This window comes from Lampris incognitus, chromosome 20 (genome assembly GCF_029633865.1).
Source record: "Lampris incognitus isolate fLamInc1 chromosome 20, fLamInc1.hap2, whole genome shotgun sequence".
Lineage (NCBI taxonomy): Eukaryota > Metazoa > Chordata > Actinopteri > Lampriformes > Lampridae > Lampris > Lampris incognitus.
In genome coordinates, this window is record NC_079230.1 from 27,743,025 (window position 1) to 28,031,382 (window position 288,358).

At 45.8% G+C, this 288,358-nt stretch overlaps 9 protein-coding genes and 1 long non-coding RNA gene across 13 annotated transcripts in view; 5 read left to right on the forward strand and 5 right to left on the reverse strand.

The window, feature by feature from the left end:
- Positions 1-5,646, forward strand: part of svep1 (sushi, von Willebrand factor type A, EGF and pentraxin domain containing 1) — a 164,898-nt gene extending 159,252 nt beyond the window's left edge. Inside the window, 2 exon segments of the mRNA XM_056300497.1 lie at positions 679-772; positions 4,773-5,646. Of these exon segments, the coding sequence (XP_056156472.1) occupies positions 679-772; positions 4,773-4,803 (125 nt within the window). The 3' untranslated portion in view covers positions 4,804-5,646.
- On the reverse strand, positions 5,499-10,729 carry txn (thioredoxin). The gene is made up of 5 exons (XM_056300498.1): positions 10,572-10,729; positions 8,851-8,955; positions 7,896-7,961; positions 6,014-6,079; positions 5,499-5,898 (listed from the first exon to the last, which is right to left on the reverse strand). Exons 1-5 carry the CDS (start codon positions 10,593-10,595, stop codon positions 5,833-5,835), a joined length of 327 nt encoding a protein of 108 aa, XP_056156473.1. The 5' UTR covers positions 10,596-10,729; the 3' UTR covers positions 5,499-5,832.
- Positions 10,730-12,654: 1,925 nt separating this feature from the next.
- LOC130130652 (prostaglandin reductase 1-like) lies at positions 12,655-19,346 on the reverse strand. Its single transcript, XM_056300411.1, has 9 exons — positions 19,273-19,346; positions 18,457-18,581; positions 18,243-18,288; positions 18,018-18,077; positions 16,696-16,863; positions 15,744-16,017; positions 14,856-14,961; positions 14,384-14,502; positions 12,655-13,202 (listed from the first exon to the last, which is right to left on the reverse strand). Exons 1-9 carry the CDS (start codon positions 19,287-19,289, stop codon positions 13,092-13,094), a joined length of 1,026 nt encoding a protein of 341 aa, XP_056156386.1. The 5' UTR covers positions 19,290-19,346; the 3' UTR covers positions 12,655-13,091.
- A 746-nt stretch (positions 19,347-20,092) lies between these two features.
- On the forward strand, positions 20,093-40,565 carry haus3 (HAUS augmin-like complex, subunit 3). Of its 2 annotated transcripts, none has more exons than XM_056300410.1 (5): positions 20,093-21,149; positions 21,676-21,883; positions 28,753-28,985; positions 29,975-30,269; positions 39,823-40,565. In XM_056300410.1, exons 1-5 carry the CDS (start codon positions 20,131-20,133, stop codon positions 40,036-40,038), a joined length of 1,971 nt encoding a protein of 656 aa, XP_056156385.1. In that variant the 5' UTR covers positions 20,093-20,130; the 3' UTR covers positions 40,039-40,565. The 2 variants fall into 2 exon arrangements, with proteins under 2 accessions (XP_056156385.1, XP_056156384.1); XM_056300409.1 differs by having other exon boundaries at positions 20,130-21,165; positions 21,674-21,883.
- Positions 40,566-49,797: 9,232 nt separating this feature from the next.
- On the forward strand, positions 49,798-200,553 carry poln (polymerase (DNA directed) nu; the record flags this gene model as incomplete). Its single annotated transcript, XM_056300215.1, has 22 exons — positions 49,798-50,523; positions 51,055-51,224; positions 51,486-51,598; positions 58,799-58,935; positions 61,436-61,504; positions 61,593-61,653; positions 62,258-62,322; positions 71,922-72,005; positions 72,247-72,342; positions 72,873-72,929; positions 74,359-74,415; positions 79,198-79,263; positions 124,450-124,507; positions 141,166-141,243; positions 166,970-167,081; positions 171,177-171,259; positions 183,175-183,306; positions 193,254-193,364; positions 194,079-194,157; positions 198,384-198,451; positions 198,594-198,655; positions 200,467-200,553. Coding segments are annotated over 22 exons (2,571 nt in total), but the record flags the coding sequence as incomplete, so codon positions are not given.
- Positions 200,554-213,020: 12,467 nt separating this feature from the next.
- On the reverse strand, positions 213,021-234,395 carry nat8l (N-acetyltransferase 8-like). The gene is made up of 3 exons (XM_056300772.1): positions 234,071-234,395; positions 232,433-232,597; positions 213,021-213,388 (listed from the first exon to the last, which is right to left on the reverse strand). The coding sequence occupies exons 1-3, from the start codon at positions 234,393-234,395 to the stop codon at positions 213,021-213,023; spliced, it is 858 nt and encodes a 285-aa protein (XP_056156747.1).
- A 570-nt stretch (positions 234,396-234,965) lies between these two features.
- LOC130131025 (uncharacterized) lies at positions 234,966-239,871 on the forward strand. The gene is made up of 3 exons (XR_008812198.1): positions 234,966-235,008; positions 235,799-236,026; positions 239,762-239,871. It is a non-coding gene; the product is annotated as an uncharacterized LOC130131025 (long non-coding RNA).
- A 9,996-nt stretch (positions 239,872-249,867) lies between these two features.
- c20h4orf48 (chromosome 20 C4orf48 homolog) lies at positions 249,868-254,577 on the reverse strand. 3 transcript variants are annotated; one of them, XM_056300704.1, is made up of 4 exons: positions 254,438-254,577; positions 253,272-253,451; positions 252,952-253,040; positions 249,868-250,936 (listed from the first exon to the last, which is right to left on the reverse strand). In XM_056300704.1, exons 2-4 carry the CDS (start codon positions 253,384-253,386, stop codon positions 250,865-250,867), a joined length of 276 nt encoding a protein of 91 aa, XP_056156679.1. In that variant the 5' UTR covers positions 253,387-253,451; positions 254,438-254,577; the 3' UTR covers positions 249,868-250,864. The 3 variants fall into 3 exon arrangements, with proteins under 3 accessions (XP_056156679.1, XP_056156681.1, XP_056156680.1); XM_056300706.1 differs by lacking the exon at positions 254,438-254,577 and adding an exon at positions 254,325-254,330; XM_056300705.1 differs by lacking the exon at positions 254,438-254,577 and adding an exon at positions 253,626-253,684.
- A 54-nt stretch (positions 254,578-254,631) lies between these two features.
- nelfa (negative elongation factor complex member A) lies at positions 254,632-270,481 on the forward strand. The gene is made up of 11 exons (XM_056300412.1): positions 254,632-254,861; positions 256,229-256,400; positions 259,201-259,362; positions 264,110-264,199; positions 264,738-264,865; positions 265,125-265,194; positions 265,659-265,747; positions 265,886-265,997; positions 266,623-266,951; positions 267,241-267,340; positions 268,844-270,481. Exons 1-11 carry the CDS (start codon positions 254,652-254,654, stop codon positions 269,026-269,028), a joined length of 1,647 nt encoding a protein of 548 aa, XP_056156387.1. The 5' UTR covers positions 254,632-254,651; the 3' UTR covers positions 269,029-270,481.
- On the reverse strand, positions 270,480-286,242 carry faah2b (fatty acid amide hydrolase 2b). Its single transcript, XM_056300413.1, has 11 exons — positions 286,048-286,242; positions 284,668-284,750; positions 281,269-281,405; positions 280,904-281,113; positions 279,819-279,938; positions 275,301-275,436; positions 274,637-274,754; positions 274,114-274,233; positions 272,204-272,315; positions 271,742-271,930; positions 270,480-271,052 (listed from the first exon to the last, which is right to left on the reverse strand). Exons 1-11 carry the CDS (start codon positions 286,240-286,242, stop codon positions 270,868-270,870), a joined length of 1,605 nt encoding a protein of 534 aa, XP_056156388.1. The 3' UTR covers positions 270,480-270,867.
- Positions 286,243-288,358: the final 2,116 nt, after the last annotated feature.

Consider the following 288,358-nt stretch of genomic DNA (forward strand, 5'->3'; position numbering starts at 1 on the left):
CCCTGTCATCAAAAGGTCCCCAACCTATGGAAACAACCTACAGTAGGTTACAGTACAGTAGATCACTGCTACACAGCAGTTGCCCCTCTGGGGACAAATAAAACCTACTTGACTTGACAGTGTTTGGCTTGGACACATGTTGGACAAGTCAGGCCCGTGAGGAACCAAAGGATCTGGCCATCCTTGTGTCTGTGAGCAGATAACCTGTGTGAGACCCGTCCGCCCGTCTGTCGTAATGGTCCGTGCCTCCGTTTGTGTCCTCGTGTTGTAGTGAAGCTCGTTGTTTGATCACTCAGGACCCGCCCAGACCTACTGAACAGGCCGTAGAGCGGTCGGGATGCTCATGACAGAGCTGCAGAGGAATGCCTCACGAAGGAATCTCCCCAAACCAGAACACCAGCTTCCTGTGTCACAAAGTACACATTACGCTCGAGCTTGTGCGAGGGCTTTTACATACGTGTTCCCAGGACCGAGAAAGTCACACTGCTCACACACTTCCTGTTAGCGTTGTTCTGTCACGGTGTTTACGGTGTTTAGGTGAACTTAGAAAAAGGATCGGTGCCCACATGAACGGCATTATAAGCAATGGTGATTGTGATATACGTGTGTGTGTGTGTGTGTGTGTGTGTGTGTGTGTGTGTGTGTGTGTGTGTGTGTGTGTGTGTGGGGTGTCAACAGCGGTGTGTTCATCACCATGTCTGAATGGAGGAAGATGCATCAGGCCGAACAGGTGTCATTGCAGCCCAGGCTGGAGTGGGTACGACTGTTCAAGGTAACACACACACAAACACACACACACACACACACACACACACACACACACACACACGCTGAACCAAATATTTGCATTGACACACTCAGTTGTCACACTATCATTACACCTGTTGGACTAGAAACCCCACAGTTTTGCTCACATGGCTGTCATAACCACAAAAAACAGGTAGGAAAGGGATCAGACTAACCCTACTATGTACTATAGTACCAATTTTAGTATACTACATTGAAATGTAGCATAAATGTATATACTTAGGCATCCAGGTGACGTGGCGGTCTATTCCGTTACCTTCCAACAGAGGGATCGCCGGTTTGAATCCCCGTGTTACCTCCGGCTTGGTCGGGGTGTCCTTACAGACACAGTCGGCCGTGTCTGCGGGCGGGAAGCCGGATGTGGGTATGTGTCCTGGTTGCCGCACTAGCGCCTCCTCTGGTCGGTCGGGGTGTATTTGGAGGCGGTGGAACTGGGGGGAATAGCGTGATCCTCCCACGCGCTGCATCCCCCTGGTGAAACTCCTCACCGTCAGGTGAAAAGAAGCGGCTGGTGACTCCACATGTATGGGAGGAGGCATGTGGTAGTCTGCAGCCCTCCCCGGATCGGCAGAGGGGGTGGAGCGGCGACCGGGATGGCTGGGAAGAGTGGGGTAATTGGCCGGATACCATTGGGGAGAAAAGGGGGGGGCCTAAAAATAAAATAAATAAATGCACATACTTGAAAGGTATACTAAAAATGCTAGGGTGTGCACAGTTTTCGTTTAAAAAATCTATTGTGAATCAAATGTACACTAATCTGGAAGAAAATGGTGTCGTTGCATGGTTACCATGGAGATATAGGATGCATGAGCCATAGCCTCTTGCCATAATAGATTTATAATAGATAGTAATGTATTGTAGCTCTTATATTAGAATGACACTGTGTATTGACTGTGTTTTAATGGGTAGTGGATGGGTAGCGTGTTCTGCTAGCACGTGGAACGTAGCAGAGTCCTCCAACACAGCCAGCGAGTCTGTAAAAACTAAAAATACTGTCCAAAGTGAGGGAACTTAAAGGGACAGTAAACCTGTTGATTTGCTTTTTTTTTTGGTGTTGACAACATGTTGAAATAGGCCTGGGATGGTAGAGCTGTATTTTTCCTCATGATAAATTCAACAAAAAACGAATCGCAGCGTCCTCCCATCACTGTCCTCTACACCTACACCCCTTTATATCCTTTATACATGCACGGGTTCATAGCCACATGTTGCCAAATGGGTGTTGAAACATTTAAATGTGTGTATCTGTCTCAGACAGGGGTTCCCAACAAGGTCCCCCAGGTACCACCAGTACTGCAGGTTTTCTATTCTGGCAGGTAGTTCATCACATCCACCTGTTGTTGCAGTTATTCAGCCTCCAATTAGGGAGGTTTTACCCCTGGAACAACAGGTGGATCTGATAAACCACCTGCCAGCATAGAAAACCAGTAAGGACTGGTGGTACCCGAGGACCTGAAGGAGAATCACTGGTCTCACACATGGTACAAACAGTCCGGATAGTGTGGCGGTCTCTTCCGCTGCGATCGCCGGGTCGAATCCCCGCGTTACCTCCGGCTTAGTCGGGCGTCCCTACAGACACAATTGGCCGTGACTGCGGATTGGAAGTCAGATTCGGGTATTTGTCCTGGTCGCCGCACTAGCGGTTGCCCCCCTCCCCGGATCGGCAGAGACGGGGTGGTGCAGTGACCGGGACGGCTCAAAAAGAGTGGGGTAATTGGCCAGATAAAATTGGGTAGGAAAATTGGAGAGAAAAAAAAAAGGACAAACCTGGCAAGCTTGGCTACGAGTTGCTTTAACAGCCATGGCTGTATGGACGGACTCGATAAGGACGGCTGTGCATGTTACTCCCCTTATCATGATGGGACTGGTCTCCAGGCTGAGACGAGTGGCCACCTCAGTCTCAGTTCTGAGAATGTCCCACCATAAAACACTCACAGTAAAGAAGAAAAACACACCGACTATCCCCGAATAATGTCTACATGACCCAGACCACACTGACATCCTGGAAGTTACCAGTCACCTGATTTTGAAATGTTGATCAAAGAATTTAATTTTTCCAAAATATAGCATCTTGTGGAGTGAAACCTCCATCACGCTGAAAAATAACGTTTGCTTGTTGCCTCTTTAACAAGACACTTGATGGTAGTTTGTCGTCCATAATAAAAACCCGCGCTGCTCAAGAAGTGTGCATGGAAAGACTTGTAGGGGGGTGTTGATTTCAATAACACCATCCGCAAATCAAAAAAAAAAGAAAAGGGGAAATTTGCATTCTTGAAGACGTAGCTGGATTTATTTGAGACTAGCAGAGGTACTCGGCATTGCCCGGGGAAAATGTTCTCACCAAAACAATCGTATTACTTTTCTACTCTTTCGCTGATTTCTCTTTCTTTCCCTTCTTGGTTGAGCCAGTCGTGATTGACGATATGATGATGTTTAGAACGCTAGCATGTACCGAAGGTTATGAGGAAAAACATTTCAGTTTGATTGATATGACGTGATAAAAGGCAGCAGGAAAAAGTTGTCACGTGCTTTGTGATGAGTAAGTTAAGAGTGCTCACCACTCTCACTCTTGCAACCTCCAATCCAATTTTGTTGCCACAAAATAAACTCAATTTCGCAAGTAAATCAAAATTTTTTTACTTGGGTTTGAAACATTTTTCGAACTGTGCAATCCTTGGAAAGTGCTGATTCTCAAGATACCTTACCCGGCGTTGCCCGGGGAAAATGTTCTCACCAACACAACCAACACGATCTGATCTTTACTATATAAGCGATGATGAAATATAGGGTAATTTGAGATATGATACATGTGATAAACGAATGTCGAATAAACGAATCTTATTAATGAAAATTATCAAATGTCATAATTTTAAATCTATTCATCAAGCTTCTTTGCCAGTGTGTATATTAATCGCCACAAAATAAACTCATTTTCGCAAATAAATCAAATTTTTTTACTTGTTTTTTGAAATATTTTTCGAACTGTGCAATTCTTGGAAATTGCTGATTCTAAAGATACCTTTCTTTTTGTTGTACAATGAGTATTTCTGGAGTTTTAAGTGAACATACAAGCATACACTCACATATATATATATATATATATATATATATACATACACACACATAGATGTTTTAAATGGACAATATACAGGTTGGCAAGGACTGAATTTTAGTTTTTATCAGGTTTGGCCTTCACCTGATTAGCCTTTTATTGGCTAACCCGTTCTGTCTACTTTATTTCGCCACGTTTTTATTCTATTTATTATCTTAATTTTATTTAAGTTCATTTTATTTTATCCAGTATGGATCTAACGTGTTTTATGCCTTACGCACTTTGAATTCCTTTTTGTATGAAATGTTCTACGCATGCTAACTTAGCTCGCCTTCCCCCCTGAGCGTCCTCAGTCTGACCAGTCAGATATACTATTTATGACACAAGAAACTGTCATCAAATTAGTTTAAATTTGGGGTTGTCCGTTGCCTACCAACACGGGGATCGCCGGTTCGACTCCCCGTGTTACCTCCGGCTTGGTTGGGCGTCCCGACAGAGACAATTGGCCGTGTCTGTGGGTGGGAAGCCGGATGTGGGTATGTGTCCTGGTCGCTGCAGTAGCGCCTCCTCTGGTCAGTTGGGGCGGGGGCAACTGGGGGAAATAGCGTGATCCTCCCACGTGCTACGTCCCCCTGGTGAAACTCCTCACTGTCGGGTGAAAGGAAGCGGCTGGTGACGCCACATGTATGGGAGGAGGCATGTGGTAGTCTGCAGCCCTCCCCGGATCAGCAGAGGGGGTGGAGCAAGGACCGGGACAGCTTGGAAGAGTGGGGTAATTGGCCAGGTATGATTGGGGAGAAAAAAAGGGGGGGAGGGGGACTGGTCAGATGAACTGGGGCCAACAGAGATGACGTCAGCCTGCTGACCAGCCCTGAGCTGCCAGGCATAATGTTTGTTTTCTGTCTCTTCACAGGAAGAGGAAATCGGGATACTATCATTTCTAAAGGTGTCACTCCGCTCCACGTGAATCATCTGATGAAGGGATTTTCTTTGTATAATTATTGTCACAATTGTAAACCATTCATTCTCGTCTCTTGGGGAAGCAAAGCAAGAACCATTTTGTAAGATAAAGCTGTATTTTTTCATATAGAAAGTCAACAGTATTAAACATATGCTGCTATATACTTGTACGATGTGTAAAAACGATTGATGTGATTGTCCAATGTATATGTGTAAACTATTCTCACATTTTTATTAAAGCATAAAATACAATTTAAGAAAAAGATGTTCCTGACGTTTATCTTGCGCTTCACTTATCTCACCGTGCTTTATAAAGGCATCAAGTCTCTTTCGTGGGCGGTAAACATTTTAATCCAGTTTATCAGGGTAGTTGACACCTTTTATGTAAATTTCAAGTGCACGTCTGATTTTACGGTGCCTTCTCCTTACATGCATTTTTCTACGTCATTGCCATTATCATTCAGATGTACTTCAACATCACATGCCGTCTGTGCAGGGACAAGTTTGTTATTGGTGCACCCGGTATGCAGAGTTTGGCTCGGCCCACTTTGCGTTCATATTAGAAGTATTGACTTCCTTTCTCCCAGACAACCAAAATAACATTTGGTAAATCCTTACTGTTGCTGATGAACTGGAAGCCACATGCCAGCCATCCCAACATTAAAAACAGCACCAAGTCTTTGTTACCCATCTCCATCTCATTTATTAAACCACCTAGTCTGAAACAATATACAGGAAAAAAAAAACTTTGTGAGATATATAAAACATTAAAATGCTTATTTTGTCGAGTTTCTGAGCATATCCTAGCTAAGTGCCGACATGGGACATAAACACTGAGTTGCGTTTAGTATTTCGGGTCTACACGGTGACAAATGAGGGAACGTGACTGTAGTTGTAATGGAATAGAAAAACAGTTTATTTTCAGCAAAAAAATTGGATTCGTTTAAGAAACGGCAGTGGTGGTCCTTGCTGCCTTCATACCGGCGAGGTGTGCTGGACTCTGACGCTGGGGCTCATGTCCTCAGCATGACCACTTTCTGCTCAAGCTTTTCACTGTTGCTTCCGGAGAACTCGTCCACCTGAAGCCAATTACAAACGCCGGCGGTGAGTCAACACACAGCGCCACGAGAAAACACATTCAAAACTGTGGCGGTTTAACCAACTGATGGATCATCGATTGTGCAAAGAGCTCACCTTCTCTCCTTTCTTGTAGAAGAAGAATGTGGGCATGCATTTGATTCCACAATGTGACGCCACGTCCTGAAGAGAAGGCGAGACGGGACAGAGAGACATGGGTTAAGAAAGAGACCGGTGTGCACAAACCAAAAGGATATGCATGTGACAAAGACACTGTCATAAAAAGTTTGTGCAACCTAAGATATCACACAACACCCTCTGGAAAGGGATAAAGGAGCTCTGAATGTGTAGGTTTGCATTACAGGTGTCCATCATGGGATTAGAACTACATCCTTCTCTCAGAGCCGGTCTCTGTGCCGGCGACTTGGATGCTTTTCATAACGAGTCTGTCAAAGCGAAACCAAAAGCTCGTACCTTGAACACCAACATTCCTTTCAGAGAACAGATCAAGCCTCGTCACTCCATAAAAATACCCTACATGATTAAAACTATTTGGCCGTATTAGCCATTAACCAACGTTTCCAGTTACAAAAAAAAAAAAAGAAAAGTTTTCTGAAGTGAAAGTTTCAGCCAATATGATATTATTGTATTAGCTGAAACTTTCACTTCAAAATTTACAGAATCTATTTTTCCAGGGTGTCTTCCAAGCTAAATCAGATTTAAAACTCTAGCACAATGTAAGACAAGTTTTTCAACCGCAATTAAAGTGACAGAACAAATGTCGATCAAACTCCAGGTCTGTCTGACTCGGCGGATTTCTCACGGGAAAAGCGGTGCAACAGGAAATTAAACCACCTCAAAGATGCCTAAACCAATCGAGATGTACAGGTTTCTTTACCTGGACTGCTGTAGCCAAGTATGTTTAGACCCCTTTAGGACCTGCAACCAGCATTTCACTGAAGCGTTAGGAGCACCGTGGCAGCAGTTATGTCAGAAAACCTGTTTTGTCACATGAGCCGGTTGTGGCGTTACTGCTTCCACATGGTCTGGTGTACTGGATTACTCTGCATTGCAATGGGTATTAGTGGCATGAACGTACCAGACCCTATCCGCTGTGGCAAAAGCTGAAGAGCAGCTGGTTAACTTAATACAATCCTTACAGGTTTGCCAATAAACATCCATTTCCACCGATTAAAATACAAGTAAACATCCTCTAGAGTTCTTATCTCTTTTCTCCCAAGTGGAGCACTGCCACATCGTTCGTCCCCATTTTTTTTCCCTGAGATTACCCCTTAAATGACCTCTTACTCCTGTAGTAATTTGTGGTTTCCTTACTTCTGCTCATCTTTTGTATCTCAGAAATTCTCATGTTGAGTTAGTGACGGTCTCTACCAGTATTGTGTGTTCTCTGTTCACTTCGCATGTTCGAACTAAGAAAAATACGGGCGGCGAAATATGTAGAAAAAAACTGAATCATTTCATACAGCGGTCTCATAATTTGTTGGAAATGAGCTGTAGAAAACAGCCACCAAGAGCTGTTTGGAATATAAAAAGGTGGCCGATATTATTGCATTGGCTGAGAATGATACACTAATGATTTGGAAATAGCTGGCAAGAAGCAGTCAATCGTGTACCATGAAACCACTCTGAGATCTTAGCTGAGGATCCAGTAGATATCAAACATAGAAGCTAATCGCTCACGGACTAACTCAGCCAGAAAAATGTGCGTGGTGCCGTTAAGTAGCCCAGTGGACTGCTGTCCAGAGTAGCCATTGTGTTTATGTGTCAGTGTATTTGTTGGGACGGGGGCTCATTGTGTTGGAAACTCCCTTGTTTTGTGTCGGTCAGCAGGTATAGCTTTGTAACCGAGAGGCTGGGGAACCAGTTGTCAGCAACATCTCGGCAGCGCCAGTAAACCCTGCCCGGGAAAACAAAAAAACAACAACAAAAAATACCGAAAGTCATTCTGGGGAGAAGTGTTGCATGCATTAACATGTACCTGCGCCTCGTCCACATCCACCTTTAGGAAAATAACGTTCTTGTTTTCTGGTTTCTTTGACATGGCCTGTGAAGGGAATGGAGAAGAGTCAGTGAGAAGAAATTGGTGAGGGTAAATTGAACCACATCTGATCTGACTGGTGTTAAGAAAGGATGTCCTGTCTATTCCATGAATCACTGCCTCAGTTATGGAAATAAGTAGATAACAGATGTAGTAGTAATCTTAGATATGGAAATAATTAGATAATGTAGTAATCGTAGATATGTAAATAAGCACATAATGGATATAGTAGTAATTGTAGATAGAATGAGGGGGGAGACGTACATCTTTTCCAAAATTAATTGAAAAGAAATTAAATGAGGAGGAAAACATTCCTCACTGCTGACAAGGGCAAATTCAACTCCGTTTCAACCAGGTCAACAACAAAGCCAGTGTTCACTAAAGGGCTTCTCCATTCATGAAGGTATCCAAGTGTTTGTGATCTGAGGTGAGATCCGTTTGCTAAAAGGTTGCCTGGGAACAACGTTCTCTAGAGAGCTGCATCAGCGCTCTCTCCTTTCCACCCCTCCCTCTACGGGGATGCCTTTATAGAACGGACCGTCATTAGCCTAAAAGAGGCAGAATGTATCTTCCAAACTTATTAAAATCATACCCCTTACATCCATGGCTGCCATAGTAAGCCAAGGCAGTCTTCTGAGACGCATGTCCAAATTTAAAAATCAAACCAAAAAGGTCAAATATGCCACACACTTTTTCATTGCACCACTTTTGAGTTTGCATTAGAGGGATGGGTCCATCCAGCAGTTGCAGCTTAGGTCAAAACTTCAGTCATACTGACACATGGCACCGTGAATGAAAATACACGCAAGCCCAAATCTGCAAGTCCCCAAGGAGTAAAAACAAAGTGCAACCAGTCTGGAAAACGTCTGCCAAGCCTTACAAAACATCAGCTTACAAGGAATATAGGGCCGATCTGTTGACAGGGCCCACACCACGCGGCTGTGAAGTCCACCACCACCAGTTTGTCTCCAGCCTCTTCCAGGGCTGCATTGAAGGACTCCTACAATGAAAACACAGGTTGCAAGTAGTGTTATAGCACCGTTATAATCTATGACGTGTGAAGGATTGTTAAACCTCACTTTGACAAACTGTAAACACGTCAAGTTGTTTTTCTACCTTTTTGCACGAACCTTCATAATAAAAAGTGTCGAAATCATAGCAGGAAGTTTCATTTGAAGGGAGTTGGACATTTCAAGTCTTTTTGGGGGAAATTAAAAGGCGCTATTCTGGATATGCATTTGTATTTTGGTGTGGTGATCCTATGCGGTTCTTCTTTCTCCCTCGTTGTATTAAACCAGGGGTCCCCAATTACTTTTCATAGCGGGCAACTTTTAGGGCCACTCAACCTCCAGCAGCATGTTGTTCGTTAGTTTGTTTTGGTGTCGATACGTTGCAGGCATTATAATTTAAAAAGAGATTTTTCACGTATTTTTCTATGTATTACTAGTCTTACTTTAACCAAGAAATTAAATTTTTATTTTTTTTGGTAGGGAAATACAAAAAAAATTCTTCCTTCTGGCATTTCTCCGAAAAATTCTCGCGGACCATAAATCAACCCGTCACGGGCCGGACGTGGCCCGCGGGCCGCCTATTGGGGACCCCTGTTAATTAAACGCTCGATCGCGGAGAAGCTTCGAGTGCTTTGGATCACTTGGCGCAGGCGCCCGAGAGAGCAGTGCCGCGCATGCTCAGTAGGTCGAATGGAACCTGCGAAATGCGCGACTAGGCCGCAACATTGTTAAGAGTAACGTCAATCACACACGCAAGACGTAAACAAAAGGACGCGCCCGCCACCATGTACTATAGAGCTCGCGCTCAGCTACGCAAAAATTTGATAAAAAAAAAAGAAAAATAAGAAGCCAGCAGCCTCTCACGTTTCAGAAAATGGATGACGTGTGCACCGGCGGCTATGAACGGAGGCCTGCGTCCGAGCCACTCATCACCATCATCGCGAAACATGTTTCTGAGGCTGAATGTAGTTCCGGCTACACCGCCCGTCAGTAGCGTTGGTATACGTCATTCCATTGACTCTATTGGGATCCAACTGGGCAGCACTCGCCCGACCGCAGTCGCGCCCGTCTCAACGTCCCACCGCCGTCCAAGTGATCAATGGGAACAATTAGCGCATGCGCACCAACACTGTAGGCCCGATCGATCGGTAGGATGACATGCTGGAACCGCCATGTCATATGTTCTTATTCAATTAAAGTGTATGGCTAGTTAGGAGGCCTAACTCACTGGCAGTGCACTCTGGCCGGGGCTGGGGAGGGGGGGGAGACAGTCCACGATTCCTCGTCTATCGATGTTGACGGGCCTACCTACCCGAACTGTTTTAAGTTACTACATTTTAATTGCTGGCCATCCCCGGAGCGACGGGTCCTGGTCCGAGCCCGGCACTGCGCCGTGTATCTGAGCGCGTCATCATGCGTCACAGCCGCCGCTGCGGTTCGTTACCGACTTCCCGCACGAGGAAAGACTGCCGGGAGAGAGGGGGGGGGGCGCGTGGTTGCCCAAGTCCACAAAAGCGTCGCGGACGGCAGCATTAAAAGCCGTCGAAAAAACAAAACAAACACACACACACACGCGTCAGTGTATCGTAACAAAACGGACACTCACCAAATCTTCGATTTCGGGGATCATGGCGATTTCAGTGCTAGACGACGAGGCCTCTCCCGGTTTAGCGCGCGGACTGAAGCGGACTCGGCCGGGCGGCGCGCGCCGCCCCGGTTTTATCCCGCGCCGCGGGAAATCCCTCCCCTTACGGAAACCGGAGGATCGGCTTCATTGTGTCCATTTAAACCCCGGGGTTCCGACAACAAGTCGCAGTGTGAGCGGATGTAGCCGCCACACAGGCAACACGACGAACGAGATGCATTACCAACACACCCATCAATCAAATTTAGATAATTGACACTTTTTTTGCTTTTTCTCAAACCAAGCACAGCTGACACAAATTCACCCCTGGCATGAAAATCCCAAAGGGTTTGTGTCTCTTTTGTGTTGTGTGAACTGATTCGGCTTTCTGGAATGAGATTTATGTTAGGTTGACCAGAACAGTGTGCGAATTCGTATCAAAAGCAAGGCATCGAAATCGGCCAAAAAGTAAAACCTGTTACTAAGCAGGGAAAACGTTGCCAGCCCGCATGACACCTACTGACGTACGTGATTTCCCGTCAGGTACGCCGATCCTTCCCCCTGACGAGGGTTTCCCCCCGTTCTGCTCAACAAAACCCTGGGGCGGAATATAAGGTGGCGACAGATCATACGTTTACCAAACCAAGCATGGGGCACGAATGGCAAAGATAGGACTGATGACGGTTTCACGGATGCACGTCTCGTTCATATCTACCTGCGATTTGTGCGGACGTTCTTCAAGTCAGGATGACTTGACAAATTCCCGGTGCATTGTCGAATTCTGTATCCCCGTCGAGATCTGTCCCCCCTATGGAAACACGTTAGCTATCGGTTACGATTAGGTGAAGGTCAGCGTTAGGTTAAGGTTAGGGCTGGGTTGAGGTTGAGGTTAAATTGCGGTTGGGGTTAGGTTAAGGTTAATCAAGCGTACCGCCAGTGTTGTATTGAACGATGGCTAGGGGGGGAAACATCTCGACGGGGAAACAGAGTTCGGTACAACACCGCCTGCTGACCGGAGTGGGGGGGGGGGGCTGCACTGTTTTGTTAGGGCGTAACTTACTTCCGGGTGCTTGTTTTTTGGACTTTTTTTTTTTAGGGCTTTACCCATAATACATCCATGGGTCACCTTACAGCTGTGTTTAACCTTTTGTCCAATAGAACACCATATGTAAATAGTGTTTGATTAAATTGTCAGTAATCCCAAAACCCTTACCAACTTTTATTACTGCTGTTAACCTCTTGTACTCCCAAACTTCTGTTGTCTATTGTCTTCTAATGTTGATCCATGGGAGCTGTGATTCTTCAAGCTACTACAGTTGGAAGTCATCATCAGATAAGGTGATCAGTTAGCTTTTTATACATAATTATTATAAAACCATTGCCTAAATAGTTTTGTGAGACATCACGGATACTGATGGCTGTAAATTGAACTTTGGATAGGGGTTGGGACTAGTAAAGTTCTCAACTTCTTCTTACCTCTTTTGAACATGATCGGTATTATTTGAGTTGCTTATTGTCGCTTATATGTTGCCAATGTTTGATTTTATCGCTCATGTTTTCTTCAATACGATCAATACAATTGGTCAATCGATTGATTGAAGCTGTGAAATAACACTGAAATCTCCAATAGGAACCAACAGACCTTTGACAGCAAACATTATACGTCACTCGTCTTTGTGATTTCATCAGTTCTGTCACAAAGTGAGATGACAGGCGATCGATCAGGGTTGTGGTTAAGAATGAACCGGTTGCCCGGTCTTGTGAATCCACCAGACACTACCGGGACTCAATCTGCCTCCATCTTTCCTTACCATGCAAATGAGGCTCTCAGCATCATGACCACTGCAGCCTCATGAAATGTAAATCAGGGTCTAAAGAGACCCCCTCTTCATTCCCCATCAAACAAAAAGCTGGAATAGGCAGTTGGACGCAGACGGTGTCTGTTGGGTTTGCTCTCGGTGAAGAGGGACGGGGATCTTCAAAGGGCTCCTCTCTTTTCCGCAGCTGTGATGTGCACGATGCCTATGAATGAAGACCACGCCGACCTCTGTCGTGTTGGACGCTCACAGCCTTCAAAGTGAAATTCACCATTTATTCTTTTACTATGCTCAGGAATGGTAGGTGGAAGAAAACAAAACCATAAATATTCTCAGTAAACGTTTGGTTTTTTTTAAAGACACAGATGAAGAAATGAATAATGGATCTGCAGTAAACAATACATGAGTGAAATATGCAATAGAACTGTTAAAGGCCACCAAATGTAAAGTCCCGGCAGGGCACAGCTAACGTGCACATGGGCAAACTTATCAATACTTACTATATTTCAAGTCTATTGACTAAAGAGGTATAGTAACATAACATAACAGTATCTTGTTCGCAAGTTATGACTAACAATACAAAATAGTTCATATGAGTTATGGACAATCCGAACATATCTGGGTACTTGAAGCTGCATAGCCACATGCTCCCGTTTCTGATAAGTCCGTCTTCTTATTTTCCACCTCATACTTTGACGACGGCCTTGCCAATGTTCTCTCCCTGCAGCATCCCCATGAAAGCAGCTGGCATGTTCTCAAAGCCGCTTGTGACGTGCTCCCGGCACTGCAGTTTACCCTGAGGATGCAGACAAGAAATATCAAAATCACAACTTTGCAGATGTACTCAAATTGTACCAAAGCGGGCTCAGCTCACTACTGGAGAGAGCCTCCTGCAAAACAAAAGTGCAGACAGATTTGTCTTAACTTTAAATGGCCATTAAGAATCGTGTAAACACGGTACTGACACTCATCTGGGGTCTCATTTATAAAACAGTGTGTAGGATCCTTACTAAATGTGTACGTGCGCACAAAAGCTGAAAATGGCATGTGCCAAAAGAAAAAAAAAATCAGACTTAAATGTGTGAGAGGCATCATTATACAGTCTGGCTTCAGTTCACCACCTCACCATCTGCAATGAAGTACAGCTGCACACATTCTCCAGTCAAGTTTGTTTTTACAGATCACACATTTTGCGCGGGAAGTGGCGTACGCCTCTTTCAGGCTCCGTTTTGTGCGACGCTGCGTTCGCCCTGGTCTTTTCTCAGCAGTTTTCAGACTAAGAAATTGGGTCTCAGCCGGGGGGCCAGGTGGGTCGCAAGATGCCCACCATAAACACATTTGGTTTGGAGAGAATAATAATAATAATAATAAAAAACTGAGGTTTTAAGGCGCTTCTCATCTGGGGAGACGGATCTCGAAGTGCTTCACAGATAAACCACTACAGTAAGACATAAAGAAAATATATGCAGCGCCCCCATGCCGCGGTGATGGGCATGAAACCTTAAATTAACTAAACTCTCTCTTGGGGGCGCCCTGAGTTCTTTTTAACTTATGTATATGCAAATAATAATTTACAATGTTTTGAAGAAAAAGGTAATACTTTCATACTTTTTGAGTCAGTGTAAACGACGTATTAATGTATTTCCAAATATCGCTGAAGTAACGCATCTCGTGAAAGAAGACTGAAAAGGGGAATACTGTAACTGAACAATACAGAGAGAGTTGATAGCTCTCTCTCTTTTTGACAGGTAATGACAATTCATTTATTATTTTACTGCAAAAAATACTTGGTGAGTCCCGGGCAAAAAAGTATCTCCAGATGTGGGTCAGAGTATGAAAAAGTTTGGGAACCCCTCTTTCATATTGCAGGGGGATAACTGGACATCCAAATGAGACAATCAGTAAAGTAAAAACAGTTCAGGCGTCTGAACCGAGTGGGGAAACAGAAGAAATGCGTTTGTTCTCCCCAACGCTGACCTCTCTCATCCACGCCATCAGTCTCTTGAGGGACTCGGGGTGTTTGTGCTCCCATCTACTCTGCATGAAGCCCTCCATCTTCAGCTGTTTGAAGATCATGGTCAGATGGGGGTACGGACCTGGAGGAGAGTGAACGGTCGGGGGGAAAACAACACATCAGCCCCTAGTGAACTATGGAGATCTGTGACACAGTCATGGTCTGCTTTTGTGTCCATTTGAATAATTTAGACAGTAGAATGAGTAGGTCCAGTTGAATCCCAGCATATCAGTAACACTGGACAATGGCGCCCTCTAGTGAACAGAAACGACATTTTAAGGCGACTGCATTGTTAATGCCTGTCACTAGAGGGCGACATTGCATTACAGGGCAACAACGCCATCTCTGCATGTCTCGTTAATAAACAAAACCAAACTGATTGATTTAAAGCAGTGAGCAAAACAAATCATGAGCTTCATGAAGGACAACACACACCTGTCTGTGGTGTGGTGTCGTTGTACACAGAGATGCTTCCACATACGGCTATTCTCCCAAAGTCCTTCATCTGCTGCAAGGCCATGCTGGAGAAAGGGCCTCCAACCTGCCAGAAACAGACAAACGTTCACGTATGAGTGGAAAATATCAAAGAATTCGAAGCCATTTGATTATTTCACACTTTGGCCATTTATGCTGCAGACACTGAGGATAAGAAGGAGTGCACCGGTGGAATAAAGCCTCCAATTTCATTCATCAACATTGCAGTAACCATGAAAAAACAAATCAGTGCAACGCTCGGGGGGAAAGATACCCTGTTAATATTTAGTGACAGAGCAACCATTCAGAGAAAAAAAAACCTCTCGGGATAATGAAAAGCAGTCGTCCAAGGGGAGAGGCTGAAATGTTCGTTTAGTTGAAGTAAGGTGGATATGAAAAGGTAATTCAACTCGAATCCTGACCTTCATCAAAGCAAGCAAGACAAGCAAGCTCACATAGAGAGGAATCTGATAAACGGTGTGTTTGCTGACATCTGCCATTTCTAGAGCTCCTGAGAAGTTATCATTTACTGTGATCACTGGCATAGTAGGATCCAAAGTCTCTTTGGAGTTGGCAGGTCATTTAATGATGCACTTTTACTGATAACACAGCCTGAACATCAAGAACTAGGTTGAGTCTTGTTTCAGTCCTTAAATTAGGGACACCTTCAAATCCCCTTACTATAGACTGCAGGGTGGGCAAACACTCACGCTCATAGATATAGATGGAGGAGGATGCCTCGCGCCCACTGCCCCCAAATATCCTCCCTGGTGTTTTTCATAGCTGAGAAAGCAGACAGTTGACACTGGGGGTAAATGGGAGTCTTTAAATGCCAGGGACAATGCTTACATTCTCAAAGTAGCAGTCGTAGCCCTCCACGGAGGCCTTCTTCAGAGCCTCCTCCAGTGAGCCAACGCTTTTATAGTTGAAGGCTTCGTCAAAGCCCAGCTCCTTGAGGAAGGCAACCTTGGCGTCGGACCCGGCGGAGCCCACCACTTTGCAGCCCTTGATCTTGGCAATCTGGCCCACCACTGAGCCAACCGCGCCAGCTGCTGCATTAACCAACAGCGTCTCTCCCGCCTGGAGCCTCAACACCTCCTCTATACCATACAGAGCAGTCAACCTGGGGACAGGGAGGGAGGGAGGAGGAGAGAGGGGCGGGGGGGTAAGGTGGAGATTTATTTCAAAGACCGACTTTCAACCAGGCCAAATAGAGCAATCTCTTTCAGCTATTCTAAATAAACTTTTTTTGTGATGGTTTCCATCATGAGTCAAAGGCTGCTTTTGAGATAAACGGATAACATATCTGCTGGACAAAACATCTGGAGGCCCAATCGTTTATTTTGTCAGAGGACGATAAAACCCAGTTGTTTGTTTTTTTTGCTCCCAGGCTTAGCATCTCAGGAAAAAAGGTTTCGATAAGATTACAACTTACCAGAACTACATTTGAAGTTTTTCTGACTAATTTACAATTTAAACTACTGACCTCGGTCCATTCATCTTAAGATATTCATTCATATGGAGAGGGTTCATTACCCATTAAGGCTCTATATCAGCAAAGTCCTGCTTCACATTCAACACAGATTACACATCACACACAGCCCATCACATCTACAGTCTTCTGCTACTGGCCACCGGCAAGGACTGCTTTACTTAAAAGTACCTGGACAGTCACTGGTGAGAGTGGGATTAGTATTATGCATGCATGCATGCAACTTATGTATGCACCAAAGCCAGCTTTACAGAACAACTTGTGGCGATGGTGTCATCCAAAGCTCAAAGTCGGCGGAGTCCATCTTACCCCGGCATGCCGATGGCACCTAGAGCCAGGGACATGGGGACGTCTTGAGGCCAGTCAGCCATGATGGGGGTCAGGCCGGTGCCATCGCAGACAGTATGGGTCCTCCAGCCACAACGACCAACAACATGGCTGCCCACTGGAAATGCTGGGTTATTACTTTGGATCACCCTGTAGGAAACAAACAGTACAAACAAACGAGGTTATTAGTAAATTCAAGTGTTGTCTAGTGAACCCAGTGCTTACTGACATGCATCATATTGTGACAGATGTCAATAAGCACCACTCATGTTTGTATTGATGGGCAATTGCAGTTGTGGTCCGTGATGTGTATTTTAATGTTTTTCCTCATACAACAGACACTGTGGTGTCCAAGACAAATTTCCAACTGTTTTTTTTTTACCTCCCCTCCCCCTCCCCTTTTCTCCCAATTGTACTTGGTCAATTACCCCACTCTTCCGAGCTGTCCCGGTATCTGTTCCACCCCCTCTGCCAATCTGGGGAGGGCTGCAGACTACCATGTCTCCTCTGATACATGTGGAGTCGCCAGCCGCTTCTTTTCACCTAACAGTGAGGAGTTTCACCAGGGGGGCGTAGCGCGTGGGAGGATCACGCTATTCCCCCTAGTTCCCCCTCCCCCCTGAACAGGTGCCCCAACCGATCAGAGGAGGCGCTAGTGTAGCAACCATGACACATACCCATATCTGGCTTCCCACCCGCAGACACGGCAAATTATGTCTGTAGGGATGCCCGACCAAGCCGGAGGTAACACGGGGATTCGAACCGGTGATCCCTGTGTTGGTAGGCAACGGAATAGACCACTGCGCTACCCGGATGCCCCAAGACAAATTTCCTTTGGGAAATTAAAGTCTGTCCTGTCTTAAAACACCCAAAATGAAAAAAGGGAGGACAATGCCATGCCTCAAACAAGCAGCAGATGAGCGTTATATATATGTTCAGTGTCTATGCACAGAAAACACATGGCATGATGCAACTGTGTAAATCAACTCATTTACTGGCCCTTGGGAAAGTTTAGTCAAAGAATGATTTGTTTAGCTCTGATGATATAAAAGACTCTTTGGTCATGAAAACAGATTGAAATACTTGCGGCTTGAACGTTCAGAACGCCCTGCCAAGAACACTGGAATTGCTTGCTTTCATTCTGAGTCACTGAGAATCAAAGACCCACTAATTACCAGCAGGTGCATGGCCTTTTCTGTTCTGGTAAACACCGGGCATGCTCGTCACAGCACCACACATGACAGCATTTCTGTGCGTACACATGTGTTTGTGTGCATGTACGTGTGCGTATGTGTGTTTCTTACTTGGCCACTTGTGCTCCAATCATCACTTCCCCTTCATTCATGCGAACTCGACTGAATGGTCTGAGGTGGGGAAACACCAGAGACCCAAATCAATAGTCATGACATAACACTGAAGACATAAAAATGTAATATAACGAGACTGCTCTTATCAACCATCAATAAATAGTTTACCGGTCGCACATTAGATGGCTCAAAACATGTTATTCAAATATCTTCCTAAAGTACCTCATGTATGGGTCCACACTGAGAAACACTGCTTCCAAAAGCACCTCTGCAAAAAAAAAAAAATCATAACAATGGAAAAAGGAGAAAAAACAGACGATGCATGTTCATCATATGAGGGTATCTTTCTTTGTGTCTAAGGCATCCTTAAAACACACGCTAACATATGCTGTTGACAAGACTTGTTGAATATGCAAACTGGTAAAAAGTGGTTTACCTCCATCTCTTGGCTCAGGTAGCTGCTCCAGTCTGAGCTCAAAGTCGCTCTCCTTGGGGAAGCCTTCAAAGTGCTTGGTCAGAATCCATGTCTTGGCTTGCACCATGGTTCTTTGCTTTGGACAGCTATGAGAGAGAGCAGCTGTTCAATATTACCCAGAGGGACAGTAACATTATGACGTCACCATGTCTTGGTAAGTACTGTGCAATATCTTAGCAATGCTTCATTTATCTTTGGTGTTGACCAGGCAAGTGAAAGACATTATCCATATAAACCCTGCTGATACATGAAGGGAAGATGCAGACAAAGAAGCGGGGAAAAGTTTTTTTTTTAAACACTGATCGTCTAAACTTACGTTTGACCCTACAGCTGTTAACAGTGGGAGACGGTACTGCAAAATGTGCTAGTTGCTAACTTGCGTTAAACTATAATAAAAAAAACCGTCCACGTGATTTTTTGTGCAACGCTGTATAAAAAATTTAAAAAATCAGGCAGCCAATAAAAGACACCAAGGACATGTAATCGCATTACTAATACACAAAACAGGCCCATATAATGACGCATGCACACATCCGAATAAAGAATGAAACAAGTCCAAATTCAGAGACCCCACTCGTAGCGGAACGGCAAGCACGCATCTGAAGCTGAGAAAGTGTGCAGTGATTCGCACAACACCCATAGGGGGTCTTGACAGCAAAACCACCGTTACAGACAAGCCATCCGTTTTTTTGCATCCGTCTTCTATTAACAGCCGATCATTTACCAAAGTTAGCGTGTGATTCTATGGACGGCATTACCGCTAGCTGACTGACTTACCCGTTACTATTTTCCATAAAGGACCGAGGCGAAATAACCCGAAGGGAAAGTGGGAACTGGGGCGACACTGTCCCCCCCCCCCTGCTGAAACGTGGGCGGGGAGGCGGGAGATGCGGCGTGAATAAGACATTTGATTGGCTCGGAAAGTTTGGCGCCCGCCCCTTCTTGTCCGACGCAGACGTAACGTCAACGTAACGTATCTGCGTCATCTGGTTCGGATACGGGGCGCGAACGGCGAGGGAGGTGTCCATATCTACTTTGTGCGTTTTTTTCCCGGGTGAAGTGACGTTTAACAGATAAGAGTCCGACAAAACATCCCGGCTAACGGGAGTCTCGGTAGTTCACCTTTAAATTACAAACGTAAACCTTTAAAACTTAAGTTTTATCGAAGTTGAGTTACTCGGTAGTTTTAATTCGCTGCTAATATCTGCGTTGACGTTCTTTAGCTTCAATGCTAATGCTGACTACACGGTGAAGGACTCCGGGCGTCGAGTCAAGCTAGTTTTGGTAACGTTGACATGGTTCTGGTAACGTTGACATGGTTCCGGTAACGTTGACATGGTTCTGGTCCAATTTATTTCCTTTTAAGCGCCGTTTGTTATAAAAAGAACTTAACACCCTGAGAATTGCTTGTCGTATCCATAGCTAATAGTTACTCTCAAAAAAAGATATCCCTTTCACAGATTGGAGCTGACGTTAATATAATTTCTGTTCCGTCTGGGGAGGTCAAAGTTGAGCTTATTTTGAGTCTGCTGTCACCGTCGTCTTGTACTGCCCTCCACATAATCATCCAACGTTCACGTTCTGTTGCTACGTGGCTGTCTGGCACTGTAGCCGGGGTGACACGGTGCCGGTGCTATGCCGAACGGAGGCCAGTTTGTGGAAGCGCTCAGTCGCCTTGGTTATCCTGGTGCCTCGTCACTGAAGGGCTCGGAGTTTGATTGGCTGTTTGACTGCGCTCCAGAGAACCTTAACTTCTTAAACTTCGTTTGCCGAACCCTCAATCCAAGCAATGTCCTAACACCAGAGGATGCACGTGCCTTTCGAGAACTGCAGAAGTCTGGTAAACCCATCTTGTATGAAGCTGCCCTGGACGAGGTCCTCAAGACAGTTGGACCCGCAGATGGGAGCAGTGCAAACATCTTAAGGCCCTCCTCTTCATCTTCTTCCTCCTTGTTTGGAGGAGAGGGAGATGTGGACATTGAAGACTTGGAGGCAGAGCTGCAGGCGCTGCGTAAAGAGAAAGAGCTGAAGCAACGTCGCTACAAAAAGCTTCAGGTTGTGGCCACTGCCCGTGCTGAAGTTGGTCTTCGAATCACCACAGAGCTGGAGAGCACCGCTGGCAAGCTGAAGGATGCAAATGCTGCCGTCGGGTTTGAAAATGCTGACACAAATTCTTTGTTACAAAGTCTATCTGATGAGGTGGGAAAACTAGCTTCTCACCTTCCAGTTGACCCAGAAGCCAAGAGCAAGGAGGGGGGAAAGGAAGAAACTGTGGCCCCAGTTTCCAAAAGAACCCCACTCCTTCTCTCCCAGTTGTCCCTGCAGCCCTACTTGCACCAGGAGGAGCTCAGCACCAAAACACTGACTACCTTTACCCAAAAGCAGTTCTTCCAGGGGATCTCTGACATTGTACAGACCTCCTTCTCTAATCACCTTCAGCCCCTGGACCTCAGCTCTTGTGAAATGGGGGATGAGAGAGAGAAGGAGCAGGAGGATAAAGAGAAGAAGATGGAGGGAGAGGTGCATGTGGTGGAAAAACGAAGGATCGAGATGGCCAGGCTGCAGCGGGCTTATATTGTGGCACAGCATCAGTTGCTGTCGGCCATGGCACAGGAGAAGAGCATCATGGCTGGACTGAACTGGCTCTCTGAAAAGTGCTCTTATGCCAAGGTAAAGCACTCGACTGTGGATGATGTTATTCACTTGAATGTACACCTGCATTATTTAGTGAATTATTACTGTACCAATTATAACTATACTGATTTGGAACAAAAATTCAGACCCCCCCCCCCCATTCCTAGCTCTATGATATCTGTATTATTCATCCAGTGTATATGTGTGTGTGTGTGTGTGTGTGTGTGTATAAATGCATGTGTGTACATATATATAGTAGCTTTATTGACAGTTGAGGATTGCTTATGGCATGAAAGAGGCTTGTATTGTCTCAAAGAATTTACTTGACTCACTGGATTATACGTATATATATGTATGTATATACACATACGTGTATATATGTATGTATGTATATGTGTGTATGTTTGTGTGTGTGTGTGTGTGTGTGTGTGTATATATATATATATATGTGTGTGTGTGTATATATACAACCCCGAGAGACGTACTCATGGCTTCTTGGGATTATTTCTGTATTAACATTCTTTTATTGCATCAACCTTTTTAGAGTATTTCCACTTCTACTTCACTGAACACGCGTGAGGCAATGTCCAGAAGGGAGCTCCAGGCTGTAGAGGCTGAGCTGGAAGCCTTGCTTCATGGCCCGTTTCTGGCTGCCCTCAGGGAGGCAGCCAGGCTGCTCAATGTGCCTGTGGTGAGGGGAGACCTGGCGCTACAGCTGGCCAGACAGAACTACTGCACTTCCAAACAGGACCAGGTTGGTTGGTGACATCACATACCCCCCTTTCATATGAGCTCTAAAATGTACAAATGTGATTCTTCATTGATCATTAAAGGGAAATTCTCTTTTCACGTCCCCTTTCTACTGGGAAGTCAAAGCGCAGGGTTAACTACAAGCAGTATGTCTTGATCTGGTAGCGATTCACTGTCCCCAAGAATATCTTACAAATAGGGCTCAGCGATATGGCCTAAAAATAATATCGCTATATTTTTAGGCTATATCACGATACACAATATATATCTCAATATTTTGAAATCTCTAAAGCATTTCATTTCAAAGCTTGATTTTAACTGTTTGATGCATACAATCACACCAGTATGATGACTCTAGTAGTCTCTGCAACATTTGTGAGCATAAAACATTCTCGTTTATATCCATAAGTGTTTTCTATTGGAACAATTTTTAACTTATAAACTCAAACAAAAAGGAGGAAACACAAACAAGTTAAATGTAACATAAAGTGTATTTATTTAAACCAGTCATTTAACAGTTGTTAAATGAAAATAAATAATGGCATAATGTAGGCCTAGCCTACATACTGTACCCTTGTTCTATAGAGCTCAAGCTCAACAAAGATCCTTTACAAAAACAGTTAAAAGCAACAAAAAAATGCGTTCAACAAGAAACCCTGGGAAAGGCATTTCAAAACAACATAAAGTGCACTTTTAATGCATGTTTATGACAACAGGTTATCTAAAAAGAAATACAAATAGCATAGTGCCTGAACCACAGAGGCAGAGTTCGGGGCTGTCACTGTGGGAAACCACTGTGCAGAATAACGGTAACATCACAGAGGTGTGTGTGTGTGTGTGTGTGTGTGTGTGTGTGTGTGTGTGTGTGTGTGTGTGTGTGTTGTGATAAGTCACTGTGCATATCAATGAGGGAAAAATTGAATGTGAGGGATGTGTGGGAATGTATGTGCATGTGTACAGCTTGTCGGTACCAAAAGGTTGTCTGGAGGTTTTGTGCCAAAAACACAAGCCTATCAACGGCTTCTGGCTTGAGCGATGCCCACTGGCAAGTAACTATATACACTCACTGGCCACTTTATTAGGTACACCTTGCTAGTACCGGGTTGGACCCCCTTTTGCCTTCAGAACTGCCTTAATCCTTCGTGGCATAGATTCAACAAGGTACTGGAAACATTCCTCAGAGAGTTTGGCCCATATTGACATGATAGCATCACGCAGTTGCTGCAGATTTGTCGGCTGCACATCCATGATGCGAATCTCCCGGTCCACCACATCCCAAAGGTGCTCTATTGGATTGAGATCTGGTGACTGTGGAGGCCATTTGAGTACAGTGAACTCATTGTCATGTTCAAGAAACCAGTCTGAGATGATTCGAGCTTTATGACATGGCGCGTTATCCTGCTGGAAGTAGCCATCAGAAGATGGGAACGCTGTGGTCATAAAGGGATGGACATGGTCAGCAACAATACTCAGGTAGGCTGTGGCGTTGACACGATGCTCAACTGGTACTAAGGGGCCCAAAGTGTGCCAAGAAAATATCCCCCACACCATTACACCACCACCACAAACCTGAACCGTTGATACAAGGCAGGATGGATCCATGCTTTCATGTTGTTGACGCCAAATTCGGACCCTACCATCCGAATGTCGCAGCAGAAATCGAGACTCATCAGACCAGGCAACGTTTTTCCAATCTTCTATTGTCCAATTTTGGTGAGCCTGTGCGAATTGTAGCCTCAGTTTCCTGTTCTTAGCTGACAGGAGTGGCACCCGGTGTGGTCTTCTGCTGCTGTAGCCCATCTGCCTCAAGGTTCGACGTGTTGTGCGTTCAGAGATGCTCTTCTGCATACCTCGGTTGTAATGAGTGGTTATTTGAGTTACTGTTGCCTTTCTATCAGCTTGAACCAGTCTGGCCATTCTCCTCTGACCTCCGGCATCAACAAGGCATTTTCGCCCACAGAACTGCCGCTCACTGGATATTTTCTCTTTTTCGGACCATTCTCTGTAAACCCTAGAGATGGTTGTGCGTGAAAATCTCAGTAGATCAGCAGTTTCTGAAATACTCAGACCAGCCCGTCTGGCACCAACAACCATGCCACGTTCAAGGTCACTTAAATCACCTTTCTTCCCCATTCTGATGCTCGGTTTGAACTGCAGCAGATCGTCTTGACCATGTCTACATGCCTAACTGCATTGAGTTGCTGTCATGTGATTGGCTGATTAGAAATTTGCGTTAACGAGCAGTTGGACAGGTGTGCCTAATAAAGTGGCCGGTGAGTGTATTCTCACTGGTACTAAATATCCTTTCTGATGGGGAACTGGTGGCAGGCACATACAGATATTTCTGAACCAAATTTTTCAGGTTTGGGAACATTTCCTCCTGGTCCTTTCACCGGCACAGGGGATCTGATTCATAGTCCACGCCAACAGACTGCAAGTAGGAAGACAAAACATGCTCTCTGTGCGAGGGTGCAGCAGAAGATGTTGTTGCCCTTTTGAAGAAGGTGGTGGCAGGGTCAGCAAATTTCTCTTTCAGGTAATCCAGGATGGAGACTTTGATGGGCTGGGTCAGTGCAGAGTCATCCTCCTGAATTGCCAAGATGCTGGAGCGGAAGAGATGAAGCACAGGCTTGATATAGGACACAGTGACGTAATCCTCACCTGATAAAGCATCTGAATTCCACCAGGGGTTTTAGAGCCTTGTGCACTGACTCGAGGACTTCCAGGTCTTTTCAGGTCAGAACGAGGTGCCTGGTTTTTTTGTCCAAGGCCAAGACTTGAGAAATTGTTTGCTCCTGCTCCAGCACCCGCTCAATCATCTTCTGCCTGGATCCCAACCTGGTAGGGGACTCTGTGATCAGCTGGTGCGCAGGGATATTAAAGCTCTTTCTGTGCTGTAGCCAGGTCTCGCCTCCACTTCCAACTGAATGAGAAGGTGCTCACAACCTTCTTGCAAACCACAACAGCACGGTCAATACGGGAGTCTTTTCATGCTTCCCTCGGAGAATAAAAACAAAAATTTAGAAATGATATCGTAATTGTAAAGAAGTCCAACAATTTAGTCACTCAACCTAACACCAAAATCATTTTGCAATTATTGATTTACTACAGATCTCCAACCAAATTGTTTTCTGGCGGCAATATGACAGTTATGCTCCCCATCTTTTTGATAAATACATAACCACACACACACACACACTTTTTAATTCCATGAAACAATTATGTGCTCTCTGTGTTATGTTTATCATTTGGCTGTTATAACATTGCTGATCCCACTAGGGGCAGACAAATACTCACCATTTGCAAGGTGCAGCTAATGGCCAAAACACTGCAGTCTTGTCCACTTGTTGAGGCTCACAGCTTTGATTATGTTAGCCCCGTTATCGGTGATGATGCGCATTTGGCGAGCTTCCGTTAAGTTCCATGACATGAGCGCATCTTGCAAGCCGTGTGCGATTTAGCTCGCCTGTACGGTCCTCTGGGAAAAGAACTCATTTGAAGGCACAAGTGCTTCAACTCCCAATTGGCGATGTAGTGTACAGTGAAACTCTGATATGGCTCACACGTTCTGCTGGACCACAAGTCGGTAGTTGTGGAGAAGTGGATCACATTTGTTAGCTGGTGGTCCAGCCTTTCTCTGAAATGTACAACTCTGGTAGAGCTTTCTTAGCAAAGAATTTGCGACTAGGCAGTACATACTTTGGATCAAGTGTATTAATGAGTTTTTTTAATCTGGGCTTCTCAACTGCACTAACTGGGGCCATGTCTTTGGCGATGGAATGTGTAACTGCGGCCGTGATTTCTTTCCATTTTGGACTCTTTCTTGACGAGTCGTTCCAGTTGGCGGGAAGTCTGTTTCATTGTGCGGAGCTCAGGTGTGAACCAGGGTGCAGAGGTGTTGAAGGAGACTGTTTTCGTTTTGAGAGGGGCCAGTGTGTTGAGGAAGGCAGACAGAGTGGCATTGAGGTGATTGGTGAGATCATCAGGTAAGGTAGAGGCTGGTTCCAGAGGGAGAGCAGTGGAGAGCAGATCAGAGAGTTGGAGGGGGTCGTTAGATTTAGTATTGCGGAATGTTATTTCTCTGAGAAGGTGTGGCTGAGGGATTGGGGACGGAATAGTGAACTGGATGAGATTATGGTCGGACAGAGGAAATGGGGATCAATGGATGTTGTGTACCAGTAGATTGACAGAGCAGACCAGGTCAAGGATATGGCCTTTGACATGGATGGGGAAAGTGACGTGCTGGGTGAGGTTGAAATTGTCCAGGGGAGTGATGAATTCTGATGCAAACTTACAGGTGGGTAAATCAGTATGATGTGACATCCAAAAGCTCCTGGGAGTCAGGGTTGCTATATTTGTCATTGAAATATGCCAGCACCTTGGTTTTAATCGACCTAGACAGGTCAGTGTCCTCATCATCTTCAACCACGACTGATGTGGCCAGAAGATGGAGAACTGGTTTGACGTAGGAGATGTTGGCATCCTCCTCTCCAGAAAGAGCATCAGTAAATTCCTGGAGAGGATGTAGCGCCTTGTGAATTTACTCTAACACATCAATATCATGCCAGGTCAGGACGAGGGGGCATGCATTTCAATCGCCTGACAATACTTGGGATATGGCCTTGGTCTGTTCCAGCACTTTTGGAATCATAATTTCTTTGGATCCCTATCTTGTTGGGCACTCAGTTATGAGGGTGTGCTCAGGAAGAGCTCCCTCTGTGCCTCAGTGATTGCTGCCTTCTTCTTCCAACTGTGGGAGCTTCTTGCACATCCCTGTTGCTCTTGACACACTCATCTTTGATTGTGTTTTCTGAAAGAAAATGGGAAAAAAATTAGTGTACTTTATACAATTTAAGTTGTTACTAGGCTGTCACAGGCACATGCACGCATGCACACACACAGCTACATTATTAAACAAACTTCATCTTTCATTCAGCCATTCTGTTCTTAATCTCTCACATTCTCTTTATCTCTCTCTCTGTCACACACACACACACACACACACACACACACACACACACACACACACACACACAAATACTGAAAACAACTTACCAATGGCAAGATGTAATCAGTAGTTGAAACACTGGAGCCTGGTCCATTCGTTAAGCTGTGCTGCCTTCACCATGTTTGATGCGTTGTTTGTCGTGAGGCAGACGGTTTTCTTCATCGAGGGCCCAGCTGGCTAGCCCTTCTCTCAGGCTGACTGCAATGTTCTCCCCAGTGTGGTCTCCTGGCAATTAAGCAGTCTGATGACAGCGAGCTTTGAGGTCGAATTCTTCATTGATGAAATGCACGGTCAGATTCTGATAGGGTTCTGCTGTATGGCTTGACCACATGTCTGTGGTAGTAACGAAAAGCTCTGCTGTTCTTAGCTCTGCTGCAACTCTGCCTGCCTGTTTTATGTAGCCCTGGTATGCAACCTGACTAAAATATGTGCGGGATGGCTTGCTATATTTTTTATCAAGTGTCTTTGCCAAGCTGTAAACTTGGCCTTGGTGACTGTTGAGGAGCATTATATTGTAATGACCATGAATGACAAGACTTGCTAGCCCTTGGCTAACGCGTCGGACCCTTTAGTCGACTGGTTAACATAGTTGCCCGTGGTGTGGGAGACCCAGGTTTGTGTCCCGGCTGCAGCGGTTCCCGGCTTCCCCCTGAATTCGTTACATTGGTGTCAGAAGTGGGATGGTGAGACCATGAGGCCATCGGAAGCGCATGCACCCAGAGGCATGAGGGAGCTGGTATGCTGAAGCGTAGGGATGCGCTTCCCAAAGGAAGGGGGTAGTGTAATGACCGTGGATAATTAGACTTGCTAGCCCTTGGCTAGCGGATCTGACCCTTTAGTTGCCTGGTTAACGTAGTCGCCTGTGGTGCGGGAGACCCGGGTTCGCATCCTGGCTGTCCCCCGAATTCGCTACAGTATCTTTCCCTATGAACTCTGCTATTGCCTGAGTAATTTCACGGTGCTGTTTTGAATCTCGTTCATGTAGAGATATACTCTCGAACATTTCGGTCAGTGATCCCTGCCGGAATGTATTCAGCGTACTTTTTAAGCCATGCAATTGTCATACATAGCCTTGTGATGCCTTCTTGAATGGGTTTGTAGTGTTGTAGCTACAGTAGCAAGACACATTCTGCAAAATACCTGACTTTGTGTAGCATTTTCTTTCCTAAATCCAGAATAGGTTCAGACAACTGATGTGCTGCTCCTCTTTGAAACTAAAGTCACCTTTTCAGTGGTCAGTTGTGCCAAGGCCATTTTCACAAGATAGTAATGTTACTGCTAGAATCAAAGCGTAGTGTGGCAAGTTGTTTTCTTCATTTACTGCTCTTACTTGCATGTCACGTGAGCATAGGGCAGCGTGTGTGTATGTGAACCCCACGTGGCCAGGTGTTTCCGGCCCTCTGATTGGTTAGATTATGTAACATAAAAGAACACTTTTATTTTACTCGCAGCCTTTGTGATTTGAAAATTGGGTTCTATTACATCGCGATTTCGGTTTGAATTCGATTAATTGTTCAGCCCTACTTTGCATCCACTTATTTTTTCCACTGAGCAAGACAACCTATAATTGGAAACAAAAAGCTCCAAGAACACCTAAGAGAGATTTACAGATCATCTTTTTGAACCTGAAAGGACCATGGTTTCTACCTTTCCTGCTATTTCTTGACATTGACTTCTGTAATATCGTCTCCTTTAGTCTGAAGACAGATTTGAAACAAAAAATTAACAGTATCTGGGACTGATCCAAGCATTGTAGGCCCGTTGAAGTCACGGTGTCCCTAAAGAAGGCGCTGTACTTCCACTTGCGAGTGTACATCGCTAAATGAGAGTGCATGCTTAAATGAAAATGGTTAATCTCCCTCCAGGTGCGTGACTACTTACTCCGTCAGAAAGCTTCTTTTGACCTGCTGCTCTTGGCCCTCGAAATGGAGCTGAGGAGGTGGAAGACAGTGATGAAGCAGCTGGACGAGATGGGCCACAGGCTGGTGGAGGGAGGTGAGGAGGCAGCCCGCAGGATCAAGGCCCTAGCCCAGCCTGACCTGTCCATCTACCCTAAACCCAATCCCATTATCAGTTGCAAGGATGCAGCCTTCAGCAGGTAAGTGACCAGAGTTTAATGTGCCAGGTGAACCTCTAATTGATGAGGCTTGCTTTGTCCTGTGCTGATTATGTGTGGGATAAGGGGTCCCTGGAAAATAAGAAATGTCTATGAAAGGTTTTATTGTGAAAATTTGAGTAAGATCAAAAATATTTTTCAGTCCTATGTTTGTTAAACGTAATAATGAAACATTTCCCATTACTAAAATTAGTTTTTTGTTTACAGATATCAATTTAAAATGTCACTTTTTTAACAGTGTATCTCATTTTGTGATGACACTTGTTTACACTGATGTTAATCATTAGTAAACAACCATTAAATGTTCCCAACTTCTAACAAAGATAGCATGATGAAAGCTACTTTGAGATACATTTATCCACCATTGAATGTGGTGCTACATAATGTTAAGTCATATCACAAAATAGAATTGCAAAACTATGCATCGTGTATAGAATATCCAACTATGAGCCATTTTTCAACTGCACAAACTAATAAAAGAAAGTTGAATCAGTTCACCTAGATACGTTTATTGACAGATATGTTTCATCACTCATCTAAGTGACCTCTTCAGTCTAAACTGAATGGCAGGTAACCCCACCCTTATAAACAATTCTTATCTGAAATGTTGAGCATGCATAAAATAATAAAATTGCACATACAAATTAAACCTGCACTGTGAACTTAAATTACCCAAATTACTACTACCTGCAATATATATAAAAACATTGAAGTAAACACTATATTTCCAAAACAATATATATGCTTTTTATTAAGAGCTTCACTGTTTCTTAAATATGGAGGATTCTGGCTGCAATAGTGTTATCATTTTGTTAACCAAGCACATAAGATAGCTATGATGCTTTCTAAAAGACTAATTTTTGTGTTGACAGTCTGTAGGATTTTGTGTCGCATCTTTTAAAAGATGGAGTGTTATTTATTTTGTAACAAAGCTTTTCAATTTTTGAAACCAAAACTATTTTCTTTGTCAGACTGCTGCAGATCCTGGAGACATCCAGAGACAGTTCAGATCACAGTCGAACAGAGCCCTTCCAGACCTACAAGGCATTGGACCAGGCTGCCCGTGACCTGGCAGGCAACCTGCAGTCGACTCGAGAGGCACTGGCTGGGGCGGCTTGCCAGCAGGGCTACATGGGGGCTCGCCTTCATGGCGACTGTGAGACCCTACATCAGGCCATTTACATAGAGCTCCAACAGCTAGTTTTAGAGCCGCAGGTATGTCCTACAGCTGCCACAGACCAGGAGCTGCTCTGCCCCAGTGCACAGGTGGGTCTCGTTTCTTTGAGTGTGTGTTCACACTATTTAGCTTTTTTGAGAAGCGAGTGTATTTTTTTATTTATTTTTGACCATGAAAAAGAGCAAACTGCCTGCACCAGAGGGGTCACAGTCGACCAGTGAGCTGCCCAAGTAGTGCGAACCTCCCACCCCAATATGATTGGCAGGCACTCAAACAAGGCGGTCCATGTTTTGTGTTCTAATGAAAAGTTAGCCTATTCTTGGCCTTAAAGCCTAAAAAATAAATAAGGTGCAGAACTTGATAAATTGAAATAGGAAATTATTTTATAAAAGATGAGAAATTTAAGAACAAAATGGAATAGTGTGAACCCACTGGGAGTATAAACACACCTTTCTTTATAATCATCACAGCTGGGAATGCAACGGGGGTGCATTTGAAATGTGTAAGTTCTTTGATTTTGAAATGTTGATGCACTACTGGTGATGGAAACGGGTAGCACTTTTATCTAGCTTTGTGTAGCAGTTTTTCACATGGCATCTTTGTACCACAACCACCTCTTCTTAACAGAGAGACACAAGTGAAGTGCATGAGTATGAAAAAACTGGTTAGTGGGTTTTCAGAATTGTCTCTGTGAAGGTATTTTAGGAGCAAAACACCTGGGAGCTTGCATACTGGAATTTGCATTCTCAAAAAATATTCATACACCACCAGGGATATCATTTTATTTTCAATTTATTAGAAGTTATTAGAATTTTGTCAGGCTGGCTAACTAGCTAATACCAGAAAGCTGACATTACCATGTGTTAGAAAATATTCTACAGATTTGCAACTCCTTCTGATTTTGTTCACATACTGACTTGGTCATTTGTAAATCTCCGTAATTTCACATTTATTGATAAGTGAGTAAGCAAGTACGTTTATGTGTGTGTATATATATATATATATATATATATATATATATATATATATATATATATATATATATATATAAAACACCTTTTAAACCGTTACAAAGTGTGCACAAGATAGATACAGAAAAATAAACAACATACATATACAGTTATATACAGAAAAGCATAAATTACAGCCTGTTTACAGAGAAGGCAAGTCAGTAGAGATGGGTTTTTTAAAGCTGTTTACAGACTCAGCTGATCTAAGAGAAGGGAGGAAACTGTCCCAGAGGGACAGAGCCCTGACAGCAAAAGCACACTTACCCTTGGATTTGCGGATGGAGCAGGGTATAAATAAGAGACCCTGGTCAGAAGATCTGAGTGGCCTAGAGGTGGAGTAAGGATGCAAACGTTCAGAAATGTATAAAGTGGTAAGACCATGTAGGGCCTTGTATGTGATAAGCAGTATCATGAAATCTATTCTGTACTTTACGGGGAGCCAATGAAGGGATGCAAGGATGGTTGGTGATGTGGGCTCTACGATTGGTATTGGTTAGCAGCCTGGCTGCAGCGTTTTGCATGAGTTGCAGGCAGGACAGGACTGCTTGGCTGAGACAGGAGAAAAGAACATTGCAGTAGTCAAGGCATGAAAAAATTAGTGCATGGATTAGCAATTCTAATTCTAGATTGGATTAGCAATTCTAGATCTCCGGTTATAGCATGATTTGAATTTTGCGATGTTCAGGTTTGCACAAGTTTGTTTATGTGTGGGTCAAAATTCAGATTTTGATCAAAGAGTACACCCAGATTTCTTGAGGGGGTTTTAACGTTGGTGGCAAGAGGGTTTCACTTCTGAGACAAACTTATGAGGACCAATAAGGTGAACCTTGGTTTTATCTGAATTGAGCTGAAGGAAATTATGTTACATCCATTCCTTAATAGCAGCCAGGCAGTCATGAAGGGTACCAGTACTACCCATATCGTTTGGCTTAGCTGAAAAATACAGCTGCATGTCATCAGCGTAGCAGTGGTGAGAGATGCAATCGAACTGGCTAACCAGATTGCCTAGAGGTAACATGTAAAGTGAGAAAGGATGGGACCAAGGATTGAATCCATAGGGGCAGTTGAGGACACAAAGTTGTCTTATGAAAACCGGAAAGTTCCTGGTAGATAGATGGGACAAGAGCCCGAAATACCAACCCACTTATTTAAACATTCAACCAAGAAGGAGTGATCAACAGTATCAAAAGCAGCAGTTAAGGTAAGTAGGATCTGGATAGAATGTTCGCTATTTTAATTTTTAGCTCGCACTAGGATGTAATTTGTCACTCTTAGTAGTGCTGTTTCTGTACTATGTTGGTGGTGAAAGCCGGATTGGAATTTATTTAGAATATTGTGTCCTTCAATGACCTCAAGGAACTGCTGTGCACTGATTTTTTTCAAGAATTTTGGAGATGAATGGTAGTTTCGAAATAGGTCTGTAGTTTGGTTGGGTTGGATCAAGTGCAGGTTTTTTTTTTTTTTTTTTTTTTAATAGGTTTGGAGAACGCTCACCATCTTAAAACCATCAGGAACACAGCAACGATTAATAATAGAGAGCAGGCTAGGGCCCAGGGTAGGCAGGACCTCTGTGAGGAATTTTTTTTTGGGGGGGGGGGGGTTATATATAAAAGACAAGAGGATGGGCATATATTTGATACAGTGTCAGTGAGATTGTGCAGAGATCGGGGAGAAATCAGACAAGAGAGTAGGACAGTAGACTGAAGAATCAGGAAATATTAGCATTGTTAAAGTTAGATTGAATGTTATTGATTTTGTCAACTAAAGAAGACAAAAAAATTTCAGTCTACTGGGGAGGAGGTAGATACAGCAAGATGGGCAGGGTTTACAAGCCGGTCATTGGCTTTAAACAGGAATCTTGGATTGTGTTTATTGTCACTAATTGGGCCTGCAAAGTAGGCAACTCTTGCCTTTTGATGTTTTGGTAGAGCATGGATAGCAGTTCTTTCAGACGGAGAAGATGGCCCCGAGTTTGGATTTTGTCCATCTACACTCCACTCATCTGACTTCCCTTTTCAGATGATGAATGAATGTTGTCATTAATTGTCATTTATCCAGGGGTAAGAGTTAGCTAAAGAAAATGACCTGGTAGTGTAGGGAGCTGTGGTATCTAGTGCATAACCAAGTTACAAGATAAGGTCGTGAGAACATTTCCTGTGGGTGTAAAATTGAGTTTTTACTCCACATTCACTGCAATGATGGAAACAAAAATAAGATATTGTGGATGTCACTATTTTTAATAAGCAAAGTGGCAGTCTTCAATGAGGACTTTGAAAAGGACTAATTATGATATGTTTGAACAAAAGAAAAATAAATTGATAATGTTAATATATATCAATATATATCGTTATAATATCAATGACTAATGACTAATATCATTAGTCTAGATGACTTCTGCAAATGAAAATTCCATGGTTCAAACTCTGGTGTTTGTTGATAAAACTCCTTCATATGTTACATGCACCTATGCACACTCACAATGCTGAACTTCCTCTCGACTGTAAGTGTGAAATAATTTCTGTCATTACTGTTGTGATTTGGCTGTTGCTCAGATGCAACCTGGTGCTCGTGGTTGCTTTATATTTTTTAATTCAATGTTTTTATTTTGGTATTCTTTGTTCTATTTGCTATTCTCTATTCTATTCACTTTGAAGCTGCAACTGGCAACCTGGAAGAACTAACTGACACTGTGACATTTTACATCAGCTTTTGTGAAGAAATGTGTCCGTACCAAGACCTTCTGCACATACAACAATTAACAAGCCATGGTTCACAGCCAAACTAAGACAACTTCAGCAAGCCAAGATGGATGCCTACAACAGTGGGGATAGAGTCCTGTAAAAGCGGGACAGAAATTCACTGACAGAAGAGATCAGAGTGGCTAAAAGAAGCTACACTGAAAAATTGAAAAACAGTTTTTCAGCCAACGACCCTGTGTCAGTGTGGAGGAGGCTGCAAGACATCACAAACTATAAAAGACCATCCCCCCCATGCTGAGGCAAAGACCTGGCTGATGACCTGAGTATCTTCTATTTCAGGTTCCCCCCCCTTTTTTTTTTCTTCCAATTGTACTTGGCCAATTACCCTATTTTTCCCGAGCTGTCCCGGTCGCTGCTCCACCCCCTCTGCCGATCCGGGGAGGGCTGCAGACTACCACATGCTTCCTCCGATACATGTGGAGTCACCAGCCGCTTCTTTTCACCTGACAGTGAGGAGTTTCACCAGGGGGACGTAGCGTGTGGGAGAATCACGCTTTTCCCCTCAGTTCCCCCTCCCCCCCGAACAGGCGCCCTGACCGACCAGAGGAGGCGCTAGTGCAGCGACCAGGACACATACCCATATCCGGTTTCCCACCCACAGACATGGCCAATTGTGGCTGTAGGGATGCCTGACCTCGCCGGAGGTAACACGGGGATTCGAACTGGCAATCCCTGTGTTGTTAGGCAATGGAATAGACCACTACGCTACATGGACACCCTTCTATTGCAGGTTTGAGAGGGAGAAATTCACACACCCCGCCCGCTCCAGCCCAATGACAACAGCTCCCATCAGACCTCTGCCAACCAACCCCCCTACTCTCCCCCCCGATACTCAGGCTGCACTCAAGATACATGTAGAGGATGTTAGCCGGCTTTTCCAGAGACCGAAGACCAGGAAACCACCAGGTCCAGATGGTGTTGCCCCATCCTGTCTTAAAGCCTGTGCTGACCAACTGGCTCCAATCCTCAACAGATCCCTGGAGCTGTGTGAAGTCCCCTGCTGCTTCGAATGCTCCACCGTCATCCCTGTCCCAAAAAAATCCTCCATCATAGGACTGTATGATGACAGGCATGTCACTCTGATGTCTGTTGTCATGAAGACCTTTGAATGACTGGTGTTGGCCCACCTGCAGAACACCACAGGACACTTGCTGGACCCTCTGCAGTTTTCCTACTGAGTAAACAGGTCAGTGGATAATGCAGTCAACATGGGACGGCACTACATCCTGCAACACCTTGACTGCCCGGCAACGTATCCAAGGATTCTGTTTGTGGACTTCAGCTCGGCGTTCAACGCCATCATTCCAGAAATCCTCTCCTCCAAACTCTCCCAGCTCACCATATCCCCCGCCATCTGTCACTGGATCACCAGCTTCCTGACAGGCAGGAAATAGCAGTAGAGGCTGGGGGAAGTCACTTCTGGTATACGGACAGTCAACACTGATGCTCCCTTTTTCCCTCAACACTAATGACTGCACCTCCAAGGACCCAGCTGTTAAACTACTGAAGTTTGCAGATGACACTATGGTCATTGGACTCATCCAGGATGGCGACGAGTCTGCATACCGGTGGCAGGTTGAGTGGCTGGTGCTCTGGTGTAGTCAGAACAACCTCGAGATGAACATGCTCAAGACTGGAAATGATAGTGGACTTTAGGAGACACCTCTCACCATTGCTCCCCCTCACAATATCCAACAGCCCTGTGTCAACCCTGGAGACCTTCAAGTGTTTGGGAAATAACATTTCCAAAGACCTGAAGTGGGAGACCAACACCAACTCCATTCTTAGAAAGGCCGAACAGTGGATGTTCTTTCTGCAGCAATTGAGGAAATTTGGTCTGCCACAGGAGCTGTTGAACCAGTTCTTCACTGCAGTCATTGAATCTGCCCTGTGCACATCCATCACGGTCTGGTTCAGAGCAGCAACAAAACAGGATAGGAACAGACGGCAGTGAACAGTAAGGATAGCAGAAGAAAAAAAATCATTGGCACTCCCCTGCCCACCCTGCAGGAGTTGCACACCTCTAGAGCCCGGAAACAGACAGGCAGGATCAGCACAGACCCCCCACATCCAGGTCACAGTTGTTTGAAGTCCTACCCTCTGGCAAGCGCTACAGAGCAATGTGCACCAAAACCACCAGATATAGGAACAGTTTTTTCCCACGGGTCATCCCTCTCATGAATCTTAACAGCATGGTGCAATAATGGACACTTATCACGTAAACATGGCACTTTGTAAACAGCCCCTTCTGATCAAGATGTCTCACCTACATGTCTACGATGTGCACTACCTCTTTAAACCAAATGTGCAATAAAATGTTTGTGTAATACAAATGTACAATTGTAAGTACATATTCAACTTCTGTATACTGGTTACAGTTATCACTTGTTGTTGTGGTTGTAACATAGGTATATAATATAGTATGTAATTGTGATGTCTGTTGTAGGTGAACATATAGTGTGTACTTCTGGTACATAAGATAATATGTCATATAGCGGGAGTATAAAGCATTGTTTATGGGCATGATGGGTTGTGGAGCTGTGGTGTGGTATATAGTATAGTGTATGGGCAATATAGTATATAAGCAATATGGTATAATAACAATAATAAATTATTTTATTTTATTTTTATTATTTAAAATAGGATTTTATTTAAAGGTACCTTTAATGACACTCAAGGTCAGCTTACATCAAATACAATAAAACACAACAGTAAAAAACATTAGTCCAATCAACAATCTAACACAATAAGCAATAGAGCATACATCAGCGAGAGTTTAAAAAAAAAAGAAGATGAATTTGATGCTGTTAATGTTGTTGAAGTGAGTATGCTAGCTTAATTAAGTGGGTTTTAAGAGTGGTTTTGAATTCTGTAATGGAGTCCAGCATGCAAATATGACAGGGAATGGAGTTCCAGAGTTTGGGTGCAGCATAAGAGAAAGCCCTGGCACCCGTAGTGCTGAGGTTGATGGATGGTAGTGCCAATAGACCTGCTGGTGAAGACTGCAGGGAGCGAGATGGAGTGTAAATCTGAAGGAGGTCTGTGAGATAAGCAGTGGATAAATCATGAAGAGCTTTGAATGTTAATGGGTTTTTTTTTTACCACTGGGGAGTTGCACTTAATTTCATTGTACAGCTGTGCAATGACAAATAAAGGCATTCATTCATTCATTAATAAAATTGTAAAGTTAATCCGCTGTGACAAAGGAAGCCAGTGTAATTTAACCGGTAGGGGAGAGACATGTTTAGTGGACTTGGAATGTGTTAAAATTCATGCTGCAGAATTCTGGATGAGTTGAAGTCGGTGAATAAGTTCGTTGGGGATGCCTGCCAGGATCACATTGCAGTAGTCAATGCGTGATGTGACCAAAGCATTGACTAAGACTTCCGTGGAGTGTTGTGTTAAGTCTGGAGATGTTTCCCAAATGGAAAAGGGCAACCCAGGAGATATTGTTTATGACTGGAAAAGGAAAGGGTACTATCTAGGATAACACGAAGGCTCATAGCCTGAGAGGAGACAGGTATGGTGGCCCCAGCAATGGGGAGTGAGCAAATGTTAGTTTTTGAGAGTGTAGATTTAGTGCCAATGAGGCGTAGCTCAGTTTTACCACTGTTGAATTTCAGATAATTGTTAGTCATATATGTATGTCATGGAGAAAGACAGTGAGGGAACTGGAAGGAGGAATGGAAGTGGGCTTAGTGGATACATAACTCTGTGTATCATCAGCCTAACAGTGGAAATGGCTACTGTAGCACTGGAAGATGTTGCCAAGAGGGAAGAGGTAAATAATAAACAGGAGTGGCTCCAACACTGAATCCTGTGGAACTCCATAAGGAACTATCAAACTGTCTCGCCGGTAATTCTGAATTTGTACGAAATGTGTCCTGTCTGTAAGTTAGGAAGCAAACCACTGATACAGTTACCCCAACTCAAATGCTAGCCAGATGATTCATGAGGAGTTGATGAAATATAGTATCAATGGCTGTGGTGAGGTCAAGGAGGATGGGGATAGAAAGTAGACCGGAGTCAGCTGCACAAAGGGGGTCATCGGTGATCTTAACCAGGGCTGTTTCTGTGCTGTGTTTGGGGCAAAAGCCAGATTGGACTTGTTCAAAGCGATTATTGTTATCAAGGTAGATCTGGAGTTGAGGTCACGGTAGATCTGGAGTTAAGATACAACTACCCTCTCAAGGATTTTTGGAGATGACGGGTAAATTGGGAAAAGGCCGGTAGTGGTTTTTGTTATTAGAACCTAAATTCGGGTTTTTCAGAGTTGTGCTAATTGTGGCAACATTCAGTGAAAGGGGAACTACTCCAGTGGACAGTGAGGATGGAGGTTATCAGGGAGATGATAGAGGGCAGGCATGTTTTAACTACGATTGTGGGAATTGGATCCAGGTGACATGTGGAGGTGCTAGACTTAGTAATAAGTTTAAAATTTTGATTTTCAGTTGGAAGGACAGTGGATGGGGACAGTTTCATGGTGCTTGATGATGGTAAGTCAGTCTGCATGATGTTAGCAGAGGCTAGCTGCTCATGAATGGTACTAATTTTGGAGTTGAAAAACTGCAAAAAAGCAGAGCATTGTTCATTAGAAAGGTTACTGTTCATATTGGTTTCAGGTGGGTTTAGTAACCTTTTCACTGTGGAGAAGAGAGTTCTAGTATTACCTTCAACTGTACTGATGATATTTGCATAGTAGGAGGTTTTAGCTGTTGAAAGAGCATTTTTGTAATGGAGTGTATGATCTGAATACATTTGTTTATGAACAGCAAGTCCAGTCTTGGTGCAAAGCCTCTCAAGGGGCTGACCTATAGCCCTGAACTGACATAATTCAGATGTGTACCAGGGAGCAGGATGGGCAAATGAGACAACACATGTTTTCGGGGGGCTAAAGAATCAAGTGCAGAAGATAAACTATCATTGTAGTAGTCCATAAGATCAGGGAGTGAAAAAGTGGGAGCAGGAATGGGGTTCGAGGTAATTAAACTGCTGAGATCATCTGGATTAACATGGTTGCGGTATGATATGGTATGATGCACCCTTGATTTACCGAGCAGTAGGTTGGTGTTGAATAACACAGCTTTATGGTCAGATATGGGTAGTTCAGCAGAGGTGATGTTATAATGGTGCAATGCCGGAACAGCAAACTTAGTCAAGGATATGACCCTTGGTATAGGTTGTAAAGTTGACATGTTGTGTTAGCTCAGAGCAATCTAGCATTGCTTTAAAATGTTTAGTGAACATATTGTCAGTGTTATCAAAATGAACATTTAAATCCCCTATTAGGATTATATTCAGAGACATTGCACTAAGGGTGGTGAAAACTGTTGAGAGTTGGACATAGGTTGTTGATTATTCAACCATACTCATACTCAACCATAACAGAACTCTGTATTGTATAGTAGCGACATACCTGTTGTACATACATGTTTGCTTCCAATGTCCCGTTGTTCCATTTATTTCTTCTGTTGTTTTTTTCCTTCGTTTTTGTTTGCTCTCTTTTTTTGTATGAGTCTGCAAGTGCTGGATCTGCTGTGAACTGGAGTGAAATTCCTCGTGTGCATAGGCACATTTGTCCAATAAAGCTGATTCTGATTCACACTTCAAGCTTCTCTGCCCTGTAGTTGTGGCACAGGGTCAGTAGCTCGATATCAATTCAACCCTGGATGTAGGGTATAACTATCTTGTGTCGGGACAGTTGCACAAGTATGGCCGAATTTGCCCTCTGGTTGGAGTGAAATGGGAGGGAATGTTGCACACTAACCACTTGACTAGTTTGAATATTCTTTACCCCCATAAGCTTATATAAGTTATTTCTCCTTTTCTTTCTCCCTCTTCTCCCTCTCTTTGACTATCTCCTTCCTCTGTAGGAGCTAACAGTGAAGCTGGCAGAAGCAGAGACCCAGCTGCAGAGTCTGCAGAATCTCATGAAGGACATCATGGAGGAGGTCAAAGCCAAGCGCTCCCAATTGGAGCGCAACTCCCTCATCAGGCGAGAGAGAGAGCTATATGTCTACTTCCACCTGGACCCCCTACTCCTTAAGAAAGCGGTGGAGGACCTTGAGGGCAAAATGAACATCAAATGAGAGCAGTAGTAATGAAATCTGCCAGAACAAACAAGGAGCTCTCTTTATCTGCATGCATCACAACATCACGTCCTGTTCCTGTCCAAAGGGAGGCTGTGCTTGATAAAATGCACTTAAGATAAATATGAATCACAATTTAATACTTATTCAGCCCCGTTTCAACCTGCTGACCAACCTGCCATAGAGCAAAGTGTGAACTGACTTAAACTCTGCGCCTGCCCTTGTTTTCCATTGGGAAGGATGGGTCTATTCACGTATTCTTAGCGGCTTATCCATAACGAGATCAATTCTGGGATATGAGACTTTGGAAGATGATAGATTGTATCGGATCCGTGGTGCTCACTTGATGGAATCTACTGTCACCTAGGCTTAACGAAATGTGTTGTGGCATGGTTTGGTTTGCCGTGGGAGTTTTTTCTTTTGTCAATTTCATCAACTAATCCAAGAATAATTTGGAAGAGTTATAGAAATTTTTTCCCCTTTTGTCTGAAATTCCTCTAAATCTTGTCTTTTATTAATAAAGTAGCAGTGCTGTTTTATGTGCTTTTTATTTCAGTAGTTCTATTTTATTTTGTTTTACAATTTATGAATGATTGTCTTGTCTTTCTGGAAACATCAAACATGCTAAGTATGGTCTATCAAAGGTCCTGGTAAACAGATGTTTGGAATTTATTGTCATTTGTTCTAAGTTACTTAGCGCTGTAGTTGGTAGTTGTTACGATGTTAAATAGGATATTTTGCTATGGCTAACAAACCTGAATACAATGGAGGCTCATTGATTTAAAAGTAAGCATTTATGTTTGTAATGGTAATTTGAAGTTCTTATTTAACTAGGGTCTGCTCGGTATTGGAGCAAAGTAATGTAACTTAAAACAGGTGTCTCCTGTGTCCTGTCCAGAGCCACTGACAGACATACTGATAGAGAAAAAAAGGAGAAGAGATGGACAGGTCCAGCAGTAGGCTGTACTCTGGCCCTCTGTCCCAGTCTGCTCAGAGAGTTCTGGCGGTACTTCGGGCCCAGAGTGGACACTCAACCAGAAACCACCACAACAACAGTGAGTCAGAACACGAGCTGTGTTGTGGAGAAACAACAAATTCTATTCCAGTAGGTAGTATTTTGCAACATCAATTAAAGTGTGATTTCAAACAACGGTCAGCTGAAAAAGAATATTATTGGAGTTGGCCTGTTTCAATGGGTGAATGTAAAGCCCTTTGAGATTGTAATTTTGATTTAGGGCTGTACAAATAGATGAGAACTGACTTAATGGGCATAAATCAATTCACAGGGAGTTGAATCAGTTCATCTGGACACATCATTTATTGAGAGAAATGTTTCATCGCTCATCTAAGTGACCTTTTCAGTCTCAACTGACTGCAGGTATCCCCACCCTTAAAAACTACAGTGGCATAATGACTGAAAACAACAATCAGTTTCATATGCAAATGGCTTTGACTATTACCTGGAGTTTCAGTGGCCATGTGTACTATTCAGAGGATTGGAGAATAGTTGCAATTACACCGTTGTAAGATGGTGAAAGATGTACTCTTAGCTCCACACACACACACACACACGCACACCTCGGTTCCACATCGATGGCCTCTTTGACTCCCAGTTCAAATCATCGTTCCTCCCTATCAAGGATGTGCACATTCTCATCCTTGAAAGAGTGGCCACTGGCCTGTAGATGGTGTAGACTGCGGAGTCCTGGCCTGATGCATTAGCTCTTCGGTGTTGTGCCATTCTCTTGGCCAGTGTCTGTTTGGTTTCCCCAATGTACAAGTCACGGTAATCCTCCTGTCACTTAACAGCGTACACTATATTGCTCTGATTGTGCCAGGGGACCAGATCCTTGGGGCAGACCAATTTTTGGCACAGCGTGTTTTGGGGTTTGAAATCAACTGAGATGCAATGTTTGGAAAATGCGCATCTCAACTGTTTCGGCATTCCCACCACATATGGAATCACCACCGGTTTACGCTTAGACAGCTGTTGTCCTCTCTTGATCGGCTGGTGCACTGTTTGAACATTTCCTGGCTTTGCACAGAGTTTATGTGGGCGGTGAAATGTAAGTCCTGAGATTTATGCCTTTATGCATGCTCAATAATCCAGGAAAGCTGTACCACATTTCACCAACCACAGGTTGGCCTTCTTAGACTGAAATTGCAATTGGTGAGGGGGGACATTTGATTGTTGATGTTTACTGTAAACCAACACATACTGATCAGTACTTAAGGTTTGACTCTCATCATCCACTGGAGCACAAACTAGGAGTCATCAGGATGCTGTACCACCTAGCTGACAACATCCCCACCGACACAGCGGCCGGGGAAGGGGAGAAATCCCACATTAAACAGGCCCTGGTTAAGTGTGGTTATCCTAACTGGGCATTTGTCAAAGCCAGGAAGATGCCCAAACAGTGCACCAGCCGATCGAAGAGAGGAGAAGGACAACAGCTGTCTAAGCGTAAACCAGTGGTAATTCTGTATGTGGCTGTAGTTTCGGAACAGTTGAGACGCGTCTTTTCCAAACACTGCATCTCAGTTGATTTCAAACCCCAAAACTGCACCAGAAATTGGTCCACCCCAAGGACCGGGTCCCCCGGCATAAACAGAGCAATATAGTGTACGCTGTTAAGTGCCGGGAAGATTGTTGTGACTTGTACATCGGGGAAACCAAACAGACGCTGGCCAAGAGCATGGCACAACACAGGAGAGCTAACACGTCAGGCCAGGACTCCACAGTCTACACCATCTGCAGACCAGTGGCCACTCTTTCAGGGATGAGGATGTGCACATCCTTGATAGGGAGGAACGATGGTTTGAACGGGGAGTCCAAGAGGCCATCGATGTGAAGAGGGAACGACCATCCCTGAACCAAAGTGTGTGTGTGTGGGGGGGGGGGGCTAAGAGTACATCTGTCACCATCTTACAATGGTGTAATTGTAACCATTCCCCAATCCTCTGAATAGTACATATGGCCATTGTAACTCTAATTAATGCTCATGGCAAGTTGCATATGAAATCGATCGTTGTTTTTGGTCGTTATGCCACTGTATTGTTTATAAGGGTAGGGATACCTGCAGTCCGCTAAGACTGAAGAGGTCACTTAGATGAGTGATGAAATGTTTCTCAATAAACGTGTCCAGATGAACTGATTCAACTTCCTGTAATTTCCTTTCCTGAATATGCATGAAGACATATTTCAATTTAAAGTAATTGATGAGGGGTGCTAATTATGATATATTCACTCTCGCCCAATTGTCAAGTTCCACTTGGTTGCTAATTTAAACAGACGCCAAGAGATAACAGACCCTGTGTAAGTGCACTCTTGCCATGTTACAGCTTGGCCTGTTTAAGTACAGCTGCTTAGATTAGCAGTGGTGATCTTAATTCAGTGAACTTTCTTATTCATTAAAAAAATGTTATTCGCTCCTAGGAGATGTGGTTAATCTCCTTTATTGTATTTGCATTAGTGGAGAGTTATTACAGCAGCTGGAGGCAGTACCAGGTTCAGGGCAGTCAGAGTGGCATTCTGGACGAGAGGAGGAATACAGAGCGGTGAGTCAGATAAGGTAGATGCTATGTGTAGATAAAAGGAACACTGCATACTTGATTTCACTTAACAGTGTTCATGTTTATATTTTCATCTCAAGTGTTACTGATTTCACTGTGTCTTAGCACATAAGTTATGCACATGTCAGTGTGATAAATCAACGTGTGTTTAAAATATTTCTTTCGCTGCGAGACAGTCCCCTGTCTTGGTCCCATTCCTCCACCTCCTCCTCCCACTGGGGTTCCTTTTCCCAGAGGCAGAGCTCTCAAACCCAAGCCTACAACCAGTCATCCCAATCCAGCTCTGGCTATGAGAGATGGCAGTCTGACACTCCAGGCTACTTTCAGTCCTCCCAGACCTACTTCCAGAGAGAGTTCTTCCAACCCCCTGTCTACCAGGCCAGCCAAGCCCTGCAGTTCACCCAGCGTGGTGTTTACCGAAGTTCTGCTGTCTCTCAGGAGCCATTCCCCTCCGACCCCAGAGAGGGATGCACTCCGTCCCTTCAGACGCCTCACACACTCGCTCAGCACCCAGGCAACGTGTGGAGAAAGTGAGGAAGAGGGGGAAAAGTGATGTGTGCAAGGAATGTGTGTGTGTGTGTGTGTGTGTGTGTGTGTGTGTGTGTGGAGGGGGGGATTTATTGTTATCTTAATTAGCATATAGGAATATTACTTTTAATATTAGTTTGAGATACCTTACCGTTTGGGGTGGGCAATAATTCAGTGTTGTTTACCATATTTCAATGGTGTTGTATCAGGATGAAATTAGGATATTGTCATATTGTGATGAGTTTTTGTTGTTGTTTTTTTAATGATAACAAGACTATTACCTAAAAATTCTTACAAAATTAGGCTTGATATATTTAAGGCAGTATTATTTGGAAATTAGTTTTGGTTGGATCTTATACTTAACATTGTCAAACAATTCAATATGGTAAACCTCAGTTGGATTCTTGAATATGGTATTTTTGCATATGTGAGCAGATACTATGATATATATTGATATTGTGTAAAATTCCTGTGATTATTTTGCTAATATTTTCCATATCACCAAGCACTATAATGTTAACTTGAAGATAACTTGGGGAAGTGTCCGTGTGCCCCCCCCCCCCGTGTTGAATCCGCTCAAATCAGCTTGCACATGTATTTTATATGCACCCTTGATAGTCTCTTTTTGATGAATTTGTGTGAAGAAGAGGACTTTGATGAGTTTATGAGAGATAGTGTTGTAAAGTTTGGACAGATTTTGAATTTTGCATACTTGCTGTCTGCTCTCTCACAGCTCCCCTGAAGAAACTAGGGCAGCTTTCACCCTCAGCTTTTCTCTTGAGGACCAGGGTCTGGATAAGACATTGTTCCACAAAACACAGCATCCTGAGCCTAACAGAGAAGAGCCTTCTTTGGTCTCCGTTCCAGCCCGATCCTGTAATAAAATAGGTCAGATAACAGATAACCACACATCAGATGCACATCAGAAAAACAGTAGGTCTGGTATAATAGGTGCAGAAGACTCAAGTACTCCCCGGAATAAACAAGAGAACATTATTGCTCCAGAAAACCAAAAAGAGGGGCTGCTTTTGTTGAATCCCAGTGAGGTAGCTTCTACTTGTGGAGAGGACAGCAGTATATATCAGATCTCTGGGTCTGGAACAGCCAGTTTTGAAAAGCCCCATATACCTCCTGAGGCTCTTCTAACAAGAAAGGAAACAGGCTATGACAAACAGGTACCTGAGAAAATGGGTGGTCTTGATGGAGGAGGAGAAGTGGAGCAGACAGAAGACATTATTGAAGGGATGGGGGAAGACAGAGGTCATGGCATGCAGAATAGACCAAACGGATTTTCATGGACAGAGATACAGGAAGGGGATGAAAATAGATCAACGAATAGCATGGAAGGGGATCTACTCATGAAAGGCAATGGAGTCACATGTTCAGAGAAAGAGCAGCATCCATTCTCTATGCCAGATAAAGGGGATATCTCATTTGATTGTGATACAGAGGATACAGAGCTTAGGCAGGAAGGAGAGGATGATTTTGGCCTCAGAGTTGATGCATCCAGAACACAAGGACAACAGATTTTCAGTGAGAGTAAAACGATATCAAGTGGGTCCTTTCCTCATATTGGTCTAAAAAAGGTCCCAGCATTGGTGGAGAGGAGAGACCAGATGATGACCCCCTGCCAGACCGTAAACCTGCACCCAGACTGTGAAGAAACTGGGACAGAACCAGGAGATAACCATCTTTTGGAAAGACCATTGACACAGAGAGAGCCCACCAAGAGGAAGCTTGTCCTGAATGACAACACTGCTGGGAACCTCGGGAGAACCACAGAGGAAATAACAGATGTTACAGAGGATGAGGTTGGAAGAGAGGGAGGGATGGAGAAGAGAATGGAGGCAGACAATGAGATGGGTGCAGAGGGGAAGACTAAGAAGGAGAGGTGGAGTTCAGAGGTCAAGCAGCAGGAGGTACAGGGAGAGACAAAGGATGGTGAAGTTTGTAATAAGTTGCCAGAGAAGCCCTTAGATCCAGAGCAGAACTGGGCAGACAGAGATGAGCCAGCGTTGATGACAACACCAGAGAAGGTTGAACGTACACCTACAGGTATGTGCAGAGTTTGTACCGTTTTTATAAACTGGGCCTAATGTTACTTGAAACAAGGCTTTGAAGATTTCATCTTATGCAAGTGGATGGCCTAATGTTTGGAAAAACAGTCCCATCAACTTGCTGGGTTTTTTTTTTTTTTTTTTTTAGCTCACAAGTTGTTTTGCATTCTTCAAGTGACCTTGAGCGACTGACTGTAACGTACTCTGGGTTGGTAGCCCACTCTGCTTTGACTTTCTCTGACGGAGACAGAGAAAATCAATATGTCTTATGTGGACATTATAAAGTACTGCATTGTTGTGAGATAAAGTAATATAAGCTATTCAATGGTTCACCATTAAATAGGGAAATAAATATTTTATTCTACTTAAACCCCCACAAAGTACATAAGTAGATGTGCTTGAGTGGCGCAAACAAAACATTTTAGTGGGACAACTATACCATACTATAACAACATTGTTTGGAGAGGGACTAAAGAAATCAGCTGTTCTAAAACATTTACTCGATGGCATAAGTTTAGCGTAATAGCTGTCTCGCTTCTGGCTTCGGGAGAGAGTTATTTACCTTCAAAATGCAGGCCTGTCCTATAGCATAGAATTGAAAATAAAATAAGAAAAAAAACTTACTCCATCAATGCAAGAAACAGATGGTATTGTTAATGACTTCAGCTGTATTTGTAAGTGCTAATAAACCATCAAGGCACACTCTTCAATTTGTTTTTAGCCTAGGAATTGCAGAAATTTTGGTGCTTCCTTGAACCCAAGATAACATGAGCACCTTTTTTGGGGTCCCAATTGAAGCACCACACTAGAGGGCGCTCAAGTCCTTCAGGCAGCCCTTGGGTCCAGTGGCTTACAGCCAGACTTCTATCTTCAGAGTGGCAGAGATGAAAGCATCAGCGACGGGGGCTCAGAACTGACAGGGGAAGTGTTAGTTCGCTCACGTTACAGCACACAGGAAGAAGACTGGGCCTCAGCTGCTGAGACAATGCTGAGTCAAGGCACACACACTGATACAGCCGCATACCAGCTTGCACAGACACACAATTTGCAAATTGCTAACTCTAATTGAGTTCAGCTAGAGTTTACAGATGTCTTGCATTTTGACTCACACCCTCATTCAGAACAACAGACCATGTGGGAGCAGCAGGACTTCTGTGCCTTCCTCAAGGACACTTGGAAAGGACACGTGTTTATTTCTCTCTCTCTCTCAAACATGCTCAACCCATTCTTTCTCCTAGTCATCACAAGCAAGCAGTGCAGTTTCATTGATTGGTATTGTGTAGAAGTGATGATCAGAGAGAATACCCTGTGACCTCTTTTTCCTCAGAGGGCTCGGGTACAAGATGTCCTCCCATACTGAGGTCATCGCAACGAGGAGGGGCAAGAGAGCCGGGGTTCAGGATCCCCCATCGTTGTGACGACCCCCACCCAGAGGTACCTCCCCGTCACCACCACAACCAACAGGGAAATTTCTAGAGTAGGATTTAAAGGGATGTATTTACTTATAATATTAGATCAATATACACGACATCCTTAATCCGGAGCTCAGAGAGAATAGCAGGTGTGAGGACACGAGGGGAAAAAAGTTATAGCCAAACTCAAAGTAAAGTACATCTTGTATGCCTGAGAGTTAGATCCTGAGTCACATCCTATTGGATGGAAGAAACAGCCATGGACTTGGGAAAATTTATATTTTTTCATTTATTTATCTTTTTGCATGTTGTCCTCTTTTACAATACATGAAATGCGCCTTAATTTCACAATTTCCCTCAGATCATATGGCTCTCTCCATGTCTTCCTCAGCAATGTCTGTATCAAGGGAACGCAAACGTATGCAGTGCGATACACCTAAAACCCAGTGATGAGAATAGTTGCCTAGAACAGGATTAGGCCTCTATCTGGCTATTTCCCCAGACGCATATAGAAACCAATCCGGTCTGTGTGAAAAGGCAGAAATGTCGGCAGTATTGCAGCACGGTGAGAAGTGATAGTTCCCCGCATGGTGATTAACTGAGAAAAAAAAAACCCTGACAAAGTACTCCTTGAGGCAGTGCACAAGGGAGAGGGGGAGAGAGTGGGTGGGGTGGGGGGGATGTAGAGAGATGGATGGATGGATGGATGAATAAAACAAGGGAAATAAAGACAGAGAAAGAGAGAAAGGTCCAGAATATACCATATTGCTACAGTCAGCACCTCTGCAATAGCTCACATGGCTGCAATATGGATATCTGCTGTTAGTCGATGCTCCCCAATCCATTCTCTCTCTCTCTCTCTCTCTCTCTCTCTCTCTCTCTCTCTCTCTCTCTCTCTCTCTCTCTCTCTCTCTCTCTCTCTCGCTCTCTCTCTCACTCTTTCTCCAGTCTCCCACACAGACATAGATGCACCCCATACGGAGCTATGGGCTTTAGCTTGACTTTCTTTCTATTTATATTCTTCAACAGTGAACTTCTTTTTTGTTTGGGGGAAGGGGGGGTGTCTCGGGATTTGGTTAAAAGGGAAAGGGTTCTCCTCACAGCACAAGGAAAGGCTTTCCTCACAGGGGTACCTATTGGCTGAGCTCTGCTGACTTTATACACAGCCCTGCCTGTGCATGTGCGCAAACATATGCACACACAACCTCATTTGACTTGCTGTTGCAAAATACTCAACCTCGCACTTCTTCCTGTCCTTTGACTGAAATACAAAGCACACGCTTGCACGTCATGTGTGCACACAGTACTTTTAAATAAAGAGAGCTGGGAATTCTTGGCATGAATAAAAATGCTGTTGTTACGCTGCTGGGAAGGTTACAGAGAGGTGACGGTGTGCTTTTGGAGATAAGTCTCAGACTACGTGTCCCTCTGTTTGTCTCTCTACCAAATCTCTGTCTCAAAGGAGATGTGACTACATGCTTGCCTATGTCTCTGACAATGTGTATGTATCCATGTGCGAATGTCTTCTTGTGTGTGTGTGTGTGTGTGTGTGTGTGTGTGTGTGTGTGTGTGTGTGTGTGTGTGTGTGTGTGTGTGTGTGTGTGTGTGTGTGTGTGTGTGTGTCTTCGTATCACATCGTGGGAGGTTGTCTGTCAGACAGTGTGACTGTCTATTTGACTGTCTGGGACTGCTGAAAGCTGGATAGGCACTGGTGCACCTTATAAAGCAATAAGACTGGACAACTAATAGGGTCACTACAGTGACTTAAATAGATGTTTTCACAATCCTCCCTCCTTTTACAAGTCGCATGGGTTCCAGTTCACATGTTCGATTCTTGTTTTGCTATCACCACTCTGCCATTCTCTATGCCTCTTTTGCATATACTGTGGTAAGCTGACTTTCTAAAATTAGCTGTACTATAAGTAGGAATAATGCTGAATGTGGTGATAGGGTTGTTGATTCTTTTTGGTGTTGCCTTCTAAGCTGAGCCAATTTTCCTTGTGAATGTGTTCTTGCCTTTTTCTGTTTCATTTGTCCTTTTCTCAGAGACCACTTTCCTCCTCTCTCTCCTGCCTATGTAGACATATATTGGAGGCTCCAGAGTGAGGGGCTCAGGTGTAAATCCTACCTCAGCTGACCCCTCTGGCTATGGGCAGAGCTTTTCCTCAAAGCTGGACCTGACCCCCAGACAACCGGGTGGAGTATCACGGAGGGACAACCTGCAGCCTTCCCAAATCCGTCCAGTATCAAATCAGCCTCCACTAATCCCTACCTGTCCCTTGAAGAGGAAGCTCGAGCGATCTGATGCCAGCCCTCCCACCAAAATCTCCCTTCCCAGGCGTCTTGTCAAATGGGAGCCACCCCATTCCTCTCAAGAGAAGGTAGAGAGAGAAGGAGGAGTTGCAGGGCTGGAGGGAGCCAGGCCAGAAATCTCCATCCCTAAACATCGAGACATCTTTCTAGTAACTGCCAAGGAACTCCAAGCTAACGCCAGGCTTGTGCAAACATCAGCAGGAGTAGTACGGGTGCACACAGCCACACATATTGCCAAACCTTCAACTGTACCTCTTCACAGGCAGAGTGAGAGGGGGCAAGAATTAACCAGAGAAAGCTCTACAAAGAACAGCTCCTCCATAGCACCCAAACTCCCCAAGGTGACGCTGACTAAGTGTTGCCCAGACAAGACCTCAAATGAGCCAAAAACAGCCCAAGAGGGAGCTAACAGCGGTGTGTCACAGAACCAGTTCAAAGGTTCCCGTCTGACCACAGCCCTTACCTCTGACCCTAGAGTGAAGGATGCTGGGAAGTTGAATGCTGATGAGAGGGTGTGGGTGCTGGAGGAGGCAAAACAGGCCAAAGCGCTGGTGCTGGTTATGGTTTACAAAGATGGAACCACACAGTTAGACCCAGAACATGTAAGCAGGGTTTTGGGACAAACAGGCTCAATAGACACATGTTCTCTTAAAGCGAAAAGTTTGTGAGGGTAAAACACAAAAAAGGGAATACCACATGTAATCTGGATGGCGTGATATTTTTACATGTATGATGCTTCAAAACAAGTAGCACAATGGGAAATATTCTAACCAATGGTTTAGGATCTGTTATTTATCATACACCATGTTACTTATCTCATATCACTTATGTAACTTTGCAGAACAATTTCAAACATTAAAAGTAACAACAGAAACATGTATAAGTGACATATACTTTTGGATTTAGTGTGTGTATCATGCTATAAAGTTTTCATTGGTTAAATTAACTCTTACTTCTCTCTTAGTGAGAAATTTGATTCTTTCATCGAGCTGACACAACAGCAAGGGGGTTCAGAAAACAGACTTCTAGAAAATAGGTGTCCACATAATTAGAGTTAGCTGCCACTGTAAGAATTAGTATTTAGCTGGTGGCTGGTGTTAGGTATCACCCTGGTCCTTTTATGTGTGATGCAGAAGCTGACGCCTTCAGTGTGTGGTCTGCTGGTTCTGATAAAGAGGGATCTGGACCGCAATGTACCAGAGGACTCGCTGGGACCTAGTGACAGCCTGGTCTACTTAAGACTAGAACACGCACCTGCATGGGCCCAGCAACACACACACCAGAACCATGAATGCTTTACTAGGTATGTGTGTGTGTTTGTGTCAGTGTGTGTAAATGAAAGGGAGTTTTTATTCAGAGTAGAAAAAGCAGGTTTTCTTATTTGTGCTTGTGTTGATATGCTCTGCCTTTTACCCTGAATTAAAGAGTGGCTTATAGTATGTGTTGTGCGTGGAAGTACGTGTGTATGTGTGTGTGTGTGTGTGTGTGTGTGTGTGTGTGTGTGTGTGTGTGTGCGCATGCGCGCACTTGTATATCTGTGTGTCTTCATCGGTGTTTCTTCCAGAGAGATGCTGCAGCAGGTCTTATCAGGGTCTCAGCTCGTGGTGTGCTATAAAGCCAAAGACCTGCTCCGCACAGCTCTGCAGCACTATAGACAGCACCTCCACTGGAAACAAGGCAAGAGCTGGCCGCCATATGCTAACACACACGAGTTCCAACTGTTGAGTTCTTAAAGTTCCTCTTTCACTCACTGGAAAACACTCAGTATAACTCATCATAGTTTCCATGTTTGACAACCAGTGACTAAAGTTACTTGCAGTACTTTAATTTATTCAGGACAACCAATTGTCTGAACTGATAGACGAGTGATATTGATCTTTTTGTAGATGCCCCTTTTTCAAATTGGATACTTAATTTCAGAAACAAAGCTAACAGGGATGTGAACAACAACATTTTCGCCATTTTGTATCCAAAATAGGTTGCCAGCGTGATTCCTGTGTACCCAATAAGAATATTTTTTTATTGGTGCTGGTGGTAGTGGTGGTGTTGGTGGTGGGGGGGTGTGTGTGTCAAACTGAGCCTGTGGTTTTGCTCAGTGTGTACACTACCATATGGCACACAACTGGATATATAGGCTAGTAGGACTGCACGATACTGGAAAAACTCACATTGCGATTTGTTTTCCCACGGTATGAAAAAATACAGGACTTTTCGCCAGATGACTATAATAACTCTATTTGGAAAGAATTAATCACATTAGAAAGATTGGGGCGATTTTGTAGGGGAGTGCATCTGCATAGGAAATAAAAATAATGATAAAGAAAAAAAGCTGAATTGTAGAGATTTTAATTTTTGTTAAAGAGTAGTGTGTAAATATGTGGCCATCCTACCATGAGAGCTGAAAATTTCTGTGCATGCCCAGCGCACAGCAGGCAGACACACAACAGTACCACTGCACTCTGAAACCCATTATAGTTTCCAGTCTGGTTTTAGAGCACTTCATTGTACCAAGACAGCTCTAGGTCACTAATTAGTAGGTCACTAATGACCTACTGCTCACTGCAGACAAGGATGACTGCTCGATTTTAGTTCTTTTAGACTTAAGTGCTGCCTTTGACACAGTCAATCACAGCATCCTCTTACATCGCTTAGAGACCTGGGTTGGCATCAAGGGCTTGGCTCTTAGCTTATTATGCTCTTACCTCACCTACAGAACTTTTTTTGTTGTTCTGGGTAACTCTACTTCCTGGATGGCTCAGTTGAGTTGTGATGTCCCTCAAGGCTCAGTTCTTGGCCCCCTTCTCTTTTCTATATACATGCGTCCCCTTGGCCAGGTCATTCAAAATCACGATGTGCTTTACCATTTTGTATGCTGACGACACTGTTATACATGCCATTAAAACTCACAGATCCTAGTGCCCTAGCAAGTCTCACAACTTACCTCTCTGACATTAAATGCTGGATGTCTGAAAATTTTCTCAAATTTAATGATGATAAGTCTGAGGTCATTCTGTTCGGTCCCAAAAATTCCATCAGTCCTTTTGTTACTAATCTTGGTGGTCTGTCAGGTAGTCTTAAGCAGGTTGCTAGTGGGGAGATTGTTGTTTACTATCTTGCTACCAGAAGTTACCAACTTGAACATTTTAACGAGAAAATAACTTAAAAAATGACTGCTGATGTAGCTAGGTAACGTTAACTAAGTTAGTAGTTATGGTTGGCACTGTTTTATGTGATATGAATCTCATTCAAACACTCCATTATCTAGCCGATGAAATTTTGAGCAACTGTCTTAAGTGATCAAATGAATTAATCGGCAAACAAAGTTGACTGCTAATTACAGTAACAGAGGAGCTAACTTAAGGAACCAAGGAGTCGGATTAATTTTGAAATGTTAGGAATGGGTTAAGCTCATGTTGAAGTCAGTATCCCCGCTGTGGAGCCGTTGCTGGACCAGAATACCTGCCCATTAAAATTCTCTGAGGCAGAAGTGCACAAATCCCAAAAAAAAAATTCATGTATGAAAAGACCCTGGCCCTGATGGCATCCCCGACCAAGCCCTCAAGGTATGTGCAGACCAGCTGGCTAATGTCTTCACAGATATCTTTAATGTCTCATGTGTCAAGAGGACCACCATCGTCCCAGACCCCAGTCTCCGGCCTGAACAACTACCGCCCTGTAGCACTTACTCCTATCATTATGAAGTGCTTTGAGTGGCTAGTCAAAAACATAATAATACTATCTCTACCTGACAATCTGAACCTGCTGTAGTTCACCTACTGACCAAACAGGTCAACTGACAATGCCATTGCCCTCACCCACCACAGTGCCCTGTCCCGTCTGTGCCAGAGGAACACGTATAAGTGAGACTGTTGTTAATTGATTTCAGCTCAGCATTCAACATTATCATGCCCCCTAAACTGGTCATGAAACTCAGGAATCAGGGTCTCAACCCCACCCTGTGTAGCTGGATCTTGGACCTCCTGACAAGCAGACCCCAGGTGGTGCGGAAGGGCACAACCACCTCCTCCACCCTGAGTCTCAGCACCGGAGCCCCCCAGGGTTGCATGCTCAGCCCTCTCCTGTACTCCTTCTTTACACACGACCTTGTGGCCTCACACAGCTCCAACACCATCGTCAAATTTCCTGGTGATATGACCATCATATGTCTGATCACCAATGACGATGAGTCGGCCTATCAGGACAACAACCTCCACCTCAACATCGGTAAGACCAAGGAGCAGATGGTGGTCTACAGGAAGCAGCAGGGAGAGGACACGCCCCTATCCACACCCCTATCCACATTGATGGGGCTTCAGTGGAGAGAGCCAGTAGCTTCCTCAGTGTGAACATTAGTGAGGACCTCACCTGGACTACCCACACCAGCGCCATCATCAAGATGGCAAGACAGTGGCTGTTCTTCCTCCTCTGGCTGAGTAGGTTCAGCATGGACAGGAGGATACTCTGCAACTTGTACAGATGTACTCCAATCAGTGCAGTCAAGGCAGGCCTGGAGCTCCAGTTTTGACTCATTGGTCAATTTCTTCACAGCTTTAACCACAGGCTTTGCAGATTTTAGTTCCTGCCTGTAGGTTGGAAGAAGATGAATGAGACAGTGATCAGAGACTCCTAGGGCTGCATGGGGGGCAGAGTGAAAGGCGTCCTTTGATATTGTGTAGCAATGATCCAGAGTGTTTTTGTCCTTTGTGGGGCATTTAACATGCTGTCCATGTTTTGGCAGTTCGTGGTTGAGGTTTGCTCTGTTAAAATCCCCAAGGATAATGTCTGGCTATTTATGCTCCATGTTTTTAATTTGGTCAGCCAGGTGTTTTAACGCCTCTTTAAGACAGGCCTGGGGTGGGATATAGACACCGACCAGCATAAATGATGAAAATTCCCGCGGTGAATAAAATAGTTTACAGTCAATGAAAAAGGTCTCTGAGGGCTACATGATTTCTTCAACACTGTGACATCTGTACACCAACTCTCATTTATGTAGAAGTATATGCCCCCCCCCCTTTTCCCCAATGGCTCCATTTTTTGGTCCGCTCAGAGGAGTTGAAGCTGTGGCAGATGAAGTTTACTGTTCGGTATTTGCTCGCTAAGCCAGGTTTCAGTGAGGCACAGGGCGGCAGATCTGGAAAAGGCCTAATTTTTTCTGTTTATAAATAGAAATTCATCCATTTTGCTGGCCAGAGAGCAGACATTTGTCATGTGGATTGACGGGAGCACAGTTCGAAATTTCTGCCGTTGCAGTTTAACGAGCACGCCAGCTTACTTTCCCCATTAGCATCTCCGCCGGAGCCCTCACAGCGCTGCCCCAGCCCAAAGCTCGGCAAGACTTTCGTTAAAATGTTCAGTTAAAGTTGGTAAAAAAGTCTTCTCAATTTGTCCAGTAGACAGTTGGAGACTTAAAAGTTCTTCCCTGCTGTATGTGATCAGTGAGTGGGCGCTGAAAACTAAACAAATAAACAAAAACAGAAAAAGTACAAGAGAGCGCAGAACTGAGGCTACCATCCGTGGTGCCATCTTGTTGAAACTCTGAAACACTGTCTATTACCTGAAGCAATTCCTGCAGAGGAACACGGGTAAAAGCATCCCACTACTCTTAAACACTATTTGGTGTATTGCCTGTGGCAGCTCCTGCATAGGAACACTGAGGTAAAGCTATCCCACTACTCTTAAACACTGTCTAGTTCATTACCTGCAGGAGTTCCTGCAGAGGAACACTAGGGATAAAGCCATCCTACCACTCTTGGTTTATTGCCTGCGGTAGTTCCTGTGGAGGAACACCAGGGTAAAGCTACCCCACTACTCTTAATTACTTTGTTTCATTACCTGTAGCAGTTCCTGCGGAGGAACAAAGCTATCCCAATACTCATAAAATACTGTATGGCTCATTACCTACAGCAGTTCCTTTTGAGGAAGACTGGGATAAAGTCACCTTACTGCTCATATTCCCTGACACACTGTTTGGTTCATTACTTGTGGCAGTTCCTTTGGAGGAAAACTGGGGTAAAACCATCCCACTACTCTTAAACACTGCCTGATTCATGACCTGCAGCAGTTCCTGTGGAGGAATGTCAGGGTAAAGCCGTCCCTCTACTCTTAAACACTGTCTTGTTCATTACCTGTGGAGGAACAAAAGAAAGTAAAGCTGTTGTACTACACTAAAATATTGAAACACTGTTTGGCTTACTGCCCATGGGTTAGGGTTACACGCCTGAGGATTGAGTCTTGGGGAACCCTTCAAGTCATTTTCTTGAGATCAGATACATAGCAGTTTCGTCTTTGTTAATCGCATTTTCTCCACTGCCAGTACATGCCAGTACATCAAAACACATGGCTTGATTTTTAATGTGCCATCAGTGGTTACAGTCGAAATTGCTCAAGGCATCGCTGTGGTCAAGGTTTCAGTTGCAGCACAAGGTGCATGTTGCTTTACTTTAGTTATTTTTGAACGTTTTTATCAGCCATCTTTGGTCAAAGTGTGTGACAAGACCAGTAGCCATTTCACTGTATATGACAACCAATCTCGTGTAGTCAGACCTCAGTTTAGTTTCATATGGGAGTCTGCCCATGCAGTATTATGTGACGAATGGCCCACTTATGTTTCCTATTGGCTTAGCTAACTTTGCCTGCTCAGTAGTGCTGAATGAACACCAACAGCGACTTGAAAATGAATAAAAATGCTAATGATGTTAAAATAAGCCTCCCCAGTCTATTGCTTACCTACTACTACTACTTTCGGCTGCTCCCGTTAGGGGTCGCCACAGCGGATCATCCATTTCCATTTCTTCCTGTCGTCTGTCTTCCTCTGTCACACCAGCCACCTGCATGTCCTCTCTCACCACATCCATAAACCTCCTCTTTGGCCTTCCTCTTTTCCTCTTTCCTGGCAGCTCCATATTCAGTATCCTTCTCCCAATATACCCAGCATCTCTCCTCCACACATGTCCAAACCATCTCAATCTTGCCTCTATTACTTTGTCTCCAAACCGTCCAACCTGAGCGGTCCCTCTGATATACTCGTTCCTAATCCTGTCCTTCTTCATTACTCCCAGTGAAAATCTTGGCATCTTCAACTCTGCCACCTCCAGCTCTGCCTTTCACCAGTGCCACTGTCTCCAAACCATACAACATACCTGGTCTCACAACCATCTTATAAACCTTCCCTTTTACTCTTGCTGGTACCCTCCTGACACTCTTCACCCACTCCACCCTGCCTGCACTCTCTTCTTCATCTCTCTTCTGCACTCCTAGTTACTTTGGACAGTTGACCCCAAGTATTTAAACTCATATGCGTTCGTCACCTCCACTCCTTGCATCATCACCATTCCACTGTCCTCCCTCTCATTCACGCATATGTAATCCGTCTTGCTCGTACTGACTTCCATTCCTCTTCTCTCCAGTGCATACCTCCACCTCTCCAGGCTCCCCTCAACCTGCACCCTACTCTTGCTACAGATCACAATGTCATCCGCGAACATCATCGTCCATGGAGACTCCTGCCTGACTCCAGTCTATTGCTTACCTACCATAAGCAATTAGGAGTAAACTGGGAAGTTCTTTGTCTCAGTGTTCTTATTCATCCACATAGTCGTAGTCTCGCTCGCTATCCATTTAAGGTGATAACAGAATGCAGGTTTTTGGGGCATATCGGCTGTAGTCTTCCTTCACTGTTTTTTATTTGTGTAGTAATGCCTTAGACTCAGGTGCTTTTTGACTGTGCCATTTGCTTACATCATGTTACTTGCTTTATCCAGCTTTGATGAAATCATGATGACAGATGAGTCCAAATAAAATTTGGCAGTAGAATGAAAAACACATTTTGGGGGGTGTCTGGGTAGCGTAGTGGTCTATTCCGTTGCCTACCAACATAGGGATCCCGGTTTGAATCCCCGTGTTACCTCCGGCTTGGTCAGGCGTCCCTACAGACACAATTGGCCATGTCTGCAGGTGGGACACCGGATGTGGGTATGTGTCCTGGTCACTGCACTAGCGCCTCCTCTGGTCAGTTGGGGTGCCTGTTTGGGGGGGAGGGGGGAACTGGGGGGAATAACGGGGTCCTCCCACGCGCTACGTCCTCCTGGCGAAACTCCTCACTGTCAGGTGAAAAGAAGCGGCTGATGACTCCACGTGTATCGGAGGAGGCATGTGGTCGTCTGCCGCTTTCCCCGGAGTGGCAGAGGGGGTAGAGCAGCAACCGGCATGACTCGGAAGAGTGGGGTAATTGGCCAGACACAATTGGGGAGAAAAAGGGGGGGAAACACATTTCGGGGAATCTGTCAAGACATGACAATTCTTGGTGAGGTAGCCCACCTTAACTATAAAGCGCTGGGGAAACGCAACATGTACACTCCTGTTTGCCATCTTCGTTCCACCTCTGGTAGGTTACTATTTGTGCCCTGTATTAGAGTATCAAGCCAGGTTCAAAATGGCAGAATGAAGAGCCAGTCTCCATCCAAGCTACTGACTCGCTCACTTCTTTCAAGAGATGCCTAACAATGTCCCTTTTTTCCATCCTTAAGTGGTCTTTGGTGGCACTTTGCAAATAATATTAACTGGCATCAGCTTTACTATTATGCCGTTACTTATTTCAACTTCAGCTTTTCAATTTATCTGCTAATTGTTGATTCTCTTGTAAGTCACTTTGGATAGAAGTGTCTGCAAAATGATTAAACATACATTTAACACCAGCCAAAAATCTGGAAATGTCATCAAGGAAAAATGAAAACCTTGAATTAGTAAACAGAAAAAAATGGAAAGGAGACTTATAGAATAGCTTACAACAGTTATATTGAGCTAACCTGAAAAAAACAAACAAACAGCATACCAGTCCCAACCTTGGACACAGCCTCTGCCTGTCCTCTCATCCAGTTGCAGGTTGTCGTATCCAAGACCCTCAGGTGTCAGCATGGCTGCTAGACCCTGCAGACCCAGCGTCCTGTTACCGAGACCTGCTGAAGAAGTACTGTAGAAGACTCTCTGCAACACCTGCCCTGGGATTTAAAATGGTTAGTTATAATGTGATGTTATATGGATATGTGTTTCTGGCTCAAGGAAACTGTGGCAGGCTGTTGTGGCAATCAAACCAGGACCCTACATTTGTTTTTAGGTTGTTTTTTTTTTCCTTTTGGATTTTTCCCCCCTTTTCTCCCCAATTGTATCCAGCCAATTACCCCACTTTTCTGAGCCGTCCTGGTCGCTGCTCCACCCCCTCTGCCGATCTGGGGAGGGCTGCAGGCTACCACGTCTCCTCCGACACATGTGGAGTCACCAGCTGCTTCTTTTCACCTGACAGTGAGGAGTTTTGCCAGGGGGACGTAGTGTGTGGGAGGATCACGCTATTCCACCCAGTTCCCCCACACTGAACGGCACCCCAACCGACCAGAGGAGGCGCTAGTGCAGCAACCAGGACACATACCCACATCTGGCCTCCCATCCGCAGACACGGCCAATTGTGTCTGTAGGGATGCCTGACCAAGCCAGAGGTAACACGGGGATTCGAACTAGCGATCCTCGTGTTGGTAGGCAATGGAATAGACCGCTACACTACCCGGATGCCTCGACCGTACATTTGTAAGACAACATTACACTGCTGTGGAAAAGTTCTGGTTTTGCTCACCCTCCTTTGCACTTAGGGCATGATTGTAGAGAGGGAAATAATTTGATGTGAAGCAGAGAGCCAGATATGGAAGCCAGGAAGTTTGAGCCCCTAGGACATGTTCACTAAACCCTGGATCAGAGACCCTGGACCACCTGTATCCTCCTTGTGCACCAAGAAGTCTAGGTCTTATAAATATAACATACTCTAAGTTGGGATGTTGTGTAAAACGTGAATAAAAACAGAATACAATGATTTGCAAATCCTTTTCGGCCTATATTCAATTGAATACACTACAAAGACAAGACATTTAATGTTCAGACTGATAAACTTTATTGTTTTTTGCAAATATTCACTCATTTTGAATTTGATGCCTGCAACACGTTCCAAAGAAGCTGGGACAGGGGCAACAAAAGACTGGGAAAGTTGAGGAATGCTCAAAAAACACCTGTTTGGAACATTCCACAGGTGAACAGGTTAATTGAAAACAGGTGAGTGTCATGATTGGGTATAAAAGGACTATCCTCGAAAGGCTCAGTCGTTCACAAGCAAGGATGGGGTGAGGTTCACCACTTTGTGAACAACTGCGTGAGCAAATAGTCCAACAGTTTAAGAACAACGTTTCTCAACGTACAATTGTAAGGAATTTAGGGATTTCATCATCTACAGTCCATAATATCATCAAAAGATTCAGAGAATCCGGAGAAATCTCTGCACGTAAGCGGTAAGGCCGAAAACCTACATTGAATGCTCGTGACCTTCGATCCCTCAGGCGGCACTGCATTAAAAACTGACATCATTCTGTAAAGGATATTACCACGTGGGCTCAGGAACACTTGGGAAAACCATTGTCAGTTAACACAGTTCATCGCTACATCTACAAGTGCAAGTTAAAACTCTACCATGCAAAGCGAAAGCCAGATAACAACAACACCCAGAAACGCTGCCGGCTTCTCTGGGCCCGAGCTCATCTGAGATGGACTGACACAAAGTGGAAAAGTGTGCTGTGGTCTGACGAGTCCACATTTCAAATCGTTTTTGGAAATCATGGACGTCATGTCCTCCGGGCTAGAGAGGAAAAGGACCATCCAGATTGTTATCAGCGCAAAGTTCAAAAGCCAGAATCTGTGATGGTATGGGGGTGTGTTAGTGCCCATGGCATGGGTAACTTGCACATCTGTGAAGGCACCATTAATGCTGAAAGGTACATACAGGTTTTGGGTCAACATATGCTGCCATCCAAGCGACGTCTTTTTCAGGGACGTCCCTGCTTATTTCAGCAAGACAATGCCAAGCCACATTCTGCACGTGTTCCAACAGCGTGGCTTCGTAGTAAAAGAGTGCGGGTACTAGACTGGCCTGCCTGCAGTCCAGACCTGTCACCCACTGAAAATGTGTGGCGCATTATGAAGCGCAAAATACGACAACGGAGACCCCGGACTGTTGAGCAACTGAAGTCGTACATCAAGCAAGAATGGGGAAGAATTCCACCCACAGAGCTTCAACAATTAGTGTCCTCAGTTCCCAAACGCTTATTGAGTGTTGTTTAAAGCAAAGACGATGTAACACAGTGGTGAACATGCCCCAGTCCCAGCTTTTTTGGAACGTGTTGCAAGCATCAAATTCAAAATGAGTGAATATATGCAAAAAAACAATAAAGTTTATCAGTTTGAACATTAAATATCTTGTCTTTGTAGTGTATTCAATTGAATATAGGTCGAAAAGGATTTGCAAATCATTGCATTCTGTTTTTATGTATGTTTTACACAATGTCCCAACTTCATTGGAATTGGGGTTTGTACAACACCACACTTGAGATCCTGGTTCAGAACAGCTTCTACATATCGTTCTATTCATGTATCTAAAATTCTGTCCATCTTTCCCGCTCTTTCTCTCTGTCTCTCTCTCAGGTGTCTCATGTTATCTCAGATCTCTCTATGCTTTACTGGCTTAACTTGGAGCTCTGCTCTAAACTACAGGTTTGTACACCCCCCTCCCACCCCACCCCCATACACATACATACACACACACATATAGGTTGACTGACTATGTCACTGTATTGTACAGAGCCAGAAGCTGTGGGACCTCTATTCTAACATGGAGCTGAGAATGATCCCGGTTTTGGCAGGTAAGAAAACTTTCCTTCCCTGTAACAAATCATGTCAAATTCAGTTCACCTGAGCTCATACTTTTATAAGAAACAGTATGACATTTCTTAACCTGTTATTGTCTAGCTGCACCCTTTAGTTTCAATAACAAATTGTTTGAACTATAACAAGCCAGAAATGGTTAGTAATTGTTAAACAATAGAATATTTATTTTTTCATCCCTAAGCAAACAAAGTATCTAGTGAATAAAATAATAACCAGAAATGGATAACTCAAGGAACATGTCAAGGTGTTCCCTTAAGATCAACAAGTGAGGTTATTTTGAAATTGGATTTTTGTTTTATTCAACTTGGATTGTTTTTGTCGGCTGTGGCCCAGAATACTGTGCACAGCCCTGGTTTTTTTTCTTTTTCTTTTTTCTTTTGCATGGATATGATTTAGTTGAGTCTTCTAGAAGATCTGTGGGCCCAAGTCAATAAGACTTCCATAATGGGATGTGTTCCTTTCCTTCCGCATCAAAGCCAGGTTTAAACTCAGGCACTCCCCCTAGGGGTAGCCTCTACAGGACAGAGATGTAACCATCACAGCCTGTGTAGTGGTAATTGTACTGTCTTGTTTTTACAGCTATGGAGAGCCACAGAATCATTGTGGATAAGGAAGCACTGAAGAAAACATCAGACATGCTGGCGGTGAGTTAGTGTGATGACTTCACACAAGACAGAATACCAAACCTTGTTGTCTGTTGCCAGGGTGGATGGTTGAATCCAAAGAGGTTTGTTGAACACTAGTGTTTCACCAGGCTAGCTGACATTTGGACTAGAAAAGATCCTAGTTTACAAAGGGTTGGTCTCCTGACAAACAGAATATACAAATTTAACCAGCTACAACCGTTGTTAATTATTATTTCTCAGCATCTTCTTGGTGGATGTGAATAATTTTCCACCCTGAACACAATAACTGAAGCGGACAAGAAAATACAAATATTAATTCTGCAAAGCACACTTACAGTTTAATTCTATAATCTAATTTCATTGGAATATTGTGCCTCCATTTCACTTCATTCTATCAAGAAAAATTATGACCAGACTCATTTTCTTCATGACACCTGCTACAAGGCATGATAAAAATGAACGCAGGATTTTACATGTTTTTTCTTCAGCAGTGGACTGCATGTGTTTTACTGCAACCTCTAACACCAACAAGCCATGCTGAAGAAATTCTTAGTAGTATCGTGTTCAGAGATCTCGCTGCTTGTAACAGCAAAAAAGTGAAAATCCAAATCAGAAAGTCAGCCAACTAACATTTTAAACAATGACAGAACACGCAAAAAAAATAAGGTTTTAACCATCCACAACAGAATACAACATCTGTCATGTATTACCAATGCCCTTTCTCCCTACTCACCGATGCTATATCTGTGTTCTTTAACAAAGTAGTTTATATATATATATATATATATATATATATATATATATATCAACATGGATACAGGAAAAAAGATTTTAATACCTGTATCCGTGTTGATATTCCGCTCCTCATTAGTCGAGCACTCACAACACCATTGACGGTTTCGGGAAAAAACGCTAAATATATATATATATATATATACACATACATACATACATACATACATACATACATACATATATCTGCTGCCTCTAGAGTTTTGAAAGGTCTTGAAACAACTTTGTAGTGATTTTAACATAATTTGCAATTTTACTCTCACATGAACCATAGTCTTAAATCCAGAGATTTTATGAAAGCCCTGTAGCATCACTTAAAAAAGTCTGATTTTAGGCAGACATGCAGCAGAAGGGAAAAGGGCAGGATGAGGATTATAACTAGGGTTCCTCCATTGATCAGGAGTGTCTGGAAAAGCATGGAAAATCAGTCATTTCTAGTAGAATAATCGGGAATTAAACTAAATCGTATGATAAAGAGTTTTTGCCCATATATAGAAATGGCTGCATGTAGAGCTGGGCAATGCAAAAAAAGAAAGATACGATGCGATAAGATACAAAAAAAAATTATATCATGATACGAGACTTGATATTATCTGGGATTTTAATTAATTGAATATCATAATATAAAAAATATTGTCATTCCCTGGTCTTAAAAGTTGCATTACAGTAAAGTAATGCAACTTATTGACTATTTTAGGTAGTGAAATAAATGATGAATGTCTTTAACTGCTGGGTCATCATATCCACATTACCAATGATCATTTATCAACATTTTCCTGTGTGGAAATATCTTATGAAAACATCAGTAGTCATCCACAAAATATTGTCACACTTTTGATATCAAGGTATCCAGTCAAAAAATTGATCAGAAATATTTCATTTTGTCAATATCGCCCAGATCTGTCCATAAGTGAAGTTGTGGGCCAAATGTTATTTCTCACTGAGGAATTTATTGGACAATCTCTTCTATAACCACAGGGGCTGGTGATGTTGAGAAAGTCGCAGGTGATTTTGGTGTGTAGTTGAAGTTGATATAGTTGTATTGGTAAGGAATGATCATCATATATCATTATCAATACTACTACTACTTTCGACTGCTCCCTTTTGGGGTCGCCACAGCGGATCATCTGTTTCCATTCCTTTTTGTCCTCTGCATCTTCCTCTGTCACACCAGCCACCTGTGTGTCCTCTCTCACCACATCCATACACCTCCTCTTTGGCCTTCCTCTTTTCCTCTTCCCTGGCAGCTCCATATTCAGCATCCTTCTCCCAATATACCCAGCATCTCTCCTCCACACATGTCCAAACCATCTCAATCTTGCCTCTCTTGCTTTGTCTCCAAACTGTCCAACCTGAGATGTCCCTCTAATATAATTGTTCTTAATCATGTCCTTCTTCGTCACTCCCAATGAAAATCTTAGCATCTTCAACTCTGCCACCTCCAGCTCCGCCTTTCATCAGTGCCACTGTCTCCAAACCATACAACATACCTGGTCTCACAACCATCTTGTAAACCTTCCCTTTTACTCTTGCTGGTACCCTCCTGACACTCTTCACCCACTCCACCCTGCCTGCACTCTCTTCTTCATCTCTCTTCTGCACTCCTAGTTACTTTGGACAGTTGACCCCAGGTATTTAAACTCATATGCCTTCGTCACCTCCACTCCTTGCATCATCACCATTCCACTGTCCTCCCTCTCATTCACGCATATGTAATCCGTCTTGCTCATACTGACTTCCATTCCTCTTCTCTCCAGTGCATACCTCCACCTCTCCAGGCTCCCCTCAACTTGCACCCTACTCTTGCTACAGATCACAATGTCATCCGCGAACATCATCGTCCACGTAGACTCCTGCCTGATGGACAGGTTGATGGACGAGATCATCATCAATACTGACCCCCCCCCCCAAATCCAGTAAACAAACAAATCTAGAAAAACTGAATGGAGGAAAATAACATGTAGGAGCCTCATTGTTATTAGCCCCTTTATTTCGTCCTCTCGTGCCAGCGGAGTAGACCAATGGGAAGCCCTCTCCTCAGGAGGCTCAGTTTATGCAGGCTGGCATAGGTTTGATGTTCAGTCTGTTCAGACTTGTACCGCATCAGCGTAGTTTGATCTGGCTATTGAAACCCAGTGCAATAAAAAAGCTATTATCGCAACTGAGCAAAACAAGGGCAGGAAATGAGAAGTAGAGAGGAGACATCCATAAAAAGCTAAGGGGAGGAAATAGGTGCAAAATCCGGCAAAGGAAAGAGAGGGAAAAAAGGAGAGAAACAGACCAACTAGAGAATGGGGAACAGGATTTTTTTTTTCTGGGATGGGTTAGTGTTGTGGTAGTCGGACCCTCCAGGGGCCTGTTCTTATTTACAAGCAGATATGAACTCATTCTAGAGGCTGGAGCTCAAAACAAGGTCTCTCTTTTCGCAGCACCAGCAGGGGTCTTGTCATGGAGTGTCCTGTATGTTTATGAATAGTCTGGAGAGTCGGCCCGTTTGCTTCGAGAGGCTGAGCTGTAGGATGGGGCATCGCTGTTTGCCTCTGTCAACCTACACACAAGTATTTTTGTCAGCTGCAGTGTTGTGTGTGTGTGTGTGTGTGTTGGGTGGGGGGTATGTAAATGTGCCTATGTGTGGCGCCGTCGCACGTGTCCCTGCTCTGTCGCATTTGGTCTCTCTTCACCCGTCTGAACAACAAACAGAGGATTCCTCTGGGCTGTCAGGCTGCTGCGCCATACAGAGTTTATCCTCTTCCTCATACCCTTTCATCTCCTGATCTGATGTTACTCTCCTCTGCAAACACACACACACACACACACACACACACACACACACACACACACACACACACACACACACACACACACACACACACACACATTTCTTATTGAAACACATGTTACTTCCTATGTATTTGAGATGTCAGCACCCAGATTATTTTGGACACTTGTCTCTTGGTAAATCTTTCCGAGACTGTCGATACTCATTACCTTGTAGAGTTAAAACCTTCACTAAAACTGTGCTGTCTGTGTATTCCACCTGCTGTAGATGAACATCACCGGATGGACAGAGTCTGTAGATGAGGATGATTAATATGGCAGACATGATCCAGTTTGGCATCCAGGTGGCATGGCAGTCTATTCTGTTGCCTACCAACACGGGGATCGCCGGTTCGAATCCCCGTGTTACCTCTGGCTTGGTTGGGTGTCCCTACGGACACACACAATTGGCCGTGTCTGCGGGTGGAAAGCAGGATGTGGGTATGTGTCCTGGTCGCTGCACTAGCGCCTCCTCTGGTCAGTCGGGCGCATGTTTGGGGGGGAGGAGGAACTGGGGGTAATAGCGGGGATCCTCCCACGCACCATGTCACCCTGGTGAAACGCCTCACTGTCAGGTGAAAAGAAGTGGCTGGCGACTCATGTCTCGGAGGAGACCTGGTAGTCTGCGGGGGGGGGGGGGGGGAGGCAGTGACCAGAACGACTCGGAAGAGTGGGGTAATTGGCCAGTGGCCAAGTACAATTGGGGGAGAAAAACGGGGGGAAATCCAAAAATAAGAAAAGAAAAAAAAGAAATGATCTAATTTCACCGACAATATGAGATCTCTCCTGTGCCCTCCTTGTGTGTGTGTGTGTGTGTGTGTGTGTGTGTGTGTGTGTGTGTGTGTGTGTGTTACTGAAGGCCAGCATCTAATATTCATGTCGCAGTCTGGAGCCTGCTTTGGGCGGAGGAAGAGAGAGGCGGGGGGATGCAACATGGAATTTGGGCATATTTCTGGCTGCTCCCTATTTCTGTCTTTCAAACTCTCTCATTGTCTTTCTCTTATTGTCTCTCTTTTCTTTCCCGAGCCCCTTCCCTCCACTTCTCTTTCTCCCCATCTTCTCTTTTGTCTTCCTGTGCCCCCTTTCTTCTTTCTGCAAAAGGACCGAGGGTCAACGCTCTTTGTATCAGTGTCAAATTCTGCCCATCTACCTGTCCGTCCCTGCTCACACTGATGTCTGTTGGTGTTGTCCATCCCTGCTCACACTGATGTCTGTTGGTGTTGTCTATCCCTGCTCACACTGATGTCTGTTGGTGTTGTCCATCCCTGCTCACACTGATGTCTGTTGGTGTTGTCCATCCCTGCTCACACTGATGTCTGTTGGTGTTGTCTATCCCTGCTCACACTGATGTCTGTTGGTGTTGTCCATCCCTGCTCACACTGTTGGTGTTGGATGCCGTTCTTTTTCAGGGTTCAACCTGAGCTTGACCTTCCTCATCCTCACCTACCCCAGTCTATCTGATTATTTGTCTCTCTTTATCACAGTCCCTCCTACTTCATTATTTCATTTCTGTTTCAACTTCCTGTAAAGCCAGTCATTCCTGAAGTCTCTCCCCTTCCCACATTCCCCACTCATTCTGTCTCACCCTCCTATAACTGTCTCTCTCTCTGTTGCTCTCTGACCTTCCTCTCTCCCACTCTCTGTCTTTCCATCATTTGTCTTTCTGTACAATCAAACATGTGTGGCAGAACAACTTTGTGGATTTGTGTCTCATCACACACTCATTCTGTCAAGTTATTCTTCCAATATTGAGCATCCTTTTTATTCCCCAACTTGTATTGGATTGTCTGGGCAGTGTCCAGATTTGTGGGATTTTAGTTATGATTGCAGTAATTACACCTGGATAGGAAACACAGCTGTTTGTCCACCACTCCCTGACTCCACCCTCCTTTCTCTCTGTCTCTCTCTCTCTGTCTGTCTCAAGTTTTCAATGTCATAGTATTTTATTGGCATGACAAAATTGATATTTCTATTGCCAAATCATTCACAAATGCACTTGCCTGAGAACAAAAACCCTATATGCGCTATTTCTTACTTCCTGCAGTGGGCGAAGCAGAACATCAAGGAGGATGTGACACGTCTTTTTTTTGTAGAGATTAATTTACATTTTTGTATATCAGACACCCAGTCACAGTCTCAGTCACTCATAAAAAAACATGTGCACACAAATACATACACACACAAACACACAGAAAAGCATATTCTTGTCTCACACAGAGGCACAGATGTACACACACACTCATTTGCTATCTGACTCTCTCGCTCTCTCTGTCTCTCTCGGTCTCGGTCTCTCTGTCTCTCTGTCTCTCTCTCTCTTGGTCTCTCTCTCAATTCAATTCAATTCAATATTTGCTTTATTGGCATCTCGGTCTGTCTCATTCTTGGTCTTGGTTTTGGTCTTGGTCTCGGTCTCTCGCTCCCTTTCTCTCGGTCTCTTTCTCTCTCTCTCGGTCTCTCTCTCTCTCTCTCGGTCTCTCTCGGTCTCTGTCTAACTTCCCCCTCCATTCCCCGGCCTCTGGCTCCTTCTCTTGACTCACTCACCTGTCAGGTTGTTTGGAAGCCTGGTCTCCTCCTGGCAGACTGGTAATTAGCTACAGATGTGTGGGTGTTGCCCCAGCGTGAAAATTCTCACTGGGGGCTTTGTGCCAGTCTGAATGAATGAGGTGTATGAGTGTCTGCTCAGGGTGGTGGAGACAGAAAAATGGAGCTGAAATAAAAGGAAGGTTGGTGTGTGTGCCAACAGTGTTTACAATGAATATGTAATTGCAGATATTAGTAGTAGTAGACGTAATTGAAAGATGAAGTGCTTAGTCTGTCCTCCTCCCAGGTCTCCATGGTGATGGTAGTCACCACCTGGACACTGCTTGATATCCCCCTCATCACATTTTCTTTTTATATATCTTACAAATCCATATAATTTTGTTATCCTGTTCTAATGTTATATCCTTCTCTCACTAAGATGTGTGACTTTTTGTTGTCTACATGGTGATGGTGGTCACATGGCTCAGGTCCTGGGCTGTTCCGGTGGCATCCGGACACTGCTTGGCATCCTCCTCATCATATTCTTCATATATTTGATAATTCCATTATAATTCTGTTTGGGCGGCATGGCAGCACAGTGGTTAGCGCGGTCGCCTCACAGCAAGAAGGTCCTGGGTTTGAGCCCCAGGATAGTCCAACCTTGGGGGTTTGCCCTCAGTGTGGAGTTTGCATGTTGTCCCTGTGTCTGCGTGGGTTTCCTCCGGGTGCTCCGGTTTCCTCCCACAGTCCAAAGACATGCAGGTCAGGTGAATCGGCCGTACTAAATTGTCCCTAGGTATAAATGTGTGTGTGTGTGTGTGTGTGTGTGTGTGTGTGTGTGTGTGTGTGTGTGTGTGTGTGTGTGTGTGTGTGTGTGTGTGGGCCCTGTGATGAGCTGGCGGCCTGTCCAGGGTGTCTCCCCACCTGCCACCCAATGACTGCTGGGACAGGCTCCAGCATCCCCGCGAGCAGGATAAGCGGTTTGGATAATGGATGGATGGATGGATGAATGTAATTGTGTTATCCTCTTTCAATGTTGTTTTGTGTAAATTATGTAAACACAACATCCATCGTATGTTGTCTGTCTTGGGAGAGAGATCCCTCCTCAGTTGTTCTCCCTGAGGTTTCTTCCTATATTTTTCTCCCTGTTAAAGGGTGTTTTTAGGGAGTTTGTTCCTTATCCGATGAGAGGGTCTCAGGACAGGATGTTGTGTTGCTGTAAATCCCCCTGAGGCAAATTTGTAATTTGTAATATTGGGCTATACAAATAAAATCGACTTGACTTGACTCTCTGCTGTCGATGCTGAATATTATGAGGAGGACTTCACCTCTCCCCTTCCTGGCTTCCTCTGTCCTCCCTTACTTTCTCTGTTAACCTCCTCATCCCTCACTCTCTTGCTGTCACCCTCTCTGACGAGTCTAATTCCCTACTCCCTCACCCCTCGCTCATTGTGTGTGACTGTGCAAGTGTCATGAGTTTGCATGTGTGTATGTGTGAGTGATTGTCTAATGTGTGTGTAAATTGGTGAATATATTTGTTTGAGTGTGTACTTACTGTTGTACTGCCCTTGCTGGGGCTGCTGTGTGTAGTAGACAGACTAACAGTCGCTTGCCTCAGGCGGAGACAAGATGACGTGCTGTGTCTAAAACATTTTAACAGGCGTCTTGGTGAATTATCTTCATGACGTTATCAAATTGCTCTCATGTGGATTCGAAACACTGTGGCGTAGTAATCTGGTAATTTTCAAGTCTGGGCATGCAAATGGGTTAACGTAACGGAGAAAGCTGTCACATCAAGTCTACTTATTTGTGTTACAGAATCGCTGATGTCGACTGACTGATCAGAGAAAACAGTTACAACTAAAAAAAGTCTCAGAGTTTGAGTACATACTTGTGTTTGGGCTCGGTGCACTTAGAAATACACATCTTACATAGCTGTGATCCACTGTTAGCTAAGTAGCTGTTAGCTATTGTTCTGATCAGGAATCAGGAACACTTTGTCATTTCACTTCATGCACTTGTGTACATGAAATGAAACGACGTATCGTTTCCCCCAGCCCACAGCAGTGCAACACAAAGACAAAAACACATCCCAACTACAAGAACACACATATCCAAACTACAAAACAACTACAAACTGTCCAAGAGAGTGAACGCCAGGATGACTGTCGGAACTGCCGGTCTGCATGGGCTAGCGGTTAGCTTAGCCTGCCCCGCTTCCACGTCCTGTCAGACCACCCTCGGTGTTTCCTCTTCGGGCGCAGCTCCAGGCAGGGCCGTGGTCTCTGGACCCACCGGACGCAGCAGACCAGGCTCCCACGGCCGATCCCATGCCAGCTCTCCCAGCCAGACACCCTCGACACATCTCCCTGCACTCCACACGACAGAACCAAAAACACAGTCAACGCTAGGCGAGGCCGCCGCCAGACCGCCCTCGGTGTTATTGGAACTGCCTGTCTGCATGGGCTAGCAGTTAGCTTAGCCTGCCCCGCTTCCGTGTCCTGTCAGAACACCCTCGGTGTTTCCTCTTCAGGTGTAGCTCCAAGGCAGGGCCGTGGTCCCTGGGCCCACAGGATAATAATAACAACAACAACAACAATAATAATGATACTTGTGTTATTAAAGAATGAAGAATGTCCTTTAGCTACGAGTGGTCTTAAAATCCTGTCAACATGGTCAATATAGTATGTCCTGAGCTAGTAATTGTTTAAAGCTGAAAACTTGAAGGAGCCCTGTTTAATCCAGTTGGAATGTTGCATAAACACACGCTGACAGTAACGGACGTCTGGGAAGTTCCATTCCATCGCTGCAGTCAAAGTCAAACTAAATACTGTGATGGAATAGTGACATTTTAGAGGTTACAATTATCTTCTATTTTTTAAATATTGAGATATAAGGTATCAACAGTTAACTTTATTATAAGTGGCTGTAATATTACTATATTGAGAACTCTGCATACACACAACACATCTGTATCTTTTGCAGCACTTTGTAACTTCGTTTTAAAAGGTGCTATGTAAATAAAATGTTACTTAGACTCTTACAAAAGCAACTTCTGGAACCAAATGTGGCTGGTCTCAGCTGCACAGTGCAAAGCCTCGTGTTAGAATTTGTTCTGTTATTTTAAAGTTGAAGCATTTCCTTATTGCAGAACGTGTTTCTTTCATACTCTTCCTCAACCACTAAGACTACCCAACACGACAATAAAATATTGATTAAGTGAGATGGCTGTATGAATCAATCTTCTCCATTCTATATTCGACATCACCTGTACAGTTAATATTGCAGTTAATTATTATTGAATTTTATGACGTTTTAGTCAAACCAGACCTCGGTCAGACGAAGTGAATTTGTTCACCTGTACAGGGTAGTACACACTAAGTGAGTTTGTTCACCTGTACAAGATAGTACACACGTTGAGTTTAATGCATCAGGACAGTTAATGTTGACTGACCCCCCCTCCCCCGCCCTTCCTTTCTCTCTCTTAGACGACGCTAAAGCAGCTGGAGCAGGAAGCCCATCAGGCAGCTGGACAGGTGTTCCTGGTCTCCAGCAGCACTCAGCTACGAACAGTCTGTACCGCTGTGTGTGTGTGTGTGTGTGTGTGTGTGTGTGTGTGTGTGTGTGTGTGTGTGTGTGTGCGTGCGCACACACTTTACAATGTGTGTGTAGTTGTGCATTTGTCCGTCTCTAATGTTTGCATGTGTATGGAGTTGTGTTTTTTGTGTAAGCCTTAGGTGCTTTCTTTCTGATTTTTTTTTGTTTTGTGGATTTGTATACTTGTGTGTGTGTGTGTGTATACTGTGTCTAAAGGTTTTGTTTGAGAAGCTGCGCCTCCATGAACACTGTGAGAACAAGAAGCTCCCCAAGACTATCAACAAACAGCAGCAGTCGACGTCAGAGGCTGCTGTGAGGAGTGCACAAATACACACACACACACACATACACAGAGTAGAAAATATACTTTTTCAAACCTTTGTCATCTGATCCAGTAGTTTCCATCAGGACAAGACCAGCTGAGTCTATGCTGTCACTTTGCCTGTGCTGACACAGAAATGCAGACACGTGCATGCAAACCTGTACATACTGACACAAATACACGCACACACACACTATTGAGTACTACTTGTATGTAGTATTTCCTCGTGAGTCCACGCCACTTCTTCTTGGACTTTGATTTAAACAACTGCCAGCTTGAAGAGGTGTCTCACCGAGGTGTACCACTGGGACACAGACAACAACAGCTTGCATACAGTGCAAGTACACAGTGCAGACATACCGCAAGCAAAAACTCGGCTGCAGCCTGCAACACCATTTGAACACCACTGAACACAAAAACTTCTTATACTGCAACTGCAAGGCCAGACTGCAGCTGAACTTTATAACAAACATGATAAAAAACTCTGCTCCGTCTGTTTCCCTCTTGTCTTAATATGTAGCTGTTGCAGCTTCAGGAGCTCCACCCTCTGCCAAAGATTATTCTGGAGCACAGACAGGTCAGTTGTCACAGTGTGTTTATCGATTCTTTATGCATTACTGTCCACCAACACATTCCCAAAACTCAAGGGTTTCTTCTGAAATGTATTAAAGTCCTCTGCAGAGATGTGTCCCAGACCACCCCGGGGGAAATGTTAGTTGCCTTCTGTGTTTTGTGCATTTCCTCAGACATGGATACACACATGCAAACCGCATCATTGTTCTCTGTGTTTGCATGTGAAGCCAGCAAAATGTGACGACAGCTCGATGGTGTTTTATGCCCCCAGCGTACTCTTCAAGGCAGCGCTGCATGGAAGGCACTCCCCACCCCCTACAGTTTCAGCCAATCACAGCACTGGCGCTAGATTTCAACCTTTTCCCTCCTTCTGCAGTGAAGGAGTTCGACTCAACGTTGGTAAGGTAATGGTAATGTGTAGGGACCCTGATAATACTACGAGCAAAGTGTCGTGTTGTGTCGAGCCTTCTTAGTATTTTAATAATAGCAATTTTGATGTGTATTAGCAGTAGTGCTAGTAGTGCCCCTCGTAGTGCTAGTAGTGCCCCTAGCGCATCCATTCAAAAAGCCATTTCTCCGGAAAACAAAACAAACGTCAATCTTAAAAGTGCAGCGTTTGACATAAATATCCTTTTAAACGAAAGTTTGACTCGTGTACATTCACAAAAAGACCCTAGATTGCATGTTGGCGACAGTTTTGCTTTAACTTACTTAGCTGCTATGTCTAGATGTCTTACAACTTATCTAGCAACAACTGGATGCCTAAAGGAGTTTTGGAAAGACACCCACTCAACCATGCCTTTGTGCAGCTCACTTAAAACTAGGTTGTCTCGTAGTTGTTTAAATAAGCAGACTGGGAGACATAGGCTAATGCCTAACTACATAGCAATAGCACTACTCAGTCGCTCTCATAACCACCCCAAAAAAGTTAAAGCAAAACTGTCGCCAAAATGCAATCTAGGGTCTTTTTGTGAATGTACACGAGTCAATCTTTTGTTTAAAAGGATATTTACGTCAAACGCTGCACTTTTAAGATTGACGTTTGTTTTGTTTTCAGGAGAAATGGCTTTTTGAATGGATGTGCTAGGGGCACTACTAGCACTACTGCTAATACACATGAAAATCGCTATTATTAAAATACTAAGAAGGCTCGACACAACACGACACTTTGCTCGTATTATTATCAGGGTCCCTACACATTACCATTACCTTGCCAACGTTGAGTCGAACTCCTTCACTGCAGAAGGAGGGAAAAAGTTGAAATCTAGCGCCAGTGCTGTGATTGGCTGAAGCTGTAGGGGGCGGAGAGTGCCTTCCATGCAGCGCTGCCTTGAAGAGTATGTTGGGGGTTTAAAACACCATCGAGCGTGACGACAGGTGTCTTTCGTTGTCTCAAAGCTCTGCCACTCATGTGCGTGCGTTGATGCCCTCAGGTGCACAAGATCAAGTCCACCTTCGTAGATGGGATTCTGTCATGCATGATGAGCAAGGTGAGGTTATATGGCTTGTCAGGGCACTGTAACGCCAAGAAGTCTGACTTTTTACTGTTGTAGTCTGGCCTGGTTTCACTGGGTGCCTGTCCAGTGTTCCCATGAAAAGCCAAAGGGTGTTGATACTGTACATGACGTGCTGGAGAGTTGGGTTCAGTCTCAACCTCTCTGTGTGGAGTTAGCATATTCCTTCCCCGATTGTTTGGATTTCCCTCAGGAAATCCAAACAATCCAGATGTGCGTGTAGGTGCAGCGGGGACTCTAAATTGCCCTTAATCAAGAATGGTGTGCGTATGTTTGTGTAGTTGTATGTGTATTTCTGTGTGTGTGTGTGTGGGGGGGGGACTGGCAACCTGTCTTCTTCAATTTCAAGTTTCATTTTATTGGTATATACATATAAAAAGTACCACGTACCTTGAAATGCATATGCCCTGGCTCTCTCAGCTTTTAAAATATATATATGAGGGAATAATAACAAAAACAATAAATAAGAAATCAGGAATCCCACAAAATAATAAATCACTGAAGTTATGTAAGGCGCCTACTGTTCATTATACTGACCGCCTGGGGGTAAAAACTGTCTTTGAGGCGGCTAGTCGGCGCTCTGACACTCTAAATGTTATCCTGAGGGAAGGAGTGGGAACAGACCATGTACCGGGTGGCTGGTGTCCTCCATGATACTTAAGGCCTTCCTTCTGCAACGGGTGGTGTAAATGTCCTGAAAGTGTGGAAGTGCTGTTCCTATGATTTTTGAAGCCTTTTTTTTTCTCTCCCTTTTTGCTCCCCAATTATATCGGGCCAATTACCCCACTCTTCTGAGCCGTCCTGGTCACTGCTCCACCCCTTCTGCCAATCCAGGAAGGGCTGCAGACGACCACATACCTCCTCCGATACATGTGAAGTCGCCAGCCGCTTCTTTCTACTTGACAGTAAGGAGTTTTGCCAGGGGGATGTAGCGCGTGGAAGGATCACGCTATTCCCCCCAGTTCCCCCCTCTCCGAACAGGCGCCCCGACCAACCAGAGGAGGTGCTAGTGCAGTGACCAGGACACATACCGTCATCCGGCTTCCCACCCGCAGACACGGTCAATTGTGACTGTAGGGACGCCCAACCAAGCCAAGCCGGAGGTAACACGGGGATTCGACCCAACGATCCCCGTGTTGATAGGCAATGGAATAGACCGCCACGCCACCTGGACGCCCTTTGAAGCCGTTTTTACTGTCCTCCTCAGTTGTTTGTGGTCCTGTTCAGTCAGATTGTCAAACCTCAACAGTATGCTTCCAGTAAGGATGCTCTCTATAATAGTCTGACAGAAGTTGACCAGGGTTTTTGTGGGCATTCTGAATTTTTCAAGCTATGAAGTATAGTCTCTGTTGTGCAATTTTAATGACACAACTGGTGTTTAGACACTAGGAGAGGGGGTCTGAGATCTGAATGCCTAAAAATCTGTAGCTCCTCACAATTTCAAATGGGACATCATTGATGTAAACTGGTGTTTGCACCATTTTCGGCTTCCTAAAATCAACAATTATCTCCTTTGTTTTCCCAGCATTTAGGGAGAGGTTATTATCTTGACACCATACGGATAGGTCCCTCACCTCCTTCCTATAGGCAACTACATTGTTGTCATTTATCAGTCCAATTCCTGTGTTGTCATCTGCAAATTTCACTATGCTGTTATGATATTTGTCGACACAGTCTTGTGCGAACAGACTGTAGAATAAGGGATGAAGGCAACAAGTCTGTGGTGCTCCTGTGTTGACAACTATGGTAGATGACTAGCTGGTACCTGCTCTCACTGTTTGAGGTCTGCCTGTCAGAAATTCATGCAACCACTTAAAGATGGAATTACAAAGACAATGGTCCCTAAGCTTTAACACCAATTTAGATGGTACAGTGGTATAAAATGCAGATTTATAGTCAATAAAGAACATTATGACATAGGTGTTTTTTCCTTCAAGGTGTTTTAACACAGTATGCAGAGCCAATGACACAAAATCTTCCACAGATCTATAAGCAAACTGTAAGCGGATCAAGGTTGGCAGGAATGTTAAGATTTATGTATGTCTTAACTATTTTTTCAAAGCATTTCATTATCACTGACTGAGGTCAAAGCAACAGGTCTGTCATCATTAAGAGAGGATACAGGGGATTTTTTTTGGGTACAGGCACAATAAGGGTCCTCTTAAAGCATGTGGGAACCACACGTAGTAACAATGACAGGTTAAAAATGTCTGTAAAAACATTCAATAGGTGATTAGAGCAGGTGTTAAAGACACGAGATGGAAATATGTATCTGTTCAGGTTCAGAGGGTTCCCAAAAACCCGACCACTCTGTTGAATCAAAACAACCCTGAAGTTTGAGCTCATTTTCTGCTGACCAGGACTATATTGTCCTCAAGGTGGGTTTCTTGCTCTTAACATTTTGCTTGTAAACAGGTAGCAAGGATAAATGGTCCAATTTCCAAAAATGAGGCTGTGGTATAGACCTGTACGCCCCTTTGATAGTGGAGTAGCAGTGATCCAAGATCGTGTCACCCCTGGTTGGACAGCTGACATGCTGGAAGTATTTAGGTAGCACTGATTTGAGGCTGCAGTGATTGAAGTCCCCTGCCACAATGGAAATAGCCAGTGGATACTGTTTCTCATAGCCACTGATTGCACCACAGAGCTCTTTCAGAGCTACTGTAGTGTTGGCTTGTGGTGGAATGTAAATAACAGTTAACAGCACTGAAGGGAATTTCCTTGGTAGATAAATTGGTTGACACTTGAGTCTAAGATGTTCTAACACTGGTGAACAGGACTGGTAGATTACTCCCACATTGGTGCACCATGAGTTATTAACCAGAAAACATACTCATCCACCTTTTACCTTGCCGGTTGTTTCACACAAGCAGTCCAGTTGGTGTGCGGAGAAGCAGTCAGGCTGTATGACCCTGTCTGGGATATTTGAGGTCAGCCAGGTCTCAGTAGAACAACACGCTGCAATCCCTCATGTCCCGTTGAGTGCTAATATGGCAGTGGAGTTCATCTAGTTTACTGCCAACAGATTGTACATTGGCTGGCAAAATGCTAGGGATGGAAGGTCGAGTAGGGCGACGCCGTAGCCTAGCCAGGACCCTGCCTTGTCTTCTGCATCTCAGCCTGTATTGGTATTGGTTGCTGGTGCTCCAAGATACTGTAGGGTTGTAAACAATGTCTTTTGGTATCTCCTGAGGTGCGCACAAGTCTGGAACATTTAGTCTTAAGTCCAGTAAAGTCTGACAATCATAAATGATTGTTGTAGATGTAGTATGTGCGAGAAAGCTAACAATCCAAAAACTAATTCAAGGGAGAGAGAAGCTCGAAGCATGTCGCCATCGGTTGGCGCCATCTTGTTTTGACTACTATGCTGTTATGCTACTAGGGTGTCTCCCTACCTACTACAATAGACTCTAGTCCCCTGTAGCCCCTGTAAATGAAGACAGGAAGAGTACAGCTACATCACAATTCATAATGCATGTCTGTGAATGTTCTCATTCATCCAGGTCCAGTTGCACTTGATTCAACTCCTTTGGATAATACATAATGCAGTGAAAATACCATTCTATTGCCCTTAAACCATAGACTCATAGTAGTCAAAGGCCTAGATGAGCTTTATTATACTTTAAGAGTTAAGAGTACTAGCATCTCATCACATCTGAAGCTGCTGTCTGTTGCTACTACTTTGTGGAACTGGCAGTGCAAAGATGTAGTTAAATTCCTAACCTTTTCCATATGGCAAGAGCCTCTTTGGCTTCTTTGTGGTTGTGACTCACTTGGAAATTGTTTTTTGGGCAACACACAGCAAAGTGAAATGCAGGGTACAAATCTAAATGTTTCCTTCCAACAACCTGACAAGACAGTCCTGGTCTATGTGAATAAAGACCTGCCCTATGTATCAACAGGTGTATTTCAAGTACGTTTAGACTATAGCTATCTTGATGACTTAAACTTGATATGAACCACTGGGCCAAAAACATGGCTGATGATATAGAAGGCACTAAGTACGAAAAATATTGACTTTGAAGTATACCATTTGTCATACTTTGTAAAATTGTCTGTTGCTTTACCTTTTACTAATTTCTATCATGGCCTGTATGTTGTTCAGTGTGAATATTTAGTATTTTGTAGTTGATTGATCTCTTTTTTTCACCCCTCCTGTTCACCTTTCTCCCTCTATTTCTGGATAAGGTTGCTCACCCCTGTAGAGAGTGAGTTAATAAGAGTGGTTGAGAGTGTATTGTATGTTTTGGGAGTGTTATTGTAGCAAGAATTCAGGGAGCAGGTGGGAATTGAACCTGGGTTCCCCGCACCACAGGTGACTATGCTAACCAATCAACTAAAGGGTCCGACCCGTTAGCCAACGGGCTAGCAAGTCTACACATCCGTGGTTGTACACTACCCCCCCCCCTTCGGGAAGCTTATCCCCACGCTGCATCCAACTGCTGCCACCAAATGTAGCGAGAATTCAGGGAGCAGGCGGGAATCGAATCTAAGTTCCCCACACCACAGGTGACTGCGTTAACCAGTCGACTAAAGGGTCCGACCCGTTAGCCAATGGGCTAGCAAGTCTACACATCCATTGTCGTACATTATTATGGAACAAAATTTGAAAGCATTTGAGCTGTGTTTTCTTTTTTGAGGGGAAGATGTTTCAGAGATTTCAAACATTTCTTAGAGGTTTAGGGGGTGTTATAAAGAATAGACCAGTGTTTGTTACTCATCCTCTCTCTCTTTCTGTCTGTCCGTACCTCATATCAGCATTACATCTCTTCCACATGGCACCAGACCAGCGCAGTGACAGGCAGAATCTCAGCTAAACACCCGGTGAGTTCAATTCCCTCCCTCGTTCCCACCACACCTCTCTCTCTCCATCTCTTTCTTTTCCTCCATTTTTATTTCAATCGCTGTCTCTATCTCTGTCTCTACTTACCTGTCATCCCATTAAACCAGTAGTTGTTCAGTGTTCACGATCAAAGTTTTATCTGAAATAAATCTGGCTGGCATGCTGCTCAGCACTATTTCAAGTCACAAACCACAAGTCACAAAAGTAACTGACTGGGGGGGGGGGGCAAGATGGGAGCCCTCTACAGGGGAAGTGGAGGTGGGTGACAAGGCCACGCTCAGACTTAAAATGACCTTGATGTTATAATCAGACAATAGCCAGAAAAAATAGAGGTTTGAAGCAATTAAAAAGTATAATAAATGTGAAATTATACTATATTGGGATTTTAGTTTGTGCATTTTTTGAGCAGAATATTGTTGCAACTCTGTGTATTTTCCCTGAAATCACAGAGAGGAATACTGTGAGGACTTTTGATCACAGGCTCTCAGGAGAGAGTTTACTCCACCTCTCCTTTGCCATCTAACGGCTGCCCATGTCCGTTTGTTTAAGGCCATCACACACCACCACAAAAACAGAGCAGCAAGTCAAATGACTCAAGTTAAATGCTTTATGTCGCACACACCAGAAAGGCCAGCTGACATCTTTCAAATATGAACGGCTATGAACCAGCTTAAAGCTCATCGAAAATAGGAGTCTGTAGGAGCTTCTACACCTTGGAATAGAACAGTGTCCTGAGAATTTGCTTATCAGGTAGACATGCAACAACTCAAAGCTAGACACTGCTGGTGTGGGATTCGTTTTAAAATGAACAGGAGTGTTTTTGACTAGCATCAGACGGTGTGCAATGTACGGTGGCTTTTAAGAGGGCCCAGTAATGGCTGGTCCTTAATACTTGGTGGTTCAGCTGAACAGCAGGCTAAAGTTATTGGGGCTAGCCATGGTGTTGAAGCTCAGGCTAAGAAGGTTGGAAGCTTTCTCTCCAGGTATCATATTGAGACCTGAGTGTGTTTTTGTGAGAGAGGGAGTGTATGTGTGTGTGTGTATGTGTGTGTGGGTGTGGGTGTGGGTGTGTGTGTGGGTGATGAAGTGGGTGCAGCGGCAGTCTTAAATCACAGATAGGCTTTGTAAAGTCAGGGAAACAGCTCTGCTGAAATATTCATAGCCCTGTGCAGCGACAAACATAGACACACAATCAGAGTGGTTTAGCTCCTTGGAGAAATGCTCTCACCTCACAAATTTCTCCTTTCTCTCTTTTCCCTCCCTCTCTGTCTCTCACTGTACTGTCTTCCCAGTTACTTTTTCGCACTTTGTGTCTCTTTTCTTCTGTTTCTTTAAGTCTTTGAATTTGATGATATTATGTTCTGTTCTAGAATACAATGTCTCACACAACATGCTGTCTGACTGGCATTGTCTCTTTAGGAGATGTTATCTAAAGACCTTGTTGTATATTCTGTAGACCCACGTGGCACCTTTCTGTGCACTCTGACCCAGCTGTGTATACCAAACTGGAGAAGTTACGAAGATAGAGTGAAACAGGGGACGGTTTTGGAGATATATTGCGTATTTGAACTGTGTCATGTCCAGTGGTCCTTCACTGGTCCTCTCCACCTTCATAAGAAATACTTACATTCTTGTAGACTTGATAATGTGCAACTCTTCTCAGTTGAGGAGTCCTAGGGTCAAAGAGCCACCAAGTAATTTTCCATTAATCCCAAGTGGGTGTACTCTACGAAACACTGCTGCAGTCAACCAAACATTATTTTCCAGTTCTATTCTAGTTCTCATACTCTACTACTAGTTTTGGCTGCTCCCGTTAGGGGTCACCACAGTGGGTCATCTCTTTCCATCTCTTCCTAAACTGCTGCACATCCTTCCCAGCTCGGTCCCTCTGTCTAGCCAATCAGTACAAGTCATTTTCTCCTTCCTTAGTGTCCAACCTCTCATACAACTCCCCATTTTCCTTTCCCTTTGCCTTCGCCCCCGCTCTCTTCACTTTACGCTGCATCTCCTTGTACTCCTGTCTACTTTCTTCATCTCTCTGACAATCCCACTTCTTCTTTGCCAACTTATTCCTCTGTATACTTTGCTGTACTTCCTCATTCCACCACCAAGTCTCCTTGTCTTCCTTCCTCTGTCCTGATGACACACCAAGTACCTTCCCAGCTGTCTCCCTCACTATTTCTGCAGTAGTTGCCCAGCCATCTGGCAACTCTTCACCACCACCCAGTGGCTGTCTTAACTCTTCCCTGGACTCCAAGATTCAAGAGTTTTATTTGTCATGTACACACAAGTACAAGTCCCAAGTGCAGTGAAATGAAAGAAGATATGAACTCCGAGATGTGCAAACAACAAAGTACAACAGGTACACACTCATTCCAATTTGCAATGTACAATTTACAGTCAACAGTTAAGAACTCTGTAAAAAGAAAACAGACCGCACAATATATACAATAAAAGCATTTAAAAATAGAAATCTGAAGTATATGTACTGAAATATGAGGTATGTATGTGCATAATATGAGTTATGTGTAGTCGGTTACCTTACTGTGTGTGCGTGTGTGTGTGTGTGTGTGTGTGTGTGTGTGTGTGTGTGCGCGTGTGTGTGTGTGTGTGTGTGTGTGTGCATGTGCGTGCTTGAGCATGAGGGGGGCAGTATGGGTCAGCGAGGGGGCCCCGGTAAGGTCAGAGTTCACAGTCCTGATGGCCTGAGGAAAGAAACTCCGTCTCAGTCTCTCTGTATTTGCAGCATGACTGCGGAGGCGCTTGCCTGACCGCAGCAGCTGGAACAGTCCACTGTTGGGGTGGTGAGGGTCCTTCATAATCCTGTAGGCTCTGGTTCGGCACCTCTTGGTGTATAAGTCCTGCAGGGTGGGGAGTGAGTTATCAATAGTGCGCTCAGCCGAATGCACTACCCTATGCAGAGCCTTCCTATCCTGGTGGAGCTGTTGCCAAACCAGGCAGAGATGCATCCTGTCAGGATGCTCTCCACTGCCCCAGAGTAGAAGGACTGGAGGATCTTCCAGGAGACTCCACACAACAGTCTTCCTTCTTCAGCTTCCACCATTTGATCCATGGCTCTGCCTACACTCTCTTCCTCTTCTTGGTCTCCAAAGTCTTCCTACAGACCACCATCTGATGCTGCCTAGCTACATTCTCCCCTGTCACCACCTTGCAGTCTCCAATCCCTTTCAGATCGCGCCTTTCAGATATTCTAGTTCTCATAATCCACCCTTCCATCCATTATCCAAGCCGCTTATCCCAATCGGGGTCACGGGATGCTGGAGCCTATCCCAGAAGTCACTGGGCAGCAGGCGGGGAGACACCCTGGACAGGCCGCCAGGCCATCACAGTTCTCATAATGACCTGGCAACCTCGTGAAAAGCAAGGTGTATTACAGGTGGAACCAGCTATTGTGGATGGACAAATCATATCAAAAGAAAATAAACCACCGTATCTAAAGGGGAGGAAAACTACAGCTAAACCCCGTTTTTGTGTGTGTACCTGTCACTCATGAGTTATGATGTTTGAGAAACTACTGATGTATCTCTTTTGCTCTCCATCTCTCATTCTATCAAATATTGAATACTTTGATTAGATGACAGAGAGCTACAGACAAACATATGCAGTGTCATTTTCCACACTTGGCAGCTGGGCTCATCCCCCCCCCCCACATCTTCCCTTCCCACTCTCCTGTCGCACAGCATGGAGCGGTCGATAGCTCATCTCTGGTACACGAAGCTGTCAGGGTCCAGCAGTCTTGTCGCAGAGTGCTGATCTTAAACACACATACACAGAACTTTTCTAATCTCACTTAGTGATTTGTGAATGGTGTGAGCCAAACTCTGAATTGATCATTCTGTCTGCTGGTTGATGTATATGGCTGCTGGACAGTGATTTAACAAGGCTCTATTCCCCCGGTCTCTGCCCAGATCTGAGATTTGATTGAGCCTCACCACTGTGTCTGAATACTTGTGTGTGCTTGGGCACATGTATGTGTCCTTGTGTAACATCCCTCAGTTGTAATGTGTGTAACTAGATATTTATCATGAAATTAAAAAAAAAATTATTCAAACACTCTTTTTACCTCTTGAGAAATACTAATGTCAAAAAACTTAGAAATGACTAAATACAATTGATATTTATTTTCATTGCCATGGTAATGTTGCAAAGTTTGTCAAACGATGCAGACAGCCTATATTAATGTTGAACTAAACCAGACTGAAACATCAGAATGTGTTCGTCACTTGTGAGCCAAACACTGATCTCTTCCACATGTATCTGTGTGTGTGTGTGTGTGTGTGTGTGGTTGTGTGTGTGTGTGTGTGTTTGTGTGTGTGTGTGTGAGCACGCACATGCAAAGTGATTCATGTTTGAGATAGCCTTGGCTGACTTGACTTGTACAACCAGTAATGGCTCTTATCAATCACATTCTCAGTGTGAGATGCGAGTTAGAGATCTCACTGAGGAAAAGCTGACTGCTGGAAAATTTTAAAAAAAGAGTGAGAGAGAGCAACATTCAGATAAGGTATCTGCACATTGGAACTGTGATTTATTCAGGGCTGCACCATAACACTTTTGTTTTACATTAACGCTAAAGAGGAGAAGCTAAGAAGCACAGGGAGGGAAAGTAGGAGTGCGACAGGTGAAGGTAATTATGTAATTCATACAGACCACGCTTACCTTCAATTTCAAGTTTCACATACACACTAGCTTCATGTGAATTGGATTTTGGATTTTTTTTCCATCCTTCTATTCATTTTACCTTTACATTTCTCAATGAGAGTACAAAATTAATGCAGCAACAGCTAAACTTCAGTCCCTACATCACATCTGTTAAAAGTCTAAACAACACTAAACCTACTTATTTTCACTGAATACTGATGTACTTGGAAACACCCCAGTCAGAGACATCGATCCCGGTGCTTATCTTGACATTCCATTGTGGAGAGGAGTATTTGAGTGAGAGCCATAATGAAAGAGAGAGAGAAAGAGAGAGAGCGGATACAGTTATCGAGCAAGACAGACCAAAGTTATATCTTTTTGTAATTTTCTGTAGTTCTAGTTTGGTAGTAATTTTTACATAGTTTTTATTTGATTTTACATGGTTTTACATATAGTTTATGTATAGTTTAGTTTATAGAATTAGCACTCTCACTTCCCTCTGTCGTTGCTGTTGACGCGAGCGTTTTTCCAGAGTAGACTGAGCGTTTCCCAAAGGTAAAACAAAACTGCAGGCATGGTGTGATACCTGTAACCCAGCCCAACATTTTACCCAGATTCTGGCATTTTTTTCAATCTCAGATGGGGCACAGTCTATCTAAACAGGGCTGTTTGGTTGACCTTTAAAATAACAGGTTGTGAATAGAACCAGCCGAAGACCCCAGATAAACGAGAGGCACCTGATCTACTACTACTGTTATTCGTCTGTCGCAGCGACGAGGACCATCTAGTCATCCTGTGATGGATGACTGATGACTTGCGCAATGATTAAAGTGAGGAAGAGTTGCGCATCATCAACCCCACTCCCTCGTCCGACACCACCTACTACCAGTGGCAAGACTAGCGAGACAACTGGCAATGGAGACGGATGCAGATTTGTCCTCAGGGTTTCTTCCCGAAGCCTTTCCTGTATACGAGTATACCCGCAAGACACCGGAGGTTTTGAATCAGAGTTTTCCTTCTCCTAGATCAGGGATAAGCAACATGGTTCAGAAAGGTCTGGTGTAGGTGCAGGTCTTTGTTCCAACCAAGGAGTTACACACCTGAGTCTACAAATCAAGGTCTAAAGCAAAGACTATTGGTTGACTAATAGAATCAGGTGTGTAACTGCTTGGTTGGAATAAGACTATTGGTTGATCTATAGAATCAGGTGTGTAACTGCTTGGTTGGAACAAAGACCTGCACCCACACAGCATCTTTCTGGACCATGTTGCCTATCCATGTCCTAGATGAACTGCCTGTCAAGGCTAATGAGCTTCATCTACCTGGGTTTGAAATCAGAGTTGTCCTTCTCCTAGATTGGCTGCCAACCAAGGTTAATGAGTCCAATCAACCCACCCTGTTATATGCCGGGAACCTAGTTGCCCCCACAGCAGACTTTGTAAAAAACAGGAGGTACTACGAGAAGGTGCTGCTGCAGACACATTTGCGTAAGAGCAGCCACATGCTAAGGTCCTGATGGACCCACAGAGATCACTACACCAGGAAGCGAGAGGCCACCGCACCGCTTCACATTCCTTTTGGCAAGTCGGACATCTGGCCCAATACTCGCCACCTCCCACTACTACTACTTTCAGTTGCTCCTGTTAGGGGTCGCCACGGCGGCTCATCTGTTTCCATCTCTTCCTGTACTCTGCGTCTTCCTCTGTCGCACAAGCCAACTGCATGTCCTCCCTCACCACATCCATAAACCTCCTCTTTGGCCTTCCTCTTTTCCTCTTCCCTGGCAGCTCCATATTCAGCATCCTTCTCCCAATATATCCAGCATCTCTCCTCCACACATGTCCAAACCATCTCAATCTTGCTTTTTCTCCAAACCATCCAACCTGAGTTGTCCCTCTAATATACTCGTTCCTAATCCTGTCCTTCTTCGTCACTCACAATGAAAATCTTAGCATCTTCAACTCTGCCACCTCCAGCTCCGCCTCCTGTCCTTTGGTCAGTGCCACTGTCTCCAACCCATGCAACATAGCTGGACTCACTACCGTCTTGTCTTTTCCTTTAACTCTTGCTGGTACGCTTCTGTCGCAGATAACCCTGTGACAGTCTTCTCCATCCACTCCACCCTGTCTGCACTCTCTTCTTCACCTCTCTTCCGCACGCCCCGTTACTTTGAACAGTTGACTCCAGGTATTTAAGCTCATACGCCTTCATCACCTCTACTCCTTGCATCCTCACCATTCCACTGTCCTCCCTCTCATTCACGCATACAGTTAAGGTCAAAATTATTAGCCCCCAAGGAATTATGGAACATTTCCCTAAAATTCTGCCCATTGTTTGCATTAATCATAAAACTTAACATAGTAAAACATTCATCAATGTTAAGGCCCATATTTGGTACATTTTGGAATGTAAAATAAATCTTCAGGTTTGCCTTATACCAAATGTAGTGAAAATTGAGGTGGTCAAAATTATTAACCCCCATGTGATTGTTTGCTTTCAAACCACACCTGACTAATAAATCGGCTTTCAAATCACACCTGAGCAATCAATCAGCATTGAACTTTACTTAAGGGACTCCAATGAACAGGGCTAGTGGCACTTGAACACTTGATTGAGAAGGACTACTCTTAAATTCTTGGTAAAAAATAATTTCATCATGCCAAAAAGTAAAGAAATCAGTCTGGAACTCCGAAAGAAGATAGTGGATGCTCATCTTAAGGAGGAAGGCTATACTGCCATTTCCACGTGTTTCACAGTGTCTAGAAGAGCTGAACGTTGCATCATTGCAAAGCACAAGGAGACAAATTCTGTTAGAAACAAACCTGGGGGTGGTCGAAAGTGCAAGATTTCAAAAACTTTGGAGAGGAAAATAGTCAGAGATGCCAACAACAATCCCCAGATCTCTGCCAAGATGATTGTTGCCGAACTGGCCTCTTCTGGACTTGATGTTTCAAGGAAGACTGTTGTGAGGGCTCTTCATCGTGGTTGGCTTCGAGGTCATCGTCCAAGAAAAACTCCATTGCTCACACAGCAGCACATCAAAGCCAGACTGAAGTTTGCCTGTGAACATTTGAAACACGGGCATGAGTTTTGGAAGTCTTTCCTTTCGTCTGATAAGACTAAACTTGAGCTGTTTGGGCACATGGATGTTGCTTTTGTTTGGCGAAGGAAGGGAGAGGCCTTCAACCCTAAAAACACAGTTGCCACAGTTAAACATGGTGGTGGTAACATAATGCGGTGGGGCTGTTTTGCTGCTTCAGGCACAAGGAACCTTGTTCGGGTGCATGGGATCATGAAGAAAGATTACGTTGACATTTTGAAGGATAATGTAAAGAAATGTGCTGCCAGTGTAGCTTTAGGTCGCTGCTGGGTCTTCCAGCAAGACAATGACCTGAAGCATACATCCAAGTTGCTCCAAAACATTTTGAAGGACACCAAAATAAGGGTCCTGGAGTGGCCCTCTCAGAGCCCAGATCTCAATCCTATTGAGAATCTGTGGGGGGAGCTCAAGGTTAATGTCCATGCTTGAAAACCACGTGATTTGGATGAGCTGAAACAATTTGCCATGGAAGAATGGGCTAAGAGCCCTCAAGAGACATGTGCCAACCTAGTTAGGAACTGCCATAAGAGGTTGTTGTCAGTTGTGAGTCAGAAAGGTTACACTATTGATTATTAGTTGTCAGAGGGCTAATAATTTTGGCCTTGTCATTTTTGTTTTTTCTTGTTTCAATTCAGCACATCAGTAAAATATCTTAATCAAGCTTAGTGGAGATTTTGTCTTTGTTCTTTTGGAAGCAATTAAACTATAAACACTTTTGGTTATGGTCAAAAGTTAAGGGTTTTGTTTGATTTCATAAAGGGGGCTAATAATTTTGACCTTAATTGTATGTATTCCGTCTTGCTCCCACTGACTTTCATTCTTGTTCTCTCCAATGCATACCTCCACCTCTCCAGGCTCCCCTCAACCTGCTCCCTACTCTCGCTACAGATCACAATGTCATCCGCAAATGTCATAGTCCAGAGACTTGTGCCTGAGCTCGTCCATCAACCTGTCCATCACCATTGCGAACAAGAAAGGGCTCAGAGCTGATCCTTGACGTAATCCCACTTCCACCTTGAACCCATCTGTCATTCCTACCGCACACCTCACCACTGTCATACTGCCCTGGTACATGTCCTGCACCACTTTTACATACTTACATATATGCCACTCCCGACTTCCTCGTACAATATCACACCTCCTCTCTCGGGACCCTGTCATATATACTTTCTCTAAATCACAAAGACACAATGTAACTCCTTCTGGCCTTCTCTATACTTCTCCATCAACATTCTCAAAGCAAACATTGCATCTGTAGTGCTCTTTCATGGCATGAAACCATACTGCTGCTTGCTAATCATCACCTCTCCTCTTACCCTAGCTTTCACTACTCTTTCCCATATCTTCGTGCTGTGGCTGATCAACTTTATAACTCTGTAGTTGCCACAGCTCCGCACATCTTCCTTATTCTTGAAAATCGGTACCAGTATGCTTTTTCTCCACTCCTCAGGCATCCTCCCCCTTCCCCAGACTGTGTTAAACAATCTAGTAAAAAACTCCACTGCCATCTCTCCTAAACACTTCCATGCCTCCACAGGTATGTTATCAGGACCAGCCGCCTTTCCACTCTTCATTCTCTTCATAGCTGCCCTCACTTCTTCCTTGCTAATCCACCGCACTACCTGATTCACTATCCCCACATTATCCAACCTTCTCTCTGTCTTATTTTCTTCATTCATCAACCCCTCAAAGTACTCCTTCCACCTTCCCAACACACTCTCCTCGCTTGTCAGCACATTTCCATCTCTATCCTTCATTGCTGTAACCTACTGCACACCCTTCCCAGCTCAGTCCCTCTGTCTAGCCGATTGGTATAAGTCCTTTTCTCCTTCCTTAGTTTCCAACCTGTCATACAACTCACCATATGCCTTTTTCTTTGCCTTTGCCACCTCTCTCTTCGCTTTATGTCGCATCTCCTTGTACACCCGTCTACTTTCTTCATCTCTCTGACTATCTTACTTCTTCTTTGCCAACCTCTCCCTCTGTATACTTTCTTGTACTCCCTCATTCCACCATCAAGTCTCCTTGTCTTCCTTCCTCTGTCCAGATGACACATGAAATACCTTCCTAGCTGTCTCCCTCACTATTTCTGCAATGGTTGCCCAGCCATCCAGCAACTCTTCACTGCACCCAGTGTCTGTCTTAACTCCTGCCTGAACTACGCACAACAGTCTTCCTCCTTCAACTTCCACCATTTGATCCTTGGCTCTGCCTTCACTGTCTTCCTCTTTTTGGTTTCCAAAGTCATCCTACAGACCACCATCCGATGTTGCATAACTACATTCTCCCCTGTCACCACCTTGCAGTCTCCAGTCCCTTTCAGATCACCCCTCCTACATAAGATATAGTCCACCTGTGTGCACTTTCCTCCACTCTTACACGTCACCCTGTGTTCCTCCCTCTTCTTGAAATATGTATTCACCACAGCCATTTCCATCCTTTTCACAAAATCCACCACCATCTGTCCCTCCACATTTCTCTCCTTGGCACCATACCTTCCCATCAGCGAGGCGCATGATAAATGAATGCAAACAACATTGTGGAAAGAGAGTGATGTGTATCACTTCATGAGGGGAGAAATTATACACTCCCCTCCTTCCAGCTCTCTTAAGTGACTCTGGGATGGAAGGAGCAGTTCACCATTGGGCAGCCAAGGGGGAGAAGAGTTTTTTTTAAAGTTTGTTATTCTGACATGAACATAAAGCTAACTTATTACTGGTTATAGTAGGATGATTTATTATATCCCTATAGGGAGATACTCCTCTCACTGAGGCCTCTCCACAGTACAGGCGGAGTGCATGGTCAGCTACAGAACAATGATGCACGATGGTAGGGGTTTACTGTCTTGCTCAAAGACACTTCAGCAAGGTGGATACTTGCAAACACAGAAGGCTCTAACCCAGGGCTATGGTCGAAGGGTCTGCTGTTACTTCATCCTTCCCCTTTGAATTGTGTTATGTTCTGGTAATTATCAAGAGATTTGCTGAATTACTGTTAGCGTGTTGCTGTGCGTCCTGCTCTTTTGAGAGAAAAGGAGAAGGGTGGGATTTGAAAGGGGATTATATAGTTGCTCTCCAAGTGTTTTAGTGTGAGCTCACGTGTTAGCAGATGCACACACAAACTGTGCACACACACACGCACATATTCAAATGAGGAGTGTTGCAGAGGGGCTTTGCTTTCATCTGCTGCAAGTTCATTTGGTGTGAGGCCAGACTGCAGTGACAAAGAGCTGCATGGCTTAAGGCGGGACAGCTGTAAACTGGTGCTGACTTTCAAACCCGGTGAGATGCAAGTCTGTCATCGGTAAGCAGCAAATAGAGAAAGAGCCCCCCCCCCACACACACACACACAAAAAGGTAAATAATAACTTCATAGCCTGTATACATGGCCTCCTCATTTCTGTCTCTGTAGGTCTCTCTCTCTCTCTCTCTCTCTCTCTCTCTCTCTCTCTGCTGCTCTTTGTGTCTGGCTCTGTCACCCTGTCCCACTTCTTCCTGTTTCTCTCTGTCTCTCTCTCCCTCTCTCTTTTCTGCTCTTTCCCTTCTTGCAGTCTGTTTTTTCAGGCTCTGTTGCTCAGTCATCTTTCACCACTCCTCTCTTTTCTATTCCTCTGCTCTCTGTCCCTTCTCTCTTTAATTCAATCTTCCTCCCCCTGTCCCATCCCTTAACATCCAAGGCACACTTTCTCCTTCTTCTCTCTCCCCTTGCTTTCTCTTTCCTAACTCCTCTCTGTTTTCTTTCCAGCTCTCTCTGTACCTTTCATGCCAAAGGGGTCCTCTAACGCCCTATATGCTCAACTCTCTCTCTCTCTTTCTCTCTCTCTCTCTCTCTCTCTCTCTCTCTCTCTCTCTCTCTCTCTCTCTCTCTCTCTCTCTCTCTCTCTCTCTCTCTCTCTCTCTCTCTCTCTCTCTCCCACTCCCTCCCTCTCTCTCTTGCTCTCTCTCATACACACTCACACATGCAAATATGGACAAATTCTCTCATGCAATGTCCTTGACTGTGAGGTTGTGAAATAGAAGAAGGCAAATGAGACAGAACTTCCTTTAACTAGTCTGTCCTTTCCCCTATTGGTTGGACCAGAAATTTATTAAACTGCCCTGTCTTCATCCTGATTGGCTGACTCAGCACTTACTCTAGCTACCCTGTCTTTATCCTGATTGGTTAGATTTGATGCTACCCTCCAGACCATGACCTATGCGCTTTTCTTTCCTGTCAGTATATATATTTATATCTATCTGGCTTATGGCCTAGTTAACAGTAATATTGTCTTTCCATTTTCAGCATGTCACAGTGAACAACAAACAGAATATTTAAATCCAGTTCCCAAACAAAGGTCTAGAAAAATTATAGAATGTTGACCTTTGTAAATTAACCTGTTTAGAAGACTGCTGTTGTCATAGAGGGAAACACATTTTTTTTGTTTTTTGTTTTTTTGTTTTTTTTTTAATTCTGGAGCACAACTTAAAGACCTTCAAGGATGCTCTTGATTATTGCTAGTTGAAATGCCTGCAGGGATTGTCTTGCAGTGTACTGTCAGCTACAGAGTGCTCTCAGATCAGTGACATTGGTTGCATTAAGGCTTTAAAGCTGGGTTAGGCTTTTTTTATTTTTTGTGGCGTCATTGGGCAAAAACGCCATACTAACCTTTTAGCATGTTGTAATTCAAGTGGTCTGAGAGAAAACTAGACTGCGGCACCTCCTCTTGGGTCTGTATTCAGGCTTAAAAAAAAAACAAAAACCTAGCCTGGGATGGAAGATTTTAGCTAATCAGGGGTCATTTCAGAGAGAGGGCATTCCTATTGGCTGTTCTACAAATGAAGATGCGTGTGTATGTGATTAATTTGTGTCCACCTTGCCCTGCTGTTCGCTTGTGGTTTTAAGCCTAACCCCAAAAGTCAACAATACTAACTCAAAATGGCTGCTTCACATGAACAATATTAGTGCAACAAAGATTTTGCTGAAAAATATATTTTTTTACATTGACGGTTTCAAAAGTCTTGCTTTGACATTTCCTGGTTGTACACAAGAGTAAGGGGCTTAAGAGCGATGCAGAGGTCATTTGGTGGGAGGGGCTTAGGCGGAGTGATACAAGGTAGCAGCGAGAGAGGTGGAATGATTTGCATTGGAATGTTCATGTTACCTACTACAGCTTTAAGTGAGTTGAATTTAAAGTCACCCCTGGGCTGATCTGAGTGCAGCACTGCAACTTGAATTACACTCTATGTTAACTTTCTACCTGCCATAATTTACCATAATTTAGATTTAGATTTTTATCTATTTACACATATGCAAAAGATACAAATCGATATACACATGAACAGAAAATGTGATGGAGAGGTGCAAAAAACCCTCAGAGGGTCTTAATCAGGGGACTTTCGGGTCTTAATCAGGGGACTGTCCTGTGCATAAATTTGATAAATTTCAATCCAGCGTTCGTCACAAGCATAGTACTGAGACTGCATTACTAAGAGTGCCCAATGACATTCTTATGCATGCTGATAAAGGTGAATACACTATTCTTATTCTCTTAGATTTAACTGCTGCCTTTGATACCATCGATCATGCCATTTTACTTGATAGGTTGGAGAACTGGGTTGGCATTTCTGGTAGAGTTAAATTGGTTTCGCTCTTATCTGACAAATAGATATTTTAATGTTTGTATTAACAATCTTGTATTCTCGTCAGCTCCCCTGCTGTGTGGAGTCCCTCAGGGGTCTGTCCTTGGGCCAATCCTTTCTCTTTATACATGCTTCCTCTGGGTCATTTGTTTAGTCACTTTCAAGACATGTCATACCACTGTTATACTGATGATACTCAGATCTATTTCTCTGCCAAACCCAATAACCTGACTCAACTGTCCTCTCTCCATCATTGTTTAGCTGCCACCAAAGACTGGATGTCCCCTAGTTTTCTCCATCTAAACCCCGACAAAACTGAAGTTCTCTTAATTGGTCCTGAGAACATTGCCACTGCAGTTGATCAGTTTATTGGTCCACTTCATTCAAACATCAAACCTACCGCTAAAAATCTTGGTATCATCTTTGACCAGAATATGTTTTTCGATCACCATGTTACTAAGCTTGTCCAATTCTGTTTTCTTCAGCTACAAAATATTGCAAAAAATCAGAAATATTTTTTCTTTTAAGGATATCAAAAAGTGAATTCACACTTTAATTTTATCCCGTCTAGATTACTATAACTTAATCTACTCTGACCTCAACCAAGCTACTTTAAATCATCTACAGTTGGTTCAGAATGCAGCTACTAGACTACTATTTAGAACTAGCCATAGGTCCCATATTACCCCTATTATTACATCCCTCCATTGGCTCCCCGTAAAATTCACAATAATCTGTAAGATCTTATGATTACATTTAAAGCACTGCATGATCTTGCCCCCAGTAATATTTCTGAGCTTTTCATTCCTCATTCCACTTCCCGACCACTCCGATCCTCAAACCTTGGTCTTTTACCCATTCCTCACTTCAACTGCAATACAAAAGGTGACCGTGCCTTTGCAGTTTTAGCCCCAAGCCTCTGGAATAATCTCCCCCAATCCATTAGATTCACTGAATTTTTGGACTGTTTTAAGCAGCTTCTAAAAACCCATCTTTTCAGGCAAGCCTTTTTATAGATTCCCACCCCTGACGTCTGTTTTGTTTCATTTTTAGCTTGGTCTGTTACTCCTAATGCCATGTTTTTATATTGATTCTTCTACTACTACTACTTTTGGCTGCTCCCGTTAGGGGTCGCCACAGCGGATCATCCGTTTCCATTTCTTCCTGTCTTCTGCATCTTCCTCTGTCACACCAGCCATCTGCACGTCTTCCCTCACCACATCCATAAACCTCCTCTTTGGCCTTCCTCTTCTCCTCTTTCCTGGTAGCTCCATATTCAGTATCCTTCTCCCAATATACCCAACATCTCTCCTCCACACATGTCCAAATAAATTCATTCAATTTATTTTATGTATTTATTCGTATTTTGTGGATGGAGTGTAAAGCACTTTGTAACTGTATGTTTTTAAAAGTGCTATATCAAGTCCGTTTGAAAAGGAGAAAACATATTGAAAGAATGAAAAAAGAGAAACATTAAAAAAAGACCAGAAATAAAATTGCACCCAGTAGTAACTTGTTGTATAAGGTCAGTTACACCTGAAATAGCTGGCCTCGAAGTCAAGACAGCCAATAGAAATTGAGTCCGCTGCTACTTTTGCTTATGTGTCTTTTTTTGGGGGGGGGGGGGGGGGCGTTTCCGCTCTTTTTCTCCCCAATTGTATCCGACCAGTTACCCCACTCTTCCGAGCCATCCCGGTTGCTGCTCCACCCCTTCTACCGATCCGAGGAGGGCTGCAGACTACCACATGCCTCCTCTGATACATGTGAAGTCTTCAGCCGCTTCTTTTCACCTGACAGTGAGGAGTTTTGCCAGGGGAACATAGCATGTGGGGGTGATCATGCTATTCCCCCCAGTTCCTCCTCCCCCCCAAACAGGCACCCCGACCAACCGCAGGAGGCGCTAGTGCAGCGACCAGGACACAAACCCACATCCGGCTTCCCACCCGCAGACATGGCCAATTATGTCTGTAGGGACGTCTGACCAAGCCAGAGGTAACATGGGGATTCAAACTGGCGACCCCCGTGTTGGTAGGCAACAGAATAGACCGCCACACTACCCGGATGCCCTTAAGTGTCTTTTTTTTAATCACAATACATGAATACCTGTTTATATATAGAAATCTAAGTAATGATCTTTTCTGTGGTTTGGCAATTTAAACTTGTGCAGTGCCAGTAAAGTTCATGTGAACTGAGCTGAAGTGTTACTGGTTTGTGGCATTGTCCAGCTGATTTGTCATTTGAATCCCTTATTGCTTGCTTTACTCTTGGTGATCTACCTGTTGCCCATTTACACTGATTGCACTTGACATGACATGCACTCTTGGCTATGGTATTACTATTCATTGCTCTAAGATGCCCGTAGGTTGATCCATGAATATATCTGCTAAGTGCTGACTCTCTTGTAAGTCACTTTGGATAAAAAAAACATCTTCTGAATGAGAAAGTATAAATGTAAAATGAACTGAAGCGAGCGAGAGAGATAAGGAATCAACAGAGGGGATTAGTGCCAGTGAGAATATCAGCAGGGAGCACAGCTATCATTTTCTAATGAAGACAGGAAAGGTCTTCATCTTTGCTATCTGGAGCTGGAGAGAGCTTCACTGGACAGGGATGTTCTTTTCCTGGATATTGTGTATGTATATGTGCAGGACTTTTTCCCCCCAACCCAACACTACACTGGCTGATGAGGTGAACAAGTCCTCCTGTCTGCTTGAAAGTGCGTTAATCAGTGAAATCAGCTGGTGGATTGGAATGAGAACCTGCATACACACGGTCCTCCATGGCATATGGTCCCAGTGCACAGTTATCTTGATGCATGCTCGATAGTCCAGGTAGGGAAATCCCAGAAGGTTGAATCAGTTCATCTGGACATAAAGTTTAATGGGAGAAATGTTTCATCACTCAGCTAGGTGACTTCGCCAGTCTCAGCTGACTGCAGGTATCCCCACCCTTGTAAAACGTACAGTTGCATAACAACCAAAACTGTACTCTACACCCACCTACAGGCCAGCGGCCACTCTTTCAAGAAGGAGGATGTGCACATCCTATACGGAGGAACGCTGGTTTAAATCCAGAGTCAGAGAAGCCATCTATGTGAAGAGGGGACGACCATCCCTGAACCGAGGAGGGGGGCTAAGAGTACATTTTGCACCATCTTACAATGCTGTGATGGCAACTGTTCTCCAGTCCTCTGTGAATAGTACACATGGCCATTGAAACTCTAGTTAATGCTCACGGCATTTGCATATGAAACCGACCACCAGTTTTGGTCGTTATGCAGCTGTGCTGTTTATAAGGGTGGGGATACCTGCAGTCAGCTGAGACCGAGGAGGTCACTTAGACGAGTGATGAAACGTTTTTCCAACTCAACTTTGTGTCCAGATGAACCGATTCGACTTTCCGGCATTTGGATAGTTTCACAAAATGTTTGGTTTGGAGGGAGTGTGTTTGTGGTAGCGAGGCAAGTACAGCTGTGTGTGTGTGTGTGTGTGTGTGTGTGTGTGTGTGTGTGTGTGTGTGTGTGTGTGTGTGTGTGTGTGTGTTCGTTCAGTGATGAGTCATTAAACTGGTGCAATGTGATTAAATTACCACACACCAGCATAGAAATATAGCAGTCCCCTCCTGTTTAACATAACAGTCCTTTAGGATTACTGCTACCTCTTTGTCTGTCTGTCTGTCTGTCTCTCTGTCCTCTTATTCCCTTATATTCTCACTTCTTGTATAAGCGTGTCTGTGTGTGTCTCTCGATCTTGCATATGCAGGCATATATATAAAATATGCCCATCTGTCTTTTCCTCTCTCTGTCTCTCTCCCTGCCTGTCTCTATTTGTCTTTCTCCCTGCATCTCACTTCCTCTTTTCCAGTCCCAGTGTTCCTCTCCCTCTTTGCTCCTCCTCTCTGCCTCTCCTGCTCCCTCCTCTCCAAAATCCTGTCATAGTGCAGCAGGTTCCCGCCTCTCTCCTCTGATGGTGCTCTGAGCAGTGTTTAAACAGCTCAAACGCTGACATAACATGTCTCAGCTCCTGTCCGTGTGTGTGTGTGTGTGTGTGTGTGTGTGTGTGTGTGTGTGTGTGTGTGTGTGTGTGAGTGAGAGAGAGAGACAGAGAGAGAGACAGAGAGAGAGAGAGAGAGCAGCAGTGAAAGGTTTCTTTGTGTAATAGCAGGTCTCTGTCTTATCTTATTGTGTGAATGTGTATGTTTGTGTTCATGGAGGAGGCAATCATATACTTGTGTGTAGATGTGAAAATGTGTGTGCATGTGGTTCTGTTTGTCCTTGAATAAATGTCGGTTTGTTTGTATGTCTGTTTATGTGTTGTTGTTTTTTATGTGTCGATGTGTATATTTGTGTGTTGGTGTGTATTTGTGTATGACCCTTCATAAGCATCTGCCCTTTTGTGTGTTTTTTTGTGTAGGGGTTTGTGCATTTCTGTGTGTGTCTATAGGTGTTTGTGTCAGTGCCTGTGCATGTGTGTTTTTATGAATGTGAATGTGTGTGTACATGTACATGCACGATTTTGTGTATATCTGTGTGCATCTCTGCCTCTGATTGCATGTATCTGTGTGCGACTGTGTGTATCAATGTGGGTAAGTTATTGTGAGGCAGTAGTAGGAGGCTTAAGTGTGTAATTGCCGGTGCTGGGGTGGATAGCTGTGCCAACCTGTGTCTCTGTCTCCAGCAGCCTATCAGTAGAGAGAGAAAGAGCAGCATGACTCAGGGCTGCATCAAGTCGTACATCCACTCAAAATGCAATCTGCATGAAACAGTGTCCAGCAAGCTGAATATTTCACTTTGCCAAATGGTTTCAAATTAAAATTATTCGAAGATAATACAACTTATACTTCTTTTTTTTACATACAGCATAATGCAGGACAGACCTGAGTTGTTCCCAATATTTTTCTCAGATGCTGTGTGAGATGTTGAGAATCAGTGTCTGGCTGAGCCAATTTAACTTGTTGATGGCTGTGGTGATATTTGTGTAAAAAAAAAAAACTGAGTACACACAGCCAAAGGGGCTTTTGGTGCGTGCCAAAGTTTAGCAGTCAGGCAAATATACGCATGTACAATCAATCAGGATGGCCGAGTAGTCTGAAGTTCTAAAGTGCTTTGTTTCAGGCCGTAGTCTCCCCTGGAGGCATGGGTTCAAATCCCATTTCTGACAGGAATGTTTGCTATTTGCATAAGTTTGCTGCTTACCTGTTTCATTATGGATGCCGTCACCAACTGCGGCATCTGCTATTTGTATTTTTTACTGTTACAATACCGTCATTATGGTCACTATTACTGACTGCACAATCTGTCATGTGCACAAACTTACTGTTTACAATACCACTGCATATGCCACCTTACTATTGTACAGACATTCTCTACTGTAGCACACTGTCCAGCAAAGTACACCCAAAGTCTGCACTGACTGTTTTTGCATGTCTATCCTGTTCTTGCACTTCGATTTCTCAAAGTATTTCTTCTTTTTTTTTAACTTATATTTTATCAAGATTTTCTTTTTGCAGTTACAGTATCAGGGTATAACATTTATTTTACAATTCTCATTGTATTAGTGTCCTTGTAGTCCAGTGTTGTTGGTGATGTTTCTCAAAGTATTTCTATAACTACTTTTATTTCCCACTTGTGTGTTGAGCAAAAAAAGCATTTCATTATGAGACTAAGTGTAAAGTTGCTTTTCATACATGAAAAATAAGCTGGAACAATTGAAATAATCTAACACTTTTTCGCCAGCATGTTGTACCTCAGTAAATACACTGGCATCATTCCTGCTTTTCTATTGTGTGTGATTTACATGCACATTAATAATAATAATGCACAAGCCAGTGCATTCTTAGTGCCAGTCCCAAGCCTGAATAAATGGGGAGGGTTGCGTCAGGAAGGGCATCTGGCATAAAATCTTTGCCAAATCAAATATGTGGATCATAAGCCATACAGGATCGGTCAAGGCCCGGGTTACCAACGACCACCACCGGTACTGTTAGCCAGCAGGGTGCCAGTGGAAACTATACTACTGTTGGGCGAAGGAGAGGGGGAAGGCATTTCCAGAGGCAGCAGGAGAGGAGGAAGGGTATGAGTGTGGAAGTGAGAGTCAGAACCTTGAATGTTGGCACTATGACTGGTAAAGGGAGAGAGCTGGCTTGATATGATGGATAGAAGAAAGGTGGGTACTGTATGTGCAAGAGACCAGGTGGAAGGGGAGTAAGGCCAGGAGCATCGGAAGTGAGTTCAAACTCTTCTACCATGGTGCGAATGGGAGGAGAAATGGGGTAGGTGTAATTCTGGAGGAAGAGTATGTCAAGAGTGTGCTGGAGGTGAAGAGTGTCAGACAGAGTGATGAGTATGAAGCTGAAAATTGAAGGTGTATTGCTGAATGTTATCAGCACATATCCCCCGCAAGTTGGGTGTGAGATGGAAGAGAAAAAGAATTCTGGAGTGAGTTGGATGAAGTGGTGGAGAGTATACCCAAGGGGGAGAGAGTGGTTATTGGAGTGGACTTCAGTGGGCATGTTGGTGAAAGAAACAAAGGTGATGATGAGGTGATGGGAAGGTATGGTATCAAGGAGAGAAATGAGGAAGGACAGATGGTGGTGGATTTTGCAAAAAGGATGGAAATGACTGTGGTGAATACATACTATGTCAAGAAGAGAGAGGAACACAGGGTGACATACAAGAGTGGAGGAAAGTGCACACAGGTGGACTATATCTTATGTATAGAAGGTGCGATCTGAAAGGAATGGAGACTACAAGATGGTGACGGGAGAATGTAGCTAGGCAGATGGTGGTATGTAGGATGACTTTGGAGACCAAGAAGAGGAAGAGAATGAAGGCAGAGCCAAGGATCAAATGGTGGAAGTTGAAGGAGGAAAACTGTTGTGTGGAGTTCAGGGAGCAGTTAAAACAGGCACTGGGTGGTAGTGAAGAGTTACCAGATGGCTGGGGAACCACTGCAGAAATAGTGAGGGAGACAGCTAGGAAGTACTTGGAGGTACTTGGTGTGTCATCAGGACAGAGGAAGGAAGACAATGAGACTTGGTGGTGGAACAAGGAAGTACTACAAAGTATATAAAGAGGAAGAGGTTTGCAAAGAAGAAGTGGGATAGTCAGAGAGATGAAGAAATTAGACAGGAGTACAAGGAGATACTGCTTAAAAAAAGTGAGAGGTCGCAAAGGCAACGGAAAAGGCATATGGTGAGTTGTATGAAAGGTTAGACGCTAAGGAAGAAGAAAAGGACTTGTACCGATTGGCAAGACCAAGCTTGGAAGGATGTGTAGCAGGTTAGGGTGATCAAGGATAGAGATGGAAATGTTCTGACAAGCGAGGAGAGAGTGCTGAGAAGGTGGAAGGAGTACTTTGAGGGGCTGATGAATGAAGAAAATGAGAGAGAGAGAAGGTTGGATGATGTGGAGATAGTGAATCAGGAAGTGCGGTGGATAAGCGAGGAGGAAGTGAGGACAGCTATGAAGAGGATGAAGAGTGGAAAGGCAGTTGGTCCTGATGACATACCTGTGGAGGCATGGGGATGTTTAGGAGAGATGGCAGTGGGTTTTTTAACTAGATTGTTTAACACAATCTTGGTAAGCGAGAGGATGCCTGAGGAGTGGAGAAGAAGCATACTGGTACCGATTTTCAAGAATAAGGGCGATGTGCAGAACTGCAGCAACTACAGTTATAAAGTTGATCAGCCACAGCATGAAGATCTGGGAAAGAGTAATAGAAGCAAGGTTAAGAGGAGAGGTGATGATCAGCGAGCAGCAGTATAGTTTCATGCCACGAAAGAGCACTATAGATGTGATGTTTGCTTTGAGAATGTTGATGGAGAAGTATAGAGAAGGTCAGAAGGAGTTATATTGTGTCTTTGTGGATTTAGAGAAAGCATATGACAGGGTGCCAAGAGAGGAGGTGTGGTATTGTATGAGGAAGTCAGGAGTTGCAGAGAAGTATGTAGGAGTGGTGCAGGATATGTATGAGGGAAGTGTGACAATGGTGAGGTGTGTGGTAGGAATGACAGATGGGTTCAAGGCAGAGGTGGAATTACATTAAGGACTGGCTCTGAGCCCTTTCTTGTTTGACAGTTTGACAGGTTGACGGACGAGATCAGGCAGGAGGCTCCGTGGACTATGATGTTTGTGGATGACATTGTGATCTGTAGCGAGAGTAGGGTGCAGATTGAGGAGAGCATGGGGAGGTGGAGGTATGTACTGGAGAGAAGTGGAATGAAAGTCAGTAGAAGCTAAATGGAATATCTATGCGTGAATGAGAGGAAGGACAGTGGAATAGTGAGGATGCAAGTAGAGGTGAAGAACGCATATGAGTTTAAATATTTGGGGTCAACTGTCCAAAGTAACGGGGAGTGCAGAACAGAGGTGAAGAAGATAGTGCAGGCAGAGTGGAGAGGGTGGAGAAAAATGTCAGGAGGGATTTGCGACAGAAAGAGTTAAAGGGAAGGTTTACAAGATGGTTGTGAGACCAGCTATGTTATGTGGTTTGGAGACCATGGCACTGATGAAAACACAGGGGGCAGAGCTGGAGGTGGCAGAGTTGAAGATGCTAAGATTTTCATTGGGAGTGACGAAGAGGGACCGGATTAGGAACAGTTAAATTAGAGGGACATCTCAGGTTGGACGGTTTGGAGACAAACCAAGAGAGGCAAGATTGAAGTGGCTTGGACATGTGTGGTGAAGAGATGCTGGGTATATTGGGAGAAGAATGCTAAATATGGAGCTGCCAGGGAGGAGGGAAAGAGGAAGGCCAAAGAGGAGGTTTATGGATGTGGTGAGGGAGGACATGTAGGTGGCTGCGTGGTGTGACAGAGGAAGATGCAGAGGACAGGAAGAAATGGAAACAGATGAGCTGCTGTGGCGACCCGTAACGGGAGCAGCTGAAAGTAGTAGTAGTAGTAGTAGTAGTAGTAGTAATTAGATAAAAACAGTCTTTGGGTTAGCAATGCTAACAGATGCTTTGGCTGAGAGCCTGATTTTATGGTCATTGTGTGTGCTCCTGTATGCAGGCTCATTGGAGGACCAATGAAAGCCCACTGTCGATTCATATCCGGCCATTATGAGGCTGCAGTACACCATGAAAGGGCAGTAAAGAGCACAAACATTGCGTTCTTATAGAGAATGCAAAATAACACTGTTCTCTGTATTGGAAAGACAGCAAAGAAACCAAGCACATCTGCATGTTTAAGTGGCCCTTTCAGAGTTGAGCCCATGTGTGTGTTTGTGTGTGTGTGTCTGTGTGTGCGTTTGACTGAGACAGAGGGAAAGCTTGTGTGTTTACCATCAGCAGCACAGGAGTATTTATATTATTTTGTCATTGGTATTTGTGAGATTAAGTCTTTGTGGTTGAGTTGAGTTTTTCCAAACACTAATATCTCACCAGAGGTTTGGCTGTAGAACAGGTATATTGTTTTGGATGAGCTGCCTGTGAGTGAGTACAACAGTAATGCCACAGCTAGCATGAGCACTGCTAGCTCAGTAGCTAACACCGAGACCCATGCAGCCACGGCCTCTGATAGTGCTAAGCCCATGAGGAGCGTCTCTCGGCAGCACCTGGAGGTAAACAACAGATCAGTAGCCGCTAAAGCTAATGTTGCATCATCAAAAAAGACAGCATCACATTTGAACATGTACTGGACATTCGAAAAAGAAGTTAACCAAGCCAGACAAGACATCAGACCAAAGACACTGCTGGTAGGTGTCCATATAATAGAGATGTTAAAAGCAAAGTTTTGAAAACTGTCTGTCTACCCAATGCTACGGTAAGCAACATGGTCCAAACACTGCTACAAGTGTTAGTTATTCAGCCATCCGGGTACAGACACATTTATTGTGCATGTGGGAACAAATGACACACATGCTCAGAACTGTTAAAAAGGGACTTCATACATGGACATTCTACATCAAGTCCCAGCTTAGATATTTGTGTCAGGTCCAATCCCAATTTAGGGAAAGAAAATTAACTTTTAAACTGCTTGCTGGCATTAGATACCTGGCTTTCCTCCAGATGCACTGCTAAAAAACTGAGCTTCATTGACAACGTCAACCTTTTTTGGGAGCAACAAAACCATTTCAGAATGGACGGGGTTCATTTAAACAGAGTGGGGGTCCACATTGCTTACTGCCAAGTTAACCTATGGCCTCCAGCACCTCACTGCTGGTATTTGGAAAGGGTCAGGAAAATCTTGGAAAAGTAGAACAATCTTTTCTACCTAGGACAACAAGGACAACGCCATAGATCATTCCAAGCCCCCCCCCCCCGCCTCTCAGAGATATCTACCACAAGCTAAGGATGCAGATAAATGGAATTGATGAGATATTACTATTAAGCACCAAGTTCCCGCCTATCCAAACAAATCAAGGGCAGTCTCCCTGCAGTCAGCATTACAGGGCATGCTGACTACTAGGACTGACTGCGTCCTTACCCCAACCCGCCTTTTAGCTCATGTCTCCATCTGCTTACTGGGTATGGACCCACTGCTGCTGATACAGCCCACCCCAGCAGCTCCAAGGTCTGCAATTCCTGTTTTGACCAACTTCATGAAGAACAAAATGTACTCAAAGCACACTGGTACTTCATCAAATCTGACTCCACTTGTATGCCAGCAGCCACAGCCGTTCACAAAAAATTGGGCATTTAGCATTACTAAATATCAGGTCTTTAAAAAGCCACGTTATTCTGTTATTTTACTGGTTGCAATGACATTTGTTCTCTGCACTTAACCCATCCTATTGTATAGGAGCAGTAGGCAGCTGCAGAGCCCGGGGACCAACTCCAGTTCTTTTCCCTATTGTCTTGGTCAGGGGCACAGACAAGAGTATTAACCCTAATATGCATGTCTTTTTGATGGTGGGAGGAAACTCACACAGACATGGGAAGAACATGCAAACTCCACACAGAGAGGACCTGGGATGGCCTGGGGTTCAAACCCAGGACCTTCTTGCTGTGAGGCAACAGTGCTAACCACTGGGCCACCGTGCCGCCCACTCTTTGGCAGGAAAAACATTTTTAATCTGTGATTTTATCATCAAGCAAAATTTCAATTTTCATATTTTTAACTGAAAATTGGTGTCGTGGCAATTATTTAATTCCACTCTGTCATTAAATGAGGAGTGAGACAAAAATCTCTTACAGTATTGTCACGTGATTTTAATTTTCAATGAACATGATGCACAAGCCCAGACGCTTGAATGCTTGCCCTGATCTCGCAGCACACTGTCTTTATACCATGCAGCAGAACAATGCCCATTGTTTCGATCACAATGATGCCTACCCAGAGTCTCTCCCTCCTGCTTATGAGCAGCTAGGTTGATGGACTGTCATCCTAGTGGGTAACAGAACTTGCACATTGTTAAAAGAGTTCATAGGTCAGATTTCCCCTCATCTTTATCTTCTGTCGCGATTCTCGGCTGGCACCCATTTTGGTCCGATGTTATAGTTGTGTGCCAGTACACTGTCACCTGGGAAGAAAATCCTTTCTTTTGCTTTATGTTGGCGTTGTTGAACCTGAGTTTTTTTTGTTTCAGGTGAACAGTCTCTTTGGCCATTGGTGGTTTTAGGAGGTTGAGGTTGGTGCGGATCTGTCTCTTCATGAGCAGTACCGCAGGAGCAGCTCTTGTGGTTGCTTGGGGCACATTTCTGTAAGACAGCAGGAAGCTGTTCAGCCTCTGGTGGAGAAAGCCTTGGCCTTGAGAAGCCTTCAAAGCGTGTTTCATGCTCTGAACAAATCTCTCTGCTAATCCATTAGTAGATGGGTGATAGGGAGCAGAGCGGATGTGTTGCACTCCATTTACCTCGAGGAATTGCTCGAACTCTTGTGAGACAAATCGGGGCCCGTTATCACTCACCAGTTGTTCCGGGAAGCCAAACCGACTGAACATTTCCCCAAGTTTCTCAATGGTTTTCTCAGCTGTTGTCAATCTAATTATGGCCACTTCCGGCCACTTGCTGTGAGCATCAACTGCCACCAGAAACATCCTCTCCTAGAATGGGCCAGCAAAATCAATGTGGATGCACTGCCAGGGTCTCTTTGGCCATTCCCCTGTGTGGAGGGGGAATGGCTGTGGCATGCCATGCACATGCTGACAAGATGGACATGTTCTTGCAGTCTCTTCTATTTGTCCATCCAGCCCAGGCCACCAGAAGTTGCTCCTGGCGAGTTCTTTCATGCGGACCATTCCGCTGTGGCCTGCATGTAGCTGCTGTAGTAGCCTTTTTCGCAGCGTGGGTGGAATAATCACTCTGCGTCCCCATAGGAGACATCCTGCCTGCACAGAGACCTCATTCCTTCTTGCTAGGTACAGTTTTAGCTCTGGAAGGTTCCCACTCCTGCTGATCACAACATCTATCAGTTTGGAGAGCACAGGTTCATTTCGGGTGTGTCGTTTCACTTGAGTAGAAGTGATGGGAGCCTCATCCACTTGCCTGAAGTAGAAAATACCAGCCTGCTGTGGCTCACCATGGTCAAACGACAGGGGCAGCCTAGAACGGCTGTCGGCATTTGCATGCAGCTCCAACTTGCGGTATTTGATGTCGTAGTCGTGGGCGGACAACAATAAGGCCCATCTTTGCATCCGACTGGCTGCCAAGGAAGGAATACCAGTATGGGGCCCGAAAATTGTTGTCAGGGGACGGTGGTCTGTCAGAAGGACAAATTTCCTCCCAAAGAGATATTGGTGAAATTTTCTGACCCCAAACACAATTTTCCAGCGCTTCTTGTTCAATTTGCGCATAGTTGCATTCGGCTTGGTTGAGTGTGCGTGAAGCGAACGCAACCGGCCGCTCTTCACAACTGGGCATGATGTGAGAAATGACTGCCCCCACACCGTAAGGGGAAGCATCACATGCGAGTTGTAAGGGCAATGTGGGATCAAAGTGTGTCAGCTTGTCAGACTCAAGCAGCGCCTTTTTTGTTTGCGCAAAGGCAGCCTCACACTGTTCAGTCCATTTCCATGCCTTGCCATGGCACAGCAGCTGGTGAAGCGGTCGCAGCAGAGAAGAGAGGCTCGATATGAATTTCCCATAGTAGTTTAGGAGCCCGAGATAAGCGCATAGTTGACTCACATTTTGAGGCGTCGGTGCTTCCACGATCGCTTTGATTTTGGATGGAGCTTTGTGTTAGCCCTCTGAGTCTTTTACGTGACCCAAATACTCTACTGCAGACTGGAAAAACTCACACTTTGATCTGCGGACCTTGAGTCCATATTCTTCCAGCCGCTGCAGTGTGGCATCCAGATTTTCCAGGTGCTCTTCCTCTGTCTTCCCGGTGACCAGTATGTCGTCCAAGTAGCAATTGGACGCCAGTCAAGCTGCTCAGTATCTGGTCCATCGAAGGCTGGAAGAGAGCCGGGGCCGATGTTATTCCAAAGTATAGCCTGCAGTATTGGTAGAGGCCCTTGTGAGTGACTATTGTGAGCAGCTCTCTCGACTTCTCATCGACTTGCATCTGGGGGTAGGCTTGTGTGAGGTCAATTTTGCGGAATTTATGTCCTCCAGCCAATCCAGTGAAAAGCTCCTCAATGTGGGGTGGTGGATATTGTTCAGCCTCAAGCACTGGGTTTATGGTGACTTTGAAGTCGCTGCAGATTCTTACCGAATTATCTTTTTTTATAACTGCCACAATTGGAGTAGCCCAGTCACTCCAGCGTAGGGAACTGGTCTGGCTTTCATGAACCTTGGTTTGCTATCCGGCTGAATGTTCAGTTTAACTGTTATGTCTTTCATCCTTCCCAGTTCCTCCTTGAACACATCTGCACGTTTGTTCAGAACCATTGTCAGACGTTTTTCACCTTTGCACACCATACAAATTGCAGGCCAGTCCAGTGTTAGCTCCTCCAGCCACGACCGACCCAGCAGAGATGGAAAGTTCCCTTTGACTACATACAATGGTAGTTTAGCTGTCTGGCCATTCACCCGGACTGTGACACTGACAACCCTTTTGCTCGCACTGACTCGCCGGTGTATGTTTTCAGTTTGAGGCTGGTTGGTTGTAATGGAAGGTGTTGCAAGGTTTCCTTGTAAACAGCATACGACATGATGGATACAGCTGCACCGGTGTAAATTTCCACGTGCATTGGTTTCCCCTCCAGCAATGGAGTTTCCCAATATCCATCTGGACCTCCCTGCACTGACAGTACATACACTGATGCCTCATCTGATGAGCTGTTGGGCTCAGCGGTGGTGTGGCTTGGTTCCACACTGTGTACAGACTGTCTCTTTTTGAATTTGGGCATTAACTTTTTGGTTACTTGCCTTGGGTTTCTGTCAGCTCCCTTACTTCTGCAAGCGCATTCCAGGTGCCCCTTTTTACCACATTTCCTGCAATCCACGTCCTTACTCCAACAATCAGCTGCAAAATGTCCTGTTTTGTCGCATCGGTAACATTTTTCACGAGCCCCCTTGTCCTCGGTGGAGACCCGGTGTAGTTTACCACTTGCACTGAAGTGTTGAGCCTCCCTGACAGCTAGCTCCAATGTCACAGCAATCTCGACAGCTTTATCCAATGTGAGTGAACCTTCACTTAGCAGACGTTTCTGAGTAGCCTCACTCCTCAGCCTGCGCACGAGTCTGTCTCTTTTGGTGTCATTCAGCACATCATTGAATTCACAATGCTCTGCTAGCCTCCTTAGTGCAGCCATAAACACTGTTACACTCTCCCCTTCCTCTTGGTTTCTTTTACGGAAACGAAAACGTTCTGCAATTACCAGTGGCTTGGGTGAGAAATGGGCCGTCAACGTAGCCACTATGCTAGCGTAGCTTTTAGTCTCGGTCTGCTGTGTTGCCTGATCCAGCCAGCCAAGCCTAAGTTTTCAGTCCCATTACACTCAAGAACGTTGGCACAATCTTCTCATCTGCAATCCCATTTGCTTGAACAAAGTATTCAAAACGTTCTGTGTAGGAGCTCCACTGCTCAGTATTTTCATCAAAGGGGCCAATGCTCCCAATCAACCCCACCGATGCTCCCAATCAACCCCGCCATTTTCGCCTCGTTAGCTGATTTTTCACAAGTATCTTACCTCTGCCGACACTGCAGCCTCTGATGGTGAAGCTAACTTGCTAACCTGTTAGCTTCCAGCTTTCACAGTAACAGTCAGGCTCAGAATCTTCAAAACGAGCGGAGAAACACACGCGGATGTCGAATAAGAACCTCGTCGCCACTTTGTTGTATCTTCCTTAGAGTATTGCCCAACTTATACTGCTAGGTTTACAACATAAATCAGTCAGGAGACGGATTCGAAATTTGCCGTCATGACAGCCGGTGGTTTTATGATACAACAACTGTCACATGACACGCCGAGTCACCCGTAATATCAATACCCTGGCCCACCTATAGGTGCAGCAACGGACCAAGTATAATCACAATATATAACAGTTTCATTTTTTCCTCATATCCTTTTTTAAAATGTATGTTAGAAAGAAAGGTATTGACCAGTATTTTATTTTGTTTTGATCAGTTTAGGGCCGTTATATTGGGGGTGAAACCAAGAAGAGAAATGTTAAATATTGGTTCTGCTTTGACAAATTGATTAATTAAAAAAAAAGGTTGCTTTTAAGCCCTGCCACAAACATACAACTCTGTTTCTCATATCTGCACACGGAGTTTGTGATAGTCACCACAGACCTCCCAAAGAGGAAGAGCTTCCCCTGTCATGTACCGTACAGTTACTTCTAGTGATTCAACCACAGGAGCTGATGGATGGGATTCATCAATCATCACAATGAACACACACACAGAAACCTACCCACCCACCCCCCCCCCCCCCACACACACATACAAAGCCATAGCCTAGATACTCACTCAGAAATTAGGAGCAGAATGGCCATCGCAACAAGTGCAATGACAAAGCTCAACAGGATCTGGAAAGATAAAAACCTCGGAATGAAGTAAAAAATGCAACTGCTCCGCACCATCATAACAGCAACTCTTCTATACGGTGCAGAATCCTGGACCCTAACAAAAGCAATGGAGAAAAAAATGCAAGCCTTTGAACTTGGAGCATATAGAAGAATGCTGCAAATCCTATACACAGCACACGTCACCAATACTGAAGTGCTGGACATAGTTAAGGAAGCTATTGATCACCATAATAGTTTACTGACAGTGGTAAAAAAAAAGGAAAATGAACTGGTTTGGGCACGTTGCCGAATGGAAACGACACTTGCAAAGGACATCCTGCAAGACCTGGTAGAAGGGACCAGGAAGAGAGGGAGACCGAGAAAAATCTGGGTAAACGACATCGGAGAATGGCTACAGATGCACATAGTGGAGGCGGAGAGAGCTGCGATAGATAGGGAACGGGGTAAGAGAGTTGTTGAGGCATCAGCTGTGCTCCTATGACCTCCATAGGTTACAGATCTGATGATGATGATGATGAGACACTCACCAGGCTGTGTGTCTGTCTCAGACGGACCCCCCATAGTGACCTTTAACGAACTTGTCCTCCACACAGTAAGGGTGCTAATTAACCAAGACCCCAAACAGACCAACAAACGGTATGTGTCAGTGAGTGTGTTCCTGCATGTGTAGTTATAGACGTTAAAGAAGGTTGCAGGTGTATATATATATATATATATATATATATATATATATATATATATATATATATATACACACACACACACACACACACACACAGCAGATATATGTACCTGCAAACTTTCCCTCGAATATGTGTGTTTGTTTGTGTTTGTGTGTGTGTTTGCATGTGTGTGAAAAAAATATATATATATGACGTAACAGCTGATTAGCTCAGTAGGTAAGAACACCGGCTTTCTTGCTGGAGACTGGGGGCTCAAACTCCAGTTGGGACGACTCACCAGTAAGAATCTGCATTTTAGACTCCTAATGCTATACAACCCAACTACCTCAGACATGAGTGAGAGTAACACGAATAGAGACCAGCTCGGACATCATCCGGGTAACAAATTCCATGTCAGGTGTTGAGGAACCAGGACAACTTGATGAGAAATGGGCTCCTGGAACAAGAACATTCATGGAAAAGGGCCAAGAACCTGGAAATGGTGGGAAGCTACTATAACACCAGATCCCAGGAGAGGGGCTATATGAAGCATATGTGGGAACTGTGGACCAGTAGGTGACCTACTTCCACACTGACTCAGAAGCAGCTTGTGGCTCAATGCTCGAACATCAATAAAATGAAGCTACTGTCACAACTTGAGATGGCGAGGCTCCAACAGGATGACCATACAATTCAACGCCCTGAAGGCCTCTCAGTAGGTAGGAGATACTACATGAGGACAGACTCTAACCAGCTGAAACAGTCCTACCAGCCATGACAGCTGAAGCTATTGAGTTGCAAATGAGAATCATGGCCAGACTAAAGACAATGAACCCCTGGGCTTTGCTTCCATGACTCGAAGACAAAGTACCATCACAAAGCCTGCTTGCAGATGTGGACACCTTACACACTATCTCGACTGCCACCATAACAGAGGCCAACGAGCTTGTATATGTCACTGCAACCGTAATCCCGGAGATGCCTGGGTACAGGATTAAGATAACAGGTCACCAACAATACCGTGCATGGAAGAGAAGGCTGGAAGCTAAGATCAAATCAGCATGGAGAGATAGTAGCCAGTTAACAGAGGTGCAGAAAGGTGTGATGAAAGACAGGCCCTGGTTGAAGAAGTACAGCAAGATGTCCATAAGTGAGGCCCTGGAAACTGCCAAACAAAGGCGCACCGCTCTGGCCGTCAGGATGAAGAGATACACCAGAGAAGCAGAGGCCAAAAAGAGTAAATGGTCTGTTCCTCAAAGAACCATTCAAAGTGTACTCCCAGCTGCAGAGTAACAAGGTAACAACATCAGACCCACCCAGAGCAGAGACCAGTGATTCTAGCAGGGTATATGAATGAAGGAGGCATCACACAACACCAATGCCCAGTGGCTTGTGGACCTAAGAGCAAATCACGGCAATATGAACAAGAACCACTTACTATCACGCTGGTCAACATCCAACGATGAGTATCAAGCATGAAGAGCTGTACTACACCAGGTCCTGACTGAAGATGCTAAAAGCACTTCATGAATGCAACACAGATGCAACACAGATGAACCATCTTTTAACATCAGGGTCTCACCCTGACTGGCTAACACAGGGGAGAACAACACTGATCATGAAGGATCCCCACAAGAGTACAACACCTTCAAACTACTGGTCGATAAACCTGCCTCTCCACAACATGAAAGATCCTGTCAGGCATCATAGTAGCTAAGCTGAATGGGCACACGAGTCAATCAATACATGAGCGAAACTCAGAAGGGAATTGGGAAAAATACCAGAGGGTCAAAGAATCAGCTACTGGTTGATAGAGCAGTCACCCAAGACTCTAAGGCTAGACACCAACCTAAGCACAGCCTGGATTGACTAGAAGAAAGCTTATGAATCAATGTCCCACACATGGTTACTGGGGTGCTTGGCATTATACAAAGCCAACAGGACACTAAAGGCCTTCATCAAGAACTCAGTGTGGCAGTATAAAACAGCATTAGAGGCCAAGTCAAAGACAGTCACACGGGTAACCATCAAATGTGGCATATGCCAAGGTGATGCACTGTCCCAAGTCAAGTCAAGTCAAGTAGGTTTTATTTGTCCCCAGAGGGGCAATTGTTGTATGCAGCGACAACATTTAAACACAAACACTCCACAGAACACATAAGGCAAATAAATACAACATGTAGTTAGAAGAAGTAGTGTGCCGCTTCTGGTGTGGAAAGATGGCGGGGCAAATTCACATTTGCTGTGTCCTCACCCAGTACCAGTGTGGGAAGATGGCGGCACAAATTCATGTTTGCGGTGGCCTCATCCAGTACCATCCATGTAGTGTCTTTGTCCATGTCTGCGTCTAAGTTTGTTTTCGTTTGATGGCTGGGAGAGCTGGTGCTATATCAGCTGGAGAGCTTGGTCTGCTGCGTCCTGTGGTCCCTGGGCCCACTGGACGAAATAGACCAAGCTCGCCGACCTGATCCAGCAGCAGCTCTCCCAGCCAGACACCCTTAACATACCTCCACACGACAACATCAAAACACCACAGTCAACGCTAGGCGAGGCCGCTGCCAGACCGCCCTCGGTGTTATCAGAACTGCCTGTCTGCATGGCTAGCAGTTAGCTTAGCCTGCCCTGCTCATCCAGTCGATCCAGCACCAGCTCTCCCAGCCATCAAATGAAGATGTTTTCACACTCATCAAACCATTCAGTAAGTCCTTATGCCCTGTGGATGGGCATTGAAATCCTGGAAGAGACCACTCCCATCAGGATAGGGATGTTTCATCACAGGATAAAGGGGATCACTCAGAATAACTTGGTATTGATTTGCAGTGACCCTTCCCTCTAAGGGGACAAGTGGACCCAAGGAAAATGCCCCCCATAGCATAACAGTGTGCATGCTTGAGTGCATGTATGGGTAAAGGGGGTATTGATCATGTTCCGCTGTATGTTTGTGTGTGTGTGAGTGTATGAGTGTGTGGAGTGCAAAGTCAGCAAAGAGCACAACAAGCTGGCTGCTATTACCCTCTCTACCTGGCTCTTTTTTTCCATAGCTCTGTCTCTGCCGTTGTTCTCTCTCTCTCTACATTCCCGCTCTCTTTCTTTGACACTGTATGCTCAGCTGCCCACTCTTTCCCTCTTTCTGTCTCTACTTTTCTCTTTCTCTTCACGTTTTAAAGCTCGCCTGTGTTTGTGGGTGTTTGTGTGTCAGAATGTGTATGCTTACTCATGTTTGTTTTTATGCATGTTTATCATGCATGTGTGAGCATGCACATGACATGTTACTGAGTCGGGCCTTTTAAGAGGGTGTGTCTCAACATTGTTGGTCAGTCAGATGACTCACTTCTCTCTGCGTGTGTGTGTGTGTGTGTGTGTGGGTCTTTACGTGCACATGGTAGTGTGCGCCCTTTTCTGATTTTTTGCTGTGCTCACTGCAACGTGGTGCATGATGGGAAAGCTGAGCTGGCACATCTGACACAGTGAATCAATCACCTGTCATGGCATAGTACAAATACACATGCATACTCCTGCCCCCCTACACATACACACACTCATGTTTGCACACACAGCCTGCTAACCTTGGTTAAACTGAATGTCAACATCATTAAACTGAATGTCAACATCATTACCGAGACACACTATTTTCACTTATTCACTAACACACAAATACACACACAAATCCTTGCACATCATTCAAACGTAGCCTCGACTGTCATGCACCTGCAGTTATTGTGTAGTCAGTTATTGTGTTCCCGTGTGTGTGTTTGTGTGTGTGTGTGTGTGTGTGTGTGTATGTGTTTGTGCATGGTTCACTGTCCACACCCTGCCACTGCAGTCCTGTCTCCTGACTTCTGGTATCTTCTCCTCCTCCTCCTCCTGTCTCCCTCCACCCTCCACCTTTCCCCCGCTCTCTCTTCTTCCCGTCACACCGCCCCCCATCGATCCTCTCTTACTCTTCTTTCTCTCACTCATTTTTTTCTTTTTTCCCTGTAGTCTCCCCCTCCTCCTTTTGCATCACTATCACCTCTTCCTTTATCCTGCGCATGCGCTCTCTGTGTGTGGGTCTTTTTCTCCATCCCCACAAAGCCTCTTTCTCTCTTCCTGTTTTTCTCTCTCTATGCCTCAATCTCTCGCACGTTCTCATCTCTCTCTCTCTCTCTCTCTCTCTCTCTCTCTCTCTCTCTCTCTCTCTCTCTCTCTCTCTCTCTCTCTCTCTCTCTCTCTGTCTGTCTGTCTGTCTGTCTGTCTGTCTGTCTGTCTGTCTGTCTGTCTGTCTGTCTGTCTGTCTGTCTGTCTGTCTGTCTGTCTGTCTGTCTGTCTGTCTGTCTGTCTGTCTGTCTGTCTGTCTGTCTCTCTCTGCCTGTCTCTCTCTGTCTCTCTCTCTCTGTCTCTCTCTCTCTCCCTAGTGAATAATGGATGAGAAGTACTCTCTCTCACACTCAACTATTCAGACCTAGGGTCAAAATGTCTACACACATCTCTTGCTAAGATGGTAAAAACCTTTATGTGTGTTTGTGAATGAGTGTATGTAACTTTTAATTGGAGTCAATTAATTTACCCATCCATCCCTGTGTCACTGATGCCCCACCTCCACGACAATTGGTTGTTCATGCTGTGTGTACTTCAGCAGTTTGTTTCTGTGCATTTGTGTGTTTCTATTTGAGTTTACGGATTCGTCACCCATACCGGGCAATAACCCTTCATCAGCACATCTGACTTGATCCTGGACTCTCCAACATCCACACAGACACACACACACACACACACACACACTGGTGTAAACATTTAGATTCTAGTGTGTTTGTGTGGATTTTGGGGGATTAGAGAGACCACATCCAATCGAGCCTCTACCATGACTTCACTGATCTTGGTGTGCGAGAATGCATGTGTACTGAATGTTGAAGGGCCCCTGCACACAGGTGTTGATGTGTGTGTGACTATACCTTTGCTCTGTTTTCCCTCTTTTAAGCATGTAGAGGTTTGTGTGTGTGTGTGTGCCCATTTGTGCATGCATGTGATAGTGAGTCTCTTCAACTTTTCTTTGTTTTTCTGCCTTGATGCACAGAACAGAACAGAACATGGGTATGATTGTGTGTGCAAGTGTGGGTACGTTTGTGTTTATGTGTCTATATTTCTTTAAGCACAGCACAAAACTGCCCATTTTTTATGTGTGTTTGCATGTAAGTGGACATGTATGCATGTGCACTAACATGTTGGTGTCTGTTAGGCGGTGAGGTTTAAGATTCCATAATAATAATAATAATAATAATAATAGTAATCATGGCATTTATATAGCACTTTTCTAGATGCCCAAAGCGCTTCATATTGAAGGGGGTAACTCACCTCAACCACCACCAATATGTAGCACGGCAGCCATTTTGCACCAGAACGCTCACCACACATCAGCTTGAGGTGGAGAGGGATGAATCATTGAGCCAGTTACATGGGGGATGATGAGGTGGCCAGATGGAGAGAGACAAGTTGGGAATTTTGCCAGGACACCGGGGAACCCCCTGCTCTTTGCGATAAGTGCCGTGGGATCTTTAATGACCACAGTGAGTCAGGACCTTGGTTTAACGTCTCATCCGAAGGACGGCATCTCCTACAGCACAGTGTCCCTGTCATTCACCAAAGAAAATCCCTGTCAATGCTGAAGATGAGGGAGAGCTGAATGCTAAGCCTGAGGCTCCTAGCATGGATGCTATGCCATGGCAGGTCGATGCAGGGTGGGCTGTGGGGCATCGAGTGGCTCCTATTTTGTTTCGTGTCTGACAACTCATCATTAAGTTTGCCTAGGCTCTCTATACCGCCGTTCCTTTGATGAGAGTCAAAGCTTTGGATAAGAGCCATGCTTGTTGCTCAGCCCAATGTAAATGCTGCCCAAGTAAACCCCATTAATCTGAAGGAGGCAAGATGGCGTCATAGAGTAAACACTATTGAGTGTGCTCTGGTGGCATTTTTCACTTTATGTTTTTATTTTCCTTGTCTCTACGGTGAAAGTCTGGAATTTTGAATGGGAGTTGCTTTAACATGAGTCTGGACGGTTATTTTTTGGAGACTTAAGACAACATGCCCAGAAACAAGAAAAACTCACCAAAGAAAATCCCTGTCAAAGCGAAAGATGAGGGAGAGCTGAGTGCTAAGCCCGAGGCACCTAGCATGGATTATTCAAGTATTATTCAAGCCCTGGACAGAATAACTGATAACCTCACTAAAGTGAACACCAAGGTTGCCACTGTTCTAGAAGCCATTAAAGAACAGACTTCACAACTGCAAGTGATCACCATCTGATTGGGTGAAGTGGAGAAACGAATTACTGATGCGGAGGCAGTGGCTACATCCTCGGAAGCTAGGATAGCATTTCTTGAAAAACAAGTGCATGACATGCTAGAGCACATCGACGAGCTCGACAACCGAGGTCACAGGTGCAACATACATGTAGTTGGCTTACCCGAGGGCTCAGAAGCTTCTGATCTGGGAACATTTTTTGAAAAGGGGATCCCGGATTATTTCCAAATGAATACAAAGGCAGGGTGGCTGAAGCTGGACTGGGCTCACCAATCCTTAGCACCAATACCTGGCTCCAATCATCATCCAAGTCAGGGGATATCGAAGTTCCATATTTTCACAGACAAGAAGCACGTAATGGAAGCAACTTGTCAGTTCAGGTCTCCCCGATCTAACTGGGATGACCACCCACATAAGGAGCCAAGGATCTCCTTCTTTAACGACTATTTGGCTGAGGTGGTGCAGAGGTGCAAGGCTTTTGATGACATAAAGCCACGGCTGAGGAAACTGAAAATAGATTATTCACTATTGTATCAGGCAGCATTATGGGTGATGGTGGATAGAACGCAGAGAAGATTCGGCACGCCGAAAGAAGCTGTTTCTTTTGTCCGTTCAGTGGAACAGGACGTAGAGGCAATGCTTCTCAGTGACATTGATGACTTGATTGGAAGAAGATGATTTAATTGATACACATGATGTTTGAGGACACCTGTTTATGTTCTGATTGCGAGTTGGTATGTACGTATATGTGTATCGAAAAGACCTGCATGTTAGGGTTAATACTCCTGTCTGTCCCCCTGACTGATGCATGGCAAGACGAACTGGAGTTGGTCCCTGGGCGCTGCATGGCGGCTGCCCACTGCTACTAGCTACACAGCTATGATGGGTTAAATGCAGAGGAAGAATTGCCCCACGGGGATTAATAAAGTAGTAAAAAAATTTAATAAAATTGTCCATGCAGTGAGTTATGGCCACCAAGAGCAAGCTAGAGTTTCTGTTAATTCTATTTGAGTGTTAGAGAGCAGAGGATAGCCTCATTAATTTTTTTTTCTGACTTTGTTGTTTTGTTTTTGAAATAATGCTTGTGTGGAGAGTTCTGCAATGCTTATAGCCTGAGTGTGAACTGAGGCTATAAGTGACAACCCCTTTAACTTTTTTGCTTCCATGATTTCTTTTTGTATAATATACTGCTCAAAAAAATAAAGGGAACACCTAAAAACACAATATAGACCTCGATGAATGAAATATTTCAGCTGAAAATCTTTATTTATTAGACAGAGGAATGTGTTTAGAGCAAAATAACCTAAGAATGATCAATGGAAATCAAAATCATTAGCCCATTAAGGTCTGGATTCAGAATCATACTCAAAATCAAAGTGGAAAATGAGAACATAGGCTGATCCAACTTCTGTGGAAATTCTTCAAGACGATTCAAAATGAGGCTCAGTAGTGTGTGTGGCCTCCACCTGCCTGTATGCACTCCCTACAACGTCTGGGCATGCTCCTGATGAGACGACGGATGGTCTCCTGAGGGATCTCCTCCCAGACCTGGATCAGGGCATCAGTCAACTCCTGGACAGTCTGTGGTGCGACATCGCGTTGGCGGATGGTACGAGACATGATGTCCCAGAGGTGCTCGATTGGATTCAGGTCTGGGGAACGTGCAGGCCAGTCCATAGCATCAATGCCCTCGACATACAGGAACTGCTGACACACTCTGGCCACATGAGGACGAGCATTGTCATGCATGAGCAGGAACCCAGGGCCCACTGCACCAGCATATGGTCTGACAATGGGTCTGAGGATCTCATCCCGGTACCTAATGGCAGTCATGGTACCTCTGGCTAGCACGTAGAGGTCTGTGCGGCCCTCCAAGGATATGCCTCCCCAGACCATCACTGACCCACCGCCAAACCGGTCATGCTGGAGGATGTTGCAGGCAGCAGAACGTTCTCCACAGCGTCTCCAGACTCTCTCACGTCTGTCACATGTGTTCAGTGTGAACCTGCTCTCATCTGTGAAGAGCACAGGGCGCCAATGGCGAATCTGCCAACCAAGATGTTCTCTGGCAAAGGTCAATCGGGCTGCACGGTGTTGGGCTGTGAGCACAGGCCCCAATTGTGGACGTCGGGCCCTCATACCATCCTCATGCATTCTGTTTCTCACTGTTTGAGCAGAAACCTGCACATTAGTGGCCTGTTGAAGGTCGTTTTGTAGGGCTCCGGCAGTGCTCCTCCTGTTCCTCCTTGCACAAAGGACCAGATAGCGGTCCTGCTGCGGGGTTGTTGTCCTCCTGCGGCCCCCTCCACGTCTCCTGGTGTACTGGCCTGTCTCCTGGTACCTCCTCCATGCTCTGGACACTGTGCTGGGAGACACATCAAATCTTCTTGCCACAGCACGCATTGATGTGCCATCCTGGATGAGCTGCACTACCTGAGCAACTTCTGTAGGTTGCAGATACCGCCTCATGCCACCTCTAGTGGTGAGGGCACTAGCAAAATGAAAAACTAACCAAAGATCGGCCAGAAAAGATGAGGACAGGCAAATGGTCTGTGGCCACCACCTGCAAATCCATTCCTTTTATAGGGGTTGTCTTGCAAATTGTCTAATTTCCACCTGGTGGAAATTAGACAATTTACCAACAGGTGAAATTGATTCACAAATCAGTGTTGCTTCCTAACTGCACAGGTTGATATCTCAAAAGTGTGACTGACTTGGAGCTACATTGCATTGCTTATGTGTTCCCTTTATTTTTTTGAGCAGTGTAGTTCTTGTGCACACTTGTTGTTTTACCGGCTGTGACTCTATATATATATATATATATATATATATATATATATATATATATATATATATATAGTCATGCGGTTCAGGATTTATTTTCTCAGTAAGATATGTATCTACATAGAGGGTTGAGTTAGACGGTATGGCAAGTAATAAGCTATGTTTATGTACATGGAATGTAAGAGTGGTCCATAGTCATATAAAAATACTTGTTTTTCTGAAAAAAAAGACCATATTGATATTGCACTTTTGCAAGAAACACATCTGGATGATGGAGGCATCTGAAATTACAACGGGGGGTTTGAACACGTGTTGTTCTCCTCATATACCTCTAGAAGTAGAGGGGTGGCTATTCTTGTGAAAAGGAATCTTCCTTTTTTTATGATTGAATATGTCAAGACAAAAATGGCTGATATATTATTGTTAAGGGTGTTTTACAAGGTACAATTATCTCTATACTGAATGTTTATTACCCTCCTGTCAGTCCCTCACACTTCACAGCTAAGGTGTTCTTAGTTCTCAGAAATCTACTCAGACATTGGCATAATGGGTGGAGACTTTAATTGTATGCTGAACCCCCTCATGGGCAGACTCCCTCACAAAGCTACACCTCTTTCTCCACAAGTTAAGTCACTCAACCCTGTATGTGAAGAAATGGGATTTGTTGATATATGGTGGACAATTCATCCTTTAGACAAAGAATACCCTTTTTTCTGCAGCTCATATGTGTCACACTAGAATTGATTACTTTTCTTTACCTGGGTTCTTTTTATATTGTTTTATCTTGTTTAATAGGCAGCATTCTTATTTCGGACCAAGTCAGTGTGGTGTTGGATATTTCTCTTAAGGGTATAGGCAACAGAGTGAAACATTGAAGACCGAACATGACTGTTTGGAATGAACATACTTTTGTATCCTATTTTAATACTGAATTTAGATACTTTCTTTCTATTTAACTCTCAGTCAACAGATAACCCCGCCCTACTATGGGAAACTAGTAAGGCGTATGCTAGAGGTTTGATTATTTCATTTTCAGTCAGTAAGAGACAGCGAAAACTGAGGAAGCAAAATTTGTTAATGGCTGAGCTCAAAATTAAAGAAAGAGCATATGTTGAGTCTCCATCTCCTACCCTATTACGAGAAATATCTCCGTTCAGATCAAACTTAGATAGCCTTTTTATGCAACATGAGGAGACCAAACTTAGATTTATCAGGCAAAGATTTTAGGAACATGAGGATAAACCCAGAAAATATTTGTCAAACCTTACCAAAAAAAGGGCAGAATCACAATTAATTGTGGCCATTTGTGATGTTCAGAGTAATCGCATATATGACAACAAGCTCTTGAATGACACCTTTAAGACATTCTACTCCAAGCTCTATACAGCTGAACAGACAATTGATGCATGTGACTTAATGGAAGATTCTTTCCTCAGTTCCTCCTGCCTATTGTATCAGTAGAGCAGCAATCTGATCTTAATGCCCCCATTTCCAGAGAGGAGGTATTGGATGCTATACGAACTTTACAGAATTGAAAAGCCCCTGGACCTGATGGGTTTGGTAGTGAATTCTATAAAGAATTTTGTGATTTATTAGCAGATCCATTTCTTGACGTGTTTAACTATTAATTTTTACATAATATTGTAAAATTTATTTTGAATATTTGCTTATTCTGAATAAAGGAAAATGCCCAGAGTCATGTTTTTGTATGTTTTTGTTGGTGCCGTTTTTGGAAATTTGGATATGTTTTTATCATTTGTGTTGCACTGCTGTGGGCTAGGTGAAACAAAATTTAATTTCTTTTGTGTACTCAAACACATGATAGAAATGAAAATAAGTTGTTCTTGATTCTTGATGTTTGTCTTACAGATCGATAGCTCTTCTTAATGTAGACCAGAAGATGCTTTTGAAAATTATAGCCACTTGACTTGAAGACCTTTTGCCTGAAATTAAAAAACAAGATCAGAGGTTTCATAAAAGGGCAAAATTTCTGTAACAATGTCAGGAGCTTTTTCAATGTCATTCAAGCTTTCCAGCAAAGAGATTTTGATGGTCCAGTGCTTTCTTTAGATGCTGAGAAAGCCTTTGACCGGCTAGAATGGGCTTATTTGTTTTTTTCTTTAAACAAATTTGGTCTTGATTACAATTTCATTAGATGGGTCAAGGTTCTGTATGACAGTTCCCAGGCAGCTATTTTGACTAATGGACTCAGATCGGATAGTTTTGTAGCATAGAGGGGAGGAAGGAAAGGTTGCCCCTTGTCACCCCTCTTGTTTGCCATGGCCATTGAGCTGTTGGTGGAGGCCATTAGGATGACTTGACACCCTCTATATAGGGTTTGGAAGTTGATAGTGTGCATCATAAGAGAAGCCTATACGCAGATAATGTTTTGGGTGTTTATTTCTAATCCAGAGATGTCAATACCAGCTCTACTTAACATTATTGATCTGTTTAGCAAGTTTTCTGGGTCCTAGTTAATTTGACCAAGTCTGAAGCCATGCCACTTAATTCAATACCTGCTGCTTTGCCTTCTATTCCCTTTGAGTGATGTCCGTCAGGTTTTGTGTATCTATGTGTATTTATAACCCCCACATTTAAGCAACTGTACAAAGCAAGCTTTGTTTCCTTGTTCAAGAAGGTGAGGCAGGATTTGGAGTGATGGAATTCTTTATCTATGTCTTGGCTGGGACATATATCCCTGGTTAAGAGGAATATTATGTCTGTTATTGTACCCTGTTCAAATTATTCCTGTTGTATTCTCAAATTGGATGATGAAAGACCTAAATAGATGGCCAAGTTCCTTTGTACGGAATAAACCCAGACTAAGGCTTAAGATGGCTGCATTACAGCTACCAGGCTCTGTGGGGGGTCTAGACTTCCCAAATATCAGAACATAGCTGTGTACTCATATGAGGTATATTTACAACTGGGTCATAAATAATCCAAATTCTATCTGGCTGAGTGTTGAAGCTTACCTTTCAAAGTATCCACTTAGAGACTTACCGTTTTTTTAAGAAATTTAAAACTATTAGGCCGAGTTGTGCCAACCCTGTTACACTTAATACACTTAAGGCATGATGATTAGTGTGTCGACTCGAGGGAAGGTCAAAACTGACATCTGTTTTCACCCCTTTGTTAACAATCCTGATTTCCAGCCTGGGTTGTTTGATGCTGGTTTTAGACTGTGGGGTAATAATGGCATTAGGAGACTGACTTAATTTCTGTTAATACGGTAATGACATTTTAACAAATGATTGAAAAATATGATATCCCCAGGTAGGACTTCTTTCATTATTTGCAGATAAGGCATTACATATTACACAGCACATTTTTAATTGATAACCCCAAGAGGTCTCCTGTTGAATAATTATTATTTCTAACAGCTGGAAAGATTACTGTCAGTCATCTTTCCAGCGTCTTTCCAAACCAAGACCATGAGGCTATGCCTTTTGCACCCCCTGCCAGTTTACAGGATCATAGGGGCGCACGGGAGAAGGAGCCATCCATCATGATCAATTATGAGTGGAAAGATATCTGGAGACATGCAAAATCAGTTTCAGTTTACAATCATCACAAAGCAATGCAGTTTAAGATTATACACATAATGCATATACCCCCAATCGTAGACATCATTTCAACCCTACTCTTTCACCCATATGCCTTAAATGCAAGCCAGGTACTGGTCCAATACTGAGTTTGGAACTGGAGATGAACCCAGTGTTCCTCATCCTAGGCCTCCCAAGCAGACATGTAACATCAAAAAACAACAAGAGATTGCATTGTATTCTTACTTATGCTGCGAGAAAGAAGATGTTATCGCAGTGGATTAATGAAAAAGTACCAACTGTTAAAGGCTGGCAGAGAGTACTGTTTGATTTGGTGCCACTAGAGTAATTGTATGTATATCACATTAAAAAACAAACCAATTTTATAAAACTTGGGAACCCTATCTGAACTACGTAGAGCCTGAGGTCTCTACCGTCATGCTGCAGGGATTTTCTTGATTGTCCTTATTGCACATTTTTATTGTAACAGCTGGGGTTGTGTGTATGAAACTGAGCTGGTGTTCTGTGTGTCTGAGCTGTTTGTTTTTATTGGTTAGTGTTCTGTACTTTTTTTTTCTTATGGATTTCATAATGTATCCATCTTCTACTTGTTGCAAAAATGAAAACTAATAGATAAAGTCTTAAAAAAACAAAAACACTAGTCCATCATAAGTCAGAACTCTGCTTTAGGGGCATCCGGGTGGCATGGCGGTCTATTCTGTTGCCTACCAACACGGGCATTGGCAGTTCGAATCTCCGTTTTACCTCTGGCTTGGTCTGGCATCCCTACAGGTACAATTGGCCGTGTCTGCAGGTGGGAAGCCGGCTGTGGGTAAGTGTCCTGGTCGCTGCACTAGCGCCTCCTCTGGTCGGTCGGGGTGCCTGTTCACGGGGGAGGGGGAACTGAGGGGAATAACGTGATTCTCCCACGCGCTACATCCCCCTGGTGAAACTCCTCACTGTGAGGTGAAAAGAAGCAGCTGGCGACTCCACATGTATCGGAGGAGGCATGTGGTAGTCTGCAGCCCTGCCCGGATCGCCAGAAGGGGTGGAGCAGCGACCAGGATGGCCTTGGAAGAGGGGTAATTGGACAGGAAACCACAGGAGTGGGGCAATGGTGTTCTAATGAGGGGTGACTTACTACAATTTTGGTGCTAGGAAGAGGCTATCTGTATAGGTCCTATTTATAGATACCATAAATGATGCTGCCTGATCAACCTTTGAACAAGGCTCAGCCTCCGCCTTGTGGTGTGTGTGTGTTTGTGTGTGTGTGTGAGAGTGAGAGAGAGAGAGAGAAAGGTCAGCCTTGAAGCGGAGAAAATCTGTGGCCTCCTTTGACGCTCTAATGAAAGAGGTAGAAAAATTCTCTGAAGGTGACTTTCTCTTGTGTGTGTGTGTGTGTGTGTGTGTGTGTGTGTGTGTGTGTGTGTGTGTGTGTGTGTGTGTGTGTGTGAGAAAGAGTGAGAATGTTAACTGGTTGTTGAGCTTTTGCGCATGCCTATGCATGCACCTTTTTTGTGATTTTTGTGTTTGTGTGTCAAGACCTCATCGACTGTTGTTCATCTCTGTCTGACAAGCTACTGTATCATTATTTCAAGTTCTGGTCCACACACATGCACACAGTGTTTATTTACATCATGCTTGGGTGGCTAAAACCTTTGATAAACATGGCCTGACACAAGTTATTCATTTTGAAAGAAAATCCATTCCGTTCATTCCATTATTCAAACTGCTTATCCTGCTCAGGGTCGCAGGGATGTTGGAGCCTATCCCAGAAGTCATTGGGCGGCAGGCGGGGAGACACCCTGGACAGGCTGCCAGTCCATCTCAGGGCTGACACACACACACACACAATCACACCTAGGGACAATTTAGTACAGCCGATTCAGCTGACCTACATGTGTTTGGACTGTGGGAGGAAACCGGAGCACCCGGAGGAAACCCACACAGACACGGGGAGAACACACAAACTCCACACAGAGGACGACCCAGGACAACCCCAAGGTTGGATTACCCCAGGGCTCAAACCCAGGACCTTTTTGCTGTGAGGCAACCGTGCTAACCACTGCGCCACCGTGCCACCCCCAAGTGTTAGCTTTTACAAGCAAATTCTATCCAAAGGACGGAACTGTTGAGTGCTCATGACTTATGAGCATTTGAAAGAAAATGTCATTGATCATTCCATCACTGTCATGTACTTCAAGAATGTTTTTTATGTTGCTGATGCGATCAGAGATTGTTTTGCACTCTGCCTGGATAGTCTAATTTGGAATGCAATATCATTGTCATGTTGGATAACATCTTGTCACCACTGAGATGACAAAAAACCCCTCAAGAAGCATAAAGGCTAGATTTCTCCGGATGCTTTCATTTCGTCTGAGTGCCAGTTGTCTGGTGTGTTTAACAGCAAGGTATATTTGACATTCAAGGGGGCTAAGAACACTCATGCACGAATAGAAGTTGAAAAATGAAAAAAAAAAGCTAATTTGAAACAGCACAGGGAGACGTGTTAAGGATGCTAAAGGAAAGGAAAATGAAATTGTGTTGAGATGAATATGTTGCAAAGCATTATAAACAGGACTTTTTGTGTAGCTACAAGAGTGTGTATCTAAGGTGCAGTGCCCACCACTACCATAGATGACTGTCTTTTCCAATTCCAGAACTTCCAGGCCCTCCCGAGGCAGCCCGTCAGCATCACCAAGAAGCAGTACATCCAAGGTACACCACAAGCACACCTATAGAGGCATTGCAAACATATCTGTACACAAACATATGCACACGCACACGTGCACACACACACGTGCACACACACACACACACACACAGTGGATATAAAAAGTCTACACACCCCTGTTAAAATGGCAGGTTTTTGTGATGTCAAAAAAATTAAACCAATATAAATCATGTCAGAACTTTTTCCACCTTTAACGTGAAATTGCAACATATAAAGTGAAAAGCAATAATTTTAGGTAAATTAAAATAAAAAAACTTACAATAACCTAGTTGCATAAATGGGCACACCCGTAAATTAATACTTTGTTGGAGCACCTTTGATTTTATTGCAGCACTCAGTCTTTTTGGGTAAGAGTCTTTTTGGGTAAGAGTCTATCTTCCTTGCAAAAAAGTTCCAGATCCATCAGCCTTTTTCGGTCACCTCATGGATTTTTCCATTGGATTCCGGTCCGTGCTCTGGCTGGGTCATTCCAAAACATTTGGTGAAGCCATTCATTTGATGATTTGGAAGTATGCTTTGGGTCGTTGTCGTGCTGAAAGGTGAAATTCCACTTCATCTTCAGCTTTCTAGCAGACACCTGAAGATTTTGCACCAAAAATCAACTGGTATTTGGAGCTATTCATGCTTCCCTTGCCACCTTGACTAAAGCCCCAGTTCCGGCTGAAGAAAAGCAGCCCCAAAGCATGATGCTACCACCACCATGCTTCACCGTGGGTATGGTGTTGTTTTGGTGATGTGCTATGTTGTTTTTGCTCCAAACATACCTTTTAGAATTATGGCAAAAAAAGTTCAACCTTGATCTCATCAGACTGTAACACATTTTTCCACATGGTTTTGGTTCTTGTTTTTGTTTTTGTAAAATTTAGCCAGGTTTAGATGGGTTTTTTTTTCTCCTTCATGTGAAAAGGTCTTGCCACCCTACCCCGTAGCCCAGACATATGAAGAATATGGGAGATTGTTGTCACATGTAGGGAGCAACCACTACTTGATAGAAATTCATGCAGCACCTGTAATGTTGCTGTAGGCCTCTTGGCAGCCTCCCCGACCAGTTTTCTCATTGTCTTTCCATCAATTTCGCATCAATCTCATCAACCTGGTTCAGCATCTGGCGCCATTGAAGGTGGCTACCATGCATCTAGCTCAACCTCAAATTAGCTTCTTTTCTTTTTTTTAATGTCTATTTACTGGTTTTGTTGAGTGTTTTTGTTAAATCTGTGTTGGCTCTCATTAGGTATGACACACAAACACTACTAGACATTAGTAGCACGAGAGTCAGATTTTACATCAAGAACAACAATAACAGTGATCACAGACTATCCGTTGTTCGGGTTCCCTGAAATAACACATGGGAAACGCTGTTGGCGAAGAAAACAGGCAGGAGTCCTGGTCAGGCTGAAGCTACTTGGAAACCAGCTTCCTTTCCCAAGCATTTCTCTTGCGAATGTCCAGCCTCTGGACAAGACGCTGGATGAACTTAGGAGCAGGATGCCTTTCCAACCGTGTATTAAGAACTGTAACATTGTGGTTCTCACGGAGATTTGGCTGAACCCATCGATACCTGACTCCACCATTGTCCCTGCGGGAGCTTCTATTCATGAACTGGATCGAACAAAGGAGTCAGGGAAAAGCAGAGGGGGAGGTGTCTGCTTCATGATCAACAACATGTGTTGCTTGAATGTGGAGACTATTTCAAGCGGATGTTCCCCTAATTTAGAGCATTTCATGATCAGATGCCGACCTTACTACCTCCCAAGAGAGTTTACATTGGTTGTACTAACAGTGGTTTACATGGAACTACACGCTGACACCATGCGAGCCATGGATGAGCTGTATGGAGTTATCAGCCGACACGAGTAGGGTTGGGTATCATTTAAAAATTCCCAATACTGATACCAATACCTCCAATTTGATACGATACCTAAACAATACTTTTTCCGATACTATATATTATGAAAACCTTATGGATTATCAGCAAACTACTTTTCTATACAGCGAGCACCATAATTCATCGCTTTGCAGCGGTTGCATTTTACTGTCAGGTTTGCTGTCTATTTTTACAAAGTGTAGCCACGCTTTGGAACGCATAGTAGCTCACTGAATCTTGCCCACCAGTTTTCAACTCCAACGCAGTCACAAGACGCACACGCATACCAAACAGCTTCATGCTGATTTGTCGGTCTGTCACCTGTGTACAACAACGCTGGTAGTGATTGGCTGGCTGCGATAGCGTTCACGTTGTCTACCATAAAGTATCGAAATTTGGCACCGTTTTTTCCCAAGTTGAGCTGAGATGCGCAATCTTCTTGAGTACTAAGGATAAGCAAAGCTTGACTCGGTTTTCTCTTTAGCCTTTAACGTTGGGCATATTTATTTAGGCAAATATAGCAGGTCTCTTGGCTCTCTACTACTGAGTACCGACTCTTACAACAAGCTTACAACACACTTGCACACAGAGAACGTGGCGATGTCACATCTGAATGTACCGTAAAGCCTTAGACAGAACAATAATACGGCTGGTACCGTAATACAATGAGTAAGGGTGCCATCAAATAACAACACTTAACAACTAGACTTGTATTTGATGATCGCTTTGCAGCGGATGCATTTTACTGTGTCAGGTTTGCTGTCTATTTTTACAAAGTATGGCCACGCTTTGGAACGCATAGCAGCTCACTGAATCTTGCCCACCAGTTTTCAACTCCAACCCAGTCACGAGACACACACGCATACCAAATAGCTTCATGCTGATTTGTCGGTCAGTCGCCTGTGTACAACAACACTGGTAGTGATTGGTTGGCTGCGATAGCGTTCACGTCGTCTAACCGTAAAGTATCGAAATTTGGCCCCGTTTTTACCAAAGAGTTTGATACTCGGTAGGACCGAGATATTTCGGTCGTTTTCGATACCCAACCCTAGACACGAAACTGCATACCCAGAAGCTGCTTTTATTGTGGCTGGTGATTTCAACAGCGACAGTCCTGCCGAGATTCCTCCAAAATATCAGCTTCCCTATGCGTGGTAGTAACATGCTCGTCCGTGTTTACACTCCATTCTGGGAAGGATATAAGGCCCTCCCTCTACCTCCCTTCATTAAATCAGATCATGCCTTGATCCTCCTGCTCCCCGCTTACAGGCAGAAACTCAAACAAGAAAGGCCTGTGACACTATGCATTCAGCATTGGTCTGACCAACCGGACTCCATTTTGCATCATTGCTTCTGCACTACAGACTGGAAAGTTATCTGGGATGCAGAAAATCTGGGATGCGGAAAATATCAATAACACTGACGAATACACAGATGCCATCGTCGGATATATCGCCAAATGCATCAGTGATGTTGTACTGAGTATTACTGTATAAACATTCTCAAAAACAGCAAAATCCATATCATGCTTAAAGTGTGGACTGCTTTCAACTTGGGGGATTTGGACGAATACAGGAAAAGTCGGTACGAACTCCATAAAATGATCAACACTGCTTAGGGACAATATAGGGACAAGGTGGAGTCACACTACCATAGCTCCACCTCCAGAGACATGTGGAAAGGACTGAGAATTATCACGGATTGTAAAGGGAATACCAAAAGTGTTGTAGAAGTGTCTGCATCTCTCCCAGATGAACTGAACACTTTTTATGGATGCTTTGAGGACAACACATTTGTCTCTGTTACGGATATGCAAATGGCCCAGGACTCCTGCCCACTGGAAATAACTAGGGCAGACGTGTGCAAATCCTTCAAAAGGATTAATCCGCACAAGGCTTCTTGTCCAGAGGGTATCCCAGGGCAGGTTCTCAAGGCCTGTGCAGAGAAGCAGGTGGATGTGTTCACAGACATCTTCAACCTCTCCCTGCTCCAGTCTACAGTCCCCACGTGCCTCAAAAAGACTACCATCGTCCCTGTCCCGAAGAAGCCAAAGGTGCTCTGTCTAAATTACTACCTCCCAATAGCACTCATACCAGTCATCATGAAGTGCTTTGAGAGGCTAGTCAAAACCCACATCACCTCACCGCTGCCTGACACTCTGGACCCACAACAGTTTGCCTACAGGGCCAACAGATGATGCCATTGCCCTCACCCTCCACATTGCCGTCTCCCACCTGGAACAGAGGAACACATACATGAGAATGCTGTTCATCGAATACAGTTCAGCATTCAACACTATTGTGCCCTCTAAGCTTGTCACTAAGCTCAGAGACGTAGGACTCAACACAGCTCTGTGCAGCTGGATCCTGGACATCCTGACAGGCAGACCACAGGTAGAGAGGATGGGCCCCACCATTTCCTCCACACTGACTCTTAGCAGTGGTGCATCTCAGGGCAGTGTGCTTAGCGCCCTCCTGTACTCTGTTCACGCATGACTGCATGGTTACATGCAGCTCCAACACCATTGACAAGTTTGCTGATGACATCACCATCATTGATTTGATCACAGACAACGATGAGACAGCCGAGAGAGATGAGGTGAGAGCCTCGACAACATGGTGCCAGGACAACAACCTCTGTCTCATTTGCTGGACCTCTACACTCAGAGTTGCAGGAAGAAAGCCCAGTGGATAGTTGGGGACCGCAGCCACCCTAGCCAAGAACTGTTCATGCCGTAAGACTCTTGAACACATCGATTCTGGACACTTAAGCATACACACACACACACACACACACACACCCTTCTCTCGCCACTCTCCCACAAAATGCACACACTTCACTTTATTCTGCACTGTTCACTTTTTTTGCCCTACCACTCTTGCACAGATACATTTAACATATTCATTACAGTAACATACCTCTGTTTATACTGTTACATTTCCATTGGCAATTGTTCAATTTTAGATTTTAATTTGTGATTTTAGTTTAATTTTAAGTTTTGTTTTTTCTGGCCTGTCAACAGTGGGGATTTTTAGTTTATTTTTCGATGATTACTACTACTACTACATCCATTTCCATCTCTTCCTGTCCTCTGCATCTTCCTCTGTCACACCAGGCACATCCATAAACCTCCTCTTTGGCCTTCCTCTTTTGCTCTCCCCTGGCAGCTCCATATTCAGTATCCATCTCCCAATATACCCAGCATCTCTCCTCCACACATGTCCAAACCATCTCAATCTTGCCACCCTGAGCTGTCCCTCTAATATACTCGTTCCTAATCCTATCCTTCTTCATCACTCCCAAAGTAAAATTTAGCATCTTCAACTCTGCCACGAGCAGCCGAAAGCTGTAGTCGTTTATTTTTAGATTATATTGAGTTATTTTTAGTTTTTAATTTCTCATGCTGGACTGTAGATCCTGTAATTGTATCATTTTATACTGTCAATTTTTAGATTTTTCTTATTTGTTATGTCATATACTTTAACTTTTTTTTAGGTTGAACCGACGCCTCAGCATTTCATTGCCAGCAATGCCTGCCAGGCTGTATTGTTGAGCAGCTGACAAATAGAAGAACTTGAACTTGATTTTGGATGGACGTCCTGTTCTTGCTAATGTCATTGTGCTGTATTTTCTCCTCTTGTTGATGATCGTCTTCACTGTGTGCCATGGTCTCTCTAATGCCTTGGAAATTCTTTTGTACCCCCCTCCTGGTCGATACCTGTCAACACTGAGATCCCGTTCATGCTTTGTAAGCTCACTGTGGGCCATGGCTTCTGCAGTTGGAATTGTTTTTTTTGGAGTTTCCCCCCCTTTTTTCTACCCAGTTGCACCCTGCCAGTTACCCCACTCTTCCAAGCCGTCCCGGTCGCTGATCCACCCCCTCTACCGATCCGGGCAGGGCTGCAGACTACCACATACCTCCTCCGATACATGTGGACTCACCAGCCGCTTCATACAGTGAGGAGTTTCCCCAGGGGGACGTAGCGTGAGGGAGGATCACGCTATTCCCCCAGTTCCCCCTACCCTTGAACAGGCGCCCCGACTGGCCAGAGGAGGTGCTAGTTCAGCGACCAGGACACATACCCACATCCAGCTTCCCAACCGCAGACATGGCCAATTGTGTCTGTAGGAATGCCTGACCAAGCCGGAGATAACACAGGGATTCGAGCCGGCGATCATGCCCCTTTGCAGTTTAAGAAGATGCCAGGAAAATCCTATAGTGACAACTGAGCTTTATTTGAGGTTAATCACAGTCAATGTAATTGTTGGCAGGTGTAGAAAAATATTTAACATGGGTTTGAATGTGACCAGTTAATTCTGAACACAGCCACATCCCCAATTATAAAAGGTTGTGCACACTTATGCAACCCGATTATTGTAAGTTTCGTATTTTTCTTTTTTCCCCTAAAATGTTCCTGATTGTTTTTCACTTTATTTTTATTGATTGCAATTTCCAAAAAAGTGGAAAAAGTTCTAATATGATTTATGTTGATTTTATCTTGATTTCATCACAAAAACCTGCCATTTTAACAGGGTGTGTAGACTTTTTATACACTCACATGCACATACATAAAAATACAATACAGCAAATCTTACACACACACACCCTCCTGCCAAACACAGACACACTCCCCCTTTCCAAGCCAACACAACCAGGAGGATGAAACATTCATTCATAAATGTTGAGTTGTGTGTGTGTGTGTGTGTGTGTGTGAGAGAGAGAGAGAGAAAGAGAGATGTACGTATACATGTGTGTGTGCTTGAGCGTGTGTGATGGAGCCATCTCCTGAGGCATATAACCGCTGATAAGGCGGAGATAATAAAGAAGGTTTATGATGATGACAAACTTTAATAGCGGACATGTGACAGCAAAGAACTGCCCACTAAACAGGGCCCCTTCCTCCCCTACTGTGTGTATGAGTATGTACCATGTTTAACTATCGTAATCAGGACCAAATGTCCCCATTAGTATAGAAAAACCAGAAACCACCTAACTTGTGGGGCCACAAGTAAAAGGGTCTATTTTAAGGTTAGGGCTTGGTTTTAGGGTTAAGGTTAGAATGCGGGTTAGGTTCAGGTTAGGGTTAGGCATGTAGTTTGCATGGTTAAGGTTAGGGTTAAGGGCAAGGAAATGAATCTAGTCAATGAGGGGGACCCACAAGTATAGTTTTGTGAGTATATGTGTGTGTGTGTGTGTGTTTATATTTGTCTCTGTCTCCACCCTAGTTACGCTGCATACCTGATTAGCGTTGACATATTTTTTTCAGTTATTGGCAATAATTACTTCAGCACAGCTAACCATGTATAATCGAGTGTCGACACAGTAGACCGGTTAAGTTTTACACACTTGACCTGCTTCAATCACCCTTCGGTGCTACGTTACCCTGAGGTCGCCACTTGTGTACGTCATGAGTACTCGCCTGTAATTTAAAGTGACCACACCATAACTCTACATTCCCCTTCTTCTAGATGTAACACAAAATACATTACAGCAACACAACATAACTTGAGTGGCACAGATCCCTGAACACAACAGCATCAGTGGAGTACAACACTTAACAGGAACCTGACAAACTCACCTGCTAGAAAAAGATAAGATGTTAAGTGTAACTAACAAGGTACAGAATAAGTAACAAGGAAACTCAGTAATCAATCACTGTAAGGACAATATTTCTCAGAGTGCACACATTAGTTTTATCAGTCACTGGGGCTAAGTGGTGATGTAATCCCCATAACGCTGGTTGGGGTGGCTGACTCTTCCTTAGTGAGTCACCACAGGTTGTCTACCACTTGAATCACTTGAGGTGATTTCTGGTGTGGCAATGGACAGTATGAGTGGTGCAGTGTCAGCGCGGCCAGCTTCTCTATCAGGTGCTGCTGAAGTGGGAATTTGTGGCAGGTCATCCTCAGAGATGGCCGGTGGGAGTTCATCAACTCGGAGATGGTGTCGCCGATTTCTGATGTAGTTGGTTCCTTGGGATGTTATGATGTAACTGTTAGGCTGAGGGGCTGGGCCCTCTACTCTTGCTAACCTGTCAAAGCCACATGCAGTCTGTACCCTGACGGTTTGACGTGGACTTAATGCAGGGAGGTGCCGGGCATTACGGTCATGATATGCTTTCCCCCTCATCCTCTTTTTTTTTGTGATAGTGGCTTTCACATTAGTGTGGACGGCTGGCTGGAGCATGGCTTTGGTCACTGGTATGAATGTCCTGGTCCGCCTGGACAGAAGGCACTGAGCAGGAGAGGGGAGTCCATCATGGGGAATGTTGTGAGCGTAGAGAAGAGCAGCTTGGATGTCCGTACCATCATGGTAGCACTTTTCCAGGAGGTGCTTAGCGGATCGTACGGCATGCTCAGCAAGGCCATTTGATTGCAGGAAAAGAGGACTACTCCGCATGTGTCTGAAGTCCAACGTCTGTGCAAAGTCTGAGAAGTCCTTACCAGTGAATTGGGTCACATTGTCAGTCATGAGGAACACCATGTGATGCGAAGTGCTGCTTCAGCTTTGCAATGACTGTGGTGCTTTTCATATCAGGGAGGTAGTCCAGCTCCAACCACCCTGAGTAAGAGTCCACAACCACTAAATACATTTTGGCATGCCATTAGAATATATCTGCTGCAGTGAATGACCATGGTAGGTCTGGGATTTCATGAAGGTGCAGTGGCTCCTTTGTGTGGTGAGATGTGACAGCATTGCAGGCTGCACAGCGAGACACCTCCCCCTCAATGTCTGTGTACATTGAGGGCCAGTACATGGTCTCCTGAGCTCTGCGTTTGGTGGTGTCGATACCAGGATGGCCTTGGTGCAGCTGTCCAACATAGAACTTTTGCAGTGCAGGGGTTATTATTAGTCTTTGTCCACGGCGCAGAAGTCCATCTTCGATAGTCAACTCTTCCTTCATTGAAAGAAGGGATGCAGAGCGTGGGGTAATTCCTTTGAGGTGTTAGGCCAGCCATACAGGATAACATCAGAGAGCTGTTGACACATTACATCTCTCTACACAGCATTTCTCAGTTCATCTGTGCGACGTGAGGACAGCATTTGGACTGTCATGACATCCACCAGGTCATCGGTAAGTGCAGGCTCAGTCATCGGTAGGTGTGCACGTGATAAAGCATCAGCAACAAAAAGTTCCTTACCACATTTATAAATCACATCCAGGTTGTAGCGATGTAATTTCAACGTCATGCCCTGGAGGCGAAGCGATGCGATGTTAAGCTGTTTCCTCAGAATTGTTATTAAAGGCTGGTGGCCGGTTTCAACTGTGACAGGACGTCCACAGATGAAATAATGGAACTTCTCGGTTGCAAAGACGAGAGCCAACATTTCTTTTTCGATCTGTGCATACCTTGACTCAGTGGGTGTGAGGGCATGTGATGTGAATGCCACAGGCCTCCCTTGCTGGAGACACACCGCACCCAGACCATGTTGTGATGCATCAGCTGATATGACCACTGACTTTGATATGTCAAAGAACTGTAGAATTGGTGGGTTTGTCACTGCTTGTTTGAGCTTGTTGAATGCCACATCGTGGGCTTCATGCCAAGTCCACTCCACATCTTGGTGTATCAGCTGTCTCAGGAGACCAGTAACCTCACTGTATTGAGGGATAAACTTTGACAGATAGTTTGTCATGCCTAAGAGCTGCTGCAGGGCTTTTTCGTCCTGCGGTTTTGCCATGTCGCACACTGCTTTATTTTTTTCAGGGTCTGGCTTGACACCATCAGCGGTTAGCAGGTGGCCAACGTAGTGGACACAGTGGACTGAATTTGAATTTGAGCTTCAAGTTGATGGCCAGAATTCTGTTCAATACCCGTCTCAGATGATCATCATGTTCTTGCATTGTACTTCCCCAGAGGAAAATATTGTCTACTACAATCTCACAGGGTTGTCCAGCGAACAGTTGCTCCATCACATTTTGGAACACCTCGCTGCCTGTGCAGATGCCATATGGCATTCTCAGGAACCTATACTGGCCATAGGGTGACATGAAAGTTGTAAACTTTGAGGAAGTTTCATCAAGAGGGATCTGCCAAAAACCGCATTTAGCCTCCAGAATACCGAAAACTTTAGCATTAGGCATGTCTGCAGTGATTTGTTGGATAGATTTCAGGGGGTGATGTGGTCTGAGAAGGGCCTTGTTCAGGTGCACTGGATCGATACAAATTCTCACAGTTCCATCTTTTTTTCTTGGCTGCAGCCATGGTGGACACCCATTATGTGATATATGACTGGCAATTTACCCATAGTGTTGCTATCAAACAGGTCTTTGTATTCTGGTGCCTCTGGTGCTTCTTGTTGTAGGGTGTGGATGTCAGGTCCAAGGTGTATGAGTCCCATGGCAACACTGTCTTGTAGTCCTAGCAATGGTCTCACATCCCTATTGATCACATGAAATTTGAACAACCCTTGCAGACAGTGTAGTATTGCTGTGCCCTCTGTGTTAATGGTCTCACCCGCATAGGCCACGAGATTGACTCTTTCATCTGCATTCACAGGGATTGTGCAGTAAACTGCATGCAACATGCGTTTGGACATCACATTGCATTTGGAACCAGTGTCCACTTTTACCTTCAATTGCCCCTTTCCACTTTTCAATTTCAGCGTTGTGAAGATTTCTCCTTTCTTAGTGGGTGAATCAACTGGGTCACAATAAAAAGCATCATCCAAAGCACTGTCTGGTTGCGTGGTCAGTTTGTTCACTCTATCTGGCTGTCTTTTTCTATATCGACTGGGAGCTTTGGCGCCAACTATGGGCCATGCTGGTGTGGCTCTGTAGCATTTAGCAAAATGATTGAATTTGCCCACAATTATTGCATTGTCTATTGAATGCATAACATTTACTACAGTCGGGAGCGTGTTGTCCATTGCAATCGCCACAGCGAGTTTTCTGAATAGCGCACACATCCGTTTCTTTCTTTAGCTCCTTGGAGCTCCTTTCTGACTGTTCATGGAGCATACAGGTACTTATCGCTAATTCCAGGATGAGATTCTTTTCACGGAGTAGCTGCTTGGATGCGGACAGTCACTTTCTATGCTACACACCATGCGATCCCTCATCAATTCGTCGCGGAGCGCGCCAAAATCACATTTCTTAGCCAGTATTTTCAAAGTGGAGATTTGTAAAGCCTGAACCGACTCACCAGGCTTTTGACTAGCGGGGTTGAAAGCACGCCTGTCCATAATGAGGTTTTTTTTTTTTTGCAGGCAAGCAGAATTCAGCAAACTTTTCCAGTGGAACCTCTGGATCTTCGTGACTTTCTCCCTCTTCGCAAATGAATGATTCCGATTTTTCAGCAGCCTCCAGGACCGCCGAGGTTTAGGAGTGTCTAGGCTCGCACTTTTCTTTTGGTTCATCCGACAGCCCCGCGTTGCAATAAATTCTCCATTCCTTGTCACATTTCCGCCACTTATTGGCAGCGTTGTCATCGAAAATTAAGGGATCAATGCGACGAAGCCCTTGAGCCATTATCCCACTTCTGACACCATGTAACGTGCCTATAAACTCCACAGTAAACCGGTTAAGTTTTACACGCTCCAACTGCTTCAAGCACCCTTCCGTGCTACGTCACCCTGAGGTCGCCATTTGTGTACGTCATAAGTACGCGCCTGTAATTTAAAGTGACCGCACCATAACTCGACAGGCCGTGGTCCCTGTGGGCAATCGGACGAAGCAGACCAAGCCCCCCCCCCCCCAGCCGATCCAGCGCCACACCTCCCCGCACTCCACATGACGACATCAAAAACGCCACAGTCAACGCCAGGTAAGGCTGCCGCCGGACCGCCCTCTGGTATCGGAAGTGCCGGTCTGCTGCCTGCATGACCTAGCGGTTTGCTTAGCCCGCCTCACTTCCGCGTCCTGTCAGACCGCCCTCGGTGTTACCTCCTCGGGTGCAGCTCCAGGCAAGGCCGCGGTCCCTGGGCCCACGGCGCAGCAGACCAAGCCGGCCCACCCGATCCAGCGCCAGCTCTCCCAGCCGTCAAACGAAGACGTGGACAAGGACACTGCATCAACGGTACTAAGTGAGGCCGCTGCGAACGCGAATTCGAGCCGCCATCTTCCCACACCGGTACGAGGTGAGGCCGCTGCGAACGCGAATTCACGCCGCCATCTTCCCACACCGGAAACAGGCGTGGATATTAGCCCCTGATGATAAAAACCTTGATATAACAGGACATTATATGCTGCTGTGAACACCCTGTTGTACACCTTTTCCTAATAATTTGTTTTATTCTGTTCAAGAACTCTTCTTTCCACTGCTCTCCTCTACTTCATTCCACTGTTCTCTGCTTTAATCTCCTCTCTTCGACTTTATTCTGCTCCACCGTGATGTAAGGTTGAGCAGATAATTTGCCAGACAGCCCTCGGTTATTTCGAGTCCCCTTGTAATCATTTTTTAACACCACTGGTATGACTCTGGTTCTGTATGCATGGCGGTGTAGCAGTTGAAGCGCACTCACTGGTTGTGGGTTTGAATCTCATTTTCGTGAAATTCAAACCCACGTTTTCTCCCGTGTTTCCTCTGTTCTGGGTCCTTCTCAGCCTTCATTCCTGATGAATAAGATATATATATATATATATATAGCTGTTAGAAAAAACAAGAAAAAGGTGACTGGCTCCACTGCTAATGTTGAAGTGAAATTAAAACACTAACATTTTCTTACACCACTTATTGCTTTAATCATTTTGCATCTTGTACTGTTTGTACTGGGAAAAACATACAAGTATAAAAGGTAGAATTCAAAAATTTTCTACTTTTCTGTTCTTAAAAGATAATAATAAAGATGTTTTACTTATAGTTACAAAGGAGATATTTTTTTCGGTGTCTACAACTGGCGGCCAATTTGTTTCTATTATTCAAGGTGGACATATCAGGTCTGCAAATAATGAAATATTTTTCTGCCAAGCACAGGTTACATCTTTTACCCCTGACTACTCTTTGCAAGGATTTTCCATGAGACAGAATAACTGATACTCTTGTCTACCAGTGACCAAATGTGGCGGCTTAAGGCCGTTGCATTTTTCGCAAGCTCTTTTCTGAAGCTACTCATATGGGCGTTAAACCTAATTTCAAAAGGGCCCTCTGTTAATCCCACGTAAGCGTCTACATTGTAGTTATCTTTTCTTGTCACCGATGCCTGGTAGATGACTCCCTCTATCTGGCATTTTCCTTCTAGAGGACACGATGTCTTAATACGGCATTTGCAGTTGGAGGTGTTTGGTTGTGGTGAGGGGGTCTGTGCCTTGGCCATGATGCTTGTGTTGTGGGATGAAATAACCTGTTGGACATTGGCATGCAGCTGTAGCTCATTTTGACAGTGTTTCTGTTGAATATTTTCAATGGGATGAAATAACCTGTCTAACCTGTCCCATCTGTGTTGATATATATATATAATAAAAAAGTCCCAGTCTAAAAAACCCAATATTACTCATTTGAAAATAAAAGTTTGTTCCTGAACCCCCCCCCCCTCCCGTTTTTCTGCCCAATTGTATCCGGCCAATTACCCCACTCTTCCGAGCCGTCCCAGTTGCTGCTCCACCCCCTCTGCCAATCCAGGGAGGGCTGCAGACTACCACATGCCTCCTCCGATACATGTGGAGCCGCCAGCTGCTTCTTTACACCCAACAGTGAGGAGTTTCACCAGGGGGACGTAGTGCGAGGGAGGATCACGCTATTCCCCCCAGTTCCCCCTCCACCCCAAACAGGCACCCTGACCGACCAGAGGAGGCGCTAGTACAGTGACCGGGACACATACCCACATCCGACTTCCCACCCAAAGACACGTCCAATGTGTCTGCAGGGACGCCCGACAAGTCGGAGGCAACACGGGGATTCGAACCGGCAAACCCCGTGTTGGTAGGCAACGGAATAGACCGCTACGCCACCCAGATGCCCCATGAAAAGTTAAATCTTGATTTCTGATTTTGGTCTGACTTTGAAAAAAAAATCTGACCCTGGATACACATAGTCATCATTTAATAAAATCTGCCACAGTAACACTTTTGAGTACATGGCCTTTCTCTCTAGATTCTGCAAGGGTCACTTGGCAGCTTCTCTGACGGTTACATAACAGAGGCTGCCTGGCAAAAAGCCCCCAAAATAATAAGCTCTGTCTGCACGGCTTGTTAACCCATCAGCCCCTTCACCTCACCTTGCCCTCCACTGTCTCTCCTGTCATGGCTCGGTCACTGTTCCAGGTTTTAATACCAGTGCTGGCCCCATTATTTCAGCCTGTCTATAAATGGATTTCTAAATTCCACAAAAAGAAATTCGAATTCAAAGTGTGTTTTTCTTATTGATCTACAATGACCTACTGCTTCAATCATGTGATTTTCATTATATAAATGCGATCAATTATTCTCTGTGAAAGTCATGCATGCTTTTGCTTAACTAGACAGAATAAGGCAGTGACCATTTGAGTTTCTCATTGGAAATGCTATGAACTAATGGTAACCCTGGGAGACTGGGGATCTACATGCGGTGCGGATTATGGGTCAAAGCAGTGCTGTGACTATTGGACTTAGTCTATTTAAGGAAGATGTACGAACCCCTAATGCCATTTATCACACAGACACCTTTTCATGTCCCTAGTAACCAGCAAACAGTTGTGATTACACTGCATTGCACTAGATGTAGAGTGATTTATTTCTCCAACCAGAACTCTGTTGGATGAGTTTTGGAGATGATCTCATCCTCAAGGAGGTCAGAGCACATGGTCAGCAGCAGGATGGTGAAATATCACATGCTGATAGCGTTTGAGGAAACATCACAATGACATCTGCACCCACGTCATCCCTGACTGTCCCGCCCATCCAACCATCACTCATCCATACATCAGTCCATTCATCTAGTTATCACCCATCCATCTGTATCCACCAGTTCATACTACAGTCCATCAGTCTAGTGATCATTTGTCTGTGTAGCCATCTATCCATCCAACCATTCCTCTATCGTCCATCACTATCCTCACCCCTCTGCCTCTGACTCATGGCCAGGCAACATTTACTCAGCTGTCTGTCAGCTGGAAGACACTGCCAGCCGAGATGTGCCGCACTCTCAATTTTAAATTTCTATTTCAGTCCCCCCACTCTTTCGCTCTCTCTCTGTCTCTCTTCTCTTTCTCTCTCTCACTCTATAGCTCTCTCTCTCTCAGTGATTTATAGGTGCTGGTATCAGCACCTCTGTTCTTTACGTACTTTCTCACTCGATGTCCCAGAGCTCCTTCTCATCAAATCCTCCTCTTTCTCTTTCCTTCTCTATATCCCCTTGTCCACCCCTCCGTCATCCCTCCATCAATTCATTCCTCGCCTCTGACTTTCAGAGGTCGTGATTCTAATCACAGCTGACCAGTACAGTCCTGTGTGTGTGTGTGTGTGTGTGTGTGTGTGTGTGTGTGTGTGTGTGTGTGTGTGTGTGTGTGTGTGTGTGTGTGTAAATGTGTGCACGAGAGAGCAAGCGAGAGGTCATGATTACTGCATCATCATGCATGTGTGTCCAGGCCGACCCTCACTGGAGTCTGGGTTGTGTGTAAATGAGGCATCCCTGCCTCATAACTTAACTCCTAATGAAGTCAGATGTTAGCTTGCTCGCTCCCTCTCTCTCTCTCTCTCTCTCTCTCTCTCTCTCTCTCTCTCTCTCTCTCTCTCCCACAAAATGCACACACTTCACTTTATTCTGCACTGTTTGCTTTCTGCCCTACCACTCCTGCGCTATGTACAGATGCATTTAACATATTCATACTCTCTCCCTCTCTCTCTCTCTCCCTCTTTCCCTCTCTCTCTCGCCCTCCCTCTCTCTGCCTCTCTCCTCCTCTCTCTTGTTCTCTCCCTCCCTCTCCCTCGCTCTCCCTCCTTTCTCTCCCTCTCTCTCCCTCCCTCTCCCTCTGTCTCTCCATCCCCCCCCTCTCTCCCCTCTCTCTCTCTCTCTCTCTCTCTCTCTCTCTCTCTCTCTCTCTCTCTCTCTCTCTCTCTCTCTCTCTCTCCTTCTCCCCCTGTCCCAATCTGTCCCTAACATCACAGACTAATACATGCAAACCTTTTCTATCACTTTCTGCTTCCAATCACAAAACCAAACACACACAAACACACATTGTGTCTTTCAATGTCACTTGCACCCACACAGGAAAATAGAGGTAAATCATGTTCAGCTGTATATATCTGTATATATCTGATGTGTCATTCTGATTCAGGGTGCCCCCCCCCCCATGTGGACTGTTTAGACAGTCATCTTTTATAGAGGGTCCAAAGTTTAATCGAAATTGAGTCACCTGAAGAAGTAACAAGACAGAACATGTTTTCTCATGACAGCGTTAATACAGCCCGTTTGGTTCGTGATGTGGAGCATCGTGTCTCGCACCTTCATCAAACCAAAAGGCAAATAAGTCATCCATATTTTTGAAAAATGTATATTTTCTGAATGGCTGGTTATAATTTTGAGTTTACTGAAGTTGGGTCATGAATATGAGCTTGTAGCTCTTCGTCATGACACACCATCAATTTTGGTCCATAATTCTCAAGGTACTATTGTGGATGGTTATCACAAATGTTGCTGATTCAACGCTAAATACTGTTGCTTGAATTTAAACTCATGTTGGAGGTGAATCTTCGTTGATAATTTTTGTCCATGTGATGGTATGCTCTGAAGTCAAGTGTGAAGGTGATGAGAAGGCATTGTCTTTGTGTGCAGTAAGCACGCTGTAACATGGTACAGTTGTGGATCTCTCTGTGAGTTGTGCTGCGGTGTTCCTCACTGCTGTGTGTTTGCTCCCCTCAGGGAAGGAGGCAGAGGTGGTGATGGTCCATCCCCGAGCCATGTTCCTCCCTCAAGAAGGTTGGACCTTCCTGGCTGCAGGTAGGTCATTGAGTAGAATTGAATAAGTTCACTTTTTTTAAACCTAGACCCAATTAAAATGTTGTCAGTGGGCGTCCGGGTAGTGTCGCGGTCTATTCCATTGCCTACCAATACGTGGGTCGCTGGTTTGAATCCCCATGTTACCTCCGGCTTGGTCGGGTGTCCCTACAGACACAATTGGCCGTGTCTGCGGGTGGGAAGCTGGATGTGAATATGTACCCTGGTCGTTGCACTAGCGCCTCCTCTGGTCGGTCTGGGCGCCTGTTCGGGGATGAGGAGGAACTGGGGGGAATAGCATGATCCTCCCACGAGAGGGGATGGAGCAGTGACCAGGACGGCTCGGAAGAGTGGGGTAACTGTCCAGATACAATTAAGGTGAAAAAGGGAAAAAAATAAAATGTTGTTAGTTTTCATTTAGAATCGCACAAATATAAACTTCACTGATCATTTCACTAGTGAGAAACTTCAATGAAATTCCAGGTTTGTGTGTGTGTGTGTGGGGGGGGGGGGGGTTTACAGCTTGGCTCTTATTTGTGTGGTTTTTGCCAATTGTGCGTATTATATGTGATATCATTTTATTCATCAGCTTCATTATGGAGATTTTGGTTAGGGGACAACTGCTGGATACAGCTTTACAACAGCATCTTATGGGGCAACCACAAACACGATCCTTAAATCTTTCAACAACAACAAAACTTACTGACTCAGTTAGACCGTGTCTGTGATTTCCCATCATCTATCTAGTTTACTGATGGTCACTAGTTAACTTGCACTTTTGTTTTCACATCCAAATATGTGTTTTGTTTTTTTTGGGGGGGGTCCCCCCTTCTTTTTTCTTTCTCCCCAACTGTATCTGGCCAATTACCCCACTCTTCTTAGCTGTCCCGCTTGCTGCTCCACCCCCTCTGCCGATCCGAGGAGGGCTGCAGACTACCACATGCCTCCTCCGATACATGTGGAGTCGCCAGCCGCTTCTTTTCACCTGACAGTGAGGAGTTTCGCCAGGGGGACGTAGCGCGTGGGAGGATCACGCTGTTCCCCCCCATCCCCCCCCCCCAAACAGGCACCCCAACCGACCAGAGGAGGCACTAGTGCGGAGACCAGGAAACATACCCACATCTGGCTTCCCACCTACAGACACGGCCAGTTGTGTCTGTAGGCTTGGTCGGGTCAATTGTGCCCGACCAAGCCGGAGGTAACACGGGGATTCGAACCGGCGATCCACGTGTTGTTAGACCGCTATCCAGATGCTCCAAATATGCGGTTTAGATAATTGGGTTAAATTGGACCTGTTGAAACATGTCTCATGCTCGTGTTCAGTTACCTCAGAGGACGCTGTTGTGTAGCTGAGTCTAGCGGTGGTCCCATATACAAAACCTCCACAATGAAGCTAGTGAGTAAAATTATATCATAACCCATCTAGTTCTTTTTTATTTTTAATTTTAACAACTTGCTAAAATGTATTTACACAAAGGTAACAGGTGAAATAGTGGGCCGTCAACACCGTATTACATAACGTGTCCTTCTTGTTGTTGTTATTGTTGATGTTGTTGATGTTGTTTAATCTGCTCACAAATCAGCGTTGTAGCCCCGAGTGGTTTCTGTCTATCTAAGTTTAGAAATGGTTTGTGGCTGTTAACTTCAATAAGGCTCTGACGTCGTGAAGGCTGCAGCCGGCCTCAGAAGGTCACTGTGGGGTGAAACTCTGCTCCATGTTGTTGAAGCTGACTCCCTTTGAAAGGAGAGCTGTGAAGCTGTCACGAGGAGGGAGGAGCTGGGGCGAGGTGGGCAGAGAGTCAGACTTTACATAACAAAACAGATAACCAGGAGTTAGTGTGGCGACACCAGGGGGATAAAAGAGATGCTCCATCACAGACACACACACACACGCACGTATACATGCAGGGACTCACAAACAGACACACTTGTCAGCGTGCCTGTCCATGTCCTCATGTACGAGCGCCAGTAAACAAACACACATACACTCACAGGTTCACATACACACATACTACCATGGAAACAGCCCCTTCCGGCAAGTCCACATCCTACCCTCTACCCCAGATATCCTCTGATGTCCTTTCCAAACGGGATCTACTGCTGTGTGTGTGTGTGTGTGTGTGTCCAGTTGGATGATTCCAATGTCTCTCTCTGATTAAAGTTCAAAAGCTGTAGCCTGTTAAGAGTTACTATGCTTCTGACTGTATTGCACATGTTTTCCTTTGTGTGAGTTCATTTTGTGTGTGTGTGTGTGTGTGTGTGTGTGTGTGTGTGTGTGTGTGTGTGTGTGTGTGTGTGTGTTTGCATCCACACGTGCCTGAATATACTGTTTGTATTTATATTTGTCGGTGCAGTGTGCCCATTTTTTTCCCGGATCCCCCCCCCTTTTCTCCCCAATTGTACTTGGCCAATTACCCCACTCTTCCAAGCCATCCCGGTCGCTGCTCCACCCCCTCTGCTGATCCGGGGAGGGCTGCAGACTACCACATGCTTCCTCCGATACATATGGAGTTGCCAGCCACTTCTTTTCACCTGACAGTGAGGAGTATAACCAGAGTGATGTGGCGTGTGGGAGGATCACGCTATTCCCCCCAGTTCATCCTCCCCCTCGAACAGGCGTCCCGACCAACCAGGGGAGGCGCCAGTGCAGTGACCGGGACACACACCCACATTCGGCTTCCCGCCTGCAGACACGGCCAATTGTGTCTGTAGGGACGCCCAACCAAGCCGAAGGCAACACGGGGATTCAAACCAGCGATCCCCATGTTGGTAGGCAACAGACTAGACCGCCACGCCACCCAGACACCCCTTTTATAGTTGTCATTTTAAGTTTGGCTCCGTTTAGCGACTGATAGATAAGCATTTCCTGGAAGTTGCCATTGAACAACCACATCCCACAAGGGAAATTTCATGCTCAAAGTGCTAGTGTGGGTTCCGCTTCTTCCATTACCTTCATAGTCTACTGTAAGGCATCACTCAAGGCTTTCCACTGTACTGCAGATGAGGACATTAGAAATGTATGAAGGGATGGCATAGTGCCCTCAATATGCCTGTCCTCATTTGATGGCAAGTACAGTCAGAGTATCCGTGTGGGTCATTTGTAGTTGTTCCTATCAAGATGAAACTAATGTCAAAGATATTTTCACAAAATATATTTGTCTTCCCTCATGCACCTATAGGCAAGGGAAATTCATTAATATAGCACATTTCATACACAAAGGGAATTCAAAGAGATACAGAATAAGGTAAAAAAGAAATTTAAGAATAGATTAAAAGACAAAAAATGTAATAAGTGGAGGGATGTTTTGAAAAAGAAATTAAAAGATAATGTGGTTAGAATATAAAGGGTGCAAGTGCAGGATCAAAGTTCAAAGAAAAATGGTCAAAGTGCAACTGTCATATGGCTTAAGATTCAGTTCAAGGCAATGGTGAACATGAGAGTTTTTAGCCTAGTTTTAAAAGTGGTTATGGCAAGTCTTAGATGCTCTGGAAACTTGTTCCAGCGATGTGTAGCATAATAACTAAATGCTGTTATATCATGTTTAGTTTTGACTCTGGGGTTTTTTAGCAGACCGGTCTCAGGTGATCTGAGAGGTTGTATATGGGGCTCGTATGGTAAAAGCAAGTCAAAGATTTATTTTGGTCCTCAACCACTGAGAAACTTGTAAATGAGTAGCAGTGTTTTAAAATATGTTCTATGACTCACTGGAATCCAGTGCATAGACTTGAGAATTGGTGTAACATGTTCAGCTTTTTTCCTCTTTGTTAGAAATATAGATTTAAAACAGCAGCAGCATTCTGAATGAGTTGAACTTACTTGAGAGATTTAAAAAAAAGCTATTATAATAATCTAGCCTACTGAGTATAATTGCATGGATAAGTGTTTCTTAGTCTGGTGTTGACATTAGTCCTCTAATTCTTGCTATATTTTTAAAATGGTAATAGGCTGATTTTGTTATTGACTTGATGTGGATATGAGTCCATAATTATGCCAAGATTTCTAGCTTGGCTTTTAGTCTTCAAAGACAGGGAGTCAAGAATAGCTCCTACGTAGGGTTAATAATAACCATTAGAGTTAATACTCCTGCCTTCACCCCTGAGCGACGCAATGGAAAGAAGAACTGGAGTTGGTCCCCGGGTGCTGCGGCTGCCCACTGCTCCTATACAATAGGATGGGTTAAATGCAGAAAACAAATTTGTTGTAAGAATGCAATTCGTTGTCAGAATACAATGACAAAATAAAGTGGCTTTCTTTCTTCTTCTTTCTTCTACTTTTACCTTTTCTTCTTTTGCACCTCTCTCAGTTTTCTTTATGTAGTGGAAGGAAATTCAGGTGCATCCAGTCATTGATTTGTTCAGTGAACTGACGTATTGTATCATTTGGTGAAAGAGCGAGGTAAATTTGGATGTTATCTGCACAGTTATAGTAGGTGATTTCATTATTTTGCATAATTTGAGCTAATGGGACCATGTAAAAGTTAAATAAAAGAGGCCAACGATTGAACCTTGGGGAACTCCATAAGCCATGTTAGTTTGCTTGGATAAGCAGTTGCCATCTAAAACAAATTAGTCCGTTTTGTAGATAGGACTTGAACCAATTTAAGACTGTGCTAGAAAGTCCAACCAAGTTTTCCAGTATGACCAGTCATATTGCATGGCCAACAGTTTTAAAAACAGCACCAAGATCCAGCAGAACTAGGGTTGAAATTTTGCTGGAATCAATGTGCAAACAATTTAGAGCCTTAACAAGAGCAGTCACAGTAATGTGTTGAGGCTGAAATTCAGACTGGAAGTTGTCAAAGTAACCATTAGATGTTAAGAAATTGCTAAGTTGCTGATAGACCACTTATTTAGCATTTTACTCATGAAGGGTAGATTTGATATAGATCTGTAGTTGCAAATTACACACACATCTAGGGTATGCTTTTTTTTCTTTTTCTTTTTTCTTTTTTTTTTGTAGAAACTTAATAACAGCAATTTTCCAAGCCTTGGGAAAACTGCCTGGCAGGAGAGAGCTGTTAACTATTCAGTAAAGCTTAAGATGTTGCACAGGTTCTTCAACAGTTTTGTATTAAATAGCATTTACCTTTGTCATGTGTACCATATTTTAGATGATTGAGGAAAGACTTTTTTTTTAAATGGAGTTTTTGATTGCTTGTCTAATGCTAAGGTAGCAAACTCATTATATTTATCAGTGGAGAGGAGTTCAGGGGCTATTGGTGCTAAGGAGTTAGGCAACTTATTAACAGTAGCAAACAAAATATGTGTATTATTAATATTATTGTTAACAGTAGTGACCGGGACTCTTAAATGTTGGCCCTCTGACCCACCTTCCCTCGATGGGAAAAAAAGTAAACTACCAGCCCAGTTTACTGTGCCCTCTCCTATAGTACTGCAAAAGTTACCTATGACCTTTTAAATTGGGAGATATGGAATGAAAGAAAAAAAATCCAGCTATGACTTAAGGAGAACCATTAAAGCCACTACAAGACAATATAGGGGCAAACTGGAAAATGACTACATGGCTGTGACTTGCGGCGCATGTGGAGGGGGCTGCAGGTAATTACAGACTATAAATCTAAACCCAGTGTGGCTTTCAACTCCTCTGCCTCTCTCCTGGATTATTTTAACAACTTTTATGTCCGCTTTGAAGCTCACAACGTGGCCTCACTGACAGCAACACAATGCCGACCCGATGAAGTTGATCTCCAGGTGACAGAGGCTGATGTGAGTAAAACTTTTAAACGGGTTAAGGTTCATAAAGCTTCTGGCCCAGAAGGCATCCCTTCCCATGTCCTCAAGACATGTTACAGTCAGCTATCTCAGGTTTTTAGTGTCATCGGTAACCTGTCACTGTCATTGTGTGTGGTTCCACTGTGTTTCAAGAAGACCACCATTGTGCCCATACCTAAGAAAACACCTGTTTGTAGAGCTATCTCCAGGTCTTGGTTAGCTCACTCTGACTGGGTATTGGTCTGCGAGTGGAACCCCGAGGATAAACTGGCAGAGGCCCCCAGGAGATAACAGAAGGCCCCTGCAGAATTGTAAAGAAAATCGTGGTCTTCAGGCAGAGACAGTATCAACAAGGTAGACCATGAATGCGGAAGACATGCTGTATCATGAGGACTGCTGTCTCCTTAGCAGAGGGTAGTTTATGTAGGGGAACGAAGTTGGCCAACTTGGACAACCAGTCCACCACAGTGAGAACAGTGGTATTATCATCTGAGGGGGGCAAGCCAGTGACAAGAGAGGTGAGGCCAAGGGTATTGTGGAACAGGTAGGGGGTGTTGGAGACCAGAGGGAGCCTGGGGCAACAACTTACTCTGGGCACAGTTGGAGCAGACAGCAATGTAGGAACTGGTATCTTCCCTCATGCTAGGCTTTGTCCTCCACTAGGGTCCACATGAACACTGCAAAGTGGGAGGTGAGTACCTGAAGGGGGGCCGCCAGGGTGCTAAAGTTCCTGACGAAACAGTGGTAAAAGTTGGCAAACCTCAGGAAGTGTTGCAGTTGTTTCTGGGTAGCCAGCTAGGGCCAACCCATCACTGCCTGAACCTTTGAAGGATTCATCTGCACCCACCCTTCCGAAATGATGTAACCCAGGAAGGAGACAGATTGCACATGGAACTCGCACTTCTCCACTTTAACAAAGAGGTGGTTCTCCAGCAGCATCTGAAGTACCTGGCGAATGTGGTCTACATATTCCTGGAGAGACTGGGAGAAAATCAAAATATACAAACTGTTTAAGCATGTCTCTGAGCACATCAACAAAGACTTGAAAATTGGCAGGGGCATTGGTAAGACCAAATGGCATAACCAAGTGCTCATAGTGACCAGTGGGGGTGTGGAATCCTGTTTTCACCTCATCTCCTTCTCTTATGCGCAAGTGGTAGACATTGCGAATGCCGTGTTCAGTGAAGAAGACAGCCCCCTGCAGTCACTCATGGCAGAGGAGATTAGCGGTAGGGGGTACCGGTTCTTGCCCATGATGCTGTCCATGCCCCAATAGTCTATGCAAGGACACAGTGTCTTAATATTAATAATACATTTTATTTGTAGAGCACTTTTCAACATACTCAAAGATGCTTTACATAAGTTAAAATAAACATAAAAGCAACACACCAAATATATAACACAACATTAATCACACATTAAAATAAATTCTGAAAAAGTGAGTTTTGTTTAATGATTTGAACGTGGACAAATTGGTGCAGCCTCTGATGTGTTTGGGGGAGGGAGTTCTAGATGGAGGGGGCAGCTATGGAGAAGGCTTTGTCACCTCAGGTCCGGTGCATGGGTCCTGTGTGATGGAGACAGGAGGTTGGCATCAGAGGAGTGAAGACTGCGGGAAGGAGTATGATAGTGGAGCCGGTCAGTGAGGTAGGAGGGGACCTGGTTATGGAGGGGTTTGTGAGTGAGGAGAAGGACTTTGAATTGGATCCGTTGTGGGACAGGGAGCCAGTGGAGGTTTCTGGAGGATAGGAGTGATGTGGTCACAGGAGCAGAAGTGAGTGAGCAGGCAAGCGGCAGAGTTCTGGATGTACTGGAGTTTGTTTAGGACTTTGGATGATGAGCTGTAGAGAATGCTCTTGCAGTAGTCAATTTTGGATGTGATGAAGGCATGGATCAAAGTTTCAGCAGCAGAGAAGGAGAGTGATGGGCAGAAATTAGCTATTTTTTTTTAGGTGGAAAAGATAGTTCCGGTAATTTAATTGACATGGTGTTCAAAGGACAAGTTGCTGTCGAAAATTATTCGGGGGCTGCAGATGTGTTGGGAGGGAGGGGAGACAAAGTGGAATAAGTTGTAGTGGTGACAGATTTAGTGGCGATGTGTAGGCGCAGCTGTGGAAGTGGAGGTCATGACAACGTATGATGTTACCACGGGGGAGCATGTAAAGGATGAGCAGGAGAGGACCAACCACCAAACACTGGGGAACGCCTTGGGACAGAGGAACAGTGAAGGAGGTGCAGTTGTTGATGCTGATGAACTGTTGTCTGTTTGTGAGATGTGACTTTGGCCAAGATGAGGCAGTGATTTTGAGGGAAGATTCAATGCAGGAGAGAAGAATGGTGTGGTTGATGGTGTTGAAAGCTGCAGTGAGGTCGAGGAGGATGAGAATGCTGAGGTGGCCAGAGTCTGAGGACCTCAAATTAAATTGTGATGGATCACGATGAACTTGGCCGTTTCTGCAGGTGGGAAGCCGGATGTGGGTATGTGTCCCTGTCGCTACACTAGCGCCTCCCCTGGTCGGTCGGGGCGCCTGTTCAGGGGGGGAGGCGGAATAGCGTGATCCTCCCATGTGGTAGTCTGCAGCCCTCCCGGGATCAGCAGAGGGGGTGGAGCAGAGACCGGGACGGCTTGGAGGAGTGGGGTAATTGGCCAAGTACAATTGGGGAGAAAATGGGGGGGGATAACGATGAACAATCCTAAATCAGCTGTCCTTCTAGATGTTTAATAAATCCATTCTGATTTGTTTTTTACCTTATGTGACTCAGCTCTAATAACACAAACAATAGTTCCACTTTGAACATTAGAGTCTATAAAGCAGAAAGATGTTTCTCTCCAAGTCGACTTAAACACTGAATTACAATGAGGCAAAAAAAAAGAAGTATATATATATATTGCTAACACGTGAGATTTTGCAGAGATTTTCCCAGAGAAATCTGGGATTATGTTTATTAATATTAATTAAGAGAGATAACGCTGCTTTTGCAGCAGATAAAGCATGGTTTTATTTCACTAAACACTCATGCCAAGATAGGTAAAAAAAACGTCCAATTTTGATTTTCACCATTTACATTCCAGTCTCCTGGAGGCCCGCTTAACAGCACATGTATCGTCATTAAACAAGGGTGTCCATTTCAATACCATTTGAAATATTAAATATAAACATGCTTAGGAATAACCAAATCCAAGGTCTGCCCTTGACTATGGGTGGGCCATATAAACCTTTTTAACATTTCCTTGATATATGCTTCTTAAAATCCAAAAAAAGACAAAGAAGGAATTGATTTTTTTGATGGTGATATACTTTCCAAATATTTGTATTGCTCATGCTTCTGTATAAACTGAACTTTTCAGTTGGCTCATGTATTTACTACGCAGCAGATGCACACACATTGCACTGAGTACTTAGACCTTGTAAACACAGTTTTAACTTCTCCTACTATGAACAGGCCATGTTGAGCTTCTACAGCCTGACAGGGGACTAGTTATTTCACATTTCCCAATTTTCCAAACGCTTAATGCATTTTAGGGCTATTTTTATTTTCATTTATTATTATTATTATTTTATTTTTTGAATTTCCCCCCTTTATCTCCCCAATTGTATCTGGCCAATTACCCCACTCTTCTTAGCCATCCCGCTTGCTGCTCCACCCCCTCTACCGAGCCGGGGAGGGCTGCAGACTACCACATGCCCCCTCCGTTACATGTGGAGTCGCCAGCCGCTTCTTTTCACCTGGCAGTGAGGAGTTTCACCAGGGGGATGTAGCGCGTGGGAGGATCACACTATTCCCCCCCGAACAGGCACCCCGTCCAACCAGAGGAGGTGCTAGTGCAGGACACACACCCACATCCGGCTTCCCACCGGCAGACACAGCCAATTGTGTATGTGCGGATGCCCGACCAAGCCGGAGGTAACACGGGGATTTGAACTAGAGACCCCCGTGTTGGTTGGCAACGGAATAGACCGCTATGCTACCCGGATACCCAGGGCTATTTTTTTAAATTGAACTTTAAGAACCCCTTGATAATGATAAAAATGACATTCCAGTTGAATACAAATCAAAATGAAATTTAGGATTGGTCCCGTGTGTGCCGTATACCCAGCTGTATGACTGGAACCTGAGGTTAAAGTACAGTAATTTCTTAAAGGTGACCTTCTCTTTCTTTTGAGACGGAAGGGGAGACCGGCCCCTTGGTGTTTCTAAGTCATTTGTGTATTGGCTGAGGAAGGCACATAAAACAAATTGATTAAGAGAATCTTTACATGGAGCAGCTGAGAACAGTGTTGTTATTTTTGAATGGATCAATACAAGGATTCTTGGTTGTTTTTTTATCAACGAGGCAGTCTCTATGGAGCAGACCTTTAAGGAGACACGCACATTTTTTATTCGCACACACACACACACACACACACACACACACACACACACACACACACACACACATATATCATATCCTCTCTCAATTACACACTGCACACAGCTTTTTCCTTTCTTATATCCATTATGACTGTCTCGCTCTCTGTCACACACACACACACACACACACACACACACACACACACACACACACACACACACACAGCCTCGGTCAGCAATATGTTTCCGAGGCTTCCAGCCATGCTGGGAGGAAACATGATCTGCCCCATTAAACATTGATTCGAGGATATCTTTAGAAACTCACTCTCTCACCCTATTGCCACCAAAAACAGCCACTCCTTTCACTCTCTTCCTCCATCTCTCCCCTGCACCGCTTGCTCTCCCTTTCATCATTTCTTTGCTGAACTCTCTCTCCCTCGCTAAAGCAACAGTAGAAGACTATAGTAGTTACTCCAGCCTCTCCCAGGTGTGATTATACTGCAGCCCCAATTCTTGAACGTGTGAAACTCTGTTCTACAGGGTATGAGGGGCCGTAAAAGTCATAATTCATTCTGGTCCTCTCATATACAAACATTCTCCTTTCACATACATATGTTTTCACTCTCACACACATGCGTATAGGTATGATACATGTATGTGAAAGGAGAATGTATGTATGCGAGAGGGCCAGAATGAATTATGGCTTGTACGGCCCCTGATACAGGGTGCTACCTCTGGGCTGTCTGTTTTTGTTTTTTATAGGCCTTGGTGACAATCTTTTTTTTCTTTCATTCAAATGCATATTTACAAACTTCACTTGAGTCAGTTATCAGTTTACTGCCAACCGCCCCCTCTAACGTTATCCCTCCATCCTCGATTGTTTTGTCTTTTTACACAGTTCCAGAAACCGTTCACTGCTGGCTGTCTTATATGGATTCAGTGAAAATCTCACTATTTCCTCCTCTGTCCCATCTTGAGTCACTCTCCCCTGTATTTGGTTTGGTTTAATTTGATTTGGGAGGGCAGCCGAGCAGAGGATGAAAGAGGGCTGGGTGTGATAGCAGTAATGGAATGTGCTGGAATTGCTGTGTGTGTGTGTGTGTGTGTGTGTGTGTGTGTGTGTGTGTGTGTGTGTGTGTGTGTGCGCGCGCGCGCGCGCGCGCGTGCACGCACACGCATGTGTATCTTTTTAAAAAAATGTGACAGTTTAGTTTGAGATTTATCGGGATGCCGTAAGACCTGCAGGCCTGTCAGCACAGGACTCATCTCCCCCAACCCATTGTGATCTGTCTGTCGGTCTGTTTACCTATTTTTTCTGTCTTTCCTTCCATTCGCCTGACAGTCATTCTGTTTGTCTGTACCACTGAGCTTTTGCATGGGCATTTGTTCGTCCATGCATCTTCCTTTCATTCAGGTTTATTCCTGCTCTTGGACTTGTACCAGGAATCAGGAATATCAGGAATCAGGAGCATTTATTTATTTCATGTCATTTCATGCACTTACGTACATGATATGACATGAAATATCGTTTCCCCCAGCCCACAGCAGTGCAACACAAAGACAAAAACACATCCAAACTACAAGAACACATATATCCAAACTACAAAAAAAACGGAAACTGCAAAAACACATTTATGCAACATAAAATTTTTTAAAAAAAAATCACTGCCCAAGACAGCGAATGCCCGAATGACTGTCAGAACTGCCAGTCTGCATAGGCTAGCAGTTAGCCTAGCCTGCCCTGCTTCCGCATTCTGTCAGACTGCCTTCTGTGTTTCCTCCTCGGGCACTGCTTCAGGCAGGGCCGTGGTCCCTAGGCCCACCGGACATAGCAGACCAGGCTCCCCTGGCTGATCCAATGCCAGCTCTCCCAGCCAGACACCCTCGACACACCTCCTCGCACTCCACATGATGACAACAAAAACATAGACAACGCTAGGCAAGGATGCCGCCAGACCGCCCTCAGTGTTATCGGAACTGCCGGTCTGCATGGGCTAACTTTTAGCTTAGCCTGCCCCGCTTCCGCATCCTGTTAGACCGCCCTCGGTGTTTCCTCTTCGGGTGCAGCTCCAGGCAGGGCCGTGGTCCCTGGGCCCACAGGATGCAGCAGACCAAGCTCTCCCAGCCGATCCAGCACCAGCTCTCCCAGCCATCAAACGAAGACACAACCTTAGATGCAGACATGGACAAAGACACTGCATGGACAGTACTGAGTGAGGCCACTGCAAACATGAATTCGCGCCACCATCTTCCCACACCAGACGCGGTGGTTATGTGTGATTAGGTCAAACTGAGAGTGAGGTTTTTTTTTTGTCTATGTTTTAGATGGTTTTGTCTAGCTGTCTGTCTGTTGGCCTCTCTCACCTAAATCCTCCGGTTATCATTCTGCTTACATAAGCAGCCCTGGCGAGTTGGAAAGGATTTGATCTCCCCAAGCCTTTTTAGACCAGTGGTTTTTAGGGGCTTTTAACTATCTTCAGTCATCCATGTCTGTCTTATCTCTTCTCCCCCATTAATCTCAGTTGGGGTCCAAAACTTTATCAACCCAGGCTCATTTAACGTTACAAAATAACTTTTTCAGGTCAGAAATCATTTGATCAAAGTTCACTCATTTCAGTCATTCAGACAGAATAATTCATGGATCTCTATTATGTGTTAAACTGTTTGAAAGCCTGGCGTGTGCAGATTTATAATGTTGTAAATTAAGCAGAATACAAATATCGCCATTTGCATGTTGTGTGCTGGGTCACTGTTTGATTAATAAGATTTCTCTCAATAGGCATAATAGCTGAAGGCAAATTTTGATGGCAGGCATAAAATCATTTATTTAAAATGACACAAAAGGGTAAACACCTGGCAGCTGTCTACATAGAAACATAACCAGCTCACTAGTACCAGTAACCTTATCTTCCCACTAAAGATTCAGGCCGTCAGAAAGAATATGTGCTGGCACCAATATGCTCGAGCAGTGCATGTGCTGAGCTGGCATTATTATTAAGTACTATAGCCCTTACATGTAGAGCTTGCAAAATAATGTGCACATCCATGGTACTCAAAGTCATTTTATGTCAGATAGGAATTCACATTGCTTTCAGTAGAAGAGGAGCTTAGTTTGATTTTCTTGAACCTTGAAGGCTGTAAGACCTGGCTGGCAGTGAGTACCTTTCCATGTTCACAATATTCCCGACATCATTAAGGCGATACTTTAATTTGAACATTTACATGCTTCAGAATGAAGGTTTCTGTAATGTAACTAAATAAGCTTCATAGGTCTTTGAGAATTAAGTTAGTTTACTCAAAAAAGTATGTGATGTACAGAACTGTGCAAAATTCCATGAAGACAAGACGCTTTCTCCCTTTTTCTCCCCAATTGTATCTGGCCAATTACCCCGAGCTGTCCCTGTCACTGCTCCACCCCCTCTCTGCTGATCCGGGGAACAGCCCGACCGACCAGAGGAGGTGCTAGTGCAGCGACCAGGACAAATAGCCACATCCGACTTCCCGCCCGCAGACACGGCCAATTGTGTCTAGGGACGCCCGACCAAGCCGGAGGTAACACGAGGATTCAACCTGGCAATCCTGTGTTGGTAGGCAACAGAATAGACCGCTACGCTACCCGGATGCCCTGACAGGTTTTGTGTTTAGTCCTACTGGATGTCCACACACCCTCCTCACAACAACCCAAGGGGTTGAAGTGGGGGTGCTGGTTTAGTCACCGACAACCTGACGGTGGCAGTTTAACGTCATACCCAGGACTATACTGCATTACCGCAGCACAAAACAAACGGCACAAACAAAACCTGATGGGGTAAAGTTGAAGGGCCAGTACAATAACCATTAACTCCAAGTGTCTGACACTCTGAAGGAGGAGTTGTAAAGTTTGATGGCCACAGGCAGGAATGACCTCCTGTGGTGCTCTGTAGTGCATTTTGACAGAATGAGTCTATTACTAAAAGTACTCCTGTGCCCAACCAGCACGTCATGGAGTGGGTGGGAGACATTGTCCATGATGGCACATAATTTCAACAGCGTCCTCTTCTCAGAAACCGCCGCCAGAGAATCCAGTTCCACCCCCACAATGTCACCGGCCTTGCGAAGCAGTTTATTTAGCCTGTTTGCATCCACTTCCCTCAATCGGCTGCCCCAACACACAATAGCAAACAGGAAAGCACTGGCCACCACAGGCTCATACCACATCCTGAGCATTGTCTGGCAGATTTTGAAGGACCTCAGCATCCTCAAAGTAGAGACGGCTCTGTCCCTTCTTGTAGAGGTCATCAGTGTTCTTAGCCCAGTCCAGTTTATTGTCTATATACACCCCCAGGTTCTTGTAGTATTCCACAGTATCCACACTGACCCCCTGGATGGAGACAGGGGTCACTGGTGTCATGTCCCTGCTTAGATCAACATCCAGCTCCTTTGTCTTAGTCACGTTGAGCTGCAGATGGTTCCACTCCCACCATGTGACAAAGTTTCCCACCACAGCCCTGTACTCAGCCTCCTTGCCCTTACTGGTGCATCAGACTATAGCAGAGTCATCAGAGAACTTCTGAGGAGGGCAGGATTCTGTATGGTAGTTGAAGTCCGTGGTGTAGAGGGTGAAAAGGACAGAACCCCAGTGTTGCTGACCACTCTCTTGACACATAGTGTTGCAAGCGCACATACTGTGGTCTACCAGTAAGGTAGTCAACGATCCAGGACACAAGGGGGGCATCTACCTGCATTTCTGTTAGCTTCTCACCCAGTAGAGCCGGCTGAATGGTGTTGAAGGCACTAGAGAAGTCAAAGAACATGACCTTCACAATGCTTGTTGGCTTATCCAGGTGGGCATAGGCACGGTTAAGAAAGAAAATTATGGCATCCTTAACTCCCAGCCAGGGCTGGTAGGCGAACTGGAGAGGGTCTAAGTGTGGCTTCACCGTGGGCTGAAGCTGCTCCAGGATGAGTCTTTCCAGGGTCTTCATAATGTGTGAAGTCAATGCTACTTGTCTGTAGTCCTTGGAGTCCCTGGGATTGAGGCAGGACGTCTTCCACAGCATGGGGACCCTTTGAAGACGTGACGAAGCACTCCACATAACTGGGGGGCACAGGCTTTGAGCACCCTGGGGCTAACACCATCCGGGCCTGCCGTCTTCTTGCGTGAAGTCTCATTAACTGTCTTCTGACATGGTCAACCGTGAAGCACACTGTAGGTGTTACAGGGATGGGGGAGGTGTCATCAGGTTGGAGAGGGCCATAGTCTGGGAACCCAGGGAGGGGATGACAGCAGGGCCCCCACTGTAGGCTGTGGGGATGTAAGGAGAAGGAGGGGGAAGGGGAAGGGGGGCAGTGAAGTTGACGGTTGATGAAGGCAGGCAACAGATGAGATCGGGGGGGGCGAGGAGGGGTCATTGTGTCAAATCTGTTAAAGAACGCATTAAGTTCATTGGCCCTGTCCAAGCTGCCCTTCACTCCTCTGCTGCCATTCAGCCTGAAACCAGTGATGGTCTTCATACCACTCCAGACCCCTCTCATGTTGTTCTGTTGGAGTTTCTGCTCCAACTTCCTCCTGTAATTCTCTTTAGCCTCCCCGATTCTCACTTTAAGGTCCTGTCGGATTTTTCTCACCTCCCCCTTATTGCCAGCTCTAAAGGTCCTCTTCTTTTCATTCAGGATGGCTTTGATGTCCTATGTTACCCATAACTTATTATTTGAATAACAATGGACAGTCTTTTCAGGGACAATGCAGTCCACACAGTAGTTTATATTGTCTGTGATACACCCTGTGACCCATCCAGGTCATCCCCGTGCAGCTCACAGAGAACCTGCCAGTCTGTTACCTCAAAACAGCCCTGGAGTTTCACACAGACTTCCGCTGACCGTTTCCTCGCTGTTTTTGTGGTCACAGGCTGCCGTTTCACAAGAGGCCCATAGCAGGGGTTTGGATATACTAGGTTGTGATCTCCTCCCAGGGGAAGGAGGGGAGAAGAGCTGTAAGCCTCTTTCACGTTATCATACATCAAGTCTAGTGTCCTCTCCTCTCTGGTTGTACAGCTCACATACTGGGCGAAGTTGGGCAGGGTTTTCACCATGGAGACATGGTTGAAGTCACCCGAGATTATGATGAGGGCATTCGGGTGTTGTGTCTGTAGATGAGCTATGGCGGTGTGAATGACGTCACATGCCGCCGTCAGGTTGGCAGAGGGGGGAATGTAAACAGCTACCACAATAAGCATGTGAGATTTCCCTGGACAAATAATATGGCCTGAGTCCCATGGCTAACAGTTCAATGTGCGGGCAACAAATACATTCCTTGATGGTAACGTGACCAGGATTACACCATCTGTTGTTAACAAGAATAACAACTGCTCCACCCCCTCCTCCACCTCCTTGAAAAATAATAACATGTTTCTAAATATCGAAAAATTGTATAAAATGCAGTAAAGAGTTAAAAAAATAAATAAATCAAATCAATATATGGTGTTACCAACCTTTGCCTTTAAAACTGCATCAATTCTCTTAGCTCAGGGGTCTGCAACCTTTACCATATAAAGAGACATTTTTTGGCTGGAAGGGGGGAGGGGTTCTGTCTGGAGCCGCAAAAAATATTTGAGTCCCAAAGCACCAGCAGTAGGCTACTAATGTTTAGATGAACATTAGGTTAATGCTGTAGCCTACCACAAGGTGGCTGGATAGGCTGTTTATTAGGCCTATATTTTGGTTACTTTAAGTTTAACCTAAAATTGTTATTAATCAAATTTTTTGTGAATTCATTAAATGATATACCCAGCTACATACCTGCAACTATTGTAATAAAGAAACAGTTGACAGTTTTGTTTTTGTGAGGGATGCCTTTTCCAACAAAACACAAGAGAGAACAATGGTACAATAGTGGAGAAAACCATCCACTTGCATATGTGGACTTACTAGCTAGCTTTGTGAAAGACCAAATGAGATGAAAAGCCCAAAGTAATTAAATTTAAGGCATAAACAAAACGTAGCTAGCTTTAAATTGCAAAAGTAGAAAAAATAGACCAGTTTCAAACAATGAGCTGCATTTTGAATAAAGATATGCTATAATTCAGAGAGATTGTACCGATGAAGCATATCGTTCTCACCAGTTGATGGGACTTCTGGTTCTGGATATCACTGCAGAACTTCTCAATATCAGGGCTGTAAGATGTAACTTTCACCTTCACGCAAGACTGCAGGCTCTCGTCTATAAGTCAGGAGTGATATTTGGACTGTATGTAGTAGTTCAAGCTTGAGAAAATTTGCCACACAAATATGTTGATCCGAAGATGGACAGGACTCCAAACGCATACTTCTTCATGTTGGCAAAATTGTCAGGAATCGCGTTCCATGTTTCAAACACAAGTTTGTCGGGTCTGGGGAGTTTTTCAATTTCACTGCAATTGTGGATTAGAGTGAGAGCAGCTTTCTGACAGGTGACGTCTTCGAGTGCAGCTTTCAGGCTTTTGAACTTAGATACCCACATATCTTTGTCGGCTATGTCGGCCAGTTCAATTTCAAGATCAGATGGGCTTACTCCTGAGAATGCGGACGTGTTTAACAGGGATGAATCAATGTCTAGGGGTGTGACAGGGAAGGCTAGTGTGTTTTTTTTTCATATCGGAACCTCCGAATCGTTCCCCAAATGCTGATTGCATTCCTGTGATCGCACGTTGTAAATAATCACCGCTTATCATATGATTATGTTTTCTTAACTCTTTCAGTGAAGGGAAGTGGCACAGCGTGCCTCTGTATATCTTTCACAAACACTGTCAACTTGCGCTCAAATGCTAAAATCTCCTCTAGCAGTTGCTGTGCCGGGCTCCCCTTTCCCTGAAGACTTTTGTTCAGATTGTTCAGGTGACATGTCATGTCCACCATAAAGTGTAACTTCTCCAGCCAATCTGGATCTTCCAGTTGCGGACAGATCTGGCCTTTGCTTTGCAGGAAGGGTTTCATGTGCTCTACACAAGCGGCAAACCGTTTCAGGACCTCCCCTCTGGACAGCCACCGGACTCTGTTGTGGAGCAGAAGATCCGAATATGCGCTGTCAACCTCATCAAGCATTGCACAACATTGATGGTGGTTTAAGCCTTCTGCAATAATTTTGTTCACAATCTGGACGACTAGGTTCATCACTTCTATACAATCAGGGGGGAATGTTTGAGCGCACAGAGCTTCTTGGTGCAAAATGCAGTGAAACGTTAGAAGCTTTCGCTCTAACGACTTTTGAAGTAAAGTCACAAACCCCTTCTGCTTCCCTCTCATACTAGGTACCCCATCTCTACCCACTGATGCCATGTGACTTGTGTTTATTTTTTTATCTTTTAAACAGTTCAAGACAGCCTCACAAATGTCTTCCCCCCGTGTTTGGCCTTTCATCGGTATCAGATCAATGATTTCTTCCTGGGGTCCATCAGAGTTCACATACCTACATAGCAACACCGTCTGCTCAATGTCATTCATGTCGCATGTCTCATCGCAGGCAATAGAATAAGCAGGAGCTGAGTTAATGTCATTAATTTGCTGACAGGTGATGTCTGCTGCCATTCTTAGGGCTCTGTCTTTGACTGTCTTAGCAGAGAGGGGCATATCTCTAATTTTCTGAACGATCTCTGATTTGTTTTTGAAGTCTGAAAAGAGCTGCTCTGATATTTTACTAAAGGTTGTTTTCATTTATTCACCATCTGTGAACGGCTTTCCATGTTGTACAATCTCCTGAGCTGCAATGCAACTAGCAACAGTAGTGGACTTTGGAGATGTTATCCATTTCTTGAAAATACCTTTGCTTTGCTGTGCTTTCCACAGCAGTTCCCGAAACCGCTTTCTTTCTGTGTTCCCCAGCCGGATATTTTTCAGCAAATGCCGTGTGCTTCTGGAAATGTCTTTCAACGTTACATTTTTTGTTGTTTGCTAACTTTTTGCCACAGATCAAGCATTCCGGCAAACCAGCAGTAGAGGCGGTGAAGGCAAACAAACGTATCTGTCCACGCACTATTAAATCCTTGGTTTTCTTCCGATATCTTTCTTTTTTTGGAGTTTGAATCCATAAATAGGTGAATACATAGGCTACTCAAGCCACCTCTCTTCACTTCGGCTAAAAGGCGCCAGGATGTATACAAATTTCAGCTCAAATGCACCAGGATGTAGATGTAACAAATAGCCCATTTAAATATTTTCTTTATTCGATCTGCATTTTTTTTTTTACTAATGGCTAGTGTCAGTATAACTTTAATTACCTTAAGGTCAACAACGTTGATAGAAAGAAAAAAAATAGGCCTATATTTTTTGTATTTTTTGACAACGTTAGGGAGCCACAAGGGAGGCGTGTAAGAGCTGCAGGTTGCCGACCCCCGTACACTGTCATGCAGTTTTATAAGAAAATTGGCTGGTAGGTTGTGCCTAGCATCTTGAAGAAGTTACCACAGTTCTTCATCAGACTTTGGCTGTCTTGCTTGCTCTCTCTCTCCAGGTAATCCCAGACAGCCTTCATGATGTTGAGAACAGGGCTCTGTGGAGGCCACTATCTGTTGCAGAACTCCTTTTTCTTTCCTTTTGCTGAAGGTAGTTCTTATGACCTTGGCCAGTCATTGTCCTGCAGAATGAAGTTGAGGCTGATCTGATGGTATTGCATGATGGATTAGAACCTGCTTATGTGCGCGACCAAGCCGGAGGTAACACGGGGATTCGAACCGGCGATCCCTATGTTGGTAGGCAATGGAATAGACCGCCACACTACCTGGACGCTCATCCTTGTGTTTTTATGTGAGTCTCTTGGCTTTGTTTCCACTTCAGAGGAATGGATTTTTGGCAGCAACTCTTCCGTGAAGATCACTTCTGACAAGACTTCTCCGAATTGTAGAGGGGTGTAGTTGTGTTCCAGTGGTTTCTATGAGTTCAGAGCTGATAGCACTGCTGGACTTCTGCTGGACCGATTTCGAAGGGATGTCAGTTTGAATTATCTCATGCCTGCTGCACTCAGTTTCTGTGGCCGACCACTATGTTTCTGGTCCTCATCCTTGCTGTTTCTTTGTGCTTCCTCAGAGGAGCTTGGACAGCACATCTTGAAACTCTTGTCTGCCGCAAAATGTCTGCTTGGGAAAGACCTTGCTGATGCAGGATGACCACCTTGTGTCTTGTTGTTGTGCTCACTCTTACCATTGTGTAAGAATTGATGATTTGAAGGTTCACCGTCTGCCACACCCTCGCCTTTCAGCTCTGTTGTCCTGAGCCCAGTTTGATTCCTTCTACGCCAATTTCTGTCTCCGTTAATCAGTTTGGTTCAGTCAACTCATTACCTGTTTATTATCTTTGTTTAATTATGCACTGGGCTCTGGGTTCAGATTATGGGGGAGCTAAGGGGAGCTCGCCTCCCCTTGAAAGGACATGAGCGCCCCTGAAAGCCAACTTTGAGAAATTTAGGGGGCTTTATGAAACATCGTCCACGTTTGTGTCACAGATTATAGATTTGTATTTTTCTTTATATTAAGGTTCCTGAAATGTCTATAGTAAAAATCGGACAATGTTGTGTTTATTCACTAATTATATTTCAATTTCCGAATATTTTTCTCCACTATAATAAACATAATGCCGTGTCTATTCCTGCTGTGGCCATCCATGCGTGGCAGCACAGTCAAATTACTACATTTACGACACCACTTGAACTTCTGTTCACCAAGTTGGCTAGCTAACAAGTTGCCTTGTGGTCGCTTCTGGTTTAAGGTAAGAATCAGGGAATTACTTGCTTGAGCTGTGCGTTTGTGAGGACTGGCCCTAGTCCTATTTACTACTGATGTTTTTTGTTATGATTATGTGATCATGCAATGCAACTGGTGTATTCTGTTGTTATCAGATTGACTTGCATGATGTAGGATAGGCTAGCCTATAATATAGGTAATGTGTGGCATGTGTGCTATATGTACCTGCAGCCTGTATGCTGTATCTTGTGTGGTATTGATTGTCATTTTACTTAGGCCTGTGGTGTTTCAATTCTATTTTTGCAAGGTATTGAACAAAAGTGTGATGGGTACTGTATTATGGTGTACTATCATAGTGACGTTGCTCCAGGATGTTTTACTATGCAGTAGGCATTAAAGTGTTGTGTTTAAGTCAAGTCAAGAGTGTGTTTAGAGTGTGGTTGTTGTCTTGCCAGCCTATGTTTTGTGTAAGACCAACAGTTGAGGCTGTGGACATGTTCCAATGTTGTCACGCGATGTAACCTAGGTCTGGTCTGTTCAGAACTGTAGCACAAACTACCGCTGATTCACTGTGTTGATTATTTTGTTCTTCTTGTTGTTCGATTGATATAAAAACATTGTACCGTGGTGTCCGGGTAGTGTGGCGGTCCATTCCATTGCCTACCAACACGGGGATCGCAGGTTCGAATCGCTGTGTTACCTTGGTCAGGTGTCCCTACAGACACAATTGGCCGTGTCTGCGGGTGGGAAGCCGGATGTGGGTGTGTGTCCTGGTCGCTGCACTAGCACCTCCTCTGGTCGGTCGGGGATGCCTGTTCAGGGGGAGGGGGAACTGGGGGGAATAGTGTGATTCTCCCATGCCCTATGTCCCCCTGGTGAAACTGCTCACTGTCAGGTGAAAAGAAGTGGCTGGTGAATCCACATGTATCGGAGGAGGCATGTGGTAGTCTGCAGCCCTCCCTGGATCAGCAGAGGGATGGAGCAGCTCGCAAGAGTTGGATAATTGGCCAAATACAATCGGGGAGAAAAAGGGGGAAAACCCCTCAAAAAAAAAAAACACGACTGCAACAGTGAATTGTTTTTCTGTCACTTTGTGTTACCTGCATGGCTAGATTTTATCGGTAGGAAGTGACATGTTATTGACAGTATTAACTATATGTCATAACAGTAAAATGGTTTTCGCAGGATTGTGCGTGTCCATGTATGCGTGTGCATGTGACATGTGTAGTAGCGATAGGGCTCACCTGAAAGTCACAGTGTATTTCGAACCCTGACTGGGCTATATACCTACAAAGTAATCAAGTTTTTTTTTTTCTTGTTTTTTTTGGGGGGGTGGATTTTTTTTCCATTTTCTCCCCTTTGGGGAGGGCTGCAGACTACCACATGCCTCCTCCGATACATGTGGCGTCACCGGCTGCTTCTTTTCACCTGACAGTGAGGAGTTTCACCGGGGGGATGTAGCACAGGGGAGGATCACACTATTCCCCCCAGTTCCCCCTCCCCCCCGAACAGGCGCCTCGACCAACCAGAGGAGGCGCTAGTACAGCGACCAGGACACACACCCACATCCGGCTTCCCACCCGCAGACATGGCCGTAGTCTGTAGGGAAGCCCGACCAAGCTGGAGGTAACACAGGGATTCGAACCGGCGATCCCCGTGTTGGTAGGCAAGAGAATAGACTGCCACGCTACCCAGACACCCAGTAAATCAAGTTTTTATCTGAAAAATGATCTGCTACTTAACATGTTACTTTATTCAAAGAAATAAAAAAATGTCTCTGCAACATGTAATTTTTGGGAAAATGAATGTTTGGCAATCTAGAATTTGCTCTTTTCTACTGACACATTATGCAGACATCTACTGACACACATACAGAAAACAAACAAATAAACATGTAAGAAAAAATGAGATGAGAACATTCTTGGGTGCTTTTGCACAGGACTGTAGGTCTCAAACTGGTATCGAGCCTGTGCTCGTCTCAATGTGATGTGGAAAGTGCTGGAAACGTACACTGGATGACGTCCATCTTCAGTCTGTTCTTTTAAAGGAGAGTATTACTCACATGGCCAGTCAGAAGACAACTTTAATGTGTTTGTGACATCGGAGTCCCGCTGTGTTGTCATAGTGACCAACACACTGCCGCTTCATCTGAGTCAGCTGACCCGTTTGACACGTTCGTGTTTAGAAAACAAAAAAAAAGGAGTGGAACCAGTGTTTTCATGGCCAAACAAAACAAAATATTGAGCCCAAACTGTTTATTTGGAAATGCCTACATACTTTGATCGAGGTGATCCTGCTGATCTGTGTGACATTTGCAGCAGGGGCGGTATTGGCATAATGATGGATGCTGGTTTGGATGTACGGGTTCTTACGGTCATTGGATGAAGAGTGTTAATTTAAGTGTATCGTCTGGGTCGATGTGTTGGTCAAGGCCAGCGACCCTCTCATTACATCCCTCTTGCATGACTTGATCCTCTAATCAGCTGATTAGAGAATCAAGTCATGCTGAATTCAACCTTTCCCAAATAAACCATCTCGTTTTTTTCTCTTTACATATGTTTTGCTTTTGGAAATGAATCAGCAATCAGGAACATTTATTTGTCATTTCATTTCATGCACCTGCGCGCCTGCAATGAAATGAAATATCGTTTCCCCCAGCCCACAACACTGCAACACAAAGACAAAAACACACATCCAAGAACACATACACTATATATACAAAAGTATTGGGACACACCTCTTAATCACTGAATTCAGGTGTTTCATTCAGACCCATTGTCACAAGTGTATAAAATTCAGCAGCTAGTCATGCAGTCTGCATTTACAAACATTTGTGAAAGAATGGGTCGTTCTGAAGAGTTCAGTGAATTCAAGTGTGGAATTGTCATAGGATGCCACCTTTGCAATAAGTCAGTTCATGAAATTTCGTCCCTGCTGAATATTCCACGGTCAACTGTAAGCGGTATTATTGAAAAGTGGAAGTGTTTAGGAAAAACAGCAACTCAGCCACGAAGGGTAGACCACGTAAAGTCACACAGCGGGGTCAACGAGTGCTGAGGCGCATAGTGTGTGAAAGTCGCCAACGCTTTGTTGACTCAATAACTGCAGAGCTCCAAACTTCCTCTGGCATTAACATCAGCACAAAAACTGTGTGCCGGGAGCTTCATGGAATGGGTTTCCATGGTCGAGCAGCTGCATGCGAGCCTTACATCACCAAGCACAATGCCAAGCGTCGGTGGAGTGGTGTAAAGCACGCTGCCACTGGACTCTGGAGCAGTGGAAACGTGTTCTGTGGAGTGACGAATCACGCTTCCCTGTCTGGCAGTTCGATGGATGAGTATGGGTTTGGTGGATACCAGGAGAACGTTACCTGCCTGACTGAATTGTGCTAACTGTAAAGTTTGGTGGAGGAGGGATAATGGTATGGGGTTGTTTTTCAAGGGTTGGGTTGGCCCCTTAGTTCCAGTGAAGGGAAATCTTAATTCTTCAGCATACCAAGACATTTTGGACAATTCTATGCTTCCAACTTTGTGGAAACAGTTTGGGGGGGGGGGCTTTTCTGTTTTAGCATGACTGTGCCCCAGTGCACAAGGCAAGGTCCCTTAAGACATAGTTGGGTGAGTTTGGTGTGGAAGAACTTGACTGGCCTGCACAGAGCCCTGGCCTCAACCCCATCGAACACCTTTGGGATGAACTAGAACGGAGATTGCGAGCCAGGTCTTATTCAACATCAGTGCCTGACCTCACAAATGCTCTTCTGGATGAATGGGCAAAAATTCCCACAGACACACTCCAAAATCTTGTGGAAAGCCTTCCCAGAAGAGTGGAAGCTGTTGTAGCTACAAAGGGAGTACCAACTCCATATTGATGCCTATGGATTTAGAATAGGATGTCATAAAAGCTCCAGTAGGTGTAATGGCCAGGTGTCCCAATGCTTTTGTCCATATAGTGTATATATATAGTATATCCAAACTACAAAAACACATACTATATCCAACATATCCAAAAAATTAAAATTCACTGTCCAAGACAGCGAATGCCAGGATGACTGTCGGAACTGCCGGTCTGCATGGGCTAGCAGTTAGCTTAGCCTGGCCCGCTTCCACGTCCTGTCAGACTGCCCTCAGTGTTTCCTCCTCAGGCTCAGCTCCAGGCAGGGCCGTGGTCTCTGGGCCCACTGGACGCAGTAGATCAGGCTCCCCCAGCCAATCTAACACCAGCTCTCCCAGCCAGACACCCTTGACACACCTCCCCGCACTCCACATGATAACACCAAAAACACAGTCAACGCCAGGCGAGGCCGCCACCAGACCACCCTCAGTGTTATCGGAACTGCCCGTCTGCATGGGCTAACAGTTAGCTTAGCCTGCCCCACTTCCGCATCCTGTCAGACCGCCCTTGGTGTTTCCTCCTCCGGTGCAGCTCCAGGAAGGGCTGTGGTCCCTGGGCCCACAGGATGCAGCAGCCCAAGCTGTCCTAACCGATCCAGCGCCAGCTCTCCAACCATCAAACGAAGACACAAACTTAGACACAGACATGGACAAAGACACTGCATGGATGGTACTGGTGAGGCACGTTCGTGCCGCCATCTTCCCACACCGGTACTGGGTGAGGCTGCTGAATTCGCAGCCTCACCTGAAACAGCCTGAAACATGAATTCGCGCAGCCATCTTCCCACACCGGAAGAGGGGAAAAGAATTATGAGTATGACGATGAAAATCATAAAAATGTTTAAAATCTCAGTAATGATGATTATGACAGTGATGAAGATGACGGTATTAACAGTGAGGATGATCGCAATTTAGGTGGGCTATGGAGCTATGGTAGGAATATCAATGCAATATCTGCACAATGGGATGCTTATCTGTGTCTATGTGTATCTGTAAACGTGTGTGTGTGTGTGTGTGTGTGTGTGTGTGTGTGTGTGTGTGTGTGTGTGTGTGTGTGTGTGTCAGATTTTTGCCAAGTGGAGCTGCGTCTGCTGGCCCACCTCTCCTCTGACCCTGAGCTGCTCCGTATCTTCTCCGACCCCCAAGCTGATGTCTTCACCATGCTAGCCTCTCAGTGGTGGGTGGCACAGGCACGAATGCCAATTTACACACACACACACACACACACACACACACTCACACTCACACTCACACTTATGTTGGCTCGCTTCCTGCGTGACCTCAAATCTCCTTGCTGACATGACTCTTGTTTCATGGGGGGTTTTTTTCTGTCCTGCGTTCTCTCTCTCTCCCCACATATCTATCTCCACATCCATGTGTCCCTCTAATTCTCTTCTGTCTCTTCCTGCTCTGTCTGTTGTCTAGTCCACACGTCCACAGGTACTTTTTGAAAACGGGGTTTTTCCTCCTTCGTTCTTCAAAGAAAAACAAAATCCTGGCCACACAACCACTGTTTATAAAAAATCTCAGTGCAAATGAAAATGCAGAAACACATGCTACTCAACATCATGAATGCGCTGTCAAGCGCATGCCGAGCCAACAGGTGGCGATATAACGCTGAGGCAATGTCGGCCAATCAGAAGCCTGAAAAAAAGCCAACGACAAGCAGAAAACTCTGTTCTCCCCGTCTACACGTCAACACTGAAAACACTGTAAACAGTCACTCTGGAAGGACTTTTCCAAACGGTTCGTTTTCAGTGACCCAGAACATACGACACATGTGGACAAAAGAACACAACACATGTCACATGTGGACAAAAGAACACAGCACACAGAAACAACCTGCGTTTTCAAAACCCCCGCGAGTGTGTGGACCAGGCGTTTCTCTCTCTCACTGTTCCAGTCTTTCTCCTTCGTTTTCTCTCCAGACTACCAGCAGCAGCCCTTCAAATGCTGGAAGCCTTGTTGCCATGACTACCATGCCAACTGCCCCCCCCCCCTCTCTCTCCTCCCCTCTCCCTTTATTTTTTTGTCAGGACACCCTCGGGCCGCTCGTTCTGGTGATTGCGTTGCTGCCTGTTTGTGTACGTCTGCACTCGCCTCACTCTCGTTCCGTGTTTGTCTGCTTGTCTCTCTTTCTCGGTGTGTGCGTGTGTGTGTGTGTGTGTGTTAACACTGTCATAGCAGCCCATTATTCCAACCATCCATCTAAATCTGGCACGTGGCTCAGGTGGCTGGTTAAACATATTACCTGCTCCCATAAACCATATTAACTGTTGCCACACTGTTTGTTCCCTCTCTCTCATTCTCTCTTGTTTCTCCTTTCCTCCATTAAACGCATTAGCTGTTGGCCCATCCCATAGCAGCAGTTCTGCAGGGATTACGCAGTGTAGCTCTATATCTCTGTGACATCTGCCTTCTCCCCTGCAGCACTTCCTCTTTCTCCTTCCCTCTAAACACCCCATCTGGTCATACACCCCCATACTATCACCTCTGCACGGGTTACTCGTTTTCTTTTACCCATTTCCCTCCTTTTCCCTCCGTTTCTCTCGCCTCCATGTTTGCATTCGGCTTCCGCTTGCGCTCTCGTCTTTCTTTTCCTCGGCCGTTCAGTGGTTCCCTCTCGTCTGTCTCATTGTCCCGTCTTTCTCCCTTCTCTGTCCTTTTTCACCCTCCCATTCTTTCCTCCCTTCCCGCCTCACTCCTCAGCCATCTCCCTCTTGTGCGCTCCTTCACCGGTACAGACTCATCTCACACTCTCGGTCGGCGCTCTTGACCCTCACTGACACACGCCGCCACGGAGAGAGGTCAGCGGACAACAGATGGGAGACTGAAAAACGTGTTGAGCTGTCTTAGCCCAGTGGAGTACAGCGCGTTGGTGTACTTACCCTGCGCTGTCAAGCAGTCAGACTGCTGTAAGGTTTAAAAGCCTGCAGTGCAATATTCCCCATTGGATTTATGCCTGCCCAGCAGGGGGAGCTAAGCACTCTCAATATGACAAATACCCTCTGCCAAGGAGGAGCTGAGCCGGCAAGCTCAAGTTCTGCTGTTCTTTATTTTCTGTTAATTCACTGTTTCAGTGATACATAGATCATGTTATTATTCTGACAGATTTTCTACCATAAAGTAAAGTATGATTTAATATCACCATACACTTGACAAATTATTATTGTTGTTTACAATGATGGAGTTTGCATTGAGCCATCACCAGTTGATGTCCATCAGATTACTGCTACAAGACCACTCCACCCCTTTATGTGTGGGAGTATGTGTGTGTGTGTGTGTGTGAGAGAGAGAGAGAAGAGGTAAGGAAGCTGAGTAACGGCAAATATATTCATGTCCATATTTTTTGAGATTGCACCCAGGCAACTGCCAGCATCTCTGTACCTCCCCTAAACTAGGGGTGGCTAACTGTGTGCCATGGAGAGCCACGTGTGTGCAGGTTTTCATTCCAGCCGGACTCCACACCGGGTGATTTCACTGACTGGCAACCCTTCAACCAAAGAGGAAGAATGTATCAGTGAAATCACCTGGTGTGGAAGTCTCCATGGCACATGGTTAGCCACCGCTAGCCTAAACCAACACAAACATGGCACACACTCCCCAGGTTCCTTCTTTCTACCCATCAACACTTCTCAGTCCCTTCTCATTTTCCTACTCCCACAGCCAACTTCACCACCACTGATATTACTCCACCCTCCACTGCTGGCACCCAGCACCCACTACCATTACTCATTAGTCAGTTGTGGTCTGTGTTTTTATCCAGCCCCACACCAGCTGTACAGACATGTACAAATGCATGTCGATACTATCCCCTCCCCATCGCTTTGGTTGTGTAAACTTGCCAGGCTACTTTCAAAATGCTTCATAGATATTTGAAGAGATTGAATATAAGTCAAGTTTATTTGATTAGCCCAGAATCACAAGGTAGTCCTGAAGGGCTTTATGATCAGTATAATATACAACAACATACAACAATATACGGCATACAACACCCTCTGTCCTTGGACACTAGACCCGAATGAGGAAAACCTCCACAAGAAAAACCTTATGTATGAAGGCTAGACTTTTCTTTTTACATACAGAGAACTCACAAGTTATCTTTCTAGATGTCTATATAGGCTTCATAATCTTTTTCTATTGTATATTATATTTTATTTATATATTATATTGTGGTGATACATAATTGAGGGTAGATTCACCAGGGGCTGCTGTTCCTTTAAGGCAGACATTCAGAGTGCTGACGTAGGCACTCTGGGTGGAGCCATGTTTACAGCACCCTAGCGGTTAGCTGGTTGTCAGGAGAGATTGTGCTGTATCGGTGTCGTTTTGTGTGACGAGTAAACGGAATTGACTCGATTCTATCTCTCCGTCTCCTCATTCCTGCACTCCCACAATATATATATTTATTATATATAATATATATATATATATTTATTATGTATTATTGTGTTATTTAATTATTTATTTATTATATATTTTGTCACTTCAATCATTTATTAATATTGATATCATATAAATTATATATATTTATATACATATAATTTATAATTATAGTACATATTATATTTTTACTTCTCATTTTATTTATTTTTAATTTTGTGTTAGGTTTACGTGTCCCATGTGCACAAACCAATGATTCAGATTCTTCTTATGGAAAATTTTAGATTCAAAAAGTGATGTTTCTAATTCTGTTTCTAGAGCCATAAGATTTTGGACATTTTAAAATGCTGAAGGGATTAAACTTGGAATAAAAATTTGTGTGAGTGATTATGTGCTTATGTTTGTCTGTGTGTGTGGCTGTCTGTCCGTGTGCCAGTCCATGTGTCTGTGTGTGTCCGTCTGTGTGTGCATCAGGCTGGCTGGACACTGATGTGCGGTGGCAGTGCCCGCTCAGCCCCTGCAGGAGTGCCACTTTGCAGACTTGTCATCCTGTCTGGTGCTCAGACACTACGGCCGTCTCAGACATGTTACATAACTGGACTATCTGTCTCTCTCTTTCTGTCTCTGTCTCTGTGTCTCCCTCTCACTCTGTCTCTCTTTCTTGCTGTCCTTTTCCTGACTCCTTCTCCATCTACCCTCATCTTTTGGTTCCCTTATCTGCCCACCTCCAGTCTCGTTTCATTGCTATTCTCTCTCTCTGTCTCTCTCTGTCTCTCTCTCTCTCTCTCTCTCTCTCTCTCTCTCTCTCTCTCTCTCTCTCTCTCTCTCTCTCTCTCTCTCTCCGTCTGTCTGTCTCTCTCTCATTCTCATGTTCTCTCCATCTCTCCAGGAAGGGGATAAATGAAGGAGAAGTGACTCCAGAAGACAGGGAACATGCCAAACGCGTTGTTTACTCTGTTGTGTATGGGGCAGGTCAGTAAACTCACAGAGTCTCACACACGTACACACAAAGACATGAACAGGATAGCCCATTCACTGGACATCGTCAGTGGGGGACACCTGGGACGAAACACAGACCAGATGGTCATGATTGATAGATGACAGGGAGGGAGAGAAACCCATCAGGGCAGCAGGGCAGGCTGAAGGTTAGATACAACCATCCTGTAACCCACTTGGCCACAGGCTTGAACCCTCTTACACTCAGCTTGTTTTCCGTGACCAGGACGCTCCCTTGGACACGCACGATCCCTTGCATGTCCCAATTTCTTCAGGTGACAGCTGTCCTCCGATCAAAATTTGACATGTTTACCTTGGACTGACCCCGTCCCTAGCTCTGTTCCTAACATGAATCTTATGATTAGAGCGTCCTGTCACTGGCAGAAATCAGGGGAGTCCGGATCCCTCCCATAATCACTCCTTCTTCCCCCGAGATGAAAACATCCCCTAGCAGTCTAAAAGCAATCACACACCATTCATCAGTCAGTAAACTGTGCTGACTGACATCACTTAGCCTGCAATAATGGGTCAGCGCAGTCACAAAATGATGACTTGGTGGGTCTTAATATTGTTTAGCGATCCATGTTGTGAAGACGGTAAAACACACTAGCAGCAGTGATGGAACTTAGAGGGAGGAAAACGAGGACGCAAACACAGAGCATGCAGGGTTGTCATTTTTCTGGGGTAGTTTTTTCTTTTTATATTAGAATAAACGGTGGAGAGTGATGGGTAAGAGCAAGGAGGGGCAGAGGGGGCTTAAGGTGCACTCCAGCCCAGATTGTTGCCGTCACCCTGTTGTGCTCTCATTCACTAGTTTGCCATTTTGCTCATTTTTGTGCGCTGCTGATCAAGTCCTCTTTGAAAGGAGACTGTAGCAGTCGACCAATGAAGGCCCGGTAATGGGAACAATTCATTGTCATTTCTTTTGTGTACGCAAGTGCACAAAAGAAACAAAATTCTGTTTCCCCCAGCCCACAGCAGTGCGACACAAAAGACAAAAACAGACATCCAAAATTTCCCAAAAACAACACCACCAATACCACACAAAAACAGAGAGAACAAAGCAACAAAAAAAAACACACACAAACAGTTAACAACAGTCAACTCAGTGCAACACAATCCAAAAATTCCACTGTCCAGAGAGTGAACTCCCGCCAGATGACTGTTGGAACTGCCGGTCTGCATGGGCTAGCAGGTAGCTTAGCCTGCCCCACTGCCGCGTCCCATCAGACCGCCCTCGGTGTTTCCTCCTTGGGTGCAGCTCCGGCAGGGCCGTGGTCCCTGGGCCCACCAGACACAGCAGACCAAGCTCCCCAGCTGATCCAACGCCAGCCCTCCCAGCCAGACACCCTCGACACACCTCCCCGAACTCCACACGACGACACCAAAAACGCCAGGCAAGGCCACCGCCAGACCGTCCTCGATGTTATCAGAACTGTCGGTCTGCATGGGCTAGCAGTTAGCTTAGCCTGCCCTGCTTGCACATCCTGTCAGACCGCCCTCGGTGTTTACTGTTCGGGTGCAGCTCCAAGCAGGGCTGTGGTCCCTGGGCCCACAGGACGCAGCAGACAAGGCTCCCCCAGCCGATCCAGCACCAGCTCTCCCAGCCATCAAGACGAAACAAACTTAGATGCAGACGTGGACAAAGACACTGCATGGACGGTACTGGGTGAGGCCGCTGCAAATGGGAATCCGTGCCGCCATCTTCCCACTATTAGATAAGAATAGAGAAAGAGAGAGAGAGAGAGAGAGAGAGAGAGAGAGAGAGAGAGAGAGGCAGGAACGGTGAATGTATATGTCCTTGTCGCCCACAAAGTAGCGTGTCTGTTGTTTATGAGTCATTTATGACACACCTGCACACACTCAAATAAGAACATGTACACACAGATTGCTGATATGTTTGGCTGGTAACTACTGGTGGCCTTTAACAAATTCTGTTCCCATGACACCTTTACAAATTGAACACTGCTTGGAATGCATGTCTTGAGTGGGAAATCAGTGTGCATGTGTGTGGTTGTTGTGTGTCGGTGAATATGGTATGTAGGTCAATTAGGCCTGTCAGCAAAAGATTTACTGGTTATTGGCAAAGGTCTTTAGTATCTGTAAACACTGTAGGAAATCAAATCATGGTCCGCTGGTTAGTCACAGCCCAAGTGTGTGTGTGTGTGCGTGCGTGTGTGCGTGTGTGTGTGTGTGTGTGAGAGAGAGAGAGATGTACGTGTAAGTCTGGTTTATTAAGTAATATTTAATATGTGTGTGTGTGTTTGTATGTATGTTTTGTGTGCCGTGTTCGTGTGTGTGTGTGCGCGTGTGCGTGTGTGTTTGTGATTGTTGGCAGACAAGTTACATGGATTGCCTGCATACTTTGTCAGATTTTACTACCATTAACTTCATTAGAGTCTCATGCAGAGCTGCATCTGTTTTCAATGGCCCCGGTGGCTCGTGGTGTCAAGCTCCTCTGCTGTAAGACAGGATCTCTGCAGCCCCCGAGAAAGTCCTCAAGTCTTGAATCATATTATCTAAAGCCGAGGTCTTAAAAGTCTTGAATACAGTTTTCATGATCATGTGATAGTAGAAATGTTCTTATATTTCACCCACACGGGTATACACACATCACCACAAGTCTGAATTCTAACCTGGTTAAACTTGCAGACACTAGTATAGTGTGTGTGTGTGTGTGTGTGTGTGTGTGTGTGTGTGTGTGTGTGTATATATGTTACGGGTAATGTGAAAAAAACGTTAATGTGCAAACTACCCGGTTAATGTGCAGATAACCCGTTCTGGCAGGTAGTCTGCACACTACCCTCTTGGGCGGTTAATGTGGATAGAATGAACCACATTATCCACATTAACCGGGTAGTCTGCACACCACCCGTTTGGATGGTTAATGTGGATGGAACGAACCTGCAAGTCATCTTTTTACAATATTTTGATATGAAGTGAGGCCATCTGAGGAATCACAAGTTGTGGTAAATGAAAGAACAGACGTTGGCGATATCATTCTGTCTTTAGATCAACGTTTCCCCCCACTTGTCTAACGAGGCTATTAGCATCAAAGAACACAACAATCTGTTTGCTCCCTCCCATATTCTCGGTTAGAGGATGTGATCGATGAAATATGTATGCTACTAGGCTATATTAGCCAGGCGAGGGAGGGGAACGGGCACATTTTTGGCTTTTTTTGGTGGTTGTGTAAAAGTGCATCTGAAAGGTCTCTTCTGTTCATTCATTTGTCTTGCCTGATTGGCAGACAGGAATTGCATGTTGACATATTTTTTCGCTGCTTCTGCTCCTACATACTGGGCTTATAAAACGGATTTGGTTCTGTTTTCATATCATCTAGTCTTAGTATTTTCCCCGCCAGTACCCCTCTTCCATAAAGTGTTATTTACCAGTCTGTCCACGGAGTGATTGCCGTTTGGGATTGGTTGAATGACGCATGTCTCCGGTGAGAGTAGGCTATAGCAGCCTGATGGGAGCTGGCCGAGACTGATATTTCTTTTCACCCTTGTCAAATGTGTAGGCTATTCATTCATATCAGGGATCAGATAGAGAGCGAGGAGGAGGGCTCATGTTTGTGTTCTTTGATGCTAATAGCCTCGTTATACAAGTGGGGGGAAACGTTGATCTAAAGACAGAATGATATCGCCAACGTCTGTTCTTTCATTTACCACAACTTGTGATTCCTCAGATGGCCTCACTTCATGAGTCATTAGGCCGAAGGCCTATTGCTGATTTAAATATCTAATATTTATGTGGATAATGTGGTTCGTTCTATCCACATTAACCGCCCAAGCGGGTAGTGTGCAGACTACCCGGTTAATGTGCAGATAACCCGTTCTGGCGGGTAAGTTGGGTAATCTGCACATTAACCGGGTAGTTTGCACATTAACCGTTTTTTCACATTACCCGTAACACATATATATATGATGCACAGACCAGTCCTGTACCAGCACTCACTGCTTCACAGCAGGGGCTGAATTTGTAAATCTTTTTGTTTTGTCTGGCTGTTCACACCACCGCCAGTCCAGGGCGTAGCAGGTTATTACAGGACAGTATAAAAGATAAGGATACTGACATGAAGGAGTTCAGTCATAACCGAGTGTTGATGACTAGTACTGACTGTAATACTGACTCTACATGGGAGCTTGTGGTACATCTACCAGCACCGTCTGGGTGCTCGTGGTGTAGAGCTGACCCCGTCTTCGCCATCAGTCTCTCCCGTGTTTGTTAACTTAATCCAGCTTTTCACGTGGGACCATTTCCGGGTTTGTTGACTGCAGAGTCGAATATTCACACGCGTTCACCCTCTGTACAACACAAGTATACCTGTCAGGTTCACATATAGTTGTGTGTTGAATGTAAGAACGAGCGGTATTGAACAAATCAACAAGATCAGCTGATGGACTCTTCCACCATGTGTTTTAATAGCAGCATCGCTGTTAACGCAGACTTTATACGTGTGAATAAACACACACACACACACACGGTGAATTCTTACCCAGTGTGTGTGTGTGTGTGTGTGTGTGTGTGTGTGTGTGTTTTTTTACCACAATGGTGCCCACCAGCACATGGGTATCACTTCTGCATACAACTCCCAGAGGGACCAGTGTGTGATCTGATCACATTGTGTGATCTGATCACATTGTGTGATCTGTGCTACAACTGTAGCACAGATCTAAGACTCAATAATCAGCAGGGCCGGATAGCCACATGTGCATAGCATGTGCTCAGAGAGATGATGAAGGAAGCAAGTGTGAAAATTGAGGAGGGGGAAGAACAGATGTAGAAGAACTCCAGCATCCGGGTGGCGTGGGGGTCTATTCCGTTGACTACCAACATGGGGATCGCCGGTTCGAATCCCCGTGTTAACTCCGGCTTGTTCGGGCGTCCCTACAGACACAGCTGGCCGTGTCTGTGGGTGGGAAGTCGGATGTGGGTATGTGTCCTGGTCGCTGCACTAGCGCCTCCTCTGGTCGGTCAGGGCTCCTGTTCCGGGGGGGGGGGCTGGGTGGGAATAGCGTGATCCTCCCTCGCACTGCGTCCCCCTGGCGAAACTCCTCACTATCAGGTGAAAAGAAGCGGCTGGCGACTCCACATGTATCGGAGGAGGCATGTGGTAGTCTGCACCCCTCCCCGGATCAGCAGAGGGGGTGGAGCAGCGACCAGGACGGCTCAGAAGAGTGGGGTAATTGGCTAAGTACAATTGGGGAGAAAAAATGCACACACAAAAAAGAATGCCAGCAAATGGTGCAGAAAGAGGGTGGTGAAGAGGAGAGGTGAGCAATATGGGGGGAAGGGGACGAGCAAGACAAGGAGCTGAGAGAGAGAGAGAAGGCACGGGGTGGGGGATGGAAGACAGCTCCTTATGGAGAGACAGGTTGCTGTGGAGACGGAATATCAAGAGGACGCTTTCTGCTTTGAACAATAATCAGGGGAGAGGAGGGGGGTGCACGGTCATGGAAACACAAATACCCAGATGCACACATATATGAACACACATATATGAACACATATATACGAGCACGCATATATGAACATGCATATATGAACACATATATACGAGCACGCATATATGAACATGCATATATGAACACACATATATGAACACATATATACGAGCACACATATATGAACACACATATATGAACACATATATACGAGCACACATATATGAACACACATATATGAACACATATATATGAGCACGCATATATGAACACACATATATGAACACACATATATGAGCACGCATATATGAACACACATATGAACACATATATGAGCATGCCTATATGAACATGCATATATGGACATGCATATATGAACACATATATGAACATGCATATATGAACACACATGAACACATATATGAACGCACTTATGAACACATGAACATATATGAACACATATCTGAACACACATACGTACTATATGAACACATATATGAACACATATGAACACATACGTATATGAACACACATGAACACATACGTATATGAACGCAGGAGTAAAACAGGAGACTGAGTGGTGAATGTTTGGTTGTGGAGAAATAGAGAAAAATGGTGAATGAGAAAGGAGTAATAGTTATATATGAGTGTGTGTGTGTGTGTGAGAGGGAGAGGTCTGTATTCTTCCCATATAACCAATATTAAAAAAGAAAACTCGTTACCAGAGACATGCCTCACTCGGTATGTCCGGGGAATATTTTCTGTTAAAGAGTCGTTTGTGTTTATACACACATATGTTTGACGGGGTGGTGCGGTGGTTAGCGCGGTCTCCTCACAGCAAGAAGGTCCTGGGTTCGAGCCCCGGGGTAGTCCAACCTTGGGGGTTGTCCTCTGTGTGGCGTTTGCATGTTCTCCCCGTGTCTGCGTGGGTTTCCTCCCACAGTCCAAAGACATGTAGGTCAGGTGAATCAGCCATACTAAATTGTCCCTAGGTGTGTGTGTGTGTGTGTGTGTGTGTGTGTGTGTGTGTGTCTGTGTGAGCCCTGTGATGGCCTGGCGGCCTGTCCAGGGTGTCTCCCCACCTGCCGCCCAATGACTGCTGGGATGGGCTGCAGCAGCCCCGCGGCCCTGAGCAGGATAAGCAGTTTGGATAATGGATGGATGGATTCTTCTTTTTCCCTTCCTATTGTAACTGATATTCCAGGTAACTTGAGGACTGTATAGGACAGACAGCAATAAGCCTTGGACTTCAGCCTGTTCCTTTTTCGTCATTGATTGATTGAGTTTTGTTGTGTGAAATGGACTGATGTAAAGATGTATGATGATGTTTGACTGAATCCATTCATTCATTCATTCATTTATTCACATCACTCTAGTCTGCTCCCTAACACACACGCACACACACACTGGCTCAAACGTCTCTACACGTCACTCTAGTCTGCTCCCTAACACACACACACACACACACACACACACACACACTGGCTCAAACGTCTCTACACGTCACTCTAGTCTGCTCCCTAACACACACACACACACACACACACAGGCTCAAACATCTCTACACATCGTTCTAGTCTGCTCTCTAACATACACACACACACACACTGGCTCAAACGTTTCTACACGTCACTCTAGTCTGCTCCCTAACACACACACACACACACACTGGCTCAAACATCTCTACACATCGTTCTAGTCTGCTCTCTAACATACACACACACACACACACACACTGGCTCAAACATCTCTACACATCGCTCTAGTCTGCTTCCTAACACACACACACGCACACACACACTGGCTCAAACATCTCTACACAATCACTTTAGTGTGCTCCCAAACACACACACACACACGCACGCATGCACACACACACACACACACACACACACACACACACACTGGCTCAAACATCTCTACACATCGCTCTAGTCTGCTCCCTAACACACGCATGCACACACACACACACTGGCTCAAACATCTCTACACATCGCTCTAGTCTGCTCCCTAACACACGCACGCACACACACACACACACACACACACACTGGCTCAAACATCTCTACACATCGCTCTAGTCTGCTCCCTAACACACGCACGCACACACACACACACACACACACACACACACTGGCTCAAACATCTCTACACATTGCTCTAGTCTGCTCCCTAACACACGCATGCACATACACACACACACTGGCTCAAACATCTCTACACATCGCTCTAGTCTGCTCCCAAACACACACACACACACACACACACACACACACACACTGGCTCAAATGTCTCTACACATCGCTCTAGTCTGCTCCCTAACACACACACACACACACACACACACACACACACACTGGCTCAAATGTCTCTACACATCGCTCTAGTCTGCTCCCTAACATACACATGCACACACACATACACACACGCACACACACATGCACACACACTGGCTCAAACATCTCTACACATGGCTCTAGTCTGCTCCCTAACACACACACGCGCACACACACACACACACACACACATATACACACACACACCAGCCATGTTTCCAGCAGGCCCTTGGTGCTGTCCTGTCAGTGAGCTGTCTGTCTGTCAGTGTGTGGATGTGACAGCCAGCCACCGTGCCCCCACCGCACAGACAGCCATGCCAACACTCATACAGTCCACCGTCCTCAGCCGCCGCTCTCGGCCGGCATCCAGAATGTTCTGACATTTGCTGCTGCTCTGAGCTGTGAGGCAACAAAAGGCATGTAGAAGTCTGTCAGGACCAGAGTCACACAAGTACCGAGTTCGACCCGGATGTAGAAGTCTGTCAGGACCAGAGTCACACAAGTACCGAGTTCGACCCGGATGTAGAAGTCTGTCAGGACCAGAGTTACACAAGTACCAAGTTCGACCCGGATGTAGAAGTCTATCAGGACCAGAGTCACACAATACCCAGTTCGACCCGGATGTAGAAGTCTGTCAGGACCAGAGTCACACAAGTACCGAGTTCGACCCGGATGCTTCAGTAGTAGACTAGTTTTCCTTTCTAGACAAGTTGGTGGGCATGTAAACCAGTTTACCAGGGGAGCATATTGTGAGTCATTCCACGATGAAGTTGTGTTTTCATAGTGGAATGAACCAGTGCTGTGACCCGTGTCTTGTTAAACTGCCGCTCCGTCCTGCGAGAGTCTCGCCGTGACACACAGACCTACATGTGCTGTGCAGGACCTCTGTGTTGTGGTTTCTTTAACTGCTCGTCCTGTCTGGTTTATTGGTTCGATACTTACTGTTAACATTGTTTACTGGAACAGTTACATATTGATAACAATTAGTTGTTATTCCTGCTACACCTAACGGCACCGCTCGGCTGTTTGATACCGCTGCAAAGCACAGCTTCTCAAGGCCAATTGCTTAATTTTATGGGTAGCCGTAGATCTGTGTGTGTGTGTGGTGGGGGGGGGGGGGCAGGTGGTAGAGCTCCAGGCTGGTACAGATTGGGGGCTTTATGGGTTTTTCTCTGCAGGACTCTGTATCTTCCCAGCCAGCCTCCTCTTCTGGCTCCCCGGCTGTCTGGTAAAACATTACTCATCGTCAACCGCACATTAACACACAAGCCTCAGAGCTCTCTCTCTCTCTCTCTCTCTCTCTCTCTCTCGCTCTCTCGCTCTCTCTCTCTCTCTCTCTCTCTCTCTCTCTCTCTCTCTCTCTCTCTCTCTCTCTGTCACACACACATGCACGCAGAGGACCCATGTGGTACCCATTAGCTTTCCCTCCACACTCCTCCATCTACAGCTTTCTTTTCTCCTCTCTCTTTAAATCCAGACCACAGGCTGATACTCACAGTGAATGTAACACACTCCGTGCTGCAGACACACACGATACACTGCAGATGATGGTGTGCAACACACATGCATGTAAACACATACAGAGGTGTGTGCACATTCACACACACACACACACACACACACACACACACACATACAGGGGACTGCGGAGTTCTTGCCATTATCCCTTCACACACACACACACACACACACACACACACACACATACATACACATACATACACACACACTTACACACACATATACACACCCACACACACACACACATATACACACACACACAGGGGGACTGCTGAGTTCTTTCCCTTATCCCTTCACACACACACACACACACACACACTCTCATACACACAGACCTTGCAGTCATGCCCTGCTCTTCCTTTATCTTCCGTCTCTCCCTCCATTGAGCCCATTGTCCTTTTTCCAACCTCTGGCCTGTGCTGCCCTCAGTTCAGCCTCCCGTATGGCGGCTCTCCATCCTTGTATTGGTACACAAACTGGGCTTCATCAATTACAGCTTCAACTTTAACCAGAAAATCCCATCGCATATCCCAATATTCAAAAACGGTTTCCTTTCAGGCAGGAAACCTTTTTTTTTTCCCGTGAAGCACGTCAGCCATTACTAGGGCACGGATTTATCAGTTATGTGATGAAATCACTGATGACATCATTTTATTTGTAGCCAAAAGCTTACTAGAGTGTTCTGTCCACCAAGACCTCCGCAATAAACTTTATTCATATCATCATTTAGTTCTGTAATCTGTGGAGGTCGTAGGAGCACAGCTGATGCCTCAACAAGTCTCTTCCCCTGTTCCTTATCCACCGCAGCTCTGTCTGCCTCCACTACACCCATCTGTAGCCATTCTCTGATGTTGTTTACCCAGGTTTTTCTCAGTCTCCCTCTCTTCCTAGTCCCTTCTACCAGGCCTTGCAGGATGTCCTTTGCAAGTGTCCTTTCCATTCAGCAAACATGCCCAAACCAGTTTAATTTCCTTTTTTTACCATTGTCAATAAACTATCATGGTGACCCATAGCTTCCTTAACTCTGTTCAGCACTTCAGTGTTGGTGACGTGCACTATGTATGGGATTTGCAGCATTCTTCTATTTGCTCTAAGTTCAAAGCCTTGTATTTTTTTCTCCATAGCTTTTGTTAGGGTCCAGGATTCTCCACCATACAGAAGAGTTGATATTATGATGATGCGGAGCAGTTGCATTTTTGACTTCATTCCAAGTTTTTTATCTTTCCAGCTCATGTTGAGCTTGGTTATTGTGCTTGTTGCGATGGCGATTCTGCTCCTAATTTCTTTTTCCGATCTTCCGTCTTCGTTAATCACAGATCCAAGATATTTGAAAGACATGACTTCCTCAATTTTTTCGCTGCCAACAATGATTTCCGTGTTCTAATCTTCAATCTCTTCAGTCTCCCTCCTCGGGTGATCTTTTGTTGTCATGATTTTACTTTTTTGAGTACTGATCAACATACCCATGTCCTTAGCCGCCTTGTCCAGTCTTCTGGTTATTTCAGCTAGTTCTTCCCTGTTGCTGGCGATGAGATCTATGTTGTCTACAGAGCGAAGGTTGGTGATTTTTCTTCCACCGATTGTGAGTTGGTTCAAAACCCTCCATAGCTTTGGTGACGATCTCTTCAAGGAATACATTGAAAAAGCACGGTGACAGTAAACAACCTTGTCTCACTCCTACTGTTGTAGTGAACCAGCCACTGAGTGTGATGTCCACTAGCACTGCCCTTTCGAATCTTTATATTTATAAAGAGCTTGGATAACTTGGACAAGGTGTTCATTGATGTTATGTTTTCTCATGATTTTCCATAGAGCCTGTTACCACACTCTGTCGAATGCTTTCTTAAAATCAATAAAGTTGTCATGGACTTCTCGTTGATGTTTTATAAGTTTTACACAAAGAACCCACAAATTGAAGATTTGCTCGGTTGTGCTTCTTCCAGACCTGAAGCCAGCTTGTTCTGAACTTTTGGTGTGATTCCCCTGAGAATGAGCTTGAGCATTACCTTGCTCGCGTGGCTGATTACACCAACGGTTCTGTAGTTGCTGCATAATTTCAAGTTTCCTTTCTTTGGAAGTGGAATCGGTACCGAAGTAGTCCACTGTGTAGGCCATTTCTTCAGGCCATACATTTTGTTGCAGATGCTAAGTAAGATATTAAAATAGCATCTTTCATTAATGAAATGCAGCCCAAAACAATATGCTTTGGAAATAAGCAACTTAAAACAATCCCAAGCAGGAAAAAATACAAGTACAATCAAAAGGAGAGAATTGAAAGCAATCTATAATGTGAAATGATAAAAATAGAATATTTTAACAGTGATTAGGATGAAAGGAAAATTTATGAAAAGAAATTAAACGATAAATGTGCAGAGGATGAAATGGCCAGAGCTGGTTGAACAGTAAAGTAAAGGACAATAAAACCAGTAGAGAAATGCACGTGTGGAAGGTGTAGCAATTAAGCGGTTATTATTTCAGTAAGTATCTAAGACCTTGTTAGACCTTGTTAGACCCTTAGAGCGTTGTTACTGTAAATGAGGTGATGTCGTGTTTAGAGTAATGCTGGGAGTGTCCTTGTCCTCAGGCCGAAAGCGTCTGTCTGTGATTTTGGGGGTGAGTGCGGAGCAGGCCAGCCAGTTCCAGGACAGCTTCCTGCAGACATACAGGGAGGTCCACGCCTTCATCCAGAGGACCATCCAGCAGTGCCACAAGCAAGGTGTGTGTGTGTGTGTGTGTGTGTGTGTGTGTGTGTGTGTGTGTGTGTGTGTGTGTGTGTGTGTGTGTGTGTGTGTGTGTGTGTGTGTGTGTGTGTGTATGTGTTCTACCATTCTGATATTTTTTTGGTTTCCAGAAGTGGTCAGTATTGAGAACTATTTTTCCAGGGATCCAGTAAAAATGTTTATTTCCATGCTGAATGGTTACAATTAGGATTACAAACATTGAGGTTTAAGTTTGGGGCATGTTAAGATGAAGGTTAAGGTATCGGGAATGAAATGAAATATTGTTTCCCCAAGCCCACAGCAGTGCAACACAAAGACAAAAACACACATCCAAACTACAAGAACACATACTATATCCAAACTGGAAAAAAAATCACTGTCCAAGGGAACAAACGTCAGGATGACTGTCGGAATTGCCGGTCTGCATGGGTTAGTGGTTATCTTAGCCTGTCCACTTCCATGTCCTGTCAGACCGCCCGTGGTGCTCCCTCCTTGTGCGCAGCTCCAGGCAGGGGCCGTGGTGCTTGGGCCCACCAGATGCAGCAGACCAGGCTCCACCAGCCAATCCAATGCCAGTTCTCCCAGCCAGACACCCTCGACACATCTCCTTTCACTCCACACGACAACACCCAAAACACCACAGTCAACGCCAGGCGAGGATGCTGCCAAAGCGCCCTCGGTGTTATCGGAACTGCCGGTCTTCAAGGGCTAGCAGTTAGCTTAGCCTGCCCTGCTTCCGCGTCTTGTCAAATTGCCCTCGTTGCTCCTTCCTCGGGCACAGCTCCAGGCAGGAGCCATGGTTCTTGGGCCCACCGGATGCAGCAGACCAGGCTTCCCCAGCCAATCCAACGCCAGTTCTCCCAGCCAGACACCCTCGACACACCTCCTTGCACTCCACACGACAACACCAAAAACACCACAGTCAACGCCAGTTGAGGCCGCCGCCAGACCGCCCCCGGTGTTATCAGAACTGCCGGTCTGCATGGGCTAGCAGGTAGTTTAGCCTGCCCCACTTTCCGCGTCCTGTCAGACCGCCCTCGGTGTTTCCTCCTCAGTTGCAGCTCCAGGCAGGGCCGTGGTCCCTGGGCCCACAGGACGCAGCAGACAAGGCTCCCCCAGCCATCAAACGAAGACACAACTTAAGCACAGATGTGGACAAAGACACGGCATGGATGGTACTGGGTGAGGTCGCCGCAAATGTGAATTTGCACCGCCATCTTCCCACACCCTGGGAATGTACTATGCACGAGGCACTATGTACTATGTATGAATGTACTAGGCACTATGGGGTACCGTGGTGAATTGAATACATATAAATTAACTAAATCTCTGCAAATTCATCAGTTGGGGGATGCAAGAAGCATTTTTACCCTGTATGCATCTGAGCATGTGCAGTTGTTATAAGAAACACACATTCATGCATGCTCTTGCATACACAAAGAACCAGAGAGGACTTCTCATGTGTGTGCGTGTGTGTGTGTGTGTGTGTGTGTGTGTGTGTGTGTGCGCACGCGTGTGTGCACGCGTGTGTGTATTTGTGTGAGTGAGAGGAAAGATCTGCTTGCACTGGCAGAACTGAGACAAACTGCCCTCTGGTCAATTAAGGGGATGAGATGTTCCCTGCAGGGCACTCAGGTTGTAATTTGACTGAAATGCCATCACAGCACAACTGATGCTGAAAAACACGCACACATCAAATACTGTATACGCCGCACTTGAACCAGGAGTCAGAGAATCCACTGACCTCTGCAGACAGGCCAAAAGATGATGTCACTCTGCACCCAGAAGCACTGCCTTGTTTTAATTCAGAACACACTTTAACTGAAAAAACATGTTGGTAAAAAATGTGCAACTTGTTAAAGTGATAGCAAATGTTCCCAGCGGGGCCGTACAGTGTCTGAGACCTGTGGCGTCACATCAGACCCTGCTGACCTGCGAGCAAACCCAGCCAACCTTTTAGTTTCTGTGGAGGCGCCTCCGTGGCCAGTGGTTAGAGTGCATACCACATGGCCACGTGCTCGCAACCGTCGTCAATTCGAATCCAGCCGGCGACATTTGTCGCATATCTTACCCCCCCCATTTCCTGTCTCCCTCTCCTATCACTATTTAATGAAGGTATAAAAAAATATTTTTTTTAATATTTTTCGGGTTTCCCCCCCCCTTTTTTTCTCCCCAATTGTACCCGGCAAATTACCCCACTCTTCCAAGCCATCCCAATCTCTTCTCCATCCCCTCTGCCAAACCGGGGAAGGCTGCATACTACCACATGTCTCCTCCGATACATGTGGAGTCGCCAGCCACTTCTTTTCACCTGACAGTCAGGAGTTTCACCAGGGGGACGTAGCGCGTGGGAGGATCGCGCTATTCTCCCCCCCCCCCACCAACCGAACAGGTGCCCCGACCGACCAGAGGAGGTGATAGTGCAGAGACCAGGACACATACCCACATCCGGCTCCCCCCTGCAGACACAGCCATTTGAGTCTGTCGGGATACCTGACCAAGCCAGAGGTAATAACAGGGATTTGAACCAGGGATCCCCATGTTGGTAGGCAACGGAATAGACCGCCCCGCTACCTGGACGCCCCCTAAATTTTTTTTTTTTTTTTTTAATTGTGTGGCCTTAAACTCTGGATGCTTTTCAGTCCTCACTTTGTCTCAATAGAAGAAAAACATGTTTGGGATTTCAGCACAAATCAAAAACATGATAATTACGCTTGGAAAATCTATTACTGTGGCTCAACTTGTAATGAAAGTCAGCATGGTAACTTTAGCTCCACTGCAGGCTGTTGATTAAATGAGTGAGTTTTCTCTTCGTGACCAGTACAGTAAAGGTTAACAAGACCAATGTTATTTGCTCTCCTTGGCCTGGGTGGTGGTAAACGGTGAGAATCAGGTCAGCCAACAGGGCACCTTCATCAGACCCATCGACATGTTGTCACACGTGGACGTGTCATTCCATCACCACGGACTTGCATGGCCAAGCTCACCTCCTCCCCCCTCCCATGGGTATCAGCTTCCTAATCGAAGCGCAGTAATTGATGTACTCCTCCGAGACAGCGGGCACAGAACACGGAGGACACTTCAGCCCTGAGTGAGCTCACCAGCAGAGAGTGATGTTGGACAAAACAGTCGGCCTCCACTCAGGCTAGCGAGCCTGAGTGCTTATCAGCTGTCAGACACAGCAAATGATTATGTCTCATTGCCTGTTGTTCTCTCTCTCTCTCTCTCTCTCTCTCTCTCTCTCTATCCCTGACTCATGTCTCTTTCCATCTCTTCCTCACTCACCTTTTCTCCTTTTGTTTATCACAATCTGCCAGTCTTGCGCTGTGCAGAAACTCTTCCTCTCGCTCTCATTCTGTCTATCTTCCTATCTCCTCTCTCTGTCACCTTCACCCTTTTTCTCCTCACTCTTGTCCTCTGACAGAGATTGACTTGGTCAATCAAATGGTCTGATGTAAGAAATGCTTGGCTGGGAGGAAACGACAAGCCCTGCTCCCTGACCATCTTTACACTGCTGTGTGGATGAGGTTACCTGTCAGTTGGTATTGGACTTGGTATTTGATTGGTGTCTAATAAAGCGGCTGTCTCAAGCAGACCAGGTAAACACTGGCAGGTTTAAGATGGGGTTTGGTCTATTGGGTTGGATTCTGTCATAGCAGAATTAGATTCAGATTCAACTGGGGAACACAAGGTGCTGGTCTTTGTTCATTTGTTCTGCTACAAAGAGGAAGGCCAAAGAGGAGGTTTACGGGTGTGGTGAAGGAAGACATGCAGGTGGCTGGTGTGACAGAGGACGATGCAGAAGACAGGAAGAAATGGAAATGGATGATCCGCTGTGGCGACCCCTAATGGGAGCAGCCGAAAGTAGTAGAAGACGTTACAAGATAGATATATAACACAGGAACAACAAATTAGATCCAGGATAAAAAGTAGCACTGCCTCACATCTACTACAGTCAAGATGTGCATCTTGTCCTCTCCAAATAGATCTTATCATCAGTCTAGGAAGCTGATGTAACTTTTCTATAAGCAGGCTGGGGGATGCATAGTTGTTCTCCTCTCTTCTTCCACTCTTCTGCCCCCTTTGTACAGAACTACAGTGTGTCAATGTAGTGCACTTCGGCTGAGCCACTGCATGCTAAGCCACCACACCCTAAGCCCCTGCATCCTGAGCCACTGCACCCTGAGCCACTTCACACTGAGCCACTTCACACTGAGCCACTGCATCCTGAGCCACTGCACCCTGAGCCACTGCACCCTGAGCCACTTCACACTGAGCCACTGAATGCTGAGCCACTGCATGCTGAGCCACTGCATCCTGGACCACTGAACCCTGAGCCACTGCACCCTGAGCCACTTCATCCTGAGCCACTGCACACTGAGCCACTGCATCCTGAGCCACTGCACACTGAGCCACTGCACCCTGAGCCATTGCATCCTGGGCCACTGCATCCTGAGCCACTGCATCCTGGACCACTGCACCCTGAGCCACTTCATCCTGAGCCACTGCACACTGAGCCACTGCATCCTGAGCCATTGCACACTGAGCCACTGCACCCTGAGCCACTGCATCCTGGGCCACTGCATCCTGAGCCACTGCACCCTGAGCCACTTCACACTGAGCCACTGCACACTGAGCCACTTCACCCTGAGCCACTGCACACTGCGCCACTGCATCCTGAGCCACTGCACACTGAACTACTGCATGCTGAGCCACTGCACCCTGAGCCACTGCATCCTGGGCCACTGCACACTGAGCCACTGCATCCTGAGCCACTGCATCCTGAGCCACTGCATCCTGAGCCACTGCGCACTGAGCTACTGCATCCTGAGCCACTGCACACTGAGCCACTGCATCCTGAGCCACTGCACACTGAGCTACTGCATGCTGAGCCACTGCTCGGGCAACAGTAGCTCAGGATTCAGGTTGTCTGGTAACTGGAGTGTTGCCAGTTTGAGCCTCAGCTCCTCCTGGCAAAAATGTCAAGGTGTCCCTGAGCAAGATATCTGAACCCAAACTGCTATCGATGAACTGGTTGTTACTTTGTAGTTTACACTGCCATCAGTGTATCAGTGTGTGTGTGTGTGTGTGTGTGTGTGTGTGTGTGTGCGTGCGTGCATGCATGGGTGCGTGCGTATGCATGGGTGAATGTCAGGCATTAACTAACTGTAGAGTGCTTTGAGTGGCTGATGCAACTAGAAAAGTGCTAAATAAAATGCAGTCCTTTTATTTACCATTTAGTGTGTCCTCTGAAATCTTACAAAGAGAAGCTCTCAAAATTGCTTGTTTTTTTCAAGTGCTTTGTGACAAAATCCAGAAAAGTAGATGTTGTTGATAATGATGATGATGGTGGGGGGAGAGAAAGAGGAGGTGAAGAGGAAAAAAATGTTTTGTGTTACATGTTTTTAACAAAGAAAACAAGCGAGTAAATTAAAAAGAAACGTGTTCAGGATCCAGCACTGAAGAATATTAGCATGACATAAATAATAGTCATAACGTAGGCAAATGGTTCTCAATCAGGTCCTCAGGTACCACCAGTACTGCAGGTTTTCTATTCAACCAGGTACTTCAACACATTCACCTGTTGTTCCAGTCATTCAGCCTCCGATCAGGGAGGTTTTACACCTGGAACAACAGGTGAATGTGATGAACTATGGGGGGGTTTCCATGTACTGTTTATTTGTCTCCTTGGGGAAATTCATCTTGTGCATTTAACCCATCATGGCTGTGTAGCTAGGAGCAGTGGGCAGCTGCAGCACCCGGGAACCAACTCCAGTTCTTCTTTCCATTGCCTTGCTCAGGGACACATGCAGACATGCATGTCTTTTTGATGATGGGAGGAAACCGGAGCACCTGGAGGAAACCCACGCAGACACCGGGAGAACATGTAAACTCCACACAGAAAAGACCTGGGACGGCCTGGGGTTCGAACCCAGGACCTTCTTGCTGTGAGGCAACAGTGCTAACCACTGAATGGTTGACTGGTTGAGTAGAAAGCCAGCAGAACTGGTGGTGCCTGAGGACCTGATTGAGAACCACTGAGGTAGGCTTTACTACTGTAGAGCTGTGGCTTTGGCTGCCTCCCTCCCATTAGCACACAGTGTGCTGGACACTCATTGTGTTTGAAAGGGAAGGGAAATGAAGACCCCCCTCTGGTGTGGTCTGCCCTCTTCATATACACTTCCTTAACCTCAGGAGAACTGCGATATCTTCACGTTCCACACAGCGCCTGAGAAGAAGGGATGAGAAGAGGCGGAGGAGGATATAAATATCTTGTATTTATGCAATCTGAGTAACGGCGAGGGGATTCACCAAGATATAGGAAATAGGCCAAGTCATCCGAAGGCTGCAGCGAACACAGAATAGCCCTTGATATGTGTGGATATTGTAAACAACGCCCACACACTTGCCGATACGCTGGCGGATTCACACACACACACACACACACACACACACACACACACACACACACATGCAGAGGTGTTCACACAGGCACTATTTCTACTTCAAACACTGGAGAACAGAGCCGGCAAAGGCTTGTCGTTAATAAAAAGGGGATTTGCGGCATAGTTGATGCCCCAGTCTCCCTCATACTTCATCACAGAAACTAGCACAGAGGAATACAGGAGGTTTACCACATTGTTACGCAAAATGATAGCCGGACACAAGAACGCCATGCCCTGACTCTCCATTTTATCCATCCATCCAGCCATCCATCCATTATCTGAACCGCTTATCCTGCTCTCAGGGTCGCGGGGATTCTGGAGCCTATCTCAGCAGTCATTCGGCGGCAGGCGGGGAGACACCCTGGACAGGCCGCCAGGCCATCACAGGGCCCACACACACACACACACACCAATTCATACCAAGAGACTATTTAGTACAGCCAATTCACCTGATCTACGTGTCTTTGCCCTGTGGGAGGAAACTGGAGCCCCCGGAGGAAACCCACGCAGACACGGGGAGAACATGCAAACTCCACACAGAGGATGACCCACGATGGCCTACCAAGGTTGGACTACCCCGGGGCTCGAACCCAGCCAGGACCTAGTTGGTGTGAGGCAACTGTGCTAACCACTGCGCCACCGTGCCGCCCCTAAAGGGCCCGAGCCGGATTTGAACCCAGGCCGCTGCGGTAAGGACTCAGCCTTATGTGGTACGCGCTCTACCAGGTGAGCCACCAGGGCGCCGGTATTGATCCAAACACCCAAGTTTCCGCAAAGCCCAAAACGCAAGATGAAGAAAAGTCTCTCTTCTTCCCCGCCAGTAGATGAAGTTTGTCTAGTTTGTGGCACAGTGATCGCACGTTAGAGAGAAATATTCCCGGTCAGTCAGTCAGTCAGTCAGTGCTGCATGAATTGTTAATAAAAAAAGCATACACCACCTCTCTTTACCTTGCCAGTAATCGGAACGGTCCATGCAGTGCACAGAAAAACCCTCCGGTTGTGTAGCCCTGTCAGGTGTATTGGGGCGCAGCCAAGTCTCTTTATTCCAGGTGGGCCCAGACCAGCCGGCTGGACTAACATTCCCCTTTTGAAAAACACTCACACCAAGCACATAGATGAGCGCATTCCATACGCACTGCTTTTCCGCACGCCACGTACCACGAACGGCCTGCATTTTCTGAAAACACTGACCAGCCCGCTGGCTGTGAAAAGCCAGCCTGCGGAGTATGAAAACACTGCCACATTCCAGTCCTATGAACAGTCGTACCTGTCTATAGCTAGAAAGCACCGCAGTGTGATGTGTTATCACTGACACAAAGTACCCCGCACATCCCTGTCATTGTGTCCCGGAACCCAAGGTCACATTCTCAGTGAAAAGGTCATGCGCGTGTGTCATGGCTTGGAAACAGCAGGAATACAGTGTGTGTGGGTGTGTGTTAATGTGTATTACTATATTAATGTCTGTTCTGTGCTGAGATGAGGGTCATTCGGTGTCTGTTAGCTTGGTTGGCTAATGCCACAGTAAGAGATAGTGAAAGGGATTTGGTTGCGGAGCCTGGTACATTGTCCAACCAGTGGAATGTACTGGTTCACTCTGAAATTGTGTGTATGTGTGTTTGCGCGCATGCATTTGCATCTCTGTATTGCATACCTTGTGTGTTTGTGTGTCTATTGTGACCCGTGTGTGAATACGCGTGCCTTGTGAATTCACATGTTAGTGTATGTACATGTGCCTGCTGCGTGTCTTTGTCAATGTTTGTGTGTACTGCATTGCTATTGGTATGTGTGTGTTCATGTGGGGGCACGCATGCCAGCAAATGTTTGTGTTTTGTATGAGTGAGCGCACATAGATACGCGCTCATGCAGTCGTAAGTCTGAGACTACCATAATCACCTGTACTGCTGTATCAATACATCGCTTCTCGTCAACCTGTGACCCGAGGAACTGTGCCTGCTGCTACCACGCAGCATGGCGTGGGGTTTCATCTGTGCAACGTTTCCACGTGACACCAGTCACCACATATAAGTCATAGATGACCAGCCTATTCATTCACCACTGCGTCACTGGTTTAAGCCCTCCCAAAATTAAATGGTGATATGAGAATGTATGCAGCCCCCAAACAACCTGCGGTCAATATCGAGTCGAGCAGCAAGTCACACTTCCCTCCAGTTGGCATAAAACATTCAGAGATACTTTGGAGGGTGTCCGGGTGGTGTGGCAGGCTATTCCGTCGCCTAGCAACACGGGGATCACCGGATCGAATCCCCATCTTACCTCTGGCTTGGTCGGGCGTCCCTACAGACACAATTGGCCGTGTCTGCTGGTGGGAAGCCGGATTTTGGTGTGTGTCCTGGTCACTGCACTAGCGCCTCCTCTGGTCGGTCGAGGGCACCTGTTCAGGGGGGAGGGGGAACTGGAGGGAATAGCATGATCCTCCCATGCTCTACGTCCCCCTGGTGAAAGAGTCAGCACCTCTAAAACTGAGCCCATAGTTCTCTACCGGAAAATGGTGGATTGCTCCCTCCGGATTGGAGATGAGTTGTTGCCTCAAGTGAAGGAGTTCTAATATCTCAGGGTCTTGTTCATAAGTGAGGGTAGGATGGAGCAGGAGATTGACAGGCGGGTTGGTGCAGCATCAGCAGTAATGTGGACATTGTACCGGACCGTTGTGGTCAAGAGGGAGCTGAGCTCTCAATTTACCAGTCAATCTTTGTTCCAACCCTCACCTATGGTCATGAGCTTTGGGAGGTGATCGAAAGGGTGAGATGGTGGATACAAGTGGCTGAAATGAGTTTCTTCCTTAGGGCGTCTGGGCTCAGCCTTAGAGATAGGGTGAGGAGCTCGGACATCCGGAGGGAGCTCGGAGTAGAGTCACTGCTCCTTCGCATCGAAAGAAGCCAGTTGAGGTGGTTCCGACATCTGATTAGGATGCCTCCTGGGCGCCTTCCTTTGGAGGTTTTCCGGGCACATCCAACTGGGAGGAGACCCCGGGGTAGACCCAGAACTCGCTGGAGGGACTACATGTCTAATCTGGCCTAGGAACACCTTAGGATCTCCCAGGAGGAGCTGGAGGGCGTTGCTGGGGAGAGGGACATCTGGAGTGCCCTACTTAGCTTGCTGCCGCCGAGACCTGACCCCGGAGAAGCGGCTGAAGATGAGAGTGTTTCCACAAGCTTGACTGCTAGCTAAGATAAATGTGCTGGGGGAGTTTTGCGCATTTCATTGGTTCACTCCAGATTGTTATAACAAAAAAACATGACCAGCATGCAACCCCGTCAACAGCTGTGGGTGTTTATCTACTTTGTTTGCCAGATATTTGATTTTCAGTTTGTTACATTGCAAGTAAAACTGCTCTCTGCTGATGTCTATCTGTCATCCTCTTGCTGCAGATGTGGTCAGAGTGAACAAGTAAACCCAAATGCTGTGCTGAAATCCCAGTGAATTATTGATTTATCATAACACAAACATCTATGCTGATTTTTTTTGCTGTTGCCTAGGTTACGTACTCTCCATCATGGGTCGTCGTCGGACCCTGCCCAACATCCACTCCCCTGACTGGGGTGTCCGAATGCAGGCCGAGAGACAGGCTGTTAACTTCGTAGTGCAAGGTGAGTTCACCGACAGTGGTGTGTGTGTGTGTGTGTGTGTGTGTGTGTGTACCTTCTAATGGCTCTATCAGAGTAGAGAGTTCCTTATGAGGACTAGAAAAAATGGGTTTTTAAAATAGATTTTTAGGGATCGATGTGAAATTGTATTGGCAGACAGATTTATTTTAATATTTTCTCGGGGGGGGGATTCTTCCCCCCTTTTTCTCCCCAATCGTATCCAGCCAATTACCCCACTCTTCCGAGCCATCCTGGTCTCTGCTCCACCCCCTCTGCCGATCCAGGGAGGGCTGCAGACTACCACATGCCTCCTCCGATACATGTGGAGTTGCCAGCCGCTTCTTTTCACCTGACAGTGAAGAGTTTCACCAGGGGGACGTAGCACGCGGGAGGATCACGCTATTCCCTTCAGTACCCCCCCCCCCGAACGGTCACCCCGACCGACCAGAGGAGGTGCTAGTTCAGCGACCAGGACACATACCCACATCTGGCTTCCCACCCGTAGACATGGCCAATTGTGTCTGAAGGGACGCCCGACCAAGCCGGAGGCAACACGGGGAGTCGACCCGGCAATCCCGGTGTTGCTAGGCAATGGAATAGACCGCTACACTACCTGGACGCCCTGGGAGACAGATTTAATTTAAAGTTTGCTGACGTGAGTCAACTATATCATTAGCACTAAAATAAATGTGTGTGTGTGTGTGTACACCTTTACAGGTTCAGCTGCTGACCTGTGTAAAGCGGCCATGATCAGAATCTTCTCACAGGTCTCCTCCTCCAGCGTGCTTTCTGCCAGGTAAACACAACCGTGTGCCACAGAGGAATTAACTAGTCTGCATGCCAACAAAACACACAACAAACAGCCGGTATCACTGTCAGGCTGCTTTGACCTTCAGTAGGAGAAGGAGGGACTGATATGTCAAATGCAGTGGGAGGGTTTCAGACTGGCTAACTCTATATTTATGTTATGGTAGTCTCCAGATAAGGAGCCACCACCTTCAAATGCCCTCGCCTTTCTCCCATCACACAGCGGCCCACTTCTCCCTCTCTATCCATCTTCCTTATTCTCATTCTCAATGTATCAGCCAAGCGATAGGCACTAAAATTCAAAGCGGAACATCATCCAGTGTTTATTCAGGTTTGATTAAATGTTTGATATTCCATTACCCAAGCTGCTCATCCCAACTTGGGTCATGGGATGCTGGAGCCTATCCCAGCAGTCATTGGGAGGCAGGTGGGGAGACACGCTGGACAGGCCGCCGGTCCATCACAGGGCTGACATACACATACACATTCACACTGAGAAACACTTTCGTACGGCCAATTCACCTGACCTGCATGCCTTTGGACTGTGGGAGGAAACTGGAGAACCCGGAGGAAACCCACCTAGACATGGGGAGAACATGCAAACTCCACACACCTGGGATGACCCCCAAGGGTTGGACAACCCCGGGGTTTGAACCCAGGACGGTCTTGCTGTGAGGCAACCGCGTTAACAACTGCGCCACTGTGCCACTATAAGGCTTGATATTTTGCCAATATTATTTTGTCGGATGACATCGTTGTTCAGTCTTCTCCAGAATACGCATGCTACTGCTAGATTACCTTGCTGGTGTTACACCAAAATCTGTGACCGTAGAAATTGTGACCTGCACGTGAACACTTTCTGAGCATTCAGGATCACATCCATTTTGAATCAAACTGATGTTTGCAGTATGAGCACAGAAAAGATTTTTGTTTGCTCAAGTTAAATTATTCTGTGCTCAGAAAGTCCCACTGCATGCTCAGGAACGAGGCACAAAAATAGCGCCATAGATTTCCGCAAGAAGGCCATCATGTACTGTGACTCAATGGGAGGAAACGACGGTGGAGCTTGCAGGATGTTGTGAGTTTTCTGTCAGATTATAGTGGCTTTGGACAGCTGTTCAAAGCTTTTTTTTTTATTTTGATATACTTTATGAATTATTAATTATATTTATTAGGCCCTATGATGGCCTGGTGGCCTGTCCAGGATGTCTTCCCGCCTGCCACCCAATGACTGCTGGGATAGGCTCCAGCATCCCCGCGACCCTGAGAGCAGGATAAGCGGTTTGGATAATGGATGGATGGATGAAAACAAACTATTGAAGAAATTAAGGATAGCCACGTTAATGTTTTATTTCTTGTATGTTTGTCTATGGGTACTTTTGTAGTATGACTTTAATGTGCATGCTCTGGTTATATATCTGATAAAGTTAACCACTTCAACTTTAAACTAGAGTCCCGTCTCAACATAGTGGCTCCTATGAAAACTAAGAAAAAATCACAGACTACAGTAATACCCTGGAAGACTGAGCAAATACGTTTGCTCAAGAGGGATTGCCGTAGAGCAGAGCAAGATTTTTAGAAAACCTATATTTGTTTATAACAAAGCTCTGCGCTGTGCAAGGCAGGCTTATTTCTCTGGCATTATAAATGAAAACAGGAACAACTCCAGAGTCTTATTTTCCACAATTGATCATCTTATAAATCCTCCCCAGTCTCATGAGCAGTTATGCCCTGCTTCTAAATCAAAATGTGATGAGTTTGCATCATTCTTTGATAATAAAATCATTAATACCCGAGTAGTATCATGAATAAGGTTTTTAATCCAAAGAGGCAAACTGCTAGTAATGACTCTCAGGGAAATCTAATTTCCTTTTGTAAAATTAGTGAAGAGGAACTTCGTAAAAACATCTTGCAGATGAAGTCATCCACCTGCTCTCTGGATGCAATTCCCACTGCCTTTTTTAAAGCGGTCTTAGATAGTTTGATTGGGGATGTTTTGGATATTGTAAAGTGTTCTTTAGAATCAGGTATCTTTCCTGATTCACTGAAAACAGCTATAGTAAAGCCCTTACTCAAGAAGAATAATCTTGATCTGTCGTTGCTGAGCAATTATAGGCCTATTTCTAATCTGCCTTTTCTGGGCAAGATTTTGGAAAAGGCAGCGTATAAACAATTGGATGGGTTTTTGTATGAAAACAAGATTCATGATAAATTGCAGTCCGGTTTTAGAAAAGAACACAATGTTGAAACAGCGCTTGTAAAAATAGTTAACGATCTCAGAGTGAGTGATGATAATAACAATGTTTCCATTCTTTTACTCCTTGATCTGACGGCTGTCTTTGATACAGTTGATCACGATATACTTCTAGACTGCCTTGAGAATTGGATTGGCCTTCCAGGCACTGACCTATCATGGTTCTACACATACGTATCTCACTGGCAGAAGCTATTTTTTTAGTCTTTCTGGCCATGTCTCAGACAAACATGTAATTTTCTCAGGTATTCCGCAGAGTTCCATTCTTGGTCCTTTATTGTTCTGCCTGTACATGCTGCCGCTTGGGAAAATTATCTGTTATCATGGAGTGAATTTCCATTTTTATGCTGATGATACTCAATTGTATTTGTCTGTAGCGCCAGATGACCCCAATGCTCTCAATCCCTTAATGAATTGTCTGTCTAGTATTAAACAATGGATGAGTGAAAACTTTCTCAAATTGAACGAAGACAAGACAGAAAATCTCATTATAGGCACTAATGCACAGGGAGAAATGATATCAAGTAGAATGGGAAGTCTGGCTGTACAGAATAAGACTGTAGTAAAAAACCTGGGTGTCATCACTGACTCTGAGTTAGATTTTAAATCACATATCAACAATTTTACAAAGGGGGCCTTTCTTTCCACCTAAAAAATATTGCTAGAATTAGACCCTATCTCTCCCTGGAAGATGCCAAAAAGGTGACGCATGCTTTTATCTCTTCACGTCTAGACTATTGCAATGCACTTCTTTCTGGTTTACCCAAAAAAAAGGTATTGATAGGCTGCAACTAGTACAGAACACGGCAGCAAGGGTGGCAACAAAAACCAGGATGAGAGATCACATTACCCCAGTTTTAGCATCTTTACACTGGCTTCTTGTAGCATTGAGGATTTATTTTAAAATTATTTTACTTGTGTTTAAAGCTCTACATAGTTTAGCACCCTCATACCTATCTGACTGCTTATCTGATTATGTTCCGAGCCGCTCTCTCAGATCCTCTGGTGCTGGCCTGCTCAATGTCCCTAGAATGATCTAGAAAAAGTATAGCGAAGCAGCATTTTGTTTTTATGCACCGACGGCTTGGAATAGACCCCCCCCCCAACAAACAAGAGAAGCAACGTCCATAGATAGTTTTAAGAATCAGCTCCAGACCCATTTTTATGCTCTTGCTTTTAATTAATTCCACTTTATATTTTTTTTATTCTTATTTTTTGTATCTTGTACTGTGGTTTTATTTCTTGCCTTGTTTTATGTTTTTTGCCTAGGTCTGTGTTTTATTACTTTTACCTTATTTTATCTGTATTGTTGTTGAGTTTTATTGTTTCCTTTGTTTTTAATGTAAAGCACTTTGAGTTGCATTTTATGTATGAAGGGTGCTATACAACTAAAGTTTTTATTATTATTATTATTATTATGCAAAACTGTTGAAAGCACATAAGGAAACAGAGATGTTGGGGAAGCGCTGGCATGCATTGCCACATGATTTCAAAGGATGGGGGAGTGACTTTTTAAGCACCCCAGGGGGGTTCTTGCCAAAACACACCAACAACTTTCACTGTTTTACCGGCCAACCAGATTTTTAGAGCAGAGGAGGACATCCAAATGACAGCTGGAGACATGCCGAAGTGTCTGGCAGGTTAGAAACCCTCGCCAGCAACAAACAAGATGTAAGGTAATTCGGCTGGTGGCCATGCTTAAATCCACAGTGTGGTTGTGTTGGATCGGCATGGTGGCCTCGTGAGTCAGGGTCCTTTAAATACAGTGCGTTGGTATGAGCTCCCGTCAGTGAACAAGCAAGCCTCTGACTCCTCCTAGGTCCAGAGTCGTGTTTCTGGAGCTCGGACCATCCCTTATGGTCGGAACATGGTGAGAGAGAACTTTCCACACTGGAAAAGTATCACATTTCGTATTACTGATGTGTTGATATGTGGATCTGTTTGTTGCTTTGCAATGCCAGGCTGGTGGCCCAGCTCCACGATGAGCTGCTGTATGAGGTGGAGGACTCCCAGGTGGAGCAGTTTGCAGGTGAATATCTTCTGCAATGTGTCGTCCAGTGAGATTATTAGGTTTATGACTCATTAAGACTAACACAGTAGTACCTGTACGGTTACTGATATTTCTTTGTATTGGTATGTGTGTGTGTGTGTACGTGCGTGTGCATGGGCAGCTCTTGTGAAGAGTACCATGGAGTCCCTGCAGCACATAGACTGTCTCGGAGTTAATCTGAAGGTAAGCAAATGGAAATTTGATGTACTACAATAATTCAGTACTTTGATATTTTCCTGTTATTGTCCCAAGAGATGGTATGATGCAGAATGATTTCTGAGATTTTTCCTCCATGAACCCGATCTGACCCCCAAGGTTGGACTTGTTTGCTTGCTTGCTTGGGGGTCGTCCCGGGTCGTCCTCTGTGTGGAGTTTCCATGTTCTCCCCGTGTCTGCGTGGGGTTCCTCCGCGTGCTCCAGGTGTAGGTCAGGTGAATCGGCCGTACTAAATTGTCCCTATGGGCCGCTCTGATGGCCGAGCGGAATAAACCGCCGTTCTTGCAGTCCGCTCGTCATGTGGCTGGGAGGTTCGTATCCCAGACTCGCCGTAACCGGTCATGGCCAGAGCGTCCACGGAGTGAGGCATTCATTAGGCCGCCCTTACCCGAGGGATAGTGGGTGTAGATCGGTGTAGTGTTCAGGGACTCATCGTTCTCCAGCGACCCCTCTGGCCCGTCCAGGTGCCTGCAGCCAAGCAACCGAACGCATTCTCCCTACGTCTCCTTTGCGGCCTGAGGGTAATGCAATCCATGCGAGGCTTCAGCGTGTAAAATAGCGAGAGCAGTCAACACGAGTTTGAAGGAAGCTGGTGTTACGACTATCTCCTTCCTGTGGAAACGTGAGCCAGGGGAGTTATTCGGCAAGAGTTCCGGCCATATGCCATTGGGTTAATCGGGTGGGATAAGGGGAAAAACCAGAAATAAATTTATAAAAAAAAAAAATTGTCCCTAGGTGTGAATGTGTTGGCCCTGTGATGGACGTGCGGCCTGTCCAGGGTGTCTCCCCGCCCGCCGCACAATGACTGCTGGGTAGGCTCCAGCATCCCTGCGACCCTAGGTGGGGTAAGCGGTTTGGATAATGGATGGATGGATGGAACCCGATCTGCTTTAGTGTAGGCTCTCTCTTGGGTCCGTGCTCATAAAGACACCCTCGTGCTAATGTGACGTTTGGACCACGAGGAGCTGGATGATGACACACCTGTTGTAGGCATGATTTGTAGAGGGACAACCACTGCCAACAGCTGCGAGTTGTAGCGTAGCATTTTCTCAACTGCTATCAAGTGTGACAGCTGGAGTTATGACAGGTTGTAGTGCAGTAGACTTCCAAGATGATTCGACTGGTGTGTATTTCCCCATCTCTAACCACGGCCCTGTAGCATTGTGGGAAAACTACAGAGGGGAATGGACAGCCATGGACGGACACATCAGTCAGACCAGGCTAAATGATTACCACACTTGGTCTTGTCATCAGAGGCGTTACAGCTCTGAGTACTTCTCCAACACAGGATGAATTCACTGAAGGGTCGAGAAATGTGTTAGTATCCCTGATTTGTGTTTTATTTTTGAAAAGGGTATTTGAATTAAGAATGCAACAACTGACCAATGTTGTTGTTGTAATATATCATTATGGTATTATGAGCAAATCCCCCCAGCTGCCGCTGTAGGTGTAGCATAGCTGCTCGTGTGTGCCGTAGGTAGGTCAGAACATGAATCAGATGATTTTGAGGTTATCAGCTGAAGGCGGCCAGCAGCAGGACACCAGCATGTGTGTTTATTCATGAAGCGGGTCTGTGGGCCGCGTTGTGTGTTGTTTGTCACACAGCGGCAGTCAGCGGGCTGATAAAAGACCCTGATTGAATGTAGGTCACTTTGGACGGTGTGTGCACCCATATCTGTGTCCACACACGTGCACATACACTGACATCCCTCCCTGTGTGTGTGTGCTCGCGTGTGTGTGTGTGTGTGTGTGTGTGTGTGTGTGTGTGTGTTTCCTAGGTCCCCCTGAAGGTGGTGGTCTCCAGTGGCAAGTCGTGGGGCTCCATGTCAGACCTGAACATACCTCGAACGTCACTCTCTCTCTGAACACCCCCCCACCCCCCTCACCATTTTGATTGTCCCCTTTTCTTTTATCTCCTTCTACATCCTCCACATTTCTCTGGTCATCCTTTCTTCCTGTGTGGGTTTTCATCTGTCTCTTCTTCTGTTTTAGTTTCTTTGTCCATCTCTCTTTCATATATATATCTATATATATATCTATATATATATAGATATATATATAGATATATAGACATGTACACACACTCTAAGTCTCTCTCTCTGTCTGTCTCTCTCTCTCTCTGTCTCTGTCTTTCGCTCTCTCCAATTGCCCTGCATCCCCATTGCCATGGTAACCAGGCAGCTGCAGCTCCTTCGAGCTCCCAATTCTCGTGCTCACTCCATCCGTATCCGGGGGCAACGGCAGGAGCCACAGACTGGATTGCGCCAGTTCCTTTTCTTTTCTTTTTTTTTCCTTCCATTCTGTGGAAGAATTGAATCCTCGTCCTTGTCCTCCTCCTCCTCCTCCTCCTCCTCCTCCTCCTCCTCCTCTCCTCCTTCATTTTCACACCATCTTGTTAAGACCGGTGCTGTTTTCTCTGCCTCGTTGGCAGGCTGAAGCCACACGTTTGAGAGAGGGAGATGTGTTTGTTCGGTCCATATCCCTTCTTCAAAACGGGTCTTTAGCATGACCCAGCAAGAGTGGTCGGGCAGTTTTGTCAGCGATGCATCAACCTGCACTGTTTTTAAGAGGTTTACCTTCCAAAAGAAAATAGGATTAATTGTATTTCAGGATTTTCTTGGGTTTATAGTTGCGATTGGTTTCAATAAAAACTTACACTGATTTTGTATGCACAACGTTTTTAATTTCGGACTTCTCTTACTCAGTGTGTCATGGTTTAATTTAAAAAAGCAATGATAATAAATAGTAATAATGATGATAAATAATAATAAATCATAATAATAATAAATTAGTAAAGTGCCATGTATAGCGCCATATAAAGGTGTCTTGGACCTAATCTACCAAATGTCTGAGGTGATGCATCACCTTTATGATCCCATGACGTGTCCACATTCACCCACTCTTGTCTCTTCTGACACCAGAACCAGAGATCCATATGACTATTATCACCATTACCCAGCATGCAGTCATATTTCATCAGACCCCGTGTGTGCTGGTAAATGGATATTTACTGTATATTTACTGTGTGCTTTTCATGGTAGGACATTTGTTCATTATTGGGTCGTGCAACAGAAGATGCAGTTGTAATTGCAGAATTAATTGTAAAAACCCCTTTCACACTGGCCAAAAAACCCACTGCTGACCACCGAAGGCGGATGTTGGTGGGTTTTTTGGCCAGTGTGAAAGCGCTGTAATTCTCGGCTCTCTGGCCTACCACCAACATTTAGCAAGGAGTTCAAATGTTGGCGAGGCCGAGCTGGTGAAAACAAGGTAAATGACATCAGATGTGTTTTGCAGAGTTATTTTACTGGCCCCGAGCCAGCAGGGACTGGGTCCCGCGGTGGTGGAGGAGTGTCCGTAATGAACCCCTCTCTGGTGCTGGGTGCATTCAAAGTGACTCACTGATTCAAAGCAGATGATCTCATTTCGGTCCGCCGCCAGCAATCAGCCCCTCGCTTGCCGCAGCAGCGTCTTTTACACACTCATTTGGCTCTGGCCCACTATCCCTTTTGTCTCATAAATACCTCACACAGGCACACACCACACGCAGAAACACACACATATTCATACACACATGACCGTCATACACACTGGAAATTGCACACACACACACTTTATTCACACTGATTGTCAGGTGCACTTTTTTTTGAACACACACGTGCACGCGTATTCACGCACACCCACGTCAAGCTTCCAGACCCACTGACCCAGTTTTCTTGCCTCCGGCAGACACAGTGGGTCTCCTTTTGCCCCTTACGCCGTCCAATCAAAACACTTTTAAGCCTATGAATGGATCTGGGCTGAACTGTGTGCCTCACGGCATTTCAGCCGCCGCCAGATCACCTTCTTGGAACGTCACCTAACTCCAGCTGCTGTTTTTAAGCATCGCTGCTTCTGAACTGGGTACAAAAGGTGGGATTTGTGGATATCCAGCACCGTCACCACCCATCCCGTCCTGTCGTGTATTCATATTCACCCCAGTTTCTGTTCCTTTTTTAGTGTAACGCCTCTTGGCTGTGGCTGTTAACCCCGCTGACAGGAATGTGCGCTCGGTGGGACTGCGCTGGTGTGAGGGAAGCTTTTCTCCCCAGGTCAGTGTGAGCAGTTGGGAGCCTGACCAATGGGATAGTGTCATGGAAATCTGCCCCTCTATTCGGTCATTGTTCTCAGGTTCAGAGGTTCATGGCCTTCCCCCTTGGAGAGGGGAGCGTGAGACCGGCTTGTGTACAAATTGTAACTCTGCAAGGATGGGGATCTCCGGTGCAGAGTTGTGGACCGAACGGGTCCAAAGATGTAGTAGATCGCTCCCGACCATTTATATATCCAGAGAATTTTTCATTTTTCAAACAACTCCCTACTTCAAAATTGCCACACTGTGGACACGGTCACATCTGTCACATGCCCCGGTACAGAGCTAGCCCCCCGCTGTTGGCCACTGAGTAGAGATACTCGGTGGGGGTTAGGTGCCTTGCTCATGGGTGAGTGATCTAGGGATAAAAGAGCATTATTTGTGGGGCGTCCGGGTAGCGTGGCAGTCTATTCCATTGCCTACCAACACGGGGATTGCCGGTTCGAATCCCCGTGTTACCTCCGGCTTGGTCAGGCATCCCTACAGACACAATTGGCAGTGTCTGCGGGTGGGAAGCTGGGTGTGGGTGTGTGTCCTGGTCACTGCACTAGCGCATCTTTTTTTCAAACACATTTTCACAGGAAGTCAAACCAGCAACCTGGTCAGGCGAGTTATCTGTTGTAGTGATTGATTTGGGTGGGAATCTGTTGACTCTCAGGCCCTGATAGTACATGGATTTTTTTTGGGGGGGGAGGGGGGCAATGTTTTACAATCAGCTTATCTTACGTCTCAGATAAAGGCCAGGTTTAATTTTTGCAGTGGATGATGTCACGGCGAGCTTGTGCTCCGCTGCCGAGAGGAACGTTTTTCATTTTCACCCCCCCCTCAGCTGAGGGGTGACCTGACAAACCGTTGTTTTCACGGACATTTTCTGCTGTAAAACGATCCCTGTTTCAACCACACCTAAACCTAATCTGAAATGAGGCCCAGTGATGCACAAATCCAAGAGGGACCGTGATGGAGGACTCCGTCAGGAGTACAGGAAGGATGGTGATGGAGGACTCCGTCAGGAGGTGAGCAGCCTCCCAAACGAGGAGATGAGCATGCCAGTGTGACCGTGAATGATGCTTGTGTCTTAATGACCCCCATGCCATTTACAGGAAGGCAAGACCTGAGGGCTCTTTAGGAGGCTCCTGTTGTCAAGGGCAACAGCATCCACTTCCTCCAGCTGCCATCTCCATGGCAACAGTGACATGCCCAAGTGAGTAAAACCTATAGTCGTCATAGTAATAACTGTGATTATCAAACAATACGTTGCACGAGTACCCCCAGTGTGTCGCCCTCCCTGCCCACCCCGAGGGCGGGGAATACCTCCTGGTATTGGAGGGAAAAAACAATCAATTCACTGTTGGAACGTGTAAAAGCTTGATGCATTGTTGTTTTTAATTGATACAGTATGTACATCCAGTTTTCAATCATTGTCATCATTATCATAATGCAAGAAATCTCATCTTTACATCTATACAGTGTTCCCATTGTTGTCAGTAGAAAAGAAAGGGTTAATAATATTAATAATAATAATAATAATAATAATAATAGTAATAGCACTAGTAATTCTGGTATGGTAATACAGCGGTCTTCCAAAAGAACGGCAGAAAAGGGAACTGAAATTACACAGACCCCAATAAAAACCAGGTCGTCCCTGCAGTCGCACTGTGATCAGGACAGGTTCGAGCCGAAAACCACGTCCGCGCTGAGCCTTCAGCGGGTCCCCGGCACCTCCTCTTCACTTCTGACACAAACGGGCTCCGTTTCTAACACTCGTCTCACCAGGATGCACAAAGCCTGCTCTCGTTCACTCAAACTCAGCAACATCTCAGCAGGCTCGGCCTTAGTACTGTACACGGCAACCTCTGACCCCACCTCACTCTCCCAATTTTGGCCCTTTCTTTCCTCTCTTTTCATTCCTCTCTTCACAACCGCCTTAATCCCTGTAACCCCTTTAACCCGCTGGGCCCCAGGCACTGTTTACTCAGTGGCCTACTTTATATGCCCAAGGGCCCCCTTTCTCTCATTTCTCACTGCAGCCAGAGCACCCCTTCCTCCCCACCGGGTCCGACACGAGACCTCAACACATTTCCCCCCTGATACCATTTAAATCCTCTGCCCTACCCCTCTTTTCACTTCTCCCCCAATTCCTTCTGCCTAATCTATCCATCCATCCCTCTCTCGGCTCTCTTCCTCCTATCAGGGCCGGCTAGCTGACCTGACTGCCTCCCCACAGTGCGACTGCAAATCATTCCCCCCCGCTGTGCTTTGTGTGGGTTGGTTTCCTGGCAACAGACAACAGCCATGACAGGGTTCCTAGTCAGAGAGAGCCTATCTCACCTCAGTGGCTAGCTGTGTAGCTCGTTAGCTCCTTCCACAGCCATTGATATGTATATCTATGGCTGGGGCGAGAGCAGCAGGAGCTAGCAGCGCTGCTGCTGTTACTAGGCCGGGTTCTCTCCATGACCGAGATTGCAGGCAGACAGGCCGGACAATGGAGGCCGTCTCTGTGACCAACTGAGTTTAATCCAGGGACGCCGGCAGTCTGAAGAAAGATGGCGTATACTGCAGTCTCTGAAAGTGGCTGCCATTAATCACTGTGGGGCTGTTGTGAGATATTCTGGAGAAGGACATCTGCGCTACAGTTGTACCTCTTTAATAGTGCTGTAAACGTCTTTGTCATATATTTTAAATTCATAGCTCCTGTTACAAAAGAATCAAAAAATATCCCCCAGGTTCTATTTACAGTAAAATACACTTTACAACTTTACATTTACTAAATGGCTGATTCAAAAGCAGACTTTGAATCTCATAAGAAAAATCAAGCTGTTTCAGGGTCGTGGTCCTGGCAGCTGCAGCATACATGTTTTACTTAATTATATATTCGTCGTAGTGCAAGGAGAAACTGTCTCAGTGATGCCAGTTAACCAGGGGTCTCTGTGGCTGAGCACTGACCACTGAGCAGAGACCGCTTTCAGAGTCTTGCTCTACGCCATCTTGTTCTCGTCTGCTCGGACCTGCATCTCAAGACTACAGCAGAATCGTTTTGTCCTCCTCCTGTCTTTTTCCCCCGTTTCCCCCACCGGCATCTGTACAAATATGCAGAGGTACACCTGTTTGCTTTGACTTCTAGTTAAAAAAAAATACATCTTTGACACATATTTTTTGTAAAGGAAAATACAAAAAACAAGAATCATTGTACAATCAAACACCTCGTCGGGCCTCTCCGAGCGAGCGGCCGTGATGCAGGTTGCCCCACGGCGGCGGCGCCATCAGCAATCAGAACAGTAGAAGGGATAAAACGTCAATGCAGCATTTCGCATTTCCTCAAAGATTGTATCTCTTTATCGCGTGGGTTTCATCTATTTGTATTTATTGCTTGATTAGATGGCACGTGGGCGGGGTTTTTTTTTTTTTTTTTTTTAACGATACCGGGTACAGAATTGCTGTGAACAAAATAGAGCCATGAGGGTAAAATTAAAAATGCAGCAACAACTTTGTCACCTTTGGCAAAATTTCAACCTCCAAAAACTAGCCGTGGGTCATCGCAGGAATTACACTTTGTGGCGGCGTCATGTCCCGTATATATGCGTATGATACATGGGATTGGTAATATATGCAAAAAAATAAAATGAAAACAAAAACAAAAACAAAACAAAAAAAAACTTTGATATTTACTATAGGAGATTTTCAAAGAAAATATCTGTACTGTAATAGCAAAACAAGACACTGTTGTGCTACAAGTGCTAACGTGTTCTTGGCACCTGTGGCCTCAGTCCAGAGGGAGTGGCGTCCTCTCCAGGTAGAGGTAGAGAGAGAGAGAGAGAGAGAGAGAGAGAGAGAGAGGGGGAGTCCACGCTGTCGCCCCCCCCCCCAACACACACACACAGCCCGGGTCCCCCCCCCACCCGCTTTAAAACTGCCCAAGTGGTATATTCCTCCCTCACCCCTCCCCCTCCTTGCAAGGTGGAACATTCCAGGCGACAGCCATCTTCTCAGACAAACAACGTCCGTTGAGATGGTTCAAAATCAGCAGCGATGACAGGTAGCAGTAAATAATAATAATAATAATAATAATACATTAGCAGTAGGTAGAGATATGTACAGTCACACAAAACGGCAAACATCTAATGCTGTTTTGTCACCGAAAAAAAGAAGAATAAGAAAAAAAAAGAACCAATAGCTGCTTGTTGTCAGGGTTGTTGTTGTTGTTGTTGTTTTTTTCTCCGTGAAACGTCTCGTTCTGAAGGTAACAAAAGCAAAACGAAGGAAAGCTTTATAAAAATAGGAAATCTTTGTAAGAACTTAAAACGTTGGCAGTTTACATTCATGCCCACGAGCGTCCTGTCCAGCGCTCTCGCGGACCGGGCAGGACGCGCGCGCCGCGTCACCTGTCTTCTCGCACCCAAGGAAGGAACTGTACAACTATGCGTCTTTCGAACGCAGCACTGATCGCGAGGAGCACAGATGACGTCGCTAGCCGGATACTGACCAGGCCGTCAGTGGGTACCGACCAGGCCGTCAGTGGGTCCTGACCAGGCCGTCACTGGGTACCGACCAGGCCGTCAGTGGATCCGGGTTTTAGAGTATCGGAGGAGGCCGAGCCGTTTTGTCAGAACAGCTCCGGCACACAAAGCTTCGTTTATGGGCAATGTTAACGAAAAGGACCATTCCCCCATTGTAGTTGCCGCTTTCTCCCGTCATGCGCCGTCCCCTTCTCAGTCCTCAACCAATAGCAAAGCACGCTCACACTGCCCCGCCCCCCCGTCAATTCACCAAAAATCAATCAAATAAAAAGAAGCGTGAGGTTTTTTTTTTTTTTTAGATTGTACGTCAGCAGAAAACTTGAGGGGAATGGTACGTCGTTGAATTTACACAGATAGGAGTTGCATATGGTTTTTTTTCTACATTCTAATACCGACTATGCTTTACCAGTATGAAATAGGAGGTGAGACGTCATAGGGCATAGCGAAAGAAACACAGACGTTAACTCAGAAACTTTATATGTCGATGCATTTTAGTCATCAGTCAGTGCAGTGTCTGCCCCACTCAGAATCACCTGTGTGCTACCTTTAGCCATACCGTCCTCGGGATCTTTCAACTTCAATTACAGTTAAAAAAAAAATTCTGGACCCCCCCTACCCTGCCAATTACCCGACTCTTCTGAGCCGTCCCAGTCGCTGCTGCACCCCCTCTGCCGATCCGGGGAGGGCTGCAGACTACCACATAACTCCTCCGATACGTGTGGAATCGCCAGCCGCTTCTTTTCACCTGACAGTGAGGAGTTTCGCCAGGGGGACGTAGCGGGTGGGAGGAGCACGCTATTCCCCCCACCCCGACCAGGCACCCCGAGCCACCAGAGGAGGCGCTAGTGCAGCGACCAGGACACATACCCACATCCGGCTTCCCGCCCGCAGACACGGCCAATTGTGTCTGTAGGGACGCCCGACCAAGCCGGAGGTAACGCGGGGTACTCGAACCGGCGATCCCCGTGTTGGTCGGCAACGGAATAGACCGCCACGCCACCCGGACGCCCGTGATTACAGCATTTAAGGCCATGGTAGAGGTGTTCCGAGTGATGGTAGATCATGTGTTCAGAATATGCCACAGTAGGCATCGCCCCTCTGCATACGCAAAGGAGTGTTTGTTAATTTCGTTGGGTGAAAAACTCACGTCAGCAGCAGAAATGGCTCAGATCTGACAGACTCTTACATTCTTCCACTAAAACCCGGAGCGGAGTCTCGCGTGCAATCTAGCACAGCGGTGAACCGATGCTCCTCAGAGCCACGCGCCTCGCACCGTCCGCAGACCCGGGTCCGACTGCCCCCCTTCTCCAAGTCTGGGAGGGGAAACAGTAGAGGCCCAAAACAGCGGCAGCCGGCCACACTGGTCCGTCTGACTGTGGCTCCAGCGAACCAGACGGAAAACACAAGTTGGTCCTCGTCATTCAGACTATGTTTTACAATCGCTCGCGGCGAGCAAACGGCCGAGGTTCTTGAAAAATGTGTGTTTCTAGAACTTCCGGTGAATTCTTGCCTTAATTTCACTTGCTAGGAGAGGGGTCCCCAATAGGCGGCCCGCGGGCCACGTCCGGCCCGTGACGGGTTGATTTATGGTCCGCGAGAATTTTTGGAGAAATGCCAGAAGGAAGAATTTTTTTTATTTCCCTAACCAAAAAAAAATAATAAAATAATAAATTTCTTAGTAAAAGTAAGACTAGTAATATATCGAAAAATAGATGAAAAATCTCTGTTTAAATTATAATACCTGCAACGTATCGACACCAAAACAAACTAACGAACAACGTGCTGCTGGAGGTTGAGTGGCCCGTGGCCCTAAAAGTGGCCCGCTATGAAAAGTCATTGGGGACCCCTGCGCTAGGAGATCGGAGGGAAGTCTCAATTGGGCGTGCCGGCTCTTAAAAGTCCAGACACGTCACACGTCACGTGGCCTAACGTTGGCGGGGGACACAGTAAGACGCCTCAAAAACAAGACAGTGCCATAGGACCGGACGTACACAAGCGTTTCAGCCGGTTTTGTTTGGCGCCGAGGTCAAACTTCCTTCCACTGCAGTAAGGGAGGGTATGCAAATTCTCTGACGCAATAAAAACGACCAGAAATCTAATTGAAAAAAAAAAAGGTATCGACTTTCTTTTTTTTTTACTTTCAATGAGAGCAAGTAGGATTTTAATACCCTGAAGGCGGACACATGGTTGTGATTGGAATCGAACTTGTGAGAATTCGGTTATGGAAAGCTAACCAAACCGCTATGCCACCCTGCCAGCCCTCTCTGTCTGCAAACCAGGGACCTGGCAAAGCCCTCTGCTCTCTTACACATCCCCCCCCTCTCTCTCCTTTTTCTTTTTTTTTTCCTTTTCTTTTGTGCAGTTAATGAAACACAGGGTTTCCCATCATGCACCGCGCGAGGAAACACGTTTTCTTTTGCATTATTTTGTTCGATGCACGTCGATGGTGTTAGTACGGCAAGGTGGCGTAGTGACAGAAGAGCTATGACACTGTCTGGCTGTCACACCTGCAGGCTTTCCACTGGGACCGGTGCCCTCGCCCCCGACGGGATCAGGGACGGAGACCCGACCGGGTTGGGCCTCGGGCCAGCGCGTGTGTGGTCAATCGGAGATTCACCGGCCAGTTTATCCCACGTGGGCTGTTCGGGATTGATTAGAGCGCCAACATAATGTGGCTGGTTAAATAGCCAAAACAGCCAGCCGTAGCCCAACATGTAGAAGCATTTGGCAGGCAGCTGGTGTTGATTTTTCACCCGGCTCGTGATTACAGAGAATCGAGATAGACTGAAGTAATAAAACACAACCAAAAGGACAAGTCTGCGGTTTTCACTGTATGCCATGTGCTAGGGAGTGTCTCCTCTAAAAGTCATATTTTGCATTCAAAGACACGTTTCATGCAAAAACGGTATAATTTTTTTTTCTCAAACAAAGAAACACGTTTCTTTTATATGTTCTTCTAAAAAAAAAAAGAAGCTTATTTTCTTTTTCATTTATATATGTAACATTAAGATTTTTTTTCCCATACTTTTCCAGGGCAGGCACCGTACACACACTGGGTACAGAGGCATGCCACACTTGCATTGCTTTTGCATTCTACAGTTGGTTGGCTGGCAGGCATGATGTCACCCAGGCAGCGCCTGTGCAGTTAGTAAGTAAATTAAATGTCTGCACCAACTACACACACGCACACACGCACACAGATTCTCACACGCACGAATTCCAACTTTTCTCTGGATCCCACTCGCTGTTTTGCAAACACACACCGACCAAGCATCACCCTTTGTAACATGGCACTGATCAGTCGCAGCCTTTGCAAAGGGAGCACTGCACTGCTCAGATGACATCACATGAGGGGCAGGGTATAGGGCTGTTCCAACAAGCTTCGAATGGAATAATAGAAGCAGCGCAGCAAGGCTCCGTGGCGCATGCAGAAATGGTCTGGGAATGGGTGTGGCCTGGGGTTGAGAGGGGTCAGAGGTCTGGAAGGGTGGGGGGGGGGGTCTAGCCCAGGGTTGCAGTCAGATTCATGAATGGGAACATGGGGAAGGTTTCGGAGAGAGGTCGGTGGGGTGAGGTGGGTGAGCACTAACTTTATGACATTTATGTTAGTATTTGCTCTTCTTTTTTTTTGCATTTTGTCTTATATGATTTTTTTTGTGGTATTTTAGTCTTTTTTTAATTTTTTTTTTTAAACTTTGTACAAGTCGCACGATAACACAACTTAGGCTCAGAGTGGTGGTTTGGTTGAATCTCTACTCCTGCTGGTTCCATGGAAGGAGGATGGAGGTGGAGATGGAGAGGTGTTCTGGGAGGAACTTCTTTCTGGGGAAGACTTGCTACACGAGTTGTCAACTCTATACACAATATAAATACACAGATAGAGGGGTAACACTAACGCCGATATAGTTATCTGTTTGCTATTTGTGCTCAGTTACATACTGTAAGTTTGCAAATATTGCTAGTAGTCATGTTTTACCCAAGTTGTTCCCCAATAACCTGGATTGAATGTACGTTGTGTAAATTGTGGCTACTTCGTAATTGTTGCATTTTTGACGGCAAAAATTTGCATACTGCGACATAGTATTATGAATCTGCTTTTACAAAAAATGACTTAATTGTCAATTAAATACTAAACATATCCAAAATGTTAGAATTTATCTTCCCTTCAATCAGTAAACAATTTATAATGACATATAGAAACCGGTGTTGTGCAGTTTGATAATACTTGACTCGTAGCAAGAGCGATGCATGTGTGCTCATGCATCAAATATATGATTTAAATTAGAAACAGCTTAATTGTTCACAATAGACTTTGATGGGGCTACATTAAAATACAGTCCCATCACACATACACAATCACAACACACACACACACACACTTGAGCTTTGACATGCATTTCTATTGTATCTTGGGGTGTGTCTGTGCGACATCACAGCGAGATAGCTCCACCCTCCTGTCATCCCAGCCAATCAGAGACCCTCTCTACCAGTCCCAACATGACACGGGGGTGATGAAATGACGATGGATGGAGAGGAGCGGACAAAGGAGATGGAGGGAGAGGACGATTCCACCAAAGTCAGGTAACAACAGGAAGAGGAGGTGAGGTGAAATGCGTTGCGTTATTCTTCCCGCCCGTCTCGGAAACAGGAAGTACAAAGTGCACACATCCCAGCCTCCCCATCACTCACAATAGGGGTTAGAACCAAAATGCGTGCTGTGCTGCAATATGGTGTCTTCAGAGACACGGCTGAAAGCCAGATGACTTGCGTCCGAGTGTGTGCGACTGTTTGTTGTTCACCGCTCACACCCAAGTGTGACACTCGGAGGACTGTCACATAAACACAGTGGGTTTGACTGCACACCTTAATCCCACCTCCCTGTGTTTTATTCCTCTTTCACCTCAAGGGACACCTCCCCTCTCTCCATCTCTGCCCCCCCAATCCACCCATCCATCCGTCCATCCATCCAGTCCTCCATCCCATCCACCCCCAATGAAATAAAATGCAAATCACTCATCCTGCTCCACGAGGCCCTTGAAACCACCCGAGAGGGGGGTTGTTGGAAGGAGATAGAGGGATGTAGAAGCCAGAAGGGGGGTGGGTGAGCTCTTGAGGTATATGGGTGGGGGGTGGGGGGGGGTAGAAAAGAGTGCTATTGTGGCATCGTATTAAAAGGGATTATTGATCCGCGTCACAGGAAAACCAGAAGGAGGGAACGGGAGGTGTGGGAAGATGTCGGTTTGATGGGAATGAGACGGTGATGATGTCATGAATGTGTGTGTCCATGTTTTACTCCAATAGAATGGAAAGAAAAGAGGTCTAAAAAAGGTTTTAAAAAAAACATTAATAAAATTCAGGGGGGGAGGGGACGACAAACTCTTTCAAAATGTAAAAGTATAATACAAAAAAACCAACAACAAAAGCGTAGTCATAATAAAAAGAGTTAGTGACTTTAAGATGAAGTAGTAGAAGTGTTTAGTAGAAGTAGAGGCTTACTCTAACGGTACAAAATAAATAAAAGCCGTAAGAGGATAGTGCCGAGAAGACTCGGTCGGGGCTCACACGGCAGGTCAAGGAGGGTTGCGGCTCTCTCTCTCTCTCTCTCTCTCTCTCTCTCTCTCCCTCTCTCTCAACTCCCTCACTCCATCTCTCACCCTCTCACTCTTTCTCTCCCTCTCCCTGGCATCTCTCACTCCTCACGGAGCTGCAGGCGATAGTGGCTGTAGCGGATCTGGAAGAAGAGCCTCTCTAGTGGCGAGCGGCTCATCCCGGGGAGCCTGTAGTCCTCGCTCTGGCCCGTCCGGCGGAAGCCCAGCGACTCGTACAGCTTGTGCGCGGCCAGTTTGACGGCGGTGGTGCCCAGGACCACGGCGGCGTAGTTGTTGCGAACAGCGAACTCCAGCACGCGCCGGCCCAGCGCCTTGGCAATACCCTTGCCACGGTAGCGAGAGTCCACCGACATGCGCCGCAGCTCCACCGTGTTGTCCTCCTCACGACCCTGCGCCGCCACGATGCCCACCACACGGCCCTCCAGCACCGCCACCCAGAAGCAGGATCCTGGAAGAGAAGAAATGGCCATCGGGTCCAGTGTTTATTACAGCATTATATATATCCCCCCCCCTTTTCTCCCCAATTGTACCTGGCCAATCACCCTGCTCTCTGAGGCGTCCTGGTCGCTGCTCCACCCCCTCTGCTGATCCGGGGAGGGCTGCAGACTACCACATGCCTCCTCTGATACATGTGGAGTCACCAGCCACTTCTTTTCACCTGACAGTGAGGAGTTTCACCAGGGGGATGTAGCGCATGGGAGGATCACACTATTCCCCCCAGTTCCCCCCACCCCGAACAGGCGCCCCGACCGACCAGAGGAGGCGCTAGTGCAGCGACCAGGACACATGCCCACATCCGGCTTCCCACCTGCAGACACAGCCAATTGTGTCTGTAGGGACGCCCAACCAAGCCAGAGGTAACACGGGGATTCGAACCGGCGGTCCCCGTGTTGGTGGGGGGAATGCTACCTGGATGCCCACAGCATTATATTTTTATGCTTCTTTGAGCTTCCGTTACGTTACAGAAATCCCACTAAGTGCACAGATCTGAATACTTCTCTGAATAGACATTCAGCACAGTACAGATTTACTTTGCTCAGGGTCAGTAAGTCCATGTTTTACTTTCAAATCTGGCCTTTACATATATTCTAGCGAGATAAAGGAGGACTGAGTCTTTTTAGGCTCTAGGCTACATTTCCAGTAGATCTGAACAAGTCTGATGCGTTAAAATCACATGGTAATATCTTATCGTCTTGACTCAAGAATCACTTACTCATCAAGAACTATGTAAGATCATGGTTTAAGAATATTTATCTTGTTTCAGGAAATCTTAGTTGAAATACCTTCCTGCACGGACAGGTTATTCTGGGGATTTTTCTTGCTTGTATATGATAAATTTGGTCTCAGTTTTGAAAGCGTGGAAACAGACATCAGACTCTAGAGTTGAAGGTGTATCTCTGGAGAGCAGTTTTATGAGCATCCTCTGTTAGTATCAAGAGTACAGCATTAGCCTCATAAACACCTTCTACCTGTAGCGGAGTACAATTCGCACTAATGGCCAAAAGTGGAAATAGATGGGTGAAGGGAGAAGATGGTGGAACCAGCAGGGGATGGTTGGCAGCAGAAACTTAAGTCACTGGCCAGGGTTTTCCATTAGTTGCCTCATCTCATCTCACTGTAATGACTTAAAGGCTGTGAGAAGTGGGGAGGGCGACCGGAGAGCGTAGAACGAGGGAGAGAGGGAGAACGAGGGATAGAGGGAGGAAGATAAATGAAGGCAGCGACCAGTGACTGAATGGTGCCTAATGGCATTAGCCACTCAGCGAGACACGGATAATTAAAAGCGGGGGGTGAAAGTGGGCCGGAACAATCTGGAACGGCGTTCCGGCACCATTGAGTAATAAGTAAATAAATCTGATTGGCAGTTTCATACATAATGATGTCAAGCGAGTTCGTTTTTTGTGTGCTGCAGCCCGGCGTTCCCTCCAGCTGATTCCATCGAGATGCTCACACAACAAATCAGAAATTAATGTGCCCCCCCCCCCGCAGCCCCGCCCCCACATTCAACACACATCCTTTTCCCGCTCTCATCCCTTCCCTTCGATGGGATCATGTGTGCAGATGTCGATAAACTCACAGTTGCGGCGCTTATCATCAGCATCAGTCTAGCTGCCGCAGGGGCGCCAGCGTAAACGGAGTTGCTTTTTCTCTGAAGCGGTAGGTTTTCAGATGCAGCGTTTCAAACAAAGCTCGACAAATATCCCCAAACACACTAGCTGTTTTCTCTGTCTCGCTAGCTACCGGTACGGTGGCGGACACTTCGGCTAGCTTAGCTAGCATGACGTTAGCTCCCGCTCAGATGCAGAGCTCGCACGGGGGCGAGGAGCGTAAAGTACCCTCAGATTGGGATGAGTATTTCCCAGTTAGAAGGTAAATTATTCACTTTACTGTGTGATATCTTCACTCTCAGAGATGGAAGAAGATGGAAGAGAGAGAGGACAGAAGAGGAAGGTGACAGATTGATAAAATGGAAGAAATTGAAAGCTTGCATAAGTAATGTCAGTCGTTTTAGTTTTTATCTTTAATCAGACAGTGGATGTGTGCGTGACGTGTTGTTGAAGTTATCTGGTTAATTCATGTTGTGAAATGTCTTTGACAGTCGATAGATGACAGTCATTTTTGTGTTATTCAAAGGCTGTGTAAGAATACTGGACAGTTTAAACAAGTGCAGGCTGGGGAACTGGACAGTTTGCAGCACTGTGGTAAAGTTTACAGTAGTGGACTAACTCGGCCCGGTGCAGGGCAGCCTGCAGGTCACGGTTAGGTTAGGTCAAGGGTAGCAGTCATCGGTTTGAATTTAAGCTGATGATGCTCTTTAGTACCACTTGCCAAATTCCACTTTTTTTACCGTGGCTAGGGGTTGGCTAGCAGCCATGATAGCATGATAGCCCGTGTAACATCTGCTAAGTTAATGCAGAACGCAGTAGGCTAAATCCACAAAGGGCAGTAAATCTCAGAGCCACAGCAGCAGCACAGCCCAGACAAGTCCCCCGGAGCTCACAGTACCAATCAATTTGGAAGTTATTTTGAGGCGAGTCATTTTTACTTGCTGCCCCGCTGCACCAGATCCTAGGGTTCCCCCAACTGCCAAACCCCACTTTAACCCCTGATTAAAAGTGCTGTCGTGGCTGATCTGTCACTCAGGACTCTGAGCACAGCAGACCTGACATGATTGACAGAGATGCACAAACCACAGGCGAGGAAACCGAAAGTGAGGGAGTTGTACACCAGTGTCTTTCACAGAGGGACACATCACCACCGCCCACTTTTACTTGCTTGAGGCCGTTGTTTATGTGGTTACTTGTGCGTTGACTGAGTTTAATGACTTTCATCTGATTTTTTTATTTTGGAAAAAAAATATCTTGTTTTCCAGACTAAATTAGCATCAATGAGATAACAAGCAGTGTCATTCTTGTTCTCTGAAAAACAGCATCAGTGTTTAGTTTTTCACAGGCAGGCGGGGGAAGTGGGACACTACATCAAGAACACACATTTAAAGGGAAATTTTGCCACTAATAATCTGCATTTCCTGTAAGCGCTAGTGGCCTGTCTATCTCTTAAATCTATAGCCCCTTCAATGTGGCAGCATGGTGGCGCAGTGGTTAGCGTGGTTGCCTCACAGCAAGAAGGTCCTGGGTTTGAGCCCTGGGGTAGTCCAACCTTGGGGGGTCATCCCATGTCGTCCTATGTGTGGAGTTTGCATGTTCTCCCCGTGTCTGCGTGGGTTTCCTCTGGGGGCTCTAGGTGTGAATGTGTGTGTGTGTGTGTGTGTGTGTGTGTGTGTGTGTGTGTGTGTGTGTGTGTGTGTGATGGCCTGGCAGCCTATCCAGGGTGTCTCCCCACCTGCCGCCCAATGACTGTTGGAATAGACTCCAGTATCCCTGCGACCCTGAGAGCAGGATAAGTGGTTCAGATAATGGATGGATGGAACCCCTTTAATGCAAATCCCCCCCCCCTTTTTTTCTCCCCAGTTGTAGCTGGCCAATTACCCCACTCTTCCGAGCCGTCCTGGTTGCTGTTGTACCCACTCTGCTGATCCGGGGAGGGCTGCAGACTACCACATGCCTCCTCTGATACATGTGGAGTTGCCAGCCGCTTCTTTTCACCTGACAGTGAGGAGTTTCACCAGGGGGACGTAGCGCATGGGAGGATCACGCCATTCCCCCCAGTTTCCCCATGAACAGGCGCCCCGACCGACCAGAGGAGGTGCTAGTGCAGCGACCAGGACACATACCCACATCCAGCTTCCCACCCACAGACACGGCCAGTTGTGTCTGTAGGGACGCCCGACCGAGCCAGAGGTAACACAGGGATTCGAACAGGCGATCCCCATGTTGGTAGACAACGGAATTGACCGCTACGCCACCCGGACGCCCAATGCAAATCATTTTGACAGAGAAATCAACATTCTCCTGCCGAGCGGTTCTACATCACCTACACGTACGAGAATGTGTTGCGTGAGTTTCTCAGCAGTGGAAATTAAAAACTAACATCTCAGCCCGTCCGCTGGCGTCATCCGCTGACGTCAGCGGATGGCGGAAGTGAGCCAGGTTGCTCTAGCGGGCTATGGCGATGCAGACAACACTGACAAGTATGTTGTACGTCATACAGATGTCAACCTTACGATCAATACACGGACCTGAGGTTGAAAAATGGTGAAATTTCCCTTTAAACACAGAACCGCTGAAGGCATCTAGTTAAGTCAGAGGCTCTCTGACACAGCAGATACTGTGTCAGCAGACAGCGCCCTTCCACCAGGGCTGCTGCTGAGAGCTTGAGTATCAGCCCGGTTTTCTTATCGATTTGGTGCCGAGCCTGCAATTTGTCAGCCACTCCTATAAACACGGGCCGATGGTGTCATGGGATGCCGTCGTGCTTTTGAAGCTGTGTGTTGTGTGTCTCTCGGCACACCGAGAGACACACAACAGCATAGCATGAGGCGTCTTCAGTCAGCTGAGCTGGTGTGTGTCTGTTGCCCACGCTGCTGGCATCAGTGGTGGTTGTAATGTCAGGAGTTGCTCAGAGATTCCTCTATGTTCGTCGGTCCACACACAGCTAGTAAAATATGACTCTAATGAAGTCCATTATCACGCCCAAATTACAGCCATAAATTAGAGCCTCTCTCAAACCGGAACACCTACTGGAACTAATGGGGATGTGAGAAACGCACCGGGGGGGGGGGGGGGGGCACGGTTCCCAGGCGCAAAATGACCCCCCGCATCTGCAGGAACTTTTTTTCTTTTACGGAAACACCGCCTCACCGGGAACTGAAAATAATACTGTGATTTGGCATAGCGAATCTCCTTATCTGCCGCAGAACGTTATCTGCCTCGACGCTCCGTTCTAAATCGCTCCCCGGCAACGCTCCGCCGCAGGGAGCGCTCCGCCACGAGGAGCACTCGCAACAGCACAACGCTCCCCAACGCTTGTCGTTGCATGATTTCCCTTTTGCCATCATTCAGGGAAGATGGGCCATCCCTCTACACACACACTCTGTGTATTTTAGCAGTATTTGTGGCCCAGCTACACTCTGCTCACATCCCGTTCGTCTGCAACATAACTCGGACTGTAATGTCACGTCATGTCGTGCAATGAGCAGAGATAGACCGATAGAAAATACAGCCTATCTCCTTTTCTGCACTCTGACTCATGAACATTTGCACACAAACACAACCACTAGCCCCTCTCTTACCCTCTTTTTTTCTCTCATACACACACACACACACACACACATCATCATCATCATCATCATCATCATCAGCCACGATGAGTGAGGCGGTGACATTATTGTCGTGCTTCTGGAGTCCCGTGCGCCGGGAGGGTTTTCAGGCCCCTGCAGGCCTCTATTAAGCCGACCCGGGTGGTTTGTGTAACTGAATCAAACAACTGCCATATGTAGGTCGCCAATGCAACAGGCATTCCATTGTCCGCCCCGCCCCACCGACTAGAAAGGATGACATCATTTTGGCGGCCGTGCACTGCTGTAGATTTTTCTCATAATCAAATTGACCTGTCAGGGGATTTGTGAAATCAGATGTCCCCTCCCAGCCTTGTGGCCATGCCGTGCGTCACATGGCCGGTATTTGGGGTCTGACTGGGAAATGTGCAGCTGCTCGAGATGCTGTTTAGCGTTAAACAGGGTGGGCTTTAAGCCTTAAACAGGGACCCCTCTCTGCAGATCTGGGTGGGCGATGGTTATCACCGATAACGTGTCGAAATACCTACAACATTACGGCGCTGAAGCCGCCCGGCCCGGCCAGGCCCGGCCCGGTGTTAGACCGACTGCAGGGAATCAACATGTGTATGTGTGCGAGTGAGCATGTGCCTTTTATATTATGATGTGCGTGTGTGTGTGTGTGTGTGTGTGTGTGCTGGAGGGGTGGATGAGGTTGAGGTGGGGGGGCCCCTCCTGACCATCTGTCTGACCCGAGCCCATGCCAGGAATCAGGACAGCCAGCAAAACATGCCGGCCAACTTCCCTTAATGCACGTGTGTGTGTGTGTGTGTGTGTGTGTGTGTGTGTGTGTGTGTATCACCATGCTTGTCTCTCTTGTGTTACTTAACACTATTGCTAAAAAATAAATAAATCATGATGTCACTAGGGACAATGAGCTGTATTCTGATTAAGCCCACATAGGCACGCAAATGCACAAACCGAGCCTACACATGCCACACAATCACAACGCACACACACAATAACTCAAGGAATATCCCAAACACAACCCCCTCCCCCATTTCTCTCTCTGTCTCTCCATCAGTCTCGGTGACCTGTAAGCCTCCCGATGTCGCGGCTGGAGGAGCCTTACATCTGCCTCGTCTGACATGGCTGCCATTAGAGAGGGTGGATGGATTTAGTGGAGCTGAGCACCGCTAAGCTGTCATTATCTCTGCTGGGAATGTCGCTCCCTGCAGATGAGGGAGAGGGAGAGAGATGAGTACCAGAGATGGCTGGGCAAAGGAGGAAGTATGGAACCAGGGACATGAGGATCCAGAACACTTGGAGAAAAGCGTGTGTTGCAGAGGAAGGTATTGTGAGCGCTGCTGTTTTATTTATTTGTTTATCTATTTAAACTTTTTTAAAATGTATTTGTTTGTTTGTTTATTTATTTATTTCCTTTTACGCCACTTCTTGATTCTGCCAGATTCAGCTAAGGAAGACAGGATGTGTGCGTCAACACATTTACTTTTGCCAAGGTCCATATGGTCATGAAAAACCTGGATGGAAATCAGTAAATATGAGAATGCAACTTCCGGACCCTGAGAGCAGGATAAGTGGTTCAGATAATGGATGGCTGGATGGATAATGGATGGATGGATGGATGGAAAGGTTATGGTAAATTATAATTCAGTCTTGGTAATCTGAGAAACGCATAGACACTGTTAAAGAATGACTGAACGATCCATGGAAAAAATTCCAAGAAAAATAAACAGGCGTAACCATTGCAGCAGAGTTTAAACAATTTTGTTGTGGGCGTCCAGGTGGCGTGGCGGTCTGCCATTGCCTACCAACACGGAGATCACCAGTTCGAATCCCCGCGTTACCTCCTGCTTGGTCAGACGCCCTTACAGACACAATTGGCCGTGTCTGCAGGTGGGAAGCCGGATGTGGGTATGTGTCCTGGTTGCTGCACTAGCGCCTCCTCTGGACGGTCGGGGCGCCTGTTCGGGAGGGACGGAGGAACTGGGGGGAATAGCATGATCCTCCCACGTGCTACGTCCCCCTGACGAAACTCCTCACGGTCAGGTGAAAAGAAGCGGCTGGTGACTCCACGTGTCGGAGGAGGCATGTGGTAGTCTGCAGCCCTCCCCGGATCGGCAGAGCGGGTGGAGCAGCAACCGGGATGGCTCGGAAGAGTGGGGTAATTGGCCAAGCACAATTGGGGAGAGAAAGGGCGGGGAAAAAAATCTAGAAATAAAAAAAAAAATGTTCTTGTGTGTGTGCAACCCATTTTGTGTCAGTGTGCTAACGCATCTCCTCTGGCTAGCTCTCCTATCAGTTAGCTAGCTATCAGTTAGCAAGTTATCAGTTAGCTGGTTATCAGTTAGCTAGCTATCAGTTAGCTAGCTATGTGGCTGACAGTACACTGGGTACAAGTACAGTTTAAACAAAATACGGCTTCTAGAGTGGCTCACATACAGTATTTGAAATATAGACTCACTTTCACATTATATATTGGGTTGAAACACACCTTTTCAGCGATAGCTCTAAAAAGTAGTCCCCCCCCCCCCAGTTGTACTTGGCCAGTTACCCCACTCTTCCGAGCCATTCCAGTCGCTGCTCCACCCCCTCTGCCGATCCGGGGAGGGCTACAGACATACCTCCTCCAATACATGTGGAGTCACCATCTGCTTCTTTTCACCTGACGGTGAGGAGTTTCACCAGGGGGACGTAGCGCATGGGAGGATCACGCTATTTCCCCCAGTTCCCCCTCCCCCCTGAACAGGCACCCTGACAGACCAGAGGAGGCGCTAGTACAGCGACGAGGACACATACCCATATCCGGCTCCCCACCCGCAGACATGGCCAATTGTGTCTGTAGGCACGCCCGACCAAGCCGGCGGTAACACGGGGATTTGAACCGGCGACGCCCGTGTTGGTAAGCAACGAAATATACCGCCACGCGACCCGGATGCCCAGATAAAAAAATGTAGTTTCTTTTGGTCATGAAAACTGCTCTAAAAGCTATGCGTGAGTCATGGAGAAGTCACTGAAAACCCCTGGTGTGAAAGTGTCAGACCTGTTGGGAAGTGTAGTGTTCTGTGTGAGGGAGGCCAGAGGGCAAGCAGGACAGCAGCATGTGTCAGTGAAAACCATGTAAGATGGTCAGGTTTGGACACTCAAATCCAATCGTGTTTGTGAATGGGGATCTGTCCTCACCCTGGTTTCCATACCAAACACAGACTTTGCCGGCGCACTGTGTCCATGAGAGTACGAAGTCGGTTTCCTGGGTTACTGTTTAAGGGTATTTTTTTAAAACACAAACTCTTTAAACACTGCTTCTGTCCAGCTGAGTCTCTCGCACGCGCGCTCTCTCTCTCTGAATTTTCAATTTCGTTGTTTTACTGGCACGATAAAAATTGTATTTGTACTGCCAAAGTATTTAGAAGTACATTTGTTTGCGAACAAAAGCACGCAAACTTAAGTAAAGTCAGCTTAATATCATTTGTATAATGAGGAAGAAAATACATATTTCCATCAGCTGGAGGATCTCTCCCTCTCGCTTTCTCACACACACACACACACACACACACACACGCGCACACACAATGTGGTTTGTGTGCATCCTTGAAGAGAACACTGTTGGGATTGTTTGTTAGACGTAAGGGGTGGCCGGATGATTCGAACTCTCAAAGTGCCCTTGAGCAAAACACTAAACCCCTGCTATAACTTACATTAACGCTTGCTCCCTCCACCTCCTCCTCTCCTGTCTGTCTAACTGCTTAAGAGTAAGAGAGGCCTTTCAGACCAGCATGTGACCGTGACACCGCTGGTTCAGACGGCAGAAGGCAGGGGAGTGTATGTGTACGTAAACCTTCTCCCCTTCCTTAAAAAAAAAACTCAACTCAATGCAGCTCCTCTGGCAGAGCCGCTGTGTGGCTGACTGCAGAAGACTGTGGTTGCACGAGGCCACTCACAGCTGTGAATGCATGTAGCTGCAGGTCAGTGGAGCAGGGCGGAGCTGCAAACTGGCATATGTGCTCAGCAAAACGCCGTCCTGGAATGAGGTTCTGGAAAGAGAAAAGGGGAAGACGGAGAAGGAGAACGAGGGAGGGGAATATGGTTTTTGTTCTTCTCGGAGACGAAGCGGATGGGCCAGGTCGTGAGGAAGCCGCGGCATCACGGCTAACAGCAAAAGTGGTGGGTCTGAAAGGATCCATTATGGCCTTGAGGGGCGCGCTGAGCCAAAAGGAGGGGGTGGAGCATTGAGGAGCATCAATAAAGGGGGGGGGGGGTTCTACCATATTACAGGAGAGGCGGGGGAGGGGTGGGCAGGATGAACGCAGCCGAGTCTCAAGGCAATTGATAGAAAACATGAAAGAAGTGAGGAGGAGGAGGAGCTGCGATCTCAGAAAATAATCAGTAATAATTTTCATGTGCGCCACAGTGTCATGAGCTTCTCTTAACAACAGACGATATGGATGCACCATGTGCACGCATGTGGCAGCGGTTGTTGTTGCTGACCGCTGATATGTGAGCCCTGCAAAAGATGTGCAATGTGCAGCAAACACACACATGTCTATGCACACACATATACATGCACGACTGAGAATGCACACAGTTTTTTATGGTGTCTAACAAGATTAAGCTCTTTCCCTCCAGATGAAATGTGGAGGGCTAATTCATTTGATAAGCGTTCAGTCTAGACAGCAGCTCACTCTGCAGTAGTTCACTCCTCTCCGGGAGCCAAACAACTGTGGCTGAAAGCCCCAACCGAGTGCCTCTAAGATGTTGGGGTTGTGCCCACATGTGGGAATGTGTGATTGTTTAAGACTGCATGAAAAGATGTGTTGTCCTGATTGGTCTTGTGTTTGAGTTTAAGAGGCATCATGCACAAGAAATATGCATTTATGTATCTTAACTATGGCTGTTTCTATATTTAGCTAGCTAGATATAGAGACAGCCATATGAGATATCTTATGAGATATCTATCTATCTAGCTAGCTAGCTAGCTAGCTCATAAGTGATGAGCTAGATTTTTGCATCCCTGTTTGGGACCTGCCATGCATTCGTGAGCAACATCATTGCCAAGGCCTGCCCTCCAAATGGTATATACATGGTGCAGTGTTGCACACACAGCCCAAACACACCCTTCTCCTTCCCCCCCCCCCTTGAGGTCAAAGGGCATGCTGGGAGTATGGATCAGCTCGTCTAATAGCCCACACATCAGCAGTTTCTCCCTCTGGTACCCCTCACTGACAAATGAGGGCTAGGCTAGACTAGCAGAAACAGACACACATTGCCTATACACACGCGTACACTCTCACAATGATATGATCACCAAAGATGAATTATTCATGAGCACTTAAGCGCGGAGATACATGAAGCCTTTACCATTACCCTGGCCTGCACACAACCCCCAGCATGAATAGAATTACCATCGCATTGACTCCTGTGTTGGTGCCACACGTGCACACACAACCACACAGCATCCCTCATTGTTACAACTCCATTAACTCGATTATTAGTTGGCCTGCTACCATTAGCTTTACGGCTGCAGCCCGTCCGTGTGGCTGTGTAGGTCTCTGCTTGTTTACCAAGTTTTACATGGCCGATCCACTACCGTGTGCATCGTTTCCCTGCACATGTGTGTTTATTTACCTCTGTTTCTCCTGCTTCCTCCCTCCCTTGGAATGGTCAAAGACCATAGGTCATGTCATAAAGCTGCTCTTTGCCCCCCCCCTCGTCTTAATCAGTCCAGCAGGATGGACCGCTCGGAGGACTGGCTTTAAACACAAACACACACACTCTCTCTGACTTTTAACCCAGATCTGAGGTGGCTCACGGCGAGGCGGACGGGGAGCAACGATATCAGGATCGCCCTGCTCTCGTGTTAATCAAGATGTAATCTGTGGGGCCCACAGCTGCGACCGCTTAATCACCACAGACTCCATCGGTCATACTGCGCAGGGATCAAACCCCATGATTGATTGCCACAGAAAACACACAACAATAGCAATCATGCTGCTGGCCTGTTGTTTGGTCTGGCTGATAAGAGTCTTTCATCACCGACTCAAGTGGACTTTGAGAAAACATGCAGAGAGAGGGAGGAAGACTACAATGGATGATCAACCGGTTCTCCATTTCGCACGGATACACACATGACTTTCACTGAACACACTGACCAGACGCACTACCAGTTACTGTCATTTAACTCACGTTATAACAAAGTTGTGCAGGTGGACTTGGCGGCATGTCTTGTGTTATGCCATCTGAAACACCATCTGCTATGACCACAATAACCGCATCTCACGTGCCGTTTAGGTTATTGGGCGTGGCTGTGACATCGCAGAACAAGGGTCAACTGACCAAATGCTCCGTTACCTTTCATTTGCAAACATTTCCAGAAGCGTCTTCATCGTCTGCATTGTCACCCAGCAGTCCGTCACACCGCAGAAACGGCCGATTGGTCATATTTCCATCACCGTCCAATTTGCCTAAGTGACTAAAGCCCTGAACGTGGGCCTTTGTGTCCCATACACGTCATATGTCCGTCCCCACAAGAGAGACGGGCCGGGTCTACCAGGAACTGATTTATATCACACAACTTTTTATTGCTCTGTTACTTCAGCTGCTGGACACAAACAGCTGCATCTCACTGCCATTTACCATCTAATATTACAGCTTTCCAGAACCCCCCTTTTTCCCCCCGAATTGTACCCGTCCAATTACCCCAACTCTTCCGAGCTGTCCCGGTCACTGCTCCACCCCCTCTGCCGATCCGGGGAGGGCTGCAGACTACCACATGCCTCCTCCGATGCACGTGGAGTCGCCAGCCGCTTCTTTTCACCTGACAGTGAGGAGTTTCACCAGGGGGACGTAGCATGCGGGAGGATCACGCTATTCCCCCCCGAACACGTGCCCCGACTGACCAGAGGAGGCGCTAGTGTAGCGACCAGGGGACATACCCACATCCGGCTTCACATCCCGCACACACGGCCAATTGTGTCTGTAGGGACGCCCGACCAAGCCGGGTTTCCTACACGGGCCCTCCTCGCCGTCCGTCCTCGCACACGCAACACGACGACGCGTGGCGGTCTGACTGAGCCGGCTGACGTCATGCCGTGTTGCTGTGCTGATTAATGTTGTTGTTTTGTGTGAATCTATGAGAGCGTCCTTTGAAGTGGTCTATAAAAACCACCAAGTGTCGCTGCTGAATAATTAACTACTCATCAGCTCGGTACACGTAATGAGGTTTCAGTTGGCTTGTTTTTGTTTTTGTTTTTTTTCCCAAACAGAGAAACTGTGCCGCTGCTCTGACTGGAGGAAGGCAGCACTTGCCCCGTCCCAGTAGGATGGATGACCCGGCTGCCCACACCACAGCGCCGCCTCCACACCCCCCCCCCCCGGTATAGGTGAGAGAGAGACGGACAGACAGAAAGAGAGAGAGAGAGAGCGAGCAGGAAGCAGGAAGTGTGGCACAAACAGCAGGAAGTGTTTTATCTCTAGAGTCCACAGCTTCAATAACAAGCCTCTTAATTGGTCATCCGTGGGGATTGGGCCTCGTGATTTGTCACGGGCGAGGGTGGCGATGGAGCGATAACGGCGACATCGCCAACAGGATGAAGAAATGGAGAGACAGAGAGACAAGAGAGAATGTGCTGTGGCTGTTTGAAGTGGGAGAGATGCATGGAGTTGGAGAGGTTGAAAAAACAGCAGTGGAACGCAGATGGAGGGAGGAGAGAGGGGAGGACGTGAGGGAGGATGTTCAATCAATCTGTCCCTCGGTAAGAAGCTTCAGCTGACCGCTCCCGCAGGAGACCCTCTTTGTCTGTCTGCTTCTCGCTCTCTACCCCCTCCCCCCCCTCTATCTCTCTCGCTCACTCTCTCTCTCCCCCTCCCCCCCCTCACTCTCTCCTCCTCCTCTCTCCCCCTCTCTCTCACTCTCCCCCCCCCCCAACTCACGCACACACAGCCACATACATACTAACACGTTAGTTTAGAGTTAATAGGAAAACCCTCCCCCCATATGCATCGCCCCCATTTTTTAACGTGCGCTCAATTCCTTTCGCACAGCTCTCCTCCTCTCTTTTTCTCCCTTCCTTCTTTCTCTCTCTCTGTCTCTCTCTCTCTCTCTTGTCCAGAGCTAAATTAGGCACCAAAGGTACCAGTGGAGGAAGCTGTTCCAGGGGGACTTGAAACAGAGCGAACACACCACACACACACCACACACACACACACACAGAGAGAGAAAGGTGGGATGAGACTGAGAGACAGATATTATGTACTGCTGCTGCTCCGTCTAGACGCGACCCTGCAGTAAGTCATTAAGAGGCCACTGTCACTAAGTGGGCATCATGGCCGCCAGCGCAAGAGCCCATCCCCGTGTCTGGTAACATTTCATTAGATTACATTTACATCGTAGGTGTTTAGCTGACACTATTACCCAGAGTGACTTTACAGCGAGCCAGCAGGAAAGACAATGAGATCATATTCCCATTACAGCCAGGAGTGAGGCATGCTCAGATCCGAGTCGCCTCCATCCGCCCACCATCTAAACAGGAGGCGTGCACCTCCTCCCTGTGTTAACTGTCTGTTTGGAGTTATCCTTTTCTAATTAATTGTGCTCATCCCCCCCCCCTTTTTCTCCCCAATTGTACTTGGCCAATTACCCCACTCTTCCGAGCCGTCCCGGTGGCTGTTCCACCCCCTCTGCCGATCCGGGGAGGGCTGCAGACTACCACATGCCTCCTCCGATACATGTGGAGTTGCCAGCCACTTCTTTTCACCTGACAGACAGGCGTTTCGCCAGGGGGATGTAGTGCGTGGGAGGATCACCCTATTCCCCCCAAGTCCCCCCCCCAACAGGCGCCCCTGACCAACCAGAGGAGGCGCTAATGCAGCGACAAGGACACATACCCACATCCGGCTTCCCACCCGCAGACACGGCCAATTGTGTCTGTAGGGACGCCTGACCAAGCGGGAAGTAACACAGGGATTCGAACCGGCGATCCCTGTGTTGGTAGGCAACGGAATAGACCACCACGCTAACCGGAAGCCCTCAAAGCCTTTCTACTCAGCACAGAGCTTTGCATTTAAGAAATCCATGAGAATTAATCAATATCTGCATAGTTCAGCTTTTTTTTTTTTTTTTTTTGGTGCACAACAGAACAAAGGGATGAGTGTGGTGGAGAAGTATGCTCGACTAGTCAATTTGGTGGAGAAGTATGCTCGACTAGATGATTTGGTGGAGAAGTATGCTTGACTAGATGATTTGGTTGAGACGTATGCTCGACTAGTCAATTTGGTGGAGAAGTATGCTTGACTAGATGATTTGGTGGAGAAGTATGCTTGACTAGATGATTTGGTGGAGAAGTATGCTCGACTAGATGATTTGGTGGAGAAGTATGCTCGACTAGATGATTTGGTGGAGACGTATGCTCGACTAGTCAATTTGGTGGAGAAGTATGCTGAACTAGTTGATTTGGTGGAGAAGTATGCTCGACTAGATGATTTGGTGGAGAAGTGTGCTCGACTAGATGATTTGGTGGAGAAGTATGCTGAACTAGTTGATTTGGTGGAGAAGTATGCTGAACTAGTTGATTTGGTGGAGAAGTATGCTCGGCTAGATGATTTGGTGGAGAAGTATGCTGAACTAGTTGATTTGGTGGAGAAGTATGCTCGGCTAGATGATTTGGTGGAGAAGTATGCTGAACTAGTTGATTTGGTGGAGAAGTATGCTCGACTAGTTGATTTGGTGGAGAAGTATGCTCGACTAGATGATTTGGTGGAGAAGTATGCTCGACTAGTCAATTTGGTGGAGAAGTATGCTCGACTAGTCAATTTGGTGGAGAAGTATGCTCGACTAGATGATTTGGTGGAGAAGTATGCTCGACTAGATGATTTGGTGGAGAAGTATGCTCGACTAGATGATTTGGTGGAGAAGTATGCTCGGCTAGATGATTTGGTGGAGAAGTATGCTCGACTAGTCGATTTGGTGGAGAAGTATGCTCGACTAGATGATTTGGTGGAGAAGTATGCTCGACTAGTCAATTTGGTGGAGAAGTATTCTCGACTAGATGATTTGGTGGAGAAGTGTGCTGAACTAGTTGATTTGGTGGAGAAGTATGCTCGACTAGTCAATTTGGTGGAGAAGTATGCTCGACTAGATGACTTGGAGGAGAAGTATGCTCGACTAGATGACTTGGAGGAGAAGTATGCTGAACTAGTTGATTTGGTGGAGAAGTATGCTTGACTAGTTGATTTGGTGGAGAAGTACGCTCGACTAGTTGATTAGGTGGAGAAGTATGCTCGACTAGATGATTTGGTGGAGAAGTATGCCCGACTAGATGATTTGGTGGAGACGTATGCTCGACTAGATGATTTGGCGGAGACGTATGCTGGACTAGTTGATTTCGCTGAGCAGGAAAACACCACCGACAGTTTGGTGTCAGCTGCTTTCTGTCTGTCTTTCATTCTCACTCCCAGTCCTCCCATCACATAAACCGTAGTCATTATTAGAGTTGGAGGACGTGCATCGATCAATAGAGCGAGCATCTTGTGTGATTGATGGGGTGGTGGATATTGGCTGACTATTGATTCTGTGAAGGAGAGGATGAGAATGTAGTGGATTCAGCATTTGGCTTTAGGGTCATCTGTTCAGATCTCCTTCTACCACAGCTGGCTCTTAGGGACAGAGGTACAAGTGATCACGGCACACGCCCGGAGGTGAGGGGTTTGTAGATCAGTGAGGTCCTGCTTCTCATTTTCTATTCATTTAAATGAGACCGTCCAGTGGACGTTCAAGGCACACAATGAAAGACAGCGTTTGTTCTCGTTCACTTCTCCACATTGTGAACACGGGACTGCATTTTTTTTTTGCCCCCCGTTTTCTCCCCAATTGTACTTGGCCAGTTACCCCACTCTTCCGAGCTGTCCCGGTCGCTGCTCCACCCCCCTCTGCCAATCCGGGGAGGGCTGCAGACTACCCCATGCCTCCTCCGATACATGTGGAGTCACCAGCCGCTTCTTTTCACCTGACAGTGAGGAGTTTCACCGGGGGACGTAGCGTGTGAGAGGACCACACTATTCCCCCCAATTCCCTCTCCCCCCCCGAACAGGCGCCCGGACCGACCAGAGGAGGCGCTAGTGCAGCGACTAGGACACATACCCACATTCATCTTCCCGCAGACACGGCCAATTGTGTCTGTAGGGATGCCCGACCAAGCTGGAGGAAACACGGGGATTCGAACCGGCAAGCCCCGTGTTGGTAGGCAACAGAATAGACCGCCACGCCACCCAGACGCCCACGGCACCCGATTTTTATTCGAATGAGTTCAAATTGATTCATACGTGAGGTGATCCAAACTCTGCCCTCACCCACTGATTTGTTGCCAAGGAGGAGATGCACACTCCACAGTACACTTACTCTCTCTCACACACACACACACACACACACACACACACAACAGAAAGCCCATCTCCTTACTTCTGAGTCAGAAACAAGGGAGTTATGAAGATCATACGGACATAACTCACACAATGTCTCTCATTTGATGTCTCTCCTCTGCCGCCCTTTGTCTTTGTGTGTGTTTGCCTATGTTTGTGTGTTTCTGTTTCACTTCATCCCTGTCTTCTTCTGTCCATCAGCGACGGCCTTCACATGTGTATTCCACCAGAGAGGAACCTCGACCGACAATTCTGCCTCTCAAGAAAGCAGCTTTGATGCACATCTCACACACACCATACACATTACATCCAGTTTTAGTTGGCGCGCACATACACACACACACACACACACACACAAATGTCCTGTATCTCCCAACACAAACGTGCAGACAGAATATCCACCTTGTCATTTCATCCCACATGCATTGCATCTACAAACAACATACACACACAAGTCCAAATGCTATGTCATGCCATCACACACACACACACACACACTATAAACAATGGCCGTGACGTCGGCGGTCCCTCTCCATCAGGTCCGTGGGTGCCGGAGCCCAGGTGGGCTTCCCTGTGGGTCCATTCTGTTTGCATGGCTGGACTCATTAGCATTGTCCCAGGGCAGTGGTGCCTGACCTCCGCTAAACCATCACGGCCCGGCAGCAATAATGGGAATGCTAAATTGCAATTGTGTATGCAATGGATTACTAAACCAGTGGGCACAATGTCAAAGAGAGAGAGGGAGGGAGGGAGAGAGGGGGGGAGAGGAGGGAAGGGGAGAGAGGGGGGGGGGAGAGAGGGAGGGAGGCAAGATCAGTTGACGGGCTTACCCATCACCTGCCATTTACTGCCCCTGTGGGCCAGGTGACCACGTGGACAGATGATACCAAGATGCTACAGAGCGGGGGAATGTGTGTTTGTACCTATGTCCACATGCAAGTGTGTGTGCACGTTTTCACACATGCGATTGTGTCAGGGTGTGTGTTGTGTTGTGTGTGCGTGCGAGCACGGCTGTGTAATTGACTGTATATTTGCATAAGCTGTGTGTGCGTGTTTCGCTCGTCCCGGATGTCGTCCGCATTTTAACCTTCGCGACTGAGCACCGCGAGTCCGTTTTGGATCATACAGGCGGCTCGTCGTCCCCCCTCCCCCTCCCCACAACTAGAAACCGTAGTAAAGGAAATGAGCTCCGCCGGTACCGAGTGTAGCCTACAGCAGAGAGTGTGTCAGCAGTTTCCGCCGTACCATCACCAGTCAGTCGCCTCGTGCCCTCCTGTGTGATGCAGTAATGCTCAGAGGTGGGGGTGGGGGTGGGGGAGGGAGGGGAGGTGAGAACGAAAGACTGATTGGGAAAGGACACGAGAAGACGGGGAGAGGAAGTTGCTAGAGAGAAAAAGATGGAGGGAAGGGCAGAGAGGCGCCCTGCATATTTGATAAGTTGCTTGGAAAAGATGCCGCGTCATTTTAGTTTGTTTCTCTGCGCCGCCGTCCGTCAGCCCAACTGCTGTGTTGGTGTCACTGTTAAAGTCTCTCTCTCTCTCTCTCTCTCTCTCTCTCTCTCTCTCTCTCTCTCTCTCTCACACACACACATACTCTCTCTCTCTCAGTCTCCCTCTCTCTCACACATACTCTCGCTCTGTCTCTCTCTCTCTCTCTCTCTTTCTCACACACACATACTCTCTCCCTCTCTCTCACACATACTCTCGCTCTGTCTCTCTCTCTCTCTCTTGCTCTCTCTCTCTCTCTCTCTCTCTCTCTCTCTCTCTCTCTCTCTTTCTCACACACATACTCTCTCTCTCTGTCTCCCTCTCTCCCTCACACATACTCTCGCTCTGTCTCTCTCTCTCTCTCTCTCTCTCTCTCTCTCTCACACACATACTCTCTCTCTCTCAGTCTCCCTCTCTCTCACACATACTCTCGCTCTGTCTCTCTCTCTTGCTCTCTCTCTCTCTCTCTTTCTCTCACACACATACTCTCTCTCTCTCAGTCTCCCTCTCTCCCTCACACATACTCTCGCTCTGTCTCTCTTGCCCTCTCTCTCTCTTGCTCTCTCTCTCTGTCTGTCTCTCCCTCGTGTTCTCTCTCTGTCTCTCTCTCTTTCAGTCGTTCAGTCTCCCTCTCTCTCAGTTTTCATGCCATCCCATTAGTACTGATCTAATGTGGCCCTGAGTGACACGCGGGCCTCGTCCGGCCCGCCTGTGTAGAATATGAATGTCACACATGCTCTCATTAACCAACCACTTCTCTTGAGCTCTGTGTCAACAGGAACAGGTCCTGGTGGGGGTGGGGGGGGCATCACATCATTCCTGTAATTATTCACACTCCTCGTCCTCTCACTTCTATCTTTCCATGGTCAGAGAAAAGGTTCCCTCCCGTTGGCCTTACCTGTGGGTTTCATGTAATAGGCCTCTATGTCAGCCATGTCCGTGTGGAGAGCACAGTCCAGGTAAGTGTGGATAACTTTCCTGCTGTAGTAGTAGCGCGCGCCCATGAGAATGAAGGGCGTGCAGCAGGTCAGCGCCACGGATTTGGTCATTACAAAGCACATTACTATGGAGAAATGGAAGAAAAAAAAAAATAAACGAAACCTGTCAGAAGAGAGAATCACATGTTTGATTCTGCCGGAATTCGACCCCACACAGACACGGCAGAACAAGAACTGGCTTAAATGCATCCTACTTGAATACTGATCCGTGCAACAGTTGAATCACATATTAACGAGCCACAGTGGGTCTGGACTGCAGCAGCTGTGCCGAAAGACGCGTTTGGCTGTCGTTTTGCAGTTTGTACACAAAACAGCCGAATAACATCACCGTGACGACGGCAGTGTTGGTAGAAAAGTGGTAGCGCGACAGTTCCCCACTGGGAAAAACGAAGAGATTCTACTGCACTCTATTCTAACATGGCGCTATGTAGAATAACGTTCTAGAAACCCCCCCCCCTCCCATTCAGCTCAGGCCTTGTTGAGGTAATTCTCTGTCAGGGACACCAGGGGGCGCTATAGCGGAGGAGGACAAGCAGGTGGAGTGCTGCATAGCATGTTGTTGCTTGGCATGCAATAATCCACGGCACCTCAACGTGGTGTGAAGCCTGGGCCTCGTTTCCGCTTTGCCCCCCCCCCCACTTGTCAACGGAAATCGCCCCCCCCCCGGGTGATCGAACCCGCCCGCGTTTCGCGCGTCGTGTTGTTTTTCCCTCATCTCCCGCACGTGCTGGTCGGATTTACTTGGAGGTCCGCGATTCGCCGTGCAACCCGTCCAAGCTCTTGGGCGTCCATTAACTCAAAACACAAACCACAACGCGCGACGCTCCTCTTATCGATCCGCGTTCTCAGAAATGTTGCTGCGTTTGGGTGCGTAATGGCGTACGGCGTGCGTAAAAGGAGCGGCGACGGCGTGAGGCTTGCGCGGCCCGCTTGGCGTCGTGTGATTTCCCATCGACTGCCGAGCGGCTTTGGTGGGATTTTTCCCGGGACGTAAACAAAGCCGAAGACGCCGGTGTACGACCCGCGTGCAGCCTCTTACATGTGCCTCTTGTGCAGAGGCGGTGTGCGTGTGTGCGCATTGGGGAGGAGGAGGGGGGAGGTGTGCCCACAGGGAGTCTATTTGGGTGTGCGCGCTCACTTCGCGGACCAATCCTCAAAGTCATTCATTCATTCAATCATTCAAGGCACCGGCGTGTCATCGTCACAAATCGGAAAAGCCCACCGGCGGGCGGGCGGGCGGTGTGTGTGTACACGCGCGCGGCCATGCCTTTTGTTGCGTGTGAGCAACACGCCGGTGTGCAGCGGAGAGGAGGGCAACGCTGCAAGCTAAGATGCGCTACGTCGCCTCTGGTCACACTGCGGTGCATAATTGCGCCGACCGCTATGCGAGACGCTGGGGGAGCAGAAAGCGGGCGAAACAGACCGTTATGGAAAACGAGCCGTGCTGCGCGTCACGGTGCGTCACGGAGCCCTGACGATGGACTACATGGACCGCATATGTGGAGCAATGGTGTGCGGTAGTGACGCGGGGTACTCACATGTCAGTAGAGCATATATGAACTGGGTGTTGGGCTGCTGTCTGAGCCCCCTGAACGCCGTGTTGGGGATCCGCTCCATGATGCCCTCGTAAAAGATGCGGCGCACCTCCGCTTGGTCCGCGCGCTCGAACTCGCGGATGAAAACCGCGTCCGCTGCCCTGCCGTCCTTCTCCTCCGCTGGGCTCAGGGGCGCGCTGGAGGGAGAGGAGCTCCACATCTGCGAGGAGGACACGATGATAGAATCTTTTTTGGTCCCAGATATAGCATCGTGTTCGTCCGCAACTATTTTAGTCTCGCAAACCATCTTTGGAGACGAACAATGCATGCAACTGGCCGCAAAAAACAACTGTGCTCCGGAAGAAAAAAACAAAAAACAAAAACAAAAAACACCAAAAAACAAAAAAAAAAAACAAAAAAAAAAAAAATAAAATAAAAAGGAAGGGAGCAAAAAAAAAAAGGATGACGGATACGTTTTCTTTTTTTTTATATATATATATATATATTGAAAAAACCAGAGAAAGGATGAAAGAAATAAGACGTGAGGGGAGGGGGGGATGTTCTGCTGCAACCCTGAGCGTTTCTGACGACCAAGACTTGCCGGTGTGGTCCAGGCGGTATTTATAAGGTTGCGGGGCTGACGGATTCAGGTTCAGGGGCTGGCCCGCTCCTCGCGCGGCGCAGATTGGCTCAGACGGCGCGCCATGTGATGCCGAGAGGCGCGGGGGCGCGGGACAGGGACAGCCGCGCGGATATTCTCCGGATCCATATAAACACACCGCTGTGCGCCGGCGAAATTCCACACATGTGTATTCTGAGGACAAGGGGGGGGCGGCAGTGATGAGGGGGGGGGAATTACGTAGTGCAGATTGTAGTCTTCATAATCTGTCTCACGATGATGATGATGAGGAGGAGGAGGAGGAGCCGCCGTTTGGTGAGAGGTGACTTGGCAAAGGGTGTCAGCAAGGTAGCGCAAGGGCAGCGCGTTGGGCGCGAGCGTTATTGGAACGACGCCTTATTGTGGTTCTCGCCGTCTTGCGCGCCGCAGGGGGGGGGGGACGAGTCCGCGTCTCTGCCCCCCATCCGCCTCCTGACTGACAAGCTCTGCTGCACTGCAGCGATTCCTCCGTCGTCCCCTCACTCCTCTCCCACGGCACCTCCGCCACATATGTGTATATTCCGCTGTTATTGTGACATTAGACCCCCCCTCCCCTCCCCTCCCCCGTGTCGGTCGTTTGTCTGGACTCTCTACCGTGCACAATAAAGGCGCTGCTGTACGCACCTCCGTGTCGCGCCTCCGCTCTTTGTTGCAGGGCGACACTCCCCGAATAGCCTGAAATAAAACCGTCTTTTATCATCCACAACAGATCCTCCCTTTCGTGACCTTTCCAGAGGTTAAAAAACGAAACACGGACTTGGGTTTTCGAACGCGCGTGACGGATCGGCGCTCAGCGATTGGCTACGGTGCTAATTTAACGAAGGGCGGTGATTGACGTTTCATTTCGTGGGGATCACTTCGCGTCGTGAACTGTTGCGTTTTTCATGCGTACTTCGTGGTTCGCATTGCGCGGACTCGCGAAGAGCTGCGCGCGCGCGCGGGGGGGGGGGGGTGAGATGCGTATAGTTTTGCAGCAGCGAGAAACGCTGTCGTCTGTTTGAAGCAGAACTAGTTTGAACTGGATCATCCGAGGAGACCCTCCCCCCCCCCCCCTCTCTCTCTCTCTCCTCAAGACTCAACTCCAGACTGGACCGCCCAGCCCCGCACAGACTTCCTTCTACAGATGCGCTACATAAATCTGTAGCACACGGACGAACAGAAGGCGACGGTACCGTCGGAGGTGTGTGGAAGCGTCCGTGCACAGCATCACTACCTGCTCTCGTCCACCTTGCAAGATGCTGCGCGCATGCGCCGTGTCGAGAAGCAGTCGTGAACTGCAGCGGTGGTACGAGCACATAATGGTAAGTGTAATAGTAGTCGTGGATGGGTGCTGTGTAAAGGTGGAATCACAGCACAGCCTCCCAAGTGTTTCTTCGTTATAACTCAACAGCTCTTGTGTTTGAGCGACTTCCCCCGGTCTCACAGCTGGCTTATAACCCACTGTACTATAATACCGTACTAGTACTACACCAATACCATACTACATAGGCCTGCTATATTGCGATGTACTGGGGCGACTGAGGTACGCTCACCTGCATAATTGAGGCGTTTTGAGTTACACATTGAAAATCCTATCGTAAGCATGTTGTGTCTTCACCAGCTGATAGTTACTGAGTTATTGTTTTACTCCGGTCTTTACAACCATTACAGATCTGAGCAAACCTTTACAGCGTCAGAGAACATTAGAAACTCAGATTTAGTTGTTTACTGTTAGTGCTTGTATTGACAGACCCGTCAATCAATCTGGGAGTGACAGCAGCTTCCACAGGGGTGACCCTTGAGTTTACATTTGAATTAAGGGTTGTACCTTTAAGTTTATGTGTGTGTGTGTGTGTGTGTGTCGGCCCTGTGATGGACTGGCGGCCTGTCCAGGGTGTCTCCCCACCTGGGATAGGCTCCAGCATCCCACGACCCTGAGAGCAGGATAAGCAGCTTGGATAATGGATGGATATAGTATATATATATATATTATTTTGGAAAGTATTTGGTCTTGTACACGGTCTTTCTTGGAACCCTGATAACTATGTATTGTATACAACATACATAATTTACTCGGTATCCGCTTCTGTGATGCAACGTGACAATGATTTCATATTCGGTAAAGCTTGCAGTCATCTGAAGCTTAAAGATAAACACGCCGGCTGACATATTTACTGTAGTGTGAAGGAAGGAACAGTCAGGCCTTGCTAGCACTGAGCCAGAGGCAACACTGTCGTTCTTATGGGACGTGACGCTCAAAGGAAAGTTCACAAAACTAACATGTACCCAATTCTATCTTATAGCATTCAGCCATTACATTAACGCTCTTATCTAGACGTTGTCTATGACATGTATGACAAGTATCGAGCACATCCTCAGCAGCTGCCCATCAGCCCTGGGGGAGGGCCGTTACCGCTGGCGACGTGACCAAGTGCTGAAGACAGTTGCAGAGGCCATCTCCAAAGCTGTGGCCAACAACAAGCAAGCCCGCAGACAGAGGATAATCGCCTTTTTCAGGGCTGGTGAGCAGCCCCAGTCACAGCCCAGATCAGCAGCCGGTCTCCTCACCTTTGGGTCAGACTGGGAGCTGCGAGTCGACTTGGGGGGGGGGGGCAGGTTCCCGGAACACGTTATGACAACTTCGTTGAGGCCAGACATAGTGCTAATAGAGCTATCATCAAAACAGGCCTCTTCAAAACAGGAGCTCCTTGTAGAGCTGACGGTTCCCTGGGAGGACTGGATGGAGGAGGCAAATGAGCGGAACCAGTCCAAGTACCAGGAGCTGGTGGATCAGTGTCCGAGGAGAGGCTGGAAGGCATGTTGTGAGCCCATTGAAGTGGGATGTGGAAGCTTTGCTGGCCGTTCACTGTGCAAGCTCTTCACTCTACTTGGCAGCACTAGGGCTGCCAAAAGGAAAGCCATCAAGTCTTCCATGGGGACTGCAGAGAGGGCCTCCAGATGGCTTTGGCTCAGAAGGAGTGATCTGTGGGCCAATGCTGCTGAGACACCAGCCAGGGCCTGATCAACCCTGGCTGCGTTGCCCGAGAGAGGGTGTATGATGTTGAAAGACCCGAGGACCTCAGGAAACATCACCGACAATGTGCCCCACTGCACCCTGGGATGTGTCTTTGAGTCAAGACCTTTTTTTCATTGTGACACATTGGCACACATGGACAATGATCTTTTGAGAGGAGACGGAGTTTCTTTGGACACAAGTTTGCTTTTTTGAATGCTCGTCTGTTGCTTTAATAGGCATTTTAAAACCTAAGCTGGTGATTCGTTATCGCTCCGTTGTTTTCTGTACGGCACATAGTCTAGTGGTAGTATTAACACCGTGACCTGTTATGTAGTCAGTGCATCTGTGCACCAATCACCAAGCGTGTGTTTAAGACGCACACATATGCACACATACACACACTCCCTCTCGCGCTCTCTCTGACTTGTACTCGTTCACACTTGCTGCTGTCAGAGATCTGTCACCCTCTTGTGGTCTTTTTGTCCACGTCAGCGCCGCAGCTAACCGTGATGCAGCTGCAGATGTCTCATATTTCATAGGTTAGCACGTCTCACAACGTTGCACTTGTTTTTAAGCCTGTCTGTCTCCTGACATACAAGGCGGTGTAGATGTACAGGACAGTGATGGTGGCGTCCATGTAGAAAGGACATAAAGGTCTGTGTTCATCCTGCAATAGGAGCATGTAGAAACAGGGGGGGATAAAATCCAATAGGTAAAACAAGCAGCAAGGCACAAGTGTGGGTAGAAGAAGAAAACTCGGCCCAAGCGTATAAGATGAGCGCCACTAGTTAATTTTTACCTTCTCAAAAATTTTACTTATTTTCCGTCTGTCTTGTCTATCGTCTTTATGCGGCCCATATCTTTTGTTTTATGTTTTCATACATATTCCAAAGTCAAGACGTACATCTGTGTTTTCTTGGGCGTTTGCAACGGCAAAAATGCCTCTCAACTAGCATGACTCACGTTTACATGGTCATGAGGAGAAGATATCGTTTCACCCTCTCAACAAGAACTTTATTTCCTGCTAGATTTTAGTTACAGCCCTTGTACCGCACTAAAGATGTTTTAAAAGTGGATAAAAATGGTTAAAAATGCTGAAGTTAAAAGCTTGATAAATCCAGTTTGTAAAGCGCCGTATGTTACTATCGGCCTCACATCTTTGTAAATTGGAAAAGACTCAGGAGACCCAATTTTCTCTAGATGCACAAACATCTCTTTCCTCTTCCGTCCATTCCAGTCTAAGAAACTTTGGCGTTATGTTTGATCATAGCATGTCTTTTACTCCTCGTGTCAACAGAGTGCAGATTGCAAAGTGACTTATCAGCGAGGTCAACATTTTCTGCAGGGTGTAAAGGGAACCCATTGCAGCACAGGCGCGTGCTTCGGTGACCTGAAGTCTTACAATCCTCACAGTGTCTTGCTTGTTTAACGTAACGTCTGTAGTGTGTAGATGAGGATAAATCAAATCCATTACTCCAGCCCGTGGGGCACGGACCACACAACAACTTTTGTAGTCAGGGGTCACTAACAAAGTATTCTAGAGCAAAAGTATTCTAGCCAGCAAGTCAGACCCACAAACACACAACAGCAGACCATCATTTCCACTCAACACAGACCCACACAATGCTGTACCAGAACTTTCTTAAATATAAGTAGCCAACACTTTATTAATAGTCTTGGAATATTAGTTGAGAACTGTAGGGTATGGTTGTCGTTCATCCCATCAGTTGCTGCAAGTACTATTTGCCTAAAAGATAGCATGGCATGATGGCATACATCTTTAAGTGCAGTCTCCTTCATGACTCACCTCTTTGCTACTAGGTCCTGCCTGTTCACCGTCCTCCTGACCTCCTCCTGCTTGTTGACTTGTCATTCTGACCTCCTTCTGGTTCCTTAATATAACAGCACATAAATGTAAAACTCACCATCACCCATACTGTGCTGCTCAGTGTTAAACCTGCACAGCAACCACAGAAAATGCAGGCTGCATTATCATCTCTAAGTCCTATTTCTTACAAGTTTCAACTTACTCTTTTTTTAGCAGAAAGACAGCACGATGGCCCAGTGGGTCGCACTGTTGCCTCACAGCAAGAAGGTCCTGGGTTCGAACGCCAAGAATACACTGTCAAATAAAATGACTTTCATTTCATAAAATGCCAGATATCGCCTCCTTTCTTGGTCATGTTGGCTCTGTGGATGAAATCTAATCTGTGTTCAATAAAATAGTCATATTTGAACTAATAAAATTAATCAGCCTTTAGCACACATGGGTTTTATTATTGTTGAATTACCCAACCAGGTAAAACTCCTCCATTCCTGAGTGAAAACAAAGGGGTGCCTATTATATAAACCAATATCAAAAAGGCAAAAAACCTAATTAAACCACCACAGACTATTAAAATAAAACGGAATAAGCTCTAAATTGATGTCAAAACGTATCTCTACAACTAATCCCCCATCATCTCACTGCTCATGACTGAGCACCAGTGTTAGCTAACATTAGATAATAAATATATGACATTTTATATTGGGAATGAAATTCCGAGCCGTAGGCACAACTAGCTAGCTAGCTAGCTATTTAGCCAACATTGGAAACGAAAGGGCGCGCTATCAGCTAGCAAAGCTAACATTAGTTAGCTAATGGTAGGTAAGGCAAACGTTAGCTTTAGTTATCTTACCTGTAACTTAAGGCAGAAGTCAGAAATTAGCTAACATTAGCGTTCATGCGGAGACAGTCTAATTCAGAAAGTCCGAAGTTAAAGTAAAGTGTACTAAACTAGCTAGCTGAATTTACAGCGTCTCCACCGGCTTGTGCGACGCACACGAGCGTAGGCTTTAATGAGGACGCGAGCCATCGTAATGACGGGCGTGACGAGGCAGTCAGGCGAGACATGTCAACTAAAGTCAAGGTTAAGAAATGGTATCGTAACGTGCATGGATAAGAAGACACGCTGGCCGCTGGCTCGCGGGTCTGACCCTTTAGTCGAGCGGTTAGCGATGCCTCCTGCGGTGCGGGCGGTACGGGTTCGCTTCCCGGCCGCGGCAGTTCCTGTGGTTGCGTTGTCCTCCGAATTCGCTACAGTATGGTCCACTTTAGGGGTGTCTGAAATCGTATTGCAATAGTCCTCCAGGCAGTGTCGGAGCTACGGGGGGGCTTCCCCCAAATGAAAGTTGTGCCCCCCCCCCCGCCAATTACCCAGTGATGATGTGAAAATTAGTACTTGAACATCATGTAAAAATTAAAATTAATTAATGCACATAGCTCATTTAAATACATAATCAATAATAATCAATGAAATAAAATGCTTAAATTTCCTGATTGTGGCGGAGCGGGGTTAGCGGGACACCGGAGCGGAACATCAGTGTGTGATTTTGTCCATTCCGGTGGTAATTGCGTGTGACACACAGGGCTGTTTGCCGCGAGTTAGCTCGCGCGATCTGCTGGTAGCGTCTGTGCGCCAATGGAAAACAACGGGGGAAAAGAGCAGAGCACAAGTAAGGATCCTAAGCGCACATTCGAAGGTTAATTTAGCAAATAATTAATAATGCAACCGGTTATTTTCTTGCCCGGCGCGGGATTCGATGCGGGATGTACTGCACCACAAGGCGACATCGCTAACCGCTCGGCTAAAGGGTCAGACCTGTTAGCTAGGGGCTAACGTGTCTTATTAGTCGTTTACAATAATAAAAACGTTTCACAATCGAAGAATATTCAAATATAGAATGTGAATTTGACAGGCTTAATGCTCATGTCCCCCCCCCCCCGTGAAAACCGTAGGCCCGGCCGTCAGATTTGTTCTGGCGCCGACACTGCCCCCAGGCATGAATATGAGTGTAAACTACTAGTAGTTTACATGGGAAATATATTGTGATATTTACGATTACAGGTCAGAAGGATATATAAATGTTTCAACTCCCCCGACCTGTTGTTTTTACCTCTCTTTTTTTGGGGGGGGGTGTCCAAGTCTTAATTTGGGGGGTCAGACTCCTCCAATCCCCTCCCTCGTTATTCGAACCGTGCATGTCTGGGTGCTGACTTTGTCTTGCTTTCATCATTATTGAATGAAACGTCACTTGAGAAACATTGCTAGGCTTAGACCTGTGGTATCGCTGTGGTGGGAATCTGAAAACAAGGAGTCTTGCAGGTGTAATGGATTAAATAGAAATTTAACGAGCTTTCTGCAGAAAGGATCAGACACAGAATAGTTAAGACAATCTGCAAGGTCTGATGATGAGGGGTCGGAATGTGTATGCTTTATAGGGGAGGTTGCAGGCTGCTAGCTGATGAGCAGGACGCTTGTAGCTGTCCGCTACCCGAAGGAAGGGGGCAATGTAACGATCACGGATGAATAGGCTCGGTAGCCCTTGGCTAACGGGTCGGACCCTTTAGTTGACTGGTTAGCGCGGTCGCCCCGGGTTCGCATCCCGGCTGCGGCAGATTCCCGGCTGCTCCCTGGATTCGCTACACTGGTGTCAGAAGTGGGATGGTGAGACCGTGAGGCGTGAGGGAGCTTCCCGAAGGAGGGGGGTAGTGTAACGACCATGGATGTGTAGACGCGCTAGTCCTTAGCTAACGGGTCGGGCCCTTTAGTTGACAAGTTAGCGCAGTCGCCCGTGGTGCAGGAGACTCGGGTTCGCGTCCCGGTTGAGGCGGATTCCCGGCTGCCCCCTGAATTCGCTACAGGTGTTAAGAAACAAGTCAGCTATTTGTGATGGTTGACTTCCATATGGGGAAGTGAAGAGAAGTGTGAGTGTGCATGCAGACATACACACTATGTTTGCAGGTAGTGCTGTTATGTGTACCCGTCGTGTGCTTCTGCCTCAGTTGCTGATGAAAGCATCGTCTGTAGTTTCATGCCGTGCTGTTCTGTGTCCGGAATGCTAATGTATGTTCAGGAATTGTACATTATAGGGATATAAGCAATTTAATTAAATGTGTGTGTTGGGGGGGGGGGGCAGCCAACCCCCTGCAGTCTTCTGCCTGGGATCTGACCTCACGCTGTGTCTCTTATTACAGCTTTTAAATACACAGTTAATTCTAGAAAAAAAAACTCCCCCATCTGAATCTCAAATCATAGTTATCAGTTTCTACAGGTATCCAGAGCCACGCAGAAGGGAAACATACAAAGAGCCATGGGTGATGACCATGAGGGAGAGGAGGAGGCCTGAAGGAGAGATATTGACTGAGACAACATGAGAACAAGGACGGCTGTAAGGAGCTGAGGATGAAGCAGGAGAGCTGAACAGCAAGGGCAAGCTGTCTCCTTGAAAAGTGAAGACTGGGCTGTTTGTAACGAGATTCAGGGTGAGTGGTGTGGATGGGAGGTGTCAGCAAAATAGACTTAAAAAAAGTAAACGGTGATGAACGACATCTTTTCGTTGACATCAAAATCTGATGGTCACTTCCTCTAACCTCATCATTCACATCAACTGAATTAGAGAAAGACAGTTTCTGTTTCTCTACATCTGTCTCTTTTAGTCTCTCTCTTCATCTATACTACGTGGCCAAAAGTATGTGGATACCCGAACATCACACCCATATGTGCTTGTTGAACATCTCATTCCAAAACCATGGGCATTAATATGGAGTTGGTCCCCCTTTTGCTGCTATAACAGCCTCCACTCTTCTGGGAAGGCCGTCCACTAGATCTTGGAACATGGCTGTAGGGATTCACTCCCATTCAGCCACAAGAGCATCAGTGAGGTCGGGTATTGTTGGAGGTCCAATTCATCCCAAAGGTGTTGGATGGGGTTGAGGTCAGGGCTCTGTGAAGGCCAGTCAAGTTCTTCCACACCAAACTCAGCAAGCCAAACCATGTCTGTATGAACCTCATTTTGTGCACGGGGCATTGTCATGCTGCAACAGGAAAGGGCCTTCTCCAAACTGTTGCCACAAAGTTGGAAGCACACAATGCTCTAGAATGTCGTTGTGTGCTGTAGCATTAAGACTTTCCTTCACTGGAAATAAGGGGTCTAGCCTAAACCATGAAAAACAGCCCAAATTATTATTCCTCCTCCACCAAACTTTGTAATTGGCACTATATATTTGGCGAGGTAGCATTCTCCTGGCATCCACCAAACCCAGACTGGTCCGTCAGACTGCCAGATAGTGAGGCGTGATTCATCACTCCAGAGAACGTGTTTCCACTGCTCCAGGGTCCAGTGGCGGTGTGCTTTACACCACGTCAGCCGATACTTGGCATTGTGCATGGTGATCTTAGGATTGTTAGCAGCTGCTTGGCCATGAAAACCCATTTCATGAAGCTCCTGATGAACATGTCTTAATGCGTGCTCAATAATCCAGGTAAGAAAATCACAGAACGTTGACTCAAGTGACTCCTGATGAAAACTTCTTGTGCGGACTTTGCTTCCAGAGGCAGTCTGTAACTTATTAGTGAGTTTTGAACTGAGGACAGATGATTTGTACATGCTACGCTTCATCCTTTGGTAGTCCCATTCTGCGGTCTTGTGTGTCCTACCACTTCAAGGCTGCTGTTGGGAGCTGTTGTTTCTCCGAGATGTGTCCACTTCTTACAGTTGACCGAGGCAGATCTAGCAGGGCAGGAATTTGTCCCACTGACTTGTTGGAAAGGTGGCATCCTTTGACAGAGACATGTTGAACGTCACTGAGCACTTCAGTAGGACACATTCTACTGCCAATGTCTGTCTATGGAGACTGCATGACTGTGTGCTTGAGTTTACGCACCTGTTAGCAATGGTTGTGGCCGAAAGAGCTGAACCAACTAATTAGAAGGGGTGTCAACATACTTTTGGCCATGTAGTGTATCTTCTATCGCTTCATCTCCTCATTCTCTCAACTTTCATCTTCTCTCTGGTTGTCTCTCTGTCTCTTTTTCTTTGCTGATTTTTTTTTCCAGCAGCACTGGCCAGGGATACTCGTAGTTTGCCATGTGATGAGTAATTCATAGAGGCCCTGCAAAAATGTATATGCATTTTTAATGCATTAATATGCTTATCACTTATTCATGGTGCACCGCTAGTGCCGGCCTCTTCAGCCTTTGGTCCTCCTGATGATGCTGTCACCACCTGCCACTGCCGCAAGCACTGGGCTGGAGACACCAGGCGACCATGCCCTTGGTCTCTGTGACTAAAGACTGACAGAATTGAGTCTCATTTACATTTTACACAACAGACATTTAAGATTTTGCTGTTATCCAGACTCATAAATAAGTGTTGATTTTAATTCATCGGCCCTTGTAGGTGGCACGGAGGGCCCCGGGCTCAGTCGCAGATCTTTAAGTGTGGAGTTTGCATGTATTCGTCTCCCCCTGGGTATTCTAGTTTCCTCCTGCATTCCATAGAACACACACCTACAAATGAGAGAATCTAAACTGACCACAGGTCAGTGAGCTGTAGCGAGTGAGTGGCTTTGTTTTTGAGCTCATATTGTGATGGAGCAAAGATCTGCTCAGGATGTTGCCTTGGATGAATGAATGGTGTACAAAGGATAATGCAGCAGTTTAGTCCCCTACTTTTGGAGTCAAATAGAGTACAAGTAAGAGAGAGGAAGAGGCTTCACCAGCTGTCGGACATCTATAATTTTGTCATTTAGTTGCGGCTGCTGTTGTTTGTTTTCAACATCTGATTTCGTTTTGTTTTGTTTTTTCACTGTCTGTAACATTGACATAACTTTGCTCCGGGTAACACTTACTAAGTTTGCTCTTGATTCTTCTCTCAGTGGCTTTTCTGAACTCTACTCAGAAGGTGCAGCATGATTAGATGCATGGATGGATGGATGGATGGATGGATGGATAGATAGCTAGATCGATAGATAGATAGATAGATAGATAGATAGATAGATAGATAGATAGATAGATAGATAGATAGATAGATAGATAGATAGATAGATAGATAGAGGGTGCATGTTGTTTTACAAGTCTTTATGGTGCATTCCATATTGAGTCTGTGAATTAGTAAGACATTGGAAACATCTGGAGCAACAGATGCTGTGTTTAGTGCCGACAGAATCCTTTGACTTTACAATGTGCTGCACACATTTCTGGATGCAGTTAAATCATTTAGCAGTCCACAGTACCGGAGGTAGCTCTCCTTGATGCTAAGTGAGGCAAACGCCTTCGTGAAATCCCCCCTTTGATATTGAGCAAAACGAAAGTAGGTTGGGGGAAAAAAAGTCATTTGGGACTTAAAGTGATTATGTCCTGGTGTTTGGGTTGAACTGAGCACATAAAATCCCCAGTAGAATGAAGATGTTAGCTTTGACCTCCCAGACCCAACCCGTCCACACTGCACCCGCACATTCAGCCCATCTTACTCTGTTGTGTTTTATTACAAGGTCCATTCATAGCCCAACACAAGTAACCTATTAATTAATGTTGATGCTTACCAATGAGAAGTTCTTATGGGGAGTTTTGGTTTTCTTTTGACTTTGTGCACCCCTGTGGACAAGAATATTGGTATTTTGCAGAAGAATTGCTTCATTTTGCATAAGCGTTGCCTTTTGTTGCAAAGATTGGGGGGGGGCAGCTGTTTTTAAGAAATACAGCCATGAGGTAATGTATCTCTAATTGTGACTATATGTCCTGTGTAAATCCTTTCCTCAGATTTCGCCGGGAATCTGACCCAAAGACAAAGATTTGTAAATCTTTATGTAGTATCGTCGTTGCATTTGAATGAGTCCATGGAAATTCCTGGCTTCTGATTGGCCGGAGGGTGTGCGTTGAAACCCCCATTCGTATCGCGGTCACGAAGAATACCGGTTTCTGATTGGCCGGAGGGTGTGCGTGGAAACCCCCATTCGTACCGCGGTCACGAAGAATACCGGTTTCTGATTGGCCGGAGGGTGTGCGTTGAAACCCCCATTCGTACCGCGGTCACGAAGAATACCGGTTTCTGATTGGCCGGAGGGTGTGCGTCGAAACCCCCATTCGTACCGCGGTCACGAAGAATACCGGTTTCTGATTGGCCGGAGGGTGTGCGTCGAAACCCCCATTCGTACCGCGGTCACGAAGAATACCGGTTTCTGATTGGCCGGAGGGTGTGCGTTGAAACCCCCATTCGTACCGCGGTCACGAAGAATACCGGTTTCTGATTGGCCGGAGGGTGTGCGTTGAAACTGTTGACTACGTACACACGTAGTTGGGCTCGAACGTCCGTACGCTGTAACCGTGGCAACGCGCCGACTCGGCGGCGGGCCCGGTGAACGTCCAGAGCTCTTGCCTAGCGGCTAACTTTTGCGTCATAGCGTCTTCATTCTGGGTCCAAAAATGTCACCACCAGAGGAATGGGTGGACGCTTTTGTTTTAACCGCGGTACAAGCGGAATAATCCGCGTCAACTCTCGCGTGTCTAATCTGTCCAGCGGTGTTCTCGTCGGATTATAGACGGATGCGCCAGAATCAAACGGAGGCCGACCGACGGTGTTGAGTGATCCACTTCCCGTTGCGTCATGCGGGGCGGTGACCCCTCGCCTCGCCACGCCCACTTCCCTCCCCACGAGCGCGGCGCAGGAGACTGCAGTAAATAACACGAAGCCTTTCCCCCTCGCCGGGCTACGTCAAAAGACGCTGCCCTGGACCTCAGTCATGTAGGCAAAACTCCCCAGCAAGGTCAAACGATCACCACCACCCCCACCCCCGCCCCCGCCGCGCGCGCAAGAAGGTGGTGGGGGTTCTCCTGCTTGCCAGAGAATTTCAGAGGTACCGAGTCAGCCAGCTTCCAGCGGGAGCGGCTGACACCAGTGACGGGACCCTGTGTCACAGCGACGCGGCTATTTCTGCTCATCCTATTGTAATAACAGCTCAGTTTCTCTGATCCAGTTTTTCTCCTCCGTCTCCCGGCAGATCACCTCCCCGTTTTTAGACGCTATTAAAACCGGCCGACATTTGGGCTCGGCGACAATCGTGCGGTTTGCTTTTACCGCAAGGACGCGCGTAAGCCGGCCGGGGGAGCTGTGCCCTGGCAGGGGACGGGGGCGGCGGTCGGGGCGCGCTTCCGTCCCCTGCCAGGTCACTGCGGGCGGGTGGGCGGCCGCCAGCAGCAAGCAAGCAAGCGTGGCCGGTGTAGATCCACGGGTGGGTTTGTGTTTACTTGTCGCTGTTTATTTCAGCCTATCCGCTGCCTCTGCAGAGACTCGCTCAGCCCGAGGTAGAATGCTGCATCGTTGCGACACGGCCCTCCGCCTGCCTTGGCTTGGGGCTCCTCCTAGTGGCGGCGGTAGGAACTGCAGCGTCTTCTCTCGTCAACCCTGTTATATTTCCCTTTGTAAATAAATGAAAGGACCGTGGAGGAGGACGAGGTCAGCTAAGAACAGCAGGAGCTAACAGCAGCACTTTCTCGCTCTCTCTCTCTCTCTCTCTTACACACGCACACACTTCTTTGGATTTAAACTCTGCAGGACAGCTCCTCAGAAAAACAAGCATGGGGCGGAAAGCCGATGGGACTGAATTCCTTGCATGTGGCGTCTGTTACTGATGACAAAGTGGTCTAAACGTTGTTAAAAAGTGGGCATTAACATGCAGGGCTGTGGAGAGATGGAGTGAAATTGGTGATGGCAGTCAGTCTAAAATTTCACAGGCACACAACACACACACACACACACTTCTCTGTACGCTCTCTGCTCATCCTAGTGGCAGTTGAGCAAATTAGATTTATGAGCGTGGGAGTGACCGTTACTATTTCAGATAGAAATTAAATCCTGCTTTTCCTACCGCTTCCTCAAACTTGATAGTGATAAAACCCAGGTCCGCTTAGTACGTTCTAAATCTACTTTTGGTTAAACCTGATAGTTTTTCCCTACCTACTGACAATTCTATAGTTCCTCCATCACCTCAGGTTAAGAGTCTGGGTGTCATCCTGGACAGCACATTATCTTTTGAAGCCCACATCAAACAGTGTTACTCGGTCTGCATACTTCCACCTACACAATATTAATCGTCTTCGGCCGTCACTTACCCCTAACAGCACCGCCATACTCACCCACACCCTGGTTACATCCCGTATTGACTACTGCAGTTCTGTCCTCTTTGGTCTTCCCCTCAAGTGTCTTCATACACGTCAGCAGGTCCAGAATTCAGCTGCCCGTATCAGTACCAGAACTCCTTCCACAGATCATATCACTCCTGTTCTTCAGCAACTCCACTGGCTCCCTGTTAAATACCGTATTGACTTCAAGATCCTGCTCCTCACCTTTAAGGCCCTTAATACCTAGCTCCTTCATATCTCTCTGGACTCCTTCATATCCACATGCCCTCCCACATCCTCTTCTGCTCTCCAACTCACAACACCATCGGCTCGCTTGACTACCATGGGTCTAGACTCTAGAGCTTTCAGTCGTTCTGCCCCCCGCCTATGGACCCCTCTCCCACAAGACCTTCACAACACTGACTCTCTTTCAGCCTTCACATCCCATCTCAAACGCACCTTTTCAAACTGGCATATTCAGTCTGAGCCACACTTCACTGAGTTTTGTGCAGATGATGATTTGATACTTATATCTGTTGTGTTAACTTTTTATTGTCTACCTGCTTTGTTCTGGTTTGATGCTGTCTGATACAGTGCTGCTTGGTTTTTTACTGTGTTCTGTAAGGTATCCTTGAGTGCTCTGAAAGAAGCCCACAAATAAAATGTATTATCATTATTATTATTATTATAAGGAATTGTACCTCCTGTTTATGTGATGTGGCTCTGCTGCTTCAGCCGATGGATAATAGATGAATGGCAACAGATGAGCGAGAGTCTAGAGATACAAGTGTTTTCCATCGTCGTTCACTGTGTCTGCCTGATTTTCACGGTGTGACTGTCAAACCCTCTGAGATTGTAACCGTGATCGTCCACGTTTGTACACAATAACCTTAACACAGTCTTACGGTACAGAAACGGAAATCAAGTCAGTTGCTGTATGTTGCCAAAAGCACGGGGTACTTAAACTCTTTACTCGGTAAATACGGCCATTCTAGTCATACGATCCTAACCATGAGAGAAATCAAACACACGTGCCTGACAGGACACAGCACAGCGTGAAGTAATGGGGGTTGTAAAGTGTTTTAATGACACAACATAAAGATAACAAAGGCAGTTCGTGTGACAGTCCAAATGAAGGTCGCCGTTCTCGACCAAATAGCCGGCGACAATAAAACGACCAATGCTCTATTTCTCTACTTCCTCTGTGGTCCCCCCCCCCCCCCCGTCCCCTGTAAGCTACAGTCTGAAAGTAGTTCACACACCCGACACTCTTCCACCTCAGCCCTGTCACACAGAGGCCTCCGTGGAGCAACACGGTGCACGCCGCGGGGCCGTGCACGGGCTCGCGCCCGGCTCGTGTTGGCGACGATCAAAAGAAAGGTGCTTTAACGTCATGCTACAGTCCTGTGAGAATTAAAGACCCCCTCCTGCACACCAGCAGAAAACACGGGTCTTCTGAGCTCGAGTCAATCTATATAAGCTTTAATCTGCTTTTGCAATTACTGCAAAATAACTACATTAAAATGCAAAATTCTCCCGAAGGTAAGGGCCTTCTGTAGTGCAGAACAAATTGCGGATCGGTCCCTTTATGACACCATCACAAACCGAGGTACCACGAGTATGATGTTAGCAATTCTGCAGAATTGCAAATAGCAACCCAAGTAAAACTATTACCAAAAATGCTTCTGTAGTTTCATAAATTACAGGCTATTTAACAAGCAGTGCTACTGTTTGAAGTGTACAATAGTTATAAACATTAATCTCTTACGACCTATACATACATTACTACTGCGTTCCATCTACATCATACAGTCAACAGCGGGTCATGAAGACAGGGGAAAAGTAACAGCCTACGTTCTGGATGAGACAAACGGACCACGTTTCAGTTTCAAAAAGACATGTGTTTCAACGACATACGTGAACAAACTTCAAAGGTGGTATAAAACCGGGCCTACGTAAGGCAAAACAACGCATGCCTCATAATGCATGAAGTCAAACCAAAGCTCGTACCGGCAGCCATACGAGAAGAAAGAAAGTAAAGTGCCTGTTGCTCAAAAGAAATCCAAATGAACAGCATACTGTGCATGGAGCCAGGCTCGGAAATGAGTGTGTTCTCCTTGTCTGGGTGGAATAACGTGTGGAGGTGTCCATAGATGTCTACCGGTGGCGCTGAAACGAGGGGGGCACACACAACATGGGGGAGTTCAGCGCAGTGAGTTGGTGGGCATACAGTCACACAGGGCCCTCTGCTCGGCCCTCAGGACCAACGTCTCCGTCTACAAGAGGAGAGACAGAGAAAAACACCATGTTATAGAACACTCCATTGGTTATTTTGTACATACATACTAATGAAATTTACTCTCTGCATTTAAGCATTTATGAGATAAGGATTTATAGCTGGCAGGGGTAGTTTTTTTGTTTTGGTAGAAGGTAAAGAATGACAGAAAGAGGCAAGATGAGATTCAACCAAGGTCTAGGGCCAAACCTCTAACTTGTAATTACATCTGTGTCTACAAAATCCACACACAAAATGACTGAGCCAATCTTTTTTCAAAACACTAACTTAAAGGTACTATTTATATATATATATATATATATATATATATATATATATATATATATAGTGAAATATATAAATATATAAAAATATATATATAATAAAATATATATATATAAGTAGTGAAATATATAAAATGGTCTGGATGAATACTCGATTCTGATTGCCTGCAGGGTGTCTTATTAATTCCTGATAATGGATCCCTATGCTAAGTAGCTCCAGCGAATGTGTCTGTTCACCGTTCTAAATAATGCGCTAGCTAAAATGAACAATTTACTCAACACGCTACTTAAGGCTGCGGCCTACGATACACGTGGCCTATCATTTGTTCGGGAAAATCTTGATACTGATTTGGGGACAATGACATGGCTGGATAGCTAGCTAGTGTTGTTGCTAAACATACTGTCAAACTATATTTACTGTTTGTCAACCATACTCATCCTCATGGCTGAGCCAGAGGGTTCCATGAGCGGAGCGGCCTAGAAATATCGGAGTTATAGCTTGTGAAAAACTTGAGGGTTTGATTGTAAAACACATGAAAATATAAAGTAGTGGTCTTGTTTTTTTCTTCTTTGGCAAGTAACCATGGTATAGGTGGGGTAATACCCTTCGAGGTGTCCATAATCAGGAGTTAATGGACCCCGTGGAAGCAACCGTCCGACAGCCTCCCCGTCGTCCACTAATTCCTGAGAATGGACACCTTGTTGGGCATTATCCCTTACATTAACAAAGATAATACACCAAAATGAACCATATGCTGTTCAAAGTATTGCTTTTCCTCAAAAAAGAAAAGAAAAGATACATTAACCATCTATTTTAATGTTTTGACAAATTTGACAGCCCTACAAAATGTTGTGCTCCAACTTCAAACACAACGGCGGCTCCGGTTGGGGAATGGACGCGTCAGCATCCAATTAAATTTGGATCCATCCAAACTAAGAAATGTAACTGGCTGCTAATGTGTCCATTCACAAATGGCAGCTGTCAAATTTTTTAAAACATTAAAATATGGACGGGTAACTGGGGAAAAGCAGTACTTAATTAGTATACTCATATGTTTCACATGGATGTGTTCTTCATTTGTTTAAGTTGATAAACTTACATATTGTGCCTTTAAAACAGGTGTAGCCGGTTATTTTCTTGCCCGGTGCGAGATTCGATACGGGGTGTACTGCACCACGAGGCGACGTCGCTAACCGCTCGGCTAAAGGGTCAGACCCGTTAGCTAGGGGCTAACGTGTCTTATTAGTAGTTTACAGTCGTCACCCTGCCCGGAAGCGCACCTTCGCGCTTTCTTATTCCCGCGCTCCGAAGAGACTTCTGAGGATCTGCACACTTCCGGCTCCCACCGCTGCCACCAATGTAACCGGTTATTTTCTTGCCCGGTGCGGGATTCGATACGCGGTGTACTGCACCACAAGGCGGCATCACTAACCGCTCGGCTAAAGGGTCAGACACGTGTCTAATTAGTAGTTTACATAGGTGACACAGGGATCTAAATCGTTATGCTCAGACTCATTTCATGGAACAAATGACACATTTAAATGTAAAAGACTGTCTTGCAAACGCACGCTGACGCCTTCTATCTCCCAGACGAGACCTCGTCGCAGAGGCAGCGGGGAAAAGAGCAGGTTGACAGCGGAAAGACGGAATTTGACGCCGAGGAACGCAAACCCTCCGCAACGCAACACGAGACGAGGGTCAGGCCAAACCCGGAGGAGGACTCCATCTTACCCTGGCGTCCAGGTTGAACGCGGTCTTCTTCAAATCTTGCAGCGCTCTCTGCATGAACTCGAACGCGTGGCAGTCCACACATGGACGACCTGAGGATAACCACGAGGCGAGGTTAATAAAACACAACTGTAACGGTGAAATCACGTTTTCCTAAGGCCATTGTTAAGGATGACCTAATTGCTGGAGAATTCTCAGCCTCATTAAAATTTCGCCGAGGTGAAATGACGAAGCCTTCATAAACACGCACACAAGTGCGCCTCTTAACACAGAATGCCGACGGAGACACGGATACCGCGCTCGGTTCAGCGAAGCCCGCTTACTTTCTGCAGGGATGACGGTCCCCGCCTCCTGCTCAGCATCCGCTGCCCTCGAGCACAGGAGCTGCTGGGCCGCCAGAAGAAGCAGCAGCGCCGGCAAATAGCCACTCGACGCCATCGCGATGCAAACGCTTAATCCGAACAGCGACCCGGGGCGGGAAGGCGACCACTCCTTCCGATCACCTGGAGAGAAACGATAACATGGAAATAAAACGCGATCGTCCGCCACGTCAATCACAATGCCCAGCTTTGTCCCAACACTGTTGGCCCCCCCAAAAAAACCGCGTTTGCATAAAACATCTCAGCAAATAAGAGTCTACGAAGACGAACATTTGTTGCAATCATAGATGCACTCACAATCGATGATATTTCGCAGAAAAACACCAACATGAGATTCACACCTCGAAAGAATGGCATTAACGAGCCACGGCGAATGCGCATGCGCGTCACACCGAACCCAATTCCGCAGCTGGGAACCTGACTGGCTCGTTACCGAACCGAACAGCATGTAGTTGCAGTGGAGACAATTAAAATATTGCTGTACGGTCAATTCTTACAGATGTACAATGGGGGGGGTCAAATTCTGTGAGTGAATAGCGCAAAATTCTTCTTTTAAAGACTTGAGCTTGTTTTTACATTACCAAGGTTAATCATTCGCAGGCGAGGAGGTGAGACGAATATGTGCAGGCTTTTTGCAGCTCTTAAACGTAAGCCTGAATAAACGTGCACCGTCCCGCTGATTTTCTCCACCCTTATCCTGACGTCATAGAAACGCTTGCAGAACGCTTATATAGAAACGGGTGGATGTGACGGCGAACCGGTCGACGGATGCATGAACGGATATATTAGGGTGGCGTGGTGTTCAAGTGGCTGCCTAGCACCTCTCCACCTAACAGGTGGTACGAGGGAACACCTAGACGCACGCGGGACACACTACTTAAGATTTTTGCCTTTTAAGTTTTGCAAGGATCCGCTACTAATTACTGCGCAAACGGATGCAGCCGACGCAGACGTTTGGGGCGATTTTCATGCACAAATGCAAATGAATGAAACCACCTCCTATATTTGTTATCTTCGTGACGTGTCTTTGCTTTCCAAATCCTTGAAGACTGTAAGAAGTAAACAACCCCCCCCCAAAAAACTGCTCTCTTTCCACAATATAAACTCACACGATTCCAGTAAAGTCTAACTCGGGTTAATGTTCCGACGGAGAGCCGCTGGAAAGCTTCAAAACATCGGAGTAAATGTGATAAAATAATAAAACACAGCCTCCCCTTCTCCTCCTCCACCACCGAGCAGCGAGCGTATGTGGGCGGGGTCCTGACTGATGTTGTCTTAGGTAGCCTGCTAAAATGCCCGAACTCAAAACACTCTTTTTCCAAGATGGCGTCGATGAAGGATAGCGACACCGGCCTGTGGCTTCACAACAAACTGGGATCCACGGACGAGCTCTGGGCGCCCTCTAGCATCGCCTCCCTCCTCACCGTGTCGGTCATCGACAATATTCGCTTGTGTTTTTCCAGCCTGTCGCCCCCCGTGAAGCTGAAACTGCTGCTGGGGATGTTGCACCTTCCCAGGCGCACCGTCGACGAGGTGGGTCCGCTGTGACTTGACTGCCGCCGGAGCGCTAGCTAGTCGGCGTCTAACGTCGCCGCGCTAACTAGCCGGGCTAGGCTAGCCTAGCCCAGCGTTTAGCGCGCTGGCGTGTGTTCGCTAAGCTAACGCTAACCGTCGGGGCGGAGCTGGTTAGCTAACGTTAAGCGGGGGGGGGGGTAGTAGTGCGGCGGTAACGTCGGCTAACGCCGTTAGCTAACGAGCCTCGACCGGATAACCGCACACAGGTTTCAAGTTAGGAGTCTCGCAAGACCCGAGGGCTCAACCGGCGATGATAACCGGCAGAAGCCCGCACCACGGGCAGTCGAAAGTCTCGGGGCTCTAGGTGTAACGTCGTTACCGCGGGGTTAACTACGAGTCTCCCGCTGACCATGGCCGGGAGGGCTTCCGAAAAGTTTGTTATGACTTCCGCCATTCATTCTGAGACGGCGTGTTTCGCTGCCGCGCCGCTGATTGCGCCGGCGGTCTCTTAGGCAAGCTGTGTGAGCTGTCTGGCGGCTCATTTAGATCATCTAATCAACGCCACCACTGATGGCAGCACTTTACTACTGGTTTTGCCCTTACTTCGTTAGACGCCGTTGTTGCCGATGTGTCTGTTTATTGTGCTGTGTGCAAACGTCCATCTCCTTTGCGCTGTTCTTGGTGATCGAGGATGTAGTTGCACTAAAGGCACTCTGCATGACGTGCAGGTCTTAGCCATGTGATCTTTCAGCACATGTACTGCTACGTCATACAGCACCACCAGTATGATATTGTTTAACATGCAGGGCTCTTTCCCCTTGGTGACACATGAATTTAGGCATGTCCACTCATTGCTGACTCTCTCTGGTCAACGTCTTTGGATTAAAGGCTCTGCCAAAATGAATGAATCTCATGCAAATGCATATAAATAATATTTGCACAGATGGATGTACAGATGTCCTTTATTGACCCCAAATTGGGACACTCTTAATTGTTAACCCCCTTTTGTTCACTTTATCGCCAGCTGTAATGAGTATTAACTAAATACTGCTACGACTTCAGCATCTGACATTCACCGGTGCTTCCTTGCTTTTCCCAAGGCTGCAGTTGTTAGTCAAGTAGTGCATGCAGTGTTAACGCTCCTAAGATGACGAACACCTCATTGACACCGATGACGTTTAATAAGCTCTAAAGTTTTTTGTTTTTTTTAAGGGGTTGCAGTTTTGTTGGCCACCCAAAACGCAAATCAAGATGGCCAGTAGGGAGCGGCGGCTGATATTTCAAGGAGTTGTTACTGTAAATCAAAATGTATACTCCCAAGTTCTGTTCTGTCTTTTGTTAATAGCATCTGGATTTATCCCAATATCTATTGCCCGTGTTTCCAGATGAAGGAGGCCCTGTCAGAAATTATCCAGCTGGCTACCGTGGATTCTGAACCCTGGGTGCTGATGGTAGCCGACATCCTCAAGTCCTTCCCAGAGACGGGCTCCCTCAATCTGGACCTGGAGGAGCAGAACCCTAATGTGCAGGATATCTTGGGGGAGCTCCGGGAGAAGGGTAGGAAACAGTGTTTCTGTCATTTACTTCTAGCTGTGCCCCCCCCCGGCTGGAAAATTGCCAACACTGAAAAAATAAAAACAGTGGGAATTCATAACCTCCAGTTGTTGCCTCGCCTGCCTGCGAAACAATATGTATTACAATTGCAGTTAAACAAAGATTGGCCAAAATTTGCAGCAAATATCCCCAATACAATAAATCCTTACATTGCAACAACTGTTGAAACGGATGCAGAAACAGAAAATTTAATGGCTATACTGAAATGTGTTGACTACTGTTGTCCACCTGTAAACTTGGTTATACTTGTCTACAAGTGAACTTGGCATTCAGGAAAAGAGCCTGTAGCAAGTTGGTGTTCGAACAGCACAAGAGCCAGAACTGATTGGGGAACTAACAGATTAACTGAATGAAGTTGCTTGCTATGTATTGTTTTGTTTTGTTTTTTTGTAATTCATTTCTTATTAATATTCAACATAAAACAAACATTTCCGTGAGATATATTTCAGATACTGTATGTATTTATCATCTATTCATATTTGCTACAAATCTCCATAAAGTACTTATTGGAGGTATACACTTATAGAAAAGAGAACAGAGAAAGGGAGAAAACAATGTACGGGTAGGGAGTGAGCTTTTATTACAACATAATATAATCGTTGATTTGTGAAAATGAATTCAGGCCTATGGGGTGCTGCATAGTTAAACTATGTATTGTTATAGGAAAATGGGTACCCAGCAGCGTGTCTGGAGCCCCGGCGTCAGTGCAGTAACAGATACTGGGTTCAGGTCTCTGTAAAGGTCTCTGTAATGGTAGGACTCACAACACAGTTGGATTGGTGGGTATTTGAAGGGTTTTAGTTGTTTAAAATTCATGCTTTTTTTTTTTAAACAACATGAAGCCCATTTTTGTCTACATGCTTTATTGGGTGGTCATTATTACTTTATTTAATTAATTTACAGATGGCTCAAGACTTGGGCTGTATACTTTGCATATGGACGTCTCCATTTAGCTGCTGGCAGTTGGTAATTTGCCAGCCTGGTTATTTTCATAACCTAAATATATCTTCAGGGTACTGGGGGCAGTCAGAGTGAACAGGAAGTAAAGATGACTTAAAAGTATCGAAAACTGCAGCCATGGGAAACAATATGAGGTGGCACTCATTCACCATGTTGGTTACAATGAGCTTTTCCTCTAATTGTGTGTGAAAAGTGTGCTTCTTAAAACTAACTTGTGTTTGCTCTCTGGCTCGTTGTACTGAGCTGCGTCTGAGCGTCATGTCAGGCCAACGTTTTGGTTTTGCATGCGGGTTTCTGGAGATATTTTGCATTGGTTTTTGCATAAATGGTGTCTTGGTTTTGGAGTGCTTTGCACATGTGTGTGTGTACACACACACACATTCACAAACCGAACTGGCGAGTGGTTAAGTGGCCTGAGAGGTGTTGCATGGTGGTCCGAGAGCTCACACAGTGACATCAGATCTGTGTGTCACATCAGCACTCCACATGTTTGGAAGATGTTGCGGTGCACCGTGAAGATGAACTCGTACTCATCGCTGAGGCTGTTCGAGTACCGGACTGCACATCTTAATGCATTTAACTGTAATTGCTTTCAGCCCTTTCAGTTGTTTTTTCTTCTTCATGCTTTTTGTATATGGTGTTTCGGCACCATTGTAAATGAGGTTCTTCCTTCTCTCTGTCAAGTCAATTTTATTTGCGTAGCCCAATATCACAAATTACAAATCTGCCTCGGTGGGCTTTACAGCAACACAACATCCCGTCCTTAGACCCTCACATCGGATAAGGAACAACTCCCTAAAAAACAAAAAGCCCCTTTAACAGGGAGAAAAAACAGGATGAAACCTCAGGGGGAGCAACAGAGGAGGGATCTCTCTCCCAAGACGCACAATGTGTAATGATGTTGTGTTTGCACAATTTACACAATACAACATTGAAAGAGGATAACACAATTATAATGGAATTATACAATATTTGAAGAATATGATGAGGATGTCAAGCAGAACAGCCCAGCACCCGAACCACGCGACCACCATCATGTAGACAAAAAAAAGAGTCACACATCTTAGTGAAAGAAGGATATAACATTAAAACAGGATAACAAAATTACATGGATTTATAAGACATCTGAGAACATGTGATGAGGGGGGTGCCAAGCAGTTTCCAGGTGGTGACCACTATCACCATGGAGACCTAGGAGGAGGACAGACTGCACGTGCACACAAGGGAGACTTGCGTCACACCATTCACACACACAGAAGAGAAAGGAGAAGACATCATTCAGAGAGAGAGAAGAGAACAGTTCGCAGTTGTCTATACTCTATAATGTGGTGGGCAGAACAGTGGTTGGTAAATTCACTGAGACAGAAACCGACCCACCATGCAGTCCAGGTTGTGAAGCACTCAACTTAAAGGCAACTAATCGTAGGCTAAGGCAAAAAGATGAGTGTTAAGTTTGGATGTAAAGGACTCAACAGACTGATTGTGTGATGGCAGCAGGCAGGTTGTTCCACAACAACGGGGCCCGATAGGAAAAGGCCCTGCCACCAGCTGACTTCTTTTTAACACTGCGTCCATGGTTTTAAATTATGGTTATGAAATGAAGGTTATGAACTCAAAATATTCTTTTCACATCCAGCGGTTGCCGCTTTGATTAAGCTAATGTGCTAGCCGTGGAGCAGCAGGTAGGTGCTGAGTCTGTTGCTCGAGGATGTTCTGGGGATGTCTGGTGGAGGATGGAGAGATGAGGTGGTCATCATTTGTTCCTCCTCCTCCTCCTCCACAGTGAGCGAGTGTGAGGCGTCTGCCATGCTTCCCCTGGAGTGTCAATACCTGAACAAGAACGCCCTGACCACCCTGGTGGGACCCCTCACGCCCCCTGTCAAACATTTCCAACTCAAGAGGAAGCCGAAGAGCGCCACCCTCAGAGCAGAGCTGCTACAGAAATGTAAGTTCCCTCTCTAATTCCTGTGTGTGTGTGGGTGTGTGCACATGTGCATATAAAAGCTAATAAAGAATTGACATTAGGGGCGTCCGGGTAGCGAAGCGGTCTATTCCGTTACCTACCAACACCGGAATCGCCGGTTCGAATCCCTGTGTTGCCTCCGGCTTGGTCGGGCATCCCTGCAGAAACAATTGGGGCCATGTCTGCAGGTGGGAAGCCGTATGTGGGTATGTGTCCTGGTTGGTGCACTAGTGCCTCCTCTGGTCGGTTGGGGCGCCTTTTCGGGGGGGGGGGAACTGGGGGAATAGCGTGATCCTCCCACGCGCTACGTCCCCCCGGTGAAACTCCTCACTGTCAGGTGAGAAGAAGCGGCTGTCGACTCCACATGTATGGGAGGAGGCATGTGGTGGTCTGCAGCCCTCCCCGGATCAGCAGAGGAGGTGGAGCAGCGACCGGGACGGATCGGAAGAGTGGGGTAATTGGCTGGATACAACTGGGGAGAAAAAAAGGGGGGGAATCCCCCCAAAATAGAATTGACATCGGTTTTACCCTGCTACACAATTTGGCCAAAAATAGATTTTGTAGTCGTTACTACTTGTGTGTTATACGGCTGGATATAATGCTGCACATCAGGTCAGAGACACAAGCCGCGTCAATAACACTCCACACTGGACATTGGCCTTGACTTGAAATATGCGTCCTGTTTGCTGTACTCCCGGTGGTTTGAACTATGCGTTGACGCCAAACACTTGCGGCCTCTTGAATGTGAGATATCTTGGTAATAAGTCCTTTATCACCTGGACTTTTTATGGTGACTGAGACGTGGCTGTCCCTAGGGGGCACTGTTCCCCCGTAAGAAGCTAGGCCCCCAGATTTTGCGAATTTTCATATTTCCAGGCCCTCTGGAAGAGCTGTTCGTGCCATCCTTTTACATTTGGTAATCTTGTCTTCTTTGAGGTTTTTTTTAATCACTGGCCTTCCCCCTTTTCTCTGCATCTTAATTTTTAGGCTCCCCAATTCACTTAGTTTTATTATCTGACCTTCCATCTCATTAGGGCTGTCAAAATTGGCCAAAAATGGCGTTACAATTCGAATATATTTTTGTGCATTATGTCCATAAGAGGTCAAACCAATACAATGAGAGACATAACTACCTGTATAGGTATATTTATTTCAACGTAAACATGTCTTTTAAAAGATTTACATACCTCTCTCTTTCTCTTTCTCGCTCTCTCGCTCTCACTCCACTGTGGTTGGTGCTAGAGTGAGAAATGAGAAAGCAGTTTCTCTCGGAGTGAGATGAATGATTCGTAATTGATGTGTTATTTTCGAGACGTGCCCTCAGGTTACTGGTGGTGCAATGGTGGAATGGTAAGCTAACTGTAGCTTACATAGCTTGCATACGCCTTAATCTCGAGGTTCCACCATTTTTCAGTTTTCTGACCAAAATCCCAAGTATGTCTAAATGGAGCTTTTTAGGTTGTTCAAAGTGAAAACCCCCTCTCTCTGCGGCCAAGTTGGGTTGTGAACTGTCTGCCATCTTTACCACACGGTTGTTGTTGAATTACTCGCTCATTTCAGCTTGACCTAAACTTCATTTTCAGCCAGTGAAAGTTAGGTTGTGTGACACCTGTCCGTCATGCAGCATATTCAGTGCAGCGGCCGAGGCTCTCGCAACAATTCGTGACGCAGACAGCCGTGGTATTGCTGCTTTTTTTCCCCCACAAACGAATATTAATTTCCCACTCGAATGTCTGTTTTGTTTTTGTTTTTTTACAATTCAGTTATATAGTCGATTGTGGAATATTCATTGACAGCCCTAATTGTCATGCCAAAATATGGCAAGGTGCTTATTTTTGGTGAGTTTAATATTCATATGTGTTGTCCTTCTCATTCAATGACTTCACATTTTTTGGATCTTATAGACTCTTAACTTCATTCAGTCTGTTATTCCAAAGGTCACATCTTACACCTTGTACTCTCCTCTGGTTTCTCTCTCAAGTGTCTTAATCTGGTGGATATACTTGTAACTGACCATACAGCCGTCGTTTTCAAAGTTCCAATACAGCTTGCTATTCCTACTCACTATCCTAGCTGGCTCTGTAGTTAAATTGTGATGCTTTTAATTCATCACCCTTTAATCCCTCTACGTCCCTCTTCAATCCTGTTGCACTGTTAAATTCATTCAGTGATCAGTGCCTATCCATCCTTAACCAAATTGCGCCATTTAAAACTAGGAAACAAAACTCAAATAGCCTCCCCTGGCTGAACGATCACACTCGTGCTCTTAGAAGACTGTAGGAAATCAGAACGACAATGGAAGGGCAACAAGTCCAAATTAGCAAGGTAACACCCTTAAAAATCAAATGTTAATTTACTAGAAGGCAGTTAAGGATTCAAGATCAGCATACTCTGAACTGATATCACGAAATAACCACAATCCTAAAGTTCTCTTTAGGGTAATTGATTCTGTTTTTAATGGTCCCTTTACTTCTTTCTTCTTCTTTTTTTTAACCTTAATTGAGTTGTCTGAAAATTTTCTCTTATTTTGTAAATACGGTGGAGAATATCGGGTCCTAAATCCAGCCTGGCCCTTGCATTTTTTCCATTCCCCATGTTAATTCTGCCTCTTTTACCCAGTTTCAGCCAATTACAATTTCAGTGTTAGAGTAGTCTCCAATATGAACTACTCCTCCTGCGTCTTAGACATCATTCCCACTAAGCTGCTCAAGGAGGTATTTTCAACTGTTAGCCCTGTTATTATGCAAATTCTTAATAATTCTCTGGCCGCTGGTTCTTTTCCAGACAGTTTTAAGCATGCCATTATTCACCCTTTGCTGAAGAAACCTAATTTAGATTCCCTGTCCTTAAGTAACTACAGACCAATCTCCAAATTGTCTTTTTTTATCTAAGGTTCTAGAGGGAGTAATTTCATCTCAATTGATTTCTTTTATGATCACTCTTTTAAAATTTATTTCTGATTTTTCCCTTTTTTTCTACCAATTTAGTGGCTAATCGATCCCTATTTTTTTTTAGTTCAAACACCCACCCTCGTACTGCATGCATTCGCCAACTGCGTCTATCCGGCCGGTAGTCTCGAAGGAGACGCCTCTCCACTTTAGTGACAAGGCGAATCCAGGCCGAACCACTGCTTCTTCTGACACACACACAGATGCATTCATGTGACGAACACAAGCCGACTCCGCCCCCCTCCCGAAGACAGCGTTGCCAATTATTGCTGCTTCGTCGAGTCCGGCCATAGTCGGATCTGATGAGACCGGGGCACGAACCCCAGTCCCCAGTGGGCAACTGCATCGACACAAAGCCAATGCTTAGACCGCTACACCACCGCGGACCCTGAACACTAAGTGTTTTTAACAGTTTCCAGTCTGGTTTTAGAGCACTTCATCATACCAAGTTAAGGTCACTGATGGCCTACTGCAGACAGAGGTCGACTGCTCAATTTTAGTTCTTTTTAGACTTAAGTGCTGCCTTTGACACTGTCGATGACAGCACCCTCTTACATCGCTTAGAGACGGGTTGGCATCAAGGGCTCGGCTTTTAGTTTATTATGCTCTTACCTCACCAACAGAACTTTTTCTGTTGTTCTGGGTAACTCTACTTCCTCGGTGGCTCAGTTGAGTTGTGGTGTCCCTAAAGGCTCAGTTCTTAGCCCCCTTCTGTTTTCTATATACATGATGCCCTTAGGCCAGGTCATTCAAAATCACGATGTGTTGTACCATTTTTATGCTGACAACACTCCGTTATACATGCCACTAAAACCCACAGATCCTAGTACCCTAGCAAATCTCACAACTTGCCTCTCTGACATTAAAGCCTGGACATCTGAAACTTTGTTGAAATTGATGATGATAAGTCTGAGGTCATTCTGTTCAGTCCCCCAAATTCCATCAGAGCTTTTTGTGCTAATCTTGGTGGTCTGTCAGGTAGTCTTAAGCAGGCTGCTAGGAATCATGGGGTAATAGTCGATGCTAACCTCGGTTTTGATAATCAAATCAAATATGTTGTTCAGTCATGCTTTCTCCAGCTCAAGGTAATCTCCAAAATTAGGTCTTTTTTTTTTTCAATTGCTGATCTCCACAAAATTGTACATGCTTTTATCTATTCTCGGTTTGACTATTGTAACGGACTTGACTCGGGTATCAGCAAGAGCTCCCTCCACCATCTGCAGTTGGTACAAAACGCCACTGCTCGGCTCATTACCGGGACAAAGAGGCGTGACCATATCACTCCTGTGCTTGCCTCCCTGCACTGGCTCCGTTATATTTCAAATTGATTTTGAAATTTTATTGCTCACTTTTAAGGCTTTTTTAATGGTCTTGCTCCTACAGTTGACCTGATACACACCGTCTTGACCATTAAGATCCACAGATGGAGCCCTGCTGGTTATTCCCAGGTCTCAGTTTGTTACAAAAGGTGATGGGGCTTTTGCTGTTAGAGCCCCCACACTATGGAACTCTGTTCCTGTTGAAACAAACCAAGTTTCTAGCTTCTTTTAAATCTCGTCTTAAAACTTTTCTTTTGGTGAAAGTTTTTACAAATGTTTGATATTTGTTTTTATTTATGCATACTGTCTTTATTTTTATCCTGATTTGGTCTTATTTTTGCCTTGTATGGTTTTATTTCTTTGTAAAGCACTTTGTAACATTGTTTTAGAAATGTGCTTTATAAATAAAAGTATTATTGTTATTAAATATGATAATCTGTAACTATTGTTCTTTCATTTTAGCCACAGAGACTGCACAACAGCTGAAAAAGACGGCAGGAGTGCCATTTCACGCTAAAGGAAGAGGCTTGGTCAAAAAGATGGACACGACGAGTGAGTTTAACACACACACACACAGTAAAGATGCTTCATTGTGTTACTGGTTGTCTGACTGTAAATAACGTTCCACTTTCACCCAGGAACATGTGTTGAGATTGCGACTTTGTGCAAATTTGTAATTCATGCTTTTACTGCCTTGCTAGTCAAGAAATGGTAAATAGCTTTTCTAGTCTACCCACCACTCACAGCGCTTTACAGTGTACGCCTCACATTCACCCATTCACACACACATTCACACACTGATGGCGGAGCCTGCCATGCAAGGTGCCAACCTGCTCATCAGGAGCAGTTAGAGGTTCACTGTTGCTCAAGGACACATTGACAAGCTCTCTGGAGGAGCCAGGGATCGAACCAGAGACCTTCCGATTACTGGATGACCCGCTCTACCCCCTGAGCCATGCCGCCCCTGTTTTTAAGCCAAAGATTTAAGATACCGGTCGGTTGTTAGAAGAAGTTCCTGCATGTTTTTTCTGAGTTGCGGACGTCTGTATTCAGTTATCAAATTCCATTTGTGCGACTGTCTCCACGGCAGCTCCTCTTAAGGGGATCCCCAAGGCCCCGTTCCGCAGCCCCACCACGCCAAGCATCTTCAGCCCCCCCAGCAACCGCACACCCATCGCTCCTGCACGCACACCCCTGCGCAAGGAGAGAGGAGTCAAGGTTAAGTCCACAGATGGAGATTTCTGAAATATATCTTTGTTTTTGTTTTCTTTTTATTTCTTGCAGCTGGGCTTTTACCTGAGCTCTGCTGTTTCTGATTCTGCACTTTATTGTTATGACTTCGATGTGTTTAATGTTTATGTCATTTAGTTGCTGTTGTCTTTGCCCTTTTTTTTTATTATTGTTGTTGTTAAATGGTGGGTTGAAAGGAAGGCGTCAACTAAATACTGCCCCCCCCCGTTTTATTTTTCCCCCCCAGTTGTTGGACATCTCAGAGCTGGACATGGTTGGAGCTGGCAGAGAGGCTAAGAGGAGAAGAAAGACATTAGGTACTCCTTTCCATCATCAATTGTCCCTGTTTTATATCTTGATATATTTGTACCACCTTCTCTTTATTTCTTTCCTGTCCTCCACCAGGTCGTCAGATTAGTCTTGTGTTTTTTTATTTCTATTATTTTATCCACTTTTCAATTCCAGGGCCTACTTTAATTCATAGACGGCCCTAAGCATGACTGATGCTGTTTCGTGGTGTTGTCCTGCTTAGCTGTAATGTGAATCACCTATCTGTTACTCGCTCTTGGCTGTGATCAGATTACTGTATAATGCTCTTGAGATGTCTGTAGGTTGCACATAACTACCTGCTAATCGCTGACTCTCTTGTAACTTAGGATAAGTGTCGGATAAATCAGAAATGTAAATCCCAAAATGTAACATGAGTGGTTAAACTGCTGGCGTAGACGATTCTCTCTGTCGTCTCTTCCTAATGGCACCATTTGTGTTTCCTCTCTCTCAGAAACAGAGACTGGGGAGAAGGCTGCCAAAGAAGAAGCTGTGGTGGAAAACGCCACGCCAGACTATGCTGCCGGCCTCGTCTCTGCACAGGTAATCACCCTTCAGTCTCTTTTTATTATCAGTTTCCCCCTTTTTCTTGACGCACATCTTTTATCTCATGTTCTCTGTCTAGAATCTGTCCCACTCACAAACGTTCACAATCGTCTTCACCGACTCACTCTGTTTCAGAAACTGGGGGCGCTGAACAACGAGAGCGCCCTCCCATCAACCAGCTACCTACCGGCCACGCCCAGCTTGGTGCCCTCTTCCTCCTACATTCCCAGCTCAGAAGCTCAGCCAGGTGAGCATGAAATTCTGTTTTTCATCCAGTATCCAAAAGCAGTACAGAGCAACACTGCAACACGTCGGTATCCTCTACACGTTGTCAACATGTAATTCTTGTTGTTGCTTTTAGAGGCTGTACTTGTAGATATTGTAGTTTTGTAAATGGTACCTCTGAAGATGCTGCTTTTAGAGACAGGACATTTGGCAGTGGTGTAGCGTGGTGAAAAGGTAGACCAACATATTAATATAAATGCCTTGGTTTAGCCCTCTTATCTGGACAAGCATCCATTCTGTTATGACTTGGACAGCTGAAGCAGCTTCAGGAGGCTCTTTGTGTACATGCTTGTCCACCCTGTGATCTGACTTCACTGTGACGGCAGTGGAAGCAAAAGGACAAATTTCTCATACAGGAATCAAGACGATCACAAAAATGTGTCCATTAACTGACTGGTGTCCTATCCAAGTATCTATGAGCAAGGCCCTGTTGATTTGATCATGTCCGAGTCCTACGGGCTTCTTTATTTATATTTCCTAAGTTTATTTTAATATGTTGCCTATGTTTCATCAGATGAAATTCCTAGTATGTGAAAAGTTATTTGGCAAATGAAATAGATTCCGGCTCTCATCTTCCATTTCTGCAGCAAACGCCGGCGGTTCAGGTCGGGATCCCCTGCAGTCATCCCGTCAGCCTGACGAGTCTGCCACGGCGGGCGGCGGCGGCACTGCTACCTTACCAGGCCAGTACAAACAGAGGACGCCCATGTACAACGCCAGCACCACTGCCAGTCCAGCTACCCCCACCTCCCCCAGCACACCGGCCTCCACCCCCGCCAGCAACGGACCCCCAGCCGCCGCTACCGCCAGCCAGCCAGACACCCCCACCCAGCCCCCCAGCACACCTCAGACACCGACCCCAACGCCAGCCCCTACGCCCCCGCAGCCCCAGCCCAAAAAGAACCTCTCACTCACGGTGGGTTCACACTGAAGCTGTGGTATGTTTGCATGTAAAGACAAAGCAAACGTACATTGATGCAATGCATTTTTTAAGGCAGGTTCATTATCAGTTGTGCTACGTGTGTGTGTATACGTATATCTGTGTAAACCAAAATATACAGTGCAAATATGTAAACAATTTTTCCAGTCAACAGTTTGTGTGGAATTTTATCCTGTGTTGACTTTATACTTGCATATAGGAAGGCCTAGCTGGAACTGAACATTGTAAGTAAATCCTCTGCCATATGTTGTGTCCATTCCCCCAGAGGGACCAAATGTATGCTGCCCAGGAGATGTTCAAGACGGCCAACAAGGTCACCAGGCCAGAGAAGGCCCTCATACTGGGCTTCATGGCAGGATCCAGAGGTACTGGGATTGAATCACTAGCTACACTTCTAACAGTTGGCACATTCAGAGAAATGTCATTTTCTTTTCTGAATTTCACTTCTTTTGACGTATTTTGTTTTTTGGGGTTTTTTTCTTTAATGAGAAAATGCTCTGGGCGGCATGGTGACGCAGTGGTTAGCACGGTCGCCTCACAGCAAGAAGGTCCTGGGTTCGAGTCCCAGGGTAGTCCAACCTTGGGGGTCGTCCTCTGTGTGGAGTTTGCATGATCTCCCCATGCCTGCTTGGGTTTCCTCCAGGTGCTCCACTTTCCTTCCACAGTCCAAAGACATGTAGGTCAGGTAAATTGGCCGTACTAAATTGTCCCCAAGTGTGTGTGTGTGTGTGTGTGTGTGTGTGTGTGTGTGTGTGTGTGTGTGTGAGAGCCCTGTGATGGCCTGGTGGCCTGTCCAGGGTGTCTCCCCGCCTGCCACCCAATGACTGCTGGGATAGGCTCCAGCATCCCCGCGACCCTGAGAGCAGGGTAAGTGGTTTGGATGATGGATGGATGGAGAAAATGCTCTGACAGTTAAATCAGAATCATGTTTATTGGCCATGTAGGTTTGCACATACATGGAATTTGATTCCAGTTTTGTGGGTCTGTCTCTCAGTGTACTTAACATAGAATAACACTACAACACAACAGTCTTCAGATATATACACAAAGACTAACTTATGCAGTGTGATTAGGTGCAATATAGGTTTTTCAAATGTCTAAACAGTAAAAATGTAATCTCACCAATTTCTTCAAATTGTGTACTTTATTAAGTAATTGAACCTGAATCAGTCACTCAGAAAATGAGTCTGCGAGTCCTTACATCATCATCGGCAGTCACTCGGGGTTGAGCATGACTGTCCTCCCTCAGGGTCCCCCCCTGAGTGCCCCTGGTGGGCATAGAGGCTGATCCTGGAGCCACATACTGGGAGGACGCGTGCGCGTGACAGCTTTTTAAGTGGAGTGGCTGATGCGCCTACAGCCACCACACAGTCTTTGGCAGGGTGGCCAGAGTCCAATGGCATGGAGAACCAAGACGATGGGGGACCACTCTCTGTTGCAGCCTTCATCCACCTTCACTGCCGTTGTGACCAGGAGACATCTTCCACCAGTTCTGCCATTGAGGTCTTTGTTTGATCGCGCTTCATCTGGAACCTCCCCGTAGACCTATCCACCTTGGTGACCCTACCAGGAGCCAAGCACCAGACAGCATAGCTCTTGGTATTAGTACATGCAAGCTTCTCCACCACACAAAGATGGTCAATCCAGGAGAAGTGCGAGTCCTTACATACACATACACACAACACGGCAGATCAAGGGTAGAAGTTGAAATCATCACAATGAAAATGCATCTGAAAAGTTGGACAGAAGTTTTCACAAAAAGTTTTGTCCAACTTTTTGTGTCCCCTGTAGATGACTTCTGTACATAAATCCTCCTATTGCTCACAGTACTGACCACCACCTCACCTCCAACTGTGCCTGTCTTACAGAGAACCCATGCCCGGAGCAGGGGGACATCATCCAGATCAAGCTGAGCGAACACACGGAGGTCTTGCCCAAGGCGGACGGCACCGGCAGCACCACTATGCTGGTGGACACAGTCTTCGAAATGAACTACTCCACGGGCCAGTGGACCCGGCTCAAGAAATACAAACCCATCACCAACACCTCCTGAGACGCTCGCCGGGGGGCTGAGGACACTTCACTCATTCACTCTCTCATACACACACACACTCTTCCACATCTATACACACACACACACATACGTGTTTACATGCACGCAGGCATTTGCATACATACTTGGGCCAAATCAAGCGGTTGAGAGATATGAGGGGCGTGGGGGTAATATAGCAGGAGGTTTAAGAGGAGGTCACAGCCGGAGATCCTCTCTTTAAAAAAAAAAGAAAAGAAAAAAAAAAGGTTCCTACAAAACACCGGACTCGAGACTCACTTTTGTTTTGTTGTCTGTATATTATCCCTCCCTTTTTATCATTGTTTGTTTTGTTTTTTTAATTCACCTCGGATTCCTGAATGTTATGGCGGTCAGGAAGGTGCACGAGAGTCGGGAAGAACCTGAGCGGAGGTCATTCTTACGGCAGGGCGCCTTTCAAGACTGGTTGTACCATGAGGTGCACACATGGTCACGCAGCTGTTGAGAAAGACACACGGTTCCTGTGTACGAATGTGGCTTTTGCGGTTTGTTCTTCCTACCTTTCAGAAAAGAACAAGGATGGTGTCGTGGCAAGAAAAATAAGGAATCGACGTACGCAGTCGTGCGACAGGAAGACGACCGATTCGTAATTGCCGATGCTGTTTCTAAACCTCTGGAAGATTTTAGTTGTTTTTCATCCTTTTTCAAAAGAAGGGAAGAAAATAAAGCAGTGGTTATCCAGGACACCATTTTCTGACTTCTAATAGTTTATTTAAATGCTGTGATCAAAACTGTTTCCCCGTCTCAGACACCCCGGGCAGTCTCCTGTTCTTTCCTCCAGTTTCTAGTCTCGTTTTGATCCCCTCTTCCTAGACGTGGGGCATGCTGAGGGCACTGGAAATGAGTGCTGCTTTTCTGTCATGAGTGTTTTCCTCTGTTGCTGTTGGTATTTACAGGACGGTTTTCCGAAGGACTTGTTCGTGCCTGTACATCCCGGGGCCAGCGTTGGCTCACAGTGCATCAAACGAGACTGAAATTCACATGTTTATTTTACAGTTTACATTCGCAGTGATTGACACTGCACAAGCATGCAGTAATACGGTGACCTTGAGTCGTGTGTAACTGGCGTCACGCGAGTTCACCAGCCGAGCTTCCTGGCAGCCTCCTGAACCAGTCTGCTGAAAAAGTCGGCAAATTCTGTTCCAAGCTCCAAATTACTGACGGTGGTTTCTAGACAAATAATTTATTAACTGATCCAAAGTCGATGTTTAAAGCTTGTGCACATACAACAGGTTCCTGTTAAAGAACAGTAAATTATAAAATGATTGGTATCCATTCAAACAATCAATTTGTCATTGTGCCAAAACAAAAAAACTTACACATTCAAAGTGCTGATTGCAAATTTTAGTGCATCTTCACTACCGTAAAGCAGATAAGCCACAATCTGGAATCAAACCGACTCGTGTGTGTGTGTGTGTGTGTGATGTAGAGCTCAAACTGCAGGTAATTGATATGAATCTGACATGCGTTGCAGCAAATGAACGTTTATGAAGACAAACGTCAGTTGGTCTGATGTGATCTGATGGGGGGGGGGGGGGGGGCGCCTTACATGGTTTGTTTTTGATTGACCTTGTGACTGATGTTTGTTGTTTCCTCTCCCCCGATCCCTGGTGCTGTCTCAAAGCATTACGTACGACTGCCTCAAGTGGGTGATACTGTTGATGGAATCTGAAATGGCGACCATGGGAAATGTAAAATAATATAGTGTGGTGTGTTTGGTGTAAGATGTCTGTTTGATTCCTCCTGCGTCTCCGGCAAAAGGAGAGCCTCCGGAGAGAAGCGTCTGTATGTGTATTGATCAGGTCAGTGGTTTTTGTCTGATCCAGGATCCCTCCAGCCTCCGAATGTCTTCTCCAGGTAGAGGGCCATGGCGAGGGTCAGACGGTCCTGCAGCTTCCCGGCCACGACCTGCACGCCCAGGGGCAGACCCTCTTTACTCAGCCCCAGTGGACACTGAGTCACCGGCAGACCCAGGGTGGAGAAAATGCCTGGAAGACACGGACAGAAAATGGTGCTGTTGGTGTTGCACGGCAGCAACGTGACACCTTGCGGGCCGGAAAAAAACAGGAAATTGCGATATAATAGCGGGTAATTCAAAATCTCAAGAGAAGACTGTAATTCTGGTCATTGTGTCTCAATCTGCAACTTTAATATTCATGAGCTGAAGATGTTCTGGCCAACACATGCAGCCTGCAGAGAGATGTTGGCTTTATTCAAATCGAGTAAACGTTCTCAACTCTCCAATGACCAACGTGTTGTTGGCTTTGTGGTACAACGTATTTCTTCACGTTATGTCTACCACAGTGCGAGAGACTGAGATCGCCAGAATCCGATTAAAAGAGCAAGAAAGACAAGAGCGTCTCGGCTGATTTCCACCTTACTCTCCCCTAACTGCTTATTGCAAGTCATGATGCTGCTTTATGAGCTGAATCCTCCGTTAGGACGAGGCCGCGGAGTTCATGACGCAAACACAGCAACTGTCTAACCACTGCAGTCTTGTTCAAAAGAACAGGAGTTATTTTTCCAGTTTAAATGGAAACGGCGTCGAGAGATGGTTGTTCGACCGGCGGTGGTGAAGGTGATGGTTGAGTCTTCTGAAGAGCCGCGAGGAAAACTATTAGCTACTGTGATTTTTGTGTGTGTATGGTTTGACATCGTGTCCGCGGACATCACTGACCTGTGTAGGCGAAGTCAAAGGGTTGGAAGAGCGGGTGGTGGTGTTTGGGTGCCACGTTGGGGTGCGACGGGTACAGAAGAACTCCATCGGTTCCCAAAAGCTCCTCGACCTCCATCTGTAGCTTCTCCTTCTGCTGGAGGATGAACAAGGAGGGCTTGGACTTATGGGTCATCTCCAGCAGGCCCAGTCCTGAGTGTTTGAGGTGTGACACACACACAAAGATGTGAACATTCACACAAATGCACACAAGTGCTGCAACAGCCGCTCTACAGGTCTTCAGCATTCCAGATGGTAAATTCAGTTTTCACTGAGTGAGGTTACAAAGCACAAAACGAAATGTCCAATGCTGAAGGCGTGGCTAGAAAAGGGGGAGAAAGGGGGAGAAAGGACAACACACCACTGAAACAAATACGACCAAGTCAGCGAACGTATTTAGAAATTCAATATTCGACCCATTCTTACCAATAGCTGCCATAGTGTGATCCGATTTTCCCACCATCCATTTCAACAGCTCCCACAAAGGCCAGGCAGGCGACCCTGGCTCCCCCATTAACTCCACAAATGGCTTAGGAGGCTGATGGACACACACACACACACACACACACACACACGGGGACAAATCATCTCATTGTTTCTTGTATATGAGAAAGTCCCTGCATCATAACAATGACCATTTTGCCAGTTTGACTGTATGATTATCGGACACCTGTTTAAAATAAAAGGCAGATTATCACACGTCGCCCGTTTTATCTGTAGGTAACGACACCCCACGATGCAATGTGCTGCAAATGTCCCGCCTCAAACAAGTACAAATACGTCTGGTGTGTCAGTCTCACCCACCAGCACCTTTCTGCTTTCATCCAAAGCTCTTCACAGAACTGTTAGTGCCGACATTTTTTTTTAATAGTTTCTCATGGGGGGGCGTCCGGGTGGCGTGGCGGTCTATTCCGTTGCCTACCGACACGGGGGATCGGCGGTTCGAATCCCCGTGTTACCTCCGGCTTGGTCAGGCGTCCCTACAGACACAATTGGCCGTGTCTGCGGGTGGGAAGCCGGATGTGGGTATGTGTCCTGGTTGCTGCACTAGCGCCTCCTCTGGTCGGCCGGGGCGCCTGTTCGAGGGGGAGGGGGAACTGGGGGGGAATAGCGTGATCCTCCCACACGATAGTCCCCCTGGTGAAACTCCTCACTGTCAGGTGAAAAGAAGCGGCTGGTGACTCCACATGTATGGGAGGAGGCATGTGGTAGTCTGCAGCCCTCCCCGGATCGGCAGAGGGGGGTGGAGCAGCGACCGGAACAGCTCGGAAGAGGGGGGTAATTGGCCAAGTACAATTTGGGAGAAAGGGGGGGGGGGTAGTTTCTCGTGGGAAATGAAATGCTAACACTGGCAGTGTTACACACCGTCTGTTGGGGCAGACAACACTCAGCAGTGTGGTTTGGCTGTTTTCACCAGGTTGTTAATGGACTTAACACGCCGCAGAGGAACTATTATCACACCGGGCTGATAAGCCTGCCTCCAATAAAGTGGTTTCGATGTGTTTTAATGTCCATTTCATTGCTGGCGCTGCGTTAAAAGCTGCCATGAACGACAGCGCTCCAAGCCACGCAGGTTTGGTTTTGCTTTTTGCCCACATCACGCTGAAAGGTGCAGAAATTTAGTGAAAACTAAATGGGAATCTTTTCCCTTCGTGAAACACAGTCCTCTTTAACCCCGTGGATGAAGCTTTAAATGAGGAGACAGGCTAATGGAGGATCTTAAACTACTGACACACCCGAGACGCTGACTGTGCAGAAGAGGAGCTGTAAGTGGATATCTGGAACAGTGGCATTTGTACTCATTCATCAGAATGGACAGTCACGTTGCTCACTGTGTGGATACCCTGGCTCGGCCGGGCAGTGCAGGAACAAAATGTGACTTTATTTACTCGCACTGTAGAAAAGCGATTGTTAAATGAGTATATGTCATTAGTTTGTGATGGGTGTCACTTGAATGATCCCAAATACCTCTTTCAGAACAACATGTACTGATGAGACCAAGTTTCTACTGGCGCCACCCCCGGCCCAACGATAAATAAAATGTACACGTGAAACTAAGAGGCACTCTGAAAAGTCAGTGGTTCTCAATCAGGTCCTCAGGTGTACTGCTGGTTTTCCATTCTACCACGTGGTCGATTACATTCACCTGTGGTTCCAGTTACTCAGTTTTACACCTGGAACCACAGGTGGCTATAATGAACCACCTGGTAGAATAGAAAACCAGGAGTACGGCTGGTACCCGAGGACCTGATTGAGAACCACTAGGTAAGCGCGTCCAGAGAAAGGTATTTCATTAAGCATGTATGTTATTCTAATTTACAATACTCAGAACCTACCTTGCCCTCCTTGTCTGGGAGACCCATGTATGTGTCCCAGATCTGGAAGCTGTATCGAAGCTCGCTGAAACTCACTTCCTCGACCTTCACACCCAGGTCTTCCTCCAGACGCTCCGCCACCTACAGTAGGAAACACCTTGATGAGCTACTTGGTAAAGTCATATTTGTGTGTGTGTGTGTGTGTGTGTGTGTGTGTGTGTGTGTGTGTGTGTGTGTGTGTAGGTATTTCAACCAGACGTGGTTCTGAGGTAGAAACAAATGAGACTAGATCATATTGTTTAATCCATGTTTGAGCACCAGATGGGTGAGCTTTACTTCATCAGGACAATTCAGGTGAAACTGATAATCACAGAAAACCATGTGGGCTAAGCTACCGGACACCATTCTGTATTTGTCAGGTTTTCTGTCACTCATTACATCATATCACATGTGGCCCTGCCCACCCCATGGCAACGTAGGCCAAGAGCTTTCCAAACTCAGTTTGTGAAAAACACTACCTGACCCACATCTGGACTCAACCCACCTTCCTCTGGATCTCGATGAGCTGTTTGTTAACAGGGGACGTCAAAGGTGAGCCACCATCATGAGGTATGGTAAAGAAACGCAGCTTTTCTAGGTCCACCTTCATGGATAGGGACAACCTACGTAGACACACAAACACACATTTTACTACAACGATTAACTTGACAACGACCTCAATGAGCAAACACTACCAACGCGTTTCGAAAGCACTATCTGCATCCACTAAATGGAGCGGCGTTTACACAGGACTTAAATATTCTTGAGGTTTCAATGACTAACTTAAAAATGTTTGCGCTAAGTCAATGAATTATATTTCAAACACTCAGTTGCGTCCCACATTACGTTTACTCAGGATTTGTATATTGTGAAGGGTCAACATGATTTGCGGACACTTGGTGAATACAAAGGTCCCCGTCTCTGCCACAGCCCTGCTGTCATTCAAATAAGACATTTCACCCTTTTACAGCCAGCAGTTTGTAGACCTCAAGCAGCAAGGGACGAGAAACCCGTGTGCAAAAAGAGTCCAAAATATTGTTGAATCCTATTCTAATTTAAAAAAAAACCCCACATGCTGAGTAAATAAACTCTGGGTTGGTATGGGTGTAATGGATGTAGACAAAAATCAAACAGAAAACAGGCGGCAGGCCCAGACAGCCATGCCCTACATGGGGGCGTTGGTCCCAGCCATGATGCGGAGCATGGGCACCAGGTCCTCAGCGTAGCGACACATGGGCCCCGTACTGATGTAGTCCTCTTGTCTCCCGGAGGCCGGAGGATACTGGTTCTCGTTTGACACCAGCCCTGTAAAAGCACACAAAAATAGCACATCTGGATAATGTTCCTGAAATATGTACAACCCTTGAGTACTTAAGACATTTTATGACATTTTTGGATTTATCTTTTGTATTTGCGTAGGTTTGGAGACAAAGCAAGAGAGACAAGACTGAGATGGTTTGGACATGTGTGGAGGAGAGATGCTGGGTATACTGGGAGAAGGATACTGAATATGGAGCTGCCAGGGAAGATGAAAAGAGGAGGCCAAGGAGGAGGTTTATGGACGTGGTGAGGGAGGACATGCAGGTGGCTGGTGTGACAGAGGAAGATGCAGAGGACAGGAAGAGATGGAAAAGGATGATCCGCTGTGGCGCCCCCTAACGGGAGCAGCCGAAACTAGTAGTAGTTTCTATTTGTAACAGGATGAGTAGCTTTTCTTGCCAATGAGCATCACCTATGTTAATTTACCCCCTTTCTCTTTCTCTCTCTCAAATTGTGTGAATACTCCGCTGCATACTAATAGAATATGCTTCACATTAGCAGTACTACCTACTGTTTAGCACTTACTATCTATTCTGCCCTTACTAGAACGTAGACCAGTGGTTCTCAACCTTTTTGGGGTCCTGGACCCCCTGCGTATTTTTGATCTACCCCGAGGACCCCTCCACCTGATCTTGGGGGATAGGTAGATAAAGGTCTCTGTCACATTTGAGTAAAATAATCCTATTTCTATAAATGTCATAGGATCTTTTTTTTAAAGATATTTTATTTTCACGGACCCCTTGCAATTACACCACGGACCACTAGGGGTCCGCGGACCCCCGGTTGAGAAACACTGACGTAGACGATTGCTAGCTTGGCAGCTAACTGAACAGCTTCCTCGATGTTGTTTACATATGACGTCACGAACTACGGACGGAGGGCAGGAAGTGATTTTCTACACAGGAAGCGTTATCACAAACTTTCGAAATGCCTATGTTTGGCGTCATTAACTGAGAAACCACAAGGAGTTTTTATTGGGTACCAAAAGTTGTTGTTCATGAGGGGATAGAAATGCAAGAAACTGACCGAAAACGCCGGAAAAAAATGGCGTGCGAACCGTCACCTCCGGTCAGGAGGAGCGGAGTCGGATAACGCGCGTGACGTCACTCTTCATAACGTAAGGATCATGTCCAACATATCTTACTTCCTGTTTCTTCCCTCTCTCGTGATATCGTCTAAACCAGTGGTTCTCAACCGGGGGTCCGTGGACCCCTAGTGGTCCGTGGTGTAATTGCAAGGGGTCCGTGAAAATAAAATATCTTAAAAAAAAAAGATCCTATGACATTTATAGAAATAGGATTATTTTACTCAAATGTGACTGAGACCTTTATCTACCTAAACTATAAAGGGTGACAGGACTTTTTTCTCTAACTACAGCTGTTTCACAAGTGTAATTTATTGTATTTTAATAAGAGATCTCGCTCCCGTTTGCATTGTTAAAAGTTACTGCATAAAAATTATGTTGTTACATATATCTGAAAGTTACTGAATACATATTCTGTGTTGTTACATATATCTGAAAGTTACTGCATAAGAATTCTGTTTTTTTACATATATCTGAAAGTTACTGCATAAGAATTCTGTTTTGTTAACTATATCTAAGTTACAACTGAAAGCTCTTATTTTTGCCCCAAAGAGTGAATAAATGCTATAATGCAATTTAAAATGCAGTTTCTACTGTTTCTATCAAATTGCAACCCCCCTCCCCCAAGATCAGGTGGAGGGGTCCTCAGGGTAGATCAAAAATACGCAGGGGGTCCAGGACCCCAAAAAGGTTGAGAACCACTGGTCTAAACTAGCCACAGTTCGGGCTAAACTAGCTCCATCTCTCATCCATTCCGCTTTTCACTTCCTGCCCTCCGTCTGAATCTCGCGCGTCACCAGAATCACGTGACTGCATACGCGCTATAAACATCCGGAGGACGGCAGGTAGAGTCCGGATGTTTACTGTCAAAGGCACCGTGAGACAAATACAGAAATAAAAATACAAATCCCCACTTATAATCTGTGTGCCTCTTGCTCTCACAGTAACGAACACTAAATCGTCATTCATTAGCTAGTACAGTCAACTAGCGATTAGCATGAATGCTAAGCTAACATCAAAAATGCTACAGACACGCTGGCACGACCAGCGTCGCCATGACTGAAGCGTTTCACACGAACCAACGGCTGTCCCACGTAACTCTCACAGGCGAGGGGCACGAAAAGGTAAATATTCGCATCAAATATCGCGGATTATTTACAGACGTAGGTTCTTTAGAGTTCAGCAGAGAAAAGCTGAACAGAGGAGAAAGAATGTAACCGGTTATTTTCTTGCCCGGTGCGGGATTCGATACGGGGTGTGTACTGCACCACAAGGCGACGTCACTAACCGCTCGGCTAAAGTCTCAGACCCGTTAGCTGGGGGCTAACGTGTGTTATTAGTTGCTTCTTACCACCGCCGTCTGTCTGTACTGTCGATCCTAAGTACTTGAATTCATTATCTTCTGGGGCATCGTGTCCTCCTAAGATCAATACTAAACTAGTAAAGTTCATTATAGATAAGCAGGTATATCACATTTTGTAAAGTTACATGTTTGATCTGCCCCCAAGTATTTATCAGTTCATGTGAAGAGAATATCTCATGCTAAATGATAAAATGGCAATGAAAATTATGAGTTAGATATGACTTATCAGTTTTATCAGTTGATTTCATAACCACCGCAACTAAATTGAGTTGTTGGTGCAATTTGGCGAGTTACCAATACGATTTCAATAAATAGCTGCTAGTTTTAGGCGAGGACGCCCTCCTTCCATGTTGAAGAATACCACAGAGGGACAATTCTCTCTCTCTCTCTCTCTCTCTCTCTCTCTCTCTCTCTCTGAGTGACTGATTGTCAGGGCTGTTTAATGAGTACATTCTGTTAAGCAAATCACACACGGCATGCCACGCTGAGTGTTTTTCTGTTGTGTCTGAATCATGGTGCAGTGTGAATTTAGGAGCACTTTAACGTCATGTCATTTCATACATCTTTTTGTGTTATTCATCAAAGTTGCATCATAGTCTTCATGATGTTACATCAAGTTCCTGAAGTTTGCTGATGACACCATCCTCATTAGGCTCATCTCTGATCGGGATGAATCTGCCTACAGGTGGGAGATTGACCATCTGGTGTCCTGGTGCAACCAAAACAACTTGGAGCTCAACGCTCTAACGACAGTGGAGGTGGTGGTGAACTTCAGAAAGAACACACACACCCGCCCCCATCGCCCTGTGCGGCTCCCCTGTTGATACTGTGGTATTCTTCCGCTTCCTGGGCACCATCATCACCCAAGACCTCAAGAGGGAACTGAACATCAGCTCCCTCATAAAGAAGGCACAGCAGAAGTTGTACTTCTTGCGGCAGCAGAAGAAGTACACCCTGCCAAAGCCAATGATGGTGCATTTTTACACTGCCATCATTGAGTCCACCCTCACCTCCTCCATCACTATCTGGTATACTGCTGCCACTGCCAAGGACAAGGGCAGACTGCAGCATATCATTCGCTCAGCTGAGAGGGTGATTGGCTGCAACCTGCCAGCTCTCAAGGACCTGTAAGCCTCAAGGACACTGAGACGAGCAGGAAAGATCATAGTCGATCCTTCTCACCCAGGTCATGGTCTCTTCAAAACACCCCCCTCTGGCAAAAGGTTAAGGTCTAAAAACCAGAAAGATGCGCCCCAAGAACAGCTTCCTCCCCACAGCAGTAGGCTTTTCTGATAAGCCCCCAGACAGCCACTGACACTGACACTGCCCCCCACCCCCTTTGACCCTCTCCCCACACGACACAACAACATAGTGCAATATATATATCTATCTGCCCTACTGGGCCCTCTGTACATGGACACTGCATATAAAGCCACACTATCCTATAAATAACTCTTGTTCTACAACTTCTCATTCTGTAAATAACTTCTTATTCAAAAGACTTGTCATACTCCCGGTGTTTCTACATCATTTTACCTATTTTTATTTTGTCTTGTATTTATATTTTAATTTTATTATTCTTTTAACTTTTACCTTACTGTTGCTGTTAGTTTTCCTCTCTTACACCAACATACCAAATCAAATTCCTTGTATGTTCTTGAACTACTTGGCAATAAATATGATTTGGATTCACCCGTGTTCTTACTGTTCCAGTGTTGTAATATCTGCGGCACTGGCACGCCACGCCTGTTCCCTCGCATCTCATATATTCTCAGCTTTTAACTTGACATGGCTCTCATATGCTGCTGATTGTGCCACGTTCCCTTTGACTTTTCCAGGTTTACATTTCCATCCACCCTCTTTCAATACTCAGTTCTTTATAAGATGCTGCTACCCTGAGTCCACCGGGGCCCCTCTTACCTGGTGTTGTTTTATGGCCAAAGATACCGTTGAAGAAACAGGGCATACGGATGCTGCCCCCAATGTCCGAGCCCACTCCGATGACTGAACCTGCTCCTCCCAATATACTCCCCTCCCCACCTGGGAGACGGAGGAGAGAAAAGATGGAGAGACACCGTGATAAAGAGGGAGAACTGACATTTTAGCTGCTGACTGACATCTGTCAATACAGGACAAGTTAGACGATAAAAAAAACTACAGCTAAGACTGAACAGTTCTCATCCTGAATTCCAAAAATATTCCGGCTAACCTTAAAGGGAAAAAATCAGGACTTTATGTCTTTATGCGTGCTCAATAATCCAGGTAAGACAATCAAAGAAGGTTGAATCAGTTCATCTGGGCACAACGTGTATTGACAGAAACGTTTCATCACTCATCTACGTGACCTGTTCAGTCTCAACTGACTGCAGGTACCCCACCCTTACAAGCAATACAGTACAATACAGTCGCATAACGACAGTTGGTTCATCACCGTCTTACAATACTGTGATTGCCACATTCCCAGAATCCTCATGGCCAGTGTAACTGTAGTTAATGGTCACGCCCATATTTGCATATGAAACTGGTCGTTGATTTTGGTTGTTATGCCACTGTATTGTTCACAAGGGTGGGGATACCTGCAGTCAGTTGAGACTAAAGAGGTCTCTTAGATGAGTGATGAAACGTTTCTGTCAATACACGTGTCCAGATGAACTGATTCAACCTTCTTTGAATCAAGACTTCAAATATTCTCTCTCTCTCTCTCTCTCTCTCGCTATATATATATATATATATATATTTATATATGTTAAAGCCATAATACTGAGTAGTCTTCAATGTGTCTCTGAAATGCTGCTGAAACTGTGTGGAAAAGTGAGAAAACTTACTTCCTGGTATCACCGCATTGTGTGGGAAAATTATATATATAGATCATATCATCATCATCCTCCAACCGCAGTTGAGCACTTCTCTTAATAGATCACATTAAAACGGTGATTGATTCCCTTTAAAGACGCTAATTAAATTATCTGGCCGAATAACTAATAGATGGACCAACAGCTGCAAACCTGAGCTGCCTCCTGGTATCCTGTCCAGGTCGTACGGGTTATTGGTGATGCCGTAAAGGTGGTTGTGGGACTCGGACCACATACACAGCTCGCTGCTGTTGGTGACGCCCAGGGGAATGGCGCCCGCCCTCTTGAGAAGTGCCACCGGCGGGGCATCCGCTGTGGCTATCACCCCCTCTCTGGAGATCAGACCTGTGGTGTGGGGCATACCTGGGACACACAGGGTTGAATAATGAAATAAAGTCATGAACTGCACACTTACAAACGGAAGTCACGATTGGCAAACTGGTGTACCAATGTGACCAAAGGGGAAGTACTGGCGTTAGCAGTTTGCGGGCTGTAGGTTAGCTTGCAGGTCGTATTACCCTGAAGGCCGAAAGCCTCTTTGACCGACAGTGGGACGCCCAGTAAAGGCAGTCGATCTTCCAGCACCTCCTCCCCTCCGGTCTCCTCCTCGACCAGCTTGTCCACTTGAGCCGCCTCCTGGAGTGCAGCAGCAAACCTGAAGAGGTGGAAGAGGGAGCGGAGGTACAGGGTCAGGAAAATAACGGTGTATACAATTGTGTACGCTGTTATTCTATGATTAACGGTAATCAGTTCCCTCATCCGAAGTCTGGTGTCGACGTCAAGGTCGGGGGCAGAACCACATGTGATACCAACCGTGGTTTATCTGTTCAAATGCCCCTGTAATTCATATGATGTTGGGAAAACAAAACAAGAGTTTCAAACTAGCATCTGTGAACATAAGTGCTCTATTCACAATCACGACGATAAATCATGGGTTGCCAGACACGTTAAGTCGCCATGACCACAGTGTGAGGGAAGCATATTATTATCTCTTCATTCGTCCCGCGGGACGAATGAAGAGATTTCACTTGCTTGTTTTTTATGAAGCGAACAGATCTGTTTTGTTTTTTCTTTTAAACGTTTCGCTAGCTTACATTATCAGACTCTGTCGTGGATATATTTGTGGCTCCCCGTACTGGGTGGGATGTGTACGTTGTGCCGGTTGGGATTGCCTATATTAACACCACCTGTGTCTCGTGACCGAACTGTGCCAGAATACACGCTGAGGAAGGACGTCTTGCCTGAAACGTCCCTTGTGGCAACATTCAAAGGTCAAATTGGGGCATCTGGGTGGCGTGGCAGTCTATTTCGTTGCCTACCAACACAGGGCTCGCAGGTTTGAATCCCTGTGTTACCTGCGGTTTGGTCGGGCGTCCCTACAGACACAATTGGCCATGTCTAGGGGGGGGTATGTGTCGTTGTCGCTGCCTCCACTTACAACCTCCACTGACAGGGAGTCAGTGGAGGTTCTGGAGGACGGGAACGGGTTTGGTTGAGCAGGGGGGGCAGCAAAGTTCTGAATGTACTGGAGTTCGTTTAGGACTTTGATGACGAGCCAGAGAGAATGATGTTGCAATACTCAGTTCTGGATGTGATGACTCATACGGGATTTAATTTGATGGAGTTCAGGAGTATAACGGAGCTGAGTGTGTCAATGAGACTCCTTCGGTTTTGATGGCGGCCAGCTGATCAAGACAGGAGGAGAGTGTGTCATTACGACACTTGACAAGATCGGAGGGGTTATCAGACGGCGGGGAAGGGGAGGCAGACTGGCAAGAGAGGCAGAAAGACTGCGGTGACTGCCAGCTGGTCAGAGATGTGGAGGTTGAGGCTGGAGAGTCGATGTATTTGTGAGACCAGTGGAGCAGACCAAGCAGACCCGGCATCTAAGGCCTTCATGTCTTTGTCATGGCAATTATTTAATTCCGCTCTGACATTGAATGAGGAGCGAGACAAACATCTCTTACAGTAGGGGGCGTCCGGGTAGCGTAGTGGTCTATTCCGTTGCCTACCAACACGGGTATCGCCAGTTCGAATCCCCGTGTTACCTCCGGCTTGGTCGGAGTGGGAAGCCGGATGTGGGTATGTGTCCTGGTTGCTGCACTAGCGCCTCCTCTGTTCAGGAGGAAGGAGCAACCGGGGGGGGAATAGCGTATTCCCAGGCTATTCCCCCCAGAGCTCCCATGTGCTACGCCCCCCTGGTGAAACTCCTCACTGTCAGGTGAAAAGAAGCGGCCGGAGACTCCACATGTATGGGAGGAGGCATGTGGTAGTCTGCAGCCCTCCCCGGATCAGCAGAGGGGGTGGAGCAGTGACTGGACAGCTCAGAAGAGTGGGGTAATTGGACAATTGGGGAGAAAATCCCCCCAAAAATTTTTTCTTACAGTATTGTCACATGAATTTAATAGATGCACAAGATCAGACGCTTGAGTACGTGCCCCGGTCTCGAGCGCCCCATCTTCACACCACGCAGCAGAACAATACCCACTGCTTTGATCACAAGGATGTGTACCCAGAGTCTCTCCCTCCTCCTGTCTTGGAGGAGATAACTTATCTCGGTGAATTGTCACCCTGGTGGGTAACAGAACTTGCATATTGTTCCAAGAGGTCACCTCCCTTTGTCCTCACCTTCTGCCAGGACCCTCCAGGACCGCTTCCCATGACACTCAAAGGGCTTTCACACATTCCTCTGCTGTCAGGCTCTTACTATATTTACGAAGAAGAGGCACTTTTAACACCACTCCTGCCCTGCTAAAAGTAAGCAACAAATTGCCCTCACAGGCTTTACACACATCAACACATCCAGGCTGTCCAGGAAACCACAAGTGTACACTAGTGTCGGCCGCTGGGAAACCTCGCTGGTCCCGTTAAGGTTTAACTGTCTTGATCGAGGGCTGTTCTGCAATATTTTTATCAGGGTTTCGAAACGGCAACCCTTGATCCCGAGTTGCCTTCGATAACCTCCGCAGCAGGGGGAGGACGGAGCTGGTTAACATCAAGGACGAGGAGGGACGGGAAAGAAATCAAAAGGAGTGTTTGGGGCGTCGAAAAGGGAACGGCCAGAAAAGAAAGATCACGCCAGGCCGTGATGACCGAGACTGGATGTTGAAATTACCATATGACTGAGTTACACGCCGGTCAGACCCAAGTCTGTAGAAACATGTTCACATTTACTCATTTAGCAGATGCTTTTACCCAAATGAGTCAGCAGTCAGCAGATAAACATGCACAACAGGCCGGGTGAGACTGGAGAATATCCCTTCAGTCTTCTGGCCGTCGCTCAGCCAAGCCTCTGAGGAATGCAAGCTGGTCTGTTTTCCAGCACACAGCGACTGGACTTGATAAGCGTGGAGCAAGCTGCCTGTTTGCCAAAGGACTCTGACAAAGGTCTGGGAGGTCAACGGGACATTATGAGGAAGTACCTGGATTCACCTCTGACCCATTGACCTGCCGTAGCATTTGCTATCACATGAAACACCGTCCACATCACCATGCAAGCACGCGAACCCCCCTCCGTCCCCGTACCCGGTTTTTCTGTTCTGTCTTGTTTTGTTTCATGTTTCTGGAAAATAATAAAAATTTGAATAACAAAAAAAACAACAAAACAAAACAAAACAGGTACATCACCAGTAGTGATGCGAGTATCCTACTTAAAGACCACCTCTGGACTGAGCTAGACTTTAATTAAGTAAAGTCTTTATTGAATTAAGTGAACCTGCAACTCTGATGAAAGATCAGATTTCATGCCACCATTCTGGGACTAGATAAGAGAAGCATCGGCCCTCCTGAAGACAGCATAGACAGTATTTGATAATACACATATATAACGGTATTTGGCAAACGTCGTGAATAACAAGAGAGCATTATGGGTATGGGTATTTAAAGCAAAATGCTTTAAATAGGACACTGATACTTGCCTGTCTTTGACCACAGCATTTAGTAAAGGGTTGACCTCCTGTATTCTGTCAATGTAAGCCTGCACCACTTCCACACTGGACACCTGCACAAAGACCACCGCTTTAAAACCAGTAAAACAAGGTCGCAAGACAGGTTTCCAGTACACTACCCAACATATAACATGGGGTTTATCACCAATCAACCACTAAACAATTATAATGTAAAAACAATATCCGATATAACGGTGGTCCGCGATAAGGTCCTCAGGTACCGCCAAGTACTGCCGGTCTTCTATTCTGTCAGCTAGCTCATTACATTCACTTGTTGGTCCACTTATGTCAGCCTCCACTCAGGAGGTTTTACATCTGGACCAACAGGTGAACAGCACTCGGACCTGGGCTCCTTGACATATTCCCCACTTTTCTCCCATCCGGTCACAGAGACAGTTTTATAGCCTGATTTAGTAGAAGTTGTGTCGTTAAACAAAGCACCCTACTGATAGTCCTTGTCTATGTGTGTATGTAGAATGTGGTAGTACCTGTCTAGCTGCATGGAAGTATACAGGTATAATGTCTATACATAGGATGCATGTATCTATACCTATGTTGATGTGCAGGCTGTGGTACTTTCCTCAGTAATCAACTATCAGTGTGTCTGTCTACGGTGATAACACTTGTAATGCACTATTCGTTAAAAATTCAACATACTACACAGTGCTCAGGTGCATAAAACAAACCAAATACAACAGCGCATAAGAAGTTGAGGCACCGTGTTAAGACAAAAGGGTGTACCAAGATGAACGGAAACAAAACGCATAAAACAAAAGTGGTTAAAAAAAACAAACCTTTTAAAAATGAAGGTTTTTTTGAAAAGTGACAGTGGAGCTGACAGGTGGTGAGAGCATTCAACAGACGAGGCACCTCTCTCTCTATCTCTCTCTCTCTCTCTCTCTATCTCTATATCTGTCTAGTTATGTTTGTGTCTGTATATGTTTGACTCTATGTCCATGAAGTTGTTTCCGTTTACATCTCTATCTATCTATCTATCTATCTATCTATCTATCTATCTATCTATCTACCTACCTACCTACCTACCTACCTGTCTGTCTATCTATCTATCTATCCACCTATCTATCTATCTATCTATCTATCTATCTATCTATCTACCTACCTACCTATCTACCTACCTGTCTGTCTGTCTGTCTGTCTGTCTGTCTGTCTACCTACCTATCTATCTATCTACCTACCTACCTGTCTGTCTGTCTGTCTGTCTGTCTACCTACTTACCTACTTACCTACCTACTTACCTACCTACGTATCTATCTATCTATCTACCTATCTATCTGTCTATCTATCTGTCTATAGCGCTACGCGGTACTGGTGTCATGCATATCGGCTAACCTCTCTCCGTCGAATCTTGCGGGCCAGTCCGGTGGCGGACGTGAGGAGGAGCGGCTCCGTGGCGGGGCTCAGCCTCCTCCCGGTGGAGGCGCGCCGGGGCAAGAGGAGCTTCAGCAGCCCCAACAGCCCCATCAGCCCCGCCTGGAGAGCGTGGAAGAACCAGGCCTGCACCGTCTCAACGCCGCTCAGCGCCATGTCTGACGTAATGTGCTACGTCATGTCCGACGTCGACTGGCTCTTCTCCCAGCATGCACCGCAGTGAGGCGGTCCGTATATGTAAATGACCGCCTCTGATACGCGCTGGCGGTTTTATTTACGGGTAAAGGTTAACTAAATTAACATTTAAAAAAAAAACATGACGGATAAAAAATTAACTAAATTGAAATGTTAAAAAATGACGGGTAAAGGTTGACTGAATGAAAGCCGTGGTTCCGCCTGGGTTCATTTAGAGTGTCTGTAGCCCGCTGCTGTAATGGGCTCGTATTTGCGCGACACCGAAACACGTTTAAAAGGGAAAATTCATCACTTCTTTAAAATGAAACCGGAAATATGTCGGGGGTGTTTTTTTTTCTTGCTGCTACTTTTTATTTGTGTGTCTTGCATTATTTATGGACATGTTGAAAATGTTGCAGCAGGTTATTTTGTTGCCCGGTGCGGGATTCGATACGAAATGTACTGCACCACAAAGTGACGTCACTAACCGCTCGGCTAAAGGATCAGACCCGTTAGCTTGGGGGCTAACGTATCTTATTAGTAGTTTACACTATTCTTTCCTATTTCTTGTGTTATTACTTGTGTTGGCCCTTAAGTTGTGCTTATGTCTGTAGCAGCCCACATGCTTTACACGTTACTTATTTGGGTTGTATCTTGTGTATTGTTGTACACCTGTTTGTCCTTACCTTGGATAACTTTCCTGTTGCCTTTCACCGTGGAGCGTTGACAGCTTTCTGGTGATAATGTACCTTATATACAACTTGGAACACAAGTTTATGTGTTGTGACGTCATCTCTTGTCTTGATACTAGCCTATGGGATATTATAACGTATATCATTTCCCTTATATCAAAAGAAGAACGTTAATATGACGACGAAGCGGAAAGAGTACAATTATGTCTCCAGTGTTAAGACCCGTTACAGAAGGCTGTGCAGGGGGGGGGGGATAAAATCTCGTTTACCAAATCTATGTTGAATCATATAAATAAATAAATAAATAAATAAAATAAAGCAAACGTTAATAGTCAAGTCGATTTTTATTCGTATGGCCAAAAACCACAGTTCAGTCCCAGCGGGCTTCACAATCACATTACATTCTCCGGCAGATAAAAGCAGAACAGATATCCATGTACAACAATAGTGATCATTCTTCTTTCAGTTTATTCCGTTTCTCAGGGGTCGCCACAGCGGCTTTTATAGTTTCCACCAGGACCCTGTGGGGGGCACAGCACCAACGGTCCCGCACAGCAAAGAATCTTTGGCCCAAATATGACCCACATCTGCAGTTATCTTACGGCCCAGATTTAGTCTTGAATGACGGTGTTGACTCAGGGTGAGTGTGGCTGCCTCAACTCAGCCACACATGAGCTACACTTGGGCCACATCTGGCCCACATAGTATGTGCTTTAACCCAAGTCTTGCCCGGTTTATTACATTTGGCCCACACAACACTTGCCATAGCCCAAGTCAGGCCCGGCTTATGACATTTGGGCCACGTCTGGCCCACCCAGCAGTTGCCAGTGCGTAACTGAGCCGTAAGTACCAAAAGTGCCCCAGATTAGGCCCAAACGTGTCTGCTATCTGGGTTGTTAACCCGGGCCTTGACCTATCTGGTATGGTCTTGTCAGTCCACATACTGATTTGGAAAAATGTTACATCAGATGCCCTTCCTGACAACCACTAACCCTATGGACGGGGGCACAGGTAAAGAATCACTAACCCTATGGACGGGGGCACAGGTAGATAACCACTAACCCTATGGACGGGGGCACAGGTAAATAACCACTAACCCTATGGACGGGGGCACAGGTAAAGAACCACTATGGATGGGGGCACAGGTAAATAACCACTAACCCTATGGACGGGGGCACAGGTAAAGAATCACTAACCCTATGGACGGGGGCACAGGTAGATAACCACTAACCCTATGGACGGGGGCACAGGTAGATAACCACTAACCCTATGGACGGGGGCACAGGTAGATAACCACTAACCCTATGGACGGGGGCACAGGTAAATAACCACTAACCCTATGGACGGGGGCACAGGTAAAGAACCACTATGGATGGGGGCACAGGTAAATAACCACTAACCCTATG

Bases quoted from the DNA above. Each gene is read 5' to 3' on its own strand.
- haus3 (XM_056300409.1), top strand. From the start codon at position 20,131: ATGCCGAACGGAGGCCAGTTTGTGGAAGCGCTCAGTCGCCTTGGTTAT. The intron at 28,986-29,974 runs GTAAGTGACCAG...TTTCTTTGTCAG, and splicing joins AAGGATGCAGCCTTCAGCAG to ACTGCTGCAGATCCTGGAGA. The intron at 30,270-39,822 runs GTGGGTCTCGTT...CTTCCTCTGTAG, and splicing joins TGCTCTGCCCCAGTGCACAG to GAGCTAACAGTGAAGCTGGC.
- c20h4orf48 (XM_056300704.1), bottom strand. From the start codon at position 253,386: ATGGCGTCGAGTGGCTATTTGCCGGCGCTGCTGCTTCTTCTGGCGGCC. The intron at 253,041-253,271 runs GTAAGCGGGCTT...GGTTATCCTCAG, and splicing joins GACCGTCATCCCTGCAGAAA to GTCGTCCATGTGTGGACTGC. The intron at 250,937-252,951 runs GTAAGATGGAGT...CTCCTCTTGTAG, and splicing joins CGTTCAACCTGGACGCCAGG to ACGGAGACGTTGGTCCTGAG.
- faah2b (XM_056300413.1), bottom strand. From the start codon at position 286,242: ATGGCGCTGAGCGGCGTTGAGACGGTGCAGGCCTGGTTCTTCCACGCT. The intron at 281,406-284,667 runs GCAAGTATCAGT...CCACCTCTTCAG, and splicing joins AATGCTGTGGTCAAAGACAG to GTTTGCTGCTGCACTCCAGG. The intron at 275,437-279,818 runs GTAAGAGGGGCC...GTGCTTTTACAG, and splicing joins TGGCCATAAAACAACACCAG to GGCTGGTGTCAAACGAGAAC.
- txn (XM_056300498.1), bottom strand. From the start codon at position 10,595: ATGATCCCCGAAATCGAAGATTTG. The intron at 7,962-8,850 runs GTAAGCTGATGT...TTCCCTTCACAG, and splicing joins AGATCGGCCCTATATTCCTT to GCCATGTCAAAGAAACCAGA. The intron at 5,899-6,013 runs GTGAGCTCTTTG...AATTGGCTTCAG, and splicing joins TCTACAAGAAAGGAGAGAAG to GTGGACGAGTTCTCCGGAAG.
- nelfa (XM_056300412.1), top strand. From the start codon at position 254,652: ATGGCGTCGATGAAGGATAGCGACACCGGCCTGTGGCTTCACAACAAA. The intron at 265,748-265,885 runs GTAATCACCCTT...ACTCTGTTTCAG, and splicing joins CCGGCCTCGTCTCTGCACAG to AAACTGGGGGCGCTGAACAA. The intron at 267,341-268,843 runs GTACTGGGATTG...CCTGTCTTACAG, and splicing joins CTTCATGGCAGGATCCAGAG to AGAACCCATGCCCGGAGCAG.
- nat8l (XM_056300772.1), bottom strand. From the start codon at position 234,395: ATGCATTGTTCGTCTCCAAAGATGGTTTGCGAGACTAAAATAGTTGCG. The intron at 232,598-234,070 runs GTGAGTACCCCG...ATTTCTCCATAG, and splicing joins CATATATGCTCTACTGACAT to TAATGTGCTTTGTAATGACC. The intron at 213,389-232,432 runs GTAAGGCCAACG...CTTCTCTTCCAG, and splicing joins CTATTACATGAAACCCACAG to GATCCTGCTTCTGGGTGGCG.
- LOC130130652 (XM_056300411.1), bottom strand. The intron at 16,864-18,017 runs GTAAGAAACACA...TGTTTCCTACAG, and splicing joins ATTGGAGCACAAGTGGCCAA to GGTGATCCAAAGTAATAACC. The intron at 16,018-16,695 runs GTAAGATGGACT...CCCTGTCCCCAG, and splicing joins GGTGCCATCGGCATGCCGGG to GTTGACTGCTCTGTATGGTA.